We start from the raw sequence: 221456 nt of genomic DNA, 5'->3' as shown, positions 1-221456 counted from the left end.
CGTTTTGAGTGACTCTTGAAGAATCAGCACCACATCCTCTTTTACCACTGTTTAAAGAATTATCTTACAGAACAGATGCAAATTAATTTTGGATAGCTTGAATGGTTTTGTCGTGGTGATTTTTTGATAATAACAGTAAAAAAGTAACCAGTAAATGTCTTTTATTTTTTTAAAGTGCAGCTTCTAAACACTTCAAAAAAATGTACACATAGAAGACAAGTCATTCTGAGGAAATAATGCATAGTTTCATGACTATACAAACACTATATGATGATAGAAATTAAAAAACTACATACATCTGATGTCACTCTGTCCCTCTGTCACAGTGGTAGTGTGTGTGTGTGTGTGTTTGTTGTGTGTTTTGTGTGTGTTTAAGTGAATTAGGTGTGACTATCAGGGAGCATTTAGTCTCCAGCGCCAACATTTTACAGAACTGCCACTTTCCTGGAGTCTCAGGAATTACTCGGTGTCAGGTTCTGAGAGATCTAAGATTCCAAAAATGATTTATTAGAATACCATGAAGTATTGGAAATACTATATTATTAAGGCTTTATATATAGGCTTTATTGACTGATTAGAGTGACTCGTGAAGGACCAGCACCACCTCTTTCTTGTTTCGATGGTTTGAGGAATATATCTTCCAGAAACCGGGATTAAGATTTAGGAGCTCATTTTTATTCCACCTCCTTTTCTTGAAAAAGTCTGTCTTGCAGAATTGACAAAATTAATCTTCACATTAATTCCTAATTATTTTTGCAATTCTTTTTGTCAGTTCTTCTTGACCTGTTTTCTTTTCCAGCTTTCCTGGACTATTGTATAGCACTCATAAATGATTAAATAAAGAAATAATGGTATTGTTAAGATTTATATGGTTTGGAATTGGTAAATGTCTTGGAAAAAATCACAATAAAACAATGTTGAATGAATGCTATATAAATATTGTTCATGTTAACATAATGTTTATAGACGGTTTCAACGGCAATCAACATAAACAACGTTAATGCGCGTGAGCGCTTTTGTGGACCTAACTTAACTTCCGGTAGACTCCGAATAGAATAAATAACAACAGCCAAGTCCTCTAGAGTAGATATTTTTTGATTAACAAACAAAATGTGTTTTCTGTGTGGATCAGGCGGACTTAATGAAAATGCTAATTCATTATTTGCCAGCAGGAGATGTTTTAAAGCATAGACATAAAGCGCAAGAAGTTTCCCCAGTAACAGCTGTAAACAAAGCAGAGCTGGTACGCTCACATGCTGCTTTATCAGGCATATAACATGCAAGTCTTCTTTTAGAAATACAACGATATAAAAACACCCGTGCCTCATTTTGATATTTAAACATAAATGTAAGGAATTAAACGTGCAGTACGTTACGTAACGTTACGTTAGTCATGTTTATTTAACGAAGCCTCTTTGAAAATTGATCAGTTTTAAAATTGTGGCGAGTCTCCAAAAATAAATAAATGTATGGGAAACACATCCCGTAGCACAACCACCTGAGCCCAACTTCAGTCTACTCATCACCTTGGCTTTAACTGCGTTTGTAAATGGCACCGCAGCCAGACCGATATACACAACACAGACCGGAAGTTAACTTAGGTCCAGGCGCGTGCGTCCGATGAAACCATCTATAAATGGAATCTTATTGTAAAGTGTTACTAAAGCTATATATATATATATATATATATATATATATATATATATATATATATATATATATCGTTCTGTGAATGTGATTTTAAAGTCTAGATGATTCGGATTAACCCTTTAACTGCCATATCCCTTAAAACCTCACAGCCAGAGGGATATTGTGAATGCATGTGGCCGCTGGGCACAGTTTACCTGATGCCACCGGGGTGGCGATGGCATTGGTGGCTTGAGCCCGCCATCGCTGCTTGCAGCTATATTTATTTTTATTTTTTATTAAACCTTCCGGGGTGTTTTGGGGGCCTTAACATGCTCAAAAACTCTTGAAAATTGGCACACACATTGGAATCTGCGGCCATCAGGACGCCGCAGAGGCTGGGACCCGGGCGTGGCACAGGGGCTCTACAGCGCCCCCTGGAAGACAGTCAGAATTCTTGAACCATAGCTCACACACACTTGCATGTATTTATATCAAACTCGGTACACTTATAGATCTCATTGAGCCGAACAACTTTCACACTTTATGTCATAGGCTCCGCCCAACAGGAAGTCAGCTATTCAGGGCTGTTTAAAAAAAGCATGCTCTGGAATTTGAAATACTCCTCTGAGGTTTTCAACCCGTTCGCCACGAAACTCGGTGAACATGATCTCAAGACATTGAGGATGAAAAATTGCGAGGGGATTTTTGATATCTCGAACGGTTTGCCCGTGGCGAGGCATGGAACTTATGGCGAGAAATGAGAAACAGGAAATGTCTAATAACATCCACATACATTTCCTGAATTTGATCAAACTTCATGGGTTTGTTCGTTGTATGATACCGATTGTATATATGTGGCTATTAAGAGTCAACGTTATAGCGCCACCAACTGGCAGCAGGAAGTGTGTCATTTTCCAAATGCTTTGAATTCAGCATCTTATTTTTACTCGATTTACTTAAAACTTCATCAGAATAATGACAAAACACGGCCGATGTAAATCTGTTGTGGGGATATTGATATCTGATATAGTGTTGCCATGGCAACGTGTCAAACTTGAATGTTCTGTTATGGTGAGTTTGAGGCAGACAACAAGCTCAGATTTACATGAAACTCAAAACACATATCAGTATTAGTGATAGCTAGACAATGGCAAAAGCTTTTAAAAGGGCGTGAAGGAGGCACTCTATAGCGCCACCTTTTGTCAAAAGTGGGGGGGTTAGTTTTAGCTACAGACACCAAACTTGGTACATAAATTGTTCTTTTCAAGACGGACAACTTTCTAATTCACAGTCATCAGCTACGATCAACAGGAAGTCAGCTATTTTGATTTGAATGTGTATTTTTGAGATTTTACAGTTGTGAATTAATGAATACTCCTCACAGGGGAAGTACACTATACACACCAAACGTTGTCTACATGAAGAAAAAACATCGAGGAACTTAAATTGCGAACAGATTTTGGTTAGCTTGAACGGTTTTGTCGTGGTGATTTTTTGAAATGACAGTAAAAAGTGAAACATTAATCGTCTTGTATTTTTAAATTGCAGCTTCCAAACCTTTAAAAAACATTTTTAATTTAGAAAACCAGTGATTCTGAGGAAATATGCATAGTTTCATGACTTTACAGCACTGTATGATTAAAAGAAAATTAAAAAACTGTCAGACATCTGATCTCACTCTGTCACTCTGTGTGCTGACTCTGTGTGTGTGTGTGAGTGTGAGTGGGGGAGGGGTGTGAGCTGAGTGGCAGACAGACAGAGAGAGAGAGAGAGAGAGAGAGAGAGAGACTTAAACATCTCTTTAATCACCAGAAAAAAAACTGTATTTTAAATAGTTATTTTTTTGTTGTTGTTGCTAATTGTGCTGTTATCATTACATCTTAAGAAATATCTTAGGCCTTATCCTTTTCTGACAGTTTCAGGGATTAAAAAAAATCCTAAAAAAACTTATTTGTGCTGCAAATAATAATTTCAAACTCATTTGATACTGACCTCTGTCACCCTGTGACATGACATTTATTTGAATTTACATAATCTCAAGGATGTAACAGTAAAACTGTTCAGCTCACAGATGAAGACTAAGCTTTAATGCAAGCAGAACTATTTCACAAATGCTTATAGGTTAATGAAATCATAACAAAACACTTTTAAATTATTTAAGGATTTGGTAACACTTTAAAATAATGTCTCAATTGTTAACATTAGTAAATGCATTGGTAACACTTCATAATAGCTGCAATTCTTAGCTAAGCATTAGTAAATAGTCAGTTCATGCTTTATATAGCCTTCTCCCAAAATTAATATTTTAGTAAGCATTTTATAAATACAGCTATAATTAAATTGTTCATGGTTTATATGCACATTTATTTTGAGGAGATTAAAGGCTGTAATCTCCCTAAAAAAATTTAAAATAAAAAATAAAATAAATAAAATAAACAAACACAGAACTCATAAATATTTATTTCAAGATGCAATAAAAGAAAACTGTACACTTGAATTTATATATATATATATATATATATATATATATATATATATATATATACACACACACAATTGCATAAGTTTATATTTAAAAATGTTTAGCAAGTGTACAGCTAATAATAATAATAATGCATTTTATTTAGTTTTAGCTACAGACACCAAACTCGGTACTTAAATTGTTCTTATCAAGACGGGCAACTTTCTAATTCACAGTCATAAGCTACGATCAACAGGAAGTCAGCTATTTTGATTTGAATGTGTATTTTTGAGATTTTACAGTTGTGAATTAATGCATACTCCTCACATGGGAAGTACACTATACACACCAAACTTTGACTACATGAAGAAACAAAATCGAGGAACTTAAATTGCGAACGGATTTTGGTTAGCTTGAACGGTTTTGACGTGGTGATTTTTTGAAATGACAGTAAGAAGGGAAACATTAATTGTATTGTATGTCTAAATTGCAGCTTCCAAACACTTCAAGGCATGTTTTCATACAGAGATCAAATCATTATGAGGAAATATGCATAGTTTCATGACTTTACAACACTGTATGGATAAAAGAAAAGAAAAAACTGTCAGACTTCTCAACTGACATGATCTCACTCTGGCCACTCCGTCTGTGTGAGGAAAGGGAGGGGGAGAGGGAGGGGGAGTGTGAGTGTGAGGGGGTTGGTGACTGTGAATCTTTGGTGACTGACAGTGTGTGTGGATTGTAGGGAGGGGCTGTCTGGCAGAGAGAGAGAGAGAGAGAGAGACCTAATCATTCCTTTAATAATCAGGAAAAAAAATCTATATTTTAAATTGTTATTGTTTTTGTTGTTGCTAATGGTGGTGTTTTTTTCCTTTCATTACAGGTTAAGAAATCTCTTAGGCCTTATCCTTTTCTGACAGTTTTTGGGATTTAAAAACATCCTAAGAAGCCTTATTTGTGCTGCAAATTATAATTTCAAACTCATTTGATACTGACCTATGACAACCTGTGACATGACATGACATTTATTAATCTCATGGATGTAACAGTAAAACTCTTCAACTGACAGATTAAGCTGCAATGCAAGCAAAACTATTTCACAAATGCTTATAGGTCATTAAAATCATTACAAAACACTAATAAATTATTAAAGGGTTTGGTAACACTGTATAATAATGTCTAATTTGTTAACATTAGTAAATGCATTGGTAACACTTTATAATAACTGCACTCATTAGCTAAGCATTAGTAAATAGTTCATGATTATAAAGCCTTTTCCCTTAATAATAGTCATTATTAAGCAGGAATACATCTCTAATTACATTGTTCTTGGTTTAAAAGCACATATATTACAAAGGAGATTAAAGTTTCAGTTGTCTTATAAAATAAATCAATAAACACAACCCAGTTTGATTCAGAATTCAGAAATATTTATTTCAAGATGAAATAAAAGGAAACTGTACACTTGAAAAGGTTTTGAGCGATTCTTGAAGGACTAGCATCACCTTCACTTGTACGATGGTTTGAGGAATATATCTTCCAGATAGTACCGCCGCTCCCTATATGCAGAGTATGCAGTCTTCGTAGAGCACCAACTCCCAGAGGGGGCACCAGTTGCTCAAAAAAAACAAAACAAATATGCGCCATTCTCCCATCCGCGTTCGCGACCACTCAATAGCATTTGAGAAGAAAGACTTGTAGTCACAAAACAATTGTAATGTGTTCATATAGGTGTCAGCTACAATGCACACCTTATACATTTTTTATACATTTTAAAATAAAGTGTTACTAAAGTTATATATATTGTTCTGTGTATGTGATTTCAAAGTCTAGATTGGTCGGATTAACCCTTTAACTGCCACATCCCTTAAAACTTGATTGTCAGAGGGTTACTGTAAATGCTTATGCCCGCTGGGCACAGTTTTCCTGATGCCACCAGGGTGGCGTTGCACTGATGGCTTGAGCCCGACATCGCTGCTTGCAGCTATATTTATTATTTTTTTTATTTTTTATTAAACCTTCCGGGGGTTTTTGGGGGCCTTAACATGCTCAAAAACTCTTGAAAATTGGCACACACATTGGAATCTGCGGCCATCAGGACGCCGCAGAGGCTGGGACCCGGGCGTGGCACAGGGGCTCTACAGCGCCCCCTGGAACACAGTCAGAAATCTTGAACCATAGCTCACACACACTTGCATATATTTATATGAAACTCAGTACACTTGTAGATCTCATTGAGCTGAACAACTTTCGCGCTTTATGTCATAGGCTCCGCCCAACAGGAAGTCAGCTATTCAGGGCTGTTTAAAAAAAGCATGCTCTGGAATTTGAAATACTCCTCTGAGGTTTTCAACCCGTTCGCCACGAAACTCGGTGAACATGATCTCAAGACATTGTGGATGAAAAATTGCGAGGGGATTTTTGATATCTCGAACGGTTTGCCCGTGGCGAGGCGTGGAACTTATGGCGAGAAATGAGAAACAGGAAATGTCTAATAACATCCACATACATTTCCTGAATTTGATCAAACTTCATGGGTTTGTTCGTTGTATGATACTGATTGTATATATGTGACTATTAAGAGTCAACGTTATAGCGCCACCAACTGGCAGCAGGAAGTGTGTCATTTTCCAAATGCTTTGAATTCAGCATCTTATTTTTACTCGATTTACTTAAAACTTCATCAGAATAATGACAAAACACGGCCGATGTAAATCTGTTGTGGGGATATTGATATCTGATATAGTGTTGCCATGGCAACGTGTCAAACTTGAATGTTCTGTTATGGTGAGTTTGAGGCAGACAACAAGCTCAGATTTACATGAAACTCAAAACACATATCAGTATTAGTGATAGCTAGACAATGGCAAAAGCTTTTAAAAGGGCGTGAATGAGGCACTCTATAGCGCCACCTTTTGTCAAAAGTGGGGGGGTTAGTTTTAGCTACAGACACCAAACTCGGTACAAAAATTGTTCTTATCAAGACGGACAACTTTCTAATTCACAGTCATCAGCTACGATCAACAGGAAGTCAGCTATTTTGATTTGAATGTGGATTTTTTTTTACATTTAGCTGTGAATTAATGCATACTGCTCAGAGGAGAGTAACACTATACACACAAAACTTTGTCTACATGATGCCAAAACATTTTAAACAACTTAAATTGCCAATGGATTTTGGATAGCTTGAACGGTTTTGCCGTGGTGATTTTTTTAAATGACAGTAAAAATGAAATTTTTAATTGTCCTGCATTTTTAAATTCCAAACACTTCAAAACCTTTTTTCATACAGAAAAAAAGTCATTCTGAGTAAATATGGATAGTTTAACGACTTTACAACACTGTATGGATAACAGAAAATTAAAAAACTGTCAGACATCTCATCTCACTCTGTCCCTCTGTTTGAGTATATGTGCTTCAGACTTCCATTGTCTGAGAGAAATAGCGCCCCTACAGGTTCAATTCCCGGACTTTTACTTTCACTTTTAAATCGGTTAAAAATACAAATAAATACTTAGATTTAATTCACACTGACAAGCTAAACCAACATATCTGATTATTACCGGTTCAGGGCTCATGGATAAATTATTTCTGGCCAGAGATACGTGAGAAATAGGAGAGATGAATCACCGCTGTGATCACGAGCGTCTGGAGTAAAGAGCTCAGAAAAAACGAATTTATTCCTGTTTTAAAGCTTTTAAAAATAAATTATTACAGCGATATCACACAATCAACCAATTAGAACACACCAAGAGCTAAATTCAGATGTTTTTGAACTGTTTGTGTGAAAATGAAATATTTGAGGCTGCCTATCTGAAATCACCGCTCCGATCAGCGCGTACAGTGTCGAGCTCAAAACAAACGAATTTATTCTTGTTTAAGAGCTTTTTTAAATAGAATATTACCACAAATGCACACAATAAACCCATTGTAACACTACAAGAGCTTAATGCAGGTGTTTGTGACTCGTTTAAGTGTGCAAGACTATTTGACACCGCGACTGGCAGAATAACATATCTCTCGAGCTGCAGGATTCTGCCTTTCGTCGTACGAACAAACACATAACGGACAAGATTATTTCAAAATAGCTTGGCGAATTTAAACGAAAACAGCCACGTGAACATAAACTGTTGAGAAATAAATCTGAAGTGGATCTACTGGATTTGAATATTAATGTGACCGCATATACCAGCTGCTTCTGTCTTCAATTTTAATCTATAAAAAAAATGAAACTCATTCATCTTGTCTGCTTTTTTAATGTGTGTACGTATGTATTTTTTATTTTGCTCTAACAAGAATTAATCTATATTTAATTAAATCAATTACATTTTATTTTACATTTTATTTTTCCATTTCTGCATCTAAACGCCTAAAAACATAAAACATGATCTATTATACTATTGTTAGCAATTTCTTTATCGTCCAATTTTTCTGGTGTACACACTTTTATTTTCATAATAAACTTGTTTGTTAGATTATACACAGTTACAGTGGTCTATAATAAATATTAACAGGTTTTATTCAAGCTGTTTAGAATGATTGCAGTAGGCTAATTTTTTTAAATGTAAATCCAAAAAAAAATAAAAAAAATAATAAAAAACATTGGAAAACAATAACTGTTGTACTTTTTTATACATTTTGTATAATTTCATAGTTTATGCATTATAGTTATAAAAACAAATAAATGTAGCCACTCACATAGAAATAGGCCTTATCCTTTTCTGACAGTTTTAGGGATTTTTAAAAATCCTAAAAAAACTCATTTGTGCTGCAAATAATAATTTCAAACTCAAAAAGTAAATAGTCAGTTCATGCTTTATAAAGCCTTGTCCCAGTCAGTAGTAAGCAGTTTATAAATACAGCTATAAATAGCTTGTTTTTGGTTTATAAGCACATTTATTAAAGAAGGAGAGTAAAGGATCAGTTATCTTCCTATGAAAAATAAAAAAATAAAAATAAACAAACAACAACACAGATTGATACAGAACTCAGAAATTCTATTGTGGATTTATGATAAAATCAGCCTGTAAATGATTTCATACTCCTCCAAGAAGACACAAGTAGTTCACACCAAACTTTTTTTAACATGAAGCCAATATACTGAGATGTTAAATTGTGAATGGGTTTAGGATAGCTTAAATGGTGTGGTCATAGCGATTTATTAAAGTAACATAAACAAAATACAATAGTTATTTTACTATATCTTTAAAATTTTTCATTCCAAACTCTTCATAATTTTTTATATACGTAGAAGTCATCATTTGAAGGAAGCACAGTAAGTTTCATAGCTTTATCATTTTCAAGAGCCAGCATAAAATTAAAACTATCATAACTTATAAATGAAGCTTGCAATTCTTAGTACCAATAATGGCCACCAGATGGAGGTATAGGATTACTTTTAAATAATTATTGTAGAAACAAGTATGATTTAAATCATTTATAGAAATCTTTCAAAGAAAAATAATATGTATTTTATGTATTTTACTGATAAAATGACCCTCACTTAATTAGAATAACAAGCTGAAATATTGTGAACTGTATATTAAGAATAATTCTTTATAGGCTTTATGGACAGACACGTTTTGAGTGACTCTTGAAGGATCAGCACCACATCCTCTTTTACCACTGTTTAAAGAATTTATCTTACAGAACAGATGCAAATTAATTTTGGATAGCTTGAATGGTTTTGTCGTGGTGATTTTTTGAAATAACAGTAAAAAAGTAACCAGTAAATGTCTTTTATTTTTTTAAAGTGCAGCTTCTAAACACTTCAAAAAAATGTACACATAGAAGACAAGTCATTCTGAGGAAATATGCATAGTTTCATGACTATACAACACTATATGGATGATAGAAAATTAAAAAACTATCATACATCTGATGTCACTCTGTCCCTCTGTCACAGTGGGTAGTGTGTGTGTGTGTGTGTGTGTGTGTTTGTGTGTGTGTGTTAAGTGAATTAGGTGTGAAACTATCAGGGAGCATTTAGTCTCCAGCGCCAACATTTTACAGAACTGCCACTTTCCTGGAGTCTCAGAATTACAATGTGTCAGGTTCTGAGAGATCTAAGATTCCAAAAAATGATTTAATTAGAATACCATGAAGTATTGTGAAATACTATATATTAAGGCTTTACATATAGGCTTTATGAACTGATTAGAGTGACTCGTGAAGGACCAGCACCACCTCTTCTTGTTCGATGGTTTGAGGAATATATCTTCCAGAAACCGGGATTAAGATTTAGGAGCTCATTTTTATTCCACCTCCTTTCTTGAAAAGTCTGTCTTGCAGAATTGACAAAAAATTAATCTTCACATTAATTCCTAATTATTTTGCAATTCTTTTTGTCAGTTCTTCTTGACCTGTTTTTCTTTTCCAGCTTTCCTGGACTATTGTATAGCACTCATAAATGATTAAATAAAAAATAATGGTAGTTATTAAGATTTATATGGTTTGGAATTGGTAAAATGTGCTTGGAAAAAAATCACAATAAAACAATGTTGAATGAATGCTATATAAATATTGTTCATGTTAACATAATGTTTATAGACGGTTTCAACGGCATCAACATAAACAAACGTTAATGCGCGTGAGCGCTTTTGTGGACCTAACTTAACTTCCGGTAGACTCCGAATAGAATAAATAACAACAGCCAAGTCCCTCTAGAGTAGATATTTTTTGATAACAAACAAAATGTGTTTTCTGTGTGGATCAGGTGGACTTAATGAAAATGCTAATTCATTATTTGCCAGCAGGAGATGTTTTAAAGCATAGACATAAAGCGCAAGAAGTTTCCCCAGTAACAGCTGTAAACAAAGCAGAGCTGGTACGCTCACATGCTGCTTTATCAGGCATATAACATGCAAGTCTTCTTTTAGAAATACAACGATATAAAAACACCCGTGCCTCATTTTGATATTTAAACATAAATGTAAGGAATTAAACGTGCAGTACGTTACGTAACGTTACGTTAGTCATGTTTATTTAACGAAGCCTCTTTGAAAATTGATCAGTTTTAAAATTGTGGCGAGTCTCCAAAAATAAATAAATGTATGGGAAACACATCCCGCAGCACAACCACCTGAGCCCAGCTTCAGTCTACTCATCACCTTGGCTTTAACTGCGTTTGTAGATGGCACCGCAGCCAGACCGATATACACAACACAGACCGGAAGTTAACTTAGGTCCAGGCGCGTGCGCCCGATGAAACCATCTATAAATGGAATCTTATTGTAAAGTGTTACTAAAGCTATATATATATATATATATATATATTGTTCTGTGAATGTGATTTTAAAGTCTAGATGATTCGGATTAACCCTTTAAGTGCCATATCCCTTAAAACCTCACAGCCAGAGGGATATTGTGAATGCATGTGGCCGCTGGGCACAGTTTACCTGATGCCACCGGGGTGGCGATGGCATTGGTGGCTTGAGCCCGCCATCGCTGCTTGCAGCTATATTTCTTCTTCTTCTTCTTCTTCTCCCGAATGAATCGCATTTTTGAGGGCTTTAACATGCTCAAAAAGTCATGAAACTTTGCACACTCGTCAAACCTGGTGAAAATTTTCGTCTGATATAGGATTCAGAAGAGGGTGTGGCAAAATGGCTCGACAGCGCCACCTATACCAAGAAAATCAACAGCCTTCCAGCTATGTTTCACGTACATGCACGAAAATTGGCACACATATGTAACACACCAATACCTACAAAAAAGACTCTTGGAGCGAAATTCTAAACCCAACAGGAAGTCGGTTATTTTTAATATTATGAGCATATTTTGTGTAATTTTGGTCATTTCCATGTGTTGTATTTTAACGAACTCCTCCTAGAGAGTTCTTCAAATCATCACCAAATTTGGTATGCCTAATCTAAAGTCCTTTGCGATGTTAAATTGCGAAGATCCTGACTTTTCGTTGAAGGGCGTGTCCGTGGCGGCCTGGCGAATTTCGATGATTCGCCATGAAAAATGAAGTTGCTATAACTCACACATACAATGACCAATCTGCCCCAAACTTCACATGTTTGATGAGACTCCGAACCTGAACAGATTGACATGCCCATATTCAGTTATAGTCATAGCGCCACCTATTGGCAACAGGAAGTGACATATTTTACGCTGCGACGAACTACTCCTAGAAATTTTATGACATCAATGTCTTTTTTGTGGTCAGTCTAATCTAAAGGCCTGTGCGATGTTCAGTTGTGAAGATCTTGAGTTTTCGTTAAAAGGCTTGTTCATGGCGCCGCGACGAAGTTCGATGTCTCGCCATGCGAATAAAAGATGTTATAACTCAGGCATAAGATGTCCGATCTTCCCCAAACTTCACATGTGTGATAAGAGTCCTGGCCTGAACAGATCTTCAGGCCAATATTCCACCGGGTGTGGCAGAATGGCTCTATAGCGCCACCTATACACTTTCAACGGAGTGCGCCTCGAGCTATGTTTCACGTACATGTACAAAAATTGGTACACACATGTAACACTCCAATACCTACAAAAAATTATCTTGGTACGAAATCCGGATCCCAACAGGAAGTCGGTTATTTTGAATTTTCCCTTCAAAATTGCTGTTGTTTTTGCCATTTTCAGGGGTTGTACTTTAACAAACTCCTCCTAGAGATTTATTCAGATCAACACCAAACTTGGTCAGTGTAATCTAAAGCCCTTTGCGATAATAAATTGCGAAGGACTTGAGGTTTCGTTAAAGGGCGGGTCCATGGCGGCCTGACAAATTTCGATGTTTCGCCATGAAAAAGGAAGTTGCTGTAACTCAGACATACAATGTCCAATCTGCCCCAAACTTCACATGTTGGATAAGACTCTTGACCTGAACAGATCTACATGCCAATATTCAGTTATAGTCATAGCGACACCTATTGGCAACAGGAAGTTACATATTTTACACTGCGACAAACTACTCCTAGAAATTTTATGACATCAGTGTCTTTTTTGTGATCAGTCTAATCTAAAGACCTGTGTGATGTTTAGTTGTGAAGATCTTGAGTTTTTGTTAAAAGGTGTGTCCATGGCGCCGTGATGAAGTTCAATGTCTCGCCATGGGAATAAAAGATGTTATAACTCAGACATAAAATGTCCGATCTTGCCCAAACTTCACTTGTGTGATAAGGGTCCTGGCCTGGACAGATCTGAAGGCCAATATTCCATCGAGTGTGGCAAAATGGCTCAATAGCGCCACCTATACACTTTCAACGGAGTGCGTATACACTTTAAACAGAGTGCGCCTTGAGCTATGTTTCACGTACATGTACAAAAATCGGTACACACATGTAACACACCAATATCTACGAAAAAGTCTCTTGGTACGAAGTCCGAATCCCAACAGGAAGTCAGTTATTTGGAATTTTCTCTGCAAAATTAGTGTTGTTTTGGCCATTTTCAGGGGTTGTACTTTAACGAACTCCTCCTAGATATTTATTCAGATCAACACCAAACTTGGTCAGTGTAATCTAAAGCCTTTTGCGATCTTAAATTGCGAAGATCTTGAGGTTTCGTTAAAGGGCGTGTCCATGGCGGCCTGACAAATTTCATTGTTTCGCCATGAAATAGGATGTTGTTGTAACTCAGGCATAAAATGTCCAATCCTCCCCAAACCTCACATGTTCGATAAAAGTCCTGCCCTGAACACATCTGAAGGCCAATATTCCATTATAATGATAGCGCCACCTGCTGGCAACAGGAAGATTGGCACATATATGGAATAAACATTGATATATTCTACTTATATTTATGAGTTTAAACGCATATTTCTCACCGTTCACCTATTAACTAAAGCCACTCGCTGCCGGTGAGCCCGGGTGCGAGGGCCCGTTCATCGCTGCTTGCAGCTTTAATTTATAATTATATTTCTATTTTGAGTGGTATTGGGTAGGTTTTCATGGGAAATTTGAGGATGGCACTGCATCATTACTTCACATCTGTAAACATAAAGAAGCTGTCCCGGCCACTATTGCGTGTGAGGATCCTGCAGGTGGCAGATCGTTTTATTATAGCCTATTACCACAGCAGCTGGAATAATTAAATGTCAAAAAATCATTTTGATGGCGGATTGTAATCAAGAAAGATTATATGAAATGCATGTGAATTAAATTAAATTATATTCCAGTATTAAATGTGCTTCTGATTACAAATAGCCTGGGTTTAGGCCTACACAATATGTGTATTTTAAAAACAACCAGTTTAATGGGAGCACAGTTTGCTTTTTGGGTAAAAAAAAAATTCTTAATATGAAATTTGAATGATATGACAAATAGATATATTAGATACAGAAATTGAAATCTACATGCTAACACACACTCTTACTCATAGTCAAACAATGCTGATGTTAACATTGATAATTTGAGAATAAAGTATAACAGTATTAATAATTTGCAGGATTTTATGTGATCTGAGCTAATTGATCATTGGGAATGATTGGAGTTTTTGTGTCCCTCTCGGATTAAGGTTGGGGTCGTTACAGAATTGATGGTATTCTTCTGGCTCTCAAGCTTCTGTTGCCAAACTCTTAAGAACCTGGTTATGTCTTCAGGTATAACGACTTTGTGTGAGGCTGGTTTTACAACCAACCAAGATGTGCTTAAGAGTCGCGTGAATTGGACAGAGGGCACAGGTTGGGTCCACACCATACCACTGCTTGAGGTTTTTTGGAGATGGGAGCACATCATATGTGGCTCTGATGATGAAGCTGATTTTATTTGCTTCCTTTTCCCAGAACTCCCTCCAGCTAAGCTTTCTCTTCTCCAGGCGTTGCCACCTCATCCATTGTCCTTGCTTGGCAAGAAAGACAGCTTTTGCACTTCTTTCCACCTCCTCCTGACAACGTACCTCCTCAACCACTATTTTCCTCCTCTCTGATGTTGATGCCTTAGTCATAGTTGGCTTATTTGCCATAAGACCGAGTCCTCCTCTTCCCAACTGGACGTGCCATGCTATGTCCCTGTGCTTCAGAGCTGACGTAGCTTGTTGCACCACATCAGATGATGTCCAGTTAACAGGGGTAAAACGGCATTGCAAATGGTCTGGTCTCTGGAATCCTTTAAAGTCATCTGGAGTCTTATCTTAGAGCACTTGTACTCTTCGGTGAGACTTGTGACATGCAGTTCAACGTCCCCTTGGAATTTTAAGGTTCTATCTGACATTTTTGTCAAAATTGAGTTATTCACATTTTCTTATTCTGTGACAATTTATTTACATTATGTGATGTTTTATTTTAAGTTGTGTACATTTTGGGATTTTTTATTGAAAAACAAAAAGGTTCTATCTACAGAAATCTATGGAACACAAAAACTTTAAAGCTCAATATCTCAAAACTACTCAGAACGCAGATAGAACCTTATAATTCCAAGGGGACGTGATGTTAGTCAGGCAGCGTGGGACACCGAGACATTTCTTCACATATGAAGTCATAGTTTGCACCATCTTCTCCACTGTTGTTATCGGGAGCTCGTAGATAGTGAGTGGCCACATTACCCGAGAGAGAAGTCCAAATTGCAGGCACCAGAGCTTGAGCTTCCCTGGCAGTAGGGTGTTATTGATGTTTTCCAGACTGTCGGTAATGTCCTTTCTTCCTTTCTTACTTGCAGCACTTGGTCTTTATCCCTGAGGCTTGCATTGTACCAAGCTGTTGGTATTGGGTCATCACCAATGCAGAACTTCACATCTTTAAGTTGTCCCTTAACTATTGAGATGCATCGTGACTTGTTCGTTTTATTTACTTGACTTGTTTATTTTTATCCGGGCCCACTTGATGGTCTCCTGCAGTTTTCCGAGTAGTCGCCTGGTACATGCTGCGGTAGTGGTCAGGGTGGTCATGTCATCCATATATGCTGGATAGGTGGAAGGCGGATCCCATTCTTAGTTTGCTCCCCTCCCATGACCCATCTTGAGGCCCTGATGATAACCTCCATGGCCATTGTAAAAGCCAGGGGTGACATTGTACATCCTGCCATGATGCCTACTTCTATGCACTGCAATAATGTTGTAAAATCATCTGTTGTAAAACACAGCTGCAGGTCTTCGAAGTAGGCTTTTACTAGACTAGTGACAGATGATTCGCCGCTTTTATCTGATGCCAGATCATGCTGGTATGCTCCAAGCAACCAGAGAACCCTGGAATGCCAGCCTTCTTTACAGATGTATCAATGTACTTGTTCTTCTCCAGGTAGATAAACAACCTCCATGCTATCACCCCGAAAAAAAAATTCCCTCAATGTTGAGAAGGTTGATTGGCTGGAATTGACCGATGTCTGTTGCATCCTTCTCCTTGGGAATTAGCACCCATCCAGCCCTTCGCCACGCCTTAGTCGGCCCGGGGGATGACGCTGATCTTGTGCGCCATACCATACTCTCTACGTCCTTCCATTTTATCGAATTTGGGAAGTTGAATAGGTGGGATGTCATGTGGAATAGTTATTTGTTCATGCCTTTTGGGTCACAAAGAGTCTTTTCCAAATGCTCCTTTAGTTCCTGCTTTGGAATTTTCAGTATTCCACTTTTTTCCTTGGCGAAGAGATCTCTAACGAACTTGAAGGGTTTTTTATAGAACCTTGTTCTTGTATGTTCCTTATTCTTGCGACATTTCCTCAGGTTCTCTACTCTTCGCAAGGTTACCAATCAACACTTGATATCCCCCTGGAGTAGCATGATACCCTCTTTCCCAACATTAGAAGCCTTCTTCCACTGCTTTCTTACCACCATATCGATCTCTCGCTGCCTTCTGGATTTGGCTGGTGTTGGTTTTGCTTTGTCACTTCTCCTTGCATTTACTCCAAAGCGCTCTTCTACGTATTGGTAGATGATGTCACCCATCTTTTCCAGTTTTTTTTCCACTGTACCCACTTGTTGCTCCAGGATTCTTGTCAGATCGTTATTGACTATTTCCCACTCTTTCCTTTCAACAGCTTTGTGCCACTTCACTCTTGGTCTGTGCCCTTTGATCTTTCTCTCCTTAGGGGGTCTCTGTGGTCGAGTGGGTTCCTCCACCAATATGTCTGTGCTTGCATTATCCTCCTTAGTAACAATGGTGCTGATGCTCTGCGAACTTTGTTTTTTTTTTCCCGTTGCTGTGCTTCAATCGACTGATTTGACTGGTTACTTCGTAAGTAGTAATGATCAATGTGAGGCCATTGTTTCTGTTCTCTCAAGCAGCCTCTCTTTCCTTGGTGGTTCTTCAACCCCCTGTATGATATTATTTTCGCCCAGCCACAAGTGCACACTTGAAGAGAGTGTCCAACCTCTGCTGTGGTTATCTCATGTGCTCTTACTCATATTCATGTCTGTTCCTAGGTCTGTAACCATGCTGTCAGTCATTGAGCCATCTTACGCCCCCGCTCTCACAGGCTCTGGGGGTATGTTCCTTTGTTCACTTTCTGTAGCATTTGGCGTGTGTCTCCAACAAACTGAACCAGATTCGGAGACTTCTGTAAGTTTTTTGTCTCATTTTCTCATTAGACAACTGTGTGATCATCATTGCTAGGAAAGTTTTGGTTTAAATTGTGTGTCTTACCCTGTTAAATACGTGCTGAAAGTGGTGCTTGGTTTCGCGGTCTCCTAAATAGTGAGGCGTGGCCAGCTGACTTCAATCACAGGTAATCAGGCAAATACAAAAGCGGTTGGTTTCACCACGGCAGCTGTCGCGGAAGCCCTCATGTGAATCCTCCTCGTGTGAAGACCGACGTGTTTAAAGACCATCGACTCTACCTGCGCGACTCCACCGAGCCAGGACACTGACAGGGCACTTGAGTATTGCTTTTCTCCTCTTTCTTTACTTTTTAACCTGAAGACACTGCCACTCCTGCAGCCCTCTCCACTAATTTCACTTGTTCCCACACTCCTCGTACCACTGGGAGGGGTGGAGGTACTGGTCTCCTTATATCAAAAGAATGGACATTTTATCTTCAGCCATCATTCAACCAGATGGATACCATCATTCATTTGAATCACATGCCATTACTGTAACCCACCCTGTTGAAATCCACTTTGTGGTCATTTATCTGGTACTGCTTGGTGACATCAGCCTAGATAAACCATAGGCTGCTGACTTCAAAACTCGCCTCATTTGATCTCAAGCGGGTGTCTACTACAGCGACTCACAAATCAGGCAACCAACTGGACCTCATCTACACGCTGTTGCTCTGCGGACAACTCTTCAGTTGCTCCACTGCACACCTCAGACCACTTCCTCATTACTGCTCACCTAGCACTTACTCCTGAATAGGTATGGGTATCGTTTAGGGCTGTCAACGAATATTCTAAATTCGAATATGTATTCGAATAGTTTTAAAAAAAATAATTTCGAAGGTGAAAATTAATATTCGAAAAAAATGTGGAAAAAAGGCCCGCGGTGCGAGTGGGCACGCTAGCACGCCTGAGGGTTCAGGGACAGGTCACAGCCTCACAGGAGTCGCACTGTCTGGTACAGCATCACTGCTGAAAGATGCGTCTTCATGGAAGATGCCAGCAAGTGCAGAGCCCAACTCGACCGCAGCAGAGAAAATGAGGTAAAATTGTTGACCCGCGAGATAAAGTTGTATGCAAGCTATTTAAGATACAGTTAGCATACCATTCAACCACTAGCAACATGAGGTCACATCTCAAAAATGTGCACCCAAATGAGCGTCTTGACACTTAACGTTACTTTGCATCGCCCGCCGCAAACTCTTTTGTTCGCAACACGACAAGAGGCCATAATGGATAAAATAATTTAGTTCATTTGTAAGGACATGAGACCGATCAGTATCGCGGATGGGGCAGGCTTCGGGGAGTTCTGTCAAGCAATGGATCCGAGGTTTGATTATTTATCATTTCATGTCAAGGAAAAGTTCCATGTTTACCACAGCACAGCTCGCTTGGAGCATTCAATATCAGTTCTATATGCTGTAAAACTTCAGTTAATATTAATAATATTTGTTTCAATCACTGAATGAAGCCTGCTATATTTGGAACAACAGTCGCGACCTTAAATTGCTTGCACAAAAATTTGTTTGTTCATTTAAACCATTATGCGCAGAGAACGTGAGGGTGAGAGAGCGTGAGGTCTGCAGTCTTGGGCATTAGTTGATTTCCTTGTTTTTGTGTAGGTAATATGTTGTCATATATGTTTAAACTTAAAGAGACTATCTATACAAGTAGTTATGTCTCTTTGTATTATTTTGGCCTGTTATTGACGTAATGTGCGTCATTGACAACATGCGCAACCAGATGTTCGAATAGTTTGAATATTCGTGTATTTTTAGAGGGAAAATAAACTATAAATAAATAACTTTTTAAATAAACTATATTTTCTGCTAAAGAAGATACAGTGGTACAAAGCAACATGGGTGGGGCATGTAGGTAGGCTGCAAAAGGACTCTTTAGCCATTCTTTTGAAGAAAGATACATACTGATTTTTCTTTATTTGGAATTTTAAAAACAAGTAGAAAATATGTTGATTTCGTTCTCTCATTTCTCCCAAAATAAATCAACAGAATTTCTATGTAAAGTTAGCAAACCAGGGAGATTTTATATTTATTTTAAATGACGTGAACAACGTTGATTCAACATGATTTTAGCAGACTTACCTGAAGTAGATGGGGCAACAACCAGAGACGAGCTAGCTAAGCAGTCGAAAACTTTGCATTTCTTTGTCTGCACATAATGCACTTTTGAAAGATGCTTTGACAGATTGCTTGTGTTTCCACCCTTACAAGCAAAAATTGTGTTGCACTTATGACAAATAGCTCTAGTTAGGGTGACCGGTGACCAGTCCCGAAATCTAAATTGCCAAATCCCGAATCTGGCCCTAATTGTCCCGAAAAGTATACTTAAGCAAAATCTTGAGTAGTTATTGTCTGATAAACATTAAAAACTGTCTGCGGAGGTTGAGTCGTCCTGCAACCAGCACCCACCGGCTGCTCATTGGCTGCAGCATCTTTTTTCTAAGTTCTAAAAAAATACTGTAGGCGGTTCGAATTTAGATATTCATTTATCTAATTAATTTATATGCACAAAGACTATACAACTTTTTGTCCCCTTTTTGTTTTAAAGCTTGTTGAAGAGAGCGTAAGTTGCTGCAGCTGCAAGGAGGACAGTGATGCATGCGTACAGGAGTGATTGACAGTTCGCGGCACTGTGTACAAAAAATAAGTTTAAGCTCTTTAGCGTTAACGTTACAGAAAGGTCTGATTTACGCACTGTTACAACAGTCTTTTTTTTCTTTTCTTTTTACATTGACATTTGAGTTCATGATTTTAATGTTGTTGTTTTTGTGGCATACTTAAGTCTAATGACAGACTGTTGATCTTTGAATAAAAATGTGTTTAGTTAAGGTTTGAAATGCATTATCTTTCATTATAGGCTACGCAGTCTAATATCAAGCCCCCCATCCCGTCACCCAAGACCGCAAATTACCCCCCCCCCCCCCCTTTTCAACTTTTGACGGAACCTACGCTCACTTTCTCCATCTCGCCTTTCTTCTGTGGTTTCATCCTCACTTCCTGCACTCTCTCAGTTTTCAGCTCTGGACACGAATAGTGCTACGGACACTTTGCTCCACTTTAACATCTTGCTTGGACAACTTTTGCCCACTGTAGACCAGCACGAACCGCCTCATCTGCCCGCTGGGTGTCCGAGGTTCTCCTTGAACATTGCTCTAAACTCAGGGCTGCAGAGAGGAAATGGCAGAAATCAAGAAACTCTACCGACCTTTGTGTGTATCAGTCTCTCCTCTCTTCTCTGCAAATGTCTTCATGGCTAAAAACATCCTACTACCACAATAAAATTAACAGCTGTTGTGACGCTCGGACACTCTTTAAAACTTTCTCTTTGCTTCTTAATCCACCTCCACCACCTCTTCCATCGACTCTTATAACGGACAAATTTGCAGTTTTCTTCACAAATAAGACAAGAACCATCAGTGACCAATTCTCCACACCGCAAACTGAAGACAACTTCACAATGACCGACACACATTCTTTCTCCTCCTTCTCCCCACTCTCAGAGATGGATGTTTCCAAACTTCTCCTGTCCAATCATCCTACTATTTGTCCACTTGATCTGATCCCCACTCACCTCCTCCAAGCGATCTCTTCTTTAGTCATACCTTCACTTACTCACATTATCAACTCCTCTCTTCACTCTGGAACATTTCCCTCAGCATTTAAGCAGGCTCGGGTAAACCCACTGCTTAAGAAACCATCTCTAAATCCAGTGCTTCTTGAAAACTACAGAGCGGTATCCCTTCTTCCATTCTTTGCAAAGACACTTGAGCAAGCTGTGTTCAACCAGCTTTCTATGTTCCCTGTACAGAACAACCTCCTGGACAGCAACCAATATGACTTCAAAAGTGGACAATCAATTAAGACTGCTCTGCTCTCGGTTGCTGAAGCCATGCGACTGGCAAGAGCATCTTCAAAATCCTCAGTACTCATCTTACTTCACCTGTCTGCTGCTTTTACACCGTTAATCACCAGATTCTCCTGTCCACCATCAGAAAGATGGGCATCTCTGGAACCGCACTCCTGAGGGTTAAGTCCTACCTCTCTGACAGATCCTTCAGTGTGTCTTGGAGGGGTGATGTTTCTAAGTCACAACACCTTGCTACTGGGGTTCCTCAGGTCTCAGTACTTGGACCACTTCTCTTCTCCATCTACATGATGTCATTAGGATCTGTCATTCTGAAGCATGGCTTTTCTTATCACTGCTACGCTGATGACACCCAACTCTACTTCTCATTTCAACCAGATTACCCAACGGTAGCTGCTCGCATTTCAACCTGAGTAACATTTCTAGCTGGATGAATGACCATCACCTTCAGCTTAACCTTATGAAGACAGAACTCCTGGTGATTCCAGCTAACCCATTGCTTCATCACAACTTCTCTATATAGCTGGGTTCATCGACCATTACTCCTTCGAGGACAGCCAGAAACCTAGTTGTGATGGATCATCAGTTAAGCTTTACAGACCACATTCCTACAACGACCCGGTCTTGCAGATTTGCCTTATACAACATTAGGAAGATCCCTTCCTGTCAGAGCAAGCCACCCGACTTCTTGTCCAAGCTCTTGTTCTCTCCAGACTGGACTATTATAATGCTCTCCTGGCGGGCCTTCCTGCATGTACTGTCAAAACTCTGCAATTGATCCAGAATGCAGCAGCGAGGGTTGTCTTCAATGAGCCAAAAAAAGCTAACGTTACTCCTCTCCTCATCAGGTTACATTGGCTACCAGTAGCCGTTCGCATCAAATTCAAGGTACTGATGCTTGCCTACAAGACGACCCCTGGCATGGCACCAACATACCTAAACTCACTGGTTAAATCTTATGTGCCCTTCAGAAGTTTACCCTCTGCAAGTGAACGACACTTTGTGGTGCCATCCCAAAGAAGTTCAAAATCACTCTCACGGTCCTTCTCATGGATTGGGCCCAGCTGGTGGAATGACGTCCCAATCTCAATTCGTACAGTCTTTACTCATTTTCAAGAAACATCTAAAGACTCATCTTTTTCGCCAGCACTTAACTGACTAATACTAGCACTTTTACTTTTTTTCTTGTCTTTTCATTAAAGACAAAAAAACTGGTTATGTGTTCTGTACTAGACTAACTGAGACTTGTCATGGCACTTGTATACTGTTGTTGTTCTCTTGTTGACCTGACTGCTTCTATTGTTCTCATTTGTAAGTCGCTTTGGATAAAAGTGTCTGCTAAATGATTAAATGTAAATGTAAATATTGTTCACAAATCTGTCTACATCTGTGTTAGTGAGCACTTCTCCTTTGCTTGAAATAATCCATCCAGTTACACCAGGACTGTTATCTTTGTCCATTTGCCTCAGAATTTTGTATGGCCCTTTCCATTTAGGAGCCAGTTGCATGCATGGTCAAATGCATGGACAAATGCATGGTCACATCATGAGCATAGTCTGGACATGCAGGAAGTGACAGCAGGACTACAGTTCAGAAGGATATCCACAGGTAGTCGTGGTTCTCTACCATGTGCAAGAAAGAAAGGAGAGAACCCTGTGCTAGAATGAACACTGGTGTTATATGTCAGTTCCACTTGAGGCAGATATTTATCCTAGGGGTGTCAACAATAATCGATTCGGCAATGCATCGCGATGCGGGGCATGAACGATTCAGCATCGATGCGGCAAAGTGCCATAATCGATTATGTCACTGTTTATTTTCTGGCGGACAAAAAAGTTGTGAAGTTTAAATACTACCGGTTCCGGGAGAATAACAACAACAACAAGCAAGATGGCGGAGGGAGATGACTGTGATAGACGGATTATAAAAAACGCTTCCAAAGCTTGGAAAGCGGACATCTGGGCACATTTCGGATTTTATGAAGTGAATGGGAAACTACACACGTCTTACGCGGTGTGTAAAATCTGCCACACTAAAATTAAGCACGTTGGCAATACAACTAACTTCACGAACCATGTTGATCATTGGTATCCTGATCAACATTGCCACACAACTTCCAGAGAGCAAAGAGGATCACACAATTGGTGGCATGTTTTATAGCGAAGGATCTACAACCCTATTCTGTGGTAGAAAATGTGGGGTTTTGCCACATGCTTGAAACAATTGAGCCCTGGTATAAGCTACCGATTGTATGCAGCTGATGTGATAGGATAGGTAGGATCAGGGGGCAGGCATATATAATTGTCATTGTCATATAGCTGCTAAGCTGCTGTTTTGTTGAGAATAGTTTGCACTTTACTTAACTACTTGAAAATAGTTTCACAGTAATAAGTGGTTACTGTGTGTTGTTGCACTGAATATTTTTATTCCTGGGTGGTTGTTGTTAAAATAGTGTTACTTATTATTTTAATATTTGCACAGGACTTCAGGAAGTGCCCTGTCTTAGAGCTGCTATTTTACTATGTGTAAAAAAAAAAAAAAAAAAAGCAGTGATTTTGATTGTTTTCATTTTCAGGTATGAAAATGCCATATCCAATACCCTGCACCATTTAATTTGATTTAATTACATTTTATTTAATTACATTTTATTTTATTTAATTACATTTAATTTAATTTAATAACTTTTATGTCAAAGATACAGGAGACACATAGCAGCCAATAAAATCTGTTGTTTAATATCTGCTTGTATTGCCTCATGACTGATGAAAAATTTGCCTTGTGTGCAGTAGAATTTTGATGCATCGCAATGCATCGCAATGCATCGTAGAATCGAATTGAATCGAATCGTTACCTGGTGAATCGTAATCGAATCGAATCGTGAGGGCAGTGCCAATGCACACCCCTAATTTATCCCATCACCCCCACTTTCACAAATGTACTTGGTGAGTTGGTCTTCCAATGTTTGATTCAGTCATTCGATCATACCATCACACTGGGTGTGGTAGGGTGAGGTACGGGTTTTCTCAATGCCCAATTGACTGCACAGATGATTAATCAAATCTGACTCTGAATCTGATAACTGTTAACCTTGGTCCATATGGATTACCTCAAAAATGCATTGTGCTACATTTGTTGCACGCTGATCCTTCAGAGGGTACAAATTGACAAAACGGGTAAAATAGTCCATCTTAACTATAACATACCTATTCCTAAGTGAAGTAACAGGTAGCTCAGTGATGTCAGCGGCAATTCTTTGAAATGGTCATTCTGCATGAATTGACTGTTACGGGGCCCTTTCATTAGGAGTGGTGGAAGCACAGGACTGTCAGGATACACATTCAGCACAGAATTTCAGGATATCATGGGACATGGAAGGCCAATAGCTCTCAAAATAGTATGCTCAGCACTCAAATGACCACCAAACTTCTCCCCATGAAAACACTTAAAAGCTGTTGGAATGAGCACGTCAGGCAAGACTACTTGATAAACATGAGGGCTATGAGGAGATGATTTCACTCTGCGACATAGTATACCCTCTTGGACTGATAATTTGTGGAATTCATGCTAGAATTTCCTTAGTGTGGCAGGGGAATGTTTCAGTCTGCCTAGTAGGGGCCTTTGATTACCATTCTCTTTCCAGTCCATGACAGTACTAAAACGGTCAGCCTTTTGCTGAGCTTGTAATTCAGCCAAATCAACTGACAGTGTCTGACTCATGTCAAGAAGAACTCCACAACCCGGTGGCACTTCAGACGAAAAGGAGACTCTTTCAGCAGTGGTATGGCTGGGAATTACACACGGGACTGATTTTGTTTCAGTCACAGACGAGTTTGACATCGCAACAAGGAATCAGCAGTACTATGAAATTTTTTTTTGAGTTTTTTTTTTTTTGAGAGGGAATTCACATTCTCATTGTTTCACTGATCAAAGATATTTCTGAACTTGTGTCTACAAATTGTATGGCAATGTTCTCAACGATAACAAAAACATAAGATGTTGGAATGACAGGATTTAACAGTTCAGCTTTTTTGGGCCCAACCATAGTCTCAGCAGATATCCGGGCCATAGTACCTGCTACCAGCCATTTCTCTGAAGATAAACATCCTCTTCAACGAAACTGACACGATGATCACCAGATGAGGGTAGATGGTCAGTAGAAGATCGTAGGCCATATCTCTAGCCAGAGAACTTGTTGGAGGGCCATTCTATCATATGATGATTGGATGGGTGACATAAGCAATGATCTCGATGATCAGAGGTTGGACTGCCACAATAATTACGGTGAGGTGGGGGCAAGCTGACACATTGGTTACGATGAATAGAAGTAAGGCTGGCATGTTGAGCAGCATAATGTGGAGACAGGCTGGTGCGATGATCTCGATGAGGTTGAGGTGGGTTGACGTGACGATCTCTGTAATGTGGAGAAGCACTGATGTGACAATCTTGTTGATGTGGAGATGGGCTCATGTGACGATCTTGATGAGGTGAAGATGGGCTCACGTGACGCTCTCCATGGCCCTGATGTCTGTCACTGTATTGGTGAATAAAGGAGTAAGGCTCGTCTTGACGATGTGGAGAAGACACCGGTGACAATGGATATCTTCTAGGAGATGAAAGTCAAGAGTAACGTTGCTTGTCTCTTCCATGTTCAGATGAGTAGTCTCTCTGTCTGGAAGATACGTGTTGCCTCTTCAATTGACTCACTTCCATCCTGAGAGCCTTAACATCAGCAGTCAATTGCTTTACTGCAGTCATGATTTCAGAAGAATGTCCCCAGATGCTGTGGACACCATAGCTGAAAGCGATTCAGTGGGTAAGGTGGTAGATGAGTTTGCTGACAAGAGGTGCTAGTCTGAGAGAACTTATTTTTCCCATTCCCACTTACAAGCAATGGCTAAAGTTTCCTCTAGGCTAGTAGCACCATGTTCATGACATTTTGCTTGCTTAAAAAATCAAATATAAGACAGTAGGCTTCATAGGGTTAAAGGCATGTTTACATTATTTGAACTGGACTGAACAAACAGAATGTTTCATACCATTTAAAATTTATTTGTAGGCTTTGGGTAAATATTAGGGGTGTAACGGTACGCAAAAATCACGGTTTGGTACGTACCTCGGTTTTAAAGTCACGGATCGGTTCATTTTCGGTTCAGTAAGGGAATGAAATGCAAACATTAAACTGCAGGTTGTTTATTACTATAAACTTATTTTAACAATTTGTTTACACTTTTTTTAAAATACTTTTTAATAAAATATATATAAAATAAAAAAAGAATAAGAAATAAAATACTGCTGCTCCACTTTAGTTCTCCACTAAATAAAATACTCTCAGTCTCAAACCAATATCATATAATAAAATATAATGAAAAATATAAATAAATAACTATGATTACAGTGCAGCGTTACCAATCCCAGCATGTAGGCCTGCTCATATTTAAAAAAAATATATATAACTTTTCCAAAATGTAAAGTGCAGCATCAACAGTTTCAGTTTTTAGACCTGCTCAGATTTCGTTATTGCGTGGGACCGATCGGAATTAAGAGCAAAGGTCTGATTAAATGCCGACGGGAGCTGCGTTTGAATTACAATCATTTTTTCCCTAGTTGTAGTGTTGTTCACACTCGCAGGATGCCTTTTGAAAACCTTAGGCCTAGCATATTGCCCCTGTCAAAAGTAGTCTATTTTGCCGTCAATACTGTTGACGGTGTCCTTTGTAGGCTTTAAATTTATGCTCAACATGAAGTGTAGTTATTGTTGTCGTGAAGACAAGATCCTGGTCTGTCGGCGGCCTCCCTCTATGTTACAGCAGCAGCGCGCCAGCGCTGCGTCAGGCACGATTCTGGTGTGTAAAGAAACAGAAAATGCAAAGCAAGCCATCACACACCTGACACGCAGCAGAAACGCCATACTCGCATACTCGCAGCCAGTGTGTCACCGGCCTTAGAATCAGCTGCAGGGTGGGATTTGCGCTGAACGCTGAGACTTCCGTCACTTAATATGTTCGTATAAATAAGATTAGACCAACAGAATTCCCCCAAATGTCATCCCAACTAAACATAGTTGTCTGAACAAAGAATTTCACACTGAACAATATTAAGGTCCCAGCATGCATTTCAGCATGAATAACTTGGTTAGTTACTATTATATGATCATTGTTCATTGTTTACTGATAGTTATTTAAACTTTTGTTGTTGTTGTTCTTATATTATCATTATTGTTAGTTATTTATTGTGTTGTGTTGTGGTTAAAAGAGCTCATCTTTTTACATTTGTTGATTGTCAGAGTTGTCAGGTGTAAGTGCCTTTTCATAGTAATTATGAATATCTTTGCTGTATCAGGCTCCACAGAAACAAATATAACAGTTTACTTCACAAGTGGAATATAAAACTATATAGCCAATTATCAAAATAATAGCTACTTTTTGTATGTTAATTTGCAGAACAACTAATTTGTTGAGCAAGAAATCTGTAATGCCTTGAATTTATTAGCTGTATGATGCATTTTGTATTTAGTAAATGAACAAATTTAAAATTACATAAAGTAGTATTACTTACAACTATTTTGAGATAATGTTTGAGAATACCTAGGTAAGCATTGTTTGCATGCTTCTGTTGATCATAAACTTATTTCTCTTTCTTATGTTAGAATTGTGGAGAATAATAAAATAAGTAAACTTAGTTCAGTTTGTGAAGAACATGTCCATGTAAAACTTGCTTTTGTTAGCTCTTGAACAATTTGTCCAACCACACATAGAAATATGCTAACAGTCGTCACATAGCTGTAGAAGACCAAGAATCTTGCTTTGAATTAAATCAATTAAAAACTGAATAGTGCAAAACGTGTTGTATGTTTAATTTGTCCTCTTACCCACGTAGGCTATTATGTATTGTAATATTGTCTACAGTTTTATTTAATAACTGGTTAACAACACAGACAAAGTGTATTCAAATAGCTACACTCTTCTTTGTCAAACTTGTATTATGCCAAAGTCCACGTGAGTGGTGACAATTAGACAATATTCAGTTAAAAGTGGCATTTGAACAAGACTTTCTTACCAGGTGGCCTAAATATTACTTTAGGCCTATTAAATAAACTTAGGTAATGCAAAAACTTTGCAGTAATAGTAAGTAGCCTAGTATGTCATATGTGACAACAAAACCAGTCATACGTGGCACGGGTATATTTGTAGAAATAGCCAACAATAGGTAGACCAGGTACAGTTGGTACACCTTTTACTTTTTCCTTTACCACGCCAAAACCATGGACAGAAAACAAATGATTTTTCACATGACCGTTGCTTTACTTGTCTACTAATATATTAATAATTATTAACATCCACAAGTACAGGAGGTTATAATTGCTACAATTAGCTCATAAACACAAGAAGCTTTTTTGTTCCAACTGTACCCATGTATGGGTCTGTGTGACTTTAGATCAGGGGTGGTAAAAGTACTCAGAGGTTATACTCAAGTAAAAGTAGATGTATCTAAATAAAAAATGACTCCAGTAAAAGTAGAAATTCCTCCATTCAAACATCACTTGATTAAAAGTACAAAAGTATCCGATTTAAAATATACTTAAGTACCGGAAGTAAAAAGTAAATATTCAAATTAACTGTAAATATCAATAATTAAGCAGATCAGTTGTTTTGGAAGTGATATGCAGTGTTTTAATTGAACAAATGATGAGATTAGATACTTAAGAATTTGTTAGATTTTGTTAGATCAAAAGAGACAATAAAGAACCTTATCGCAGTATAGGGATTAAACTTTCTATAGACATGTTCCATAACATCATAGCTGCATCAAACAGAAGATGTGTAAGATACAAGGTAAGACTGTTTCAAAATACATATGAGGAAGAACAACCTCTTTAAAGAGTTAGTTCTCCCAAAAATTTAAATTCTGTAATTCGCATTTTAGAGGCTAAATATCACGTTATTGTTATTATCCCTTCGACCTGCGGATATGAAAAACAACCACAGACTTGGCAACACTGGTTGGCATATAGATGCAAATAAAACATACTCAAGTAAAGTACAGATCCCCCAAAAAAATACTTAAGTAAAGAAGTAAAGTATTTTTACTTCTTTACTTACCACCTCTGCTTTAGATGGAGCGGAATTTCCTTATATGGGTCATAAGGGCACTTCTCCCGGAAGAGCGTGTGCGCACCCGTAGAGCATAGCAGAGACATTCACTGACCAGAGCGAGAGAGCGAAATGTCAACGAAGAAGTGTGTTTTTGGTTGCCAGGGCAAGACAACCCTGCTCAGATTACCAAAAAAACAGCATTAAGGGACCAGTGGATGGAGCTTATTTTTACAGAGCATCAACGGAGTTGTGCAAGTGTTTTTGTTTGTTTCCTGCATTTCGAAGATGCTTGTTTTACAAACAAGGCACAGTTTGACACCGGATTTGCATATCGTTTATTTCTTAAGGTTGATGCAGTCCCAATGAAAAAGGGTCACGATCGTGTGTTGGAACCGCAGGCGGTGAGTAAAACTGCTTCAAATATCTCTGTGTTGTTATCTTAATATCGGCGCGTAAGCACATCAATTGAAAACAAAAGAGACGACATAAAGTGTAACTTAGTCATTTTCCCAAACCGCTAAGCAAATATATACAGTTTCAATACATAGAGACGTCCTGCTGTAGTCATTGCTGCTGCTGCTCTTGTTCAATTTCAGCCTCGGGATCTGATTCTGGATCATAAATATACGGCTGAATCTGACTGTTAGCCATGGTTTGTTTTGGATGATGTTTTTTTCCTCACGGTAATGTCACAGCTTCCAGACACTCTCAACGCAAAAGCCTACTCGTGCTTGTGATTCTTTAGCTCCGCCCACACGTCACCCCTCCAGCCGCTCGTGTTTTTTTCGAAAAAAAAAAACGGTACAGACTATCTTTCTCTTATAAATATAATAAAACTAAAGACGTTTTGGAAATATGAAGGATGCAGTACTACTCTATAGGTACTCAAGATTAACAGGATATTGAGTGGAAATGAGCATTTCACCCTCCCCCCCTTCTTTAAAGATGACAGCCCAGGCAGATTCAAAGAGATCCACAAATCTAGATAATAATCCAGAGCAAAAATCCAAAAGTCCCAATGAACAGACCACTGGCCAAGGTGCATAGACAGTCTAAACAGCAGTTGAAAAAACTGGGCAGAAAATAACTGGGCTCCTCCAGGAGAAAGAGACAGATCAAACCTGAGCCCTGACAGTACCCCCCCTGCCAGGAACGCCACCCAGCGTACTCCTGGTCAAGGGAGACGGACGACGATGAAACTCGACAATGAGCGAGGAGTCCGGAATGTCCCGAGCTGGGACCCAAGATCTCTCTTCCAGACCGTAGCCTTCCCAATCCACGAATTATTGAAAACCCCGTCCACGGCGCCTGGAATCAAGTATCCACCAGACGATAAAGGCAGGACACCCTCAATCATCAGGGGAGAAGGGGGAATGGGGATAGAAACATGAGAATGGGAAGAATGTAGAACAGGTTTAACACGGGAAACATGAAAGACAGGATGGACACGACAGAGAGGTTGAGGCAACCGAAGCCGCACAGCCGCCGGACTGACCACCTTGACAAAGGAATAAGGCCCTATAAATTTGGGTGCCAACTTACGGGCCGGAACCCGAAGTGGCAAATCTTTGGTAGAGAGCCACATCCTTTGCCACAAACATACCTGGGTGCCACAGTCTGACGGCGGTCGGCAGCTCTTTTAGTGCGTCCCCCAGACCGGATCAACGCTTCCCTGGCCCTCCTCCAGGTACGATAACAGCGCTGCATAAATGCCTAGACTGAGGGAACTGCAGCCTCAGCAGCCTGGGAAGGAAACAGAGGGGGTTGATAACCAAGGCAACACATGAACAGGGAAAGCCCAGTCGAGGACACCGGCAAGGAATTATGGGCATATTCAGCCCAAGTTAGCTGCTGACTCCAGGAGGAGGGGTTATCGGAAGCCAGGCATCGGAGCATCCGATATCTCAGACCATAAGCATTCTCGCTTCTACTCTCCACAGTTTAGCACAAATTTCAACTTGTGTTTTGCTGATTGTTGCTCACAGTTGCACTTAGATCAACCCTTATCTGACTTGGATGCTGATCAACATCTTAGCCTCTTGAACTCTGCATGGCTTAAGGCAGCAAACGCAACTGCCCCCCTTAAGCCTCACAAGCAAAAAACTAAATCTATACTGTGGCAAAACTCTGATAGCCGTCTCCTAAGACAAAACTGTAGAAAGGCAGAACGTAAATGGAAAAAAGACAGGCTGCATATCTCTCTTCAAATGTTCAGAGACTCTCTTACTTCTTACCAGTCTGTAGCTAAGTCTGCAAAAGCTGCATACTTTTCTAACCTAATTGAAACTAATCACTCTAAACCTAAGGTTTTGTCTTCAATTATTCAATCTGTTACCAATCCTTCTGTTAACACCTTGCCTGTTGCCTCTGATGCTCTCTGTGAAAGCTTCTTGAGATATTTTAGTGACAAAATTACTAACTTAAGACTTGGTGTCTGCCCCACTTTAACTTTAACCATCTCTCCTATCATGTCATCTTCATCTGCATTTTTGGATGCTTTTGAACCCATCAGTCTCCAGGAATTGAAGGAGGTGATTGACAATCTTAAGCCCTCATTCTGTTCTAGCGATATCATTCACCCCAAATTTTTACAATTAATTATTGATTCGATTGGGTCAGGTTTGCTGTCTCTTATTAATAAGTGTCTCCTAACAGGCTCCGTTCCTGCCGACTTTAAAGTTACTACAGTCACTCCTCTTCTCAAGAAGCCTTCACTGGACCACACTATTCTAAAAAAATTTCGTCCAATTTCTGTTTTGCCTTTTATTTCAAAAGTTTAAGAGAAAATTGTGCTGAATCAACTTCAACACTTTTTGACTAGTAATTCTATTTATGAGGTTTTTCAATCTGGTTTTAAATCTGCTCACAGCACTGAGTCCGCCCTTTTGAGGGTGTTAAATTATATTTACCTCTCCACTGATTCCGGGGACTCTGTGGTTCTTATTCTTTTAGATTTATCACCTGCTTTTGATACCATAGACCACTCCTTACTATTATCTAGATTAGAGTCTTGGGTAGGTCTAAAAGCAAACGCTCTGAAATGGTCTCAGTCATACCTATCTGACAGAAGGTTTTTAGTGAAACTGGGAATTTAGTTGAAACAAGGCTCTATTTTAGCTCCCTCTCTATTCTCTCTGTACATGCTGCCTCTGGGTTCTGTTCTAAGAAAACATGGTGTGTCTTTTCATTTCTACGCAGATGACACTCAAATCTATCTTCAAGTTAAAGGGGGGGGGGGGTGAAATGCTCGTTTTCACTCAATATCCTGTTAATCTTGAGTACATATAGAGTAGTACTGCATCCTTCATAAATCCAAAAAGTCTTTAGTTTTATTATATTCATAAGAGAAAGATAGTCTGTAACGATTTTTCCCGGAAAAACACGAGCGCCTGGAGGCGTGACGTGTTGGCGGAGCTAAAGAATCACGAGCGCGAATAGGCTTTTGCGTTGAGAGGATGTGGAAGCTGTGACTTACCGTGAGGGAAAACCCATCATCCAAAACAAATGTAACAACAATGAGTTTTACATAGTAATTAACTCAAATGATATATAGGGAATTTGAATAATTAATCAAGAATTTGATTAATATATATCTCAGATGACAGTTACATTTAATTTTATTGATTATGAAAAATAGCTCAATTGCCAATACCAATACTAATCACAGGGCACTGTAATTTACTCATTAATATGTCAATATTACATTCTTCATATCAATTATTGTGATATCTCTTACTGTAAATTACTGCAGATCAAACCATGGTATGTCCAGCACACCACTGTAGACCTATCAATTTTCAATAAAGTTATCACGCCTTATAATTCAAGGAAAAGTATTCTCTGGCCATGAAAATATTATCCTATCCTTATGATAAATTTAGTTTCTAAATTTAGAGCTTGTAGCTATAGATCAGACACATCTCAGTGACTCGTAATGTGAGTGGGGTGGAGTCCAAGCCAATCATTTTATATATGGGTTTTTAATAATTCAACTAGTAATACATCAAACTACAAATCACACAGAGTAAATATGCGTACGAAAATACAGACAATAAACATTTACAAGACATAAAGGAATCCAAATAAAAGAGAGAGAGAGAGAGAGAGAGAGAGAGAGAGCGAGAGAGAGAGAGAGAGAGAGAAGTGTAGAAAGAGAGAGAGATCACAGAATGAGCTCAGGTATGAAAATCAGTCAGTAAACCTTAGTGGAACCAACAACGAATCAAATAATAGCAACACTTTAAAGCAGCATTTAAATCTCCATAGAAAACGATACTTGCATGGCCCAGTGGGTGAGCGTGGTACCGGCGACGCACGTGTGATGTCACGTGGTCCTTTGAAAACTGCGCGCGTGGGCCGGAGGCCGTGTGACGCGCGTGCAAGCTGCGCTGGATCTTGGCGTGAGCGTGGAGTCACGTGTTCCTTTGTTGCAAAGAGGTGTTCGTTCATCTTCGCGCGGTATTTGAAAGGTTCTACAAACAATGTTCCAGAATTCATCTTCATTGTGTGGAGAGGTGAATAGTTGAATAAACTTAGTAAAGAAAAGAAAAGAAAACAACGAAAATGAAAGTTTCCAAATGAGCCATGAAAATGGCTTTCCTCTCCTCAGTCCGTGTGCTGAGGGGGGAGGAGAACTGAGCGCGGCCCGAGGCCGCGCGGAGCGACGTGTCCGAGAACGGAGAACGGGAAGAAGAACAAGAAGAGAGATGGACCTTGTTCGGTCGACTCTTATAGCTTGAGATGTTCACGCCTCTTTTCGCGTGAACCACCCAATGAACATCCGCGATCTGAAGCGGCGGGAAAGTTCCTTTGTCTCTGGGAACAACCCACCCTAATGATTTAGGACTTGTCCGATTTCATCAGGGATATTCTAGCACGTTCGTAATTCCAGAATAATACATTTTTCATTACTTTACTTTAGATAAGTGGGTCTGTCAAAGCATGACGATTAGAACAAGACTAGACATAATATATATATGACCAAAGATCTAATTTTTAGATCGAATTACACATTTAAAGATTTGTTTAACACATGATAACACTGCAGATGTTGGGAAACATCTAAATGTACCAAAAGGGAATACGTAATACATTTATAAAACATGAAAACAGAAAGTTAATGAATACATTCCATAGAATGCATTGTTCAAAAGAAGCCAGTGACTTGGCTTCTCTCCTGTCCTGTGTGGTCGTAACTTTTACAACCTGCAAAAGTGGGGGTTGCAGAAACATGGCTCTCTTTGAGAAGGTTAAAGTGAGGAGAGACATTTCCTAAAGTATGAGCTTGCAACTTATACTCTTCACATAACAAGGATTAACCATTTTATGCAATCCAAAAACATAATTAAAATACATATTAATAATAAAATGAAAGTAAGGAACTTATACAAAAAGGTTTCCTTTGTCTCCAGTGTGTTGGAGGAATTTGGGTTGGGGGTTTTCGTTTCTTCTTTGAAGCTCGCATGGGCATCGTAAATAATTTAAGTCCAGCCAGGCTGGCGCCAGGCACTTGGTGCAAAAAGAGTTTCATTTGGAAAATCAGAATTAAACACATGAATCGATGATCTGCATATCCGTTACACCTCCCCCTTTACGTCAGATGAAGTCCCTGTGTGGACATCATCGGACGGCAATCATCAGGATGGGCAGATGACAGGTGAATCGTGATGGTCATGCAGCAGGTGGGTCATGATGACAGGTGGTTCCTGAAGCTGAGGATTCAGCTTGGTGAGGTTCGGTATTGTCTTTGACTTTGCGTCCCTTTTCCGGGGATTCCATCGGAGACCTCCAGCCACAGTTGTCGTGAGTTTGGCTGTAGAGGTTTGCATCTCGTTGAGTATCCTGTATAGGATGAAGGTCACGCCAAGAGTCAGCGTGGGACCAATGACGGTGGAGATGCACCGTGCAGTGTCGGCAGCAGTCCAGGCTAGGACCGCAGATGACTGGTTCAGAATGGGCTGTCGAGACAGTGCTTGGAGGGCTGTGTCGACAGGAGTAATGTCAATGTGTTGGGTGGTACCTTTCAGTACTTGGTCTAGCAGGTTGGCACGGGTGGCGGTGTCATGCTGGTCGTAGGTCAGCGTAGCTGAGCGCACAGGAGTGTTGACGAGCCATCTGTTACCCACAATCTCTGCTTGCGTTTCTGTGACTTGTGTACGAGGCTTGGCTTCGGCAGGGCAGCGCGTATCGCTGACCCAGGGTTGCAGCTCGCAGATTCCTTCAGAGTTGTGTCTGAGGAAGGGTTTGCTAAGGCAGAGATAATGAATGTCTTTGGTTAAAGTACACATGTGCATGTTTGGGGCCAGGTACAGCTGTGTGTCGTGTCGTGGTAGGCCACCACATTTGGAATGTGTGTTTTGGTGTGGGTGTTGCTCTTCCACATCCTGACACTGACAATGTTTTTAGGTCTGTAGACTTGGTTTGACTCGCTGATGAGTTGGTTCAGGAGCACGTTCACTTCTCTCTGTTTGGGGTTTACGTGCCGTAGGAAGGCGCTATTCAGAGAGTTGGCCAGGTGCATTCGTAGCAGGTCAGCTGGCATGGTGATGGTGTAAGACAACACAGTTAACACGAGGCTTAAGGGTATCATGTATGGTGGGGTTTTACTCGTGGTTAGGCTGTCATTGGAGGAGCTAACCTCCCACAGCATGTCTGTTGTTAACGCTGTAAGCAGCTGAGTCTGGGTAAAGTTCTTCTGGAAGACAATAAACAGTGGTTTCAAGGAGTTTACAGTCTGGTTCGCTGCATTGACACTGGACATAACAATGTTAAACATTCTGGCGGCAGCAGCAGCGGCTCTAAGCAAAGCTCCCGGGAGCTGTTTGGAGCGGTGGTGGTGTCCACCTAACTCCATTTGTGTAACCGTCACTTTCTCATATTGGCTGAACAGGTGTTTGACATCGGCCTCCGTGTGAGTGAGGGAGTCCTCTCTCCATCGGAACCTTGTACAGCTGTATTCGGTTACAGTGCTGGGGTAGTGTTCCCTGTCATCGGTAGTCAGGAGTCTCAGCGGTTTTCTCGGTGGCAGCTGTCCTCTCTTTGGCTGACAGCACGGCACGGCAAACCGCAGCATCATCCTGGTACAGATAATAGGGAGAGAGAGAGAGAAAGGGGAGAAAGAAACAAACAAGGCCTGTCTTTGGTTGGACAGGACAGTCTCTTTGCTTCGTGGGCGGTGACTGGGTTTAGCTCGCCCTCGCCCATGTTTTGCCACATCTTGCTGCTGGCATGACGCTTGCTTCAGTGTTTTGTCAGTGGCTCTGGTGCTGCGTGGTGCAGCACATGCTGCGTCATGGAAATATATTGGCATTATCCCCCTTTTGCTCAAGCCCTGGCATTGTGATGTCAGACGGTGCACAACCCACAATATTGTTCTGTGCACGCAGCATGGTTTGTGTATCATGCAGTGGTCTGGGGCTTTGGTTGTCAGTGACTGTAGACTGGTTGCCAGGGTGGATGGAGGGGTCTGAGAGGTGGTAAAGCAAAGTCATTATCAAGGTTTCAGAAGCCCGCATGTCCGCTATGTTGGTCTGTGTAGACAACGGAGCCTGCGTAAGCGATTCTGAGGTAGGCAGTTTAGCTAGTAAAGTTCTTGTGCTGTGTGTAATCACTTCAACCTTGAATGTGGGTGGGTGGGTTGGGAGTGACCACAGAATGTTGTTTAGTGTGCCAGTTTTGGCAAGGGTGTCAGTGTGATCTTTAAAGTCCTCGTCTAGACTTGGTAACTTTGAGTGTCCTTTTACCTTCTTCCAGTACACGATCACATTGTGTGTTTTTGTGATGTTATCACATTGCTGGAACAGGTGTTGGTGTTTGACATGCTTGTTTGCAAGTGTGAGTCCGAGTTCCACACATTCAGGTGAGGATTGGAAGAAACCCAGCGTGTGGTGTAAGGTTTGACCACCTTGCAGGTTGAGCCGAACAGCGACCCCTTTGGTGTAAGCTGGTACCACCGTACCCTGTTTGTTGACTAAGGTACAGAGGCTTGAACTTGGGCCTGTTGTTAGGGCGTTGTACTCATGGCTGGCTGCTGGGGTTCCCGTGACCTCTGTGACCTGACCGTCTGGCTCTGTGGGAGTTCCCGTGACCTCTGCGACCTGACAGTCTGGCTCTAGCAACCTGTGTGGCTGGAGAGAAAGAGGTTCTCGCACTTGGGCAAAGTCTTTTAGCTGTTTGAAGTTCAGAAAAGGGTCAAAGTGTTCTAGCAGGTCTTTGTTGATGAGCAATGTATGAGTGTTCATTGGTGGGACATACATGGGATGTATTAGACTCATCGGAACGAATGTCAGGTGAATGGAAACAACCTGTTCAAACTGGATGTCATCCTGTCTGTACATTCAGTTCATAAATTTGAGGTGTAAGAGTTCGAACTTGTCTCTTAGCTTCAAATTGGAGTCTTTTGAAAAGGTAAGATGAGATCACCGTCAGGTTTAATCCTGTGTCGATCAGGTCTTCCCTGTTGACTCCTTTTTGACCCACCCCCTTTTTGACAGGGCTGCCCAGGAATGTTGGCATTAGGGCAGGTGGGACGATCGGTGGGTGATGAGGACCGGTCTTGTGTAGCTCGCTGCGAAGGCAGGTAGTCAAAACAGCATTTTCTGGTACCTTGTGTTTGTGGTACCTGGTGTGAGGACCTGTGCTGTCTCGTTCAGTTAGCTGTAACAGTTAGCTCTGTGGTCTGTAGATGACAGGCAGTGTTCTGGGTGCTTGGCTCATCTTCCTTGTGAGTTTTCATGTGAAGAAGCACTTTCGGCACCCTCAGGATCTCTGCTGTCTCAGACGTGGCTGCACTGTGTTGCCCTCTGCTGGCTTGGAATGGTATTGACTCTCTGTAAAAATGTCTGTGACTGTGGTGTTGTAGGGCGCCATCTAGGGTTAACTCCAAGCAGTGCTCAGAGACAGAGACTTTGGGGTATTTCACAGTCTTTTCACAAATAGTCTTTTGCTTGGTGCAAGCTTTGTGGGCTAAGTTCCGTAACTCTTGTGTAGTCCTGTTACGTGGACACGCTGGGACTCTGAGATGAAAACTCCAACTGGCATGTAGGTTTGGGAGGAACAAAGTTTTTAAGTTGACATTCTGTACCATACCTGGTTCGTTGCATGCTCCGAAAGTAGGTGTTTCGTAGCTGACTACAGAAAGTCTGTGGGTTTTCAAATCGGCCCTGTTTGAGGTCTATAGCAATAAGGAGCCCATGGTCTGAGTTTGGATCAGAGAATTCAAGAATCAAAGTCTGTAGCAGTTGCTGGTAGTACGCTTTGACAGTCTCTGGTTGACGATCCAGAAAGCAATGCACATCACGGCTGGCCGTGATTTTTAACAGGTACAATGTGTTCACATCTGTCACGTTGGCGACAGTTTGCAAATGAAAGTCAATGGCTTGTAAAGAAGCATGAACATCATGTCCTCCTGCAGGATCTGGAATGAATGTAGAGATGCTTCTGGCTAGCTTGTGAAGTTCTCTGTGAGCAGTGCAGGGTTTGGTGACATGCGTTCTCTGGAAGGGTTCTCTTCCCTCCGTTGTTGACAGATGTTCTTGTAAGCTGGTTCTTGTTACACCCCCTTTTCCAGCTCTGGGTTCTTGGCTGAAAGGGTTGGAGTGGCGGCCCGGGAGAAATTTTGTGGTGTGCGTTTCTCCGATCCAGCCACTCTGTAACCTGTGAGATTGTCTCAGTTCGGTGTGAACAGTGTCAAGTTCATCTTGGAGCTTGTTGAATTTAGCTCGGGCCGCTTGCAAGTGTGTTTTGCAGGCCCAGGTTTTATAGTCTCTTTCTTTCAATTCAGTCTCTGCTCTTTTTAGGAGAGCGTCACCTTGCTGGAGTTTTTTGTTGAGGTCTTTTCTGGCTTCTCTCTCCAGCTGTTCTCTTTGATCTGTGTCGAGGCGAAGATCTTGCAGGGCATTGTGAAGTCTTTCAACTCCTTTCTGTAGCTCTGGATCTGTGTCGTCCTCTTTCTCGCGCTGGTTCTGGGTCTCGAGGAGAAGCTGATCAAGATGACTCTGGGTTGGGGCCTGGTCCTTCCAGGCCTCCTCCGCGATGTTGCTCCGTTCACTGAGCCGTGCCTGGGTGACGAGAATGTGAACTAGGCTTCCGAAGATCCTGGCGAGTTCTCTGTAGTAGTCGCTTTGGTTTGGATCGCGTGCCATCAGTTCATCTAGCTCGGTGTCTAGTTGCTCTGGGTGCTGCAGGTTACTGGCGTCCTTGGGCAGGAAGGGGGTCGTCACTGCTTTCAACCATGTCGAGAGGTTGCCCCCGTGGACTGCTGGACTGGATGCCTGGAACATCCTGATTCTCTGTCGGCGAGAGAAGCACAGCACACACACACAAAAAGACCAATGCAAGTTCGTTCTACATTTAACGAGCTATATTCATACGGGCTGTGCCGTTTATGAAAATTTTGGGGCTGACTGATGCAAACAGTCAGACAGTTAAGTAGCCAATTAACTTGGGTCAACGAAGGACCTGAAATGGAGATTTGACAGGCAGTAGCCTAGCGGGTCGTGTGATGACACCGGCTGCTGGTTGTCGCTCTACTATTTAACTTCGTTGGTGGCTCCCAGGTTACTGTCTCTATGTGAAATGAAAGAAACAAATCACAACAGAACAGAGGGTAGAAAAAGATCAAAGTGAAGCACAACACTTGAAATGAGATGAAAACAATAGAAACACAATGTGTTAGTGGGAATAAGGAGGCCTGAGCCTACTGCTAGGTTTTAAGATAGGGCCAACAGGTGAGTGGGCTATCTGGGTAGGAAACCTAGAAATATGGTGTGGCTTAAAGAAGTAAAAGGGTCAGAACACTTAAAATATATCCGGGGGAATATCTAATATTCTGTGGCTTATAATAAGTGGATAGGTTTTATCATTTTTGGTTCACCTGGTTGAATTGAAGTCATTCAGGTGGGAACCAGTGGCTTGGTCAACCTCCCCGGTGCTCCCCAAACACTGAACCGCAGTGTCCCCGGTCCTCCGTTACTCTGGCGCTGCGCCCTCTCAAACAGCTTGTGACTTTTAACACAACCGGCAACACCAAGATGTCAACCGCCAGACAGCACTACAAAATTGGGCTGTTCCCCAGAACCCTCTCTTCGAAAAGAAAGTGGGCCCCGATTTAGCCCCCGGTTTAGGTACTGGTCCCAGAGATTGCGTCGTGTGTCGGCTGGACTGATTGATCACCGTTGGAGTGCCAAATTGCTGATGTCTCCACTGCGTGCCGCAAACGAACAGAGATAAGGGGGACCAAGTTTCACTCACAGCCAGTGTTGGTAACGCCGGTCGGCCCCCTTGCTCACTGGAAACCTGAGATGACTGTCCAATCACCAAGGGAGTTCTACAATCAAATACACAAAGGATGAACAAAGGAAACTTAAAGTTAATTAAGGTTTGGTTTGTTTAACATCAATTGAGTAACTATATGTAGAGAGGAAAGGTAACAGCTTTACCTAATCATGATAAAACAAAACAAAGGAATTTATGATAATAATGGTAATTATCAAAATAACCTAAGTCAAAAGAGAGAAGCAAAATAATAAACATCAAATAAAAATAAAATAAAAAACAGGAATGAAACAAGAGAGAAGGAGTAGCTGGTTTTCCCCACAAGGGGGGGGGGGGGGGGAGTACTGCTTCTCTGTCTTTAACCTGCTGAGCAGAAAACTTAATTCAAATTAAAAATTCAAAACTGGTTTAAATCAAAATTTAAAATAAGCATGAATTAAAAAGGAAAATCTGAATAATATCCTATAATAACCATTGATAGCTTGTAAGTCATCATTAATGATCATGAAATTAATCAAACAGTGTGAGATTAATCAAAGAGGGTAAAAGTGGACATGCAATTTCAAAACAGAATGGAAAAGACAGAGGTCTGTTAGTCGATTTAACAGGAGACTGCCACTAGATGGCTTACCTTCTAAGTGGGTCAATCAGTGGTTGACCTGACACATCTAGATTTCCACTATTAACAATTACATTTTAATTCAAATCATGTTTGAACTAAACTCAAAGTAAATGTAAACAGTCAAAGGCAGGGAACATTCTTTTGTTTCCCTGTAATAATATTCGCACGAGCAAGAGTGTAAATGCAAATAATTATCGAGAATTTAGACATCCAATTCAAATATACATCACAGGGGATTATAAATTAGCAATCAGAGCGCATTATCTGAAATGGCCACAGGTTGGCAGCTTTGCACTCACGCAAGCTGGAATCAGAAAGCAGGGTGTACCCTGAAATTTCTAACCCACGCCTTCCCTCTGGTGTTTAGATAGAGGAATTACAGTTTCAATATGACTTAGAAATTATCTGATCGTTTGTCAGGCTGATTTTCTGCATCAAAAATCACAAGTAACAAACCAAAGGTTTTAATCTCTGAGGTGCTATATTAACATAGGTTGAAGAAGGATCCGTTCACTTCCAAAACACAACTGTAATAAAAACAGGAATTTTCCAACTGTTGACTCCAATAAACATTTATCAAAATAGCACTTATGATTTAAATGTTTTAGGTTTAAAAATCGGGTAGCTAAGCCAATTTTAGACCAGGAGTTTTTATCGTTTTATTTTTGAATATTATTGTGGTTTACCACGAATTCAATAACGATATTTAATAACAAGGCCTTTTTACTGAATCAGAGGAACATCGCTCATGTTCAGATTTACATGTTGCAACTAATAAAAGATTTCTTCATCTTTTAATTATTCATATTAAAATGTTCTCACTGTAAAAAGATTTTGGTCTTTCTTAACAGGATACTTTTAACATTATACTGCAGTTTACTTTCATTAAAAATAACAGTGACTATACTGTTAAGTTTCTACAAATACCTAGCGCTGACTGACCAGCTTTTTGCCTCAGTCAGTTGAGTGAGTTCGCGTCTTGCGACTTATCTCACCAGTAACGTTACATAATTTCATAGCGCACGTGCAGAAATTATTAAAAACCATATACACAGATTGATTGCTCACAAAACGAAGTTTGAAATGGCCGCGTTATCTCCACCAAAATGTAACAACAATGAGTTTTACATAGTAATTAACTCAAATGATATATAGGGAATTTGAATAATTAATCAAGAATTTGATTAATATATATCTCAGATGACAGTTACATTTAATTTTATTGATTATGAAAAATAGCTCAATTGCCAATACCAATACTAATCACAGGGCACTGTAATTTACTCATTAATATGTCAATATTACATTCTTCATATCAATTATTGTGATATCTCTTACTGTAAATTACTGCAGATCAAACCGTGGTATGTCCAGCACACCACTGTAGACCTATCAATTTTCAATAAAGTTATCACGCCTTATAATTCAAGGAAAAGTATTCTCTGGCCATGAAAATATTATCCTATCCTTATGATAAATTTAGTTTCTAAATTTAGAGCTTGTAGCTATAGATCAGACACATCTCAGTGACTCGTAATGTGAGTGGGGTGGAGTCCAAGCCAATCATTTTATATATGGGTTTTTAATAATTCAACTAGTAATACATCAAACTACAAATCACACAGAGTAAATATGCGTACGAAAATACAGACAATAAACATTTACAAGACATAACGGAATCCAAATAAAAGAGAGAGAGAGAGAGAGAGAGAGAGAGAGAGAGAGAGAGCGAGAGAGAGAGAGAGAGAGAGAAGTGTAGAAAGCGAGAGAGATCACAGAATGAGCTCAGGTATGAAAATCAGTCAGTAAACCTTAGTGGAACCAACAACGAATCAAATAATAGCAACACTTTAAAGCAGCATTTAAATCTCCATAGAAAACGATACTTGCATGGCCCAGTGGGTGAGCGTGGTACCGGCGACGCACGTGTGATGTCACGTGGTCCTTTGAAAACTGCGCGCGTGGGCCGGAGGCCGTGTGACGCGCGTGCAAGCTGCGCTGGATCTTGGCGTGAGCGTGGAGTCACGTGTTCCTTTGTTGCAAAGAGGTGTTCGTTCATCTTCGCGCGGTATTTGAAAGGTTCTACAAACAATGTTCCAGAATTCGTCTTCATTGTGTGGAGAGGTGAATAGTTGAATAAACTTAGTAAAGAAAAGAAAAGAAAACAACGAAAATGAAAGTTTCCAAATGAGCCATGAAAATGGCTTTCCTCTCCTCAGTCCGTGTGCTGAGGGGGGAGGAGAACTGAGCGCGGCCCGAGGCCGCGCGGAGCGACGTGTCCGAGAACGGAGAACGGGAAGAAGAACAAGAAGAGAGATGGACCTTGTTCGGTCGACTCTTATAGCTTGAGATGTTCACGCCTCTTTTCGCGTGAACCACCCAATGAACATCCGCGATCTGAAGCGGCGGGAAAGTTCCTTTGTCTCTGGGAACAACCCACCCTAATGATTTAGGACTTGTCCGATTTCATCAGGGATATTCTAGCACGTTCGTAATTCCAGAATAATACATTTTTCATTACTTTACTTTAGATAAGTGGGTCTGTCAAAGCATGACGATTAGAACAAGACTAGACATAATATATATATGACCAAAGATCTAATTTTTAGATCGAATTACACATTTAAAGATTTGTTTAACACATGATAACACTGCAGATGTTGGGAAACATCTAAATGTACCAAAAGGGAATACGTAATACATTTATAAAACATGAAAACAGAAAGTTAATGAATACATTCCATAGAATGCATTGTTCAAAAGAAGCCAGTGACTTGGCTTCTCTCCTGTCCTGTGTGGTCGTAACTTTTACAACCTGCAAAAGTGGGGGTTGCAGAAACATGGCTCTCTTTGAGAAGGTTAAAGTGAGGAGAGACATTTCCTAAAGTATGAGCTTGCAACTTATACTCTTCACATAACAAGGATTAACCATTTTATGCAATCCAAAAACATAATTAAAATACATATTAATAATAAAATGAAAGTAAGGAACTTATACAAAAAGGTTTCCTTTGTCTCCAGTGTGTTGGAGGAATTTGGGTTGGGGGTTTTCGTTTCTTCTTTGAAGCTCGCATGGGCATCGTAAATAATTTAAGTCCAGCCAGGCTGGCGCCAGGCACTTGGTGCAAAAAGAGTTTCATTTGGAAAATCAGAATTAAACACATGAATCGATGATCTGCATATCCGTTACACAAACAAACAAAACAAACCATGGCTAACAGTCAGATTCAGCGTATATTTATGATCCAGAATCAGATCCAGAGGCTGAAACTGAACGAAAGCAGCAGCAGCAACGACTCGCTCCGAGCGGGGGCTCGAACCCGGGTCTCTGGCATGGGAGGGGACGCACTAACAAGGAGGCAGAGATATTTGAAGCAGTTTTACTCACCGCCTGCGGTTCCAACCCTTTATCCTTGGGATTGCATCATCCTTAAGAAATAAACAATACTCAAATCCGTTGTCAAACTGGGCCTTGTGAACAAGCATCTTCGAAATGCAGGGTACAAACAAAAACACTTGTACAACTCCGTTGATGCTCTGTAAAAATAAACTCCATCCACTGGTCCCTTAATGCTGTTTTTTTTTTTGGTAATCTGTGCAGGGTTGTCTTGCCCTGGCAACCAAAAACACACTTCTTTTGTGACTTTTCACGACGCTCTCGCTCTGATCAGTAAATCGCTCTGATCAGTGAAATGTGTGTGCTCAACCTCGCTATACGGGAGCGCGCGCTCTTCCGGGAGAAGTGTCTTAGGACCCATATAAGGAAATTCCGCTCCATCTAACGTCACACAGAGCCATACTCGAAAAAAACTTTCCGAAACTTGTGACAAACCGGAAGGAGTATTTTGGGAACAAAAATACTCCTTCAAACGTACAACTTAATTTTTGAAACTTTGTCCATGTTTAGCATGGGAATCCAACTCTTTAACAGTGTAAAAAACTCAGTATGCATGAAATAGCATTTCACCCCCCCTTTAAGAAAAACAGCTCCACTGCGATCACTTCTCTCCTCCAATGTTTAGAGGAGGTTAAATTATGGCTAGCCCAAAATTTCCTCTTCTTAAACGAGGACAAGACCGAGGTAATTGTTTTCGGTCCAAATGATAACTCTCAGTGTATAAGCCCTGAGCTTGATAGTTTATCCATTTTCAGAACCTAGGTATTACTATTGACCAACACTTAAAATTTGATAGACATATCTCTTCTGTTATTGGATCCAGTTTCTATCAGCTTCGTTTACTGTCTAAAATTAAAAACTTTCTCACTCCAAAAACTCTAGAAATGGCTGTTCATGCATTTGTTACATCGCGTCTAGATTACTGCAATTCTTTATATTGTGGTATATCTAAATCCCAAATTGCACAACTTCAGCTTGTCCAAAATGCTGCAGCCAGACTTCTTTTAAACTGTCGTAAACATGAACACATAACTCCAATTCTGAGATCCCTTCACTGGTTGCCAATTTCTCAGAGAATAGACTTTAAAATTCTCCTCTTCATTTACAAATCCCTTCATAACAAAGATCCTGTCTATTTATCTGAACTTCTTACACCTTATACTCCATCAAGAAGCCTACGATCCTGTGACCAGGCTCTGTTGGTTGTCCCTCGCGTTAGGCTAAAGCATAGAAGGAAGCGTGCATTTGCGGTGGCTGGGCCACGACTCTGGAATACCCTGCCTTTAGAGATCAGACTGGCCCTTCCTTGTCCATTTTTAAGTCCTTGCTAAAACCTTTTTATTTTCCTTAGTGTACTGACTACTTTATTATGCTAAATTTTAAAATGGGTGGTTTTAAATTTTTGTCTGTTCTATTTTTTATGTATGTGTAATATTCTTGCTCTTATGTAAAGCACATTGGTCAGCCAGGAGGCTGTTGTAAATGCACTATACAAATCAAATTTAAATTTAAATTTAAATTGAATCCTGGTTTGCATGCTCGGTTTGGCCGTTGGTCTGTGGATGGAATCCTGAGGACAGACTGGCGGAGGCTCCCAGTTATCGACAGAATTCCCTCCAAAACTGGGACACGAACTGTCAGAGACCACATCCTCCGGAAGACCATGATTCCGGAAGATGTGGTCAATGACAACCCAGGCCGTCTCCCTAGCCAAAGGGAGTTTAGGAAGGGGAATGAAGTGAACTGCCTTAGAAAAGTGATCCACAACAGTAAGGACCACCGTATTGGATGGAGGGAAACCAGTAACAAAATCCAGGGCAATATGTGACCAGGGGCGGGAAGGAATAGGGAGGGGATGAAGCAGACCAACGGGAAGTTGATTGGAAGATTTGCTTTGAGCACAAACCTCACAAGCACCCACGAACCGACAGATCTCCTCAGCCATGGCCGGCCACTAAAAACGCTGACGGAAGGCTGCCAGCGACCTCCTCACACCAGGATCACACGTGAGTTTAGAAGAGTGACCCCACTGCAAGACGGCGGTGCGGACTGTATCAGGCACAAAATACAGACCCGCCGGACACCCCATGGGCACCTCAACCTGAGCTAATGCTTGCCTGACCCGACCCTTGACACCCCAGGTGACGGCCCCCACCACACGGCCCAAGGCAAAATGGTGTCAGGAGGAGACATGTCAACAGGCGCATTAAACTGCCAGGACAGAGCGTCGGGCTTGCCATTCTTAGAACACGTTCTGTAAGACAACACAAAGTTGAAGCATCCAAAAAACAGTGCCCAGTAAGCCTGTCTGGAGTTCAGCAGTTTGGCCGATTGAATATACTCCAGATTTCTATGATCAGTCCACACCAGAAATGGAATTATCGTCCCCTCCAAACAGTGACGCCACTCTCCCAAAGCCAATCGTACTGCCAGCAGCTCTTTGTTGCCGATGTCATAATTTCATTCTGAGGGAGAAAGGCAATGAGAAAAATAAGCACAAGGATGCAACTTATTATCATGAGGGGATTTTTGGGAAAGAACTGCTCCGACACCAACCTGTGACACATCCACCTCCACCACAAACTGTCTGCTAGGATCCGACAAAATACGAATAGGAGCAGTAGTGAACCTGGATTTCAAATTGTCAAAAGCTGCCTGAATAAAACTAGACCAACAAAATTTGGATTTGGTGGAGGTTAATGCTGTCAGAGGGGCCGCCACCTGGCTGAAATTTCTAATAAAATGCCTATAGAAATTGGAAAAGTCCAAAAACTGTTGTAAAGCTTTTCTTGAGCCAGGTACCGGCAAGTCAGAGACAGCTCCAACCTTCGCAGGGTCCATGCAAATCTCCTCCACCGAGATGATTGACCCCAAGAACGAAACCGACTGGGTGTGAAAAGTACACTTCTCCGCCTTCACAAACAATTGATTCTCCAACAACCGCTGAAGCACTCGTCTGACATGCTGGACATGCACGTGGAATGATTGAGAAAAAATAAAAATATCATCCAGGCACAAAAAGACAAAATCGTTAATCATATCTCTCAGCACGTCATTGATGAGTGCTTGGAAAACGGCTGGGGCATTGGACAGCCCAAAAGGTAAAACCAGATATTCAAAATGCCCGGTGGGGATGTTAAAAGCTGTCTTCCATTCATCCCCCTCCCTAATCCGAACTAGATGATAAGCATTGCGTAGATTCAATTTCGTGAAGAACTTTGCACCCCGCAGGACCTCGAAGGCTGTAGACATAATAGGCAGGGGTATGTTCTTAACAGTTATGTCATTCAGCCCACGATAGTCAATGCAAGGGCGCAAAGAGCCATCCTTCTTCATGAAAAAGAACCCCGCTCCTGCTGGAGAGGAAGAGGGACGAATCAAACCTGCTGCTAGAGAATCTGATAAATACTTCTCCATGGCCACCCGCTCAGGTGCAGACAAAAGAGAAAAGATGTCCACGAGGAGGAGAAGTGCCGGGAAGAAGATCGATAGCACAATCATACGGTCGATGGGGAGGAAGAGAGGCAGCTCGGGACTGACTGAAGAACGCACGCAGATCGTGGTACATGCCAGGGATCCTCCTCCTCCTGCAACACAAAACAAACAACAGAAGACGGAGCATATACAAGACAAGCAGCATGACAGCGAAAACTCCAAGAAATAATTAATTTCTCAGCCCAGTTAATATGTGGGTTATGGAGAGAAAGCCAAGGATGACCTAATACAATAGGAACAGAAGGGGAATTAAATAAATAAAATTCTATTTCCTCCCGGTGGTTACCAGAGGTAATCAAACTTACCGGACCAGTGATCTGAGTAACTGCCATGAGCTGCTGTCCATTTAAGGGAGTGAACGGTGAGAGGAGAGGAAAGGGAATGACTGGGCAGGCCATAGGGATGAGACCATTCAACATCAACACAATTCCCCTCCGCACCCTAATCAATTAACACAGAGCATTTAATGGCCGAGCCATTCAGTAACACTGAAGCAGGAATGAGAGTACGAGAAACCTCTGATGAAGAAATTGAAGTACCGCCTGCCAGAATTCTCCTGTTTACTGGTGGGCATTGGCTTTTAACAGACAGACGGCAGCAATATGACCATGACCGCCACAATATAAACAAAGCCCCTTTAAAAGTTGGCGTTGTTTCTCCACAGCAGTAAGACGCATTCTCCCCAGCTGCATAGGCTCAAGGTCAAACGATTCAGGAGCTCGGAAAGCAGAGGAGGAAACAGACTGTTCTGGCCACATTCAGCTGGTATTTTCCCAAACTTTACGCCTCAATTCCATATTGGAATCCAAACGAATAGCAAGATCAATAATATTGTCAAGCAGGTCCGGAGGGTCACGTGCGTAGATCTCGTCCTTAACATCCGCCACTAATCCATCCAAAAAATGAGCCACCAGAGCCGCTGAGTTCCACTCACTTGTAGCTGCAAGAGTCTTAAATTCAATAGAATAATCAGCAACTGACCAATTGCCGGGAAGCCTCTTTGCCAAACACAGATCTGTCAATACTTTTAACATCTCGGCTTTGAATTATTTTAAATCATCACAGCACAAAGAGTGCGAGTCCCATATGGCAGTGCCCCGGTCAAGGGCGCGTCCAGCCGATGAGAAATCACGTAAGCCACTATGGATCTGTCTAATGCGTAAGTCTGGGGTTGAAGTGAAACAAAAATCCGTCACACTGAATTAGAAATGAACGACAATTAGTTGGTTCACCAGCATAAATAGAAGGGGTGTTAAGGAGTGTTAAGGAAGATCAAGCTCCCTGAAGGTATTTTGAAAATATCCTACTGAAAATATATCAAACCTTAATTTTGAACTGGTAATAAGAACTTCATTTGGTCAACTTTAAAGACGATTTTCTCAATATTTAGATTTTTTTTTTGCACCGTCATACTCAAGTTTTTCTCAGACAAATATTGACTTATTTACAATGCCCTTAAAACCCATACATCAAAGGAAAACTTAGCCTATTTAATCAACTTTCAGATGATGCATAAATAAAACTCAATAAAAAAATGACCCACGTGACTAGTTTTGTGGTCCATGGTCACATATTATTATTTATTTTATTTATTTATTTTTTTATTGCAAAAAAACTTGTACAAACATACAAAAACGGGGAAGTGAGACATAAATTCACACCAACAAGAAGCAATCATAAAATAAAAACAGACTTTCTGGAGTCCAGGGTCACATATGTAAGTAGGCAGCTCTAAAACATGACGTTTCAGCGAGAGGGCGTGGAGGTATAATGACGTCGCATATACCGGCTGTTTGACTCGGAAACAGCCATGCAGTGTGTAAAGAAGAAATGACCGATAGTGACCTCAAATAAGATGTCAAAGACCTGTCTATCGTCTTCATCTCTTTATAACACTTCAACATTTATGTAGAACTCTGATAAAACAATTGTAAATTTTGAAGAGCCTTCGAAACGTCGAGTCGTTACGCTTCTGTCCGTCTTCCTAGCGTACATATTTGTTTCGTAAAATAATGGAAAATGCTGAAACATCCGATCAAAACGGAACGACGCACTACACCAACGGTTTAGCAAACGGATTTCACACCCTACAGTCCGATAACGGGGAGTGCATTTCATCTAAAGGAGATGGTCTGGGTTCTAGTGACAGTAGCGGTGGCCATAATGGTATTGAAAATTTCCACCATCTTCATCAGGATGTACACAACAATGGTTCGCCTGCGAAGCGCTGCAGACTTCGAAGACGCATGGATTCGGGAAAGAAGAACAGACCGCGTAAGAGTTTGACGTATTAATTATTCAATTGTAACTTAACCTGAACAGTGACAATTATCACAACATACTGTAAATAGCCTATTTTAGAGGTAGGGTTTATTTTAAAAGATCCATAATTTAAGCTGCTAAAGAAACTATATCAGCACATTAAACATTTAGTTTTTATTTATTTTTCTTTTGTACAATTAAATCTTGATAGACATTATCTTACACAATAGTTAAATAACGGTTATCACTGTACGTTTACAATTTCCATTTAACTTTTTGGTCAGTGATTATAGCGAATAATCTTTATTATTATTATTATTATATATATATATATATATATTTTTTTTTCTATGTTGCATTTCGTTCGTATTCATATTTGTACCAAGAACGATAAAGATTAGCTTTTTAGTGTAAAGTCCCGGAAGTGAACCGTATTTTTGTTGGTTTGTTTTCTTTTTGTGTTTTATTTGACTATTGTTCGCAATAAAAAAAAAAAAGAGGAAATACATTTCAAACGTGCTTGTATTAAGAGGTTTATTTGTTTTGAAAGACCGGGTTATTTAGTGTTGTGAAATCAATGTGATGTTCTCTGTGCGGATTTCATGGGCCAGATCAGAATCTGAGGGTGTGGCCAAAACACGCCAGATATGAAGGAAATGCGAATTCATCCAATGAAAGGAAAGTTTCACATAAAGGCGTGGGGGAATACAACTAGCAGACCTTACAGTTCTTGTGTAATTAACATAAAATTTACTGTATACACCTGCCAAGTGACATGAGGACATTTATTCTTCTGCCCGCAGCATTTGAATGATATATACATATCGATTAGATCACTGTGTGTTTTATATCGCTATCTTCATTATCCTTTCTGTCTCAACTGCAAAGTATGAAATTAATAGTGAAGAAATCAGGTAAGGTCCTGCGTAATATTATTAGATCAATAAGAGACATGACTTAAAAACTCTTAGTGATTCTGTTTTGTTGGTATTAATTATTCTGCATCTTTTTATTGTCTAATGACCATCAAATAGTTGAAGTAACAGCAATTGTACTCTCCAGAATCTGATATTTATAGTTATAGTATTTAGTTATTCATTGTTGATTTTTAGATGTTGTTTTTGAATATTAATATAAATGTATCTTAATTATATATTCCATTGCTTATTACATTTTTGGGTTGTTGGCTGTAAACTGCAGTAACTTGTCCATTAACTGCTGTGAAGTCACTGGGTTCCTGGTGGCTCTGGAGTACTTTGCACTCTGAGACAAGAAGTACACACACCTTTCGCCTACATGTACATCTGCCAGCTACATTACCATCACTGATCTAAACTCGGACTCCCTTAACTAATCCATGACATAAGAAACTTTTTTTTCTCCGAAACGCTGCAAAGATATTTCACTGATTCACTACTATGGAAAATACTGAGGTTGTGTCAGTGAGATCTAAATGGTTTTTACCTAGAAATGATATTGTACCTTAGACAGATTGTGTGAATCTGATGTGTAACTTTTATTTTGTAGACAGCATGTTTCTCAGAATCGCCAGGCAATCACTTTGAAACCACTGTTACCATGGCAATGAAACAGCCCACAAGCTGCAGTGTGAATAGAGGAAAATACCCCCCACACCCACCCAAAGCAGTCATATTCATTCTTTATTCATTAATATTTACCAAAAAAATATTATTTAAATATTATATATAAAATATTTAATTATTACACTAAAATATACATTATAATAATTTAAACATCTCTCTCTCACACACACACATTCATCAGAAACATAAAGAAAGATGCAAGTAATGCTTGTCAAGAATGAATATCAGAATTTCCCTTTCTAAAACTTGAGATTTTTTTTTCAGCTTTTCCATGGTTTGGAATGGATATCGGAGGCACCCTGGTAAAGTTGGTTTACTTTGAGCCCAAGGACATAACTGCTGAAGAAGAACAAGAGGAAGTGGAGAGCTTGAAGAGCATTCGCCGATATCTGACTTCCAATGTGGCCTATGGAAACACTGGTATCCGAGATGTTCACCTGGAGTTGAAGAACCTCACCATGTGTGGCCGGAAAGGCAACCTGCACTTCATTCGTTTCCCCACACAAGACATGCACCGCTTCATCCAAATGGGCAGAGACAAGAACTTCTCCAGTCTGCACACCACACTGTGTGCCACGGGTGGGGGCGCATACAAGTTTGAGGATGACTTCAGAACGGTATGTTAATGGCGACGTAATATTGGAATTTATTACATTTGATTGAATGAAAAAAATATGTTGATCCGTTGCAGGCTAGTGTTTTGTTGACGTACTGCAATGTCTTTTTCTGCCACTTATCCTGTTACTGTTATCAGGACAATGAATTGCAAACATTAGCTATCACATTTATGATTGTGTATTTGCTTTTTCCCGCAGGTGGCTGGTTTGGAGCTGCAGAAGCTGGATGAACTGGACTGTCTTATTCAAGGTCTGCTGTATGTTGACTCAGTTGGGTTCAATGGCCATCCCGAGTGTTATTTTTTCCAAAATCCCTCCGACCCTGAAAACTGTGTCAAGAGGCCATTTAGCCTGGAGAACCCCTTCCCAATGTTGCTGGTAAACATTGGCTCGGGGGTTAGCATCTTGGCTGTCTATTCCAAGGATGATTACAAGCGTGTCACAGGCACCAGGTGAATTCCGGCATCCTATTTCTTTCTTGTAGTTAAGCAAACAGGTTAATTTATGCCTTTCGTCCTTGCTTGTATACATCACGTACATTAGTAAGGAAGAAGATCTGGCTACTGCAGCAGCAGATATGCTTCTAAATAACAAGACATCACATTTATCAGATTTGTTATCAAAGAGCCACAAATATTGCTCAAACCTGATGATTTATTCACAAAAAAGAGAATTGGCAAACTACGGAGTCCAGCACATGACATGCAAGATGGGGGGGGGGGTACAAGATATCGTGGCCAATTTGTCATTTCAGTTAAATTGCATACTAAATTGTTCCCCTTTTGAATTAAATGTGGCCTTATTTTTTACAACTAAATTACAATGAGTGAGCAAATTAATACAATGTGGCCACATTTTAACTTGAACTAAGGAAATCATAGTCATAGGAAGAAATTCTTGGTTTGTAGCCATATTTTATTATTTTATTCAGGTCATGTGTGAGGATGTCCTTACCAAAGTGCAACTGACAAAACTAACTTGCAATTTTATGTTTGAACCACAGATGGCAATAATGAGCTTAAAGTTCTATAGTAGCGTAATTGCAAAGAAAAAATGAGAAATTACTTTACTTTTATTGTATTTTTTTAAATACACCGCCATTCATTTGCTTCATTGGTTGTGATTCAGTTTAGGAGGTGGTACGTTTCTAGGCCTGTGTTGTTTGCTGACTGGCTGTGAGACATTTGAGGAGGCCTTAGAGATGGCAGCTAAAGGGGACAGCACAAATGTTGACAAACTAGTGAAGGATATCTATGGAGGCGATTACGAACGCTTCGGTCTCCAGGGTTCTGCCGTTGCATCCAGGTATAGACAGATTTGCCATCATTTTCAATGTAAAAAGATGTAATCATGTTTGTAATTAAAGGCAAGTTTTTTCCCCTTTTAATTTGTTAGTTTTGGTCATATGATGTGCAAAGAGAAACGTGACAGTATAAGTAAAGAGGACCTGGCCAGGGCCACTCTTGTCACCATCACAAACAACACTGGTTCCATCGCCCGCATGTGTGCAGTGAACGAGGTTTGAAAACATTTTCTCTTAATGCAAAAACTCAACTGTTCTGTTTAAGAATGTTTTTTGCAATTTCTATTCATAGTTCCATCCAAAATAATGGATTTCTATTTAGAATACATAAGATAAATTCAGTTGCCATTACCCTGTGAAATAAATAATATAAAGACTATGTCCGTGAAGCTAAAAATGACCTTGAACTCTGTGTGCTCTGGGCTTCTTTACAGTGTTGTCTTGTGGAATGGAGATCAAGCAGCATTGTACAGGGCTATCACAGCATACTGAACAGCCACAAGATAGATAAATGTTTTTATGCTCTGGTGTAAAGGTAGAGAAAGTGGAATGTAGATCTTTCCTATTTTCTCTACTTCAGAATTAAAATAGAGAAATATTGCTGTTATTCTGAATGCCTGTTTTTTAATTTTCTTCAGAATATCGATAGAGTTGTTTTTGTTGGGAATTTCCTTCGGATCAACACAATATCAACTAAGCTGCTAGCCTATGCCATGGACTTCTGGTCTAACGGACAACTGAAAGCCCTTTTCTTAGAACATGAAGTAAGTCTTTTTTCAATTACTTGTAATTCCTTGCCAATGCTGGAATCAGTTGCATTAATTATGTTTGTCCATCTTGGACTTGCGCCAGAACCTTCTATATAGGGGTCAATCAATATATCAGCCAAGCAAGTATATGTTATGTTAAAATGATTGGAATCAGCCAATAAACGCACCCATGTCATTAATGTTTTAATACACATTTTTTAACGGTGGAAATATTAACAAAATTACAATTAGGTGTTTTTAAACAGCCAATAAAATCAAAAGTTGTGGCTTCCAGTTAACTTTCATACAAAAATATTGACTGTACCAGAAAAGTGTGTGTGTGTTTCTAAAGATGAATATGAGGATCTAAATATTAGGGAGTAACATGAAAATGAGCACCTGTTAAATTATGATAAAAACAGATGAATTGGCCTCCTGCTCTAAATGCAAGGTATTTATGGGTCTATAACAAATGATAAATGTTTAAATATTGTTAAAAGTAAACAAGGTACAAATACTACTTGTACGTTTTTCCTACCCTGTGATGGTCAACGGCTGTCACTGCACGACCTTTATTCAGATTAACAGGATTTTTAGCTCCCCCTTGTGTCAGTTCTAAAATCTTCCGTCAGAACTGTCAATGGATAATATTGATTTCAGATTTCAAATATTAATTATAATGTATTATATAAATTAAAATAATTTAAGATAAATAAAAAAAAAGTTGTGTACATCTCTTAAGAGATTTTATATTCAAAGGTTTGGGGTTGGTAAGATTTTTTTTATGTTTTATGCTTACCAAAGCTGCATTAATTAAAATGACTGTTTTTCTATATATATATATGTGTGTGTGTGTGTGTGTGTGTGTGAAATAAAATTAAGTTATTTAATTATAGCTTAATTTTTCTTTTTTACAAAACATTTGACTAGTAGTGCATATACTGTAATATCAGTCACGGATTTCTCATTAGGCCTAAACAAATACCGTCATGTCACATGAAACAATATTTATCATTTGAATACATTTATTTAAATAAATGTAAAAATAATAAAATGCTCTGCTTTTTTACTGCAGGGTTATTTTGGAGCTGTTGGTGCCTTCCTAGAGCTACTGAAGATGACTGAAGACTCCTGAGACACTTTAAACCAGAAGCTGCTGTAAGATTTCAGGAAAGCCACATACCCTAATAAGGAAAAGCCATTTAAGAATGTTTCGAGATTCCGTTCCCCTTCAAATCATCTACATGCTGGCCTTTCTATGCTCGTGACAGGAGCAGGTGATCAAGAGGTTATGATGCAAAAGTGCACCATTTTCTCTGGTGATAAGCTGCACCTCATGCTAACTGTTCCTTGTCACCATTGCCATAATCCCAGCACAGCTTTGCCTTTGTCGTGTATTGATGATTTGATTGGATGATGATTTAGGACACTAATGATTGTGTACTCCTTCTTTTCCCTGTTTGTGGGCTTTATGAAAACAATTGTAATATATGAAAAGGGTTTGGAGGTGAGTATTATATGTATTAGGCCTGCTTTCCCCAATCCCCTCTGAACCAAATCATGCTTTGAACCACAAATCAGATTTATATTTACGCATCGATGAGCGTAAGAGCAGCCCATTTATGCGAGACTTTGGTCTCCCACATACAAGCATTTATAATATCTGTATTACATTAAAAATGCTAAGTTATATTATTACATTTAAAGCTGCAGTCGGTAACTTTTGACGCTCTAGCGGTTAATAAACAGAACTGCTTGCGTCTTGCGAAAGAACATTGTAACCGGAGCTACTTCTCTCTGTTTATGTCAATGAAGAATCACAAAGGTACTGGGTTACTCCACCGCGGTACCCCCGAGGCATTCTAAAATAGTCCGAATATAAACACTTATTATAGGTGCACCCTAGTGATTCAGGACAGACTAAAAAACGGTTTGGAAAATGGATTCATGGTGTACTCGCTTATTATATACATTTTGTAAATCTTGAACTCAAAAAAAAAGTTACGGACCGCAGCTCTGATTGGTTGTTTCTTACCGGGAGCGGATGAATTTCTGAAAATGGCAATAGGACCACTGGGAGGAGCCAGAGGAGCTTGATTTTTTTACGGATTCTCTATCTCATATTCTACTGTCAGGACATAATGACAGGTTTCACGAATACATTTTTACAAAAGTTACCTACTTCAGTTTTAAAGTCATTTTGGACACTAAAGCGCAAGTTCAAATTCATAATTCTGACCATTTATTTCTAATTAGATAAAGCCTATATTTTAACCCTTTTACACAATTAGCTAAATGTTGTCAGGTAGACTTGTTTTATCTTCATTGGACCTTGTATGATTAGTGGATTGTTGACCTGAGTAGCTGTTTCCAAGATATCTTTACCTCCTTTTAACTGGTCTGTGTAATGAACAGATAACTTATGCACCTGAGCTGACACTAATAGTGTTGGGACCAAATTGTCTATATTTACTGGAAAACAGTATCTTCTTCAGATGGAGATTTCTCATAGTTCACTACATACAGTAGCGCAAGTCCTTTCTTAACCTGATAATGATTTATATTTGGTTTTGCAGTCAAAATTCTGAGATTTCTCTGATCTGAATGTGTTAACAGTTTACCCTGTGTATATACACTGTAGTGTGTAATGTTTTATATGTATTTTGTTTTTAATTTGCACAAACCATCTCTTGTCATTTTCATGCCATTATGCAGTGATGTCTTACATTTGAGACAGCTAACAAAGATCTATATTTAGTCAAACCTCCTCACAAATGCCTTCATCCATTTAAACATTTTCAGCTTAAACATCATCAATTACTGAAAATATTTTGCCTTTTTCTTCTCATGTATCAACTTAAGAATCTCTTAACATATGCCTAAACACCTCTCTATATTAAAACTGGACAGCTGGGTCTGACTGTGAACGCTCCAGATTGTTGTTCAGAACCAGATGTATGTTAAACATGTGCTCCTAAAGCTGGAATCAGAAATTCCAAGTTACTATAATCTGTTTAAATATGTAAGATCAGAAACAAGAGCACTTCAAAGAGAAAATGTATTGCCTTTCCCTCCCTTTGAGCCACACAGCATGTCAGCAGTTACATTTGTACCAATTTCATTTTCTCATTTTGCCTCCTCAACACTGTAAATATTAACTAAAACGCACATTTAATCCTTTATTTTTAACGGCACTGACATTGTGTGGATTTATCATGAATTCAAGCAAGACCAAAACTCCTAAAAGGAGGTAATATGAGGAATATTATCATAATGCAATTTCTTTTAGAGGATTGTGTCTTTTGTGTCAGAAGTGGTCATATATTGTGAGTGTACTGAACCTACTGCATACTTAACAGCAGACCTGTGCTGACATTGAAGTGTCTTCTAGCTGCTGGGAAGATCTGTAACAGCACATTAAGCACACTGCCTCTACATCTGATCCTTCTGTCTGTTGATTCATGCTTTACTTCCTCTGCTCAGTCCTTAGAATTGCCTTATGCAGTGGGGTGCCATTTTGTCTTTGGCTGTCTGGATTATGCACAATGTCACCCCAACATTTCTGACCCACAAAAGCAACTTTCAAGTGTTATGGGGTGCCTTTTACTGATAGAGACAAGGCTTTACCTCTGTATTCTTGTTGCTAATGCTAAATCCAGATGTCACTGTGTACATTAATCCTGTTTTCTTTTTCTTCTTTGCGGGGTTATTGCTTTACCCATGCCACAGTGGACTGAATGCATGTGTCGGTACATTAGATTTAAACTGAGCCAATGCAAAGCATGTAAGCGATTTCTGAACCGATGTGTCATTTCCATGTTCTTGGGTGGATCACTCCATCTAATGTAGTTGAATTGCCTTTCTATCAGGTTTTGTTCTTGTAAACCAGCATAACGCTTGGATTGTATGTCAGCGTATGTCCATTTCATTGCGCTATAAATGTTAAATTGTATAAAACCTTTCTCTCCTTTCAGAAATGTGTTCCGTCTGTCCCAAACTGTGTTTGTTGCTCAGTTTTCAGGAAGCATGTCCTAAATTATAATTTCTGAAGCGCCATTACAGTTGAATTATAAGCTTTTTAGAGCTAAATTGTGTTTTAATAAATAATCTCATTTTACATAATTCGATGCAAATTTTTCTTGCTAATACTCCTCATTAATGACCTTAATCTTCTAATGTCTGTGATTTGAGTGAGTATGTGTAATTCCATACTGAAAATTATTTTAACTTAACTTTTTTCAGTGTTCAGGTAATCACATGAATCTCAAACTGTATCACTACACAAATTTTAAGTGTATTTCTTATGATATAACATTTGGTGTTGGTCATGCCTCCTAGGGAATGAAGAAATATTACTGACTGAAAAAAAAAATCTAACTTAAGAAGTTTTTATATTGGTTTTGAGTTACCATGTGAAAAGCTAACTTCATTTGTCAATAAACTATTTTGTAAATATCTAATAAATGTGTTAATTATGGAAATTGTTTTACTGTTGTGGCTACTGTTATCATTTATATCATTTCTTTCTTTTCATACAAAAATCTGCGATTTTACTACAAATTCACGTGACGAGAGACATTGCAGCTATCATTACATACTGGTATTTTATTCATTATATATGAATACTTACTTTACTTATATCAATTTATTCAAACTACTGTAGTACTTTTTCATTTAATATTTGTATTACTTCTATCCAGTTTTGACGTGCAACTATTCAACTGTTACTGGAAACAAATTGCAATTTCATGAGGAAAAACTATAAAAAATGGTATACTGTTTATTAAGGATAAGAAATCTGAAAATTATACTAGTTTAAATAGTTACTAACCCCATATCTCTGTAGAATTTAGTGACAAAATGTGCAATTTGCAAAAAATAATGAGTTGTCACTATCAGGGATGATTAGTAGCAATGCAAATAGCAAATGTTTGCTACTAGTGAGTCTGACCAGTTTAAAACATAGTCAGGTTTATTCCTTCTTGTTTTATTGTTAGTCTAAAATGCTTGATGCGATAGTCATTTATGGTTTATATATTTATTATATTTATATATAATATAAATTATATTAATATAAATACAGACATGTACATATTTTCAAAATATATACTGTGTGTGTCTGTTTATATATACTTAATGAATATAGACAATACACACATATATATATAAACAAAAACTTTTATTTTGGATGTGATTAATCGTTGGATAGCACTACAGTACAAAATATGCCAAGAAATCCATTGAATTAAACTGGAAATTTGAAAAAAAGACTGAAATCCTTCTAAATTTACCAGAAATTAAAACAGGTTGGCCTGATTGATAGTACTTATAAAATGATAAATTGCTGTATGCTGAGCACGTTTGTAAACTGGGGCGTTGTTTATCGACAGCAACAGAAACTAGGGCAACTCCCAAGCAGCCAGTTTGGCCAGTTAGAGAGGGAAATCCACACTTATGCCCTGCCATGCATACTTGCATAATTTTCTTTTCACGTGTAGGGGGAGTGGAGTCAGAGGTAAATAGGTTCACAGCTCGCACGTCTAAACATGTCAATGTACCCTGGTCTTGATGTTCCGACAGCTGCAAACTTGTTCGCTGGTGGATGCCGCAGGATGTTGATGAACATCCTGCACTGCACCAACTCAATTAAACTAATGTGCAGAAGAGTTTCAAACGTCTGGACCATATCAAGCGATTGCAGAGGAGTTGAATGGGGAAAGTTTGGACCGTGTTTGCAATGGTAAGTGCCTTTATTTAGTACAACTTTGAGTGTTTATTTTATTTTATTTTTTTAAATCTGGTTTCAAAAAGCGCATGACGTGTACAGGTGAATTTATATTCCGTTATATAAAAGAAAAACAACACGCCATGAATCTTTCTAGTTTTCATACTTTACAATTGTTATAAGTAATTATTAATTATTGATTTGACTTATTATTTTAAAGACAACAACAGTAGGCCTATTAATGTATTGGGTTTATGCCAGATGAATTAATTTGCGGTTAGGCTATTTTTAATCTTCTAAAAACTCCTATTTGATAATTAGGCAAATTCATGACAAGATCTGCAGGTGCAAAATGTATTAATAATATGTAATACTACTATTAATGGGATACTATTTTGGTTGTGTTGCCTTCAGTGATTTGCTAGAAGCATAGGAGGAGGAGATTAATCCTAGAAATCAACAGTGAGACAATTAGACAAGCCTACATTGAAAAAAATCTTGATGAGTGTTTTTTATGATGCACTGAAATAATGTGCAATTAGTGCTGTTCCCACAGTCGACTGATATCTAGATTTGAAGAGTCATAAACTACAGTTCAAGTTCAGTTGCATAATAAGATGGGGAAAAAATGGTATCATCTTATCCTGACTGTGTACATTGTGTACATGGCCACATTTTATTGTTTTTACAGTGGTTTTTCATGACTAAAACTGGATGGTATTTAGGGAAAAAAGCAGCTTTTTAATAGGGACAGAGCGGTGAGAAGAGTCCGGAAGGCAGACTGCAAGGTCTCAAGTTAATATGGTGTCGGCTTAACTGGGCTTTCTCTCATAAACACTTCCCAAGAATGCAGTCATGCATCATTTCACTTTTCGCTGTGAATCATTTGTTAAAACAAAAAGGAGCCCCAAACCCTGGAAGATGTTACATTTTCTGAGTAATTACAGAACATGTCCATCACCCATTGTGCCTGTTAATCATTTTAGCTGAGCATGTTACTTATTCCTGCCTGTTTTGCTGTCTATGTCATCTTGCTGTAATCAGAGTCACTGACCGGGCCTCACATCTGCAGAAGGAATTCCATGACCGGTGTTAGTGTGGCGGCAGAGACGTGCAGTTTTGGATTTTGAGGGAAATTAAAGTGGCAAGGACAGACTCCATGGCTCAGGAAAAGAAGAAAGGAGGGGTCCTTCCTCCGGATGGAGGGTGGGGATGGATGATCGTGGCTGGTTGCTTTGTGGTAACTGTTTGCACAAGAGCTGTTACAAGGTAAGCTTTTTGGAAGGCGTATGCTGTTGTTCATACCTGTATAGAACTAGAACAGTTTTAAGCTACTGTAACTGTAGTGATAGGTGGGGGGTTTTCAGCTATAATTAAATGTTAAAAAGGTTTTAACATGATGTTCAGTACCAAATATTGTCAAGGTTTGTTTCTCAAATGGGTTTAACCTGTTAAATAGTGCATACTTTTGTTTAGTGCAGTACATGAGGCACAACTATATTTAGTTCATTTCATGCTGAGAATTACCTAGAATGAGTCATTGGTTCACAAAGTGACAAGCGCTATCTGATGTTTCTGAGGCAGCCTTTGAGGTCAGGTTACATTCGACAGACTTGTAAACAACTTTCAGGCCTTCACACATGGATTTACTCTAGATAACACAGTGGATTTTCTAGCAGCCTGAAACTCTTGGGTGTCTTTACTTGGTTATGTTAACATGTGTTTTTCTGTAATATGAATTCTCCCCTTTTAAACTGCTTTTAACAAGCTGTTCTGTTTAGCAGTATTTTGTCTTTCCCCCCTCAGGCAAGAAATGTGCTGAACTGACTGCGCCATATAATTATTTAATTGTTCAATTAAAATGTTTAAGTACACGACTGACATGGAAAAGGTGTGGAATGCAAGATGAAACTCAAAGAACAGGTCTGCAAATCCACTCATTTTGTGGGTAGGATGAAATTGCAAGCAGGCTGGTGGAAACAAAAGAGTTTATGTGACCTCTCGCCTCTTAAACAAGGACTCTTTTGTCAGTTTCTTAAGTCCTGTTGAGATAAGTGGTAATTATCAGCTAGAGAGGTACCAGATGATGAAACTTTTTTAGAGCTTAAAGGGCAACCGGTGGTCTTCAGATAAAAAAAAAAAAAAAAAAGCCTTTTTAACCTCTTCTTTATCTTATGGATATTCTCTTCTCCTCAACCCATTTGAAAAAGCTCTTATCATCCATATGTGTTATTCAAGTCCTAAAATAAGATTTTACCCTTTGAGTCTGCAACTTGGCTTTGCTGACTGGCTTTTTTTTTTTTTTTACTGTCTGTGGAACAGTTGACTAAAGGACATCTCCTTCTTTGATGGCTGATGGCCAGACACGTCTGTCCCAGTGGCAGAAGATGTGAGAGTTTCTGGCTGTCATATCCACACTGAGTGCTCTGACCCGACTGACCTGCATGGTGATCTAGTTTTGTTTGTTCAGGTGCAGAACAGGCACTGCCGATGCTTGTGCCTCATTACATCGTCTCAGGCACCCACGATCTACACGGCTGTTCATTGTTACTGACTGTGAATGGCACTGGACTTTAAAGCATGTTGTTAGTTTGAAGTGTCACAATATGGTCTTTTAAAGACCACAAATGTGTGTTGTTTGTGTTTTGTCTGATCAGAGTTGTCTTTTTCTCTTTTCCAGATGCATCTCCATATTCTTCGTTGAGTTTCAGATGCACTTTGCAAGAGATTACTCTGGGACGGCATGGATTCATTCATTAGTAGACTGCACAACCATGCTGTGTGGTATGTAATGATCATAATGGACACTAAAGTAATTGTACATTAGTGTATCACAATCTCTTTTCTTGAATGGTCACACAGTTGGTTTCAGAGTTTTTGACCATCTGAGACAATACCATTGCATAAGACACTAAAAAAAACCTGCCTTGTGGGAGGCTGAAAACTTTTTTTTGAAGTCAGCAACACACAGCGAACATCTTGAGAGGACACGTCAGTGTCGCAAGCTTGACCCAAAAAAACAGGCCTGTTTGCTTTCCTTACACCCAGTGCTATCTGCTTTTGACAGTACAGCAGGCTTAAGAACTACATTGCTGAGGAAAGGCCATCTTTATGCAGTTGACTAGTAAACAAAAGAAATGCTGTTATTATTTAAACCTTTCCAATATCGTTCAATATGTTCTTTTATTACGAGGCCAATATGTTTGATATAGGCTGTGCAGGAGTCTGTAGAGACACATAGTTGCATATCTATTAATACTGTATGATGTCATGTAGTATGAGAGCGGCTCATTAGTAGTATTAAGATATAATGTGTTCAACATAAAAAAAAATATAGCCACTTCTGAGGAAACTGCTGCAAAAAAATAATGGGAGTTGTTGCAACCGTGACTATTTAATTAAATTAGCATTTGAAATACCTCTTGTAATGAATGTTGTGTAATGTAATATTGCAAAATTTGTAATGTAATATAATTTTTTCTTAGCCATTTAACACAGACAAAACAACTTGACGAAATTATCTTCGCTTAGTGGTTGGAAGAATGACACTTGACATATTTTTTGTGTATGTAAATCTAGAAATGTGTTTATGTTGAAGTTTATGCCCCCTCTTATTGATTAAAAAAATACAATAATTATAACACAATTAATATTGTGAAATACAATTATTCCTACTTTATCTAATTGTTTCCTATTTCTTAATACATTTTCCAATTTTATTCCTGTGATGGCAAAGCTGAATTTTCAGCAGCCATTATTTCAGTCTTTAGTGTCACATAATCCTTCAGAATTCATTCTAATATGCTGGTTTGGTGCTCAAGAAACATGTCTTATCGATTTTGAAACTTTTGAAACTATATAAAAGTTTTTACTGTCACTTTTGATCAGTTTAAGTATCAAGTCTATACAAAATTGACCCCAAATTTGATGTATAGTAGTGGACATCAATGGAAATCCATCTTACAGTAAACATTATTTAAAATATGATTTGCACAATATGTTTATTCACATGTTGCTTTCGCAGCTCCACTCGGAAGCCTGATTGGGAATCGGTTGTCATGCCGTGTAGCTGTAATACTAGGAGGATTCCTGGCCTCCATAGGTTTAGTCCTCAGCTCCTTCGCAACCAGTCTGGAATATCTTTACCTTACCCTGGGAGTGTTAACTGGTAAGAGCTCTAAGAATAAAACACTGACCTACAGACCCATATTCTATACTATATATATATTTGTTTTTTGTTTTTAGGACTTGGCTTTGCCCTTTGCTACACTCCAGCTATTGCCATGGTCGGTATCTATTTCTGTGAGAGGAAAGCTTTGGCCTATGGCATTGCCATGTCTGGCAGTGGCATCGGGACCTTCATTCTGGCCCCGGTAGTGCAGCTGCTAATCGAACACTACTCATGGCGAGGGGCCCTCCTTATTTTAGGGGGATTTGTGTCTAACCTGTGTGTATGTGGAGCTCTGTTACGGCCTATCATTCTAAAAGAAGAAGAGGCCTGTCCTCTTCCAGTAGACTCAGAGTGCGAGTATGGTTTTAAACCCCCCGGCATTCCTATGGGGAAGGCTGTTGATGACAAATTAGAAGTGGACTCTAAACAACGGTGTCTTCAGTCCATGCAGGAATACCACTTTTTGCTCATGCCTGACTTCCTGGTGCTAGCAGGCTCCTTCCTGCTGCTGGCCAGTGGGTGCAGCCTGCCGTTTGTGTACCTAGTACCGTACGCGCTGGATGTAGGCATCGGTCATCAGCATGCTGCCTTCCTGATGTCCATACTAGGGGTTATTGACATCGTTGGCAACATCACATTTGGCTGGCTCACTGACAGGAGGTATGTTTTTTCCCTGTTCAAAAATCCAGCATATTCTGGTTAGGTATGTTTTGAACCACCGCTGCTGGTCTTAGCTGGTCATTAGCTGGTCACGTGCTGTTCCTAAGCAGGTCTTGAGCAGGAGCTAGTTGTTTAGGATCAGCTAAAAACCAGCTCAAACCAGCAGCCATGCTTCAAAACACACCTAACCATCATATTTCTTTCTCTTTTTTTTAACAGGGTGGTACTGTGTTAGTATTGCATTACAATCAAAAACAAAAATTGGTAATTTATTGACTGAGCTACATATTTGTCTCTTCTGTAACTTGATTTAATTCTATTTTTTATTTTAATTATAAAAAAAAAAAAAAAGCTGGGTCAATGATATTGACACTTTTCATATCCTAATACACTTGCAGTAAGCTTGGCATCAATTAACATGAATTAACCTATTCGCTGATGAGTATATTTTACATTTCTGTATTGAAATAAATTGTTATATTCAAAAGTAAAAAAATAACTGTCCTGATATCACAAATTCATTAAAACTACGAAATTAAAAAAATTGAAGAAAATAATGTTAATGACAAATAAATAATAAAATGTATAGTAATTAGTAAAATGTGAATACTTACCACTCGTATTTAAGGTGTAAGGAAAATTCATTAAATTTAAACCTTTTTTTAAATGATGTCAAATGTTTTCTAAAACAACAACATGAAGACAGACTAGAGTTTAATACCTTAGGACACATGTTTCTTAGGAAAATCGTTGTCTTTTTCTTAATTTTTCATTGACCCGGCTGTCAGTTTAGAGTTAAAATTTACAAGAGTGTACATGTCATGGTTTTTTATCTGATGAATGATTCATAGAGGTCAAAAAGAAAAAAAGAAAAGAAAAGAAAAAGCTCAGGTTTAAGGAAAACAGACAAAGATTGTTGATTGTTTGCTTTTGTTAATGCTGACTGACACTTTCTGTATCTCTCCCAGGTGTCTGAAGAAGTACAGGAATATATGCTACATGTTTGCTGTGGGAATGGAAGGACTATGCTGTCTTTTTATCCCCCTTTTACACACATTTGTCTTGCTGGTACCCTTCTCTGTGCTCTATGGGTACTTTGATGGTGCCTATGTTGCCCTCATTCCTGTCGTAACATCAGATGTTGTAGGGACAGCATACCTGTCTTCAGCTCTTGGAGTTGTGTACTTTCTCCACGCTGTTCCCTATCTGGTCAGCCCACCAATTGGAGGTAAGAGCCTCAAATAATTATTTTATTTTGGTCAGTTCTAAGTTCCATTATAATAATAAACGTTATTTTTTGTCACATTGAGTAATGAGTTTTTATTTTCTGTGGTAATCATCAACACGCCCTAGATGCAGTACATAAAAATTATGTTGAAGATTACCTGGAATGTTTTTTAAACATAAAACATTAACCACAATATTCACTTTGTAATGACAGGTTCTGTTTAAAAAGTCCAATAAGTGGTTATCTATTAATGTACAAAGACACATTAACCATTCAAACTCTTCCCATTTCACCACATTAAGTTATTTTCTTGGAAGGATAAAAGTTACTTAAAAAAACACTGTGAAGTAATCACGTGATTTGTTTTTTTGCATAGGTTGGTTGGTAGACACCACAGGGACTTACACGGCGACATTCTTTCTGAGTGGGTTTGCCCTGATCTCCAGTTCTCTCCTGCTGTTCTCAGTCGCCGTCATTCGCCGTTGCAAGAGAAACCAAACGAACAGTCTGAGCAAAGACCCAAAACTGGTGTCATGTGAAGGCAAACAAGTAGACTGTTATACTTCTAAAAAAAAAGACTTGATGATAATTATACCAACCACTTCATAGCTTTGGGATAACAATTCGTATTTTTTTATTTGCCTAGTTCTTTGTTTAATCAAATTTTGTTAGTATATACAGAGTTAGTAATAATGTTTAATTGACAGATGAATTGTTTGTGTATAAAAATGTGTATATGTATTTTATTGACTTTCTGTTCAGAAGAAATTATCATCTACATTAGAAATGGTAAAAAAACACATCAAGATTTTTGTATATATTTTCTCCATCTCTCAAATGTTAAAATAATGTCTATGCACTTTCCTCTATACAATTACAAATGAAAGTCATGATAACTGATTAATAATCTTAGAATTTGATGTCAACATTCTCAACTAAGTGTTCAGTAATAGTAAATTACCAAACTATAAGCTTATCTATGTAACTAGCAGTAAACAGTTATCTATTTAGTTTGAAATGGGTTTAAAAACAGAAAAACAAACATATAGTTTAAAATTTGTATAGTATAGTATAAAGTGTGGTTTTTATTCGTCAAAGCAATAATCTGTTATTACATTCTTTCTCCTGTGGAACATAAGAAAATATATTGTGAAACACCAAATACATTTAGTGACATTCAAATCAACCAGCAGGGGCTCAGAAATAATAATTACCATCATAAGATTTAAGTACAGTTAATAGAATAACACCAAAATAAAACTACAACAGAGGGAAAACATAGCATAGCAGGTAAAATATAAGTCCAAAGACATAATATGGGAAATTTAGTATAGAGCACCTTCATTTCATTTAACAATGAAAAGAGATGCTCCATTTTAAACAAAGATATGGCTACACAGATGTTTTTGAAAGATTTCAATAGGCCTAAACTTTCTCTTAAGAGAGCTGATCAACAGTTTTCCCCGAAAATGTACATTATTTAATTTTTTACACATAGGTTCTTCTTCACTAAGTGCACAATTTTAAATCTATGCAAATAGTCAGTGCACACTTTAGAAAAAAAGGCAATAGAAATAAATTTGTACAGGAAATCCCATAAATGGACAAAGCTTGAGGTGTTCAGGCAAATTAATAGTTGAAGGAACATGCTCCATCATAGGCTGGGAAAAGGCTAGTCTTCCCCTGACCAAGGGGACTTGGGGAAAAAAATGCCACTAAATTGGACAAAATCCCCCTGCACAAACATATCATCATCAATCGGCTGCGAACAAGGTAGGTTGACAGTCGGTCACTAATTTTGTCCATTCTTTGCGATTTCTGGCAGCTTCTCGTAGTTCGCTTACTGTTGCTGGTACGTCCTTATTGATGATTTCGCGCTCTGCCTCGACTTCATTTGTCATGCCGACTTGATAGACATACTTGTTGATCAAGTCGCTCTCATGTCTTCTTAGGCAGTGTCCTACAAATCTTAGCTGCTTCTGTTGTACTTGAAAAACGAGTTGGTTGTGGCCGACTATTTCATAAATCTCTTTATTGCTCTTCTTGTCCAGGCGCTTTATGCCAAGCATGATTCTGTAGCAGTTGGTGGCAAAACTGTTGAGTATGTCTCTGAGTTTGCTGCTAAGGATCCAGCTCTCGCAACCATAGAGCAGGATTGAGACACATGCAGATTCGAATATGTTAATCTTGAGTGTAATTGGAAGACTTCTTGACTGAAATATGTTCTTCATCTTCCGGAAGTCCCCCCATGCTTGGCCTTTGGATTCGGTAGAGGCGATGTGGGAACCAAGATATTTGAAGTTCTTGGTCCATTCTGTTTTACCTATATTGACTTGAAGGCCTACTCTCCTGGCCCACTTTGCTGTTGTTGTGAGTTGTTCCTGTGCTCTGTCCAGGGTGTTTTCAAATAGGACGATGTCATCAGCGAAATCCAAGTCAAATAGTGATACTTCTGGATTTCTGCTGGATTCTTTTAAGTGTGTTATGATTTCACGCGATAATGTGTTCTTTGCATGCTCTTCTTCGGCTCGACTTAATACATAGTCTATGACGATTATGAATAGGAAGGGAGCTGGGGTATCGCCTTGTAGGACGCCTGTTGTAATGTCGAAGTGGTCTGATAGCTTCCCTTCAACTAGTACATGACTCTTTGACTTGTTTGCGGATCGCTCTTACTGTTTTGTCTGGGATTCCATAATGTCTTAGTATGTCGAACATGGTTGATCTCTTGATGGAATCGAATATCTTCTTGAAATCCACAAAGGTGATATAATAATCGAGTTTCTTGTCTTGGAAGCCTTCGATTATTCTACGCAGGATGTGGACTTGTTCTGTACATCCTCTCCCTCGTCTAAAGCCAGCTTGATTGGCGCGTAGAATCTTGTCGATCGGGTCTCTTATTCGGTAAAGAAGGACCTTGTTGTATACTTTGGCGATGACCGACATCAAGCTGATCCCTCTGTAGTTGTTCATTAGGGTGAGGTCTCCTCTCTTTGGCAGTGGTACTATCAGATTCATGGTCATACATCGTTGCAGATGTTGTAGATGAGATCGGCAACATAGTCTCCTCCATATTTCAGTGCCTCTGGTGTGATTGCATAATCGCAGCCAGGTGATTTGCCATTCTTCAGTTCTTCAATTGCACACTTTATCTCTATGATAGTGAATGGACTTGTGTTGATGTCAAGATCCTGGGCAGCTGGTTCGATTGGCAAATCGTCAGTGATTATGTTGTTGTTTAACAAGGTTTTAAAGTATTGTTGCCACTCCTTTAGCAGTTCTTGGAATGATTTGATGTCTCTTCCGTCTGCTCTTTTCATATTGTGTTTGTTTGTTAACTTAGTCTTGCCGCTGATCTTTTTGACTATCTCCCAAGTTGTTCTTAGGTTATTTGCTTTGCTGCTTCTTTAAGTCGCTGTAGTTTTTCCTCCAAGTAGTTGATCCTGTCCTGCTCATATGAATCAAGCAGATCTTGACTGAGTTGTTTCATGTTTGCACACTTGTTTCTCTTAGATTTATTCCGTGCTTTTGAGAAGTTCAATCGTTTCGCTCGAAACCCAGTTCTTTGGTGCTTTTATCCTGATTAGGCCGACCATGCTCTTTGCAGCATCTTCAATGTCTGTTACGAATCTATCATATTTTGGCTGAATATCATCACGTCGTCTTCTCTCCTAAGTGCGTTGTAACGATTGTGGATAGTGACGGTATATTGTTCTTGTAGCTCTTCGTTGTCTTTGAGCTTTCTCCAGTCGAACTTGAGGCGCTTGTTCTTGGTTTCTCTTGGCGCTCTCAGTCTGATCTTAATCTCTGCGCTTACTATTCTGTGGTTCTTCACCGAATTGATCCACTTGCCGTTGATGAGTATGTGATCTAGTTGAGCTCTGTTTTTTTCCGTCTTTTGCGTTTCTATTGGCATCTGGTTGCCACGTCCAGATTCTGGATTTTGGATGAGGGAATCTGGGCTGTATTGGCCTTGTATTTGTTGTTTCACAGAACTCAACTTTTCTACTTCCATTGTCATTTGTTGCTTTGTGCAGAACGTGTTTGGCTATAACTCTTGGATTTGACTGATGGCTGTCTTCTCCAATTCTTGCATTGAAGTCGCCTGCAATGACGAGCATATTGTGTGGCGATGTTTCGTGTGCACATTTGATGAGCTGGTTATAGAAGATGTCTTTCTCTGTCTTTGGTTTTTCTTCTGTCGGGGCATAGGCTACGATGACTGTTGTTAAAGGGTTGCCCGCAAATGTTGCTGTCATTATCCGCTCAGACACTTTAGTTGTTGCTGTCAGGGATTTGGTGGCTTTGCTGCTCGTTAAGAGCCCTATTCCTCTGATGTGATTGCCTTGGGTTGTTTTTGTGGCTGAGGAGAAGTCGAATCTCCATTCTTTGTTGTTGTAGATTTCGATGTAGGTGTTAATGCCATCGTCTGCTGGTAGTCGGTGCTCTTGTATGGTTACGAGATCGATTCTTTTCTCTTCACACCCATGAATGAGCTGATGGAACCGGTCAGATTGTTTAAATGTTGGTGTTTCTTGGTTGCCTCCCTTTTCTGTTTCTTGTAGAGTACGGACGTTGTAGGCATCAATGATGGTTGGTTTGGTATGAGAAAATTGACGCTGCTTGGTTGTGTTGATGGTGCTTGTTTTGTCTTGCTTTGACACTGCATGATCGGGAGCAGATGGCTGCCCCTTCATACGCGATGGAATCGCGCAGCGACGTGGCAAAGACGATTTGTTGCCCGGAATGGGTACTTCATTTTTTTTTTTTTTTTTTTATTGGTCTTGTAGCACATTGCTAATTGATGATGGATGATTCTGAAGCATGAATTTGGTGATATTTCAGATGCTTTATTAAGCATATCAATAGCACTGTCTTAGATCTTTAATCTCTGAAGAATATTCCAACATCTCTCATCACACGTGGATGATCTGGAGACCCATTCAAGTCTCAACCAACTTCTCAGACTCATTCTTCAGCATCTTGGAACATAACAATAGTTTAAGCCCAAGAAGAACTCTCAGAACATCATCATCTGGGTTTATATCAATTGCTTGTCTAAGCTGCTTGATTGCAGGTGAATTCACAGTGCAAGATGTACCAGCTTCAGTACGATACAAAGCAATGGCATAACCAGCATTCCACTCGCTATTTTCCGGATCCAGTTCTACAGCCTTCTGGAAAACTTCTGCTGCTTTGTCATAATATTTGCAAGAGAATTTAAGATAAGCCCATCCCTTCTCACCAAGCACCTCTGGAACAGATGAAGACTCAGTTGGAAATGTTTCATTTATCTTCTGAAGCTTCATCAGATAACTTTCACTCTCTGTGTAGTTCTTCATATGGTAGTTTGTCCATGCTAAATTTCCATAGGTGACCATGAGAGTCTTGTCACAATTCTCACTAAGGTTCTCTTTAATAAGTTCCTCAGATCTTAGTAAGTGTTTAAGTGCTTCATTTTCATGGCCAAGGAGGAATTTGACATATCCCAAAGAGCATTGTGCTCGTGCAGCCCCTTCCTCCCTCCCCAGTTCCAGCTTATCTTGTTCCTTTAGTCTGCTGAGCAGGTTAGGCAAGTCTATATCATCTTTTTTAAGGTCCCAAGTGAAGTGACATTCCAGCTGATCCAGCTTCATTTTTAAACTACCCTGAATTAAACTGAAAAGATTAAATACATTAGCTACATGAAAAAAACAACATATGACATTATGCTAGTGACAAAACTTATGCCTTATCTTACTTAAGATACTTTTATTAGCTAAATTATCATTATTATTATCATCATTTTTATTATTATTATTATCATTATTGTTGTTGTTTACACTTTAGCTACATCATTCTCATTGACATCTTACCACAGTCTTCAATAGTAAAGCTGTTAAATATGAAATAGCTATAGACATTTAAAACTGGAAAAATGAACAAAGCAAATGTATATGCGTCTTCCTACAAATGATCTGTTATAATTGAGTTTGAGATATTATTTCAATTCAGATTATTTCTATACAGCTTTTAACAACATGCATCCTTCCAAAGCAGCATTACAGAATTTGTTTCATGAATACTCTGAGCAGAATATCATCAACTTAACACTTCCACTTTTTGCAAGCTTCTCGAGCGAGATGTGTTTTAACTGCAAGTCACGAGTTTTCAAACTCCATTTGGTTCATTTAGTTCTTAAAAAAAGGACAAATATTTAGCCTATATTTAGAAAACAAAACAGCACTCACCTCATCTCGGACATCTCTTTTCTTTTAGCCTACTGTACCTTGTGGGAAATAATACTCAAAGTAATGTGTTACAAGCTTAGTAGATCCAGTGAAGTACTTTCAGTTTTTGTTTCTCGAAAAACATGACTTTAATAGGTTGGCTGGTAGAGACACCACAGGGACTTCCGGCGGTATTGTTTTTAATTGGGCTTACCCTGGTCTTCTGTTAACTTCTGCTGTTCTCAGTCCCTGTCGTTCTCCGTTGTCAGAGAAACCAAATGAACAGTCTGATCAAAGACCCAAAATTGGTGTCATGGAAAGGCAAAAAAGTAAAAGTAAAAACTATTGTGCTTCTAAATAAAAAGGCTTGATGATAATTATCCCAGCTGCTTCATAGCATTGATATAACAATTTGTATTTTATTTTTAATTTGCCCAGATTTTTTATCAAAATTGAACAGTAATAAATGTCAGTAATAATGTTTCATTGACAGAGAAATTGTTTGTGTTTAAAAAAAAATCTAAAAAAAAAGTTCTCTCAAAGATCTCTCAAATTTCATAGTAATGTGTAAGCAGTCAAGTTTTCTTCTATATAACAAATGTACAAATGCAGGCATAACTGGAGCTCCAGTTGTAGTATGATACTTAAGTCAGTAGAAGGCAGTGCTGATCCCTAGATATCTGGACAGTCTGAACAGTTTAAATGTATAATATAATATATAAAGGGCAAATGTCATGGTCTGACATTTTTAATAAGCTATTTATTTTTGTTATGATCATGAGTTTGCTACAACTAGGTGGAGAGGAGTAATGAAGTCAATTAGTACATATGGGGATGGTAAGGAGGCCATGATGATCAGAGGTCAATGGGCAAATTTGGATGCCGAGGTCACACCTCTACTCTTTTTGAATAACATCCTAGGATTTTTAATGACCACAGAGGGTGAGGACCTTGGTTTAATGTCTCATCCGAAGGACAGTGCTTTTTGACAGTCGCCACCACTATAGGGCTTGGACGTTATGACGTCATTATTTGGCGTGGCCGCCATGTTGATGGCCTCCTTTACTGCTACTCGGACTACTGCGCAGATATTTAAATGTACTCCCTCTCAGCAGTGTGTCTTAATTTGATTAATTAAAATTCTATTTCAACCATGGTAAATTGCTGCTGTATTGTGGGGTGTAATAGCGCAACAGATAATCGCCATGGGGGGGGGGGGGGTGGATTAACTTTCCACTGCTTTCCTGCTTGGAGGCACGACCACGGAGACCATAACGTTTGAATATTAATTTATATAGCTTAAGTCAACATTAAAAATAGGGAAATTACTCTGGTTACTCATCCAAAATAAGGGATTTTTTAACATTCATCTTTGTGTTGCTGTCCCTCTGCTGACAGCAAAAATTCATACTACAAAACTGCTGCATTAACTACGTGAGTTGTGAAGCTAGGTCTAACGTGACTTTGCTTACAGACTGGCATGAAATAGGTCTCTCAAAACTACCACGCTATCTTAAAAAGCCCAACATCATGCTAAGGTTGCTTTCAAGTAAGCAAAACGATGCCTTGAAAACATCTGTTTCGCTGGAAGGGCAAGGGTAGCAACAGGACAACAGCACAGAGACTGACGTGTCCAATGGAAGGGCTAACAGCGGGAAAAGAGCTCAAATACATGAGAACACCGGAAAAAAAACGGGAGGGTTGACAGCTACTAACTACACTTTTGAAACACAGTTAAAAGTACGTAGTATTGATAGGTTTAGGAGTAGGTATAGGGGAGGGGTTAGGATTGGGGTGGGGTTAAAATTAGGCAATTAGGTAGCGACTTGAACAAGGGGGGTAATAATTCATCAGGGGGTCGAAATTGGGCACAACACCTGCTTTATGGTCTGCAGCTCCTAAACCCATCCATTTCTGAACTGCACATGAGTCCTTCACTAGCCGCGTTTCCACTTTCGAGCTTAAAGCGGGCATGCTAGTGAATGCTAGGGCCAGTCACATTTCCAATGTCACTTCCGGGGCTTGATTGTGCCTCATCTGGGATTCCTCGGGTCCAACGGCCAGGTTTTTTTGGCCTGACGAAAGCCTTGGGCCAAAGCGGGCCAGCTGGGGCTAGAGGAGTGGTTATGAACAAAGGCGGAGTTTCTCCACGTCTGGAGAGCTAAACGCTGCCGATCATTTCAGAAAGATAACAGCTATAACTCCAGCATTAAAGACATTTTAAAATAAGTTGAGTTCAAAAATCACTCTTACTCAGCAGCGAGTGTTTGAAATAACTTGATCCGATGTGGATTATAATCACTACACAAGGCAGAAATCTTTATAAGTGATGTAAAAGACATTAACGTTACCAAAGTAAACATGATAAATGCTACCAGGAGAGATCAGATGTCAGCTTCTTATTCTCTATCACAATTATGAATTTATTTAGTAACATGTTTTATCAGTCATAAGTCTCGTCTCCAGAGTTTATCTCCGCATATATGTCATCAAAATATAATAATGATTTTTGTTCGGGAGCTTCTATAAAAATAGAGAGCGTCTGCACTGCGGATCATTTCAGGAAGCTAACAGCTATAACAGCAGCATTAAAACTTTTTTTTAAACTTTCAGTCAGCGAGTGTTTGAAATAACGCGATCCAGTGTGGATTATAATCACCATACAAGGCAGAAATATTTTAAGCGATGTAAAAGACTATGCACGCTAAACATGTTACCATAGTAAACCTGGCAAATTTGACCACTTGAAGAAATCAGACGTCAGCTTCTTATTCTCTATCACAATCGTGTATTTATTTAGTAACTTATATTATCTGTCATAAGTCTCATCTCGAGAGTTTAGCTCCACGTTGCCTATCATAAAAAAATATAATAATGTTTTTGTTCGGGAGCTTTTATAAACATAGAGATATTATCATTCATTCTAAATTTGATGGCTACTGTGGCTACAAATAAACAGAAACAGACTCGACTGAATAAACAGGCTATTTTCATAAGCGTTAAAAAAAAAAAAATAATAAGTGTATTTATGTGTGATTAATTTCTGATAAATTAATTCATTATGATCAATGTATCACATAATCTATAGTAAAACATCCATACTTTTGAATTTGAATATTTAACAAAACATGCAAACAAATGGCCGCTTTGATCATGTCCGTGTGTGATTGCGCATGTTCCAGTGATTTGTTTCTTATTAGTTTTCTGATAACTTCTCTTTGTTGGTGAAATGATGAGGTTAAGTGACGTTATTCCTGGGAAGCGTGTAAAGGGCGTGTTTTAGTGACGTGCAGCAGAGCTTCAGGCTCGACTGTGGAAACCCTGCACTATTCTGGCCTCATTGATACTGGCCCGAGGCTATTAGCCCCACCCGGCCAGTTATAAGCCCTGGCTCGCACTGGCCCGACAGTGGAAATGAGGCTACTGTCATCGCTCCTCTTTTGTATCCTTCCGATCTCCTCTGTGGGACTCGAGACTGGTGTCGCTCATTTCCAATCACTCCTCCGGCCTCGCTCTGTTCCCACGGCTCTCGGTCCCACCCCACCCCACCCCACTCGGTCCCACCCCACCCCACCCCACTCATCACAGTCTCCCATCCAGGTACTGACCAGGTTCAACCCTGCTTAGCTTCAGTGTGCAACCAGTCTTGGGCTGCATAATCTCCCAGGAATCCATGGCAGCTTTTTGGCCAATGCCCACCCAAAAGGTCATTTGATTGACATGTCAAACAACCAATCACAGTTCGTTTTGTTCAGCGGCATGTTTCGGGTGTGGAAATGTCGCCACAATAACAGATACACTCAGATTGAGTAAAAAACTCTCAGATGAATTTTAAGGATCCTGTGCCGCCAACTTAAAATATTTTACATACTTCTGAGAATCCAGCATTTAGCTGATCCTCATAAGCACTTGTCATCCCAGTTGTAAACACAATAGCTTTCACAATGGGTTTTTCGGCAGCACAGCATCTTTGTTTCCTGGCGGAACGCTAAAAAAAACGCGACACACGTGTCTCCCAGAAATCCTGTATATTTCAAACAATCCAATGTCAACTTTGAAACCCCTGAAGTGTTTCCACTTTTGTGAGATGTATGCATCAGACGTTCAGCCAACAGTCCATGGGCATGACGACTGAGGCTGAGACTATGGGCTGCAGGGCAATATGGCTGCATTTAATACCTAAAACACCTTAAACATTTAGGGTTCAATGTTAACATTCTCAACTAAAAGTTTAGTTATAGCTTTAGTAAAGTGACAGAGAAAGTAATAATGAATTACTAAACTATTAGCTGCTAAACAGTAATCTAAACTCATTGTTTTTAAAGATAGACTACATACAACCATTTAAAAAGCATATATTTTAAAATTTCAAGATTATGAAGTGTGGTTTACATTATAGTTACTGATAAAATAATTAACCCAGGCCTTAATCAATCTTCTTAAAATCCAGTGCACAAAATGCAGTTTGTTTTTATATTATTTATTTGTTCATATTTTAATTTGTCAAAGTAATACATGTATGTTTAAAAGTAATACAAATATAATTGCACATAAATTCACCAAAAAAAAAAAGTACATTTTATGTTTATCTGCTTACCCCCAGGGAATCCAAATTGAAATTTTTTCTTTAGTAGAACGCAAACAAAGTTTTTTTTTTTTAACTCAAACCATTGCAGTTTGTCAGTCATATGATGGAAGTGAAAGGGAATCATGGCTTTGAGAATAAAAAAAAAACATACACAAAGATAGCAGACTTAAGAGCATTATCTCCACCTATCTGACAGACTGTAACAGTTTGAGTTAAAAATCTTTGTGAAAGTGAAGTGACATTCAGCCAAGTATGGTGACCCATACACAGAATTTGTGCTCTGCATTTAACCCATCCGAAATGCACACACACAGAGCAGTGAACACACACACACACACTGTGAGCACACACCCAGAGCAGGGGGCAGCCATTTATGCTGCGGCGCCCGGGGAGCAGTTGGGGGTTCGATGCCTTGCTCAAGGGCACCTAAGTCGTGGTATTGAAGGTGGAGAGAGAGCTGTTCGTGCACTACCCCCCCCACCCCCACAATTCCGTCCAGCCAGAGACTAGAACTCACAACCCTTCGATTGGGAGTCCAACCCTCTAACCATTAGGCCACGACTTCCCCTAAAAGCTACTGAAGAAACAATGTCACCTATCTTGGTTGCCCCGGGGGTAAGCAGATAAAAATAAAAAATATATTTTTGGGTGAACTATATTTTAAACTAAGCCCCAGTATTAGGATAAGTACCTATGATCAATATTTATTATCTGATTGAATGGACACAGCTCCTTTTAATCTCATGCCTTCATGAAATTTTTTTGTATGCCTTATAAGGGATTAAATATCCAGAGTCTATTATGCAATAAAGATAACAACTTCAAATGAAACAGCATATTGACTTTATTAAGAAGCAACTTGTAAAGAAACTGAAATACAGAGAAAAGATTAGTAAATTATAATCAGAGATATAGTCATAAAATGTAACAGATGATATACAGTGTGAATTAAGATTAACAGGACTGCATTAGTTTGGGATTTTTATAGTTGGGAAGACTATATTACAAAAGGTGATTTTTTTTTTTGCCTTGCAACACAATATACAATAGTTAAGACTGAATAAATCAAAAAGACCTGTAAGGTAAAAAGTTACATTTGATAGATACCAACAACTCTTGTTTCACATTAATCCTTGTTCACTATCCACACTAAATCTGTTTCAAAGCATCTTCACACAGAATTCATGAACTGAATTATCAAATGTGCAAAAACGCATTCTGAATGTATGACAAAATTTAGGCCCAATAGCCTACTATATAAATTATATAAGAACATTTTGTCTTCAACTGGTTTTAAGAATGCCATACTCAAAGATCCTCCCGCACATGCACTCAGAAGGAGAAAGACACAAAAAAAAAAAAAAAAAGAAACTAGCAAATGAGAGATGTGGGACTATATTGAAAAGCCATAGTTTGGACATGATTATGTAAATTAGCAGCAGAGACTCACTTCCTCATTTGGAACCACTTCATTAGCATTAGAACAAGCTAAATTTTTGTACACGATCTTCGTACATAAATACACAAATAAGGCCTGTTGTTTTTCCACTAACAATCAATTATGCATCCTTGTAGAAATTTTATATTTTACAATTAATCTCACAAAGATTACTGAGGGACTCATCATCCTCTTCGTTGCCTAAAGTGGCTGCGTAGCTTTTGGTGTCCCCAAACATTTCCCCTTTCATCTGATAAATGAATCCCAGTATTTCATTGGCCTTCCAATGACCTGGGTTGTCCTTGATATATCTCGCAGCAATGTTCTTCAGTTTCTTTGCGCTTCTATTCCCCTCACTAGTATGAGGACTCATTTCCAAACACTGCCTATAGTGGCTGATTGCTAAGTCCTCACATCTGTTACAATAGTGCTGGAACTCAGCATAGAAAAAATGTACTTTATGCACACCATCATTTTTCTCTCTAGCTGTTTTAAATGTTCTATCAAACAGTTTCTCTGCCTTGGGCAGATCACGTTTCTCTCCATATTGAAATGCAAGCTCACTCATGGCAATAATAAAGGAAGGTTTTAGAGAAGTTGCCTTTTCTAGATGGTAAATACACTGATTCCGTGCATTATTTACCTCAGACTTATTTACTTGTTTTTCTTTCTGTAAATTAATTTTCTTAGTCTTGTAGCACATTGCCAACTGATGATGTATGAAACCTGAGTTTGGTGATGTTTCAAGTGCTTTCTTCAGCAGTGCAACTGACCTGTCTACAGATCCTTGATTCCTGAAGAATTTCCCAACATATCTCATGACATGTGGATTTTCTGGAGAGCCTTTCAAAGCTGTCTCTATCAGTTTCTCAGACTCATTCATCAATTCTTTGGAACAAAACAAATATTTAACTCCCAGAAGAACTCTAGAGGCATCATCATCGGGGTCGATGTCAATAGCCTGTTTTAGCTGCTTGATTGCAGGTGAATCCACAGTAAAATATGTAGGATCTTCAGTACGATACAGAGCAATTGCATAACCTACGTTCCACTCGCTATTTTCTGGATCCAGTAACAAAGCCTTCTGAAAAAATTCTGCAGCTTTGTCATAATATCTGTGAGAGAATTTAAGATAGGCCCATCCTTTGGAACAGTGGAAGGCTCTGCTGAAAATGTTTCATTTATCTTCTGAAGCTTCATCAGGTAACTTTCACTCTCTGTGTAGTTCTTCATATGGTAGTTTATCCAGGCTAAATTTCCATAGGGAACAATGAGAGTCTTGTCACAGTTGACGCCAAGGTTTTCTTTGATGAGTGTTTCTGATTTCAACAGGTGAGTAAGAGCCTCCTCTTTGCTCCCAAGAAGAAATTTCACATATCCAAAAGAGCAATGAGTTCGTGCAACTCCTTGATCCTTCCCTAGACCCATCTTGACCTGTTCCTCAAGCCTATTGAGGATATCCGTCAAGACTAGATGCTCTTTTTCAATGTTCCAAGTGAAGTGGCACTCCAGCTGATCCAGTTTCGATTGTAAACTGTCCTGGATTGAACTAACAAGGAAACAAATCAATTGGTCAAAAGAATAAAAAAGAACTGATTTTGCCTTGTAATGGAATGTCTTCATATTATAATTAAAAGCATCCATGTGAACACCCACCCACGTAACTATTTAGTCTCAAATAGTAACATAAATACTGTATATTAAATATTATTTATTAAATAATTATAATTATTTGAATGTTAATGGGTTTTATATTGTACTGACCATATATATTCTGTTGCCCTTCACCAACCCTACACCTAAATCTACCCCTTACAGAAAACTTTCTGTATTTTTAAAATTTTAATAAAGCTTTGTTTACTTTATTTGTAAACCATTTTTACAAATGAGGATGTCCCCAAAGGATCCGTAATTCGGAGATCCGGCAGCGCGAGTGGTCCGCAAAGTGTGCCGGCCAGCTCTGAGATCTCTGTGTGCGCCAGAGCATTTTATTATTGTTTATGTTATTTTGTGTTTTGTGGCGAGAATAAAGATTCTCCTTTTCTTTACTCTGCATCTGAGTCCTCTGTCCAGTACGCACCCTGACAGAATCTACTCACCAATGATGGATTCAGCAGAGGAAACGGAGCTGCGCCGAGCTCTTCAGCAGCAGGGCTCTCTTCTGGGTCGACAGCAGGAGGAAATTGCAGCTTCTCGTCGCGCCTACTCGGAAATCACTCTCCAACTCAACCGGCTAGCCGAACGGCTTGACCAGCTGCAGGCCAGCCCTTCAGCTGCCCCGTCTGTTCCGGATGCCCCGTCTGTCCCACCTGCTCTTGCCACGCGGAACCGTGACTCAGTCCACTCGCTCCATACTCGGGTGAGCCCAACTCATGTTGATCATTTCTGTCCCAGTATTCGCTGACTTTCACTCTCCAGCCTTCCTGTTTCCCCACAGAGCAATCCCGGGTGGCGTTCATCACTCTCCTGGTTGGTCAAGCGAGAGAGTGGGGAACAGCTATGTGGGACTGCAAAGCATGACTGTTGTGCGTCCTTTGAGGCATTCTCGAGGGAGCTGCGCAAGGTGTTTGACCGCTCGGCACGCGGTATTGAGGCAGCACGAGCATTGTCGCTGCTTCAGCAGAGAGAGCAGCCGGTGTCCGGTTACTCTATTCAGTTCCGCACGCTCATCGCGTCCTGCGGCTGGAATGAGAAGGCTCTCTGGGATAACGTCCTCCACGGCCTGGCTGAGCAGGTGAAGGACGAGATCTATTCACTAGAGCTGCCCCCTGGCTTGGATGGGCTTATCGATCTCGCCATTCGAGTTGACGACCAGATTACTCTCTGTTCTCGGCACCGTAGAGAGGGGATTCCCCATGAACACGTCACCGGGGTTCCGTAAGCAGCAGCATGTGACACGAAGTCTCAACGCCGCATCCTCCCGGAGGAGGAGCCTATGCAGATTGGGAGAGCACGGCTGACAATAGGAGAACGATGCCGTCGCTTGGATAATCAGCTCTGTCTGTACTGCGGTGAGGCGGGTCACGTGGTAGCGGCGTGCCCTGTGGCAGGGCGACGCTTTTCACGCAAGTGAGAGCGCATGTTGAGCGTCACTACAACTCGACTGCCACCTGGTGGCCGTTCAGAGTTCCAAGCTTCAGTACAGTTTGGGGGAGCTGTTTTCCAGGTTTCGGCATTGATTGACTCTGGAGCGGAGGGCGACTTCATGGATTCCAGACTGGCAACTCATCTGGGGATTTCGGCTGTTGCACTGGCCGAACCGATTTCTGCCAGGACCCTTTGTGGCACCCATCTCACTAATATCACTCACACCACTCAGTTTGTCACATTAACCTTGTCTGGTAATCATGCTGAGGAGATTAGATTTCACCTCATTCACTCGCCCACCGCTCCAGTGGTGATGGGTCACACATGGTTGGTTAAACATGACCCTCATATTGATTGGGCCCGTAGTTCTCTTTTGGCTTGGAGCCCTTTCTGTTTAGCTCAGTGTTTGGGTGCTGCTTTTCCCCCTGTCTTGTCTCATTCTGTGTTGTAGGAGGAGCTGATTAACTTGGTGGATGTACCGGAGGCTTTCCATGATTTTAGAGTGGTTTTCAGTAGGTCCCGAGCTTCATCTCTGCCTCCAAACCACCCGTACGACTGTGCGATTGACCTGCTTCCTGGCACTTCTCCACCTAAGGGGCGCCTTTACTCTCTGTCGGGTCTGGAGCGGGAGGCCATGGAGAGGTATATACATGATTCTCTGGTAGCAGGCATTATGCGTCCCTCATCCTCTCCAGCCTGGGTGGGGTTCTTCTTCGTGGAGAAGAAGGATGGTTCGTTGCGCCCCTGTATTGACTATTGGGGGTTGAATGACATCATGGTAAAGAATCATTATCCTTTACCGTTGATGTCATCAGCCTTCGAGCTCCTTCAGGGAGCAACCATCTTTACGAAGTTGGACCTTCGCAGTGCTTATCACTTGGTTCGGATTAGGGAGGGGGGCGAATGGAAGACCGCCTTTAACACCCATACAGGGCACTTTGAGTATTTAGTTATGCCGTTTGGGCTTTCCAACTCCCCGGCGGTCTTTCAGGTACTCGTCAACGACGTGCTCCGAGACATGGTCGATCCGTTTGTTTTTGTTTATATCGACGACATCCTTATTTTTTCCCAGAATGAGCGCGATCATGTCCAGCACGTCAGGCGAGTGCTCCAATGGCTGCTGGAGAATCGTTCATTCATTAAGTTGGAGAAGTGTGAGTTTCACGCGCAGTCGGTTCCGTTCCTGGGTTTTATTTTCTCGCCTGAAGGTATCCGAATGGATCTCGCCAAGGTAAAGGCAGTTGCTGATTGGCCCACCCCAGATAGTCGTAGAGCACTCCAGCGCTTTCTGGTGTTTGCCAATTTTTACAGGCGGTTCATTCGGAACTTTAGCCAAATCGCCCTTCCTCTGACTGATCTCACCTCCACAAAGAAACTATTCTGTTGGTCGTCGCAGGCCCAAGCTGCGTTTGAGAACCTTAAGAGTCGATTTCTTTCGGCCCCCATTCTAACGACCCCTGACCCATCTCGTCAGTTCATTGTGGAGGTGGGGCCACTCTTCTAGTCTAGCTTGCCACCCTGGAGCGACTCGTACTTGTAGGTTAATCAAGCAGCGGTTTTGGTGGCCGTCTGTGGTGCAGGATGCTCGACGGTTTGTGTCAGCCTGTCCGATTTGCGTTTCGGGTAAGGGATCCAATCGACCCCCTGCAGAGTTCTGTCGACCGCTGTGTGGCGTCTGCTGAACCGTCATCTTGGAGTTCCAGGTTGACCATGGTAGAGTATGTGCATAACTCCCTCCCGGTCTCATCTACGGGTTTGTCTCCCTTCCAGTGCTGTTTAGGCTACCAGCCACCTCTATTGCCCTATTCAAGAATCCGATGCTGTTGTTCCCTCCAGCATGCGTTTATTCAGAGATGCCTCCGTACTTGGAGGATCACCAGAGAAGCCCTCACTCGGACTGGCGAGAGGGACAAGGCATTGGCAGACCGTCACTGTATTAAACCCCCACTTTACGTGTGTGGTCAGACAGTCTGGTTGTCTACTAAGGACATTAACTTCAGACTGCCCTCACGTAAACTGGGACCCAAATTTGTTGGACCGTTTATCATAGCCAAAGTGCTTAGTCCGATGTCAGTTCGGCTCAAATTTCCCCCTCAGTTTAGAAGGATCCACCCGGTTTTCCACGTTTCTAAGATTAAACCCGCCTTTCGCTCCCCCCTTCAGCCCCTGACCTCTGCCCTTCCGCCTCCTAGGCTCATCGAGGGGTCGCCTGCCTATACTGTACGGTGGCTCATTGATGTTCGGCGTAGGGGTAGAGGTCATCATTATCTGGTAGACTGGCAGGGTTATGGTCCGGAGGAGAGATGCTGGGTTCCGGCTCGCGATATTCTGGATCGCGCTCTCATTGATCAATTTCATCAGCATCATGGTGAGTCCTCCGGGGACACCAGGAGGCGTCTCTGAGGTGGGGGGTACTGTCACGGTGCAGGGTACCGTCTCAGCTTCCCCTGCGGTCTGTGTTGTCCTGTCTGTTCAGTAACTCGTGGTCTGGGCAATCAGCGCTGATCGTGGCGGGGTTGTGCAGATCACGAGCTGATTCTTCCCCACCTGTTGCTTGTTCCCCTACTCCCTTATATGTCTCTGCTTTTCTGTCTGTGGTCGTGAGTAGATTATTTTGTCTTTCCCCATGTTTTGCATAATTCTCAGTATCAGTCTCACATTCTGTTCTTTTGTCAAAGGATCCGTAATTCGGAGATCCGGCAGCGCGAGTGGTCCGCAGTGTGCCAGCCAGCTCGGCGATCTCTGTGTGCGCCAGAGCATTTTAATATTGTTTATGTTATTTTGTGTTTTGTGGCGAGAATAAAGATTCTCCTTTTCTTTACTCTGCATCTGAGTCCTCTGTCCAGTACACACCCTGACAGAAGAATAACTGTAAAACTTTCCATAATGATGATAAAATCCTTAACATTGTTATAAAGAACAATGGTAAATGCAATAGATTTATTGCATAGCCTTTTCATTAAGGACATGCAGAAATTTTGGCACAGGGAAAAATCTTTAAATGCAGCATGTCTCAACTAAAAAAAAAAAAAAAAAACATTGTATCAACAATGTATCAATGTAAAATCTTCTCCACAATCAGACAGAGGTGGCTATCACTGCACCACCCAGCCAGGTGGCTCACTTCCCTCCTGTAGTTTGTCTCATCCCTGTTGAGACCCACTACAGTTGTGTCATCCACAAACTTAATGAAGAGGTTGGAGTTGTGAGAATCATGGGTCAGCAGAGTAAAGAGGAGGGGGTTCAGCACACGTCCTTGGGGGGCCCCAGTTTTAAGTGTGATGAGGCTGGATGTGTTACTGCCAACCCGTACTGCCTGAGGTCTTCTAGTCAGGTCTTCTGTTCAAGTCCAACAGCCAGTTGCACGGTGTAGTGCTGAGCCCCAGCTGGACCAGTTTGTGACTGAGCTGTTGAGGGCTGATTGTGTTGAATGCTAAACTGAAGTCTATAAACAGCATTCTGACCACTGATCTATAATATAGAACATATATAGTCATATATATAGATCAGTGATTCTAACCTATGAGTCTTTTTATCCAGATGTGTGAGTACTGAGTAAAGGGCAGTGGCAATGGCATCAAAGTGCAACAGTTGGACTGATATGCAAACTGGAATGGGCCTGGTAGGGGGGAAGACTGGAGAAGACTTCTTCGGCACTGGAATGATGGTGGTAGCTTCGAAGCATGTGGGGACAACAGCCTGACTTAGTGAAATGTTGGAAATGTTGTCAGTGCGTGCATTGAACCTGCGGAGGGATCTTCTCATGCTTCTGGGGACAACACCTGGTTGCCGGGAGGAGGTGGAACCTTCTATGCAGTGGTACTGTTTTGTGTCTCAAAGAAAGCTTACAAGGCATTCAGCGGGGAGATGGTGCTGTCACAAGTCTATGGTGGGGCAAAAAACAATGCCACACTTCAGTTTTTTACTGGTTTGGCAACTTTAATGACTGGTCTGTATGCAGGCATTAGCATGACAGAGATGTGGTCTGAGGTGCCAAGATGGGGGAGGGGAAGGGCCTTGTAAGATCCTCTCTGGGCGGTGTAAACAAAGTCTAGAGTGTTGTTTCCCCATGTTAGAAAGTCTGTGTCGGTGTATCTTTGGGTATCTTTTGGGAATAACTCATTATTCCCGCATAGGGATCTGAAAAGAAGCTACTTAACTTTTTATCAGCCCACATTACCTGTGGAATTTATTTTGATCTGTACAATAAATGTTTGAGAAAAACAGACAAACCGACAAGCATTATATACATGATGAATTTTATTTAAAGCTCTTAGTGTAAAGTGACTTTTGGGTAATGAGAGTTTAGAAATATTGTAAAATATTTTTAGCCATTAATATTAGAACATCAACATAAAGATACAGTTTATTATATATTTTCTGATCCTGTTTTTCTTACTTAAACTCAATTATACAGTTATAACCATAAAGTGTCAGTACATGTAGCACACCCAAATGCATATTGCATAATGTACATCTGATAGTGTAAGCACATAATATGTGATGACTTTGCTGTAAGGACAGCCTGAGTGCACTAAGGTTACTGATGTTTCTCCCCTTTTATCTTATGAAGGAACCCTAATATCCCATAAGCCTCCCCTTCCAACGAGTTTCTCTTAATCCGTTTGTCAGTGATCTTCTTTAAACTGTAGGCACTTCTTTTCCCTTCGGCTCATCTTCATACATTCCATGTATTTTTTGACAGCTAACTGCTCACATCTGTGGCTGTAGAGCTGGTATTCAGCATAGTAAAAACTGACCACATGTAGACTGTCATTTTTATCTTTGGCTGCTTTGAATGTGACATGAAACAGCTCCTCAGCCTGCAACATGTTGTGGTTTTCTCCATACAGCAGCGCTAGTTCACTCATTGCAGAAATGAAGGAGGCTGTCAGGCTAGTGGCCTTTTCTAAATGATAGATGCATTGATGGCGAATCTGTTGAACTTTTCTTGACCCTTTAGTAGGGTGACTTCCCTCCTGCAGCAGTTGGATTTTCTTCAGCTTATAGCAAAGAGCTAACTGATGATGTATGAAACTTAAATGAGGTGAGTGTTCAAGTACTCACTTTAAAAGAGCAGTTGATCTGTCCATACTTCCATGATTTCTGAAGAATTTTGCAACATATCGCATGACATGTGGGTGATCTGGAGATCTTTCTAAAGCCCTCTCTACTAAGCTCTCTGCCTCTCTGTACCTCTTGTAAACAATCGGTCACATGCTTAAGAGGACTTTGAGAACATCATCATCTGGATTCGTGTCAATGGCACGTCTCAGTTGTTTTATTGTAGGCGAATCCTCCAAAGTGAACCTCTCGTATTCGGTGTGAGAGCAATGGCATAACCAGCATTCCATTCACCTTCCTCAGGTTCCAGACCTAAAGCCTTCTTGAAACATTGTTTGGCTCTATCGTAATATTTGCGTGAAAATTTAAGGAAAGTCCATCCCTTCTCACCAAGCACCTCTGGAACAGATAACTCAGCTGTAAAGGTTTCATTTATCTCATGAAGCTTCTTCAGATAACTTTCACATTTTGTGTAGTTCCTCATGTGGTAGTTTAACCAGGCAAGGTTTCTATAAGTGACAATGAGTGTCTTGTATAATTCATCCCCATGGCATTCCATGTGTAGCTCCACAGATGTCATGAAGTTGTTATGTGCCTTCTCGTGAAACCCCAGAAGGAACTGGACATATGCCAAAGCACTGTAATTTTGGGCAAGTCCTTCTTTCTTTACGAAGTCCAACTTAATCTGTTCTTCCACACACACACACACACACACACACACACACACACACACACATAAATTTTTCAAAACATGCAAAAAATGTCCAATACATTACTATATAGATTTTAAAATATATTTGAATATATTTTCTATCGTTTTAATAATATATGTAATATGTATTTTATTTAAATGTATTATGGAGAAAAAAATACATATATTCATAATGTAATTTTAATATTGGAAATGTATTTTCTTGCCATTTGAAGTATATTTTAAATATTAAATAGCTTTGCTCAATCCACTGTAGACCAACTTCAAAACCTTTGTAATTGTAGACATTCACTTACCTTATTGAGGACGCCTATATTATTAATGTTTCAGAATCTATTTGACGAGGAAGGTTCTGCAGGCTTTATTGACCTTTCCTAGAGATGGGAGGGTCAAACTCAGAATGAAAACTGAGACTTGGAGAGGGAAAGAGAGCAAAACACAGAGAGCTTAAGGCAACCTTAAATTAAGTGTAATATTTTGTAGTTAAAGGGGTCATATGGTGCTTTTTTTTAAAGATCATTATTTTGTGTAGTTGGTGTAACAGAATATGTTGACATGCTTTGTACTTTGTAATGTAAAATACTGTACATTATTTTAGGTCCTCTATGCTCCGCCTCTCTCAAACACGTCGTTTCCTCCTTCAAGTCCCTCCTTCCAAAAAGCATAGTCTGTCCTGATTGGCCAACTGACCCAGTGCACTGTGACTGGCCGAACACCACAAGCGAATAAGACTTTCAAGCGTGTCCTGGTAAAAAAACGTATTTGTAACGTATATATTGCTACCCACCCCATACTGCACAGACTGTCAATGTGTGTTTTCCAACAAAGAACATTGTCCATATAAAACCCCAGGTATCTGTAAGATGTCACTTACTGTATCTCTGTGTCTTTAATGATCACAGGCTTATGTTCAGATACACTTCTAGGGTCAAGGACCATTTCTTATGTCTTATTTACAATAGCAAATACTAAATAATAAAACACAGTAGCTGATTCAGAATCACCAGATTGTGGTAGCAAATCAGAATTACCTCCTCTCCTGGGTTCACGAAACAGTCGTCCATAAAATGAAAGTAATCTGTTGTAAGTAATCTTAAAGATTTCTAAATGAATCTACTTTCGGAAGGCCAAATAAAGTGATTTTGCTTTCGCCTAGAAACATACAGCATCTCTCTGACATGGCAGTTTTATCACTAACTGCGGTTACTGAAACCACGCCTTCTTTCTTTGCGTGATTATTTGGGCGGAATTACACAAATATTTCCACATAGTGATGCAGACATGTGAGGCGTGTTTGAATGAGCCGTTTTAGGGGGACGTTTTAAGTTCGTCTTTACAGATCTTCTTCATGCACCAACCCTTACGAAAAAAAAAAAGTTTATTTAAGTGTGCTATTAGTATACTTATTTTAATTAAAATTATATTTAACGAAAAATAGAAAAGTATGCTTTTAGTTTACTTTTTATGTACTTAGAAATGTGCTTCATGTACTTCTCAGAAATATACTTAAAATTAAATTGATATATACTTGACTTATACTTACAAAAAGTCTAAATATATTTAGAATCTGTGTTTTCATTATTATATGGTAGAGGGAGCTAGTACACATCTTCTGCACAGAATTTCCAAATAAAACACAAGTGAAGAAGAAAAAAGGAACACCACATACTAGCATATGTAACACGATCATATGACATGAAACGGCATCAAAACTGTAACGTTACGGAATAAAATGTCGACCGATGAAGAGGTAATTACAGTAAAGCTTTGAGTTGTTGATCAACTCCATCTACGTTTAGATTATCATTCTGAATCCAATTCATAGTCTTTTTTTCAGCTTTTGGTTCAAAATGTTATTTCTTTATCTTTTATGAAACATATTAAAGTGTTTAAAAATAATGCATGAAGCTAAAATAAAATGTTTTTGTTTACAAGCAGATACCCTGTTCTTTCTTTGGATGTTTTGTATGTTCAGATATTCATACAACAAAATATATACACATTAAAACCTAAATAGGGACATAGTAGTATACTTAAATTAAAGTATGATGTAAAGTTCACTTAAAGAAAACTTATGAGTATACTTGCAGTGTAAAACTACAATTAATAAACTAGTAATTAGTAAACTATCAGTATACCTATAAGTTCACTTTTAGTATAATTGCAGTACAAACTACAAACATAAAGGTAAACTATTTGTGTACTCAAAGTTTGCTACTGTTATACTTAAAGGATTCTTAAAAGTATACTTTTATATACTAGAAAGTAGGCCAATTTAGTCCCAAGGAGTATTGAAACAGTACACTTACAAGTATACTACTAACACTGATATACGTATATATATCTTGTAGGACAAGACATAAATATCCTGTAGGATCATTCCTATAGGATTTTAATGGGATCCAGTTGGGTGACTGTTTATATGGGATTTCTTTTTATTATTATTATTATTATTATTATTCTAAAGGTACACTTTTCCATTGTATTTGTTTTATGAACAAATAGTACTTGAGTTTGCTTGAACTCACCCTCATGTATATATTGTTTATTGTATTTTGCACAACCTTCAGTAACATGGTAAACAACATGAGAGATGATTTGTGCAGCACACAGCATTAGTGCAAAAAATTCTACGGCACTGATAATGGATTGATCACACACACACACACACAAACACACACACACACACACACAGTGTGTGATAATAGCTATAATAACAGCTATTACAATGCACAACATATTAAACATATTACATATTAAACACAACATATTAAAGCCTTGTTTTCTACAAAACAAAACGGAAAACAAAGGGGTTATGACACTATTGGCAGACAACACAATGACACTATGGACAAGATCCTTGTCACTAGTTAAAATTGCTTATTTTTCTGGATTTATACATTCTTCGAAACATTTGGGATAATGTAAGTACACAAGTAAGCAAAATATATAACACTATTTTAGTAGTTTTTGGATATTAATAAAAAAGTCTTACATATTGTATGAAACAACCCCAGCTGCTGAGTTACAGTCAGAGCTCGGGCTTTTTGCGCCCTCTACAGGAGAGAGTGGTTTTACGTTTTATTTTATTTTTTATTTATAAAGTCTTTACTGTGCTATGAGTTATATTATTTTAGGCACAAAGTTCCCCCTGTGACCAAAAGCCCATCACCGGCTCAGACATCGGCAAGATGATTGAGAACGGTTGAAAATTAAAATGCTTCTTTTTTAAATGTTACATTTTTATGTCTAAAATGCTTGTTAAACGAGTTTAAATATATGTAATATTGTAAACTATGCTGTATTCACCCAAGTAAATTCTAATTGCCTTGTATTTTGTCCATTTGTTACTTAATAATAAATGATTATTGCTGTTGTCTCTAATTATTATTATTATTATTATTTTAAACGAGTAATATAATAATTCTTGAACAACAGACTTAAATAAAACAACCCATCATTTTTGGTAAAAACATTTAACCCAAACAGCTTGGTCAAAATATCCCAGCATGTGTTCTGTCCAATATTTACCCGGTGCTGGGTTGTTTTTAACCCAGCATTTTTTAGAGTACACTATTATTTACATAAACATCATTCAGCCACTGACAATATATAGTGCACATTAAAAGCATTATAGTAATTTTTTTTTATAACAGTATGCACAAGTAAGTTAAAATTTCAGTCCCTTAGTTTTTGACAGCTCATCAGTATGTGAGCAGTGCTGATGGGCTCTCTGCAGATAACCCTTTGCTTGCGTCTCCTGCTTGTCTTCAGAAGATATAAAAGCCAAAATCTCGTATGCTTCTTTGATGTTTTGTCTGGTTTGGAGATTCCTCTCTGCGATTAGTCTGAGCTTCTTGCCAGCTTGTTTCCTTTCGTAGCTGTCAATAGGAATCAAGTATGCTGACTTGAACTGACTTATGGCTTGGTTTTCATCCTTTTTCTTGTAAAGCAGAAATAAACCATAGGATGTGTAGCAGTGCTGCTTATCAGACTCACTGAGAGCCTTGTCATCTATCAGGCTGCAGAAAATCTTCTCGGCCTGTTCAAACTGCCGGTTCTCCCCATAGGCCTCTGCTAAATTAACCTGGGCATAAATATTGTTAGGCTTCAGCTCTACAGCCTTTGAGAAGTGCTGGATACATTCCGCCACCTTAGCAGATTTCTGAGCAGCAGGAACACGTCTACCGGGCCTCCTCTCCTCCAACATCTGAATGTGCAGCCGTTTATGGCAAAGGCCGATTTGATGGTGCAGGAAGGAGGAATATGGGGCCTGTTCCACTACCCTAGTGAGGACAGACAGTGATTCTTTAATGGAACCCTCTACCCTGAAATATTTACCAACATATCTGGTGACTTGTGGGACATCAGGAGACAACCTGAGGGCCTCTTTTATTAGGTTCTGTGCTTCCTGTCTCCTTGACCTCTGGAGTTTCAAAGCCAAAAGTACCATGATCTCTGTGTTTGTAGGATCCAGACTGAGAGCCTTTCTTAGCTGTTCGGTGGCTTTTCCAGTGTCTCTTGCTTTGTTCATGCCATCTATCCTGTAAAGCACTATTGCATAGCCTACATTAAAAAACACATTGTGTGGTTCTGCCTCAAGAGCCTTAGAGAAACTTTCTTCTGCTTGCTTATAGTAGGTTCCTCCAAGTCTCAGAAAGCTCCAGCCTTTCTCACCATGTATTACAGACAAGCTACAGGAGTAATCTGATGAACCTGGTATGTCCTTGCATATACTTTTTATGGTTTTTAGGTAATCCTCCACATCCTTTATTCTCTGCAAGTGATAGTGTACCCATGCAAAACTGGAGAACGTCACAAGGAACTCAGCTTTCTTTCGCTGGTCTTCCCTTAATGCTAATTCAGCCTTTTGAAGGTAATCCAGTGCACTCTCAGTTTTACCGTCCAGGTGGCTGATAAAAGCCAGAAGGTTGAAATATATAGCATGATACTTTTGTGGACAAAATCTGATCCTATCATGGAGTCTGTCTGGTAAGCTGTTCAAATCCCTTATGTCTGATTTTTCTACCCCCCATGTAAAAAGACACTCCAGCTGCCTGAGCGTAGCTTCCATGTCTTTGTTGCTGGAGACAGAGGAAAATAAATTATCTGTTTTGTACAACATACTCAAGGTATGACTGGCAGTAGGCTATATATTTTTTATAAATTAACACAGCACTGCAAATTATTTTGCTAAACCAATTTAGATTGAAAGAATAGATAGATGTTATGAAATAATATGACTACTACGAGATATAGCCTACATCAACTGAAGAACATGCAACTGACATATTGGGTGATTTGGGCGTGTTTAAGACACGTTTGTTTAAGATTAGTCAGCACATACGGAGTCAACAGGCTACATTTAAACTGCATGTTTGGTCAAATTAGTTATTTACGATAGGATCTATTCACGCCTACCTCATTTTTATTTCAGGATGCGTTCTTTCCCTTCGGTCTGCGTATTGAAAGATTCGATGTCACGAAAACGAAACTAAATAGGCAGAGAGAGAGAGAGAGAGAGAGAGAGAGAGAGAGAGAGAGTGTGAGAGAGAGTTTTCGCTTTCGTGATAGGCTACACTGCAAAAGCAGACGTGCTGATCTAAATCCAAATTACTTTTGATTTTTGTTTGTCATAAACCCATAATATTACAAAGAATATTTTTCGCTTTCGTGATAATATACCAAAGTATATTATTATCCGTTTTTTAATTTGTATACGCCCGGTTTCATATTTGACAAATAAATACAATAACAAACAAACAAATAAGTAAATAGAACATCTAGAAAGCAGGGGCAAATTATATAAAAACAGTGTGTACTGTATGTGAAAATAATTTTAATCATTGTAAATTTTAATTATTTTTAACATATAGCTAATACTTTCTTAAACCAAGCATTTTATCCCTGAGGCACTTCACTGAGTTAGACATTCTATGATTGTTTGCAATAATGTTAGCATTTATTTGTGTTCCTTGTGAAAAAATATTGTAAAACAAAACATATTTTGTCGCAGCAGCACTTGCCTCTTAAAAACAGCAGACGGCGTTGTTTACTTGATAAAACTGGAATAACTGTTCCACTGTCAGTCCACTGCTGTGCCTAGAGATATTCTTACAGAAGTTAAAAGTGACACAAAGAAATGTAATATTAACTGTCATATTTTGTCGGATTAATATAGGTTTGAAAAATCGGAATGTGGAATATCCATATCAAGTGAAACTGGGCGAGATTAACTGATTGAGCTGCTATCTAAACAGAAAAACACAGTGCCATCTCCTAATGGTAAATCCGGAATCTAATCTCACACTTTTATCTCTTTACTGTGTTTCAACACACTGTCTTTCCATCATCGTTTATATTAATATTTGGGTTGCACTTTATTTTACAGTACGTGGCTAACATGTACTTATAGTGTACTTACAGTGTATTTATCTAAGAAAGTTCTGGTAATGCAACTAAAAACTACATGGGGTAGGGTTAGGTTTAGGGGTAGGTTCAGGGTTAGTACCTAGTTATTACATAGTTATTGTTATTACTATAATAAGTACATAGTATGTACATGAGGAACAGGACTGTAAAATAAAGTGCTACCAATATTTGTGTAGGCTAGTAAACAGTTTTCAGTCTCTATAGTAGTCTATTGCAGGATTTTTATATTTATGGATTTATATAGTTAGCCTATATCTTTCTGATTAAAACGACAAAAGATAAGCTACTCTCTGAGAGCACTGCAATATTTTCTGGAAATTCCAACAGGAAGAACCATTTAAGGAGAGTTGAAGCGCTTGTAGTGGAAAGGGGCGGGACTGAATGCTTGATATAAGCGGCGCGATGAACATGTGCTGCCATTCACAAACAGAACTGAAAAGAAATGGCAATGTTTGGACTACAGTACATCTGGGACAGCATTCTGCAGTACGAGGCCGTGCTAAGGTCTCCGTATTTCCCAGTTCTCTTCTCAATTACAGTCTACCTAAGCTTCTGCCTGCCTTTTGTTGTACTGGATACCCTATCTCCTAAGATAGCACTGATAAGGAGATACAAGATTCAACAGAAAACCACTGTGTCTTGGAAGATGATGTGGAGCTGCCTCGCACTCTCGCTCTACAACCATGCCATGTACATCTTCCCAATGAGTGTCCTGCACTGGTACTGGAGACCTGTCAGCTACACAGCGATGGCACCTGGGCTCCTGCGAGTCATCTGGGACCTTGCTGCCTGCCTGCTTCTCTTTGACTTCCAGTACTTTGTATGGCATCTTCTGCATCACAAAGTACCTTGGCTCTACCGCACTTTCCATAAGGTGCATCACAAATACACGTCCACCTTTGCTCTGGCCACTGAGTACTCAGGGGCTTGGGAGACTCTGTCATTGGGTTTCTTCGCTGCTGTGAATCCTATGTTACTGGGGGTTCATCCTATGACAGAGATGCTTTTCCATATGCTGAACATGTGGCTGTCAGTTGAGGACCACTGTGGCTATGACCTGCCATGGGCGACACACAGACTGGTGCCTTTTGGTCTGTATGGAGGAGCTCCACACCATGATGTCCACCATCAGAAGTTCAAATCCAACTATGCTCCATACTTCACTCACTGGGACAAACTCTTTGGGACACTGCACTCTGAATGAACTGAGCAAATCAAACAAACTACATGAACTGATTTCATCTGTCTTTTTTTGTAAAAGTGCATTACCATTCTATGAATGAAGACTTTTGACTCTAAAACTTTTTTTTAAGTTGCTTTTTAATTCATGTGTTAAATTAATGTACTATTTATTTAATGTCTGTATTTAAATGTGTCTAGAAAAAATGCTATGTCTAAGGAGTATTGTGAAATATATGTGTTAATTTTAACCTAATATTCTTTATTTATTTATAAGCCTGTTTTGATACTGAATGTTTTAAACTGGAACATGAAGAACAAATCTAACCAATGGCAATAAAGCTATGAAGTAAATTATAATTCTATGTTTGTGTTTTCATTTTGCATATTATGAATAGTGAAAAGAAAATGATGTAACTGCATATCATTACTTATGTAACAATTTCTCGGAATAAAGTCTGAATAAATTGACTTTGGGGAAGTTAGGTATATATATATATATATATATATATATATTAATTAAAATTGTATTTAGTAATTCAGGTATTTCACCAACAAATAATGACTAACGTAAGACACTGAAATTATACATGGGTACTTTATTTTTCTTATTAATGTAAAAAATTATTGAATCAATTCAAGTCACCTTTGTTTATATAGCGCTTTAAACAAAACAGATTGTGTCAAAGCAACTGAACAGCATTAATTAGGAAAACAGTGTGTCAATAATGCAAAATGACAGTTAAAGGCAGTTCATCACTGAATCCAGCTCAAATCAGTTTAAATAGTATCTTTGGAACCATTTGCAATCAAGTCAATGATATCGCTATAAATGAAGTGTCCCCATCTAAGCAAGCCAGAGGCGACAGCGGCAAGGAAACAAAACTCCATGGGTGACAGAATGGAGAAAAAAACCTTTGGAGAAACCAGGCTCAATCTGGGGGCCATTTCTCCTCTGGCCAGACAAAACCAGCCAATTAACAGTCAAAATGACATGCACACAATCCTTTTAAATCATGAAAATTTGTTTAAATCGCTTTACAAATAATGAATTACGACCATGTTGTGGGCTCAGGTCTAGTAGTTATGGCCCTGGAACTGTTAGAATAAAGAAGAAGAATAAAATAAATAAATAAAAAAAGATTCAGATTTTAATTTTGCTGCAAAAAAATCCTAGTGAGGAAAAGATCTTAAAATGTTTAAACCAAAACTATCTAAATTAATAATCATCAGTGACTGAGTTGTCGTTTGGTATTATTATCTCAAAGGTCCATTAGCTTATTCCTCTAGAGGGAAAGTGTGCATGTGTTATCACAATGGACATCCTGAAAAACACAATGGAGAATTTCCCAGTCATGTTTGAATTCCCAGAATTGCCATATTCCCGTCAATCACTAATTGAAATCCAAGCATGTTTTCATTCTCATGAGTTCATATTTAGTATTTGATCAAATCTACTGTGGATAGCTTCAAACTTTACACATTTAGCCCAGGTATTCATAGACTTCTGAAGTTTCCAAATACCTTTTCTAGGGCCACTGCTTATAGACAAGATATTATTTTGAACTGAAAACTACTATAATTCATTCATTCATTCATTCATTCATTCATTCATTTTGATGTATTCATTTGTGTGTGTGTGGGTGTGTGTGAAAATCAGCAGAATTTCCAATCATCCTTGTGGAACCTGTTTATCTTTATACATGCTTTTCTGCCCTTGCCACTTCTAGCAGTTTGTGAAGTAATATTAAAAATTGGCTACCTTAATATACTCCTTAGTTTGAGTTTCATTTGGGTTAAGAAGACATGGTATGCTTTAATGACAGTCACTAACTGTGAATTGAAGAGGAAATAACAGATTTAAATGCACAGGTGTCAATTTAGGAGTGGATCGGGGAGGTAGGGGGATTTAGGATGATTCCAAGGGCCCGGAAATACAGGGGCCCCAAGGGGAAACACCCTGGAATGCAGGGGCCCAAAAACCACAGTGGCACACTGATTACAACAGAAAATACTACAATTTCATTTTTAATCAAATTTTATCTAATATATTTAATCTAAATGAATGTGATGGTTTATGATGGGACTTGTAAGAATGTCCTTCTCATCGTTAATTATAAGGGAATTCATACTTTTTGACTTAAAATATATTTGAAAATATTTTACTGACAATATATTGCTTTCTTGAGTAGAGTAATGCATACTCTTTAGTGGTAACACATATTTTACAGTTAAATTATATAAGTCTTTTAAGATATAATTTTACCATACTGTATATGATAATATCACTTTTTACATACTTTTTCAGTTTAAATCACTAACAATCACAGTGTAGTTCATTGCTGCATTTTAATATACAACAACATTAAAAAATCAGTAAAATATTTGAGAATAGCATGATTTGAAATTGCATTTTTGTGCGGGTTTTCTGCAGTCAATTGTACATACCTGTAAAACAAACAAAAAGTTAGCAATTTAAAAGCAATACCATGTCTGTTTTCTGTATGTGGTTTCCAGGAGTATGGGGGACTCCGACGTGAGGTCAGGTCACACATCCTTTTTAGCAAACAAAACCCAAAGCTTTTTGAAAAAAAGAGAGATATACTCAGTTCTGGTGAAAATCATGTCATATCAGATAATATGAAACTGTAAAATTGATTTGCCAATGACTTGAAAAGCATGTGAAAATTTATGTTTTAAAGGTGCTGTAGGGAACTTTTGTAAAAAAATATTTTTTACATATTTATTACTGGGCTTCTCCCAGTGGTCCTATTGCCATTTGCAGAAAGTCATGCGCTCCCGGTAAAAAACAACCAATCAGAGCTGCGGTCCGTAACAGAGCTGCGGTCCGTAACGAGTACACCATGAATCCATTTTCCAAACCGTGTTTTTAGCTTGTCCTGAATCACTAGGGTACACCTATAATAAGTGTTTATATTCGGACTATTTTAGATTGCTTCGGGGGTACCACGGCGGAGTAACCCAGTACCTTTGTGATTCTTCATAGACATAAACAGAGAGAAGTAACTCCGGCTACAATGTTCTTCCGCAAGACGCAAGCAGTTCTGTTTATTAACCGCTAGAGTGTCAAAAGTTCCCTACCGCAGCTTTAAAGCACAACCACTTGTCTCAACTGCTTATAGACAGGAGAAATTTCAAAAGTCAGACAGACAAAGAAAGTTATTCTTAACCACAAAAGTGAAAGAGGAAAAAGAACAAGAAGAAACAGCAACAGTGAAAGTATGCTAAAAAAGATTTTCCTCTTAAGTAAAAAAAGTAATGACACACATCCTCCTTAATCGTGAAGCCTGCATAATACTCAGAGAACGAAAGGTTGGTTTTTGATCTTAACTTTGAGGATATGGCCAAACGACGTATTGTGCAACTTCCTGTACAAGTTCAGACAGGCACCTTTGTAAAAAAAAGATCTGGCTCCTACACAATTACTATGGTTCCAGTCTGAGGACAGAAATGCATTATAAAGACTTTTCAGATTTTGATATTTAGATATTTTAAAACTGCATTGCATTACCAAGTGCATGTATACAAGCAATGTTAGTACTAACCAAGATCAGTCAGCAAGAAGTTCTGCAATATTAGGTTTAACCTAATTTAATTCTAAGAAATAATGTTAAGAAGGTAAATTCAGCTTAATTTATCTTGTCCCTTATAATTAAAATATTTTATTTAAAATAATGACTTTGCAATGTAATCATCCGGACAAAGTAAATACATGAATATAAAACTACATATGATATCTTAGCCCAGGCTTAAAGTGTAACACTACAAGCTGCTCTATCTCTACAAGGAGCTCTTTTACTTGATAAAGGTAAGGGGCCCTAGCTTTAATGTGTACAGTGATGCTGTAAGAGCAAACATCTCTCACACTTTCCACTGCATGATAGTGATCAGTATGTAATGGGTAGATAGTCCCCTATAACTGATTATGTAAACTGTACGAAATGTCAACAGAATTCTTGAGTATATTGGGGTTTTGTTGTGGGCAGGAAACATTTTTTATAGAACTCAGGGGAAACACACTGGTGCTCAACTAAACAGTAGTATGATCTGACTAAAACACAAACTCAGAAATTGTGTATTAAATATTGGTATATAGTAAATACTTGAAGAAAAAAAAGACGGATTATAAAAGTTTCAGTTTTAATTTTACAATAAAAATGGGCTATTTGTTATCAGACAAGTAAAATTCTATGTAAAATGTATAATGTGTATGTAATGTCCATGCCCAAGGGGGTTTCCAGAGTCAGGGCCAACTCGCATTTAATGGGTTATAAAGTAGGTAATGTCCACTATATAAAATACTGCTATAAAAATACAAGAATTATGGCGGACCTGTATACTTTATGTAATTGAACGATATCATGGTAATTTGCTAACGTCTTTGAGCTGTTGCAATCTGTGTTGCTGTAGAATGTGCTATTAATAATGTAACGGAAGGACTAAAGTTCATCAGATTAGCGCCTCCATCAGTGATGGCCAATAATAACAAAAAAGTACAGGGTTACTCACCCAAATAAAAAGGGAATTATGGTAACATGTATCACACTTAATTTATGCAATATGATGGCAGACTGATCATAAGGTATTAATCAGTAAATAAGGTAAATGTAGGCCTAAAAAAAGATATGTCATTACTAAACGCAAATGTAACAGTGAATACCACATTAGCTGGTTCAGGTCAGGTGTGTTTAACTGGGGCTGGAGCTGAACTGAACCATTCAGTCAATGGTTTTTTTAAAGAACCATCTCGTTCTTAACTTTTTTATAATCTGAAGAACCTTCTTTCATCACTTGTGAAACAGAATGGTTCTTCAGATGTTAATGGTTCTTTTGGAACCATTTATACTTCTATGGCATCATGATGCAACTTTATTTTTAAGTGTTGGAGACCCCTGGTATATCATATTTGATATATGAGGCCTCAATTTGACCAAAACATTGCTGAAAATCGTTTTCACAATGTACTACATGCCTTCTGGCACCTGATTGATAGTTATGTTGTTTTAGCAGGTGAAGGGCTGTTTAGTTTCGTTCTAAACCTTCAGGTCATGGTATACGTTGTTGCAATCATTTTTTTAAATTTGTTTATATAGTGCTTTTTACAATACAGATTGTTTCAAAGCAGCTTTGCGGTATTGATCATGCCTAGTTTAGTTTCATTGTAATGTTCTGTTTAGTTTCTAGGTCATGGTTGTCTTTGTCTGAGTTCTTGTTCATTTATTACCAATGTTTATAATTCTCTGCTTATCTGTTCCCTGTTTGTTTTTGATTGCCTGTCTTAGCGTATTTAAGCCCTCTGTTTCCTCAGTTCGGAATTCTCCATTAAAGGGATAGTTCACTTTCAAATTAAATTTTTATATGTTTTAGTTTACCTCAAGGACATCCAAGATGTAGGTGTCTTTGTTTCCTCAGTAGTTTTAAGTCAAACCATTCTTGTCTGTGACTCATATAATGGAGGTCTATGGTCTCCACCTCAAAGAGCATGCACAGAGAAGTCCAAATTAAGTACACACATAAGTACACACTGATGACCTAAGACATGAAAAAGCGGTTTGTGTAAGAAAACGAACAGTATTTATATTGTTTTTACCTCTTGTACACAACCATGTCCAACTGATCTGAGGGCATGCGTGCTTCCTGATGTGATGTGTGCGAGCACGGAAAGTGCCGAAAGTGATCTCTTGCACGTGTACGTCACTCATTGTTTACTGTTTACCACTATAATACAGTAATTGTAATTAATTAATTTGTTTATAATGCACCCTATAATGGTTGTGATTATAATGAAAATACAACACATTACTCACTCTATTGACAGCATGCCATTCGGTCCCTCTGGCCTTGGACGTCGCCTCCAGTTTATAAGTGGCAAACAAAACACAATGTGTAAAATGCTGCGACTCAACAGCGGAGAAAACTCAGGATCTTCAGTCAGGCAGGTGTGTGATGCGATACTGTCAACGTCCTCGTCGTCGTCCTGCAGCTAGTTGTGGCATTGCTATGTTCCTTTCATGAAAACCAATGCTCTCCACTTCTGTTGGCATCTCACTACTAAAACACCACCAATTTTGAAGAGATCTCTGTCTCTCTGAGGCTTGAAGATGTGCTGCCTGCAGCGGATGCTTCCTCCATCGCTCTGAATACTTGATCTGTGTATTCTGGTTCAAATCAATATGGTTGTGAAAAAAATTAAACGTTGTCTGTTGATATATTGAAATCATCCTCCATTGCAATTTCCTGTACGTTTAAATATGATCTTCACAGTGAAAGTTAACACTTCCGAAATCTCTGTGTAAACCATAGACAGCAAGTGTAAAAATGAGTGACGTACATGCACGAGAGATAACTTTGCGGGCTTTCCATGCTTCCGCAGATTAAGCTAGAGCACGCGCAAACGTCACACGAGTCACGACATCAGGAAGCATGCGCGCCCTCAGATCAGTTGGACATGGTTGTGTACTAGAGGTAAAAACTATATAAATACTGTTCATTTTCTTACACAAACCGCTCGTTTCGTGTCTTAGGTCATCAATGTGTACTTACGATGGGTAATTGTTTAATTTGGACTCCTCTGTGCATTCTCTTTGAGGTGGTGACCATAGACCTCCATTATATCAGTCACAGACAAGAACGGTTTGACATAAAAATATCAAAATGTGAAATACTGCAGAAACAAAGAAACCTACACCTTGGATGCCCTTGAGGTAAGCTAAAACATATCAAAATTTAGTTTGTAAGTGAACCATCCCTTTACCATCTAAGTTTATGTGAATGTGAAGTATAGTTTTCATTAAAGTGCAGCAGCAAGAGTAGTCTTTAACAAGCCGAAAAGAGTGCATGTCACACCTCTGTTCATCTGTTTTCACTGGTTATCAATAGCCTTTCACATAAAATTCGGATTCGACCAGGACAACTAGAGCCCCAGATACAAGTCCCCTGTAAAGACCAGAGGAAACAGATGATTCTTCTGCACAATCTGACTTTGCTGCAGCCTGGAATTGAACTGCTGGTTTTGTCTGGTCAGAGGAGTACTGTCCCCCCAACTGAGCCTGGTTTCTCCCAAGGTTTTTTTCTCCATCCTGTCACCTATGGAGTTTGGGTTCCTTGCCGCTTTCACCTCTGGCTTGCTTAGTTGGGGTCACTTCATTCACAGCGATATCGTTGACTTGATTGCAAATGATTGCACAGATACTATATAAACTGAACAGAGATGATGACATCACTAAATTTAATGATGAACCGCCTTTAACTGTCATTTTGCATTATTGACACACTGTTTTTCTAATTAGTGTTGTTTAGTTCCTTTGACACAATCTTTTTTGTTTAAAGCACTATATAAATAAAGGTGACTTGACTTGATTTTGTTGGAGAAGAAATTTAGAACATTTTCACACTCAGAAGAGGAGCAAGCAGAAGGTGGCTTCACCCGAATATCTTCAGATCTCTCTTCACAGCAGTTCAGTCAGTGTACTGTTTGAGTACATTACTCCGGGATACTGGTTTGTTTGAACTCAGAGGGAGTGTCAGTCACATTAACAGCTTCAGTCATTTGTGGATTAATGCGTATTGGAGACGCGAACCTTTAAAAACATTTCAGTTCGATTTGGTGAACTGGTTCAAAAAGATCCGGTTACATCGAAGGATTCGTTCGCGAACTGGATATCACAAACTGCTTTGTTTTGAACTCTTTCTCACAACAGACACGGAAGAGAAGACAATGCTGAATAAAGTCATAGTTTTTGCTATTTTTGGACCAAAATGTATTTCCGATGCTCCAAAAACTCTAACTGACCCTCTGATGTCACATGGACTACTTTGATGATGTTTTTATTACCTTTCTGGACATGTATACTGTTCACACAGCTTCAATAGAGGGACTGAGAGCTCTCAGACTAAATCTAAAATATCTTAAAGCTTGTCAACATCTGGATATGATGAAGCAAGATCAGAAACAGGTAAATATTCAGCCCCCAAATACAGTTCGGAGAAGATGTGATAGGAGTGAGAAATGAATGAGTGAGACCACCCTGCTTGATGTGGTAAGGTTACTGGTGGAGCAGGCAAAAGTGTAGAAAAGAGCACTGGTTTGTGATTAGAAAGTGGAGTGTCACAGATGTCAATGTCAGCATTAGACCATACGTCAATATTAAATCAAGCGTATGACCATGACAGTGTGTAGGACCATTTACCCATTGAGTAACATTCAAGGAAGACAGTACATTTAGAAATTCCCTTGCTAAAAATGTCCGTAGGAGATAAGTGGCAGTGACATTTTTTTTTTTTCAACAGTCCCTTCGCTTTCCTATGTCGAAGTCGTGGAGAACTCCATCGGGTTATCCTGGGAAATGAATAAAGAATTGTTGAACAACCGAGTTCCGCCAATCAGGATGCGACAGACCAAGTCCAGCGGCACCAATGCCGACAACAGGGAAGTAGGGGAACCAGACACCCAGGCCAGCTTCAGTTGAACAGCTGCGCCACCTCATTTTCTGCTTAGTCTCCAGCATTTCTTCCGTAGAACAATGGGAGCATGCCAGTAAGGGTAGTCAAACGAACTAGACAGCGTAGGTGGTTGGTGGAACTCATAGTTTTTTGGAGTGGAGCCCAGAAGGTTTTGGCATAGCATGATGGATATCAGTGAGTTGTTGCTGATCGTAAAGAAACAACGAGTGACTGAATGGGAATAGTAGAGACAATAAAAACCAGGTGAGTAACAGGGACAGTGGACGGCACCCCATAAACACCGGTGCCTTTCCTCCCTTTCTCTACTTTAAAGTAATAAATCATGAACCTGTTTGTACACTATAGATTAGGAGCTCACTTAAAAGAAGGAAATTCAAATAGAAGAACCTAATGACTAGAAAACCACAACTGAAAATGGAAAACAATGAGAGTTTGAGGTGGAACAGCCTTAAGGTTCCAAACCACAATAGAATCTATAAATATACTGTGGGTGACTCCAGGAGATTACACCCAGTTTAATTAAGGTTTGATAATTTTAGTCAATGAGAAAGAAAATGAGATCAATACAAACACATGATGCAACAGTAAAACACCAAAAAAATAAATAAATGAAACACCCTACCTTGCCATGAGTGTTACCCTTTTCAACACTACAATATCAGACAGATTTTTTTTTTACTCTCACAGAGAATAATCACTGTATTATGTACTGAGGTGTGATACTAACTGTAAACTCACTCCAAGAAGAAAAATAATTTCAGCTTTGGATGATGACATAAAAGGGTCCATATCCATTAGGGTCCCTAGTGTTCAAACTCCAAGGGCCCTATATATCACCCTGTATCCCCGGGCCTTTATTAGCTATGTTGTCACTATACTTCCTGACTGAGGTATGTACAGTATTGTTCAAAATAATAGCAGTACAATGTGACTAACCAGAATAATCAAGGTTTTTAGTATATTTTTTATTGCTACGTGGCAAACAAGTTACCAGTAGGTTCAGTAGATTGTCAGAAAACAAACAAGACCCAGCATTCATGATATGCACGCTCTTAAGGCTGTGCAATTGGGCAATTAGTTGAAAGGGGTGTGTTCAAAAAAATAGCAGTGTCTACCTTTGACTGTACAAACTCAAAACTATTTTGTACAAACATTTTTTTTTTCTGGGATTTAGCAATCCTGTGAATCACTAAACTAATATTTAGTTGTATGACCACAGTTTTTTAAAACTGCTTGACATCTGTGTGGCATGGAGTCAACCAACTTGTGGCACCTCTCAGCTGTTATTCCACTCCATGATTCTTTAACAACATTCCACAATTCATTCACATTTCTTGGTTTTGCTTCAGAAACAGCATTTTTGATATCACCCCACAAGTTCTCAATTGGATTAAGGTCTGGAGATTGGGCTGGCCACTCCATAACATTAATTTTGTTGGTTTGGAACCAAGACTTTGCCCGTTTACTAGTGTGTTTTGGGTCATTGTCTTGTTGAAACAACCATTTCAAGGGCATGTCCTCTTCAGCATAGGGCAACATGACCTCTTCAAGTATTTTAACATATGCAAACTGATTCTTGATCCCTGGTATGCGATAAATAGGCCCAACACCATAGTAGGAGAAACATGCCCATATCATGATGCTTGCATCTCCATGCTTCACTGTCTTCACTGTGTACTGTGGCTTGAATTCAGAGTTTGGGGGTCGTCTCACAAACTGCCTGTGGCCCTTGGACCCAAAAAGAACAATTTTACTCTCATCAGTCCACAAAATGTTCCTCCATTTCTATTTAGGCCAGTTGATGTGTTCTTTGGCAAATTGTAACCTCTTCTGCACATGCCTTTTTTTCAACAGAGGGACTTTGCGGGGGATTCTTGAAAATAGATTAGCTTCACACAGACGTCTTCTAACTGTCACAGTACTTACAGGTAACTCCAGACTGTCTTTGATCATCCTGGAGGTGATCATTGGCTGAGCCTTTGCCATTCTGGTTATTCTTCTATCCATTTTGATGGTTGTCTTCCATTTTCTTCCACGTCTCTCATCATCAGATCATTTTAGCTGAACAGCCTATCATTTTTTGCACCTCTTTATAGGTTTTCCCCTCTCTAATCAACTTTTTAATCAAAGTACGCTGTTCTTCTGAACAATGTCTTGACTGACCCATTTTCCTCAGCTTTCAAATGCATGTTCAACAAGTGTTGGCTTCATCCTTAAATAGGGGCCACCTGATTCACACCTGTTTCTTCACAAAATTGATGACCTCAGTGATTGAATGCCACACTGCTATTTTTTTGAACACACCCCTTTCAACTAATTCAACTAATTGCCCAATTGCACAGCCTTAAGAGCGTGCATATCATGAATGCTGGGTCTCATTTGTTTTCTGAGAATCTACTGAACCTACTGGTAACTTGTTTGCCACGTAGCAATAAAAAATATACGAAAAACCTTGATTATTCTGGTTAGTCACATTGTACTGCTATTATTTTGAACAATACTGTATGAGATTGACGTGCAAAAGCCCTTGATAATCCCCTGTTACTGGTTATGTGACCTATCACAAATGTCAGTACATACCAAGCCTTGATTATTAAGGAATGTTGAATTTTGAATATTTTTTGCTTTTTGTTTGTTTTTTTGTTTTTGTGTAGAAGCATCACTTAATGACCTCAGGGGAAAAACATGTAATACATTGAATAAGGTTTAATTCTGCAATAAACTTCCATGATGGAAAATTAAGATGTGTCAAAGAGGCATTCATGTCAAAGTAGCAGTCATGTGACTCAAATAGGCTTTTATTTAAGTACAAAATATGAATGAAGGGTGTGATAGAGTTCATGAAACGTCACCCAGGCCAAAGACGTACATTAAAAGCTTCACTTCTGCTTTTTTTCAGTTAGACTTTAGAGCAACTTGAACTGTGGAAAACTAGAACTAGTTGAATCATATTTTGCATGGTTGTGAAAGGTATTAGTCATTTAAACAAACACCTTATTTGTCATGTTTCTAATTATCAGTTTAAAAGATTCCATTACTTGTGGTTGGTTTATTAGGGTGAAAGCAGCAAGCCTAAACTAACACAATATATTTCAACGGTTTTAGTCTTAAATCAATGTATTTTTTATTTTTTTTTTGCCAATTCACTGGAAAGAATGGAATCAGACTTTCTAATACTATGTTAGACTGCTGATTTCCAGAGACGATATAAACTAACCAATGTCTGCTATTAACCTCAGTGCTCCAACCACACTCTCTCCACCCACTCACTCTGACTATGTGTTTGGTTATGTTGAATTCATCTATATCTCTACCCACTCAGTATCCCTTGAATGATAATTTTATATCCTCAAAATATAGTTGTGTCACTATATTAGTTTATTTCTAATTATTACTCATTTCCTCATTCCTCATGTTTTATGCTATTACACACTTTAGAGTTAAATGGTCACACAGACCTGTACTTAAACCTTATCTCAGCTATGAATCTGTCCCTGTTAAGCAGCCTGTTACTAATTCAGACATTCCCCATAGAAATGAGTTGAATTGTTTAAAATAGACAAGTTCACATTTAATTTCAGCTGAAGGAAAATGTGGTCACATGAAGAAACTGTGAGAGGAAGAGAGAAATTAACACGAGAGTAAATAGTTTGATGACATATGTTGCTAGTCAGAGTCTTTGAGATGGACAATATACCATATTAGCCCGGTCCTGTCATCGCTGTACTGGCTCCCTATCAAACATCCTAAAGATTTTAAATTTTGCTTATTACTTATAAAGCCCTGAATGGTTTAGCACCTCAGTATTTGAATGAGCTCCTTTTACATTATACTCCTCTACGTCCGTTACGTTCTTAAAACTCAGGCAATTTGATAATACCTAGAATATCAAAATCAACTGCAGGCGGCAGGTCCTTTTCCTATTTGGCGCCTAAACTCTGGAATAACCTACCTAACATTGTTCGGGAGGCAGACACACTCTATGCTAACATACTAATATGATTTTAATATCCAAATCTGTTAAAGGATTTTTAGGTAAACCGGAATGGGAAACACTTCACATAACACCCTATGTACTTGCTACATCATTAGAAGAATGGCATCTACGCTAATATTTGTCTGTTTCTCTCTTATTCTAAGGTCACCGTAGCCACCAGATCCAGTCTGTGTCCAGATCAGAGGATCACTGCAGTCACCCGGATCCAGACCAGATGGTGGATCGGCAGCTAGAAAGGACCTCTACAGCCATGAAAGACAGCGGAGACCAGGACAACTAGAGCCAGATACAGATCCCCTGTAAAGACCTTGTCTCAGAGGAGCACCAGGACAAGACCACAGGAAACAGATGATTCTTCTGCACAATCGGACTTTGCTGCAGCCTGGAATTGAACTACTGGTTTCGTCTGGTCAGAGGAGAACTGGCCCCCCAACTGAGCCTGGTTTCTCCCAAGGTTTTTTTCTCCATTCTGTCACCGATGGAGTTTCCGATGGAGGTTCCTTGCCGCTGTCGCCTCTGACTTGCGTAGTTGGGGTCACTTCATCTACAGCGATATCATCGACTTGATTGCAAATGAATGCAAAGACACTATTTAAACTGAACAGAGATGACATCACTGAATTCAATGATGAACTGCCTTTAACTATCGTGTTTGCATTATTGAGACACTGTTTTCCAAATTAATGTTGTTCAGTTGCTTTGACGCAATGTATTTTGTTTAAAGCGCTATATAAATAAAGGTGACTTTGACTTTGACAATATAACATTTGTTTGAATTTTATTTTACTTTTTGCCAAAACACACTTTATCCTATACAGACTATAGATTTATGTTTTTATTTGATGTCCTTTTGATGCATCCGGAACTCTTCTCAAAGTCATTGTTAACGCTAAATATTGCTTCTCAGCACTGTAAAAAATATATTATTGAAAAAAGTTACAAATCCAAGGCATCTTTATGAATTCACATTTTTACATTCAGGTATTATAATAACTGTACTAAGTAAAACTACTTGGTTTTGCCGATTTGAATTTGTTCATTCACTAAATGCAAAATACCCCAATCAGTAAATTTGTCAGGCCAACAACAGATTTCTTGTTCAGTAAATTCACAAATTAATTACAATTATTGTTTTAATAGCCATGTTTATAGTCTCATATGACATTTAATATGTTATGTGAATTATGTTAATTTTGTTTGTGTAGCAACACTCATTCTACAAACCACAAATAACTAGCATGTAGTGTTAAATGAACATACGGTGTCAATCAACAAATGTAGAAAGGTGATGTCCTTACATCACAACACAACAAATAACTAACAAAAATGACAAAACAACACCAAAAGTTTAAATGAATCAGCAAACAAAAACGATCCTTTAACCTTATTTATTCATGCTGCAATGCATGCTGGGAACTCACAACAGCATGCTGGGTTTCGACAACATTTGAGAGACATGCAGAAAGCTGTATGCTTGATATAGTGTAATATCAATATAAATCAAAGTAGCATTGTACAAACTTGTTCTGTCTGAGACTTGCATTCTGGCAATAAAAGGAGATAAGTTTATCACACTTACAGATTCACACTGCTTACTTGCCTCAGTCCAAGGCTCTATCATGTGATTTACAGAAAGTTATATGACCCCTATAAAAAAAAAAATGTTAGGTGGGCTGAAGTATGTAATTGAGCAATCGGACCTGGCAATGGAGATGACAGTACAAAGGAAAGAGAGTTATGGCGAGACAAACATAAGAGTTGTAGTGACGTGTTAACATTTCTGAGGAAAAAAAAAAGTAACATATTGTTAAAAATACTTAACCATATTGCTTCTGATAAATCTAAGCATTATCACAACAGGCTGATACCCTGCATGCACCCATTGAGATCTTTAGAAAAATGCAATAAAAATCAAGAATCTATGATTTACTAATTCTCTTTAACCTTTATTTGATTGAACAAACGAACTAAGAAAATATTTTCATTATTCTCACTGACCAGCTTTATTGTATTTTGTTAAAATAAACAATTTTGAATAATTGAATAATAGAGTGAGACATGCAAAATAAAGTTAAAAAAAAAGATTATAGAATACCCATGTACAATTTTGAGAAAAAAATAATAACTTAAACAGTAAACAAGATGCATATGAACTGGTAATAGGTAATGGGATCATGTTTGGGTATAAAAGGAGCATCTCAGTTGTTGTCAGCAAAGCCATTTTGTGCCAATTTTCATGAGATAAGTGTCAAACAAATAAAAAATTACATTTCTCAATGCAAAATCACAAAGAATTTAGGTCTTTCACAAGCTGAAGCTACCATACATAATTTTGTGAAAATATTTCAGATAATCCCAAAATCTCTCAATACATGTTGGGCAAGACAGGAAATGTCATTGCAGATGGCATTGCATAAGAAACTCTCATCCTGCGGTATTAAATATAGACAAATGTTCTCACTACAGAAAACCACTGTCACTTAACACAGTCTGCCACTACATCAATAAATGCAACTTGAATCTCTGTTATTCAAGGAGAAAAGTATACATCAATTCTATGCAGTGATGCCATTGGTTCTCTGGGCCAGACCTCATCTCAGATAGTAAAAAAATCAATTACTCCCTAAAAACATAAACCTAAATCTAACCCTAAAAGCCCTAAAAAACGAATAGACCATCCAGACTATCATCAGTGACATGCAAAAGCAAAGTCAGTCGTGGTATGTGCTATGCTTTCATTGAATTAAGTTGGTCAGTGAAAACATTGGAAATCTTTTTTTTGTACTTTTGGCAATTAAATAAAGTTTGAAGAGAATTAACCAATCACTGATTCTTGATTTTCGCATTTTACAAAATGCCCCAACTTTTTGGGAACTGGGGTTGTAAATTGTACAATAAAAATGTGAAAACCTGTAGAGCTATCTAAACATGTTTCTATTTGTTTAAATGAACCAATAGATATAGTATTATTGGCTTTACCGTTGAAACAGTGGCATGTGGTCTGCTTAAAATATTATTAAATGTGCCACTGGACAACATCGTAATGGTCTTTGGCCTAGATTTAAATAGATTTGAAATACCCTTCAAGACTTTTTTCCACAGGAAGAAAACCACAATGTAAGATAGAAACAGAGAGGAAATCAAGCACATTACATAATTACCACAGAATATGCAGATGAATACACTAATGTCTTCCCTCATGCCTCTAAAATTTCCTTCCGATGTGTGACGTAAGAGCTCAGTTCATTTTCTATTTAAGGCTGAAAGAGGGTTAAGTTTAAATAACTTAATTATTAATAAATAAATATTAATACAATTATATATATATATATATATATATATATATATATATATATAGATTGTACTGGTGTAAATTTATGTATGCTGTGTGAATTCTGTTATGGTGGATTTCTTGTAATTACTTGTTCTGGCATATTTTTCATGGGTAGTTTGGTGTCTTTAAACATGTCACAACCACATTCATGCATTTCCTGCTGGTTTAAACCATATTGGCTCATCTAGGTCAAATGATTATTACAAATGGCAAATAATGTTAAAAAGTAAACATTAAAAATTGTGGTTTGGAATTAAAAATGCAGACTTTGCTTGGTAGGCTATGTAAATATCCAAAGTAGGAAGTGGAAGAACCACATGTTTTAATGATTAGGTCTATTAGATTAAATACACTCCAAAACCTTTCTCAGGTGTCTCAGGTTAAAATACTCATTTCAGTTGTACATTAAATTTCATCAAACTGTTTTATTATATATATATATATATATATATATATATATATATATATATATATATATGTGTGTGTGTGTGTGTGTGTGTGTGTGTGTGTGTATGTATGTATGTATGTATGTATGTACAGTATGTGTGTGTGCTCTTGTTTTTGTGGCATATCAGGACACAACTTTGTATAATGACATGGGTATGACACAGGTATTACAAGGAGAGGGTGACTTATGAGGACATAACCCATGTCCCCAAAACGCTCATAAATCATACAGAATTTTTTTTTTTTTTTTTTTTGAGAAAGTAAAAATGTACAAATTTTCCTGTGAGCATTAGGGTTAGGTGTAGGGCCATAGAATATACAGTTTATACAGTATAAAAACCATCACGGCTATTGAATATCCCCACTTTAAACAAAAACAAACGTGTGTGTGTCTCTCTGTGTGTGTGTGTGTGTGTATATGTGTGCGTGCGTGCGTGCGTGTGCGTGTAAAATAGTGCGTATACATTCTAAATTAATATAAAATAAAAATATATAGGTTATCAGATTTACGAAGATCTGGAAATCCCAAAGCACGTTACATCGGTCCTCTTTTTAGAGTTTTACACTGAAGGATAAATGGAATGGAGCGCCACGTGGGGACCGTTGTTTGGGTGCTGCCATGTGATGCACGTGACAAAGCGAAACTGTTCTTCAAGTCAGGGTGGTAATCGCCTTTCATCTTTGTTTAACCTGAGGGGGAAATCCATGACGCGTACGCTTTCTATTGACGGTTCCCTTTTCAAAGCGTGATGAAATACTTGGAAACTACATGCCATGTGTACCTAAGTTAGACAAACATCGGCACAAAAAAAGATTTATCAAAGGAATTTTAACATATTTTTAATGAATAGTGGCTATAATTTGTTGATAAGAAAGACCGGTGCTGTATAGGCTTGATCTTTGTGCAACACAAAATAAAATATTTATTTGAAAACTGTATTTTCCAAACGTAAACTTCCATATCGTCATAGGTTGCTAGTTTGTGTACATTATTAAAAAACATTTTCCCGCGATATCTGGTCAGGGCATATTGTCACATTTTATAAATGTAAGCCTATATAAGTTATTATTTACAGTATTCACTGGCTAAAATAATGGTTTTATATTTGTGCTTGCTTTGCTGAATTTCTGGACTGTGCAGTGGCTTTCTTATGAAAACTTACCCCATGTGTGACACCATGCCCCTTTGTTAAAAGATTGGTGTGTGTTCAGTGAATGCTAAAAATACTTTTTGTAACTGTATGTGACATAAAATGTAAAAAAAAAAAATGTTTCATATGTGTATAGACTAAAGTATAAGCAAACAGTTTTCTAGATACACAAAAAGATCAAGTCTGAAAATAATTACCACTAGAGGGCAAAACGGAAATGGATATAGTGAGTGGACATTGATCTTTATGAGTAACTGAAATGTGGTTAAAGAAAATGTATTAGGAGAAGCACGTGTTTACCACTGATTTAATTAACCGCTTGCTTAGACATAGGCTACTTAAAAATAATAATAATAATAATAATAATAAAATATAGGCCCTATATATAAATATATCCTTCTGTCTCTTTCTCCTTTCCTTTAGGTTCTCATTTTATCTGTCTCCTACTTTCAAAGTTTTAAGGAGTTGAATCATCAGTGGGAAGTTTTAAATGAGAGATGGCATAATGAGGACTGTGAAATTAAGGAACACTGATGCACAATATTGGATACAACTATCATAAGACATTCCAGAGCTGCTTGTGAGGAGATGCCTGTTGATGCTAGGTGTCCAATAAGACACAGGCTGGACTCCATTAAGAGCACAGCTGCCATTTTCGGTCAACGCTCATTCCAACCGTGGTTTTGTCCACCGCCCAGTAGCAATCTCTTCTACGTTGCAACTGATAATAATTTAGCTTAGTAGGCCTACATTAAATGAATTTAAAGTATAACCCAAAAACTAACAAACACAAAATGTTCATTTAATTACCACTCATGTTGTTCCAAATATGTAATACTTTCTTTTGTCTTTGTAACATAAAATAAACAATTTAAAGAAAGTTTGAAGTGATTTTGTCTAAACAATCAGTCAAAACAATCCAAAATATCACTAGACTTCACCTAATTTAATTTTATTAACATGAAAAAAAAGACATTCAAAATATGTAATTGAATGTTCCACATAAGACATAAAGTCATACAGCTTTGGAACAACGTAAGGATAAGGTTAATTCATTAATTTTTGGATATATTGTCCCATTGATGTATTTAATTACAGCCTTGGCTTTAAATGCTGATTCATTTAGTGCTGACAAGGTGTGGTTGACTTACTGACGAAGGGGGAAAAACACAATTTTAAGCATTTAAGAAACATAATTGACCCAGTCATCATGGCAAGTACAGTATGTGATATCAAATGTAAAAAAAACAGAAGAAGAAAAAAAACAGCTATTATAATTACTGGTAGTCTGTTGGTAAAGCTGTATGATGCAAAAGTAAAAAAAAAAAAAGATTGTTTTCATGCCAAAATCCAAATACTATATTCACATACTATTCCTTATATTTTGAGTTTGAATCTTACTTCTAAAATAGAATACAAGGTAGTGGGATGGGAGTCGGAAGTGCACCTAAACATGGCAACGAAGATGCAAAGTCTCATTAAGGATATCTACAAATCGCTTTTTACAGGGTGTACAAATATTTATCTTCCTCTGGCCTTTCCCCCATCCAATGGGTTTTCCTCCATATGCACAAGGACAGTGACATTTGTGTACAACATACACTGTATTTCACTGCAGCGGAATGTGCTTGTGTGATTTCCCAGACCACACCTTCAGAGGGGTCATTTCTTCCCTTACATGCCTCTGAGTGCAGTGGACTGCCAAGACTTTTCTTATTTACAGAACAGTTCCTTTTTTGGTACGAGAAGGAGTACAGCTGAAGGGGAAGGGAAAAGCGAGCTCTTTCCTTGAAAGAAAATCTCCTAAAATGAGACAGACGCATTCTGCGAGTTTGTTTACTTGAGAATGATCCCAAATTGATACTGACCAAACCTGCCTAAAGTGAACTGGTGCGACTAGTTGGTTGTGTGTTGCATCACAGGCTGCTTTCCTTTTTCCAGTCATTCAGTTATGTTTTCTATGCATCCGTGTGAACTTTCCATTTAAATGGAACATATTTGCTGACTGTTATTTAATCAGAGGCATTCCATGGAGTTTTTCCATTGTAGGCGTGAGCCAGAATGTCACGTGATCCAAGGGCAGATACTAGAAACTTGGAAAGAAATGAAATAACTGAAAACTGTCATAGTAATTAAGTGTCTTAGAAACGAAACTCCCTTAAAAGCGCTAATGATATAGAGCTTCATGAGTGTATTTTTAGAATTCAGGAGTCAACAGGCAAGGCAACTGGTTGGTTGATTATACGTTGGTTTATACATTGGTTGATTATGTCGTTCTTCATATCTCAGCTTAAATATCTTTGTTGGTCTGGTCTACTAACTAGAACATATCTTATAATTATCTTATTTTTCGCCACCATAATATAGCGTTCAGTACACTGTAAAAAAGAAAAAAAAGAAATAACTCAAAATTGTAAATAAAACAAAGATTATTGGAAGATCACATCGGAATTTCATGTTTAATTTAATGTTACTTGTCATTTTTTGTAATTAATAGCAATTTCCCGGATGAAAATTCTAAGGCTGAAAGAAGATGTTTTTGATGAAACAAAATATAAACACACTATAAAAGAGCTGCTATCATTCTTCAATGAGACTCATGCATTTTGTGTTATTTTTTCTGTCATTAGAAACATCTTTGTTGAAAAAGAAAATCAGATTTCCCTTTTAGCACTGATTGTCATGCTTTAGTTTACTGTAATATGCTCTCATTTTCTTTTACTCAAAATGGGTTTTTGTTGTTTTACACAATCCCACAGAAAATATTTTTTAGAAGGCCTGTTGTCACAGTTGAAGCTTGTCAGTTGGTGCCACACAGAACATTAATGTTACCCTTTTTACATCTAGATATCCCAGCCTTATGTAAAATTAAACAAATGTGCTCATATTGGCCCAAAATGTTTATACAAATTATACACAGTTTTTTAAAAGGGGATTAATACTTTTTAAAATAAAAACAATAATAATTTTTAATAATACTAATAATACATTTTTCAGTGTATGATTTCCAATATCAAGAAGTCTCAGCTTGGCCATCACATGAATAAATTACATTTTAAAATATATTTAAAATAGAGACTTCTTTCTAAAACATTGATCTTTCCCACTGCCAAGTGCTTGTAGTGTGTGACCTAACCCCGCAATGACGTGTTCTAAATTCACTTTGCCATTCTCTCTCTCTCTACAGGTGTGAGCTGTGATATGTGTCTCTGTAGTAGACCAGGGCGCAGCTCTGTGTTTATGTTCCTGCATGGTGAGGTCCCCAAAATTTCCAAGGAGAATAAAGAAAAGTGCCATTGGAATGCCCTAAGTGATTAGGCAGGAGGCCGCCCTGCTGCCGCCCGGATTGGAGTGTTTTCTCCCAGTCATCCCTATAAGGCTGTAGTGGAGTGAGGCTACCGATCTGAGTGCAGCCCAGGCTCCTTGTTTGGGATCTGGGAGGGTGTGGTGAGCAGGGATGGGAACTACATAAGTACACCACAAGCCAGTGAGTGGTACACCATCACCAAGTGACTAAATCCCCCCCGGCCCAGCACTGTCAGGGTAAGTGTCATTCATCTCGCCTCACACCACTCACATCCTCTCTCTTTTTGTCTCTCACTCTCCATCTATTTCTGTCCATCCAGCTTTGTACTTTGCAAGAGTTCCCTGATGCTGATAGACTCAAATGAGGCAGTTGTTTAGAGAAATAATTTCTGCACAAGCGTAAACTGCTGTTATAATGTTTTGAGTGTTGCATGAGAATAGATTCATCTTAATTTAAGTGAATATTATTGTGTTTTCACACTGTGTTTCGAAGGATTTGCACATTGGATTGATTTTCTTTTTGCAGATTTTACCAATCAAAGGATATTACTGAACGTGTTAATGTTTAAGACGAACTAATATGCACATATGTTTCAAAGGAATCTTTATTTTAGCATCTGTATAATGTGATTGTATGATGATGCTGATTGTTGACAGTGAAGGCTTAGAATTTTGGACAAGTGTGGAAGCCTATTTGATTTGTGAGGTTTATGACTAAATATGGTTTTTCTGGACCACTGACCCATCCCCTATTTCCCTCACCCACTCTCTTTTTTCATAAAGTACTGTAGAAAGGCAGGGACAGAGGGAGGAAGAGTTCAAAAAGAAACATGCTTCCCCATTATTTCCAAATTAGGAAGTTTTCCCATGGTGCACTCAGCAAGGGCTGCAGGATGGCCTTAAAGGAGATGTGTGTGTGTGTGTGTGTGTGTGTGCGTGTGTGTGTGTGTGTGTGTGTGTGTGTGTGTGTGTGTGTGTGTGTGTGTGTGTGTGTGTGTGTGTGTGTGTGTGTGTAAACACATTTTCTTTAAGTTTCACTAAAATTTTTATGATAATTAAACCAGTTCTGTTTTTACTTAATGGAAAATTTCCTTTTCAGTTAATGAATGGTACACCTTACATTCTTTGTAGTATTCCTTTTCATTGTTTCAGTGGGTGTGCACACAAACTCCCACATATACACGTGCACAGTTATTGACATATATGACTTACACATACCACTGACTTTTGTTTTTATATTAAGCTAATTATAATGACTATTGACTAATCCTACTCTAAAAGAACATTTTTAGAATAACATGTATTTTATTTGATGTAGTTTTCCAATTTAGGAAAGATCCAAAATGTCTCTAAAAGCGGATTTAGCTTCTTTCTTGGATCCATTTTTTCCCCTATACTGTAGCTAAACATCACACATGCTTTACATGAGCTATTACAGTTCAAGACAAATTGCTCAGCAGTATGTATACAGTATAGTATTAACAATGAACTTTGTTGTATACTATAGTGTTTGTCTCCTGTAGGAGTAAGGAAGGAAATTTGTGCTGAAAATGTGTGACGACGAGGAAAGCACTGCCCTTGTGTGTGACAATGGATCAGGACTGTGTAAGGCAGGCTTCGCCGGGGATGATGCTCCCAGAGCAGTGTTCCCCTCCATTGTGGGTCGTCCCAGACATCAGGTGAGTGTCCCTCAACACACCACTAGGGCACTGCACTCACTCACAGCAAACACCAATGAGTACATTTAAGAAAACAACAACATAAAATGTATTTTAGTTTGTATTCGAGAATAACTATAGCTTAATGTGCACTTACAGTTGAAGTGGGTCACAACTAACATTCATGTTATGCCTTGATCATTTTATGTATTTGACTTGATCTGCTTCCAAATGCTTTGTGGAAAGTTGGACTACAGCCCAGATTGTCTGCATTGTGCAAGATTATACAGATACAATTAACTAGAACTTACTCTTACTTTTCTGGGGGTTGTGTATTGTATGACTGTGTATGACCAGTTTTACTTTTTCCTCAGGGAGTGATGGTGGGAATGGGCCAGAAAGACAGTTACGTTGGCGATGAGGCGCAAAGCAAAAGGGGAATCCTGACCCTCAAGTACCCTATCGAGCATGGCATCATCACAAACTGGGACGACATGGAAAAAGTAAGCAGATTCTATCATCAAGCCAACAGATACCAAACCAAACAATTTGCAAATGAGTGCAAATAAGGAGGGACTGTAAACAGCCTACCAAAAATATCTCTTATATTTCCATGCGCGTGCCTTATTGCATGTCATGCTTACATTTATCCTGTGTGATCTTTCCATAATACTGTACTACATACTGTACTACATTTTCATATTACATAAAATAGTCAGCATTTGCTATAACAGCCCTCGGGGTCTTGAGATTGTGTCATATACACCTTCATCACCTCTTGTCTCGACACATACATTCTTAACACTTATGTCCATCAAAAGCATTTTTCCAAATAACTCCAGCTATTCCCATAAATGAATCAAACTGTGGCAATGTCCCACATTTCATGCCACATGGTGTTATCATTCAACACATGTATTGCAACAGATGGCATTATTCACTGTCTGTCTCTGCCCACACGGGACCTCCTGATTGTGATCTGTTTGTTTAACTGTAATTATGAGAATCAGTTTTCACTCTCTACACATGAACACAAAGTTATTAATTTGCCCATCTATTATACTAATTGTGTATTTTATGTGACGGTGGTTTGTTCATTAATATCCATTGTTATGTTCACCAGATCTGGCATCACTCTTTCTACAACGAGCTCCGTGTGGCTCCAGAGGAGCACCCTACTCTGCTGACAGAAGCCCCTCTCAATCCCAAAGCCAACAGGGAAAAGATGACCCAGGTTTGAGTTGAATTCAAGGTTGATTGAGAAAGCTAATCTGTAGTATATAAAACAGAAAAGCATTTGCTTCAACTCCACCATACCGCCTTTATGACTTTGGAGTCCTGAGATGTTATCAACTACGCTTTCAGTAGTATAACCAGACAAACGGTGAACTATCTTGTGTGTTGTATTTTAGAACAAAAGCCTTTGTCTATACTATACTATACTAAGCAGAAAAAACATACAAATAAACTGGAGTAGCAATAACATTATTTTGCACAATATAAATTACAAAACATCAAACCACAGTAGTAAAGTAGTACAGTAGTAAAAGTGCTCAGTAGTAAAAATAAAAAATAAAGTAGTAGTGGTCAGTAGTAGAAATAAAAACCCACTGGTAGAAGAACATTTCCCCATGGTGGCTTCAAAATGCATATTTGAGTTATATCTACATTTTATTTAGGTTGTAGAATAAAATATCAAAGTCAACACAAGTAATGTCAACCACGGAACTTATTGACCTTATATTTCATTTATAATCAAAGATTTCAACAACAAAAAAAATCCTAGGCAATTCACAAGAGCACAAAATTCAATCGATAGTCACATGATTCTTCAAAAATCCTTGTAATATGCTGATTTGGTGCTCAAGAATTATTTTCTACTTATTATTAATTGTTGAAAATAGATATATATTTTTTTCATGATCAACATTTATTTTAAAGGTAATCTTTTGTATGATCACAAATGTATTTACTTTCTTTCACATTAAAGTATCCTTGATGAATAATATTAATATATTAAAGGGCAGTAGATATTCAGATTACTTCAAACTGATCATCAATAGAATTCATACAGTACGTCATTTGTTTAGGTAAACAGCTACACTAGTTGTGCTTTTTAAGTTACCTTAAAATAACAGCTAATTTTTTTGTAATTTAATTTATTTAATTAATTCATTTATACAGTATATACATAGTGATTGATCTACCGATTTTAAGAGTCAGTCTATTGGCTTTGTCAAAGAGGAGATTAATCAGAAAATAATTATTTTAACCTACTGTTCAGTAAAACCGAAAGTACTTGATTGATTGTTGGTTTTGCTCATAAACACAATGCTGGTCTCACTTTGCAGATCATGTTTGAGACCTTTAACGTCCCAGCCATGTATGTAGCTATCCAAGCAGTGCTCTCCCTCTATGCTTCTGGTCGTACAACAGGTCAGTTCACCTGTCAAACAGGTCATAGCTCACATTTGACTTATACTGCTTCTGCGCATTACCAAGCTCTTTATTCGTGTTGATCAGGCATTGTCCTTGACTCTGGTGATGGTGTCACTCACAACGTGCCCATTTATGAGGGCTACGCTCTTCCGCATGCCATTATGCGTTTGGACTTGGCCGGCCGTGATCTCACTGACTACCTCATGAAGATCCTAACCGAACGAGGCTACTCATTCGTCACCACTGGTGAGTTAAAGAATATATTTATTTTCTTTCAAGCATAAATTTTGTTTTGAAAAGAAATAGCTAAAACAAGAAACAACTGACAGTTTGATAGGGAAAAATAACTTAAAATGTGTTCTTATTAGTATCATGTTTTTCAGTTCAACAAATTACTATTCTTATCTGCCTTGTATAGCTGAAAGAGAAATTGTCAGAGACATCAAAGAGAAGCTGTGCTATGTGGCACTGGATTTTGAGAATGAGATGGCCACTGCAGCCTCTTCCTCCTCACTGGAAAAGAGCTATGAGCTTCCCGATGGACAGGTCATCACCATTGGCAATGAGAGGTTCCGCTGCCCTGAGACACTGTTCCAGCCATCCTTTATCGGTGATATGTCATTCCTCTTTCTTCACTTCTCTTTTTAAATGATAGATTCAGAGCACTATGGTATAAACGCATTGATTTGCATTTATTTTTAGGAATGGAATCTGCTGGCATCCATGAAACCACTTACAACAGCATCATGAAATGCGATATTGATATACGTAAGGACCTGTATGCCAACAACGTGCTGTCTGGTGGTACCACCATGTACCCTGGCATTGCAGACAGGATGCAGAAGGAGATCACTGCTTTGGCCCCCAGCACCATGAAGATCAAGGTCAGCACAGGCAGATTATGTATATCTGATTGGATCATCAATAATAGCTATCACATTTTCTCATCTAACTAAACTTAAAGTCATGTCAGCCTTAATATAGTGCTTTATACAATTAATATTGTTTCAGAGCAGATTTACAGTAATAAAAGTAATAAAAACTAAAAATACTGTTTTACATATGAGACCAATTCAAAAAATTAGTAATCCAATAACTATTAATTATGATGCAAGTTCATTTCAGCTATAAGCAGCTTTACAAGTCACAATGTTGTTATTCAGCTCAATTAATTTCAGCACTGAACTGGTTTAAAAACATTAACTGAAAAATAAAAAACTAATTTCAGCTAGTTGTCAAAAGAAAAACTCAAAAAACGAATTTAAAGTACTAAAATAGCTTAAACTGCATTAAAAAATAAATGAAGATTATATAGACATAACCCTAGAAATTACTAAAAACAGAAAACTAGTTCAAATTATTAACTATATCAACAGTACTAAAACTCTACTGCTTCTACCTTGTATGTACTCAGATCATCGCCCCACCTGAGCGCAAGTACTCAGTATGGATTGGCGGCTCCATCCTGGCTTCCCTCTCCACCTTCCAGCAGATGTGGATAAGCAAGCAGGAGTATGATGAGGCTGGGCCATCCATTGTGCATCGCAAGTGCTTCTAAAGGACACCTCCAACTCCCTCCTGTTCCCCTAATTCTGCTATTGCTTCATAGCCTGTAAACTGTGAACATGCCCGTTACTTCCCTCTATTGTTTTGTCTTTGCACTGCCCACATCTGTTTTGATTTTAATTATGTCATGACAATATAGTGTTATTCTCAATGGGATAAAAAGCTTGATTGTGCTGCCAATATGAAAGATTTGGGAGATTCCTTGGTGTAGTGGGAATCCAGAGATGAGGATAGGGTGTCAAGGAACAGGGCTCATTCTTCTTTTTGTGTTCCAATTCTACGAGGTAACACAACTGCATGTCGGCTTTCAGGCAGTCTGTATGGATATCATATGATAACTAATGAAGGAATAAAGCTCTGCAATAATGACCTGTGTTTCACTTCTTTTGTTTCTGCAACAAATTACACAGCTCAGGAGTAATATTTGCGCTAATGCAAATTAAAACTGATCTAAATTACATTCTAAAAATGTATAATTTTAATAAGCAGATATAATTCTATATACTCGCAGTCACTGTAGTTAAAATTTCTGTATACAGAAGGGTTCTGCTATCATGGAAAATCTGTAAAAATTTTAAATGGTGAATTTCAGGCCTAAAAAACTGATGGAAATGAATACAATGTAAAAGGTAGATCTAGTTAATCTCTATAAAACTTCCCTTTTTTTCTATTTCTATAATCAGCTAAGAATTGTGCTTTGTTTCTATTGGTGTTATCAAAATATATTTAAATGAGAATAAGTTGTTAATTTAACTACGGTTCCCTTTTCTGTCTTTCTTTTTACCAAAAATAAAGGAAAATGAATCATCAACGTATCTTGATGTGAATTTGATTGTTGAAGCATGTGTGCAATCAGTAACCTGATGAATCATGTTAAATGTTTGCTTTTCATTTCATCATACTATATGCATATGCTACCTTGGGAAGATGATGAAATTTCCAACTCTAAATCAGATTAAAAAAAAAAAAAAAAAAACATTGTCATGCATTTGAAAGCAGAGCCGGTTTTCTTTTTATTAAGAAATGCGCTGGAAAAATGTTGCTTGTACAGACACACAAGTCTCATTGTACAGCACAGCACATGTCAGTGGAGCCACTGGCACACAGCCACACACTGAAGAAACAATCCAATGCCACATTGTACAAGAAAAACAAGTCAACACTCTCTGAACTGCAGGAATCAGTTCACAATTTATCATACTGTGAATTTCATCTTACGCTGGTGACAAAAAGTTTTCTTTCCAAACAATAAAAACAGTGGAGACAAAAATCTAATTGTTAAAGTGAGGGAATGTAACCCTGAGATCAGTGAATTCAAGGCCCTCTGGTAATGTCTCTTCTTTCTTTGCTTATTGTTTTGGGAGCTTTCAAGAGTCACTTCCCTTGTTATTAGATCCACATTGGAAAAAAATGCTGAAGTTAGAAATCAAAACAGTCAGCTCACTGGCCAACTTCATATTGCATCATTAGGCTGAAGTTTGAAAAGACAGATATCCTTTAGCCTGAAATTATCTGAACTGTCTGAATATATACAAAGTATAATTATCAACCATCCAACCACAAAAATGATAGTAAAACGTAGTAAGGCTTAGAAATGACACTCGTAGCAATTCATTTTATTTTTGTACCAGCAGCATACACAAAACTAGAAAATTCAGTTAGGTTTAAAAAGAAATTTAACTTCTTCAGTTTATATTGTATTAGAATGAGAACTGCAAGTGATATCACTGGATATCAAAAGGCAAATCTCGCTCTCTCACACAAACACACAACCTGCTTTTAAAATGTACTGAAATTAATTCACATTGTAGCAGCCTCATAGTATACCTTGATAAAGGACGCCACCGTGAGGACAAACACGGCACAACATTTTTTTAAACACCTGGCCACGAACAAAACACAAAACATCATTGGAACATCTCAATAACTTCACCAAACCTGCTCTAAACAAACGGTGTAGCTGAGGGATTCTGTTTCACAGTACCTTTTTGTAAAATAAATAAATACAAAAAAGCCTTCAAGTAAAGAAAGATATAAATATTCTCAATGGTTTGCTGACACTGAAATATATCATCTCTTCCTCTGTCACCTGAGGTCCAGAACTGTCGTTTTCGAGTCCTTCACCACAATGTGCTTGCAAATCTGCAAAAAGAAAAAAACTATGTTTCACTTCTCTAAAGGTTTTTCTATTTTGATATCAACATTCGAGATTACATTTGAAACAGAAGGCACATATAGCTGTTAATTTTCATATTCACTTCAGGAACAGAGGGTTCTTACAGTGAACAGAGGAGGGTCTTTAGAGTGGGGGTGAAAACCTTTCAATCTGCATCCAGCCACTTCTCCCATTCCTGCACTGGTGAGACGGAACACTCCCGTGCTGAAGAAGCAAAATGACACAAATATTGAAAAATCTCAATGATGATAAAAAAATAAAATAAATGTAATAATAATTATATATATATATATATATATATATATATATATATATATATATATATATATATATAATATATATATATATATATATATATATATATATATATACATACATACAGTATTGTTCAAAATAATAGCAGTACAATGTGACTAACCAGAATAATCAAGGTTTTTCGTATATTTTTTATTGCTACGTGGCAAACAAGTTACCAGTAGGTTCAGTAGATTCTCAGAAAACAAATGAGACCCAGCATTCATGATATGCACGCTCTTAAGGCTGTGCAATTGGGCAATTAGTTGAATTAGTTGAAAGGGGTGTGTTCAAAAAAATAGCAGTGTGGCATTCAATCACTGAGGTCATCAATTTTGTGAAGAAACAGGTGTGAATCAGGTGGCCCCTATTTAAGGATGAAGCCAACACTTGTTGAACATGCATTTGAAAGCTGAGGAAAATGGGTCAGTCAAGACATTGTTCAGAAGAACAGCGTACTTTGATTAAAAAGTTGATTAGAGAGGGGAAAACCTATAAAGAGGTGCAAAAAATGATAGGCTGTTCAGCTAAAATGATCTGATGATGAGAGACGTGGAAGAAAATGGAAGACAACCATCAAAATGGATAGAAGAATAACCAGAATGGCAAAGGCTCAGCCAATGATCACCTCCAGGATGATCAAAGACAGTCTGGAGTTACCTGTAAGTACTGTGACAGTTAGAAGACGTCTGTGTGAAGCTAATCTATTTTCAAGAATCCCCCGCAAAGTCCCTCTGTTGAAAAAAAGGCATGTGCAGAAGAGGTTACAATTTGCCAAAGAACACATCAACTGGCCTAAATAGAAATGGAGGAACATTTTGTGGACTGATGAGAGTAAAATTGTTCTTTTTGGGTCCAAGGGCCACAGGCAGTTTGTGAGACGACCCCCAAACTCTGAATTCAAGCCACAGTACACAGTGAAGACAGTGAAGCATGGAGATGCAAGCATCATGATATGGGCATGTTTCTCCTACTATGGTGTTGGGCCTATTTATCGCATACCAGGGATCAAGAATCAGTTTGCATATGTTAAAATACTTGAAGAGGTCATGTTGCCCTATGCTGAAGAGGACATGCCCTTGAAATGGTTGTTTCAACAAGACAATGACCCAAAACACACTAGTAAACGGGCAAAGTCTTGGTTCCAAACCAACAAAATTAATGTTATGGAGTGGCCAGCCCAATCTCCAGACCTTAATCCAATTGAGAACTTGTGGGGTGATATCAAAAATGCTGTTTCTGAAGCAAAACCAAGAAATGTGAATGAATTGTGGAATGTTGTTAAAGAATCATGGAGTGGAATAACAGCTGAGAGGTGCCACAAGTTGGTTGACTCCATGCCACACAGATGTCAAGCAGTTTTAAAAAACTGTGGTCATACAACTAAATATTAGTTTAGTGATTCACAGGATTGCTAAATCCCAGAAAAAAAAAATGTTTGTACAAAATAGTTTTGAGTTTGTACAGTCAAAGGTAGACACTGCTATTTTTTTGAACACACCCCTTTCAACTAATTGCCCAATTGCACAGCCTTAAGAGCGTGCATATCATGAATGCTGGGTCTTGTTTGTTTTCTGACAATCTACTGAACCTACTGGTAACTTGTTTGCCACGTAGCAATAAAAAATATACTAAAAACCTTGATTATTCTGGTTAGTCACATTGTACTGCTATTATTTTGAACAATACTGTACATACATACATACATACATACATACATACATACATACATACATACATACATACATACATACATACATACATACACACACACACACACACACACACACACACACACACACACACACACACACACACACAAATATATATATATACATACATACATACATACATACATACATACATACATACATACACATATATATATATATATATATATATATATATATATATATATATATATATATACACACACACACATATAAATATATATATATATATATATATACACACTCATATATACATACATACATACATATACAGATATATATATATATATATGTATATAATGTTTTGTTTGTTTGTTTTTATTCATAGTCGAATGCGAGTCATTCGTCAAATTGCTTTGCATTGATTCAATGTTTTTAGCAACTAAAATGAAGTGATTCATGGATGTTTAAATGCTAAACAATTGTTAAAAAATCTAATATCTATTGTAAAAAAATTAATACATTTTCATTAATTTGATGTAGCACTTTAGATGCTGAAGATGAAAAAAAAAAAGCCTTTAGGTTCTGTGAACAATGGAAGGTGTGGGAGTTTTGTAAGTGTTATACTCACTCATTGTGTTTAGGTGCACAAACAATAGCGATGGCCTCAGGTAGCATGAGCTGATAAGAGCTGTGTGTGTGCAGATCCACGCTGGAAAGGAAGGCCGTCTGTGTCGGGTGTGTCTATGAGCCAAAAACATAAAGAAATATTAAAATTTACACTATTTCGTAACTCTTAGTTCTCATGCAGCCATGGAATAATTGACCATGAAAAATGTTCACCATCACCTTAGATTGATGCCCCATCATATTTGATTATTCAAATAATAAATCAATACAGTTGGGTACGGAATCAGTTTTTAAATACATGGTTTGCCACTTTATGTACTGTAAGTAGCCTGTTTCTATACATTATTGTTAAAAGGTCTGAAAATATCTCACCATGATTGCATTTATTTGATCTTAAGTATTTATATTGTAATATAATATTATATATATATATATATATATATATATATATATATATATATATATATATATATATATATATATATATATATATATATAAATATATATATATATATATATAGTTAAATATTATCTCAAATTTAAAGTATCATTTTCTATTTGTATGTTTTTTCCTGTGGTGACAAAGCTCAGTGATAAGCATTGCTCCAGTCTTAAGTGTCACATGATCCTTTTGAAATCATTATAACATGCTGATTTGCTGCCAAAAAACATTTCTTATTAACATCAGTTCAAAAGAACAATATTTTTTTTATTAGCTTCAAAGTTTTTGCATTCCATTCAACTGTGTAGATAGAACCTTATTGTTTTTTTTTAATAAAAATCCCATAATGTATACAACATAAAAATATACATAAAGAACATAAACATAAAGTTGTCACAGAATAACAATATGGGAACTCAATTTTGACAAAAATGTCAGATAGAACATAATAATTCCCAAGGGGTGATTTCTTACACATCTTTGCTTAATAAAATAATTCATTTCTTAATAAAAAAAATCTTACTGACCCCAGACATTTGAACGGTAGTTGTATATACACCACTAGCCTACTTTAAAGGTTTCATTTAAAAATGACCTATAAATCAATTTAGCCAAAATATTTACTAAATGAAAACACAAGTGGAATGTGATGTGAACGATGGCTGCTCAAAATCTGTGAAAATCTGTGGCGCTTTCTGCAGGCTTGTATTCTGTGTGGGTCTTAGTCACCAGCAAGCTTTTCACCTGCCAAAGGTGTGAAAAAAAGATGTGCACAACTCTAATTTTAGAAAATACATGACAGCCTGAAAAAGAGAGACACCCACATGGATCCAGCCCAAGGTCAGAAGGTTATGATGGTCCTGGTAACTGAACAGCTCTTCCACATTCTCCATGTCACAGTAGTCAGGGCCAGCAGATTGCTTGGGGACGATCACATGGGTCAGCACAAACTCATTGTGCGTCTGTGGGGGAAAACAAAACTGATTTTAGTTTGTCTATTAATGCACAACATATCAAGAAGTCACAGCATCCCACAATCACGCTAAGCATCCTCTCAAACAAGACAACCTATTCTTTCTATAGAGGAGCTGAGCAACAGCCAGGTGTCGCTAAAGATTTAAAAGGTGTTGCCAAGCTCAAAGTATTTTGAGGGTTAGTCTAACCCAAAAGGGATGAATTCTCAGGATTAATAAACTTGGCTCGCCTGCCACTTTTCTTCTGTTGAAAATGAACTGATCCAGCAAAATTGTCGTTTTCCGTTTCTTAAACAAGACAAAAAAATAAAACCGCTTCTTGTTTCTCTTTATTTCTTTTTAAGTAGAAAATCAAATGACCAAAAGATACACAGGACCAAAGTTACCAAAGTTAGCAACAGTCTCACGCAGGTGCAGCTGTGTGAAAATATGAAAGAAGGCAGTAGAAGGTTTTAGAAATGGAAATTACATGAAATGAAACTGTGGTACATTTTTACTGGTTGATGGAAAATAAGCTAAGGCGCATTCAAAAAATCTAAACATTTTGCATAATAAAGTATTAAGAATTATTAGCAAAGCAGATAAAATAGCTATAAACATTCAGCATTTTGACTCATCCCTTTTCTTAAAAATAGTTTTAAGTCTGAAATGAGAGCTTTATCATTTTATAAACTATTTTTGTCAAAATTAGGTAATGTTAGTTTTAAATTTAGCCAATCAATGTTAATGCTGTTATTTTAGATTTTCACTGTTGTTGCAATTATTAAAAACTTAACATATTTAAAATCATTAAATATTTTTAATGTTAAAACATGGGTCCCTTGGAAAAAAGATTTGAAACCACTGCCCTAGAGTATTGTGGGACAGACAGTTAAAGCGTTCAAAGTGATGAAAGTGTACAAAGGGGAAAAACGCTCAACCTCAGACAAATCAGAGATGAAAAATGCTTGGGAGGAAGGCAGTTTCTGCAAGATTAAGATGGTTTGCAGGTGGTTGGTGAATAAGACATTGAAATTCTATGTAATTCTCGTGAATAGTCTCACTTGTGAAAGTATGAGGAAGTCCACATCCACTCCTAATATTTACAATGATTGTGCAACACTGAAGCTCCAAGTTTTACAGTGAATGAGAAAGCAGCATATAACTAGCCAAAAAATAAGCAAAATCGATATTTAACCCTCCCCACACAATATTTACTCTCACTCCAGGAAAGAATTAGGAAAATCAGCAAGTTCATGAACAAAAGAAATATCCACCCACAAAGAGGAGGTGTGCTCCAGCTGAGGCCTTACCAGTTTTCCACAGAGAACTCCACACGTCTCAATTCCTCTCGCTGTGTTACTGTCAGCCAGAAGAAGGAACCTGTAAGTCAAGTCTCGTGGGATTAAAACCCGCCTCAGGCCTTCAACACGCTGATCTAGAAGCACACAAGGACACAATGTAGTACTGCTAATAGCACAAGTAAAAGATAATGTACAGTGAGACAGGTAATGCAAAATAAACACCTTAAGGGTCATTAGAAGCTTTCTAGCATTCGGAAGGGGTGTATTTTGCGATAACAACTGTCTGACTGTACATGATCCTATTTATTAAGGTTACCCTACAAACCATTTTATTCAGCCATGGTGCATTAAATTGATCAAAGGTGACAATAAAGACATATACAACAGCAAACGACTTTAAATAAATCGTCATTTTGAACTTTCTATCCATCAAAGCATCCGGAAAAAAAAAAAATCACCAAATCAGCCTATTAGAATTCATTTAAGTAAAGGTTTGCAATCACATGAATAGATGACATTTTAAAACATGACCAGTCAATAATATTACTGTTTTAATGTACTTTGATCAAATTAATGCAGCCTTGTGAGCTATAAATTCTAGATAAATAAGATAAATAAGATCAATTCTTTTAAAAAACATCTACCCCAAACTTTTAAATGGCAGTTTAAATACATGAACATTAATTATTTTATTATATAAGAATATATACCTAGCAATATGCAGTTTAATATTGAAAACTGTGTAATAAATTACAAAAAAATTATTAACAGGCAAATTTGAGCTAGATGAGGACACTCACTTTGTACAGCTGCTAAGGTGGCTGCCGGTTTGGTGATGGGGGCCGCCGGGTTGTTACGATTGGGGTCAAGGCGCACATGGTTTCTCGTGGTCTGGGATAAACAGGACCCGTCAGTTTGTTCAGGCACTTTGGGGACAGCCTCATCCCTGCGACTGGCCAGCTCTTGTCTACGCAGTTGGTCCTCGAAGTAGCGGAACTGCTCGGACTCGATTTGCATCTTCCGGAGCTGTGCTACACGTTGTCGTTCTTCCTCCAGAAGAGACATCTTCTGCAGTCGTTCACTACACATGTCTACAGCCATGGCTTGAGTCTGCAAAAATATTCACACATCATGACTAATATTCACAATAATAATATAAAAAATTGATTAACAGGTAATTTCATCAGCAGTGAATGAGAAGTAATCTGTCGAATGTACCTGACTCTTCAGATATTCACTGTGTTCTTTGTTGTATTTTTCATGGAGAAGTCTCTTCAATTGGTCCTTTCGTGGAAAGGCCACTTCTTGCAATTTCTGAACATAATGAACAGATAATGGGACAAACATTAGGGATTGTGTTCCAGAGAGCGAGTACCAGATCAATATGCGCTAAAGCTTTCAGGGACCTAATGATTTTTTTAAAAGCTCAGAATAGAGATACTTAAACCAATTACTCATCTTTTTCTTTCATTCAGGGACCATCAGCAGACATTAAGATCATTAGGTTAAAGACCCCAGGAAATAAAAAGTGGCTTTTAGCCAGTTTCTGTTTTTACAGTATATGCTAGTTGATGAAACTTAAACAGATATTCAGCAAAATGTAGACTATTTTACCTCCAAAACTATCAAAAAAATATTTATAACTAGCAAATCATGGTTAATGACTATTAGTTTGAAAAAAAGGACACATTCTTTGATAGGTCACATCCTAACTTTTTTATTTTTTTCAAAACACACTGCCACAGAACAATGCACCAAAATTCATTAAAACATCCATATAAAAAAAATAATACTGTTTTAATTAGACCTATTTTATTGTGTCTCATAAACAATGATTGAAGAAGAACCCTTAGGGAGAACCTTTTGACTGAAGGCAGTTTCATGTCCCTATGCAGAAATGAAAGCAGAACATGTGCCCACATAAGGCAAACCCACAATGTGAGCAGCTGGGAGCCAGACGAGTCCTCTAGCCAAGGTAATTGAGCACGATGCTAATCAGATTTACAGTGGGCTGAGCGCCACAGGGCTCCATCAGTTTCTATGAGTAACATGCCAGGGGCTTACCTTCATTATTACTTGCTTCTCGGGGACGTTGCACTGCTGATAGTCCCGGTGACTGGGGAGTTTCTCAACAAATAAACTGCACAGGAGTGAAATGGGAAAATAAAGTTGAGGACTGATTACCATGGATTAGAAAATACATTTTATGACAGTTCTGAAGAAAAAACTACTATGGGCCAAGATGCTGGGATAGATTTCAGCATCCAGTAGTGATATTAAATAAAATAAATAATAAAACATACGTGATGAACTTGTTGTAGAGGACAAAGGCATTCTCCAGACTTCCCTCCTCTAGATAAACAGCTGCCATGCGCTCCATCTCTACGCCAGAGCGGAAGTAGCGTCGCGGGGCGATGTCTTCATTTATTTCAATGTTATAGCCCATTTTGCTGAGCGCCCGCACACGTTCTACCGCTGGCAGAGTAACGTCAGTGTGATCTGGCTCGGCCGCTAACTTCTTCTGCAAACGGAGAGGACAACAAAAACCATGAGAATACAGAGCAGTGGCATACAAGGAAGCCTTTGTAAACCATGTTGGCGCAAGAAATACTATCGCCTTTAAAGACATAAAGCAATGTTTGTTTGGACAATTGAGCCCTCTATTCTAAATACTTTTTTTTTGCAGTTTGCAGATATTTTTCTAGATTTCTGACAGGCGTCAATCTGATGAGCTATGTTCAAGCTCTGCCATCTAAGATTGCTCTAGATAGGCAAACTAAACTAGGATCGGTCCCCATACGCCAGTGACACAGAACATTTGGTCCCAAAGAATTCACAGGCCTCCGATAAACACAACATAAGCTCTGTTCATAACCCAGCATGAGCGAACCGGAACACCCAGCAGCACCCACGCCGAGTTCGCTTCCAGCTCTCATACTAATGACTAAACAGAGCCTCTGTTTTAGGGTCACTGAAAAGAGTGGGCGTCTTATCAACATGCAGCAGGACATTGATGGACGCCAACGAGGGACTGGCGAGCTGTTAAACTTGTCGGACATGACAGCTTGCTTTACTTTCGAACAGTACGGGCACAGAAATCGGCAAATGTTGTTGTGGAGCCACATTAAAAGTCTCTGCATGATTGTTGGAAAATAGGATTCTGGGTGGGCAGAATAAGAAGCCTATGTTTGATCACACATTCACAGGGAGGGGATGCGAGGTGTGAAGGGGGCTGCATCCGTTCCTTCCCTCTCACCCACTCCAGGATGGAGGGATCTGAATGATGGAGCAGCTGCAATGGGAATACTAATGGCAGTGAGTCAGAGGAAGCCATTCTGTCCTTGCGACCCATCTCCGAGTAATATCAGCTGTCCCCCACCACCCTCCTCCTCCTCCTCCCACAACGCCACTCACCAGTGTGCTGAAACTGAAACCCTGGTCCATGATGAGTTCACAATGTTGATTGGCAGGCTTCGATCCTCCCTATGCATCCATCTGTCATCTCCCAAGACGATTCCGAGCTGAGGAGCAAAGAAACATCATATCTGGCATTACAGCAGTGGTATTAAGAGGTCACTCGGTCGATACATTCTTTGTTTTCAGTTCATCAACACTAGCTTTGGCTACAGCTCCATGCTGTAGAATTCCTAGCATATTCTTCCTAATCTATTAACACAGTTACCGTGGCCTGTACATTTCCATGGGGAATATCGAATATAATTCACCATCTCAGTACAAATAACATGGTTATTCGTTCCAGAATCTGTGCTACAGTTGCTATGACAGCTTGTTACCATGCAGCAAAATATGGTGACTCATGGATATCTTCAGCTGTGAAAAAAATCCTTGGTGAGCATTTTCATTTTGCACAAAGCTGGGTACATATTGGACTGCTTCTTTCTCTTTTAGTCTTTGAAGGTAGAGTACAGCAAATTGCAAATTAACAAATAGAAAAATATCATCACCATAGAAGAAATTGTTCTGATTAACAATGTCATGGCAACTTAAAGTAGCACTGTTAAAATAAGAGAGCAGTGTAAAGGAGATTTAACATTGAGCAATCTCTGACCATTAGGGTCTTGCATAATGTCAATTTGCATTTGATTAGAAATGCAATTAGAAATTAGACCAAAATAGCAAAACATTTATTAGAAAAATACAAATAATAGTATGTTTTATAGACTTTCTAGACTGTTTTTAGTTTATACAGTAAAAACACAAGTATTTTCAAGGAAGGATGAGCGGTTCTTCCAACATATTTTAAGAGCCAAGTGAATCAAACCACAGTCCACATCTGCAAGCATGCTAGGTAAAAATTCAATCTCTATGATATGGTCTTAAAAATCTAACAATTAAATTATTAAATGGTTACTCCACCCCGAAATGAAACTTTTGTCATTAATACCTTACATCCATGTCGTTCCAAACCCTTAAAAGCTTTGTCCGTCTTCAGAACACAATTTAAGATATCTTGGATGAAAACGGGAGGCTTGTGACTGTCCAATTGACTGCCAAATAAATTGCACTGTCAAGGTCCAGAAAAGTATGAAAGACATCGTCAGAAAGTCCATCTGCCATCAGTGGTTCAATCTGAATTTTACAAAAATAATGACTTTATACAACAATTTGTCTCTTCTGTGTCTCTCCACATTGTGTTGAATAAAGTCGCTATTTTTGTTTTCTTCAAATACAAAAAGTATTCTCGTCGCTTCATAACCTTACGGTTGAAGCACTGATGCCAGATAGACTTTTTTGGTAATGCTTTTCATACTTTTCTGGACCTTGACAGTATAATTTACTTGGCAGTCGATGGGACAGTCACAAATTTTTGGATACAAAATGTCTTAAATAGTAAACAAAGCTTTTACTTCTCTTTAACATAATGATGCAAAAGTTTATGAAAAACTCATTCCTGCTCACCACATGATTCAGGCTCTAATATATTGTATAATTATTAGTAATTAAACAGTGAATACTATAGGTAGAAGTAATATTACACGAGAGAACCTTTTTTTATACTTTCCAATCTCCTCTGATTCATGACTTGTAACTTCTGTTTTCTCTCTCACTATAAACTTATGATACAAATTTATTTTATATGATGAACATCTAAAGTGCTCAAAATTGGAGCTCCTCCAATAAACAATCAATACCAGACGGCAAGACAAAATCCTACAGCACAAATAGTATTTTTTTTATCAGTAAACACTGGTAAACCAGTCACAATAATCAGGTCAGTGATATATTTCCAACCTGACAAGATTGCAACAATTTCGATATAAACATAAAATTGTAAAAAATAAAATAAATAAATAAACAAAGCCAGTAATGATCACAGGTCTAAATAAAGACCACAAAAATTTAATGTATAAATACAATAAAATCCTCACCTGTAGGTGAAGAGCTGCTGTGATCCCATGCTCCACATTCCTACAATCGTCACATGTGGCACATGCTAGAATTCAGTTCGAAAACAGGCAACTCGCGTAAATAAAAGAGCAGCTGTTTTTATTATTGTCTAAAACTCTCGGTCTTTTGCTTTTGTGCCTCATGGAAGCTTTGTTGTTTTGGCATGGATGTGCGCGCAAGGCTAAAATGGCTGATTGCTGTCTTTCAGAGCGAATAGCCCTGCGATGTCAGATGGTTCGCCCGGAGCTCTGCGAGTCAGAAGAATGCTGCTTTAGCAGCGGTGCTTTCTGGCTGTGTCTCAAAACCTTACCAGCAGCCTATCTAGTCAGCATCCGGATTCTTCTCTGATGCCCAAACCATGTGGTCTATAGTTCACTAGATTTAAGTCGACATCCAAGGGGGGGCGGGGGGGGGGGATGTGACTGTCTGTAAAGGTAGATGTATATCGTGACATTTCAAAGCCTTTTACTTGTAGACACTCTCAGGCATTAAATTATTCTCAAGCATCGACCAGTTAAAGAGTCCATAATTCACATTCTAAAGACACTGTGGCCTAACACGTTTTACTTGAGTTGTTTGCATTTATTTTGTGAAATGTTACGCCTCATAAATAACTAGATTGTTTGTATATTTTCATCCACCAGATGGGGCAAAACTCCTACATCTGCCTAGCAGGACTGATTCTATATATAAAACAAAGAAAATCTCTTAAAATATTATACATGGGCCACGTCTAAACCAAAGCCCGTCTTTGCAAAAGTTAAAGTAAAAGTATTATTCTTTTATTTCTTTGAAAGTTTCAAGGAGTAGATTGTTTCTAAAATAGTAGCCTAATATTTCCTGCATATTACAATATTTTATGGCCGCCTCGCTTAATTTAGTCCTTGTTAAAATCTTCTTAGGCACCCATCAGAGCGACTGAGCGCTGTAATTGAGAGAGACAAATGGACCACAAAACCAGTTATAAGCGTAGATTTTTTTTAACTTTGAGATGTATACTTCTTCCATTTGTGCGTGGTTTGTTAGAACAATCTGAGATACATACAGTACAGACCAAACGTTTGGACACACCTTCTCATTCAAAGAGTTTTCTTTATTTTCATGACTATGAAAATTGTAGATTCACACTGAAGGCATCAAAACTATGAATTACCACATGTGGAATTATACATGGAATTATATACATAACAAAAAAGTGTGAAACAACTGAAAATATGTCATATTCTAGGTTCTTCAAATTAGCCACCTTTTGCTTTGATTACTGCTTTGCACACTCTTGGCATTCTCTTGATGAGCTTCAAGAGGTAGTCACCTGAAATGGTCTTCCAACAGTCTTGAAGGAGTTCCCCGAGAGATGCTTAGCACTTGTTGGCCCTTTTGCCTTCTGTCTGTGGTCCAGCTCACCCCTAAACCATCTCGATTGGGTTCAGGTCCGGTGACTGTGGAGGCCAGGTCATCTGGCACAGCACCCCATCACTCTCCTTCTTGGTCAAATAGCCTTGATGCTTTCAGTGTGACTCTACAAAGTGGCAAAGGTAGTGATAATTTTCTTCCAGGACACTACCATTAAGTTTACGGATATTTCTTTTAACATAAAAAAAAAAAAACACACAATACATTGCGCAATTTAAAATAAGGGTAAAACACCTGTGAAAAATTACTGTAGTGCAGAAATGTTCTTCACATTAAATTTGTATTTTTTATTTTTATAAACGTCTGTAAGAGTGTAGATTTCTGTGTAACATATTTATTTATTTATTAGCTTTTTAGTCTGTCTATTCCTTAAGAGATGAGCCGTGAAACTGTTTCCTCTTTGTCAAATGTAAATACATCCTTCACAGGCTTCACAGGCAAATATCCTGACGTGTATATTAATCTATTAACACACCTGAACAGCAGTGATTGCGTCATGACGTATGCGTCATTGTTACATGACCACACCCTAAAGAGTTGTTTCACACAGTTAGCATTTCGCAAGGTAGAAAGCAAACAAGTTAGCAAAGGGCTGTTAGTTTTATAACCTCAGAGTCCGCTTTAAGGATTTACAAGTTTAAGTTCGTTTCCCTTTAGGGTCAGAGGAAGCCAAATGGGAATCTTGTACTCAGAGGTGAGTAACTCATTTGAATCGTGTCTTGATTTTCCTTTATTTAGGAAACAACTTACTTGGCTCATATAACCATAACTGATGATGATAATGATAATCGACTGATCGTGTTATGCTTAATTTAATCTCTAATAATTTAATGAGTTTTGTTCTTCATATCTCAATTTTGTCAACATTATAAAAAAAAAAAAGATTTAAAATATGTAATTATGCTTATTTGAATTTTTGTTACATACATTTGTTACATAAGTTACATACATGCCAAATAACTGTCCTCTTCTCAGACAGTCTAAACACGTAACGTTACACAGACAGTACTGGACAGTTTTACATTGTACCAGAGAATTATTCAATATATATTTTTCTTCTTCTTTTTTTTAAATGAAACTGCTGTTGTTATTTTCATGACGGTGTTACCTTCTAGATCTTAAGTAAAAAAATAATAATAATAATATAGCTTTATCATGCGTGAAATATAAAAATACTTTACTGTTCAAAGACATTTATACAGTTTTTTTTTTTTTGCTGTAATTTATTTACAATGGGTGTGTGTTTATATGTTGTTATTTGTCAAGCTTAGGTTGTCACCAGACCTGTTTTGCTTATCACCCTGTCTTGATATCAAGCCAGGTTTCAGGCCAAAACCAAATGTCTCCTTTATTATACTTTAGTTGTCTTGAGTCTTATTAAATGTATTAAATATAGTATAATTAACTGTTTCGTGTGCTTATTTCTAATCATATTCTATGCTACTTTCTTCCATAGCCTATGTGTCAGGCAGCTTATGACGATGACATCCACAAGTTGCGAAAACTCATCTCAACCAATCCCAAAAATGTTAATGTTCAAGATGAAGGAACAGGAGACACACCAATCATAGCCGCCTGTAGACAGGGACACCTCAGGACTGTCAAATACCTTCTAGATTACAATGCAAATGTGTCTATTAGAAATAAGGTATTGCAAAAGTGAGGAGAGTGAAATAGTCCTGTTTGAATCCTGGTTATCTTAATGCTGCAGTTGTATTGTTATGAATGAGTGTAATGCGCAATGATTCATTTTAATGTATTTTGATTTTCTGACTCACCCTGTGGTAAATTTTTATTATTGATTGTTTTTTTTTTTTGCGGTCAGCTTACTTGTTTAAACATTTCTATGTGTATTTTCTTCCTTTAGAAAGAAAGGACTTGTTTGCACTACGCCACGAGAAGAACATTTTCCTTCCTGGACTACTTGATGATTGCCATATTAATGCCTATCTTGTTAATTGGTTATCTTATAATGGTAGGTTATCCCCCAGTCATGGCATTTCTGGAAGAGACTGTTTACTTAAAAAAACAATTTAACTTGAAAATTCATCTTAATCTGTTGTTTGAGATCAGGAATTGAGATTGGTGTGGGAATAGAAAGCATTTTGTGGTGTTTTATGTGTTCTTGTCCATCACTTGTGTCATCTGACTTTAATTTATGACGGATCTAAATGTGTTTAATTAGACAATATTAAAGCATTGCAAATTTCATCTTTCAAAAGGTAGAGAAGCAAAGAAAAAATGTGAAATTGATGGAGCTTCTGTTGGCCACTAAGGTGGAGGTAAATGCTGTAGACTATGTAAGTAGGACACTAATCATGTCTTGTTTTTTGTTTTTTTCCGGTGGGAAATTAATTAAGAGATAATTATCATTCTAAAAAGCATGTTCATGGTTATAATTTGTGTAGCATTGCTTTTTTCAGAAGGGTAACACTGGACTTCACTATGCTTGCCAACGAAAAAGTCAAAGCATCATTCCATTGTTATTGGAGAAAAATGCAGATGTTTCAGTACAGAACAAAGTAAGTTAATTATTTATAACAAGTATTTGAACATTAACTTCTATATAGGGATCTGTAATCTTACGGTCTTCTTCATTAAAGTAACTTTAAAAATGTTAAACTTAAAAAAGGTGAAAATGAACAAAGTAGTGACAGAGGTGATGCACTGTATTTAGCAGCAAACGATTTTTCTAATGTCAGCTGAGAGCTGGGTAAGTGAATGTTAAATGTAACAGAAAGTATTCAAGTGTTTTAGAGAGAAAATGCATTTGCTTAGACAGACAGGATTTGAAACTGGTGTTGATCTGTGATGTGAAACAAGCACACATTTAGTTTTCTCTTTTCTCTCTGTTAAACACATTGTGTGAATTTTTTTTTCTGTTTTATTTTTCTGTCTTCTTCCCAGAATCACGAAACCCCATTAGACATTGCAAAGAGACTACAATTCCACAAAATTGTTTCAATGTTAACAAAATCAATGTGAGTATTAATAGAGGACATGAGAGAAGAGACTTGTTTAATGTGCAACAGCAGTGGGGTCCTTTACAATTCACCAGCTGAGTTTCAGATTGGGTTTTCACCAGTTGTCACAATTTTTTACACATTGTTACACCTAATGTCATAAGAACTGCATTTCTGATTTGAAAAATGTATTTAAGCATATTATATTTAGTTTTTCATTTGATTACTCATATTTGTGTCGTTGATTTTCTTACATTGATAATTTAATGTAATGTATGTTACGTTTGTTTTTTATCACTGTACGATTTTGAATGGATTTGGATTGTGTCAAATTGTTGGTTTAAAAGTAAAACCTCACTAAGCAAATTACTTTTTGTAAACACATTTTCAGCATCAGTGTATGTTTATTTCCAGTCATGTTTTACAAAATCGGTCGATTACATGACAAGGCCATAAGACAGGTCATGAAATGCTACAGTAAATTGAGATTGAGGATGTAGTGGTTAGTAAAAGCTAAAGTAAAAAAAAAAAAAACATTCGACAAGCACACATCCTTTAAAAGACATTAAAAAGAAACCCCTGATCATGAGCGTAAAAGTCTCTGGGTAATGGCTCGAAGGCTTAATTCAGTTTGTATTTTCAAATTTACATTCACAAATTGCAGATCCGGTTACCAGCACCTCAAACAAATTGGTTCTTCTGCTTACAGAAAAAACAAACAAAGAGGTAAAAAAGTATTCGCTCAAGGAATGTTTGAAAAACTGCTGATAAAACCTACTGCTCAAACAAAATGTCTCTTCCCACATTCTCTCTCATCATTTCGATCATTTTGCTGTACATCTCTTGTGGGGCATCCAAGCCCCAGATGAAGTCCAGGTGCTCCCAGTGCTTAATGTCACGATGGTACACCAGTTTGGGTATCTGTGTTAGCAGTAGAGCCACGTCCTGAGGATCTGCCAGTGTGTCCTGCCCACCTGACCACAAGGCTGTGGGTACCGTCATGTCCCGCACATTGTACACTGGAGGAGTCGACTTGTAGGGGAGAAGAAGAAGAGACTTCAACATTTCAAGCACTGCTCAGTTCCAATACTACAAACATGACACATTCATCCTAACGAGAGTCTACAGTATTTCAAAAATGCCCTGGATAGGCAAGTTAGTATAGCTAGTGGTGAAAATAGCTTAAAGGGAAATAATCATTTAGTCATCCTCATGTCATTTTCAAACCTGTATGACTGTCTCTTCTGTGGAACACTAAAAAAAGGATACAGTATTTTGAAGAATGTTGGTAACTAAACAGTTTCGATTTTGGGAGTCAGCAGGAAGCTGTTTGGTTAGGATTAGGGCCGTTTTGTGTTCAGCAGAAGAAAGAAATGTGTATATAAAAATGAGGATGTGTAAATTATAATAAGAGTTTCATTTTTGGGTCACATTGCAGGCAAAAATAGTCAAGTTCTCAATGTTACCTGATTATAATGTGCCATATTTCCAGCTTTTCCATAATCATATGCCATAAGATTACTGGATCTCACAGCCTGTATTAAGAAAACAAGAAAAACAGGTACAATTATAAAGTAGAATGTTCATATGTTTGACCGTGCCATTTGTATCAAAGAGCAGTCTTGATTGGACCATATTGGTGTTTGTAGAACCAGTGTGAACATTACAGTTGTTTCATAACATAAATCAAACAGACATCTTTACATCTTTGTTTGACTTGATGCCGTTTGGTGGGGCAGTGTGAACCAGCCCTAAGACAAACAGAGTAAGGTGTGGTCTGCATTTAATTATCTTTACAAGTAATTGCTGTAATGTATAACTACAGTCGGATCTGTTTAGAGTTTTGCCATATCTATATAGGCTGTGTTCACATATAAGTGCATTTGAGAACACATGCAAGGCAATGTGTTCAAGCAGGTCCAGAAAAATGTCAAGACATCTGACCTGTGCGCCTTACCAAAAAGCCCCTATTGAAACACCTCAGGGCTTCTCTGCTTTGTCACTTCACTGATATTTTACTCTGAGACAGATTAAGGAACTGTTGCAACTTCTGGTGGTTGTGCTTTCACTCGTTTTGAGGAAATAATATTGGGGATATTTTAAAATGTATTGCACGTGGAGAGGGACATTAAGTAAGGCACATAGATGTCACTGAGTAACTGAGTAGTTGTTGTTTTTTTATTTTTATTTTTTTTTATACCTGAGCCCAATGAACCATGTTCTGTACTGAAGTTCCTGCTGGGCAGTGTGTTGTGTACACTGGGGTTCTGCTCTGAAAGAAAGATGAAGGAACACATGAGGATCATTCTCAAATTCACTGACATTAAAAAGCATGATTTAACAAAGTGAGTGCTATACCATGTTCAAGTTCCTTTCATCAAAACCACAGAGAAGGAAGAAAACATTCCCACACAGCACACTCAAAGGCTTTCTGCTGCAGAACTCCGTGGCAAAAAACTTAATCAACTCGTTCTGAGGAAAGAAGTCCTTTCGTCCGAAGAGATCCTACAAATGTTTGAAAAATAATAATAATTATAATACATTAATCTGATAAATTATCATCATGGTTGTATATAAACTTAAAACCCATAAACCCACTTCCATGACCTTCAATTGTAAGGAAAACACTTTTTGACTACTGATTTCTATAATGTTATTACTATGCAATATTACTGCTTTTGCTATATTTTGGATCAAATAAATGCAGGCTTGGTGAGCAGAGGATAATTCTTAAAAAAAAAAAAAAAAACTTGACTGGTAATGTAATTAAAATATTTAAAATGTGTAATTTAGAATACACTACTTTATCCAAAATGTGTATTTTTAGTTCATTTCTTCATGCTGCCAGCTTTGCATAATTGTAGTGTCAAACTATACAAATCAATTGAGAGTATTGCTACTTATGCAAAACGTTCCAAATCCTTTCTTTTAAAGACAGAACCTTAGATGACAGCTGCCTAGGTAGGCAATAGGGTAGTTTTCTAGTTTCTGGAACAGAGCTAGTATAGTGTTACAAAATGCTCACCCAAATGAGGAACTCTGGAAGTACAGACAATTTGGTCATGGGGCTTTTGGTAAACCCCGCTGTGGCGACAGGAGCCAGAGCAAAGAACATCTTGATTTTGCTGGCCAGCTCCGGCATTGTGGAGAAAGCCATGAACCCTAAGAAGCAAGAATAGGAAGTCAAACATCGACATTTCAAGAAGAAAAAAATATATAAATAGAAAATGTAATATAAATATAAAAATATATAATGCTTGGAATCACATCATGCGTAGCAAAAAGTGTGAAGTGCTGTGGCTGCTGTGAGATGTTCACATGCAATAACACGTACGATAATGCATTTGCCTACTGCCAGTGTGAGAAGATGCATAATGCACAACACATCTCTGAGCATGCATATTTTGTAGATCAGTGATTTGATGAATAGCAGATCACAATAATGAATCACTCTAAAATGCTTAGAGAATAGGTGATACCTATAGTGGTTCCCTGGGAATGGCCCACATAAAAGATTTGCTCCTGGCCAGTGGTCTTTGTAATGAAGTCTATCACTGCAGGAAGATCCTTTTTAGCCAGTTCATCATGACTGGCTCACACACACACACACACACACACACACACACACACACGCACACACACATAACACAGTATTGTGAGTTCAGTATTCTGGCTGATACATTATTAAACCAACAGAGAATTTCAAAAATAAGAACTAGATCTGCATTTCCTGAAGGAAATACCAAAGCTTGCAAGGCAAGAAAAAGAGTAATGTCAAAAGTTTTGAGTTCTGCACACTAGTATCAGCTGAAAAGAGGAAATACATGCTTGAATAAATACACGGAAGAGTTAGAAGAAAAATATTTCTATTTAAAATAAACTGTTCTTTTGAACTTAAAGAACCCTAAACAAAATCTATGACAGTTTACACAAAAAATATTAAGCAGCAAAACTTTTTCAAAATTGATAAGACATTATTTAAGAGCACCAAATCAGTATATTAGAATGATTTATGAAGGATCATGTGACACTAGAGCAGATGCTGAAAATGAAGTGATCGATCATAAGAATAAAATGACATTTATAAATATATTTAAAAAGAAGACAGTTATTTTAAATTGTAATTGTATTTTAACAATATTACTGTTGTACTGTATATTTGATCAACTAAATTGCGTTGATGAGCATAAGAGACTTGTGGATTGTAGTGTATGTACAAAAATGATTTTCAAACTTTTATCTATTATACATTTCTTAAACAGTAGAAAGGTTGGTGGTTGACGAGAAAGTGTAAACCACATGCTAAATACTTTCATAATAATTGTTCTTGTACCTGAACTGCCAGTATTCTTTCTGTTTAGGGTCAAGGCTGACATGTTTTCTGGACCATGTGTTCCCACGGCTGTTGCCAATCCACACATCAAATCCAGCATCGGCTAACAGGAAACCCAGGCTAGTGTTGGGCAGGTTTGTTACCCAATTACTTCCAGCAGCAAGAAGACCATGTTGAAGGAACACTACAGGCTTGGCTTCTGGAATATGAATTAAGAGACCAATGTCACAGAACATTTCGATGGAAATTATAAACTGAATCAAAAATACTCCAACATATTTTGAGAGATTACATGTTTGTCCAGCAGAGGGAGTATGTGCATTAGCTTTATACTAATAATGCCATCCTTTCTTTTTTTGGACCTTTATCGTGAATATCAGTCAGAAACAGGATGTGAGCTGGTCCTCTTAGTAGCACAAACAGACCTTGAGCTGATAGCATTGTTTGACTTCATACCAGCCATTCCTTCTACCCCCCTTAAACCCTGCAACTCGCACAGCAAGATTTTGGAAGTGGTGCAGAGCTGGAGACTTTCGATTTTACATAACTGCAGAATACTCCCATGGAGAGCAGTTGCACAATGAGTCAGATTGGTTTTATGGGAAATGAAGTTCAAAGGAAATTCACTGCTTCAAACCTCATATATTAATCTGTTTGTGTTGGCTGCATATGATTTTGAAAACTTTAATATAATTTTCAGGAAAAGTTTAAATTAAAATGAATCATATATTTTTTCATACACATTTTTGTGCAAGTGTAATGCATGTGTACATATCTTAGATATTATTTTCCTTTGAAATATAAATTTAATATATAATTTTAAATGTAAAAAATATCACCAATTATTAATGTTAATCCTGCCTTCTCATAAAACTTAAGTTATCTGATCATTTAAAAGACTAATACGCTTTCATGGGGGTCTGCAGGCGTGTGTCCCTTTTAGTTTTCTTTATTTTTTTCATTTTCACCACAATTTGATTTGTCAGACAAGGTTTTTCTAATATTAATTATGAGTAATGTAATTTTGTTAAAAATCATAATTTTATCTAATTAAAATTAACCATAAATAAACAATTTAATTTTTAAAAGATAAACCTGACATTGTTTATTTTTTAACTCTTTGATTGTTAAAAATTGTTACAGAAGAGTTTTATTAAAATAATTGTGTGTACAGATTGCATTTTAAGTATTTTTGAATGAATTACTAGATCTGGAGAAAATAATGAGTGTGTATTTTCTCAAGTGAGACTGTCTTTGTGAAACCTCAATTGGTGCTAAAAAGTATTCTCATTGTTTGGTGTTCTTTTGCGCCAAGCAGTGCAGTGTCTCGTGTGACTTGGGAGAACTGGGACAGCAGGAAATGAGTTGCATATCCCGTGTGCCACCTCAGAGCTTCAGTGCTTATCACACCCAGCATCACACCACTCAGCACCAGCCATCCAATAAAAACAAACTGGATGGCTCTTTACTTATTTATCATATATCTAAATTTATTATTAACGTTTACCAGCTCTCAGCACACACACACCGCTTTAAGATCACCATAAAACAAAAACGTCTCACAGGGTTTGTCTTGTTAACGTGGTCTTCAAAATTCCCAGTCTTCCTGATTAAGTATGGTTATAAATGTTCCGAACAGATTTCCACATGCTCATTTGCATAAGCCAATTTTATTCTGAAGGTCAAACACAAGAACGCAGCCAATAATGCTCTTAATCTAATACAATGAGTGAAAAGCAAAGATGCACAAGGCCAAAGTTTCTTAAAGGCCCTCAAATCCTCTAGCAGAGGGATTTGTGTCGGGGAAATGTATTCTCATTTAGAAAAACATGAGACATTGTGTTAGCAATGAGGGAGAGTGGAAGCTGATGTATGGCTGTTGAATTGGTTTTCCGCTCCAGTGGCTTCCCTGGCGAGATTAGTGTGAGAAGCTTGAGCTTTAGAGATCTCTCTGCTCATTAATGAAATATGGGGAGCGCTAAATATCAAACTGAATACTGATTCCAGAGGCACTATTGTACAGGACCGAGAACATTAACACCACGATAACACTCATCTGAACTGAATCGATTTTAGCCTGATTTATCATCACAGAGATTCCCTTTGTTTTTCAGCTGATGATGTTTTAACTGGTTTTGAAGTATTGTATAGACATCTACTATAATACTTTTTGATACATTAAAAAAACTGATAAAAGGCAGATATTTTGTTTACAAAATACAGTTTTTTTTCTAAATGAATTAAAAATAAAACACTTAACTAATGTATTCCACACATAAATTATCACAAATTTTTTTTTGTTAAGTAAAATACTTTATGAAAAATGTATATTAATTTTAAGATTTATTTAGCTGAAGATAACATTTACTTGTGATATATATTAATAGTGTTTTTAAATATTAAAGTAAACATTAAACTATATATATATATATATATATATATATATATATATATATATATATATATATATTAAACTGCATTTTTATTATTTTGTATTTTTTGGTGAATACACACACACACACACATTCAGAGATATACACATATATACATAATAACTTAAAGGAGAAGTTGATGAGTTGCTTTCTTGTGTTGAACATAAAATAAGATATTTTGAAGATTGCTGGTAATCAAACAGTTGGTGGATTCTGTTGACTTCCATAGTAGGAAAAAAATCCTATATAAGTCAATGGGAACCAACAACTGTTTGATTACCAGCAATCTTCAAAATATCTTCTTTTATGTTCGACATAAGAAAGCAACTCATACAGGTTTGGACTGACATGATGGTGAGTAAATGATGACAGAATTTCTATTTTTGGGTGAACTATCCCTTTAATTAATTTATGAAACAGGATCTCCTAATAAACTCCATCATGAGAGGTCATGAGATCTTGATATTTATGAGAAGAAAACCCCAAGAAGACATCATGTGTGTGGGTTGCGTTATGCGAGTGTGTTACAGGAGGTCCTCCTCCATTGGAGAATGACTCATCTAAAACCTCTTCTCTATCCTCTTTAAATTGCTACGTGACTATTAAAAACCACGGGATGTTAAGATGTTAAGGTTCACGGGCACTTCAGTGAGGACAAAAAGCTCCCATTTTTAATAATTCACGCTAACCCAAGCCAAACAGAAGCATGAATGGGGTCATTCAAATCTTTTGGCACACCAGCTCAAACCTTTACCTTGTCCATCCTTGTTTTTGACCCCATGTGGGATTCGGTTGATGCTCAGGATGTACTCATCCTCAGTGACTACTTCAAATTCTTCAGCTGGGTAGCCCCAGTGTCTGATGATCTCACTCTACAAGAGACAAACACAACAGTGAGCATGGGCAAAGTCCATGAGAAGTATGACAGCATGGAGAAATCAATAGAAACACACTTACATGTAAGATAAGTACAAATAAATAGGACAGCAAACACATTTCTTCTCTCTTTAGAAAATACAACACTTCAAAATAGCACAAGCATTGTTCTATTCTGATGAAAGCCGTACAATGTCACCCATTTGAAGAAGAAATATAAGGCCTAAGGATTTAAAAAAAGAATTGCTACATTTCTTCTTTGCTAAGGTCTACAATAAATGTCATCAACGTGGCAGTATTTCTAAATGGAATGAAAATAGAAAACACCAGTTCAGCTTAAATTCTTAGTTTAGTCATTTGTCTTTTCAAGAGCACAATTATTTCAGCTGTATGGTGTCACACTGCTCCTCCTCCTCTTCCAGATATGAGATAAATTATAATCAGAGACTTCAAAGAAACTGTGTGAGCTTGTTGGTTCCAGGCCTGCCATGCAATCTCCCCATGCATAATTAAAGGCTCTGCAATTTCCCACTCCCCCTGGGTCTTCTGTCTGCTCATTCTACTTTAGGCCACTTAAGGATAAACCCACTGCTGGCTCAACACACATTATGGGGAGAGTAAGCACTGGGGGATGTGCTTCTCTCTCTCTCTCTCTAGTATTCATCCTCTTTTCATGCAGAAATAGTGTGTGTTGGAAACAAGAAATATTTAATGCACTTCTGCGGAATGAAAACGCAAGAGGAAAGTCTAATGAAATGCAGAATGTGACCAACTACTAATAATATTGACAACTTCACAGCTGCATTTATAAAGAATAGAATTCTCCCTGGAATCAATAGCAAATATATATATATATATATATATATATATATATATATATATATATATATATATATATATATATATATATATATATATATATATATATATATATATATATATATATATATATATATATATATATATATATATATATATATATATATATATACACATACATACATACATACATACATACATATATATATATATATATATATATATATATATTGTATGGCTTCAGAAAACATGGCATATGGAGTCATATGGATTGTATTTTTATTTTATTTATTGTTTTGCCTATGGATCTACACAGACATTACCACTATAAACTGTTGTTGTATGGAACATAACTGTGTACAGAGTTTTTAAATTCCCTATCAAGATCAAATGAAAAAATAACAGAATGAACTGACTAACAGAAAAAAACAGAATAACAGAATAAACAGAATTTTTATTTTTGGGTAAACTACTGTTCTATGCCCAAGTGACAAATTTTGAAGGCCCAGTAGTCTGCTTGTGAAAGCAAGTATGTGAAACCCAGAGTATAAAAACCTGTTATTTTATTTAAACCAACAAATCACTGTCTTATCAGCATTTCTGCAAATGGTTACTTGACCTGTGCAAATTGTCAAACAATTATTATGAGATACCATTATTTATTTTGAGAAATCTTGTTTCATATCTAACCACATATGAAAGCACACAAATGTCACTTAGAGTACAATTTCCTTTCAGAGTCCGTGGGTAAATATGTTACATAAAGCTGTCTAATGTCAATTAGATAATATATTATTTGAAACACTTATGAACAAAGATCTAACCCTAATAAAAAATAATAATAATAAAAAAATTATAAAATTCCATAACTATTAACACATTTATTTCATACTAAGTTTACTTAGTGAGGTACTCAAATCCATTAACATTTTTATTGACATACCACTTAAGACTTATTATTTTATTATTAAGAATTATTTATTTGTTGCACATTACATTTAATTTTTCTTAACATTTCTTAATATTAAGCCTAAAATGTGTTTTTATATCACTATTAATAATAATTGTATAATTTCAGATATCAGTCTTTAAATGCAAGGTATTTAAATGTACCTGAAGTGTACTTTCAATAGTTCCACTGTAGCACAAACAAATACTTAACTATATTTTTATTTGGTTTTCAGCACTACTTCTGCACAATTAAAGTGCATTAAGCTGTTTTTCTAATTTAGTAGACTTTAAGCAGGGGCATTTGTAGCTACAACATTGCGCATTATAACCAATCACGCATGATTCTGTTGAGCTTATGAGTACAATGGACAATAAGAGGCGTTCAGATCAGTCATCACTGAAACAGCTGCTTTGTTCAGTGCATGCGCTCGCTGACTGAATTCTGCTCTGCCGATTTCTCTCATCAGAAACAATAAAGTGCAGATGTGTAAACAAACAATGTAAGCAAGATATTAATTTCACAATGTAAGCAACTTCAGTGATAAACGGGAGTTTTTGAGAGTGCTTGAATTCAATTATAATGTTCTTTGATATTGTAAATTATATTTTGCTCTCTCTCTGTACAATAAAAGTGTTCTAATTAGTAACTTACAATGTTTTAATCAAATTTATGTTAAATGCAAAGTCAATTATATTACAAATATTTTATGACGTGACAGAATGGAACAAGTACAAAGATGGGTTTTATGCATTGTTAAGAGATTACACTAACATTAGTCTGCCTACTAACTAACATGATCTATAAAGGTCCAAAATCCATTTACTTATATCTGAGTTAAATGAATGTAAAATTCAACTGAGGGGGGCCTTAATCAGTCTGTGCCCAGGGCACCGCTGCATCATAAGCCGGCCCTGACTTGAAGTATACCAAAAGTACAAAGTACAACTACAGGTTTTTTTTTATTATGCACGTACAGGTAGATATGCAATTGTATTTCAAATACATTTTAGTACATCATTTTTTCCAATAGGGGAATATTAACTTTTACAAGTGATAACGTGATGATGTGTTCTGAATGTAGCTTCCAAGAGCCACACTGAATCATAGGAGGACAAAGTGCAAAATGTATTTTCTTATAGAGATGGTCAACTAATGAATCCACTTCTCTTTAGAGCATGTGACAAAACAGAGAACTGGAAATAATATTACAAATGTTTTTTGTAAAGTTCACTTAACAAGGCATGACATTCATAGGGTCAGCTAAAGCAGGTAAAGCTAGAAAAATAGACATTTTTGTCTACATGGTGCATTTTATGTATGTATGTTATGCTGTTATAAAAATCGCATTGATTTACATTACAAGCTATCAGAATTTCATCTTATTTTTGAATAAAACTGATGTATTTTTCTACTTTGAGCACAAGATCCATATTGTCATATTGTCCCCATGAATGTTGCCGAATGACTTCATGGGATGTTACTGCGATGCGATTAATGGCAAAAGTAACCCAATTTACCTGAATTCATTCTCTGGAATGCACGTATTGACAATTTGATGGACAGTAATGAAGAACTGTCAGCTTATTACATGTTATTTATAACTACTGGCTACTTACGATGTTCATATTTACTTCAGGGTCCAGTCTTATCTTGTCCTCAACAGGTGGCCTGCACTGAATGAGGCCAAATGTAAGCAGTACCAGAGATAACACCAGCCATGACATCTTTCTGTCAAACATTTACAAACAGTGAATTAACATACAGGGTCTCTCAAGAAGACGCACTACTCTAAACCAGTGTTAAAATCTTCATCAGCCATCAATAGATTGTTTAGTGTTGCTTAACATGTAACACGTGACTGTAAAGTAAGGCTGCATGACACAAAACGAGGTCAATGTAGCTAAATCTATGTTCAGAAAAAACAAGCTGCCAAAACAAACACTGCTGAACATCACTACTGTACTTTATATATGAGAGCAGAAATCAAATCCAAAAATATTTTTGGAAAATGCATACTTAATTTTTTTAAAAACATTTGTTACCAAAAAATATTGTACAAGGTAGGGTGTTACATAGACAATATTATTTGTCTCCACTGTATTTATGAGTTAAAGCAAGGTTGAAATGTTTAATTTTACAACCCTTCGTTTTCACAAAACGAAAGTTCACGTATCACATCTGAATGGTTTTGAATGACAGGTAGCCAAGCCAAGGCATTTGACATAATAACAAACGCACGGAAGTCAGTCGGAACAAACTAAATGTATAAATCACTGTAATTACATAGAAGCTTCACACTTTCGTCGTAACACACTTTATCGTATAGTAAATTCGTTTATCGCTAATTCATTTAGTCACCACAACGTGATTCCTTGCAGCATATTAATAAACAGGATCGTTTTAAGCTGATCGAGACTGATCTGATGGAGTGTGGTTAATGGCAATAAGCACTGAATAAGTAAAAAGACGAGCTCAATTTACTGAAACTCACCCAACTTCGGTTGAGGTTGAGACCTCAATATCAATCGTGTGGCGCCTCACTTGGTCAGTGACACGCTGAGCGATGAAAATGCTTTTAACATCAGCTGACAGTGACATCATGACCTGATCACTGTTTTTGAACGCCTTTAATCAATCAGTCCCCCTTCTGAAGAAGTGGGATTCATTTATGTAATAGCTACTTTCTTCATTGTAACATTTTGCATTCTAATGTTCGTCAAACTGCCGTCGTAATTAGGTTACCTTTTCTTTTTTGATGAGACTGAAAAATTGTCACTGTAGTAGTCACTGAGCCAACAACATGTAGGCAACAATAATTCCTCTATGCAACGAAGAACTCATACATACATTTGAGATCGTACTCTGTCTTCAGTGTACCTGTAAAAACCTGCATATAACTTTATATTGTTATTATTTTGATGTTTGGACATGTAGTGCATACATATCAGTAAAACATTGGAAAAATGGAAAACGAAGGGAATGTTTTGGTTGGCCAACCCAAACGTTTCAGCATTTCGTAATTCTTAAAGGGCCAGGGTACTAAATCGAGTGTGATCTTCAAACGAGCAAGATCGCTTTGCTATTTTCATAAGTAGTTTTTTATGTACCTTTTCTAAAATATGTCTCGAGTTCTAATAGTTGGTGCTGGACTTACAGGCAGTTTATGTGCCTGTCTGCTGCGGAGGAAGCTGCCTAACAAAGTAAATATTGTCGTGTGGGACAAATCTCGGGGTGCAGGTTAGCATCTTACCTATTTTCACTCACAGAATGTTTATTTTATGTACTGATATGAAAAACTTTATTGAGTGGAGGGTGTCCCTTGCGTTTAAATAATTGAATTAGTGGTATGTGCAACAAACTGTCATTCTTTAAGGTTAAACACAAGTCAAAACGTTGTACTAAACTGGTGACCTGCTGTTCTATGAGGAAGGTGAGCAGACAATAAGCAGATATGATACGAGGTAACTTAAACTTTATTATGAGAAAGTTTTAGACGTCAAATTCCTTATTGACTCTTCGCCTTAAAGAACAGACTGAGCAAGTCCTCATTGCATTTCTATGCATGACAACCAACCTGGAGGAAAGTGTTCAACTTTGTCCTTCAGACAGTTGATTAGAATGTGGATTATTAGATGTTGATAAAACAAAATGGTTAACACTGTCTCATTATAGCAAAGTTGCAACACTTGTTTTTAAGCAATTATATGCCATTTTTTCCTACTCAATATACATACCATTAAGCATAAGCACAACAAAATCTAAATTGAGACATTTTTAGTGCACAAGATATTGGTTTTGGAACATGAAGTTATGTTAAAATAAAATATTAATCTCTCACACAAAAAATATAAAATTTTATTTTAATTGACAAAATGATTTCAATTAATATGTAAATCATTAAATGCAAAAAGGCTGGCTGTGCTTAATGGGTACATTTTAGTACACTTTAAAGGGTTAGTTCATCGAAAATGAAAATTATGTCATTAATGACTCACCTTCATGTCGTTCCAAACTCGTAAGACCTCAGTTCATCTTTGGAACACAGTTAAGAGACCTTTCTCTCCCTCCATTGAAAATGTATGTAGGGTATACTGTTCATGTCCAGAAAAGGAAATAAAAACATCATCAGAGTAGTCCATGTGTCTACTCTGAGTGCGTTCACGATGCTGCTGACGTGTTTTCTGGTGCGCCCAATAACAAAGCTAACATGTCAGCAGCTTCACTGCAGTGTTGTGAATGCACTCACAACAGACCCGGAAGAGAAGACGATGCCGAATAAAGTCTTATTTTTTGTTATTTTTGGACCAAAATGTATTTTCGATGCTTCAACAGATTTTTACTGACTTTCTGATGTCAAATTGACTACTCTTGCTAAAACTCTTTGATCTAACTGTAATTATTTCCCACATCCAAGTTCCATGTTATAATATGCAAAAGTCTGAATATTAAAGTGTTAGTTCATCCAAAAATGAAAATTATGTCATTAATAACTCACCCTTATGCTGCTCCAAACATGTAAGACCTCCTTTTATCTTCGGAACACAGTTTATGATATTTTAGATTTAGTCCGAGAGCTCTCATTCCCTCCATTGAAACTTTGTGTACGGTCTACTGTCCATGTCCAGAAAGATAAGAAAAACATCATCAAAGTAGTCCATGTGACATCAGAGGGTCCGTTGGAATTTTTTGAAGCATCGAAAATACATTTTGGTCCAAAAATGGCAAAAACAACGACTTTATTCACCATTGTCTTCTCTTCCGTGTCTGTTGTGAGAGAGAGTTCAAATCAAAGCAGTCTGGATATCCAGACTGTGTTCCGAAGATAAAAGGAGGTCTTGCATGTTTGGAACAGCATAAGGGTGAGTTATTAATTACATAATTTTCATTTTTGGATGAACTAACCCTTTAATCTCTTAATTTTGCAGTTAGAAGTGAAATGACCCAAAATAAAGGCTTAAACACCTGAAAAATGTACATTGAAAGAGCTACTCTTTTGGTGAAAGTTTTCAGACAGCTTTCAGAATGGCCACCAGAAAGGGTGAACACATGGATACCCATATCTCTGTGTGCAATTATCTGATTGACTTGAAATTTGATCTGATGGATTATGAAATTTGATGTGCAATGCACTGCACTTGATCTGTTGCACTGTGCTTCACTGTAACCTGGCTGAGTGAAGCCATTCCGGATAAAAGCTGATTTATACTTCTGTGTCGAGCCTATGTCGTAGCCTACGCATTGACGCACATCCTACCATAGCCTAGCTGTAGCCTGACGTGCACCTCTCCAAAAATCTAACAGCGCGCAACTTCTATGCAGACCGCAAGTGGTGTGATTGGTCTGCTAGAATCGATCCCATCGTATGTTAGGCCTGTCGCAATAATCAATCTATCAATTTATCATGGAATATATGTACATGATATGAATAATTTTTGGTGACACAATATATTGGCCATTTTACTTAAAAAATTTATGTCACCCAGTTTTGTACATAATATGGTATAGTCATGATTTGCTAGTTCAAATTGGAAAAAAATAAAAAAGCTTCTACAAAAAAAGTTTCATCTGCAAATATGGTCTTGTTTAGGGACCTGTGCCTTTGTGCATACGGACATCTGACTGCTCAGTAGTATAGAGATAAAAAGGTCAGTGTAAAATCTGTAGATGGAACAATCTCCATTCAGGTTATTTGTGCATTTTTCTTTTTTTTCTACTTGTTACTTTGCACTTGTTGTTAGAAAATGTTTATTTACTATTTATTCAGTTTTTTAAGGTATTTAGTATTTTGATACTTAATTTCCATGATCTAAATATTCTTAAAAATTAAAAGTTTGTTGTCATTTGGAAGTGTGTAGGCCTTCTTGCATTATTATGCTGTTACATTATGATTATATATTTAGTTGCATAAAATGGTATTTAAATTGAAAATATCATTTATCGCAATTATTTCTAGGGCAATATATCGCAAATTAAAAAGTTGTTATCGTGACAGGTCTACTGCATGTACTTATGTTTTTTGTGTTTATGTGCACTTTAATATAGTTTAATTTTACACCTTCTATTATAAAATAAAACAAAACAAAACAAGTGTCTTATCATTTGTTGTACTATATAGCATTATACAACAGTAGTTGTTCGCAACAAACAATGTTGATCTGCTGTGGTACAAGTCCTTGTGGAGATGGAAAAAATGCCATATTCTCCTGTTCGGTTGTTGTCTCCTTTTGTAGTTTTAAATAACAATTAATGCTGCAGACTAGCAGTTATCTTGTGTACTGCACGTCAACGCAATGACGCAGAAGTATAAATGAAAACTGACGCATAGCCTATGCCATAGGTCCGACGCAGAAATAAATCAACCTCAACGCCTTCATCTGTTGGGCTACCAGCTTTTCAGCTTTGGCTACATTTTGTGTGCGACGCATGAGCTGTTTTTGTGTGAGCTGTCCTCATCACTCATAGCACGTGCCTATATTGTGCACTAGAACCTTTTTATATCGTGAACGAAGAAGGTGTACCATCAATAGATATTGATATCGTTTTATTGCCCAGGCCTAGGATCCAGCAAGGATCCAGTGATGTTCTTTAGGTAGGCCAGGACCAGTCGCTCAAATGACTTCATGACCACAGATGTGAGAGTGAAAGTTCTGTAATCATTAAGTCCAGTGATTTGGGGGTTTTCGTGGTCTGGAATGATGGTGTAGGGCAGAAACGATTCTTTGAGTAACTCAAAAAATGATTACAAAAAATAATCGAGGCAAATTCCTCTGCCTTGAAGCCTCTTTTAATTTATTTTAAAGCTCATATAAAGCTCATGGTTTTTTTTAATGTGACGCAACGCGTTTAAGTCACCCACAAAGCAGAAGGAGACGCAAGGAGTGAGCAGTGTTTTGATTTTAGGGCGTGGGCTGCCAAATGGAAGGGAGCGATAGAAATATCGATGAGCAAAGAGAAGAAACAAATAGCAGAAAATGACTCAAAATGTCCAAGGTTTGAGATCATTTCATATTGAAACGTAAAGAGAACATTGTGGCATGTGTCCCACTAAGATGGGCCACAACTAGGGCCCTACATGGACGGAATCACGGAATCCAGAATACATGGACGGAATCACGGAATCCAGTCATAAAAAAGGAATTTACAGTTAAACGTGGAATGGCATGGAATTTGCCAAATTTTGAATGAATTAATCAATAGGTCATTGCACTTTCATCAAATCACAATATGGACTAATATCTTTAAATATTAAGCCGCAAAAGTCTGTTTAAATATGAATCCTGCATGTTCTGCATGTTACTAAAATATTTGATAGCTACAGCCCTAGTTGAGTGTTTGAACCAGCAGGGAACTATACACCGCTCGAGTGATCTGTTGAACATCTGTGTAAAGATGGGGGGCCAGTTGGTCAGTGCAGACTTTCACAGGCAGGTGAAATACCATCTGGGCCTGAGAAGCTTCCTACTTCCTGAAGACCCTGTTCACATCCTCTACAAAAACCTTAAGACCATGTTGAATGGTGGGGGAGGGAGAGGGGTAGGTGAATGTGTAAAGTGCAGATCAGAGCTGATGGGGGGGTGGTAAACTGGCCTTTTCAAATCGTCAGTATAACATGTTCAGATCGTGCCAGGAACAGACTAACAAAGGAGATCAGAGTGGCTAAAAAAACTACTTTGAAAAGCTGAGTAAACGATTTGGCGTCAGTATGGATTGGTTTCAAGAACATCACCTTGTATAAGACACCACCCCCACAGTCTGGAGAATCAACAACTGGCTGATGATCTGAATGTGTTTTACAGTCGATTTGAAAAGGAAAGTCTACCACCCCCATCCACTCTGACCTGCACTTCACAATTTCAAACAACAGCATCCCCCCCCCCCTCACAGGCTATATTCAGCCAGAACAATTAAACTTATATAATTATACATCGTCCATCACAGCACCACAATTTATACACTGAATCCAACATTTGTACACTTGTAAATGGCACACTTTGTAAATTACACTTACAACATATCTTTACAGTTAAAGAACTGCAATTTTTTTCCCTATACTACTTTTCTGTATATCATGTACATTAATTAAATCAGGTTTTTTTTATATATATATATGTTATATTCCATCCCTATTGTGTTATTCCTATGCGTCAAGTCAAACTCCTTGTTTGTGTGAACATACTTGTAATAAGGATCTTCTGATTCTGAAATGACAGGGTATTACAGGTATAGTATAGTAACAAACATTGTTAATGGGTACACGAGTGTGCTTAATGGGTACACAAGTTTAATGCAGTACGTTTAGCCTAAACGGAACAAATGTGGTTGGAATACAAAATACTAAAAGTTTTTTTTTTTTTTAAAACACAAGTAATTTATATAAGTAATCGCACTAATTCAGTTTGGCGAATTGAAATATTTAGATGTGATCAGTCATTAGAACATTTTTTAGTTCGAGATGAATTATTTTTACAGTTTGTTTAACTGAAGATCTAAAATTCTTGTTTACCATTACGGGGTTGGAACAAATCTAGTAGGCTCTTAAATCAAGTATTTGGCCTGTATTAAAAAAAATTGTTTAAGAATAAACCCCAAAATATAAGCCTACACATTTTTTTTTTACATAATCATTTTTATTGCAATGAATTCCAGTTTTGCATAATATTCACACGATATAGGTTATATATGAGAAACTAAGTTTATCATGGACAAAAAGAGCTGCTGTGAGGATAAGTTTTTTTTTTTTTAAAGCTCACTTGAAAGACTTTTATAGATATCAATGCTGAACTGCACTGTGGGCCTCTATGTACTGCATCCCTTTATAAGTGTTTTACAAATGCTAATGAGATGTAGAAATTTCCAAAGACCATAAAGAAGAGTGTTATGACATGAATGTCCCTAACTTTTAGCTTTTCAGCTAAACATGGTTCAATATTTTCTTGTATACTTAATTATATTAGTAACACATCTTACAGTGATTAAAATAAGGGCTGTGCGATTAATCGTTTAAAAAATGATGAAAATACAGTAATCAAGATAAAACGATTGGGCTCCTTTTGTTACTCCATAAAAATCCAATTTCCCTTGGAAAATCAGTTAAATCATGTTACGTGACTTTTGCAAAATAGGATGTGTGTGATTTATCGAAGTATATGTATTCTTGCTTTTAAAGCATTAAAGGGGGGGGGGGTGAAATGCTATTTCATGCATACTGAGTTTTTTTACACTGTTAAAGAGTTGGATTCCCATGCTAAACATGGACAAAGTTTCAACAATTAAGTTGTATGTTTGAAGGAGTATTTCTGTTCCAAAAATACCTCTTCCGGTTTGTCACAAGTTTCGGAAAGTTTTTTTCGAGTATGGCTCTGTGTGACGTTAGATGGAGCGGAATTTCCTTATATGGGTCCTGAGGGCACATTTGCTGGAAGAGCGCGTGCTCCCATATAGCAGAGCACTGAGAGGCTGAGCACAGCCTGATCAGAGTGAGAGCGTCGCGAAAAGTCATAAAAGAAGTGTGATTTGGTTGCCAGGGCAAGACAACCCTGCACAGATTACCAAAGAAAAAACAGTATTAAGGGACCAGTGGATGGAGTTTATTTTTACAGAGCATCAACGGAGTTGTGCAAGTGTTTGTGTTTGTTCCCTGCATTTCTAAAATGCTTGTTTTACAAACAAAGCCCAGTTTGACGACGGATTTGCGTATCGTTTATTTCTTAAGGATGATGCAATCCCAACGAAAAAGGGTCACGATCGTGTGTTGGAACCACAGGCGGTGAGTAAAACTGCTTAAAATATCTCTGCCTCCTTGTTAGTGCGTCCGCCTCCCATCGGAGACCCGGGTTCGAGCCCCGCTCGAAGCGAGTCGTTGCTGCTGCTGCTCTCGTTCAGTTTCAGCCTTCACAGCTGTCACAGCTTCCAAACGCTCTCGACGCAAAAGCCTACTGGCGCTCGTGATTCTTTAGCTCCGCCCACACGACACGCCTCCAGGCATCCGTATTTTTCCGGGAGAAATCGGTACAGACTATCTTTCTCTTATGAATATAATAAAACGAAATACTTTTTGGAGTTATGAAGGATGCAGTACTACTCTACTGCACTACTCAAGATTAACAGGATATTGAGTGAAAACGAGCATTTCACCCCCCCCTTTAAAGAGAATTTGCGCTCCTCTTCAGGAAGATATATGCGCTCAGACACGGAACAGAACACCGACATTAAAGTCAAAAGTAAAGTCATCTTTTAGCTCAAGGTGTGTGCCAAAACAAGCAAAAATGTGTCAAAATGCTGCACTTATAGTTTATTCATGTATACCTTCGTCGGTCATGTAATAAATGAACATAAAGAGAGGGAAATTAAAATATGTGTGTAACTTTAAATTGGATCAGTGCAGCTCTCAAAGGGATAGTTCACCCAACATGAAAACTTGATGTTTATCTGCTTACCCCCATGGCATCCAAGATGTAGGTTTCTTTGTTTCTTCAGCAGAACACAAATTATTTATCTTCAGTCGTTGCAGTCTCTCAATCTACAATGCATGGCAAATGATAACAGAATCTATGAGAGTAAAAAAAAAAAACATGCACAGACAAATCCAAATTAAATCCTGCGGCTCGTGACGATACATTGATGTGTAAAGACACAAAACAATCTGTCTGTGCAAGAAATTGAACCATATATATATATATATATATATATATATATATATATATATATATATATATAAATATATATATATATATATATATATATATTTATTATTATTATTATTATTATTATTATTATTATTATTATTATTATTATTTTTTTTTTTTTTTTTTTTTTTTTTAATACCTCTGATTCACGCAAGGTCTGAACTGTTAGAACTCTTTTGAACACGCGTTCACAGAAACAGGAGCATGAGGTTTCTTGATGATGATGCTTTGAATACATCATATCTGATATAACCACTTATTTAAGATGTGTATATTTTATATAATGTTCACTGTACAATCATTTTTACAAGTTTGTGCAATAGTAGTGTAATTATTGATGTTTTATGTATTTACATTAATGCTAAATCAATACCTGTTTTCATTTAGACGTTTATCTATAATAATGAAAAAGCATAATTGTATGTGTCATATTGATTTGACCTAGTGATATTTTGAATATATTGTAAAGATATTTTGCATTTATGTTATAGGGGGGAGGATGTCCACAAGCAGAAGTCCAAATGATCCTTCATGCACAGTTGATCTTGGTGCTCAATATATAAGTGCTACACCGTACTACGCTCGTATTCACAGCAGGTAGGGTTCTTCTCTGAGATATATCTGATTTGTTAGAGTTGGTCTCAACAACCAAAACAAAAAAAAAGAATAATTTTGAGTTTGAACGTTTTTTTCCACTTTAATTAGACGAAAATAAATATTTGGGTCTTGTAGTGACTAGTGCTTTTTTTTTGTATTTTTCTTTTTTTGTAGTTTTTATGAAGAACTCTTAGCACAAGACATTTTAAAACCTCTCGTTGCTCCTGTTGAAGGGATGATGTTAAAGGAAGAAGAAATTGTGAACTATGTGACACCCCATGGAGTCTCCTCCATCATCAAACACTATCTCAAAGAGTCAGGTAGATCATTTGTGTTTAACTACCTCTGCTGATTTTTTTTCTTCTGGTTTTGCTTCAAGTCATACTGATATATACTACTATTCAAAAGTTTGGGGTCACCAAGTTTTTTTTTTATATTTATGAAATTAATACTTATTCAGCAAGAATGCATTAAATGACTGTATTTAAAAATATACAGTTAATTTAAATTGTAACAATATTTCACAGTATTACTGGATTAACTGTATTTTTAATCAAATTTATGCTCACCAAAGATTCATATTAGACTTTTAAGCGATGCAAACTGTTTTCCATCAAAAATGCCAGGCAATTTGTTATAATAAAATGTCTACATTTTATTTAAAGCATGTATTAAAATAGCAAAAATAACATTTGCTGCAGCATTTTCCATCAGGGCAGTTTCACACAGAAATGCTTTTTATATATTTACACAATCAGAGAAGCAAGACGGATTTAATAACTGATTTTATCACTGTTCATAAAGCAGCTGTTTTTCATCAGCTGTTTAATGACAGAAATGTGCTGCCAGACAATTATTTTGGGGTCAGCAAGTTTTTGATTTTTGAGTCATCCAGCTGTGTTCCTTCTAAATGTTACCTTTTTAGAAATCCTTTTAGAAATATATGATTTCTTAGAGAGCACAGTAGAATTTGTAACTCTGGGATTGGGTTTCTTTTCACCATTGGTCTTGTATCAGATGAGAGATCATCTAGAACTATTTGCATGTGCTAATGTGGGGGGGGGGGCAAGTTTATATATATATATATATATATATATGTATATATGTATATATATATACAGTTGCAATCAAAATTATTCAACCCCTCAGAGACTGCAGTACTTTACAAATACAAGCTTTCGAGGATCAAATAAAAATTGCATCTATAACAGTCCACTGGCATATTAAAAGTGATAGTCAATATATAATGTAAAACTTTTTGATTAATTATTCAACGCCCTATTCAATATTGCTGTTTTTAAATCACTTATTTGCATGGTGGAGAATAAAACAGTCTCAAGACACAATTAAGCCTTTAGAAACTCTATTAAAAACAGAATTAGCTTGAGTTGTTACACATACAGTTAGCGTATGCATGTGTTGAAGTTGAGTACCAAAAATGTCAACAGAAATCTCACAAAAGCTAAAGAGAATAAATATTGTATTACTTTAGAAAGACTAAGGCATATGAAGATTTGAAGATTTCTTAGACATTAAAATTTCCTAGAGACACAGTTCGCAGCCTTATTCCTTAGCTTAAAGTGTGTTTTACCAGAAAACCTTTGAGGGGGTTGAAGAAAAAGCACAGTATCATTAAAAATGTTTAATCAGAGCAACTGAGAAAAACCTGCAATGTACAAAAGACAGTAGCCAAAGACAGTAGCTAGTAGCCAAAGACTTGCAAGATGACCCAATGAAAGGAGGAAAACCATTTCAATGCAATGTGTTAGAAGAACACTAGACAAGTATGGCCTACATGTTGAAGAATACCACTCTTGATCAAGAAGAACAAAAGGACAACTTGAACTTGATACAATTCATTTGTGTAGACCTGTGGAGCTCTGGAAGAATGTTTTATGGAGTGATGTGACCAAACTGGAAGTTTTTGGACCCATGGATCAGCGGTATGTCTGCTGCAAAAAAGACAAATCTCATAAGCAGAAGAACACCATCTCCATTGTCAAACTTGGAGGTGGATCAGTCATGTTATGGGATTTATTTACTGTAGAAGGAAGTGGAAATCATGACTGTATGAAGGACATCATGGATTCTTTGAAGTATCAGGCCATAAGAATTTTGATGCCTTTGGTGCAAAGACTGAAGCTTATGATCAGTGGACTTCCCTGCAGGACAGACATCCCAAAGTACACATCCAAATCTACTACTGCTTGGTTCAGGGATCAATCATAGAATGCACTTGAGTGACCTGTTCAGACTCCAGGCTTGATTCTCATTGCAAATATCTGGTTGACTTTGAAGAAAGCAGTGGCAATGTGAAAACCAAAGATTATCAGTGATCTGGAAGCTTTTTCAGGCGAGGAATGGGCCAAGACTGTAGTAGAGAGGTGACCGAAGCTTCTAAACACTTACAGACAGTGTTTATTGGTGATTTTTAAAGAATTATAGATTCTGCACAAAGGGGTTTGAATAATTTTGAACAAATGTTTAGAGCCAATTTGAATTTTATCATGATTCATCAATGTTCCATTCTCAGAATCACTCAAATGTTTATTAACAAACTTTCTCTAATACTTTACCGATGCCTTTGTTGAATTGATTTCATAAAATGTTGTTCCTCGCAGCAAAATATAATATACATACATGCACACATATATACAGGCTCATCTAAAAAGAAAATTAGAATATCATGGAAACATTTTGTAATTTAATTAAAAAAAGCAAACTTTCTTGTATATTTTCACACAAAATGAAATATTTCAATAGTTTCTTTTATAATTTTGATGATTACGACTAAGGAAAGCTTAGGAAAAATTAAGTATCTCAAAAAATGTGAAGATTCCATTTTGAGCTTAATTAGTTTGATTAATTTTGAATATAAATACTGGGTACCACTTGGGCTAGTTTAGAACATGCGACCACAATTATGGTAAAGACTACTGACTTGACAGTTGTCAAGAAGACAATCATCAAGCCACAGAAGGTCATTGCTGAAAGGGCTGGCTGTTCACAGAGTGCTGTATCGAAATATTCATAGAAAGTTGACTGGAAGGAAAAAGTGTGGTAGGAAAAGGTGCACAACCAACAGGGATGAACACAGCCTTGGGAAGATTGTCAGGAAAAGCTGATTCAAGATCTTGGGAGAGCTTCACAAGGAATGGACTGAAGCCGGAGTCAGTGCATCAAGAGTCGCCACACTCAGACAGCTTTAGGAAAAGGGCTACAGCTGTCACATTCCTATAACCAAGCCACTCCTGAACCAGGAAAAATGTCATTAGCATTAACCTGGGGTACGGAGAAAAATAAATGGACTGTTGCTCAGTGGTCCAAAGGCCTCTTTTCAGATGAAAGTAAGTAACATTTAATTTGGAAATCAAGGTCTGGAGTCTGGAGGAAGACTGGCGAGGCACAGAATACAAAGTCCAGTGTGAAGTTTCTGAAGTCAGTGATGATTTTTGGGTGCCGTAGCGTCTGCTGGTGTTGGTCCATTCTGTTTTATCAAGTCCAAAGTCAATGCAACCATCTACCAGGAGATTTTGGAGCACTTATGCTTCCGTCTGTTGACACACTTTATGGAGATGCTGATTTCCTTTTCCATCAGGACTTTAGCACCTATCCACAGTGCCAAAACCATGTCCAAGTGATGACCATGTTATTACTGTGCTTGATTGGCCAGCCAACTCACCTGACCTGAACCTCACAGACAATCTATGGGATACTGTTAAGAGAAAGAGAATGAACATCTGACAAACAATACATAGGAAGTGAAAGCCACTATAAAAGAAAAACCTGGGCTTTGATAATGTCTCATCAGTGCCACAGGCTGATCGCCTTCATGACATGCTTCACTGAAGCAGTAATTTGTGCAAAAGGAGCCCCGACCAAGTATTGAGTGCATAATTAAACCTGCTTTGGAGATCTTGAACATTTCTGTTTTGTTAAACTTCTGTTTTTATTGATCTTTGAGAAAATATTCACATTTTTTGCAATACTTACTTTTTACATTTCTTAAGCTATAAGCCTTTAGTGTATATATATATATATATATATATATATATATATATATATATATATATATATATATATATATATATATATATATATATATATTTGTGTGTGTGTGTAACAAAAGTTTGGTATCAGCTTTTTTTTTTTTTTTTTTTTTTAACTTCTGATCAAAGCTGTTGAAAAAATATTTTGTGTTCATTTAAAATATAAATTTCGTGGTGCAATATATACTTATAGTCAGGGATTCTTACCTTTTTTTTTAAGCAGGGATGTTAAATCGATAAATTAGAGACTTATACTGGTAGAAAAAAAATTATATTTTGAATAAATGCTCTTCTTTACTTTTTATTCATAAAAGAAAAAAGTATCACAGGTTCCAAAAAAATATGATGAAGCACAACAGTTTAAACACCGATAATAAATCAGCATATTATGAATTCTGATGAATCATATGACACAGAAGCCTGGAGTAATGGCTGATAAAAATTCAGTGCTGTGTCACAGAAATAAATAATATTTGAAAGTATAATGTTTTCTGTATTTTGGATTAAATAAATACAGCCTTGATGAGCATTTGAGACTCCAGTTAAAAACATAAATCTAACTGATCCCAAACTTTTGAACGACAATGTATACATACAAAGTTACATTAACTTGATGCACATACACAACATACCACTTAGAGCACAGAAACATACATGCTGCCCCGTGACTTTTATTAATAAAATAGCATTCTGGATCACTTATATTACCCAGCAATGAGGAGGTAAAATTGCTGTTATGAAGTACCTAAACTCACAGCTTTGTAGAGCAAGAGAGACAAACCAATGCAGGCAATTCACAAACACAACTTTCAGCCATCTCTCTCTCTCTAATTGGCCATATTTCTAGCATAAACTGTTGACCCATACTAAATGATTTGCAACTTTCATTTCTTACCTCACTCTCTATTTTCAATGTTAAACTGATGCTTTTCACTCTGTTTCTGTGAACGGTAAACCCTGCCTACTTTGATTTGATAGGCCATCTCAGTTATTTTGACATTGACGAGAGCAGAGACCAGGCTGAAAACATTATTTTTTATTTTTTTTTTATAATTTATCCTAACGAGCGCAGTGTAATGCAGTGCAGCAGATCACTGCAGTAATTTCAAATATTGGTGGGGACAGTTTGGCCACTTTTAATTATTGGGAGGGACTTGGTGGTTACGGCCCTGCTACAAACCAAATCTTGATTTCTCAATGATACGTAATCATTCCTTTGTTGCTTTCTGTCTGACTTTCTTTGGAATTCTTTCTATCCCTGTTTTTCCTTTTTGTCTCCTTTTACTTGTTGTGCAACATTGCCAAATGTGCTCCTCCACACTCAAGCAGGAGCAGAGGTGCTCTACGATCGACACGTCACTCACATTCACCGGAAAAGCACTACCTGGGAAGTGTGTTGCAAAGGGGGAATGCCAGAGCGGTTTGACATTGTGGTTTTAACCATGCCTGTACCGCAGATACTTCAGCTGCAAGGAGATGTGGAATCATGTGAGTACATTACCACACTGCCACAAACACATATTCTGTACATGCACATGTTGGCCTTAAAATTAAAATGCTGTATGATTTTCAGTTTTGCAGTCTGCCATTGTTTCTGTTAAAAGTATCCCCATGAAGTCACATTTTATTATTTTATATAATAAAATATAATAGAGCCGAACTGATGTTCCTAATAAATAAATGATCCTGTTAATGCAAATTCATATTAAATCTATTTTTGAGTTAAAGGGCTAGGTTTACTAAACAGGGCAAATTAGTGTAGAGTGCAATTCCATAAAAACGTGGATGGGAGGGGAAAATTCTGTGGGTTATTTACTGACAATTTGCACATAGGGGAACACCGGCGCATCATCTCATTTCCATAATGACCAGCGCAATCTACTAAGAGCAGCACAAATTACCGCCTGCTTTAAGACATGCATTTTTTGCACGTTAAATAATGCTGTGTATACCATTGAATTGACATGCACAAATCTAAGTAAATCACATTGCGTGATTCACTTAAAGGGGTGATTCAGTGCGGTTACACTTAACGTTAGTTTAGGGCTGGATGATTAATCGAAATGTAATCGAAATCGAAATTCAGAACCTCTAACCGACCTAATTTTCCCATGTCTGTTATTTCGTTTTTTTAATCTTAATACTTTCCCCTTAAAAGCATACTACCGCATGTGTAGCCACATGACTCCGCTCTCCAATCAGTGGCATAAAAGCAAAACACAAAGCTGAACGCCGGTTCAACACAGTGATGGCGCATGAGTGGTGAGCACAATTAATCATTGATTAACACAATTAATCATTGATTGGTAATTGGCCAACAAAGTATTGACTGTTGTCTGAAGTTTTGTTTGATTGTAGTCCATTACATATCTTTCTATCGAAGATATTATCAAGATGAATTAGTTCTGACAGTTTAACTCTTTTGAGTTCTTGTCATATTTTATTACCATTTTCTAAACTCTAGCAAATAAACTGATAATGTGAGAAATGTTGTAGGTGTCTGAATAAATTTTGGTTTGACTGTATGTTTAATTTTTACAGTGCTATTTTACATTTAATTATTCGGTTTCTGTACCTGGACACTTACAAACTTGAAAAAATGTATACACTGTGTAAACCGCACAAACAAATAAACAGAACGAACATACAAATTAAACACTTTCAAATAGGGCCCACTGGTACAACCTGAACCGGGGCCCCAAAACCCCAACGATGGCCCTGTTTACAGTACAAACCTTGTCAGTGAACTATGAGGGCAAAAAAACAGAAACAAAATAATCGTTCATTAATCGCAATCGAGATAAAATGTTCAATTAATCGAGGTTTTGATTTTAGGCCATAATCGTCCAGCCCTACGTTAGTTAGTATGTAGGGCTGGGATAAACGATTATTTTTTTTTAAACAATTAATCTAACGATTAATTTTTTCAGACCGATTCAATTTCGATTATCTCCCCATTAATTGACTAGTAACAATTAATACATGTTGATTTAGATATCTGAATGAAAAAAAAACATGAATTCCTTAAGATTGCAATATATGTTTATTGCTCTTAAAATTACAAAATAAAAGACTGACTAAGAATGCATTACTTTGCACTTGTATAGAGATAGCATTCAATAAAACCTTGAAGCCTTGAAAACATGGCTTACTGAAACAAGCTTACTGAACACATAGGGCCTAGCTTACTGAAAAAAGTTCTTCTTTCAGATGAAAATAACAACAACTTGATGTCTAGCATTCAATAAGAAAGGTCACCCAAAATACTTGTTTAAGAGCAATTGAAAGAATACAGTAACCGATGTAAACTTGAGGGCTTTAAGCTAATACAGAGAGTGTTTTTACAAAAAAACCTCTCCGAATGCTCCACGTGAAACTTTGGCGTTCCGCCCTTTTTCTATCTCTAATGATTTTGGTTAATATGCTCAAGGGAGAGAGAGAGAGAGAGAGAGAGCGAGAGAAAGAGCAAGACAGCGGCTTGCGTAGTTTGAAGACTGTGAGTGCGCGAGCGCGTGTGAAACTTTGGTGTTTTGCCCTTTTTCTATCGTGTTTAATGATTTCGATTAATATCCACAAGGGAGCAAGAAGCGCTCATGTTGTTTGAAGACTGTGAGTGTGCGCGCGCAGCCGGGGCTCTCTCTCGAACGCGCCCTGTCAGACACATCACTCACCGATCAAATAAGGCTTTGACAGCCGCCAAAAAAAAGGATCAAAACAGAAAAACCCTTGGATTGGTTATATAACGTTGGACAGAATGTTGATCTGGCCATCGCGTATATTCAGCGCACATAAGGTAAACGTTTTGCAAACGTTTTTTAGAGAAATAAAAACAGGTCGACGAATCGATGTGCATATTTTGCGTCAACTATTTTTCATCAATGACCTCGCCGCGTTGTCCCAGCCCTATTAGTATGTAATGTTTCTGTTTGAGCATAAACGAGATCTGCAAAGTTATGAAGCTGAAAGTTCAATGCAAACTGAGTTATAGTCTTTTAAAATTCTGTCAGTTTAATGCCTACAAAAATAGCTGGTAGGGACTACAAAAAGTTACTTTCCGGGTTCATGACATCACAAACCCAGATAAACCCCACCCTTGGGAAAAGGCATCAAAGGGGGCAAAGCCACGCTGCTTTAGAGAAGAGGAAGAGAAAACTAGAGGTGTACATTAGGGATATAAATTTTCGATCATTTCCATGATTAATAGATTAATCCTTAACCTTAATGCTGCATAATTAATTCTATTGCAGAGGTGCAGTCACCGGTAAGACAGGATGTACAAATTTCACCCAAAACAAACAACAACAACAAAAAAAACATTCTCACCCAAATTAAAGGGTTTAGTTTAAAAGTAAAAGCACGTTCTGGGCGCACGGAGAGGTGGCGGTACACTCAAGAGCTATATTTGGAAGTGGTGGTACTGAGTACTGGTGCGTACCGGCCCACTTAAAGCTGCAGTAGGTAACTTTTGTAAAAATATATTTTTTACATATTTGTTAAACCTGTCATTATGTCCTGACAGTAGAATATGAGACATATAATCTGTGAAAAAAATCAAGCTCCTCTGGCTCCTCCCAGTGGTCCTATTGCCATTTGCAGAAATCCATCGCTCCCGTTAAGAAACAACCAATCAGAGCTGTGGTCCATAACTTTGTTTGTGTTCAAAATGTAGAAAAATGTATATAATAAGCGAGTACACCATGAATCCATTTTCCAAACCGTTTTTAGCTTGTCCTGAATCACTAGGGTGGACCTATAATAAGTGTTTTTATTCGGACTATTTTAGATTGCTTCAGGGATACCGCGGCAGAGTAACCCAGTACCTTGGATTCTTCATAGACATAAACAGAGAGAAGTAGTTCCGGCTACGATGTTCTTCCGCAAGACGCAAGCAGTTCTGTTTATTAACCGCTAGAGCGTCAAAAGTTACCTACCGCAGCTTTAAAGCACTGTGTATATATATTATTATTATTTATTTTATTTTATTTTATTTTATTTTATTTTTTAGGGGTGTAACGGTATGTGTATTCGTACCGGACCGTTTCGGTACAGGGCTTTCGATACGGTGCACGTGTGTACCGAATGACGGAATGCAATATTTTGTGCCCAGAACATAAGTACATTTTCGTGTTTCCAAACGAAGATAATAAGTGGCGGAAGTCTCTGAGTTCAGCGCAACTCGCGCCTGCAGCTGACTCTAAGGCCGGTGACACTCTGGATGCGTGGCGCAAGCGTCTCTTGGGCGTGTCTGTTTTGAATTCGGCTCCCATGTTAACAGGTTAAAGCTTGCAGACTGCCTGCGTGCATGCTAGAAATATAACCGACGCCCATTGTTCACACGACATTGGAATTGGAAGCGTTTCCAGGCAAAATAGAATAGGAAAATTTTTATATGTCATTTTGTACACAAATACATATTAATTCATGACACTTTAATGTTTGAAAGTCTATAGGTTGACATAAATTCAGATATAAATGTAATTTAAAAAATAAATAAATAATTATCAGTAGGCTTTATATTTATGCTCAACATGAAGTATAGATATTGTAGTCATGAAGACAAAAGCCTGGTCTGTCAGCGGTCTCCCTGTCACCTACAGCAGCAGCAGGCACGGCACGGTTCTGGTGAAGCAGGCATTCAAGCTGGGTTTATTTATTCATATTTTTCATTATATATTATTTAGGGCCGGGACTTTAACGCGTTAATTGAGATTAATTAATTACACAAAAAATAACGCGTTAACTAAGATTAATTAATTACAGAAAAAAAATTCCCGCATTTTTAATAACTTATTTTTGCACCGCGGAACGTTTCTCACTGGATGCGTTTCAGCGGACCGATTATACTGAAGCACCAACTAGCGTTCGCTTATCAACGCAGCACATGATCGAACCTCAAGTATCACCTCAACGCAAAACCTATAGCAGCTAGCGTGGACTTTACATTTTATGTTGAACTATGTATTATTTTGTTGGTGCAACAGTTTATGTTGAACTCTTTATTGTTTTGGCCAAGGTTATTGAGAGTTATATATATATATACCGATAAGCTTCCTGAATTTCTGAAATGTACTATTTCTAAATTGTTTCTAAATATGCTATTGCTACACTTCATGGCAAAAATTGCACTGGTCTGCGCTAGACTTGGTTGAACAAAAATAAACAATATTTTTTTGCTTAAGCTTATGTATTCAGTCATTATTCAATGGTATACTATAAATCCATGTGAAAAAAATTACTTCTCACTGTTCTCAGGTCAAATATTGATATGCGATTAATTAATCGAAATGAATCGCATTTTAATTACAAAGCCTCTAATTAATTAGATTAATTTTTTTAATCGAGTCCCGGCCCTAATCTTATTATATGATATTGGATTGAGACTGAGAGCATTTTATTTAGTGGATAACTTTGCAGCAGTATTTTATTTCTTATTATTTTATACATATTTTATTAAAAAGTATTTTTTTTAAGTGTATAGTAAACAACCTGCAGTTTAATGCTTCCATTTCTTTCCCTTACTGTACCGTAAATGAACCGAACCGTGACTTTAAAATTGAGGTACGTACCGAACCATATATATATATATATATATATATATATATATATATATATATATATATATATATATATATATATATATAATACAGTACAGACCAAAAGTTTGGACACGCCTTCTCATTCAAAGAGTTTTCTTTATTTTCATGAGTATGAAAATTCACTACTCGCTGTGTTCTGGTGTTCAGGGCTCACGCAGAGAAAGGCGTCTCAAAACACTTGAACATTGAATTTGCTTATTTTTGCTCTTGTGCCGACAAATACATACAAAACATGTCAAAATATCCACCTTGGAAATTATGCTCGAAAAAACTGTCAGTTATTTCTTATATTATATATCTTAAATTATATTGTATGCGTTCATCGTCTCTTAAAGTGACCGCGCCTAATTTAGCTACTGGCTGCTGTAATGTTAATCCAAGAAAATGAAAATCACTCACTGCTCTTGATTTTTTATATATATATATATATATATATAATGTATGTATGTATGTATGTATGTATGTATGTATGTATGTATGTATGTATGTATGTATGTACTAGTTTTCACGTGATGTGTAAACATTTTAGACTTTTTCCAAACTATAGTTCCTGACTAAATGTAAAATCAAGTGAATTATTATGAAGTTTCAGTAACAATATACACTACTATACCATTCAAAAGCTTGATGTAAATAATATAAATGTAACAAATAAATGTAACTGTAACAAATGTAGCAAACAATGCTGTTCTTTCAATGTTCTGTTCTTTCCCCCCCCACAAAAAAAACCCTGAAGACACACAGTAATTAAACCAAACTTTCCTAGCAATAACGATCACGTATTAGTCTAACATAACAGGTGGGTTGAACAATAGCCAGATTGCGTGTTCAGTAATCTCAAATCTGCTTTCCAATTTACACTTCCACCTCTCCTTTACATCCATTCAGACTTTCCTTTGGCCGGTGGGCTTCAGAGACCCCATATTGTCATCTTAAACTCTTTTTAGCTGCCTCACGGCTGCAGGTTAGCATCAGGGTCCAAATTGGTATTCTCAGTAAGACGTGTTTGAAATGGTAAAACATAAGTCCGTAAGTAGAAATATGGAAATGGAAGACTCAGATCTGGGCCTTCTGGGTGTTTGAGCTTCTGAGAAACTGTGAATAATGCAGGGTGTGAGGAGAAAGTCACAGGCTCAGAAAAAGAGCTGCATCGCAAATTAAGGGATGAATGAAAAATGGAATGAGACAGCTGAAAATGGTGGAGGAGTCGCTAGCGAAAAAACGGCACTCTAAATGGTTGTGGTGTCACGCACAGAGTAGCAGAAGTAGGGCAGAGGCGGATGGGTCTCTCCGGCGTTGATACGCTATGAAACGGCTGTGTTGGAGCAGCTGAAAAATTAATCTGAAATGGTCTGGATGGAGATGGAGGCCATGTGATCAATGTCACAGTGCAGTTGCACAGGACTCCACATAACTGAATACAAGAAGGTCGAAACTGTAAGAGTACCATAAGATGTGAAAAAAAAAAAATCATGCACAAATTGTTGGCCAGTTTTCTTCAGAGTTGGAGGTGAGAATTTTTTTTTTTTTTTTCTTTGGCAGGCTAAAGTTGATGTAGACTCTGATTTAACTGCTTCTCTGTCAAATCATAGTTATTTTAAAGCCGCTTCAACAAGAAATGGCTTTTTGGACTCTTAAATCTTATTCTGTTTTGTGTCACGACTGGTTTTACTGTGAGAGAACCCATGTGTTCAGAAAAACACTGCTCCTGGGAGACATATTACAGACATTTCTTGAAATTCCTTAAACCCTTCTGATCTTTCATTTTTAGTAGGCTGTGTTTTTAATTTGTGAATTATTTTTCTCTTCTGCGTACGTCTTTGTTTTTCTAGAACATATTATCATATTGGGTTGGAGATTTTGTAAACTTTTGTGACCTAGCTGAATCTATATTCTTTGTTTTTGTATTCATAATTTAAGATTTAGATATAGTGCCTTTGAGACTTTATGACAGAGCTGATTGTCCAGGGCAAATTGTTTAATTTTGTGCAATTTTTAAACTACAACAAAGGCCAGATCAAATATACCATCATTCCAAATTTTGGGGCAAGTAAGATTAAGATTAAATTATTTATTTTAAGAAGTTAGTAGTTTATTTTTATTTTATCATGTTTTTTAATTATCATGGTTTCCATAAAAATCTTAAGTAGTGTTTTCAACATTGTTAGTCAAGACTGGAGTAATGGCTGCTGAAAATATCACTTTGCCATCACAGGAATATATTACCATTTAAAATGTATTAAACCAATAAATAGTTTTTATTTTATTTTTTATTATTGTAATATTACTGTTTTATTGTATTTTTGACCAAATAAATGCAGCTTTAGTGAGCATAACAAACATCTTTCAAAAACATTTAAAACATCTTACCAACCCCAAACTTTTAAGCCATAGTAATATGTCTAGAAAGATTGAGGAAAAAAGCTTTATATTTTCAGAAATGATGGTACCAACCAACACATGGATAAAACGTGTTCATTTTGTCTTCATTGTCCTGTTTGCCATGATGTCACCGTGTTAGTGGTCGTATTTGTATTGGCGGCTGCTGGACAGTTGGGGGCAGCAGGCAGGTATGAACCACTGGCACTTGCAGAGATGCAATCTGGAAATCATTTTCACAGATTGGAGCTGCATGCTCAAAAAAAATGGATGCCTCACACTTTGTGCTTTATCATAGCATGATTCCACAGAAGTGTCTATCGACCTCAATTTTAAGGTCTCTAGGTCTAATGCTTGTCAAAAAATAATTCAGAATGCAAAAGCAAAGTGGTATTGTTTTAATGCTGTTCTTAGAGGTTAGAAGAATGCTATAAGAAAATCTAACACTAAATTAAGAGTATGTTTTGCTTTTAATTTTTAAACTTTCATTGTTCACTCCAACATTCAAATATCTTTGCCCCCTTTGTCAGATAAGAAAAGAACAGCCTCAGAAAAAGTATCCGCAGGTAATAATAAAATGCCAACAATGACTATATTTTATATCATAGACTTGCAAAGGTATTTATTGCAGATTATTACTGTAAGTTGTATTTTTGATGTAATCGATCATTTTTCAGTGTAGCGAGCAGCATAGTGAATCACGTGATAATGATTCATAATCCACATTAATTTTCTATAGTCTTGGCTTTTAGCAAGGTTTGTTTGCTAAAATGCAGCTATGACACTTATTTATTTATTTTACATAAATTTTGACAGGATTTTCAGGGGTTGATCTTGAACAGTTCTTTATATGGCTATTCCATCCCCTTATAGTTAATATGTGGTTATACAGTATTAGCAGAATAGCCATAGAAACTGATGAAATCCAGAACAGCCATATTTCTTTTAATGCATTGACAATCACATCCTTACAGCCCTGTGCTCCCATTCAATGGATTTTGGGTTTTCCCAGTGGCTTTCCATGTGCAGGGGAATGAGAAGGAAATATGAGCGTGTATCATTTGCAAAAGATGAATGAACTCTATGCGTGCTGCTGGTCTGTGGCGAGCCTGATGTGGATCAGAGCCCTCCCTGGACTCTGATTTGTTTCCTCTAATATATTGCTGAACATTTTGGGTTAGCGGTTTGACTGGGGTTATGGAACATACGTTTGGGCCAGAGGAGCTTTGCCAACTCTGATGTGTTCAGTTGCAGCCGACTTCCTGACAGATTCTGCTCACTTCTTGGCCAGAAATACCCCTCCTGTATGTTTGGCTGTTTTTCATCATATTCTGCAACACTTTCTTCTTTAATTCTTTCATTCTAGCTGTCTGCTGTCACTGACATGCTCCACCAGCTGCCAGAAATTAACATGAGAAAGTGGAATGCAGCTTTTGTGAGCACTGGCACAGTCCCTTTGAATTGGAGTGACATAACATGTTTGAGTGCTCTCAGACCTCTGATTTCCTCCATAGTAACAACACAGTCAGCTCAGGGACATTTTCGGGCTTAAGAAACATGCCAGACGCATAACCCTGCACATGTACTTAACACAAACTAAAGAGTGTGCATTTGTGAACATAAAACAGTGGGTCTGGCTCATCCTGCACATCAGAGGATGTAATCTATGACAGGTGGTTGGGCCTGTTCTCCAGCGACGCTGTAAGAGGCTGAATAAGTACATTTCAAAATTAGAATCTGATCAGCATTCACTTCCACTTTGGCAGGCTTGCTTAAGTCTATGCAGGACCATTTCTGCTTTTGTGGTTAAAGACAGAGAAGACCCTAAAGAGGAAGTTGACCCAATGCCTACAAAAACGGTTTAGATTTTCTGCTCTTTCTCCAGTGTTAAACGCTAAGTAATTGCTTCCCAAACCATATTATTGTTCATTATATACACTACTATTCAAAAGTTTGGGGTCAGTAGGATTTGTTTTTTAAAGAAATAATACCTTTATTCAGAGTGATTTGGGAGACATTTAAGATTACGAAAGATTTTTATTTCAATTAAATTGAATGAAAACTTTCTATTCATTAAAGTGTCCTGAAGAAACAATTATGTCAGTGTTTCCACAAAAATATTAAGCAGCACTTTTTTTCAGAATTGAAAATATTTTTTGAGCACCAAATCAGCGTATTATAATGGCTTCTGAAGGATCATGTGACACCGAAAACTGGAGTAATGGCTGCTGAAAATTTACCATCAACCTAAAGAAATGACATTTTAAAACATTAAAATAGAAATAGTCATTTGTAAATTGTAATAATAGGCTATTATTAGAATTTAAATATTTAAATTGTAATACATTTTAAGCATTTTTCATCAAATAGATTAAGAGACTTTATTTCAAAAACATTATCAAATCCTTACAAACACTTAACTTTTGAACATATTTCTCTTTAGACCTTTTTATTTCAGCGATTGATTGTTCTATATTGTCTTCACAACTCCAAGCAGCTCATTAGTTTTACATTTACACTCCTTCCAAAGTTTATGTTTCCCTTCCAAGTGCTGAATGACCACATTTAACCTCTTTAGATGAGATTAAAGCTGTGAATCATAACTGAATCATAATTTATGGGCCCCTTCTAAATGCATTTATGCTAATTGCATCTTGATATTTCAGGATGACAAAAGCAATATTGATGTCTGGATATAGGAGTCAATTGCCCGTTATGTTACTCTCAATGAGTGATGGTGTGCCCACACCCTTTCCTATTGTGTGCTTTTACTTCCTGTCTGGCCCATGTGCAGGTCTGTCAGGCTGCACCAAACTTAGCAAGCCTTTGTGTCTATAAGTGATTACATCATTGTGCTGAAATATGGCATTTTTGCAGCTAACCTCCGTGTGGTCGGCAGTTACACTCGTGCAGATCTTTTCCACAACCCAGATCCCCTGACGGCCTTGAAACTCTGCTGATGTTGAGAAACATGATTCTTCTTTTCTAATGAAATTAAAGCTCTATTTTTGTCTCTCTCTCTCTCTCTCTCTCTCTCTCTCTCTCTCTCTCTCTCTCTCTCTCTCTCTCTCTCTCTCTCTCTCTCTCTCTATCTCTCTCTCTCGCTCTCTCATGTGGTAATCAGTCTCCCTGGCTGCGTTATTTGATTTGGGGTCTGGTTATGTGAGATAGGTAGCGTGCTGATTATTTCCCTTTTTTCCAGTTACCTTTTAAAGAGCAGTTGTTAATCAGCAGATATGATAAAAAAGCATGACAGGATGCGTCGTTAAACTTAAAACGGCACTTCTTTTGTTCCCCACCACCAAACATAAATATCCAAGCATTTCATTTGGCTAACAATTACCCCGAGCTTCTCCCGTGCTCAGAATACAATAAATGTGTCAAGTTACATCATCCTCCTTTTGGTTAGAGATTCTCTTTTTGTCTCTCATTGAGTGGCTGTCTGGGTCTGCTGCTTTCAAGTCTGGAGTGATGTAATCCCTTGTTCTGACTCCTGACAGAAAGGCACGCTTATTTCCCCTGCACTGTCTGGGTGTTGTGCGCTAAATGGATACTTAGTCCTCCTCTCTCCACAGCTCTCTCAAAGGCTCTCAGGAGACCAAACAATGGAGGGATAGTTTTTTTTTCATCACTCTGTCTGTCTTTATAATTGGGTGTCTTAACCCCATCAAATTAGTGCAACGTTTGTTGTTGAGAGTTGGTGCAGTGCCTTTGTTCTGAGAATCACCTTTTGACACATCAGACTGATTTGACAGATCATGTCCATTCGGAATGAAAAAAATGGTGGGTAGTGGTAGTGCTAAGACAAAATGTATTTACCATTGGTGAATAAGCAGTTAATTTAAATTAATGATATTATTATTAATTATTAATACAGGTGCATCTCAATAAATTAGAATGTCATGGAAAAGTTAATTTATTTCAGTAATTCAACTCAATTGTGTAAATAAATTCAGTGCACACAGACTGAAGTAGTTTAAGTATTTGGTTCTTTCAATTGTGATGATTTTGGCTCACATTTAACAAAAACCCAGCACTTTAATGATCTCAACAAGTTAGAATATGGTGATATGCCAACCTGCAAGGTTTCCTGAGCCTTCAAAATGGTCTCTCAGTTTGGTTCACTAGGCTACACAATCGTGGGGAAGACTGCTGATCTGACAATTGTCCAGAAGATGATAATTGACAGGCTTCACAAGGAGGGTAAGCCACAAACATTAAGTGCCCAAAAAAGCACTGTTCACAGAGTGCTGCATCCAAGCATGTTAACAGAAAGTTGAGTGGAAGGAAAAAGTGTGGAAGAAAAAGATGCACAACCAACCAAGAGAGCCGCAGCCTTATGAGGATTGTCAAGCAAAATCAATTCTAGAATTTGAGTGAACTTCACAAGGAATGGACTGAGGCTGGGGTCAAGGCATCAAGAGCCACCACACCCAGACGTGTCAAGGAATTTGCTGAACTATGGACAGTGTCAGAGGCATCTTACATGGGCTAAGGAGAATAACTGGACTGTTGCCCAGTGGTGCAAAGTCCTCTTTTCAGATGAGAGCAAGTTTTGTATTTAATTTGAAAACCAAGGTCCTAGAGTCTGGAAGAAGGATGGGGAAGCTCATAGCCCAAGTTGCTTGAAGTCCAGTGTAAAGTTTGCACATTAAGATGATTTGGGGTGCAATGTCATATGCTGATGTTGGTCCATTGTGAAAACCAAAGTCACTGCACGCGTTACCATGAAATTTTGGAGCACTTCATGTTTCCTTCTACTGACCAGCTTTTTGAAGATGCTGATTTCATTTTCCGCCAGGATTTGGCAACTGCCCACAAAGCCAAAAGCACCAAAAGTTGGTTAAATGACAATAGTGTTGTTGTACTTGACTGGCCAGTAAACTCACCAGACCTGAACCCCATAGAGAATCTTTGGGGTATTGTCAAAAGGCGAAACTAGAGACCAAAAAATATAAATGAGCTGAAGGCCACTGTCAAAGAAACCAGGGGTTCCATACCACCTCAGCAGTTACACAAACTGATCACCTCCATGCCATGCCGAATTGAGGCAGTAATTAAAGTAAAATGAGCCCCTACCAAGTATTGAGCACATGTACAGTAAATGAACACACTTTCCAGAAGGCCAACAATTCATTGTATTTTATTTTTTTTTTAATTGGTCTTATGAAGTATTCTGAACTGTTGAGATTTGGTGAGGTTTTGTTAAATGTGAGCCAAAATCATCACAATTAAAAGAACCAAAGACTTAAACTACTTAAATCAATTCAGTGCACACAGAATTAATACATGAGTTTCACAATTTGAGTTGAATTACTGAAATAACCTTTTCCACAACTTTCTAATTTATTGTGATGCACCTGTAATACACCGAAATCAATTTCTAAGGAAGACAATTTTTAAGTAAACAACATTAGTTGACATTTATTTCATTCATATTTAAAAGTAATTGTTAAATAGCTATTGGTGTGCAATAAATGCAAGAAATACTGCATCTGTGAATGTAAAATCAATCTAACATTTTTAAAACTTGTTAAATGAATGTAATTGTAAAATTAGATAAAGGGATGAAGTAAAGCAACAATAACATTATGATATAACATTGTAACATTTAAAAAAAAACATAAAAAATTTACAGTGAGTTAATTTCAAAATGTAGGATAGTCTTAGGCTACTGTTTACTCATCAAAAATTTTAAGAACACCTTTACACAAAGGATCATATGCATGCTATTGTTATCAAACAGTAAATAAATATAAGGCCTGTGTGTGTGTTTCTTGGTTTTAAAAAATCTTCAAGTTCCATATGCAGAGCGAAATGAGGACGCTCCAGCATTTAGCAATAATTATTATTAACTCTGTTATTATTCTTGATTTTTCAAGCTACCAATACTTTGCATTTTTGAATTATGCCTTATGTGTGACCAAAAATTAAGTATTATTTGTTTCAGCTGTTAGATCGGGCTGGTGCCTCGCGCACATATTCACCAGGAACAGCAGTCGTTCACCAGCCATTCAGCATGAGCACTTTGACATATTGTTAATTATGATTTTTTTTTTCATCGATACTGAAACACGTGTGAACTACATAGCCTATTTTACCTCATAAATAATAGTTAAGCTTCAAATGGGAAACATCATGAATATGGAAACGTTTGGATTTCTCCCGAATGAGAAAGTCCAACCTTACCTTAAGCTAAGCTTTAAATTATTATTTTTTTATAGCTAAGCCTATATTATTATATACTGCAATTATATTTATCCATCTGAATTATATATTTTTAATTCTTGTTTTGTTCTTATAAATTTGTTAAATTTAAAAGATTTGTTGTAAAGTGAAGGGGAACTAAAAATATCCTGTTTGCAGTGATGGAGTACTCGAGTCCTGGACTCGAGTCCGACTCGAGTCACTATTCTTTGGACTCGAGTCCGAATCGAGAATCCATTCTCTGGACTCGTGACTCGACTTGGACTCGTGGACTGATGACTCGTACTTGGACTCAGACTCGAGGATTTGAGCATTTTTGACAAAAATTTGTATAAAAAATGTTTCGTGCCCAAGACCGGCCGGGATCATCTTTTCCCTCACAGACACTGCTACCACTCGCTCTCTTTGCTTGACAACACATTCACTGACGTCACTCATTTTACTTTCACTTTACTTTTTTTCAAAAGCGCTCGGGCACATGCGGGAAAGGATGAAGCTGATTGGTTAGTTCTTGTCACATGACCCGCGGTGCACTTGCAGCATTCTGAAAAGTTGATGTTTTTAACTCGATGCGGTGAGGACACGCCTGGATGCTTCCATTATGAGCGCATAACATGCACACATACAAGCGCACTCACGCTAAATCACTCGGTCACTCACACACAAACGCTCTCTCTCTCTCACACACACACACATACACTCACACTCTCTCTCTCTCTCTCTCTCTCTCTCTCTCTTGGCATATCGTATTGATTTTTATGTTTTAAGTAAAGTGTCCTGTAAAATGCACGTTTCTTTTTTTCGCCGTGTGTATTTCTGTAATACAGCGTTAAAGGATTAGTTCACACAAAAATTTACATTTCCTAATCATTAACTCCTCCCAATGCCATCCAGCATACCCATGGTGTTTTTTCTTAAATTATGTTTTTTAAGGAAAACATTTGAGGATGTTTTCTTCATATAATGGACTTCAATGCTTACCAACTCAGTTGGTTGGTATTGTTTCATCAAAAAACTTTTCCAATACGGGACTTGAGACTCGACTCAGACTCGAACTCTGGTAATGGTGACTCGACTTGGACTCGACTCAGACTCTTCTTTGGTAACCCGGACTAGAGACTCGGACTCGACAGTTGGTGACTCGACTACAACACTGCCTGTTGGTACATTATAACATTATTAGGCCAGCCGTTATTATTTCTAGATGTAATAAAATGCAACTTATACATGACTTGTATATTTTTTTCCTCTAATAAACATAATTTATTTTTTAGCGAGTTTAAAAAAAAATAAACATGAACCAATTGAAAATAGGCGATTAATATTTTAAAATGTGTTACTCTGGGTTAACAGTAATTATAATTATTATATACTTCAGAACAGAGCCTGGGCCTAATCTAGGCAAATGACTTTGTGCATCACATTCACTTCGCGTGCTCTGGAGCAGATCTGCCTCTCGCGTTGCACAGCTGTGGAAAAAAATGTTTGATATAAAAGTTGCTGTTCCATTTTATACAGGAATTGTTCATTTAAAAAAAATCTAATTATATTGTTAGTTCATTTATGCTATTTAACATGCACTGTGACATTTTACCCTTTTTAATTTATAAACTCCTTGAGATTTTAAAGTTAATTTAATAGTATTTAAATTCAAGTTTAAAAAAAGGTTTTATTTGCTTAAATTATTTCTATGAATTAATAATGTTATCATGTTTATTCTTGTAGAAAAAAATAAGCGACAATCCAAATATTTGTTTTGCTTCACCTATTTATGTAGGCTACAATTATTAAAAATAAATACAAAAATAAAAATAAATAATAATAAAATAATGTCATTAAAAAATACCATCAGCCTGAGTAATTTTGACCATTATAGAATTGTGACTTTAAAGGTTAGTGACTTAGGAGGTGAAAATACTGTGAAATTACAAATGGCATGGATTTTAGAGCATAATAACAACTGAAGGTCTATGAAATGTTAGCCAATAAAGCATTTTTTTTAAACAATGGAATTTAAAGTTTTGAACTAAAATTTCAACCATACAGCTTGTGAATAAATAAAATATATACTTTTCAAAACATTTCATTATTCATAAAATGCATAACGTTTCTGGTGTTTGGATTTGTACTTCAATATAATGAGCTCCAAGTTTAAGAATAGTCTTATTTCTTTCTCTCACTCTCTCTCTCTCTCTCTCTCTCTCTCTCTTTCTCTCTGTCTCTATTTAACATAATTTGATTTAGTAAAATCAAATCACAGACGATGAAGCTGCGTCAGTTAGCGGAGTCATGCGCGCTGTGAGGCGGGAGCAGCTGACAAGGATTCTGCTTGGTCTTAAAGCCTTTCCACAAACGTTATGTTCACAAAATAACAATGATTTTCGTAAAACAATGATTCATTATCAATTGATAATTTGTTATTATCATTTTGGTCTTGTGAAAATAATAATATGGGCTGCGAGAAAGTAATGAATAGAAAGAGTAGTGCTGCCGAGTACAGGCATGTTTCAGCCCAGTAACATGACAACACATCGTTCCTCACAGCCAAAAAAACAGACAAGAGTTCAGTTCAGCTGGAGGGGGTTGGGTTTTTTGGGGGTAGTTATGCATGTCTTGTGGGGGTCTCTTTCATATGAACAGTGTCTTATGAGGCTTTCAAACTTGCTCAACAGGTTTATTTAGGACTGTTGTTTTGGTTATAGACTAAAAAATGGTCTGCCCCCACGTAAGATTTTTCTAGTTCTAGTCGTTAATTTGTTATATTCAACTGATCAGAGGTTTATATTAAATTTACATAATCAAGTCTTAATCTATTCCGCGCTCAAGCACATGCATTAAGTTTGCCACAAAGCACCTGCAGAAGTAGCTTAATAATTGTGAAAAATTAGACATTTTAATTATTTAATAATAAACAAATGTTTTCTTGTCGGCTGCAAGATGAAATTCACAGTGCTGGCTATCTCCGACGAGAGAAATGCAACATTCACAGATTACACAATGCTTTCGTTTTCGTTTAAAAAAAATGTCAAGATTTCTCTAGATATATTTTTAATGTATGTGAGACGCCACGATATTATGTTAATTAAAGAATTATAAATTCATTATCAGGAAAAAATTAAAATGATGAGACGGCGCCTCCCTGTCATTAATGCGCATTCATAATTTTTGCACAAACACTTGAATATGAATATTAATTCTTATTTTGCATATGCATTACAACGTAAATTATTTTTACATGCAATTATCCCAAATAAAACCAAACAAGATTTGTAATGAAGATAAAACAAATAAGAATAAACCTTGCACATCTACCATCAAACGTGCAGTGCAAATCTTGCACATATTTTACACACCTGCATTTAAATGCAGCTGTAATTTTTTTTTTTTATTAAATTATATAAAAGCAAATGGGGCTGGGTGATAAATCGATTTTATGGATTAACTTGAATGTGTAATTTATATCAGTTTGTTTGAAGGAAAATCGGTTTTCTTTTTAACATCCACCGACGCTCCACTCAGGGCTCAGCCCTCCCCGCGAGTCTGACAAAGAGACATGCTGCAGAGTATGAGCGGAGCAGAGTGATTCTGACTGGAGCGAAGAGAGGATATTAAGAGTCTGACCGTCGTGGTTTTCAGCTACTGGCTGCTGTAATGTTAATCCAAGAAAATGAAAATGAAAATCACTCACTGCTCTTGACTGAATTACTTTGTAGTTTCAACAGTCAAACCAAAAATTATTCAGACACCAGATATCATTTTTGATATATACGTATAGCAAAACTGTAATAATGTGAGAAATGTTGAAGGTGTCTGAATAAATGTAGGTTTGATTGTATATTTCATTTTTACATTGAAAACTATACAGTGCTATTTTACTTTTAATTATTTGGTTTATGTACCTTGACACCTACAAACTTGAAAAAAAACTTAAACATTGTGTAAATAGCACAAATAAATAAAAATAAAGGAACATACAAATTAAACAATTTCAAACAGGGCCCACTGGTACAACCTTCTTTGGGGCCCCGCTAACCCCAGCTACGGCCCTGCTCACGCTTGTTTCACACATACTCCGTCTGCAGTGCGTATGCAAGTCCGTTTTCTAATACACCACCTAGCTTGATAAACCCCTTCTCAAAGACTTACTGTTTGTCAATTTTATTTGGGTAACACATATATTCTGAATGCCTTCGGCAGAATTCGAATGAGCCATTTTAATCTAGATTTATTTCAAGATCACAGTGAGATTAATCTAGATTAAAAAAATTATCTATGCCCACCACTAATATTTATGTGTGTGTGTGTGTGTGTGTGTGTGTGTGTGTTTCACTTTTATTAATTAACATTGTAAACATGCATTCATATGAATGTTTCTACATGTCTATATATTTATATCTATATATTATATCTATATATGCACAACAAAAGACGATATTTTGTGTGTGTGTGTGTGTGTGTGTGTTTGGACATAAAGTGAAAGTCAGTGGTAACCAGATCTATTTGGTTACCAACATTCTTTAAAATACATTCTTTAATTTTTGTCAGAATAAAGTAGGTCATACAGGTTTGAAATGGCATTTGCATTCTGAGTTAGCATTTTTGAGTAAACTTTCCCTTTAATTCAATAAATCATTTATTTAACGATAAGGGTTTAAGATAACAGAAGTTCTTACTGTCTTTTCTTAACTTATTTTGATGTATATTCGAGTGAAACTGCTTCTCAAACATGAAAAATTCTAGGGCAGGATTTAATTTTGTTTATCGGAAATTGGTTTGGTCTTCGCATCATTGCCATTTGCTATTGCTGTTTGCTGTCTTAAGTGAGTGACAGGTTTACACCATCAGAGAAGAGATGTCATTGCAAATGGGAGAGGAAGTTATTTTGATTAAAGATTACAAGCGAACATGATAAAACGTTAATAATGTGCACAGATCAATCATGCATAATAAACACTGCAGTAATCCATAAGAAAGTGAGATTAGTTCATTTTGATTTCATGGTGACTTTAAATATATAACATTTTTGTCAAAGATGATTTTTTGTTTAATTAATAAACTGATATTTTTCAAGTGAAACTCCAGCTGTAGAGAACAGAACTTGTTTAAGGATGTCAACAATAACATAATTCATACACATTTCTAGCAGAAACATGCTTTTTTGCATGCCCTTTCAGTGTGTCTTTAAACAAACCTCATTCAGGAAACTCTGCATAAAAAGAGGAAGATGTAAGGTGCACAAAGCTAAATTTAGAGTCACACCCAGAAAAGAAGATACCATAGTCAAGCATGTGAGAAACTGAGCCCAAACCTCAGAGTTGCAAGTGTAAAATCCTCTGCTGCCTGAAGAAGCTCACTGTGACTTCAGAGGCTTGAGATAATCTCACCCCTGTTGTGCCAAGAGCGAATGCCATTTTTGGGTAGTGCCATGATCTGTATTTGGATTAGAACAGAAGATGAATGAGCAGTGAATTGCTCTATAAATTAAGAGGAATTTGTGATGCAGAGAAAGAGCTTCTTTTGACAAGGCCGGGTAAGGCTCTGGCTAGTCGTGCTCCTAATAGCAGTTCCCTTGCCAAGCCATCTTAAAACTGAAATGATCTTTTATGAGTAATGGCAGCTCTTGCACATTTGCATGTCAGTTCTCTGCTTCGTCTGTTTCATCATGGACTCCCGATTTAACTTCAGCTATACTGCACAAAAAAGTAGTGTCTGCCCTTATAAAATAGAGCCTGTCCTGTGAGATACTAAAGTGTTATTTTTTTCCGTTTAAATACAGGAAGAGTGTTTGTTTTACACTGATTAGTCATACATTTGAGGAAGCTCATTGTACCACATTCTTTTAATGTTTTTTGTAAAAACTGTTTGTACACTCTTCTCTAAGACCCAACTTAAATTTGTTACTTGCTGACCAATCCTGCCTTAACAACTGTTGTCAACTGCCATTTTGTCAAACAGCCTTATGTTATTTTTAAAGACGGCTCGGATCTGTTATAGATGTTACCTTGATTCCAGCAACCCAGGCTAATTGGAAAAACATGCCAATCACTGTAGTTTATGCACAATTCCCAAAATCTATACATTTAATTCATGGTAGTAAAACAGAAACAGCTTTTATTCCTTTTTTTTTTTTTTACACAAATTATGATTACAGGGCAGCTTATTGATTTAATAAGACCTGAACACACTACCATAGAGCATTATTTTTAAATTAATACATTGAGATTTTTGCATCACATAACCAGCTCCAAATGTAATTGGGCTTTTGATATCGTAAAGTTGCTTGGTGGCTCACCTTGTACATTATTGCACTTGCAATTTGGAGGACTCTGGTATGAGTCTTGTGAAATGGGAGTCATGATAAAATAAATAAATAAAAGCACTGTTTGTTAGGTTAAGGTGGTTATGTTATTTTCAAACCCGATTATAGAGCACTTTTCACGTTTTCGAACTGACGATATACATACACCAAGCAAATTTTCATAAAAGTTGCCATATTTGCATCCATTTGTTTTGATAAAACGGAACACACATTTAGTGCCTCTGCAACATACAAGAAGCAACGTAATATAATTTTGCAGTCATGTCACCACAGGCACGTTTTTCCAATGAGCCTGTTAAGGATTTTAGATGGTTTTAAAAATGTTGTATTACATCCAGAAAGCTGAGTTGTAGCACTCCTGAAGTAATTTACTAATAATTTAGCAAACCAAATTGATTGCGTTGCCACACTAAAGCAGCTTTTATTTGCTCTCTGAATGAGTCTGGAGTTAGAAATGGGACGTATTGATTTCCTATACCACATCACTGAATGTCTACTGCAGCGCCAGACACACTACACACATTTATGATGAAGGCTTTTAGCATCGTCCATTAGTTAAAAACAGACTTTTATGCTGTACCATGGATTTTAGCTTTCCATGTTGGGGCAAAATATTCTGTAAAAGAAACAGGCCACCTTTGACCTACTGCTTAAAATAATCTTTAGTTTGACGTCAACACTGAAGCCTGCAGGTAGCTGCCATAAATGTCTCTGTTTTGTCCCAAATTACACTTGAGCTATCTATGAAACAAACCACTTGGGCATGCTGGCAATCGCATTGTTTATCTAGCAGATATTTCAGCTGACATCAGAGCAGTTTCACCCTCGTTTACCTGGCTACACAAAAGTGTCCATTATTGCCCTGTTTGCAGGGAAACCGAAAAAACTCCCTCCAGCAAAAAAACATTCATAAACATCCCTGAAAACCTGTGCTGCTTTAAAGTGGCCTGCAGCTGTGGAGGCACATCCGTCTCTCTAGCGGCCAGGGCTCAAAGTCCGGATATAAAGAGCTGAGAAGTTTTCATTTATAGCATCGGCCAAAGCCTGCGGTTTATGGATGATCTGTAGTTGGCCAACAGAATTCTCAGTGTTCTGGGCCAGTGCTGTAGGAGAAAACCTGGATATGTGCTATAGTGGAGGCCATTATCTCTAATGTGTGTATAAGCTGCTTTAATACATGGAGAACATTCTCAGGAACATCTTGTTGCAGATAAATTACAGCACACATTTTGCTTTTTTACACATTTAATCACATTTGGCAGACATCTGAAAAGGCTGAGCATGTGTTAAAGACTTTGGCGTGTTCAAAACCAAAAGTGCCATCATTTGAAGTCTGTTTTCTTTTTAGGCTAAGACTTGAAGGGCAAAACCTCATCCACATGATCAGCATTTAAGTAAATCCAGCCTACATGGAGGCTTTTTTATGAGTCACCTTTAATGAAATCACATGGCAAATAAGAGTGGTGATTTATCAGTGTTTGGATACTAAATGTTTTTAGACAACTTGGAGGCATCTGAAATTCTGCTTGCACTCACTTCTTTAATTGCATACATGAGATAAAGTGCTCTCGCATCCAGGTGGTTTGGCAGCTCTAGCTTCACCTTGCCTTGGCACATAGTGTACACATCTCATGGGCTTTATTTTTTCAAGTGACTCGGATATAACCTGGCTCTCGTGAGCAGTTGGAAAAGCAATTCAGGCCTCTTCCCACCCAATGTGCTGTATATCATCCCAGTCACGTGTCATTGGAACAAATGTGTGTTGAAACGTGGTTCATGAGGAGCTATGGTTAATGATGGACCTTTCGCTCCTGTGCAAAGCCCCTTTGAATCTGAATGGTGTCAGTCCCCCTTCACTTCACCCAGACTAATAAATACTTCTTATTGTTGGACACAGTTCACCAACAAGTGCATTAAAGGTTAGCTAAACAACATTTGACTCCCTCTTTTTGTTTGGTTTTATTTTTTTTCTCTCTTCCTTTTTATTTTCGGGAGGCTTTCCAGAACCTCTCAGGCAAATATTAAATCAACCTTTAAAAGGCTGAGAGATCATAAATTGGGAAATGGTTCAGCTCTCTTGTACACTCTGTGAAGCCTTCCAATATGCTGTGCTGCTGTGTGGCGTCCCAGAGGGTAGCAGCAAAGGCCAGCCCTTCCAGGGAACAATGATGAATGCTTGGGAGTTGGTGTGCTTGCAACAATGTTGCCTCAAACAATCAAACAATGCCAATGTGAAAAAAATGACCACCCAAATTCAAAAATAAACTTGTTTTGAATTTCTGTGCATGCTGGATGTGGCATTTCATTCAGTATTTAAGCTTGAATCAACTTGTTATGACATTAATCATATGGCCAAAATGTGTATACAGTCCATGTTGCTGCTTATTCTCAAAGAAAAAACGAAAATTGCCATTTTGTAAATGCTTTTTCTACTGAATCATACTAAATTAAGGTAATATAATGACATTATATTGAACAACGTGATGGTAAGTTAAAAGGATATTTCACTAAAAAAAAACTGATCTTCACATGAACACAAATTAAGATTTTTAGAAAACCTATCTTGGTCTACGAGTCCATATGTCAGTGTATGAGACCTCCAAAGTTGATGCTTCAAAAACCACACAAAGTGAACATGACTGTAATCCAAACAACCCCAGTGGATTGCCTCTTATGTCAACTAAATGAATGTCAATTTATTCATGTTCTCTTAAGCCTGAAATACACTACACAATTTTTGCCCTGATTATCCACAGATTTACGGTCTGGAGAAGCTGACATTAGATGCCAAAAGTCAGAGCCCGTCCACTGATTTAAGTTGACTGATTTAATAGAAAACCAGATATAATTTTTTAGCTTCAGACTATGATTCTATGATAGACTTTCATTGTGGAAGAGCTTAAAGGGAGCATGCTGAGCTTAATTGGAGCAGCAACAATTTTTAACTAATAAATAAAAAACTATTTTGAAGACTTTTGCTAAAACTGCTAAAACTGTTTCTGATCTAACGGTAATTACTTCCCACATGAAGTTCCAGTTTATAATATGCAAAAGTCTAAACCTTAATCTCTTAATTTTGCATTAAAAAGTGAAACTTAAAAATGCACATTTAAAAATTTTACTTAATAATAATAGCCACCAGACAGTATGAACACATGGATACTCATGTCTCAATGGGCAATGATCTGATTGACTTGAAATTACCCAAGGTATATTGTAATGGCTGACACCTCTTCAGAGTAGACCCTCACATTTCACAATAGTTCCATTTGTAATCGCTTCTCCAGCGCTGAACACCAAAGAGACCTAATTTTACTTGACCATGGTACAGTCATACCTCCTAAAAGGGTTTAAATCACATCCCCTGACACCCCAACACTGATTTCTCCAATTAGGCCAATCATTGAAATGAAAAAAACTTGATCTCCATGACCCATTTCTTAAGGGAATATTCATACGTATTCCACAACCCCTGCTGGAACAGTCCCGGCTGACTTTGTGCTTAGAAATGACACATTAGTAGCCAAAATATTGCACTTTGTTTTGTGAGAAAATGCCCTTGTATCGTAATTCATCACCTTCTCCCTTTTACCCCTCATTGATTGCCTGTGAACCAGAGAGGTTGTTGCAAAATAACTCTGGATTTATATTTTCAAGCCAAGCAGCATTTATGATGTGTAACCAGCCCAGCAAATGACATGCAGCCCTGCAAGAAATCACAATCCAGACTGTTTACATGCAAATAGCACTTTTCATCAGCCTCATTGTTATGTTAACTATTGCTAATTATATCCACACAAACTCATTTGAAATGGCACATTTACTTGTTCCAAAATAGAGGCTTCCTGATAGAAGTAGGAATTAAAAAATTATCTGTCTACCTTCTACATAGGCAGCCATATAGGGGAGCATTTTGAAATGGAATTTCATGAGTGACTGATTTGAAACTTTGTAGTAATGTAGAATTTATATTAAATTAATTTGAATGTTAATTGAGCATTAATGATAAACACATTTAATTTTATATTTAGATTTTGGGGTTATGATCATCTTGCACTGTCCTCCATCTTGGATTGATTTTTCTTTACTGAGCATTTTGTGATTACCTTGGGCGCTACTTTAGTATTCTGCAAAAACAATGTATTTTAGAATGCAGGATTATCATGCTGCCTACATTTTGGTGCAGTCCTTGAATTGGTAGCATGCCTTAAACGCTTTATAATGCTTCCTTCATAGAAAGCTCACTAGGTTTTGGAACTGAGCCTATATATGTGCCAATAGAAATGCATTTGAGTATATATTTATAACACGTTTCTGAATATTCTCATCACAGTAAACATTCTGCATTCATTCTGAAAGACGAGGATTGTCATGGCACCGAACATAAGCATTTGGAAGTGGATAAGGTTGAACATCTATTCAAGTTCAGATACTCGTCTCTGGAAACCGCCGCATTACTGTGCATAAGTAATTTGAGATCCGTTTTGTATGTGTGTTTGTGTTTGTGTATGCTTGTGTGTAGATGTAATGCAGATGTGCATAACCTGGGCTTGAGCCAGATTCACTCCCACAGGTTCCCTTGGGTCCTTACTTTTCTAATCACCCCGTAGCTCAGTAATTCTCCACCCCCTTATGTGAACATGCACGTGCTTATGAGAGGAAGCTTTATAAGGAAGCCCCATATCTCATGCTTTAGCAGACTTTTGGTACTGTGCGCACAACTTTCATTTTATTTGCAAGCATTTTGTGAATTACCACCTTTTTGCTATCTTCTTATTCATGTGTAATTAACTGATATGTTAGATGTCTTAACATGTTCCTGACATATGATGCTATTTTTGAGTCTAATTTGGTCAGTGACTTCAGTCACTTTGCAGACACACATTGTAAGACTCACTGTATTGATTAAGAATCGCTCTGTCAACAAGCGAGTTTCGTGAATGTTTCATCCTCTCCCACATCAAAGAACCAGGGGCCACAAGAGCAGGGTTCAACACATGCTCCCGAGCGGCCAACTGGAAAATGTTAACCTTCTCGTCCGAGAGCTGCACGCACACACGCTCACAGATACTAATGTAGTCACTCTCACAGCCAAACACGTGTCAATGACTAGCCTCAGGTTCCTGCCGTAGAGCAGCAGACTGTTTGCTTTTTCAGGTTAGATGAGCAAAACGCTCACATACAGGTGAAAGCTCATTTGCAGGCAACTTATGATGCTTTGGTATTTACTGGGAGTAACTGGAAATCCAGGCTTTTGTCTCTTTAGTGTGCTTTCAAATGTGCTGAACATATGTGAGAGAAAAAAAATCGCATTCTGGGGGGCAAAATACACATTCTTTGGTGGGTTTCCCCTGGTAAAAGTCACATTGCAGGGGCTAAATATCACGTTAGTGAGGACGCTTTAACCCACGGACATAAAAAAACATCCCGCGTCAACAATGTAGAAGTAGACGGACTTGGCAACACTGCCTCAGAAGGGAGTTCAGCAGCAACCCTTAGCTGCCCGTCGGTGCGCCTGCCTATAAATTGGCCTAATTTGCAGCACAATCAGATTAATGTAGATTCATTAAAAAATGTCAAAAATTGGCTGATCAATGGGCCGGCCAATCAATCGGTCAACCTCTACTGTAAATGCAGCTTAAATTAGTTTTTTTTTTTCATATCGGTAGGATTTGACTTGCTCCTGATAGCTGTAGTATGAAAAGGGCAGTTTCAGAATCACATCTGTCAGTAAATAGGCTTCAGTTGCCAAACACTGACTTCGTGAACGTAGCTTGTTTGAGGTTGATCCTGCACATACAGCATAGTTGTCAGAATCCCCTATGCTTTGCCCTGCTTGCACAGATTGCAGATTTATAACCTCCAGACAGATGTAAAGCAGACTCTAAAGTGGTGACAAGTGTCTAAAGCGGAAGAGGACATCAGGTGCCTGTTTGTATATGGCCCTGCAAGTGAATGTTCTTTCGTGTAAGGTATGTCTCGCGTTGAGGCTATGCAGGCCTCACTTACAGAGCACTGTAAAGAGTTTTTTTTCTCTTCAGGATATTGAAAGCTTGACTGTTTGGGTATATTCATGCTCATGTGGATTTGTTAGTCTTTCGACCGGAGGATGTGTCAGGGAAGGAGGCTAAAGATCACAGATGCATGTAATGACATTAAATCCCTCTGGTCTAAACTAAGAGGAAATTTTTACTAAAGTACTCACTAGTGCTCTCATTGCACATTAGTGCCATTACTTATCATTAAGCAAGCAAACCATCGGAGTGAGCGGACAAAGGATATTCATCTTGTATAAAGAAGTAGAAAATGTAAAACTGCACAGTTCAGTCAATAATTTATTACTTAAGTAAAAAACCATACCTTGTCTCTCCATAAGCTGGGGACAACTGGGAGGGGAAAAGGGGGTAAATATTCCACCAGGTGAACATCATTTGTACAGGTAGATGTATAATTCAGCATGTAATTTTAATTTTAGCTAAAACAAACTCTTGCCTTCTTTATAGGAACAATTTCAAAGAATGTAGCTTGATTAAAGGAAAGCCACACACTAATAGAAATCTAGGAATTATTAAATCACCTTGCTTGAATTGCACTGCTCAGAAGCATTTCAAATGTAGTTCTTTCCCCCTATTCTTTTTCATAATGAGTGTAAAAATCAGTCATTGTCCTGAATGTCTTTTAAATATATTTAAAACAAATAAACTAAAACTGAAACTCTAAACAAAAGTTGTTTTAAATGCTACAAGTGAATCTTGCATTACAGGATTATGATGTACAGTATGAAAAATATTCCTGTTTTCAGTTTTTCAAGAGTAACTAAAGAGAGTTAGAGAACAGCAAAGGTAATCGAAATTGAAAAATAGCAGTAAGCATTAACAATTTTTTAATTGACATTGCCCGTATGAGTGACCTTCAGTCATTAAACGAGAAAGGGATCATACAAGACATAAAGAAATACTGAGATGTATACCCTAGTGGAAAAATATACTAAAATGCATTTAAAATGTATATATTTTGTGCTAAGTATACTACATATACATTAACATTTATGTGCTTAATAAGAACACCCTGCAATTATACTTTTGGTATATTGAACTGGTGTTCTTGAAGTCTTCTAATTATTTTGTGCTTAATATACTTTAATTGTGTGGAGGTAGATCTCCAACTAAGGATACACTTAAAATCCACATGAAATAAAAAGTGAATTTATGGGCCTTTTTCACATTTACGGGTTTCTCAGCGGAGGAAGTCATCATAGTTGGGTTAACATGAAGAGCAGTGAATGGGAGAGTACCACAAATATACTTTTTGCATTCCCATTTGCTCAAATAGCAAAAGAAAAATTCCACAAGAGTGTTTTCATGACTTACAATAAAACAAAAAAAAATTTGAGAGACTGATAACAGCAGTCAGAAGAGAGAACGATGTAAAATTTACCATCCCTCCCATAGACACTGCTTTAGAAACACCCTCACATTAGCGTTAACCTATTTTTGTAATTTGATGCAAAGGTAATTTAACACAAAAAATATTGTTATACATGTACAGAAATAAAAAAATACAAATATGAAAAACTTTTGAGGATTTATGATGTTGATAACCGTTAAACGCATCATCACAGTCTTGTGAAATGGGTCCATTTACTTTACTAGCCCACACTTCTCACCTTGATGTGAACAATTAATCTGTGCAAGTTAGTCCGCTGAAAAAAAAAAAAAAAAAAAAAATATATATATATATATATATATATATATATATATATATATATATATATATATATATATATATATAAATATATATAAATATGAACATTTGCTTCCACTCTGGAATGTCATTCCTTCTCCGATGATGTCAGTCATATTTACTAATATTTAGATCACCTCTCAAAAGAATAAAACAAAGGTATGTGAACAAAATGCTTTTGGGAAAAAAAGTTTTTGCCATTTGCAATCCATATTAAGCACCAGCGGTAATATTTCAATCATTAAACAGTGCAACAAAATGTTGTAAAACAGTGCCTTAATATATTTAAAACTAATATGAAAAAATAAAATTCAGTAATCACTATATTATTCATGCATAGTAGATGCTTGCCTGTACAAAATATACATCAATAAGGTGTTTTATGAATTTCACCTTTTAATTAATATCTGCATTTTACTACATTACTACTAAATGCAAACTGAGTAAAAATAACTGGCGGTCAGTGGAGCAAAGCATCCTTTTGCCCTCCAGGTGGGTGTTCCTATGCGTGTTTGACATCACATGAAAACTATCAATAGTGCAAAAATAAAACCTGCGACCTTTGAGTTACAAGTTAGGCCACAGCTGCCCACAATAGTATCAAATTAATGTATTTTAAATGCATTATGGCATAGTTTTTTAAAACTTTTAATTGTTATAGGTATGTTGATATAATTTGTAATCAAAAAAATTAAATACTGTCTATAAAATACTATGATTTTCTCCTGAGACGAAAGCAGTTTGTTGATTCTTTGATCTTTCTCTCAGTTCAGCTGGTTTGTAAGATCTAAACATGTTATTGAGCTGAAATCTAGAAGACCCACAGTACAAACCTGTCAGAGGTAATTATGCTGCCAACCTTAGCAGGCAGGAAGAGGGTGGGGGTAATGTAGGGCAGTATCCACTTTACACCATGACTCAGAGCTTTACCTACCATGCAGCAGCCAGAAAATACATAGCCTGTACTTTTATTTTTTAAAAGCACCGCTCTGAAAACATCTCAATAGTTGTGGCTAAGCTGAAGTCATTGAGACCCCTAAATAGGTGGTCTCGTTTTACTTGAAGTCATAGCTTTTTTAAAAAGGATGATTCATTAATGTGCATCTGCACTCATTGTCCAGCCCTAGTGAAAGTGATTTCTGACAACTTAAATGGGTTAATGCGGTAAAAAGTGTTCTCGTATTTGTATTCGATAACCCTTCCCGCGTCAAGATCTTTTATGCCGATTAACAATGGTATGTTCTGTAACCAGATTCCATTACCATGAGGGAAAAAAAAGAAAGCCTCTTTATGGATTCAGCTGACAGGGTTTGCATTATCCCTGGGCTTTTCACGCTCAGATGCCGCAGCAGATTGTCTCTGTACCAAGGGGCACATTTACAAGCTCCTTATCTCCCCCAGATGTTCTGCAATGACTTAGTGATAAAAGGGACATGTCCAGGGACAGTCATGTGACCATTTCACCTCTATTGTCGTATTCTAACAGCATCAGTTGGTTGCTTCCTTATTGAACAAAGAGTTGGGAGAGGGTTTTTTGGGACAACAAAATTACAGCCGTGGTTGACGATGTTATGGGCATTTGTATGGCGTCACTGTCATTCACAGAGCCACACAACCATAAAGCAAGCCATTCATACAGTTGTTTTTTTTGTTTGTTTGTTTTTGTAAATACGTGCTAGACAATGTTGTTGGACCATTGCACTTGTGCCTCACGTTATTTACATCTCCCACATGGCGTGCTAAAGCTTCAAAAAAAGAAAATTAGTTCAAATGAGTTCAACTTTTACGTATTTTCCCCCCATATAAATCAGTATATTAAAAAAATATATACCGCACTGTTTGCTTATATTAATTTGAATAACTTTTAATGAAATTAGTTTCTAGAATTTTTTTTATTTTTGCTGTTACTACATTAATGCCAAAAGCTAGACAATTAAGTCATTTTAAAAAAGCAGAAAAGTAATTCGTTTTTTTTTATTTTTTATTATTATTTATAAAAAAAAATCTTTTTTTTCTTTAAAGCACTAAATTGCTTATGGAACCGCTAGGGCACTGTAATTGAAAAACGTATCAAATCCAGAATCGTTAAGTTATTCCAAACTCTGCTAAAGGGTTATTTTTTTTATTTTTATTTTTTTTACAAGCCATTCAATATGTCCCACCTAAACTTCCCATTTCATTAGGTATTGCATTAAAACCGGAAAGAAAACTGCCCTTGCCAAATGATTTCATAGGGTCTTTAAACCGTATACAGATTTACTGGGGCCACGGAGGGGGGCCGAGCTTATTGACACTGACACTGCCCTTTGGAACTGAATCACACATGTGTGAAGGGAAAATGATGAGTTAGCATTCTGTTCCTCACTTTTCACCAAACATCTGCTTGTTGCTTCAGGGGGGGAAGATACTGCTCAGATAGACTAATGTTGATCAGGTCTCTCTGTCGGTTGTCCGTGAAAATGCTTTCTTCCTTACTGGAAACAGAGGTGTCTTTGAGTAGAAATATGCATTTGATTCCACTAGGGCTGACCTTTGACCTGCACTACACTCAGTACCTGTGGGCCCTAAATAGCTAAAGCAGGCCTTAGTGTGACTGCTTGTTTCCAATAAATAACAGATGTTCCAGACAGGAAACAAGTACAGCACTTTTCTAAAAAAAAAAGAAAAAAAAAAAGAAAAAAGAGCCCCACGTGCTGAAGCGAGTCCATCCACCGCATTCTCATTAAGTGTCACTCACTGTCCATTTTAACCTCTGCACGACTAGTCTCATCTTCAGAAGGGACTTGTTGGTTGTGTTTTATAGCCCTACGCATTAACCACACATCTATCTCCGTACTCTTGTCACACTAGCGCAGGTGTATTATCAGACTTGGTGCTATAGGAGCTCTGTGAGTTGACGGCACAGTGTTTCTCTCATTTGATCTGTGTGCTGTGAATGATATGGGCCTGCTCTTCACAGGCAGCAGTGCTGGCGGCTGTCTGAAGTGAATAGAGAGATGAACTAACCAAGGCCCAGAGGCTTCATCTTGTGCTTCTGTGTCTCCATGCAGTGATAGGGGAGAATCAGAGGAGGATGCTGGAGGCTGTCAGCTACTCTTCTCGCTACGCACTTGGACTCTTCTACAAAGCCGACACACGAATCGACGTCCCCTGGGCAGCCAAGTACGTCTCCAATAATCCCTGTGTTCGCTTCATCGCCATAGATGATAAAAAGCGCAATTTAGGTCAGTGCCTTCATATTTTCCTCCTCTCATCTCCAACTCCCGCTCTGACATATTTTGTTCTGTTTCTCTGCGTTTTCTGTTTCTTTCCCTGTGTTTCATGTATCAGGATCTTTTTTTTTTTTTTCACACTGCACACAAATCGGATTTGGTTTTAATTGCAATGTTTTTCAAATCCAAACTGGTTTCGATAGATTTACACATGGTCATGGTCATAATCAGTTTCAGACACTGACAGAAATGACAGTTTCTTTTTTTTCTTTTTTTGGTTGACGGCCCTGAAGACATTTCTAATACCCTTCCCTTCTTTTCCACCATGTTCCTGTCAAGTCCTTTTCTGTCTTTTCTTTGAATTACATGACTGTCTAATTAAGTTTGTCTGCCTTGAGGTGTCAAGAAAGGCTTGTGTCTTAAAATTATGCTAAATACTCAAGTGTATTTACATTCATGTCTGCACACATGATAATGTGTGGACATGGATGTTATGTAAGAAATAATATATGACATTAAATAAAAAACATAGTTACATGTATCTTATGCTATCAAGTATATCAAGGGTTCTTTCTGAAACACTTTTGTGTGAATTTTCCACTCCGATTACTCGTTAGCCTTATGAAATCAACCTAACTTATTGAAAAGTGTCCATTATTCTGTTCCAAAGGCTGTTCCTAACATTAGATGACTCAAATATGCCTTGTACCTTGTTCTTTCTAAAGCAGTATCACATTTATAGTTACAAGAGATGATCCCAGACTTGACTGTGATGTTTTTTTTTTCTTTTTCTTGGATGATAGATGGTGTCCAAGGAATTGCTGGTTGTATTTATTTAGCACTGGAAAGTATCAACAATAGTTATTGTCAGTACTTTCCAGTGCAAAAATTTAACTTTTGAATGAAACATGAACATAGCTTTTGAAAATAGTTCAGTCTAAATATTTGAGGGTGCTACAGGTACAGGAAAAAGTATGTAATTTACCTGAATTTCTGCATAAAATAAACTAGTTAGTTCGTCCAAGGGTTCACATATTTCTTCAACCTAAACCGTGAATGTTTACACAGTGTGTCGAGAAATGACTTAAAAGCATATCACTGTTTGTGCCTTATTTATTGAGGTTTAATTTGTTTTGTTTTCGAATACATTGTTTTCTATAAGTGTACAGACACTCACACACACTGCCAGCACCACTCGGAGACTGTCCATGGCGCCCAGCTATGACTAAGAAAGCTTTTCAAAATCCTGCCACACCACAGAACGCCACGTACATAGTTTTCCATTAAATTACATTATATTTGTCCCAAAACACTGCTAATGTGCATGATGACTTTACCCTAGCCTGTAAGATTTTGTGCATTTTTCGCCAAAGGATTCTCTTGCTCTTTCTCTTTATGTTTGCTTTGTTTTTTCAAACACCAAACTTTCAGAGTGATTAGATTCACCATTTTGGACTACCACCTTGGACCATGTCTGGTGTGCAATACCTATGAGTTGACCTAGCCGCAACATGACGTGGCACTGCCTTTCTCGTCCTGTGTGCGCAAACCTTTTTAGAAGGTAGTCTGTGAACAGCAGACTGAGAGACAATTCACTAGATTCTGGTAACATAGCTCATATGTATTCTAGATGTGTCTGTCTTATGTGCATATGTGATTGTGTTTGTGAGTTTTTCCCTCACCAAGCCTGTGTCAGTTCATGACCGTGTATCTGCAGGAGCTGGTGGAAATAGTCTTGTGAAAACAGCCTCTGCACCTGTCACCTTTCATCCACTCCAGTGTTTCCGAGGGCAACATCATAATTAGGGGAGCTGTTAAATTTTGCATTCTGCTGCGCTGTTCTTTTAGGCCGACACACTCCTTCCAGCCTCCTCAGCCTTCACACGGCCATGCTTTAATCTTCATTTTCATTTCTGTAATGTGTTTTGCTTGTAGTTCCAGTAAAGTAGGTCTGAGTCTGATCTCACAGAGCACCCCAAGCTCTCTTTGAAAACTTTTTGGCAGGCCGTTAATGATAAGCTATTACTGTGTTCCTGAACGTCTGTCGAGAAACCCATTTGTGCTGTTCTGGAAATGTGGAATGAGCTAGATCTGGGCTGGATGATGGTTTCCCAAAAACAGAACTGGCTCATAATTGATATGAATTTGATTGCATATGAAGTCTGAAAGAGTCTTACCAAAATGGCAAAGAAGGACTATTCAGAGAGGATTCATATTTGAAAGGATGTTTAAGTTATAATTATGAACATAGAACGTCTGTCTTTTCATGTACTCATTCCATGTACTGGGCCATATTGGGATCGCTATAGATAATACTAATGTGTCTGGATGTGGGCGTCACAGACGTTCATGTTCTCTGGACATGATTAATTGTCTAATTAAAACATTATGTAATTAAAGGAGAAAATTGGAGGAATAGTTCATTCAGCAATAAAAATCCTGTTATTTTTACTCACCCTCATGAAGCTCCTGAAAGTTCTGACTTTCTTTCGCCTGTGGAACACAAAAAGAGAATTGTGCCGGTTTCTCTTTTCATTGCAGTAAGTCTTTCAAGCTTCAAAAAGGATACAAAATGCCATAAAGATCAATTTAAAGTAGTCCATATAGTTTGCATGGTATAACCACACATTTTATATATCTCCTGAAAGCATATGATAGCTATTTGGGAAGAACAGACTGACTATACTCACTGATAACCTTTAGTGAGTTCCTGCAAATTTGTAAAATAATTATTCAAGTTGAATTTGTGAGCTATATTCAGTGAAAAGATTGGACTTCTCAAGGACAACTAAATTATACCTTTAGATCATTTAGGATTTTTATCATTATAGGGTGGTTGTGTACACGTAGTGGCAACAAATATTTCAGTTCAAACAACTTGTAAAAGTTGATCTGTTTTCCCTTTTAAGTATAATTTGAAGCATATTCAATATGATTGAAGGAAAACCGCTTTTATCCCACAACATGTATTCATTTATAAAATTTCATACAGGTTTGAAATTACAGTATACAAGTGTGAGTGAATTGTATAGTTGTTTTGAAGAAACATTTAACATAAATTACACTTCAGTAATTCATAGATGTGATTTGTTTAGTCAGAAATTATAAATTTATTCCACAAGTGAAGAGATTACCAAGTTATTAGTCTACTGATTGTGGAGTGTTCATCTCATGAACTGTTTTAATGAACCTATTTATCAAAAGAATTCTGTATGGAGATAAGGTTTCAATGAGGAAAAAAATGACTCCACTTTTAATTCATGTGTAATGCATTTTTTTTCTGTCAGGCAAAAAAAAAAAGCAGTTTTCCATTTACCCTGTGAACTTTGTGACAAGCTCTTCCCCCACCAAGAAATAAGTGACTCAACCAGCGGGCAGAATGCCAGCCCTCTACCCACGCTCCATGACCCTTCTCTCTCTTGTGGCACATGCACACTTACAAATAAACACTCAAACTCGTTTTTGTAAAGGAAGGTCTCTCTCTCACCCTCTGCTTCTCCCTTTCCCCTCCTCTCTGCCTGGCGGTGTGCCAAACACGTATATAGTCCGACTGCTCTGCAAACGGAAAATGACCGTGTCTCTGTGTTTCAGCCCAGTACTGATATTCATACTGGTCAGCCAAAGTCAACCTTGACTGGTTAGAACAATAATTTAAGCTCTTATCACTTCAGTTACTAAGCTCTTTTTACAGAAACAACACTCCATGATTGTGAAGTTAAGGCTTCCATTGATAAATTTGGCTGATTTAAAGTGAAAAGTGAAAGTTATGTGGAGCTCTCTTTTAGGTTTATCTGAAATGCTTGTAAACTCTTACATAAGCAAGTGAACACACTGGGGGAAAAAATGACTTCCTTTTTCCTTCGCTTAGACCATTCCAGCTTTGCAGCTAATATCTGAAACCTTTTCCTGCATCCTCAAACAGCGTTTTCTTATTGTTCATGATTTCATATTTGTATTTAATATAATAAAATTGTCTGTTAAGCTATTTCAATGTTATCAAAAACCTAATTAATAAACAAAAAAGTCAAACAAAATAAATGAGTATTTTTATTGAACAAGGATGCACTAAATTGATGGACTTTTACATGAGCAAAATGTTTATTTCAAATAAAAGCTGTTCTTTAGAACTTTTCCACAAAAATATTACTTAGTACAACTGTTTAAACCTTGATCATAAAATCAAGAAAAAAGGTTTTTCTCTGAAGAACAAATCGACATATTAGAAATATTTCTGAAGGATCATGAGACACAAAAACAGGAATAATTTCTTGGTGAGCATAACTTTCTTTCAAAGACATTTAACTCCTATTATGCTTTTTCACTTTTTTAAATTTTAGTTGGTCTGTAATTTTGCTTTTGGAGCATTAAAAAAGCATTAAAAAACTATCACGGACTACAACACATTTTCCGTGATTTCTGATATCGCAAATATTGCCGAATGGGACGGGACCTGGTTGAGCTGCACTAGTGAAGGCAACGAGTGTTATCACTATGGTGGAGACACGCTAGCTTTCCCGAGGCAGATGAACTTAGAGTGGTTACAGTCATCCGGGTTTAAATAGCACTCAAATTGATTTGAATTTGACGCAGTATTTACACTGAAGCTGGCAGATGGCTATGGTAAGGGGCATGACATTTCCCGACAAGTGCCGAGTGCTGCCAATCACAGCACACACTGACCCAGCTAACCAATCACAGCATATTCTGTATTTCAGGAGGTGGCCTTCATTTGATACAGGAACTATTTGAGCCATTCATGCCAGAATGGGGATCGAGGTGTTGTAATAATGTATAATAATGTGTTTTTCAAACAACCTAGTATGAAAGAATGTGTTTGAAAATGTGAACTCAGGGCCATTCTTAACTTTAGTTCAAATTATCTTGTAATGTACACTATCCTCACTTGATAGTCAGGTTTTGAAATTTCACACTGTACATTTGTAAACTGGGTTATTTACTGCATATTTATAAGGTTATTCGTTTAGCAAATACAGCATGCAACCATGTTGTTTTAGTAACTGGTTTTCCATCTGGAAATGTTGCAATGTAGTTTTGCTCAGGTTATCTGGTCTTCTGAAACAAAAACAAAAACTTAAATATACTGTTGAGTGTCTAGTGTCACGCTGTTAGTCATAAAATAATCTTAATGTATTATTCCTTGAGGCATTTTATCCACAACAATACTTTCAGGAATACTCAATTTCTGTATTAGTCCAATGCAGTATTATGCCAGTGGTCATGATTTAAATGGCTTATGTTGTTCTCTGTTGGTCCATAATACTTTCCTAAACAAAATAGATCTTACTGAAGTATAAGGCCCCTCCCACAGGTGATCCATAAAGTATGTGTTACCCTGTGAAACTGCCAGAGGCTTTAATATTAAGTTTTAGCCAGTCTCTGTGGTCTTATTCAGACGTAGCCCTCATTCCTCAAGTGTTGATCAATGATGGCTTTCAGCATCTTCATGCTACTTGGAGTCATTGGGCCAAATCACTCCAGCTGCTCAAACACAACCCTTATGTTTATGGTGCCTAATAAAGCATGATTTCCTCCAATCATATTAAATATGTGTTTTAAAACAGTGTCATTAGAGAAATGACTACACTATTTGCCAGGCTAATATATCAGGCCTAGTCTCAGTCATGGGTCATGTCTCTGGCAATGGGCTTGGCCCATAAAGCATTAGATCATGGGGTTTGGTGTGCCCATAGATGATATCACTGAGAAACCATCATCTGGAAGCTGGATACTAATACTTAACACTACTCACGCTAACCTGTTACGACTAACAAATAAATCTGGTCATGTTACATTCGCAGTGAATATGAAAGAGCTAGCTTGGTTAGTTAAAGGGATAATTCACACTAAAAAATTACATTTTGTCATTGTTTACTTAATCCAAACCTGTATGGAAACAAAAGAACATATTTTGAGAAATCTCTGTGTTTTTCGTCCATGGGATCTGATGTTGTTTAGCCCCCATTGGCAAAATGATTTGAAATATTCTTCCAAATATCTACTTTTTATGTAGCACAGAAAAAAAGAAAGGTTTGGAATGACATGTTAAGTAAATGTTGACAGAATTTTCAGTTTCAGTCTTTTAAAAACATCACATTAGATCATAGTTTTTTTTTTTTTTTTTTTTTTTACAAGTTATAAAAAGTATTTATGGCATTTTCTGCTGTCTTTGTTGTTATCTGAACCTTATTTCTTCCTTCATTTGAAATTTTCTCAATCTTTCTCTCACTGTAGCATACAATGTGGGATCTTTGTATGTTTTTTATGAATGACTTCATAAGCAGCCACATGTGAGTTTGATAAAAACGATGTGTATTTTTGGCAGCTTCGAAGACCTGCGGACCTTCTGTGGTGGTGCACACTAGTGTGCCCTTTGGCATCCAGCACCTGGAGGAGGAGAAGGATGCGGTACAGCCCATCATCCTGGAAGAACTGGAAAAGTTGATGCCAGATCTACCTCAGCCTGACAGCATCAAGTGTCAGAAGTGGAGATACTCCCAGGTGAGACAACATGAGTATGTGTGTGAGAATTTGACTAAGAAACTCCAATGTATGCCACTATTCAAAAGTTTGGAGTCAGTCAGAATAGACAATCTATGCTCTTTTTCAAACTTTATAATTACTTGGCCTGAAACAGAGTTCACTTTGAACTTTGACATAAGATGTCTTCATAGAGAGGTTAATAGATTCTTAAACTGGGACACTGAAAGCAGTACCATAATAAAAAAAACATTACTCAGTATTATCATCCTCCATTTCATCCCATCCTGGGTCAATCATTTATAATTTATATATAGTTCATTATTTTTAGATTTGGTTTGTATTTTTAGTTATTTTATGATCTGCTGCATTTTGAATTATCCTTGTAAGGCTCCACTGTAATCTGTGTGAATGTATATAAAAAGTGAAACAGAGATGTTTTGGCTTATTCAGGCAAGTGCTACTAATAGAAGCCCCCCTTCTATGCAGCAGAAGACATTCATTTTTTATTAAGCCAGGCTGTTAGTGCCTTCAAATCTCTCTAAATGAAGAGAATCTTCTATTCTGCAAAAAAAAAAAAAATCTTCTTTATAAATATTTTTGTCCTTTTTTCCAATAAAAAACATCTAAACTAAATAAGATTTACTCAAGAAGCAAAGCTGCATAACATACTAAGACTTGTTTTCAAATATTAAGACAGGTTTAATTCTTTGACAAATGTTTTAGTTCAGTTTAAGCCTCATTTAAATTTTGTTAGAATTCTGCTTAAATCAAGTAATAAACTTAAAGACAGATTACCTGTTTATTATCTTGTCTAGTTTTGCTTCTCTAATAAATAAGGAATAAACAATATATTTTATCAAAACAGACAAAATACAGATTAAGAAAAAACGTATTTTAACTTTTTCAAAAGAGCCTTGGTAGATTCACACACAGAAATCCGTACACTCCCCCCACTCACTTGGCTCACACACACACACACGCGATCTTACAGTAGTACTTTATGCATTCACACACTGTGTGGGACTGCACCCTTTCTCGCACAGTTGCATTCTCTCTCAAACACACACAGACATACTCTTTCGAAGCCCCCACACTCTCAGCTCCTCTGTGATGCACAGCACTGGGCCTCAGTTTGAGGTCAGAGGACATAGAACATCTGTGTGGGAGCGCTGAGCTCGCTGAGTGCCAAAGAGTGGGCCAAGGCCCGTTTAGACTGCGAAGGCGGGAACACAGCACTTACTCACACACGTGTGTACACACACACAAACACACACACCTGTGCATGTGCCAGATCCTGGTCAAACACACAGAGGGCATGGAGCAGGAGTCGGTCTTACAGTCATTTGCCACATCACAGTTTGCTGAGCATAAACCAGCAACACACACGCGCACTCTCCACATGTCAAAGTCATTGACTTCTCTGGACTCTAATGGCTGGAAAGACTCTTCATGAGTCATGACTTTCAATCTACTGTAAATGTAGACTTCTTTTTTCAACAGACACTACATTGTTAGTGCACAGAACATGTGCATTCCTTTTGTATCACTCATGCTTAATAATACATAACTTCAATTCATAATTAATAGGCATGGTGGATAATGCACACACAACCTCAGTCATTAAGTTTTGGTGTGGTCTAGATGTTACATTAATGTCATTTTAAAAATGTGTAGGCTTTAGGGCTGTCTATTAAATGTTGATTTAGCATGATTTAATAAAACATAATAATGTACTATTAAAAAAAATCAAAAGAGATTGTTTAGAAACAATAGTGTTCAAAATAAGTAGGGTTTAAAAAAGAATAAAAATTAATGACAAATAGTCATATGAATTCACCATGACAAAAGTTTCAGCAAAAGGAATAAACCTACATCTTAATAGGTTGCAACCCTACATATGGCAATCTGGCAATGAGGGCGAAGGCCTCCGATTCTACAAAGTTATGGGGAATTTGTGCCAAAATTTAGAGTTTATTAGTAATCTTTAACCCCATCATCACAAAATATCAAAAGCCTTTGAATATCCTGCCTTTTAAAATTGTTTAGATTATTTATATTCCCATTGTAAATGGATGACTATACATTTACCATATGTTTGCATTTAGCATTTTGAACAGATGTGCAACCAATTTTTGGGTCACTGCTGTAAAAAAAAATTGCCATGACTATTTCATAACTTAATGGCTGTATTTGAAAAAAAAAAATCATAATAATAATTGGTGTTGGTTCTGCAACTCCTTACCTTGGGGAAAGCCATTTAATTCTCTTACAGGAGTAGTTAATACTTGTTTGCTTAAACAGACGAACAAGAGATTGTTTGTTCAATAAAGAATTTATACCTTATTTGTTTTCCAAGCCTTTTATTTAGGAGTAAACCATCCTGCAGCCAGGCCCTGCAGCTTGATGCACCAAAGTTCTGACACAATGTACACCAGAGGAACGCGGGGTAAAGCAGATTTAAGGAGGTTAAGGAGTTCAGGCTTTCTTACTTAAGCGTACCTCTGAAATAAACCAAACAATTTGTTCTTGGCCATGTTTCAGGCCCAACATTTATCAATTGATTTACACACAGATTACCGTTTAAAGATACAAGAGGGGAGGGGGATTTTGGACAGAATGATGATAGAGCGCGGTCTGTAAGATGCCTAGTGAAAGCCCAGGAAATGGACACTATTTCCTTGGCTCTAGTACGTTGCACCTTGATGTTTATCTGCCGGAGGGCTGGGGCCAGTGAAGCCCTTGTAATGGGCCGTACAGGGAATGCGTTTACTCTCAGTAGTCATTTACATGCTGCATTTCTACATTTAAACATTGTACAGAGACACTGTTCTAGCTGTGGCTCTTTTCTAGTTATCTGCAAACGGGGGTCAGATTTACAGTGAGGACCTGTATCACTGACTGCTGACTGTAGAATACATACATCATTTTAATGAGCTACAGAGGCAGTTTGTAAAGAAGATCGACCCAGATATATAGTTTACAGTGCAACATGTCTGTCGTCTGTAAATATTAATATATAAAAAGCTACAGAGTTACTGCACATTCAACATATACGGAGCAGCCATAAAAACTAACTTTCTAGTGCTTAACTTTCAAAACTTCCTTTCAAAAATGCCTGACTTTCAAAAACTAACTTTGAAATGCCTAACTTTCGAAAACGAACTTCCGAATACTTAACTTTCAAAAAGTATTCTTCATATAATGAACTTTCTCAAAACTTTTTTACATTTTGTATTTATTTATTTCACTTTTAACCAGGGCTTTGACAAACTTTGCTTTTCTAGTTATAAGCTGGGTTACGCACCGGTCAGACATACCATGCGCTCTTTAAAACCCACAACCCACAGACAGTGAATATCATCCAATTTACCATGAAGTCTATTCTTGACACTGGTTGACCCATTGAAGGCGCCTCTTGTGCTATATTAAAAGCTCTATATTTAACCAAATATATTAACAGCCCTTTCCCTCCCCCATCTCTTGTGAGAATCTCCATTATGAGGAAACGATGCTACCAAACAAGTAGGGGCGTAATGCACCTAGAACTGTAAATCCTGATAGTCTAGTGCTGTCATTTTGTAGTATACATGGATATACATCTTAAGAAACAAGCAAAATTACAACTGAACTCGACTGCAAGAGATCTGCATTTTAATTCAGGTAAAACAGTTTCAACACAAATAAAAATAACTATTATTATTTATAAAGACCTGCATCACTTTAGTCTTCAATGTATTCTGTAGCTTATTAAACTGAATGAGTTGAAACTATCAGCATGAGACACTGCAAGTTAGGATGATTGGCAAAATAATGTTCCCAAAAACCTGACTCTGAAATGGATATATAATCTCATTAAATTCTTAGTATTTGATGAGTTGTGCTGACAGATTACATATGGATGGACAGACTTTCAGCCGTCCTCTCCTTTTGTGCCTTATAGATGAGTGAAACTTGGCTTGCACTTTAGGCAAAATAGTATTGCCACAATATTTTCCACTGTTGTTGAAAGAGTCCTAAACCACAGTTTTGTTTTCCTGATATTGAATAAACCACCAATAAAGGAAGACTTTGTCCATCTATAGACTTTTTGCTATAATCAGTTGAACATTTTCCATGGGCCACATTCAGTTGTAAAACAGGTCTGTTAGGCAGCATTCAAAAGCGTGCTTCTTGCCATCTTGCAATCCAACCGTTGCTATCTATGATCTCTTTGGATTTTTCAAAACATCACAACTGACTACACCCTCACAGTCACCACCTAGATATCATTGGTAGATAATCATTTGTTTCAATACTTTCATTTACAATTGTTTAGTTAGATGCTCAATTCATTGCTTTAAAAATAAATGTGTGTGTTTGTGTGTGTGTGTGTGTGTGTGTGTGTAAGAATATACAGATGTTATTAAGTGACCAGTCCGATAGTTTTATGCTATGCATTACCCTCAGAAATGTTCCACATAGAAAGTATTGTGTTCATATCACCTTGGGCATTCATTTGCATACCCACACTTATCCCTGCTCAAAGAGAGAACAGGCTGTTTTCAGGTTTTTTTTTTTTTTTTTTTTAAGGAAATCAAGGGTTAACAGATCTGTTCAATATCAGAATAAAAATGAGGTCACATCAGTTATTGGACACCCAGTCACTCAATTTTGTTGTTCTCTAATTAGGTGACAAGATCGGTGGCTGATTGCCCAGGGCAGATGATACTGCACTCCCAACCTCTGCTGGTGTGTGGAGGGGACGGCTTCACACACTCCAATTTCGACGGCTGCATCGAGTCTGCCCTGAAGGTCTTTGAGGTTCTGAAGTCTTCTCTCTGAAAGGGGGTTGGGAAAGTATGCCTTTATTTTGGGTTTTTGTTATGGAGGATGGCACATTGATTTAGATTTAAGCCCCTCCCTGCAGGAAGATGGATGTACTGCACAAAGCACAGTAGAACTGTCTCGCCTGTGTCTGCAGACATACATTTTGCTACAAAAACCAATTATACCGTCTGTGCTGGATGCTGAGGATTAGAGGACAACAGAGCACTGTGCAAGTTTAGTTGTGACTGAGGCAGATGCCTCATACTGGCTTTGATACAATGTCTTGAACTACGGTTTTCTGATGTGTAGAAAATAATATGAATGTGTTCCGGTACTGTCAGCCTTCTCCTGTCATAGTCTCAAATTAATAAAGTAATTAAAACATGCTTAAATGCGTCTCTCATGTGGGTAGTTGACATTCTGCGACATGACATGCTATACTCCAAACTATTATGGTATTGTGCTTTTATCCTTAAAATTCTAAATGATAATCTAGTAATTTTTTTCATTAATTATTATTATTTTTATTCATTCATTATTTTATTTTAATTATTTATAATAATCACAATAAAAAATAACAATTATTTTATACTGACATTAATACATAAACTATATAAGATTAATATTGTAGTTTAATTAAAAGTTTGTCAATTTGCAAGATCATGTAAAATTAACCAGCAAAGACAATTGTTAATTATTAAAATTAGAAAGTAATAATAAACAATTTCTCACCAACAGAGTTAAAGATTTAAATAATTGTGAGAACTAAAGTAATGATTCTGAGGAATTAGCTAAATATGACCCTAGTGTTAGCACCAATATCCTCGTGGTTAGTGTGTTGACACATTGAACTGAGTTCAGTTCCCGTCTCGAGGTCCTTTGCTGATCATGTGCAGAGGTAGTGTTAAATTTCTTCTGAAGTATATTTGATTGTGTTAAAGTGGAACTATTACGAGTATACTTCAGGTACACTTTAAATATCTTGAATTTGTAGACTCAAAGATTAGTTCAAAGATAATACAATCCTAATAAATAATGACTTGAGAACACATTTAGACTTAATATTAAGGATTGTGCATTGTGTACAAGTAGTGCTCCAAATATTATTTCAGTAAGTCTTGAGCAATATGTCAGAAAATGTTCATTTATTTGAACTATGCTTAGTATGAAGTAATTGTTGCTTCTTCTTTTTTTACTAGCGGAGCAATAAAAGACAAAGTTATATATAAAATTCTAATTTTGAAATAGAAAGTTGAAATTTATAGATAAATTTGCTGTTATGTAATATTATTTTTATTTTATTTTTACCAAGGCAGAAATGGGTTTACATGCTTTCATGAAAATTTTAACCTACAATTTTAATGTTTATTAAAATATGTCATGCATCAACCACCCTTGTGTAAGTGTGTGTTTGCTCTGTTTTTTTTGGGGGGGGGTTTTGATTGCATGACCTGGGAAGAGCTCATAGATAATTTGTGCAAACCAGACCCATCTTGCATTTGGTTTTTGAGCACAGGAGTGGGGGGAAGTTGGCCTAGCTCGGCTGCCACCCCCTACTGCTCTGTGTGCAGTAATTCTGCTTAGATAAGCGAGAGCAGCCATTGACCGACTTGTGCAGCTTAGTGCTGCTACATCTGGGCCATAATCTGGGACAAAATGTTTGGCAGGCAGTCTGGAGAGAGAGTCGCTCGTAATCCAGCCGTAATTACAGCCGGGTGGGCCCTGGGCCCACTGCACAGCTGGGCCTCAATCATTCTCTTTTCTTGACCTCTCCCTTTCTCTCTTTCTTTATCAGTTACTCCCCCCTCTTCAAACTGCTCTTCTCACTAATAATATTAGCCTCTGTGACCTAACCAGGATTATATTACTCCCCTCCTGACATACAGCGCACTATATCATCAATACAGTGTCAACAAACCATTTTAAGATGAATGGGTTAGACTCATCTACACTTTTATCCAGTTGCTTAGCATGCTTTCTCTATTTTCTAAAGGTACGTTCAAATTCACTGCACTGACAGATATGCAGCTGATTCTGTGTGTCACTATACTCTTGAAATAAGAAAATAGGCTCCATTTTCACTTTGACTTCTCACATGATCTCATACCTTCAGACCTACTGTATATATTAGTATATTTTCTGAATGTCTTTTATTTGTGTAATGCTTTAAAGAGATTGACCGTGTACTGCTGCGATTTTTCAGTAAAAAGCTACCATCCATGTCATCCACATTATAAAAAACAAAGCCAGGCTTCAGCAAGTATTTCATGCGGTAGTGCAACAATACTTTCAGGAACAAAGTAATCAAGAGCAACATGTTGGAAAGGCAAGTCTCCAGCTTTGATTTAAAGGAATTAAAAAGCAAAGGTTACACCGATAAAGCTCATCCTTTCCGCTTTATTATATATGAATAAAAGCCTTGTGTATGTCTTCCTCTTTCTCTAGCTGTGCTGGTCTGATCTGCTAGAAAGAAATAGAGAGCGGCAGAGAAAGAGAGGGAGGCTTTACTCTAATGGATACATTATTCATACAAGTCATCCTGCAAGGAATAGAGCTCAGCTGCCTGGGTTGCAAAAGCCTTGCCACAATGTTGCATCAGCCAGCTCGCTTTCATTAATACGCACATTACCGTCTAGGGGTCTTTGATCTTTTTTTAGCAGTTGATAAAAAAGAATGGGCTACGGTTGAACACTCCATTGCAGGGTTGAAATTGTTAGTGATTTGATTTGAGGATGTCTGTCCTAAAAGGCTGATGGACAGGCGTCGGGGTAATTATGAGCTGGCGAATGTCGTGCCACTCTCGTGCAACACAGTCATACAAAGCCTTTGTTTTGCTGCCAAGACTCGTTTCAAATGTTCCCCTGGCTCCTTTAGCGTCTTACTTTCATCCCTGTCTGAAATCTTCTTGCTCCCTTTTTCTTTTATCCTCTTTGTTCATCCCTGGTGACATTTTGCATGCTCACGAAGGTTCCTCCAGACTCTTTCAACTCCCCAACCCCAGACTGTTCATCAGTAACCCCCCCTCCCACTTCTAATTGCACACGCCGTAAAGCCGCAGAGCACATTGTCGCAGACACGAGGATCATAGCTCCACTGACCTATTTTTATAGGCTATTCCGACGGTGTGTGGCTGCTGTGCATTCTGGGTATCTGATTTGCATTTTTGCTAAGTCACTGGCAGATGGCACCAGAGCTTGACGAGATAGCGGTAGGCTAATCCCTACCCAGTTGACACAGACACACACACACAATCTTCCTCGGTATCATACACAATCCCATCCCCCACTCTGAGGTAGATGAATGGCGGTCATGTGTGTGTCTTTAGGTAGACCCCCCTAGAGCCGGATGAAAAGTGCTGGCATTATATCAGAAGTGCTTAGGCCCTCACTCACATTGAGTATGGAAAGACATTTGTAGCTGGATTCAAGGGCATCACTAATAAGATTTTCCCCCTTCATATTTGGTTAAAGGGAGAGATGTTTTCTGGAGGAAATGAAAGGAGATAGTGCCTTGGTTTAGGGATGAGAGGATCCTGTTTGTGTGTGTGTGTTTGTGTGTGTGTGTGTGTGTAAGAGGCAGACAGGAGATTGGGATGTTTAGACTCCTCTCCCTCTCTCACATCTCTAGGGAACTCAGGCTTGTTTAATTAGAGGGGTGGTGCTACGGGTAATGGTCACTGACGTCATCGGCCCCTATTCTCGCTCTCCCGTTTCTCCTTACAGGCCCAACAGCATGACTTTCTCAGCAGTCAATATGCCCAAAAGCGCTCTATTGATCTGGGAGGGACAGCTTTGCTCACATGGCAGCTAACTACCCTTAGCAAAAGGCTAGAGTCAGTATGTATTAAAGAGTCAGTCTGCAGAACTGACAGATTTTGAGAGAAATCGCATAGTGTATGATGGGCACAGACTTGAAAATCAATCGTTAAGTGTTTGACGTCCAGTTTTCCGCTGTAACCATTTACAAAGTCGGCAAGTGTATGATGTTTAGTGTATTTGAATCTACTCAGAATAGTCACGTTATGTATTCCAGCCTTGAAGCAACCAACCCAGGCTCATTGGAAATACGTGCCTATGGCGACATTTGTGCAAAGTTATATTTCTTTGCTTATTGTACTTTTTGCAACACTTTCATAGTGCATGTTCATTTTTCCAAAACATGAATCTGGTAACATTTTATGATGTCAGTTGTTGTAAAGCACCACCCACATGGACTAAACCCTACCCTAAACCTAACCGATATCATTAACAAAAGCAAACATGAGATAAAAACACAGTTGCTGAAGCAATCATGCCATTTTTTGCTTCCTTGTTCAAGTCTTTGAACTATTTGACCATGTTTCACAGATCTTGTACCAAAGCTGTACCATGTAAGCTACCGAATTTTTTTTTATACATCAGTAAAGCAATACATTTGGACCTAGTAATTTGATTCAATCATCAAAATGTGTTTGCTTATTTCAAGCGCTGTTTTGTACAATTTTATTGTACAAGGAACCATGCGGGGAAAAAAAGTATTTATTAATCGACAATCAGATCTGTAACCATGATTTGTGAGAATTTCAACTGGAAATTGCAGTGAACTAAAATGTACAGTATAAGGTTATTTTTATTTATTTATTTTTGGAAATTTGCAGATGTAGATATAGGCACGTATTGTTGCAATCAACCTTAGCTATAAGGCTTAACTCAGGCTCACAAACATGGAAGGAGATCGTTAAAATAATCCATGTGACATCAGAGGTTCAGCAGTAATTTTACAAAGCTACGAGAATACATTTTGTGCACAAAGAAAACAAAAATGACTTTATTCAACAGTTTATCTCCTTCACATCACCCTGTAGCACCATTTTGGAGAGTACCACATATGTAAACAACATATACAACATATGTATGCAGATACATTGTTTGATTTGTTTACTACAAATCAGAGAGTAAACAGCCTATCCGAGTACGTTGCTGCTGACACAGAAATCAGTAATTTAGTTTTAGAATATTAATTTTTTTATGAATTATCCTTTTAATATCAGAGGAGAGGAGTTATAAATGCCAGTGAAGTGACGCAGCATGACAAAAGTAGTATGTCAGGATTTCATTCATACTTCACACTTTTGTGCCATATGGAACATACTTGTGTACTTTTAACAGTCACAAAGTTCTTATTCAAGTGAAGTATGTGATAGTATGTGATATCGGAAAACAGGTACATTTTAAATATAAAAATGTAGTGATGAACAGCGCATCTAAATAAATATTAGCATATAATATTTTGCTAAATTGTTATAATAGCATTTTGATCCTGTTCGTCAAAAAAAAAAAAAGGTAGCTCTTTTAGAGGCTGTGCTGCTGTCATTCTGCTAAAAAATGCGGTTAAGTTAGTAGCTTTGCAACTTCTCAGTACTGATAGCGGTATGCAAGCTGTCAATCTGGTATCAGCAGCTGCACATTAAACTGTAATTTCTGTCCACTGTCCTGCCCAAAGACTGGCGCAGAAAGCTAGACATCAAGGTGACTAGAGCACAACCCGTCCAACTAGTGCAAGCCTCTTGCCTTGGCTCTTCTCTGGAAATGTTTTGAGAGTGCAGAGAGTCATTAACAACCCTTATGCTTTGCGCAACACTAGCAGGATCTACGCCATCTGTAGCTTGTGAAATGGTGCCACACCACAAAGTAGGCCTTGTCAGGGAAATGTGCGTCCCCATTGGATGGAAAAATCACAAATGAGATCTCTTTAATATCTCAATTGATTTAACAGGAAGGGTGATGCAAGTGCTCCATAGTCGTAAAGCAATTATTTTATTAGTATTTTATTTATATTTTTTTTGTAAATTGATTTTTGTTGCACTCTTGTCCCTATATTTAACATTTGGTGTCTTAACGTAAGGAACATTTCATATTTATTGTAACATGGAGGAAAAAAATGTATTTATATGATATATATTATGTTATTATGTAAAATTCTGTCAACCTGCATTTAATTAATGCCAAAGCCAGTTTTTACTGTAATTTAGCACATGATGACTTCATTTTGTACCCTAGAAATGTTAAGAGAACCATCTGAGAGAAAGTCTGTAATTTAATATCTTAAAAGAATACAATTTTTCTCTGGGTTCTTGTTTTTCTCTTGTGATTTGCTTCTTTGTATCATTTGCAAATCCTGTCTGTTTTTAGCATCAAGTCCACAAATGTATATTTGAGTACATTTAAATGGAGAACATTTTACTGTAGCATCAAAGGTTTGGTTGTGTTGTCGTCATAAAAACATTCTCAGATCAGAGAGCACGGACAACAGATGGGATCGGAGCTCCAGCATGTCGGGGATGGACAGTCACTGACCACTGCCCCACAGGAAGTGATGGCTCAGAGCCCTCTGTTTAGTGCTGACGTACACCTCAAGCTGTACAGGAACCTTTGTAAAGATCTCCTCTAAGTGTGCATATCAGAAGCACACAGTGCAACTTTTGGGCAGATGCTGAATCAGTGGTTTGTATCAAGAAACCTAGAAAAGGGGTTTTGCAGTTAAAATAGGTTGTGCTGGAGGCTGTGTTGGAGGGTAGATGCATGGTATGCGCTTAATGAGTACTCGTGCATATGAATTTGACTCAGACGTTATGCAAGACCATATGTGTCTGATATGAACTCCGTGACAGGTTAAGTGTATGTTAAGTTGCCTAACCTCTGGTGAGAGGAGAAGAATACTGAGAGGACTGGTTGTACATGTACTGCGGCAGTGGCACACCCTAACCCTTAACTTCTAGGGGAAGTGTGCTCACTCACACTCTCAGGGGAGTGGAGTCAAGTCACACACACACACACACATATTATTATCTGTGAGCCTGAAACGCACATGCCTCGCTTACAGACAGTTTTACTGATTTAAGTTGTTCTGATTTGCTTTTTTTTGGGTGGGTGGGAGGGTAATCTAAGATTAAAGGTTAATTTTCCATTTAACTAAAGTTTGTTAAAGTTTTTGTTATTAACTAGCATTTTTTGAATACACCTCTAAAATAAAGTAAAACTGGCAGAGTGAATAACTACTGATATTATAAGTGATAAATGCCATAAATATGATTATAAAATCTCATGTGATACAGCTCTCCAAGGTTGTTATTATTTATTTACTATTTATTTGCTATTTTCAGTTGTTTCCGTTTTAAATATATAGAGATTATACAGAATTACATTTTACATTTACTGGACATTCAGAAATATATATTAAATGTTAAATGATCGATTAAAAACTGAGTAGTTCACCACTGGTGCATTTTTGTCCTTTTTATCACCCACATGAATTTCTGACCCTGTTCAGGACCTACTTTAACTTCCTGAAAGTAAAAAGAAGTTGGTCTACCAATGCGGTCTGAATGCTATCTGCTTCAGTGCTAGACATTTTACAGTCTTTATCTCATTAATCAGCTTTATAAAGGACCTGTGTGTAGAAAAAAAAGAGTGTGCTATTTGTCCAGAGCCATGAGCGGGACAATCTAATGTTTGGCTAAAGCCTTTTCAGCTTATATTAGACCAGCGCTCTGTATTATACACAATAGCCCTCCCCTAGTTGTAAATCTGTTACAGCTTTAGACTTTAGACTGCAGAAAAGAGGGCAGAAATCTGGGAGAGCTGGCGTGAACACTTCTGCTCATTTTGGGGCTGAGTGGGGGAAGGGAGCATGAGCAAGAGCCTGGGAGGCACAGCCAATCAGATGTGAGGACACGTCTATTGCTTTGTTTTGACTGGTCACATACATTTCCCATCATTTTCCTCTCCTCAATGCCACAGAAACATTCAATATTCTCAGCCTGGTCTCATATACAGTGTATTATTCACTCTGTATGTTCAAAGGTATATTGCTTTCAATAGAATGGAGCATGTATATTGCATTTCAGACAGCCTTGAGTATATTAAACAGTCAGACGGAGTCTACAGAGAAGAATTCATTCACTGTTGTTCAGTCTTTTTCAAGTTTTCTGACAGTGTCTGAACTTATCTGAACCCCAGTAGAATCCTGATGTACTTGTTTTGGTTGATACTTTGATGAGAATTTTAAAGTCTTAGTCTGAAAAGAGGCTGTAGAGATTTATTGTTTTGTTTTGTTTTGGTAAATCTGTGGGCACTGTAAGACTAAGACTAGACTTTACTAGTCTTTACTCAAAACTTGGAGAATGATATGGCACAAGTAGTGGCAAATGCAAAGGATTATTCATGTCTGACATAACAAACCCAGAACTTTCTCTGTTTATCCATCTCGCTTTTCCATGATGATTATGCAATAATAGGAGATATTAAGTTGGTCAATTACATGACATGATTCATCATGACAAATTAAAATTCTCTCATCCTTTCCTTAACCTTAAGTTGTTCCAAATATGTTGATAACCAAACAGTTTCTAGTAGCTGGTGACATCCATAAAATATATATATTTTTTTTATATATAACTTATTTTGTGTTCATCAGAAGAAATACATACATACATATTTGGAACAATGGGAGGGTAAGTAAATGATGACAAAATTGTAATTTTAGGGTGAACTATTTATTTAATACGATGATGGAATGAAATTAAAAGGGTGATACATGATTACAATCTTGATACCATAAAGAAGAAAAAACTACAAATGTAATAATTCATGAAATTTTACCACACCACACAATATTTTTTAAAGTGTGTAAACTCAAACTTCTTTAAATAGTATAAACTGTCTATAAACTAAAAATCACATAAAACCAATATAAATGCAAAGATTTCTTGGCTCATGTGTTTTAAACTAGATTTCTTTAAGTAAATCGAATCAGGCACATTTAGGCCACTTTTGGATAAACAGCCTTTTGCTCAAACTCTGTTTGTTTTCTTTCCTTTTTTTAACAGTAATGTTGTCATAGATACGGATGTTTTGGATTAGTCACCTAATGGACAACTCATCATGGATTTTTGGTCATGGGCTATCTCTCGATTCTTCGAATTTTTGGACATTGAACCAAGGGGCTTTACAGTACACCTCTACTGTAGCTACTGCCTTTTGTCTTTTAGGTCAGCCAAGAGGGTTTTTTTTTTTCACAAATTATAGAGGGAAAATCTACAGAATGGACATATAACCTGGTTACATTTGTTAAAAAGAGCTGAAAACTTTCAAATTAGGTAAACCGGATGGCAAAATTAGGACCAAGATCGCAATTGCCATAATAATTTGTCATTCTATTACAGAACTCACGTTTTTACTTACACATTCAGCAAAACAGCAGAGTTTAGATACTCCTCAAGTATTCAGGTTAGGGATTTGTTCTGAACCCCATGCTGTTAAGAAAGACACATTATCGTCATGGAAGTAAAGTAATTAGGACATATAAGGAGAGTGGGGGTTAGAAAAGGAAAGAATGCAACAGCATGGGAGGGAGAGAGACAGAGCAAGGGACTGTATCATGGTTTACCCGCTGCAGTGGCAGGCCGTGGCCTGCAGACTCTGGGGCTTTTATGGCTGTGGGAAAGGCCAGGAGGTCACCCAAATTTCGTCAGACATAATTTTTTTTAGAGAAGGCGATTTCAGCATATTTTTTCCCTCCACATGTCGTGTTTACTTTCATCCACTTCCCACTGCGTGGCTCCACTGCAGTCTGGGGAATATGTGCTCCACGTTTGTGCACCCCTTCCCTGCCTTTGCCTTTGGTTGAGTCGGACAGAATCCATGAACATGGTACTTCAGGGGCTACAATCACACAGTCCACAAATAATCTAGTGTAAAAGATATATATTTAAAATACTTTCATACTAAGTATAGTTCAAATCAGTTAATATATTTACTGACATATCGCTGATATAGACATGTAGACTGATATAAAAATTATAATAACATTTTATTTAGAGTAGTACTTGTGCACAATGCATATTTCTTAATATTAAGTCTAAAATGTGTTATAATGTCACTATTGATGAGGACTTTATGATCTTTAAATAATATCTGTAAGAAATGTAAAGTGTATCAGTTGGACACCAGTACTACTTCCACACAACGAACAAATAGGATTTGGTTATTTTTATTGAATCAAACAATTCAATGTGATGGATATATTTGTATAAATTGGCTTTACCTGCAGTACAAGCTGTACATGCAGTAGATTGTAGGTAAATATCCACCTCATCCAGCACTTTTTATTTTTTTATTTCTATGAATGAATGTATTTCTTTCAGTGAGAAACCCCTGCTAAATATTCATGTGAGTGAAGTGTCCAAATGAATCAAACTGAATCACAGTTTCTGACATGTTGCAAGCCCATTTCAAACCGAGTCACCTTTATTTATAAAGCCCTTTATAAAATACAGACTGTGTCAAAGCATTAAACAGGAAAATAGTGTGTCGATAATGCAAGAGGACAGTAGTTTTCCATTTAAAGTCAGTTCACCTTTTGATTCACCATTAGATCAAAGGATTGATTGATTCGCAAATCTGGCATCTTAAAAATGTATCAGTCATATTTTACTTTGGCCCAGCTGTATTTCACTGGGGCTACTTTACCGCAGAATCTGAACTGCCCCCATAGCTGAATTTCCATAATTACTTCTGCTATTTCCTGTTTATCTCTGTGAAGATGCTTTGACACAATCTATATTGTATAAAGCACTTTAGAGATAAAGGTGACTTGACTAGCATCATTAGCAGAAGCGTCCCACTCTTGTAGATGGTCTTGGTAGAATCCTTCCTCTCTGGTGTAATGATGGGCCTGGGAGATAGACTACTGGCGTCCTGCTGCTTTTTTTTTTTTTTTTTTGGAAAAGGGAATGAGAAGTGTTCTTAAGTTTCATGAGATGGGACATGGCTTCAACTTGACTGGAAATCTCATTAGCAAACAACTCAGGAATAACAATGTGGTCGCTGGACTGTAAAATGCAGGAGAGAATCAAAGAAACTCTTCTCACTCCACAACCCCAGCTACGTTTCTGATTCCACATCCCCCACGGACATTAATATTAAAACAATCTCCCTCTCCGAGAAGCGGCATTAATGACCGGCAAAGTAATTATCCTTTCGGCAAACTGCAATCTCGACTTTCTCAGCTCATGTGAAAAGGGGTGGTTCGGAGGACCTTGTGACCCAGGCATTGGTCGTACTTAGAAGAACCGTGTAATGCTTTGATCAGTCCCGACTTCCTGCGATGATGAATCTCTCATTTTCTCTTGTCCCGCGTCAAGGCCTGGATGGAAGTCTTTGGGGGCGTTAGACAAACAGTGGTTCAAGCGGCGGTGGGGGTGGAGGAGTTGCTGAGTTTGGAGCGCGAGAGCGAGAAGCTCAGCGGCTGTTTTGATGGCTTACACAGATGTTTGTCATCCCTAAAGAGTGGAGGCTTTCCCACCTCTGCCCCTGCTCCTCTCACAGTCTCTCGCACCTGAGAGCGAGCGTGTTCATGTGTGAGAATAAAAGACAGAGGATAGGACTGGCAATTGAGCTGTGACTGATGGCAACATAGGGGAGAACAGCCACAGGACGTCTGGAAAAGTGGGTTAACCCATATCTGGCCCCACTGCCTCTGCTGGGATAAACCGCACAGACCATCATAATCAGATACACACAAAAACTCATAAACATATGCTTACATGTGCTGTTTTGTTACTTATAACTGGGCTATTCTAAAAGGTGACTGAAGAGGTATCTTTATTTGCATCCTAAGCAATGTTTGATAATGGAATTGGCATGTCCTGATTCATGGTGTATTGAAAGGACAATGATAGTTGAAAGCATTAATTAAGAAAGTGCTTGAGAACATTAATTAAAAAGGCAATACAAAATATTTTTTTAATCAGATTTTATTGTCATAATATGGTGCACTAATGGCAGTAAATGTATGTACTATTATTGAATTATCATTGAATTAAATATTTATATATATTTACCTATTTTATAATGTATAGATTTGCTAAAGATATTTAACAATGTTATTAAATTATTAGTATTTTTAAAGATATTATATGTATTCATTTACAAAATAAAATAAATCTAATATTGGTTGATAACGGACATGGTGTTGATATATTTGGCATAATGGCTAACGTTCAGCTTAACTTGATTCATTAACTGAACGATCAGTTGCTCCAGGAACCTAAATACTTCTCTTAAATATTGAATTCAAGTTTATTTATATAGCGCTTTTCATAATACAATTTGTTGCAAAGCATCTTTTCAGAAAATGTTTAGTTTCTACATTATATTTAGAAGTAGGTTATTAGTGATGACTATGGCAGAAATGTACAGTAAAAATCATGCAGTTTACCGATTTTATACTGTGTGTATAAAATTACACAGTATAATGCTAAAGTAAATGCATATCCGAAGAACTTTCTTTCAAAGAATATAATCTCTAAACAGACCTGCCAGCCTGGTGGATTAAATGTATAAAGTTCTCATTTTGGCATTTATTGTGTCACTCAAAAGTGGTAGAGGTCAGATGGGGACCATTGTATTGATCTGACAGATGTGACGCTGCCAAACCAGAAATCAATAAAGACCTCTAAGCACCATGTGTTGTCATTTTAAATGCATAACACGATATTTTTACTTGAAATGATAATGTGAATCAAATTTGAACTACATCAAAATGATTTATTTGCTGCTTTCATTGTTATATTTCATTCGAAACACATTGTAAACGCACATTTAATAAAGTTGCAGATTGTAAAAATTTCTAAAGATGTTTGGCTTGCATTATCTGCACATTATTAAATTCATCATTATTCAAAAGAATCAGCAGAGCTTGCTCCATGAAAGCCCGCGACTGATAGATCTTCAGTGTACTTTCTAATGCCAAAAACATAACCTATTTTTTAGTGCATAGTGTAAGGTGAAAGCACTATTAAATAAATAGGTTTAACTCTAAATTCTGATTGGATAACCCATGTTCAAAGCCATTGCAAAATGCAGATGGTTATGTTTATGTGCCAAGCTGCTATGTTGCTTGGCAATTGTAAGCAGACTACATGTACAGCATCAAGTATCGTGTCTGTCCACAATAAAAATGAAAGAAAATTCAGAACATATTTGATGTTTAATATGCATGTGGGATTTTATAGTACCACTTGACATTGTCATGACTAGAAAGGATTAAAATATTTACATATGTCACTTTATGCATCTGATTCAAAATATTAAGCTAATAAGATAAATTACTTTGTGGAAAGATTAAGTTGATGCTACAATTTTTTTTTCATACTGCTATTGCCATCTGTTTTGTGGTTCCATTATTGGTAATGCTTTTACGTTTAAAAAAAAAAGACATTATAAATAAATCGCTTTTGTGAAACAGATTGACTCTTTCTTTCTTTTAATCTGTTTCTTTCCTCCCCCTCCAGCCACCTCTCACTCCCACACTAAACAACACGCTCTCTGCAGCCAGAGGGTCTGGTCAGCGGCCCAACAGATGGTAGTTAATAGGCTGGTTGTAAAGATACTTATTATTTTGTTTCGGGGCTAAAAGGTTCTATCTCATTGGTTGTTGATGTGGGTTATCTGAACTAAATCAGTGGTATTGTTCTACCGGCCATTTAATCTGGGTTTGCTCTCCCTGACTAAAACCTCTTTAACCGTTTCACATGCTCATGTATGTCCATAAGACCCACTCTGACATCCTCATTAACCCCTGCCACCACCCTCCACCCCCTGCACACTTGACCTTCAGAGCCACTCATGTTTCTTACAAAAAAAGAGAAAGAAAGCAGCATTAGAGTCTTTGGGAATAAAAGTCTTTAATGCTATCGCTCATGTCGTTTCAAACCCATATGCTATTATTGTTTTGGTTAACTTTATTCTAAACATGTGGACACCAAAGATGCAAAGTGAGGCAGTGGGACATGTAAATGTACTAGCATGTTAGCATCCTTTAAAATATGAAAAACGTTTGTATGAAAAACGTCTTTTAAAAAAAAATCCAGTTTGACTTGGTTGATGCTCTTTCCAAACACGCACATGAGACC

At 37.6% G+C, this 221456-nt stretch overlaps 11 protein-coding genes and 1 pseudogene across 16 annotated transcripts; 6 read left to right on the top strand and 6 right to left on the bottom strand.

Annotated features, from left to right (window-relative positions):
* The first annotated feature begins 50092 nt into the window (after positions 1-50092).
* Positions 50093-56649, top strand: pank1b (pantothenate kinase 1b). The gene is made up of 7 exons (XM_026276890.1): positions 50093-50606; positions 52463-52815; positions 53014-53267; positions 53944-54120; positions 54211-54334; positions 54757-54882; positions 55943-56649. The coding sequence occupies exons 1-7, from the start codon at positions 50345-50347 to the stop codon at positions 56000-56002; spliced, it is 1356 nt and encodes a 451-aa protein (XP_026132675.1). The 5' UTR covers positions 50093-50344; the 3' UTR covers positions 56003-56649.
* Positions 56650-60300: 3651 nt separating this feature from the next.
* On the top strand, positions 60301-67457 carry slc16a12b (solute carrier family 16 member 12b). Its single transcript, XM_026276888.1, has 7 exons — positions 60301-60607; positions 61637-61861; positions 63273-63376; positions 64617-64760; positions 64838-65423; positions 66392-66651; positions 67028-67457. The coding sequence occupies exons 2-7, from the start codon at positions 61752-61754 to the stop codon at positions 67258-67260; spliced, it is 1437 nt and encodes a 478-aa protein (XP_026132673.1). The 5' UTR covers positions 60301-60607; positions 61637-61751; the 3' UTR covers positions 67261-67457.
* A 3952-nt stretch (positions 67458-71409) lies between these two features.
* On the bottom strand, positions 71410-73962 carry LOC113111800 (interferon-induced protein with tetratricopeptide repeats 5). Its single transcript, XM_026276889.1, has 2 exons — positions 72882-73962; positions 71410-72309 (listed from the first exon to the last, which is right to left on the bottom strand). The coding sequence occupies exons 1-2, from the start codon at positions 72893-72895 to the stop codon at positions 71595-71597; spliced, it is 729 nt and encodes a 242-aa protein (XP_026132674.1). The 5' UTR covers positions 72896-73962; the 3' UTR covers positions 71410-71594.
* Positions 73963-78196: 4234 nt separating this feature from the next.
* LOC113111797 (interferon-induced protein with tetratricopeptide repeats 5-like) lies at positions 78197-80537 on the bottom strand (annotated as a pseudogene).
* A 6064-nt stretch (positions 80538-86601) lies between these two features.
* LOC113111799 (interferon-induced protein with tetratricopeptide repeats 5) lies at positions 86602-87749 on the bottom strand. The gene is given in 2 exon segments (XM_074559943.1): positions 86602-87299; positions 87302-87749. Coding segments are annotated over 2 exon segments (1014 nt in total). The 5' UTR covers positions 87618-87749.
* A 2530-nt stretch (positions 87750-90279) lies between these two features.
* ifit9 (interferon-induced protein with tetratricopeptide repeats 9) lies at positions 90280-93262 on the bottom strand. Its single transcript, XM_026276887.1, has 2 exons — positions 93171-93262; positions 90280-92833 (listed from the first exon to the last, which is right to left on the bottom strand). The coding sequence occupies exons 1-2, from the start codon at positions 93173-93175 to the stop codon at positions 91420-91422; spliced, it is 1419 nt and encodes a 472-aa protein (XP_026132672.1). The 5' UTR covers positions 93176-93262; the 3' UTR covers positions 90280-91419.
* Positions 93263-94529: 1267 nt separating this feature from the next.
* Positions 94530-95720, top strand: ch25h (cholesterol 25-hydroxylase). The gene has a single exon (XM_026277662.1). The coding sequence runs from the start codon at positions 94624-94626 to the stop codon at positions 95383-95385; it is 762 nt and encodes a 253-aa protein (XP_026133447.1). The 5' UTR covers positions 94530-94623; the 3' UTR covers positions 95386-95720.
* Positions 95721-116167: 20447 nt separating this feature from the next.
* On the top strand, positions 116168-122111 carry acta2 (actin alpha 2, smooth muscle). 2 transcript variants are annotated; one of them, XM_026276884.1, is made up of 9 exons: positions 116168-116316; positions 117587-117758; positions 118112-118240; positions 118861-118971; positions 120089-120173; positions 120261-120422; positions 120595-120786; positions 120879-121060; positions 121591-122111. In XM_026276884.1, the coding sequence occupies exons 2-9, from the start codon at positions 117630-117632 to the stop codon at positions 121732-121734; spliced, it is 1134 nt and encodes a 377-aa protein (XP_026132669.1). In that variant the 5' UTR covers positions 116168-116316; positions 117587-117629; the 3' UTR covers positions 121735-122111. The 2 variants fall into 2 exon arrangements, with proteins under 2 accessions (XP_026132669.1, XP_026132670.1); XM_026276885.1 differs by having other exon boundaries at positions 116218-116316; positions 117603-117758.
* A 619-nt stretch (positions 122112-122730) lies between these two features.
* Positions 122731-135005, bottom strand: stambpl1 (STAM binding protein-like 1). Its single transcript, XM_026276883.1, has 11 exons — positions 134602-135005; positions 132626-132732; positions 131515-131732; positions 131276-131351; positions 130430-130525; positions 130012-130321; positions 129221-129345; positions 127779-127916; positions 126514-126626; positions 124023-124122; positions 122731-123884 (listed from the first exon to the last, which is right to left on the bottom strand). The coding sequence occupies exons 2-11, from the start codon at positions 132653-132655 to the stop codon at positions 123828-123830; spliced, it is 1263 nt and encodes a 420-aa protein (XP_026132668.1). The 5' UTR covers positions 132656-132732; positions 134602-135005; the 3' UTR covers positions 122731-123827.
* Positions 135006-136469: 1464 nt separating this feature from the next.
* ankrd22 (ankyrin repeat domain 22) lies at positions 136470-139524 on the top strand. 3 transcript variants are annotated; one of them, XM_026276882.1, is made up of 6 exons: positions 136470-136727; positions 137490-137561; positions 137901-138008; positions 138256-138333; positions 138442-138555; positions 138941-139524. In XM_026276882.1, exons 1-6 carry the CDS (start codon positions 136707-136709, stop codon positions 139016-139018), a joined length of 471 nt encoding a protein of 156 aa, XP_026132667.1. In that variant the 5' UTR covers positions 136470-136706; the 3' UTR covers positions 139019-139524. The 3 variants fall into 3 exon arrangements, with proteins under 3 accessions (XP_026132667.1, XP_026132665.1, XP_026132666.1); XM_026276880.1 differs by having other exon boundaries at positions 136527-136727; positions 137490-137681; XM_026276881.1 differs by having other exon boundaries at positions 136534-136727; positions 137490-137681; positions 138457-138555.
* Positions 139381-151032, bottom strand: lipf (lipase, gastric). The gene is made up of 10 exons (XM_026276876.1): positions 150900-151032; positions 150025-150136; positions 146516-146633; positions 143330-143528; positions 142476-142585; positions 142022-142158; positions 141355-141501; positions 141197-141268; positions 140463-140531; positions 139381-140028 (listed from the first exon to the last, which is right to left on the bottom strand). Exons 1-10 carry the CDS (start codon positions 151007-151009, stop codon positions 139771-139773), a joined length of 1332 nt encoding a protein of 443 aa, XP_026132661.1. The 5' UTR covers positions 151010-151032; the 3' UTR covers positions 139381-139770.
* A 389-nt stretch (positions 151033-151421) lies between these two features.
* rnls (renalase, FAD-dependent amine oxidase) lies at positions 151422-208892 on the top strand. Of its 3 annotated transcripts, none has more exons than XM_026276877.1 (7): positions 151422-151645; positions 159585-159690; positions 159865-160010; positions 165066-165227; positions 196034-196207; positions 202539-202714; positions 207365-208892. In XM_026276877.1, the coding sequence occupies exons 1-7, from the start codon at positions 151528-151530 to the stop codon at positions 207515-207517; spliced, it is 1035 nt and encodes a 344-aa protein (XP_026132662.1). In that variant the 5' UTR covers positions 151422-151527; the 3' UTR covers positions 207518-208892. The 3 variants fall into 3 exon arrangements, with proteins under 3 accessions (XP_026132662.1, XP_026132663.1, XP_026132664.1); XM_026276878.1 differs by having other exon boundaries at positions 165069-165227; positions 207365-207517; XM_026276879.1 differs by lacking the exon at positions 151422-151645 and adding an exon at positions 151845-151869.
* The last annotated feature ends 12564 nt before the right edge of the window (positions 208893-221456 follow it).

The sequence above is a fragment of the Carassius auratus genome, chromosome 12 (genome assembly GCF_003368295.1).
Source record: "Carassius auratus strain Wakin chromosome 12, ASM336829v1, whole genome shotgun sequence".
NCBI classification, from domain to species: Eukaryota; Metazoa; Chordata; class Actinopteri; order Cypriniformes; family Cyprinidae; genus Carassius; species Carassius auratus.
Note: the sequence above shows the minus strand (reverse complement) of the source record. Positions and strands in the feature narration are given on the sequence as shown.

Bases quoted from the DNA above. Each gene is read 5' to 3' on its own strand.
- pank1b (XM_026276890.1), top strand. From the start codon at position 50,345: ATGGAAAATGCTGAAACATCCGATCAAAACGGAACGACGCACTACACC. The intron at 52,816-53,013 runs GTATGTTAATGG...TTTTTCCCGCAG, and splicing joins TTGAGGATGACTTCAGAACG to GTGGCTGGTTTGGAGCTGCA. The intron at 54,883-55,942 runs GTAAGTCTTTTT...TTTTTACTGCAG, and splicing joins CCCTTTTCTTAGAACATGAA to GGTTATTTTGGAGCTGTTGG.
- slc16a12b (XM_026276888.1), top strand. From the start codon at position 61,752: ATGGCTCAGGAAAAGAAGAAAGGAGGGGTCCTTCCTCCGGATGGAGGG. The intron at 64,761-64,837 runs GTAAGAGCTCTA...TTTTGTTTTTAG, and splicing joins TACCCTGGGAGTGTTAACTG to GACTTGGCTTTGCCCTTTGC. The intron at 65,424-66,391 runs GTATGTTTTTTC...TATCTCTCCCAG, and splicing joins GGCTGGCTCACTGACAGGAG to GTGTCTGAAGAAGTACAGGA.
- ch25h (XM_026277662.1), top strand. From the start codon at position 94,624: ATGGCAATGTTTGGACTACAGTACATCTGGGACAGCATTCTGCAGTAC.
- acta2 (XM_026276884.1), top strand. From the start codon at position 117,630: ATGTGTGACGACGAGGAAAGCACTGCCCTTGTGTGTGACAATGGATCA. The intron at 117,759-118,111 runs GTGAGTGTCCCT...CTTTTTCCTCAG, and splicing joins TGGGTCGTCCCAGACATCAG to GGAGTGATGGTGGGAATGGG. The intron at 120,423-120,594 runs GTGAGTTAAAGA...TGCCTTGTATAG, and splicing joins CTACTCATTCGTCACCACTG to CTGAAAGAGAAATTGTCAGA.
- stambpl1 (XM_026276883.1), bottom strand. From the start codon at position 132,655: ATGGACCAGGGTTTCAGTTTCAGCACACTG. The intron at 130,322-130,429 runs GTACATTCGACA...ATATTTTTGCAG, and splicing joins GTGAATATCTGAAGAGTCAG to ACTCAAGCCATGGCTGTAGA. The intron at 123,885-124,022 runs GTAAGAACCCTC...TTCTTTTTGCAG, and splicing joins AAGACCCTCCTCTGTTCACT to ATTTGCAAGCACATTGTGGT.
- ankrd22 (XM_026276880.1), top strand. From the start codon at position 136,707: ATGGGAATCTTGTACTCAGAG. The intron at 138,009-138,255 runs GTAGGTTATCCC...ATCTTTCAAAAG, and splicing joins TAATTGGTTATCTTATAATG to GTAGAGAAGCAAAGAAAAAA. The intron at 138,334-138,441 runs GTAAGTAGGACA...TAATTTGTGTAG, and splicing joins AGGTAAATGCTGTAGACTAT to CATTGCTTTTTTCAGAAGGG.
- lipf (XM_026276876.1), bottom strand. From the start codon at position 151,009: ATGATGTCACTGTCAGCTGATGTTAAAAGCATTTTCATCGCTCAGCGT. The intron at 142,586-143,329 runs GTACAAGAACAA...TGTGTGAGCCAG, and splicing joins AAAGAATACTGGCAGTTCAG to TCATGATGAACTGGCTAAAA. The intron at 141,269-141,354 runs GTATAGCACTCA...TCTTTCTTTCAG, and splicing joins ATGAAAGGAACTTGAACATG to AGCAGAACCCCAGTGTACAC.
- rnls (XM_026276877.1), top strand. From the start codon at position 151,528: ATGTCTCGAGTTCTAATAGTTGGTGCTGGACTTACAGGCAGTTTATGT. The intron at 159,691-159,864 runs GTAGGGTTCTTC...CTTTTTTTGTAG, and splicing joins TACGCTCGTATTCACAGCAG to TTTTTATGAAGAACTCTTAG. The intron at 165,228-196,033 runs GTGAGTACATTA...GTCTCCATGCAG, and splicing joins GCAAGGAGATGTGGAATCAT to TGATAGGGGAGAATCAGAGG.